At 43.4% G+C, this 243,793-nt stretch overlaps 2 protein-coding genes across 2 annotated transcripts; both read left to right on the top strand.

Moving 5' to 3' along the window:
- The first annotated feature begins 924 nt into the window (after positions 1-924).
- On the top strand, positions 925-139,326 carry LOC139278097 (mucin-2-like). Its single transcript, XM_070896755.1, has 105 exons — positions 925-1,063; positions 7,680-7,730; positions 13,852-13,926; positions 15,350-15,578; positions 16,586-16,703; positions 17,438-17,516; positions 18,268-18,359; positions 22,845-23,046; positions 24,714-24,834; positions 24,933-25,071; positions 25,201-25,293; positions 25,383-25,455; positions 25,543-25,680; positions 32,558-32,713; positions 33,474-33,568; positions 38,903-39,029; positions 41,116-41,362; positions 41,443-41,498; positions 41,610-41,695; positions 42,631-42,782; positions 43,420-43,558; positions 47,008-47,112; positions 47,255-47,446; positions 48,446-48,685; positions 48,785-48,941; positions 57,576-57,701; positions 58,700-58,841; positions 61,434-61,465; positions 61,818-61,853; positions 71,729-71,785; positions 72,288-72,350; positions 72,634-72,693; positions 73,001-73,060; positions 73,338-73,394; positions 73,880-73,942; positions 74,219-74,278; positions 74,946-75,005; positions 78,057-78,116; positions 78,427-78,486; positions 78,774-78,815; positions 79,333-79,395; positions 79,683-79,742; positions 80,264-80,326; positions 85,420-85,761; positions 86,856-86,915; positions 87,370-87,426; positions 87,928-87,990; positions 88,274-88,333; positions 88,644-88,703; positions 88,988-89,044; positions 89,546-89,608; positions 89,883-89,942; positions 90,451-90,513; positions 90,800-90,859; positions 91,522-91,581; positions 94,791-94,850; positions 95,161-95,220; positions 95,508-95,567; positions 96,089-96,151; positions 101,264-101,605; positions 102,700-102,759; positions 103,046-103,084; positions 103,586-103,648; positions 103,932-103,991; positions 104,302-104,361; positions 104,646-104,702; positions 105,203-105,265; positions 105,542-105,601; positions 106,272-106,331; positions 106,615-106,674; positions 106,966-107,025; positions 107,313-107,372; positions 107,881-107,943; positions 108,230-108,289; positions 108,956-109,015; positions 112,089-112,148; positions 112,459-112,518; positions 112,806-112,865; positions 113,387-113,449; positions 118,574-118,915; positions 120,010-120,069; positions 120,356-120,394; positions 120,896-120,958; positions 121,242-121,301; positions 121,612-121,671; positions 121,956-122,012; positions 122,513-122,575; positions 122,852-122,911; positions 123,582-123,641; positions 123,925-123,984; positions 124,276-124,335; positions 124,623-124,682; positions 125,191-125,253; positions 125,540-125,599; positions 126,266-126,325; positions 129,399-129,458; positions 129,769-129,828; positions 130,116-130,175; positions 130,697-130,759; positions 135,884-136,225; positions 137,316-137,375; positions 138,202-138,264; positions 138,548-138,607; positions 138,918-138,977; positions 139,262-139,326. The coding sequence occupies exons 1-105, from the start codon at positions 925-927 to the stop codon at positions 139,324-139,326; spliced, it is 9,303 nt and encodes a 3,100-aa protein (XP_070752856.1).
- Positions 139,327-142,497: 3,171 nt separating this feature from the next.
- On the top strand, positions 142,498-178,504 carry LOC139278096 (integumentary mucin B.1-like). The gene is made up of 18 exons (XM_070896754.1): positions 142,498-142,551; positions 143,052-143,114; positions 143,391-143,450; positions 144,123-144,182; positions 147,296-147,352; positions 147,663-147,722; positions 148,009-148,068; positions 148,588-148,650; positions 148,938-148,997; positions 149,508-149,570; positions 158,663-159,007; positions 160,116-160,175; positions 160,457-160,516; positions 168,901-168,932; positions 170,859-170,969; positions 173,459-173,510; positions 175,989-176,094; positions 178,197-178,504. Exons 2-18 carry the CDS (start codon positions 143,111-143,113, stop codon positions 178,378-178,380), a joined length of 1,437 nt encoding a protein of 478 aa, XP_070752855.1. The 5' UTR covers positions 142,498-142,551; positions 143,052-143,110; the 3' UTR covers positions 178,381-178,504.
- Positions 178,505-243,793: the final 65,289 nt, after the last annotated feature.

Genomic DNA, 243,793 nt, shown 5'->3' with positions numbered 1-243,793 from the left:
ATTCTGAGCAACTCACCTTGGACCCTACCTTTTTTGATCCCCCAACATACACACCAGTGGCAACCGGCACCACGGTTGACCACGAAGCAGAACCCATCATCCACAGCAGCCCAGCAAGGCCAGCTGCACAGCAGCCCAGCGAAGGCCCAACAAATGATTGAACAATACCAGCTTTTACACCGAGATGATCAACCAGGGCAAGAAGGGCCCCAGATCGACTCACATTGTAAATAGTCACACTATTGATTTTGGTGGCGGGGGTGGGGGGGCGGGGCGGAGTGTTGTTATATATGTAAACTTGTATTTACTCTGTACAGCCATCAGAGTGCTCATCCCCTGCAGTCCCAAGAGATCCCATAATCCCTTGGGAGCACAGGTATTTAAGGAGGCTTCACAGGTTGGAGAGGCACTCTGGAGACCTGCAATAAAAGACGAAGGCCACACTTCACATTGAGCTCACAGTGTTCAGTCTGATTCTTTCTCCATTCATAACAGATATTGCAACACACAATCTGGACCTTCAATGAGTGGCAGCCTTTTCTGTTCAAGACATTGAAAAGGCTGGCCGCAGGAGCTTGCAAAGCACCATGGGTGTCATCTATTTCACCTTGAACCTTAGGAAAGCCAGCAGCTCCATCAAACTGAATGGTCCTTATTGACATGTATTCAACTATCATTGTAACCCATGTATAAGCTGACATAAGTTGTACACCTTGAGAACATTGACCACAAGGGATGAACTTGTGGGAGACACTCCTAACCTGGACTTCCAGGTATAAAAGGGGAAGCTCCACTCACCTTCATCACTTGAGGTCTTGGTAATAAAGGTAACTGGTCACAGAGTGACCTTCTCTCAAGTATGGGCCTCGTGTGCATTTATACTGTATAGTAACGACGAGAAACTGGGATTTAAACCTCGCGAGCATGGCCACGAGCAGCACAGAAGAGAGGTACTGTGTTGGTGATGATTGGGATGACTTTATTGAGACTACAGAAAAGTTATGTCACGAAGGAATGGTTGGGACAGGATTCGGCCGACAAACGCAGAGCTCATCTCCTGACGGTTTGTGGATTCAGAACGTGCTCCCTGATGAAGGACATTCTAGCGCCAGAGAAGCCGGCGGACAAGACGTTCGAAGAGCTCAGTAAGTTGATCGGGGAATACCTTAAACCGGCGAGCAGCATGCACATGGTGAGACATTGGTTTTACACGCACCGGCGGCGAGAAGGGCAAAGCGTTCCAGACTTTGTGACAGATCTCCGGCGACTGGCGAGCCTATGTAAGCTCCCAGATGCATGCAGAGCGGAGATGCTGCGAGACTTTTTTATTGAGGGCATCGGGCACGCTGGGGTTTTCAGGAAACTGATTGAGACCAAAGACTTGACCTTGGAAGCGGCGGCTCTGATAGCCCAGATATTTATCTCAGGGGAGGAAGAGACCAGAATGATATACGACAAAAATCATGGCTCAAATGCGGCAGACGACGAGGAAGTCAACATTGTTAACGTGGCACACAGTTCTCTAGGCAGACAAGGGCAATCGGACATGCCCCAGCATGTAGTCAAACCCAAAGGGGGAATTCAACAGAGACAACGGCCAGCTGAGCGGCAATTCATGCCATCGCAATGGACAATGCGGCTAGTAATGGGGCCATCAACACCTGTTAATGGTGCGCTTAAGGACAGTTACAGAGACAGTCAGAGACGATCGACTGGTAATGGACCTTTTGTTTCCAACAACGGGGCCTCCAGCTCATGCTGGAGGTGTGGAGGCAAACGCCCAACCAGAGCTTGCAGGTATTAGCAATATATCTGCAGAAACTCCAACATCAGCGGTCACTTGGCGCGTATGTGCAGGAAGCCTGCAGCCAGGTTGATGTACGAGGAGGATGGGCCCGATGTAAGCCCTATGAGGCCAAATGAATACTGGGGGAAATCGCTGGAAGCTGAAGTTCAGCGAGTTCATGTGGAGCACATATACAGTTCATAAACCAGGACGCCACCGATAATGATGAAAGTGCTCCTCAATGGCATCCCAGTATTAATGGAGCTAGACACGGGGGCCAGCCAGTCCCTGATGAGTATCAAACAGTTCAAAAGGTTGTGGATGTCCAAGGCCAGGAGGCCAAAATTATTGCCGATTGACGCACAGCTACGGACATATACAAAGGAGATTATTCCGGTGCTCCACGGTAGTCGTGACCCACAAAGATTCGGAGAACAGGTTGCCACTCTGGATTGTCCGGGGGGACGGTCCCGCACTACTGGGGAGGAGTTGGCTTGCTGTCATGAACTCGAAATGGGGCGATGTCAATGCAATTTTTTCTGTGGAGCGAGTATCATGCTCACAGGTCCTGGACAAATTTGACTCATTATTTCAACCCAGCATCGGCACTTTCATGGGGGCCAAGGTAGTGATTCACATAAACACGGACGGCAGGGCCGTACACCACAAGGCCAGAGCGGTGCCGTACATGATGCGGGAAAAGATAGGATGCGAAGTAGACCGCCTGCTGAGGGAAGGCATCATCTCGCCAGTCGAATTCAGTGACTGGGTGAGCCCGATCGTGCCGGTGCTCAAGGCGGATGGGTCGGTCAGGATATGTGGCGATTACAAGGCCATCATCAATCGGGTGTCACTCCAAGACCAGTACCGGCTACCGAGAGCGGAGGACCTCTTTGCAACGCTATCTGGTGGCAAACTTTTTTCAAAATTGGACCTGACCTCGGCTTACATGACCCAGGAGCTGGCGAGTGAGTCGAAGAAGCTGACCACCATCACGACACACAAGGGGTTGTTTGAGTATAACAGATGTCTGTTCGGGATTCGTTCGGCCGCCGCGATCTTTCAGCGAAATATGGAAAGCCTTCTCAAGTCGATTCCAAGGGCAGTGGCTTTTCAAGACGACATCCTCATCATGGGTCGTGATACTGAAGAACACCTCCACAACCTGGAGGAGGTGCTACGCAGACTGGACCGGGTAGGGCTGTGACTGAAAAAGGCGAAGTGCGTATTCTTAGCTCCAGAGGTAGAATTCCTGGGAAGGAGGGTAGTAGCAGATGGGATCAGACCTACTGCGTCCAAAACGGAAGCAATCCAGCGAGCACCCAGACCCCGTAACACGACGGAGCTGCGTTCGTTCCTGGGGCTCCTGAACTATTTTGGTAACTTTCTTCCCAAATTGAGCATGCTGTTCGAGCCGCTACACGTGCTCCTATGCAAAGGTCGCGATTGGGTCTGGGGGTACAACCAGCAAAGGGCTTTTGATAGAGCACGCAATTTGTTATGCTCCAATCAACTTTTAACGTTTTATGACCCGTGTAAGAAACTTGTTTTAACGTGTGATGCGTTGTCCTATGGGGTCGGGTGTGTGTTGCAGCATGTGAATGCCAATGCTCAGTTACAGCCGGTAGCTTATGCCTCCAGAAGTCTGTCCCAGGCAGAAAGGGGCTACGGGATGGTAGAAAAGGAAGCACTAGCATCTGTATATGCAGTAAAATAAATGCATCAGTACCTGTTTGGCAGGAAATTTGAGCTGGAGACAGATCACAAACCCCTAACGTCCCTTTTGGCCGACAACAAGGCCATAAATGCGAATGCATCGGCCCGCATACAGAGGTGGGCACTCACGTTAGCCGCCGATGACTACACAATTTGGCACAGACCGGGCACTGAAAACTGCGTCGATACACTCAGCAGGCTCCCACTAGCCACCACTGAGGGGGCAACTGAGCATGATGCTGAGATGGTCATGGCTGTTGAAGCTTTCGAAAGCGAAGGCTGACCTGTGACAGCCCGTCAGATTAAAGTCTGGACAAATAAAGACCCGCTACTGTCTTTCGTTAAGAAATGTGTCCTGAATGGGGACTGGGCAGCCACATACGGGGCATGCCCTGAGGAATTTAAACCGTTTCATAGGCGCAAGGATGAACTCTCGATTCTGGCCGATTGCTTACTGTGGGGAAACCGAGTAGTCATGCCCCAGATGGGCAGAGAGGTGTTTATCAGAGAACGTCACAGTGAGCACCCGGGCATTGTCATGATGAAGGCAATTGTGAGGCCACATGGTTGGTGGCCAGGGATAGATGCAGACCTGGAACTTTGTATTCGCAGGTACAACACTTGTGCTTAGCTGGGCAACGCACCCAGGGAAGCCCCCCTTAGCCCCTGGTCCTGGTCTGCCAAGGCATGGTCACGCATCCATGTGGACTACGCAGGTCCTTTCATGGGAAAAATGTTTTTGGTTGTAGTAGATGCTTACTCCAAATGGATTGAGTTTGCCATTTTAAATTCAAGCACATCCTCTGCCACGGTAGAAAGTCTACGGGCAATGTTCGCCACCCATGGTCTACCGGATGTCTTGGTCAGCGACAATGGCCCGTGCTTCACAAGCACTGAATTCCAAGACTTCATGGCAGGCAATGGAATCAACCACGTCAGAACGGCACCTTTCAAGCCGGCCTCAAACGGCCAGGCGGAACGAGCAGTGCAGATAATCAGTGCAGATGCTCCGAATCCAAGGGGGTTCCCGACAAAGGCGCTTATCACGCCTCCTGTTGGCCAATAGATCCCGACCACACTCGCTCACAGGGGTTCCACCCGCAGAGCTGCTAATGAAAAGGACACTGAAAACCAGGTTATCCCTTATACACCCGACTATGAAAGAAATTGTTGAGAGCAGACGTCAGTCACAATGTGATTACCATGACAGGAATGCAAGGGCGCGATGTATTGACGTCAATGACCCTGTTTTTGTCCTTAATTACGCTGCAGGGCCCAAATGGCTTGCAGACACAGTGATTGCCATAGAGGGGAATAGGGTTTTGGTAGTTAAACTTACCAATGGACAAATCTGCCGCAAACACGTGGATCAAACTAAAAGGAGGTTCAGCAACCCCATAGAAGAAGCAGAGGAAGAACACGACATAGAGGTTACTCCACCACAGGTGACCGAACACCGGAACCAAGTGGAGGAGAGCCCAGCCACTGTAGGCAGTCCCTACAGGCCTGAGGCACCGCAAACAGCAGACACTCAGGCCAGCCCCCAACTCAGGCGCTCTACAAGGAGCATAAACCACCAGAGAGACTTAACCTGTGATCCCAATAAGACTTTGCGGGGAGGTGATGTCATGTATTCAATTATCATTATAACCCATGTATAAGCTGACCTAAGTTGTACACCTTGAGAACATTGACCACAAGGGGCAAACTTGTGGGAGACACTCCTAACCTGGACTTTCAGGTATAAAAGGGGAAGCTCCACCCACCTTCATCACTTGAAGTCTTGGTAATAAAGGTAACTGGTCACAGAGTGACCTTCTCTCAAGTATGGGCCTCGTGTGCACTTATACTGTAAAGTAAGGACATATCACTTATCCACAATTCCCATCGAACCCACCCCCCCGTGACAATTTACCTTAGTGCAGGTGACCATTCCCTCAGGTCCCCAGCGGCAGCCTCCAGCCACCCAACATTCCACTCCCGCCCCCAAGATTCTGCCTCATTTCCGCTGGATTCAAGCAGCGGTTGCGTTTCTGTCATTTAAATGAGGCCTGGGAGTAAAATGGCCTGGGCTTCATGCTGGGGCCATCCGAAGGGCTACTCTCGCAACCCGACTCTTGTACACTGCACTCTTGTCCCAGCCCACACATGATGCACTCGGCCCAGGTTAACACGGGGCTTTTATCTTTTGTTCGACCAGTGTGCTTGGAGCTCCCTTTTCTACCAGCAAAGTGCATACAATGTTATGTTTGTGAAAGCAATAAACAGTCCTGACATGTGTTCAGTTATCAAATGGAGCAAAAATTCAATTCCTTCCAATTAGGTTCTGCTCATTACATTTTCTAAAAGTATTTAGAAAATATATCGGAATTGGTGGCAATGTTGGGAGCATTTTGGCTTTCACTGAGCAATGCGTTTGTGATTGTCTCAGGTGGTGAGGCACAGAATTCCAAGGAAAGTCCTGAGTCTGAAGCAACGGATGCACCTGTTGCCGCAGAAATCTGCCAGACAAATATGTTCAATTGCATACAAAAAAAATGAAATTTATTTATAAATGGGATGTTTAATATAAGATCAAATGAATCAAAGTATAGAAGACATACTATACCAAATGACATTTGGTATGCAAGAAGTGTCTATATTTAAGTACCCAAAGGGTTACACAACCTGTCAAAGTCAAAATCCTCAAAAAGCTCAGCAAACAACTGCTTTCAACTTCCTTATTCTATTCAAATGAGACTGGGGAGAGGATCTATATAAATGGATTTAAGAAAGAAACTGGAGAGAATAATTCACTGGGATGACCTTAGTGTCTACTCTGGACCGAAACTAATACGATGAGAAAGCTTGTATTAGTTGTCCTCTGGGCTCTGTCCCTGTGCAAAGGTAAGTACATTTTTCGAATGATAAAGTATTTAAAATTACAGTAGTATTACATGGGTATATATAAAATGTTATTTTTTTCAAATATATTTTCTTTACTTTGTCAAGATCAGTGTGCAGAAATTCACATACACTGATGGTGTCAGCCGTGGCTGAATTGGTAGCACCCTTGTCTTTGAGGTTGTGGCTTTAAATCTGACTTGAGCACCAAAATCTAGACTGAAACTTCAATGCAGTACTGATGAATGTTGCACTGTTGGAGATGCTGTCTTTGGGATGAGACATTAAACCGAGGCTCTGTCTGCCCTCTCAGGTGGAGGTAAAAGATCCCATGGCATTATTTTGAAGAAGAGCAGGTGTCCTGGTCAATATTTATCCCTCAATCAGCATAACGAAAACAGACTATCTGGACACTATCACAGTGCTGTTTGTGGGAATTTGCTGTGCAAAACTGGCTGGTGCGTTTCCCACATTACAACAGTGAATACACTCCAAAAAGTATTTAATTGGCTGTAAAGCGCTTTGGAATGTCCAGTGTTTGCGAAAAGCGCTAAAGAAATGCAAATGTTTCTTTCTTTCTTACATTTTTCATGCAGTAAAATGTGGGCGAACATTTCCGAAAAAAGATCATGCGGAATGACAGCAGGGTTATTTTACAAACCATTTTACAAGGTCTATTTCTTGATGTTAGTCACGGGGCTTACAGCTAGAAATGTAATATTTTTACCAATGAATCTGAATGAAAAAACTGAGTGTGCAAATGTTTGTCACTCACTATTTTGAAATATTTTAATTTTCATTTCACTGAAATAGCAAAACCACAGCCAAGAATGCAGTTACACGGCAAAGCAATCTCTGGGAAAACTTCTTATGGTTCCACTAAGAGAACATGCACATGATCCCCTTGTACTGTTCAATACTGTTCTCGAACTAAACTGCAAAAAACTGGGCACATGTGTCTGTCATGACTCGGCCTTTGAATTTCCCTCTCTGCTGTAGGAGGTGTAGAGCTACATAGATCAAATCTGCACCCCTCTGACAGCACTTCGTACCACTCGGTGACATAACACCAAGGCGATATACCAAAGTTTTGCTCCATGCATTCAAAGATTTCTTCATCACTTATTTTCTGTCAAATTGCATTAACATTATGAAAATGACATAATAGCTGATACACCAGTGTGGAGAATAATTAAACCTCTGGAAGCATTTTAGAAAATTAATAATAAGGCGAAGTTTGCTCATTAAGCATTTCTGTTTTCTACATCAACTAATTTTGTTCAACTATTTCCAGGTGATGTCTCGGCCACACGTTTTACTAGAGAATATTCCAACATCAAAAATGGTAGGTTGAGAGTTAAACACAGTATAATAATTTCTAAACTCATGTTATTACTAATAAAGTAAAGCGCTCAGCCAATAGGAGTGAGGGTGCAGAAGTTATGTTTAATTTCAAGCAAGGTTTCCAGTTCTGAAAGTTCTTTCTACGATGCTAAATATGTCGTATTTATTTTCCAGGGGAAGTTTTGAGCCTTCTTTACCATGTTGCCTCAATTTGTTTGATTGGAGAATGTTTGTAAACTTGCATTTACTGATACTGAAGTATGTTATAATTATAATAGGTCAACTTTACTCTTACCAATGTGACATGACAATGTAGTTTATTTACATCACAAGCCTTTCAAATCTCATTGCAGATTTAGCCATTTTGTTTGATGTTTAATCCCTTTCTTTAGGATACTGGACACCTCCATAAAATGACAGCCTGATACCCGCACATACTGCTGCCCATTTAAAATGGCTGCCAGCATTTAGCAGTGCTTGCAGCTGGTGGGTGGTCATTTTGTGAAAGTGGTCTGTCCTGAGGAAAGATCTGCAGCCAGAGTTGAACAAATAATTTCAGAGTGCCACTGAGATTCCGCTTTTAAAGTCACAGAGTAAGGTGTGTTTAAGTTTATGTTTGCAAAGCATGATGAGCCTTGTTAGCAATATAATACTGTGGACTTATTCCCAGTGACGATTAAAATTAAACTGATGCTGAGGGTACAAATTCATTCAAACAGAAAAACATAGAAACATAGAAACATAGAAAATAGATGCAGGAGTAGGCCATTCGGCCCTTTGAGCTTGCACCACCATTCAATAAGATCATGGCTGATCATTCACCTCAGTACCCCTTTCCTGCTTTCTCTTCATACCCTGTGATTCCTTTAGCCGTAAGGGCCATATCTAACTCCCTCTTGAATATATCCAATGAACTGGCATCAACAACTCTCTGTGGTAGGGAATTCCACAGGTTAACAACTCTCTGAGTGAAGAAGTTTCTCCTCATCTCAGTCCTAAATGGCTTACTCCTTATCTTTAGACTGTGTCCCCTAATTCTGGACTTCCCCAACATTGGGAACATTCTTCCTGCATCTAACCTGTCCAGTCCCGTCAGAATTTTATGTGTTTCTATGTGATCCCCTCTCATCCTTCTAAACTCCAGTGAATAAAGGCCCAGTCGATCTAGTCTCTCCTCATATGTCAGTCCAGCCATCCCAGGAATCCGTCTGGTGAACCTTCGCTGCACTCCCTCAATAGCAAGAACGTCCTTCCTCAGATTAGGAGAGCAAAACTGAACACAATATTCCAGGTGAGGCCTCACCAAGGCCCTGTACAATTGCATTCAGACCTCCCTGCTCCTATATTCAAAACCCCTAGCTATGAAGGCCAACATACCATTTGCCTTCTTCACCGCCTGCTGTACCTGCATGCCAACTTTCAATGATTGATGTACCATGACACCCAGGTCTCATTGCACCTCCCCTTTTCCTAATCTGCTGCCATTCAGATAATATACTGCCTTCGTGTTTTTGCCCCCAAAGTGGATAACCTCACATCTATCCACATTATACTGCATCTGCCCACTCACCTAACCTGTCCAAGTCACCCTGCAGCCTCTTAGCATCCTCCTCACAGCTCACACCGCCACCCAGTTTAGTGTCATCTGCAAACTTGGAGATATTACACTCAATTCCTTCATCCAAATCATTAATGTATATTGTAAATAGCTGGGGTCCCAGCACTGAGCCCTGCGGCACCCCACTATTCACTGCCTGCCATTCTGAAAAGGACCCGTTTATCCCGACTCTCTGCTTTCTGTCTGCCAACGAATTCTCTATCCACGTCAGTACATTACCCCAAATAGCATGTGCTTTAATTTATCACACCAATCTCTTGTGTGGGACCTTGTCAAAAGCCTTTTGAAAGTCCAAATACACCACATCCACTGGTTCTCCCTTGTCCACTTTACTAGTTACAACCTCAAAAAATTCCAGAAGATTTGTCAAGCATGAATCCATGTTTACTTGGACCGATCCTGTCACTGCTTTCCAAATGCACTGTTATTTCATCTTTAATAATTGATTCCAACATTTTCCCCACTACTTATGTCAGGCTAACTGGTCTATAATTACCCGTTTTCTCTCCCTCCTTTTTAAAAAAGTGGTGTTACTTTAGCTATCCTCCAATCCATAGGAACTGATCCAGAGTCGATCGACTGTTGGAAAATGATCACCAATGCATCCACTATTTCGAGGGCCACTTCCTTAAGCACTCTGAGATGCAGACTATCAGGCCCCGGGGACTTATCAGCCTTCAATCCCATCAATTTCCCCAATACAATTTCCCGCTTAATAAGGATTTCCTTCAGTTCCTCCTTCTTACTAGACCTTCGGTTCCCTCGTACTTCCAGAAGTTTATTTGTGTCTTCCTTCATGAAGACAGAACCAAAGTATTTGTTCAACTGGTCTGCCACATCTTTGTTTCCCATTATAAATTCACCTGAATCTGACTGCAAGGGACCTACATTTGTCTTCACCATTCTTTTTCTCTTCACATATCTATAGAAGCTTTTGCAGTCAGTTTTTATGTTCCCGGCAAGCTTCCTCTCATATTCTATTTTCCCCCTCCTAATTAAACCCCTTATCTTCCTCTGCTGAATTCTAAATTTCTCCCAAATCCTCAGGTTTGCTGCTTTTTCTGGCCAATTTATATGCCTCTTCCTTGGATTGAACACTATCCTTAATTTCCCTTGTTAGCCACGGTTGAGCTATCTTCCCCATTTTATTTTTACTCCAGACAGGGATGTACAATTGTTGAAGTTCATCCATGTGATCTTTAAATGTTTGCCATTGCCTAATCACCGTCAACCCTGTAAGTCACCTCAGATTAAGATAAGGCTTCAGACGACAAGCTCGGTATACCAAGATTTAAACCAATTTGTGCATCATATTAACAAAACTTACAAAAATGAGGAGTTCATAGTATTTTTTTAACCATGAAAAGCTGTGTTACCAGAAAACAACAAGCAGACCAATGAAATGAATGACTTACATGTTTGTACCATTGAAGCATAAAAAACTAGGCCAAGGATAGAATTAGTAAGGTGACTTTTTTTGTATGTTGTTGAAATATCCTTGACGTAACCCAGAAGAGGACCCTCCATCCCTATGCTATTGTAAAGCGTTTTGTTTTCCACACATTTCCTCTGACCTTTCTGCTTGAGGTTGCAAACTTAATGGTCAATTTTGTGCTGTTATTTCAATTCCAGATTAACGCTGTCTGAACAATTTTTCCACCTAAACCTTTACAGTTAACTGGATTGACAGCACATAAAAACCAATTTTCCGTACTGTGCAATGTACTTAAAGTTGTGGTTTGACACGAGTAACATTTTAAATTAAAATATCAATCAGAGTTATATTAGCTGGGAATAATCTCGGGAAAGTGGGGCTCTGCCTCCGGTAACTTCTAACCACTCAGACCCCCAAACTCAATACATTCTTACTTTTTATCCTGGAGCTCTTTGGACATATAGTCCAACAAAAAATATTCTCTAAATGTCAGATTTCATTCCACATTGTAATGTGTTAGAGGTTATGCATTGAGAATTAGAAACAGTGAAAGTCTTTTTGTGAATTATGTTGTAGAAAGGTTAAAATGGATTAATAAAGTAACATGTGAGGCTCTTAGATTAGTACAGTGGTTAATTTGCCGCGATGGAGAGAAACGCTGAATATTCTCCAATATTATTCATTCTCTCCTTAGTAAACAAAGAAATGAAAACTCAGCGCAACATCGAGTGTGTCTAAAGAAAATCACATCTAACACTTGATCAACAGCAAATATGTATTACAGCAACAGACAAATTTAATAGAGTTCTTTGAGCAAATAACAGAATGCGTTGATTAAAAAGAAGCAGTGGATGTTGTGTATATGAATTTTCTCAAAGTGTACCACATAGGAAGCTTGGTGATAGAAATGAAGGCACCTATGGAGTTAATAGGAATGTGGCAGCATAGGTAAGAAGTTGGCTAAAGGATAGGAAACAGAGTCGTGGTTAGTGGATTTTTGGGGCAATCCCAGGAGTACCATTACTCTTCTTGTGTATCTATAACATAAATGATTTGGACTCGGATATAAGGGGCACAAAATCAAAAGTTGCAGAAGGGACAAAAGGGGAGTGCAATAAACTGTAAATGATTTCAGGAAGACAGACTAGTAGATTGGGGACACGTTGACAAAGCTTAATAAAGACATTTGAATCCTGAATCAGGCATACAATGCAAAAGGGAATTGGTAACACAAAACAATTAGAATATTAGAGTTGGGTACTTTATTTTAGGGATGTCAAAGCCAAATGAGCAGGTGCAGACACGATTCACTAAGTTGATGCAAGGGATGTGGAGTTTTAATTATGAAGAAAACATAGAGAAACTGTGGCCCTTATCACAATAAAAGAGAAGGTTAAGAGGAAATCTCATCGAGTGTTCAAATGATGAGGGGTTTCAATAAGGTAAATAATTAAACAATTTCCACTGGTCAGCGAATCAGTAACTAGTGGGTATCAATTAAAGATTATCCCCAGAAGAAAGAAGGGAACTTAGGAGGGATATTTTTATGCAGCGGGTTGTTAGGACATAGAATGCCCTGCCACAAACAATGGTGGAAGCAGAATCCATATTAGCTTTTAAAAGGGAAGTGGATAAATATTTGAAAAAGAACAAACATTAAAGAATGTGGGGCTACATTTTCGGCAGGTTTGTGACCGGGTGGCGAAAACCGGTCGCATAGCCTGGGTGGGATCCTTGGGTACCTGCTTGCGGCACTTCCAAGTACCGCAGGAGAGAAGTGCGCCAAAGTGCAACGATGCGGATTGCGTTTGCATCGGACTTTCGGCATTCTCCCGATCCATATGCCGTGCCCAGAATAGTCAAACCTATTGGTGCAGCCCTGCCAGCTGCGGTATGTATGAAATTCTGCAAAATAGGTAAGTTAAAGTTTTTATTTTTACATTTTTTTCAGCGATCTGTTTGGAATGTTTTTTGGAATTTTTTTTTTTTCCCCCCTCCAAATGCCTCTCACAGCGTTTCCGGCCCTGGACTAAAGTTGCCGAAACTCGTGGTTTGCGCCACAAATGCTTGTGCAATGCCTCCCTTACCGATGCGCCCTGGCGTTGATGTAAAGGCCAAAAGTTCGGGCTGATAATGGTAGCGTGCGAAAATAGTAAGTTTCACAAAGCGCTACCATTTTCGCCAAAAAACCACGAAAGCCGAAAATCCGGCTCGTGGAGTAAGGACATAGAAATTGATCAAAGTGAATAGTTCATTCAGAGGTATGGTTCAGGGACTTTGGGCTGAATGGCTTCTTTCTGTGCTGTAAAATACTATCATTCTGGGAAAAAATTCAACTTTGACAGGGTGGGCGGGAATTGGACAGTGTGTATAACGGGGGCGGAAGGCCTTCTTTTACCAATGTAAGAGATAAAATAAATGTTAAAATAACATTTTGTAAATGATTTAAACATTCATTTACATTTAAAATTAGTTTAGATTATTTTTGTCCCATTTAAAAATGTTTCATTTATTTTTCAAAAAGTGACATTTTTATTTAAGGTGTTTAATGAAATGGTATTTTCATTACTTTTCAACCTGTGATCATTTATTTTTATTTCAGTGTTGTGAAATGTTATTTATTAGGTGATTTTTATTATGCCTATGGGGATTCTGTACGTAATTATAAGCATAATAGGAATCCCCCTTTGTCATTGGTTGGCCTATGTGATCCCAGGAACGCTTACAAACCGCCTGCGCCCCTATGATCCGTGAGCCTTTACGCAGGTGTATGCCTGCAGGCCCAGGACCGCAAGAGTCCGAAGCTCCGGAGACACTAGGTAAGTATTTAGTTTTCTTGCGATTCGGAGGTGTACACAGATGGCAAGCCTCCGACCGCAATTTCTAGGCCAATATAATCAAACGGATTCTTCTTTAGTTATTTTAGTCTAAAATAAGAACTGTAACTAATAGAACAATATACTACATTTACTTTTTATAACCTAGCATAGTAGATAATTGATCTTGAAAGTAAAAGTAAACTAGTTCTGAAAGAATTAACTTAAGTTTAAATGTTTAATTCTCAACCAGGTATGGAGGAGCCTATTCATCGGTTTGTGCCCAGATCTCTGCAAGAAACAATAACAACATTAGATGGCAGCAATGGTAAGTCCCACATTATGACCTTTTTAAAGATATTGGCCCCAAACTTGGTGGAATCACCGCCCGCTGCAGCCAAGTTTTGTGGGTGGTCTTCCCTCAATGCCAATTTCGTGGAGGCCTCCTGCCGGCGGGTAGGGATGTCCGCTGGGATCCACCCGCTGACATCCGCTAGTACGCAACTCACGTTATGTGTCCTCCCACCCACCGAGCTGCCAGTTTGCTCCGGGCGGGAGTCGGCGGCAGCAGGGGGAAGGACCGCCGCATGGAGGCAGGTCTAACCTCAACCGTAAGTATGAAGACCTGCAAAAAAAGGTTCGTAAACTTCTTTTCTTTATTTTTTTTTACAGCGATTCAGGTGGATGGGGTCCTCTGAAGGTTTTCCAGTGTTTTATTTGTGTAAATTTTTATTTGTATGTATTCCCCCCGTCCCTAGCCCCGACTCAATCCTCGGCGGTACTTTGCCAAGGATTGCATTTGCCGCCAAGATTGGGAGCTCCTGCCCGCCGCCGCCCAGATTCATGGCATAAGTCATTTTTTTGCTGCCGGGCGGTCATTCCAGGACTTTTTAATGAAACTCCCGCCCAAAGTACTGTCAGGTCTCTCAGCGGTCCCTTGGGCGGCAATTGGGCGGAACTTAACTTCCACCAAGTTTGAGCCCATTAGCCCTAATTTTAACTCCCGGCGGGTTTTGGGTGGGCGAGATGAGTTGGAACCTCACCCACTGCTGCAGAAATGAGGCCCAGGCTATATTGATGCCCAGGCCTCAATTAATTCACGCTGGCCTTCATCCCACCTGTTCCAGGTGGAAAGTGATGGAAGATTGCCCGGCACAAAGCCTTCCCACCAACACAAGATCGGCTTCTGGGTATGTCGTGTGAGGATCTCACATTCGACAAAGAACTGGTGTGGCCGGGGGTGGGGGGGGGGGAGGTGCGGGATGGGAAGCGGGGGAGTTCATGGCAGGGGAGGCCGAAGCTTTCCTTGTGGGGCCCAGAGGAGCACTCCTGCTCTTCCAGGCCCCACAAAAGGAAGGAAAAAAAAATATAATTTTCCGTTTCTTCTGGGGCCTGAACTTCTTCTGACCTAGTTCAGCCTGGCGGCAAAGCTTCATTCAGATCCGAGTTCAAACGTCACTGGGACCCAAGATGCATATGTTTTGGTTTGGTGCCCTTGCCGCCTGCTCAGGGGGGAAGGTTCTAATCACGGACGACGGGATTCTGCCGAGTAGGTTACCAGGGCGATTGCAACTGCCCACACACCCTGTTTTGCCTGACGTGTACAGGCAAAATCAGCCCCCATTGTAGTTGAAATTATTAGCTTAATTATAAATGCAATTCAATGAAACTAAAAAAATGCCACACCTTCTACTAAAATGCTGTATTGATCTATTACGATACAAGAATATGGTATTTCAAATGTTTTTCAGGGTTTTGCAGCACTTGGGGAAATGGAGCCTTCAGGACATTTGATGACAAGTTTTACCATTTTACATCAACCTGCAATTACATTCTCAGTCGTCAGTGCACAGGTGGCACAGAAGATTTTAACATCCAAATCCGCCGTGGGTCAAATGGCAATCTGGAGCACATCTACATCCAGATCGAAGGCATCAAAATTCTTCTGGTGAACGGGACAATTTCAGTTCAAGATGCGATGTAATCCCCCGCTTTTTACCTTTTATTACAAACTGTTATCTGTACAGGGACTACCTATTCAACATTTGATTTCAGTACCTAACATTTCAGAACAACTAGCATTTGCATTCAATATTAAAATAACAATAGTTTTTTTCTATGTATAGTAGGACAAACATTAATCTTAATAACAACAAAGAACATTCATAAAATGACACCTTACTTCTATTGGCCAGACAACTAACACATCACATATGAGAAACTTAAAATAAACTAGTTATGGCAAAGGAGTTACTGAGATCAGTGGAAAGGAAAATCAGGTGCTTTCTATAATGGCCAGCCAATCCGCAATGCCACTTTTATGTCTGGGCAGAAAATTGAAAATCGACTCCAGTGTCTTTCCATTAAGTGAATACTCCCTTTCCTTATTTTTTTCCAAAAATGTATTACCTCACATTTATCCAAATCCTACATGGACCACATGCATTATTCCATGCGTTATGATCATTAAAGTAACCCAATATTATTGCCCAGCTTTTCTTGCATATATCTCTGAGCTGTCTGCAATTCTGCCCCTCTATCTCATCTCCACTGTTTGTTGGCCTGTAATGCACACCAAGAATTGTACCAATTCCCTCCCTATTTCTCCGCTCTATCCTTCTGGTTTGTGTCTTACCACAATCTGCTCGAGCATTCTATGATAGAACCCTATAGACACAGCTAATTTTTCATTTTGTTCCTCATTCATAATTTATCCTGCATTGGAATACTTTTTTTAGACTCTTTTTCATGTTCATATCTATCTTTTGCGCATTTGTAGAAGTACGTAACTACAGAAAATAAGGCAAACAGGAAATGAAAAAATTAGTGATCATAAACGTGAAAGCAAAATCTTTCCAAATAGTGGGAATTATTGGTCAATGACAATTATTATCTATAATTTGTCATTAACTAGATTGTATTAAATCAGATGGAGGCATTCATTATTGCATTATAAATACTGCTCTCGGTACATTTTTCATTCACAGAGTGACAGTGCCATTTGATGACAAGGTGATAAGTATTCAGACATATGGAATTTACACACGGATTTATAACAGGAAGCACACTATATCTTTGATCTGGAACCATCAAGATGCATTATCGGTAAAATCATTATGGAAGGTTTTCTTAAATGTATTTTTTGTGTATAGCTTGTATAAACATTGCAACCAAAGTAAATGAGTGAGAAACTTCACACTTTATTTACATGTATTTTATCTTCACTGGGAGGGTAAAACATGTGCTCTTGTTCAAATCGTTCGGATTCCAGACAGGAGCACTGCCAATTATTGAGAGCAAGTCCATGAAGGGTAGAGAGAGAAACTAGCAATCTGCTGCAGGATTTAAATGCCTGTAGCAGATTAAAGAGGCAATCATCCACCAGAGTGGCTTGGGAGCAGAAGATGAAGGATTCTTCAATTAGAATTGTTTAGTGAGGTCTGCGGGTTCTCTGAAGCAGAGCTGGAAGTGTTGCTGGATCAAGCCAGGCAACTGAGGGAGATCCTGTTTGAGAGGGAGCAGTGACGGCCCCTTTGCGGAGAGTTGCTCAGGAGCAGCAAACTGAGGTCAGGGTCATTAGTATGAACTGCAACTTCCTATGCCTGGCCACTCTGTCAGAAGAATATTAATGATCTTACTATGTTGGGCAAAGTAAATCAATCAAACTATGCCGTCAAAGAATGCATAATTTTATGCAAACTGATTGTAGTAAAAGGGGCAAATGCTTTGTAATAATTGCAGTTCGTATTGTTTCCCGTAAAACTTGGAACTGTCACTCCTGGTATAAATATAAATGGACATAGCTTTTTCTAAAACGCTGCGTTTAATTTTGTCTTCAGCTAACTCTTGATACTAAATATCAAGGGCATCTCTGTGGCCTTTGTGGGAAATTTGAAGAAGACAACATCATCACTTACGGTAAAAAAAAGTGTTAAAACAATAACTGGCTTTTTTCTTGCGAAACTGAGTCAGGTTTCTTGTAATGTAAGAACATAAGAAATAGGAGCAGGAGTAGGCTATTCGGCCCCTCAAGCCTGCTCTGCCATTCAGTAAGGTCATGGCTGATCTTCTACCTCAACTCCACTTTCCTGCTTTATCCCCATATCCCTTGGTTCCCTTAATATCCAAAAATCTTTCGATCTCTTGTCTCAACGACTGAGCCTCCACAGACTTCTGGGGTAGAGAATCCCAAAGATTCACAACCCGCTGAGTGAAGACATTTCTCCTCACCTCAGTCCTAAATGGCCGACCTTTTATTCTGAGACTGTGAACCCTGGTTCTAGACTCGCCAGCCAGGGGAAACATCCTCCCTACCCTGTCAAGCCCTGTAAGAATTTTGTATGTTTCAATGAGATCACCTCTCATTCTTTTGAACTCCAATGTGTATAGGCCCAACCTACTCAACCTATCTTCATAAGTCAACCCCCTCAGCTCTAGAATCAACCTAATGAACCTTCTCTGAACAGCCTCCAATGCAAGTACACAATGCTCCATGTGTGGTCTCACCAGGGCCCTATATAATTGCAGTAAGACATCTTTACTGTTACATTCAAATCCTCTTGTAATAGAGGCCATTTGCATTGTAGTTGTAATTTGACAACTTCAATGTCATTACACACATTGTTTATATCATTTACCAAGCTCATTTATCATATCTCTTTTTTTGCAGATTCAATTTTTTTTGATCGAAATAAGCTCGATGTTTTGGGCCACATATGTTATAGCAACCCCCCTACTGGCTCATCATGTGCAGAAAACACTGTAAGTTTATAACCAGAGACAAACAAAAGAAAAACAACAAAGTAACTTTGATCTTATTGCAGCAAGTTATCTTATTTTGTGTGCACTCTGTTTGTTGAGGTGAGAGGAAGTCAGTTTTGAAAAAGGAACATTTGCTCACCTGCAGTTAATGATGAAACATCAGACCCAGGGGCTTTTGCTAGTCTCCCACTGCAAGGAACCCCCAATAAAACAGGGGAGTCCTAGTTATGCCAACTTTCAGCCATTCTGCCAGGATTGATTTGTAAGAGGCAGAACTTCTGTCTACCCTGTACAAAGCAAATGATCAGCCAGAATTTCCTGTTACTGAGCCTTGGTCGGAACCTGGCGTTACAATGTCAGCCAGTACACCAAAAGGGATGAGAGATACGGACCTGCACAAGGCTGAACATGGGCTCCATCACTGGGGCCTAGATTTGTCAAGTGGCCTGCAACTGGAGCCATGGCAGGGTCATGGGGATGGGGGTGCTGGGGGGGGGGAGCGGGAAGCGGGGTTTAGGGTGGGGTTGAGGCAATGGAGATATTTAAACACAGTTAGGAGAATTTTTAATTTGGGGCAGTGGGGAGACGGTGGAGGGGGGTGCGGTGGCTGGGAACCATTGTAGATGAATGAGCACAGGGGTGATGGGCGAGATAATCTTGGGCCTAGATTTTCATGGGGAAGGCATGGGCCCTCTGATGCGGGCGGGGAACCTGGGAGAACGGGTTTCCTGCACGCTCCGCCAACTTTAATGGCAAGGCCTGATTTGCATCTGAAGCCTGTTTCTCACTCGCAGCCAGCGAGATAGAGAATCTGGCTAGCTGAAAGCAGGTAGATCTGCAGCAGGAGAGGTCGGGTTGCGGGGGTGGGGGAGAGGAAGGGGTGGAGAAGAGAAGATCAAGGATGTCGTACAATCGGGGGGAGGGGGGAGAAGAATAAATCGGGTACATCGTGGGACCGAGGGAAGGGAAGAACACATCGGGGCCATCCATCAGAGGATCGTGGCTGGCCTCAGGATGATTATTAGGGGGGGGGGTGGCCGGGTGGTCGGAAGGCGATCACTGGCCTCTTGGGGGGGGGGGATCTCCAATTGCGGTGCGTGGGCTAGGCAGGGACCCTGGATCCAGGAGGTAGGTATAAAGGCACTTATCTTCTGGATGCAACAAACTCTGCTTTGCTGTAACTGTCGGGTTTTACGAAGTATGTAAAACCCGACAAATGCAGTTAAAAACAAATTGGAGGGTAAAAAATAAACTTCCAGTCTCATTGTAATATTTAAATTGACGTCCCACCTCCTGCCAGCGAGTTGGCTGTCCGCCCCCACTCCCCGCACCGCCATCACGCCTCCATTAAAACTGGAAATGGGTGAGTTGGAGGCAGGTTCAGGTCAGGAATTCTGATTTTTAACAATTTAACTTCCCCCCCATGCACCAAACCTACCTGTTTTTTTAGGTTAAATTTCCCCCCTTGATGTCAGTGATGGGCAAGAGACAAGATATAGGCAGCAGAGTTTTTGATGAGCAGAATGGGAGACCAGCCAGGCGAACACTGGAGAAATCGAGTCTGGAGATGACAAAAGCATAGATAAGGGTTTCAGCAGAAATGGACTCAGGTGGTGTTCCCGGAGGTTGGCAGTATTTCGGAGATGGAAGTAGGCAGTAAAGGGATGGATAAGATTGGTGGTCTGAAGCTCAGCTTGTGAGCGAATTGGATGCCAAAGTTGTGAACAGTCTTCTTCAGTCTGACACAGTGGCCGGGAGGGGGATGAGTTGGCAGAGAAGATATGGAATTTGTGGGCAAAGGTGATGTTTTGGGCTTCCCAATTTTTAGCTGGAGGAAATTATGGCTTATCCAAGACTAGATTTTGGACAAGCAGTTTTAAAAAAAATAGGAGCAAGAGTAGGCCATTCGACCTTTCGAGCCTGCTCTGCAATTCAGTAAGATCATGGCTGATCTTCTACCTAAGCTCCACTTCCCTGCACTAACCCTATATCCCTTGATTCCCTTAGTATCCAAAAATCTATTGATCTCTGTCTTGAATATACTCAACAACTGAGCCTGCACAGCCCTCTGAGATGGAGAATTCCAAAGATTCACCACCCTCTGAGTGAAAAAATATCTCCACATCTCAGTCCTAAATGGCCGACCCCTTATTCTGAGACTGTGACCCCTGGTTCTAGACTCCCCAGCCAGGGGAAACATCCTTCGTGCATCTACTCTATCAAAGTTTCAGTTTGACAGCACAAATGCATTGGAGTGGTCGATTGAGCTGTTGGAGATGGGTGTCCTCAGCGTACATGTGGAATCTGACCCCATGGCTTTAGATATTTTTGCCAAGGATCAGCATGTAGATCAGGAACAGGAGGGTGCCAAGGATGGGTCCTTGACGCTGTAGCCGACAGCACGGGTTAAGAAGTGAAACCATTAATAGAGATGGTCCAGCTACAATCAGATAGGTAAGTGTAGAATCAAGTGAGGGCAGTCCCAATGAGCAAGTCAATGGAGGTGAGGCATCAGAGGAGGATGTTGTGATCAATCATATCAAAGGCTGCAAAGCAGTCGAGTAGGAGAAGAAGGAAATGGCACCAAGACCACAGTCCCAAGGAATGTTGTTCAGAATTATGGTTCGAGCCATTTTGGTGCTCTGAGAGAGGCGGAATCCTAATTGGAGGGATTCAAACAGGGAGTTATGGAAAAGGTGGGCATGGATCTGGGTGGCAACAACGCGTTAAAGGACCTTAGAATAGATTGGAGATGGGAGAGTACTTAGGGAGGACAAAGATTTTTTTTTAAGGAAGTGGGCGATGACAGTGGTTTTGTAAGGTTGGAGGATAGCTCCTCATGAGGGAACCATTTACACCATTGGCTAAAATGGAAACCAACAATGATCAAGATTTTAGTGAAAATCGGGTCAAGGGAGCAGAAAGTAGGCCTCATAGATGAGATGAGCTTAGAGAGGCCAGAGGGATGTGGGGGAAACCTAAAGAGAGTGACAGATTCAGAACTAGGGTGTTGATGGGACTGGGGAAGGATTTGGCTAAATGGTCAAGAGGGAAACAGCAGAGCCTGCTGAATGAATGGTCTCAATCTTAAATGACAAAGAAATCCATGAGCTTCTCGCACTTGTAGGAGGTGAAGATGGATTGGGCAGGGAAAGGTTTTTAAGAGACAGTTGGTAATGGAGAAACAGGGATTATCTTTTCTCCCTAAGATGATCACAGAATACTGGGTGCTTTTGGCAGAGTAGATTGAGGTACAGTAGAGCTTGATGTGGTAAACCCAGATAGCTAAGTCAGTTGAGCATCAGATATGTTCAAGTTTATGCCTCTTAGACTTAAGGGCTCAAAGAAATGGGCTGTATGAGGGGAAATGAATGGGATGTGAGAGGGTAAAAGTTTTACTGGGGACAAGGACATCAAAGGTGATGGTCCTGGCTAACGGTTTGGCTGAGCAATTCGAAGCTGCAAAGGTATCGTGACAAAGAGATCGCAAAAGGATGGAGAATTCGGAGTTCGAGCGCAGTTATGAACAGCTGGGAGAGTGTGCCTTGGTGAGGCCTCACCTGGAATATTGTGTTCAGTTTTGGTCTCCTAATCTGAGGAAGGACGTTCTTGCTATTGAGGGAATGCAGTGAAGGTTCACCAGACTGATTCCGGGATGGCAGGACTGACATATGAGGAGAGACTGGATCGACTGGGCCTGTATTCTCTGGAGTTTAGAAGGATGAGAGGGGATCACTTAGAAACATATAATATTCTGATGGGACTGGACAGGTTAGATGCAGGAAGAATGTTCCTGATGTTGGGGAAGTTCAGAACCAGGGGGCACAGCCTAAGGATAAGGGGTAAGCCATTTAGGACTGAGATGAGGAAAAACTTCTTCACTCAGAGAGTTGTTAACCTGTGGAATTCCCTACTACAGAGAATTGTTGATGCCAGTTCATTGGATATATTCAAGAGGGAGTTAGATATGGCCCTTACGGCAAAAAGGATCAAGGGGTATGAAGAGAACGCAGGAAAGGGGTAATGAGGTGAATGATCAGCCATGATCGTATTGAATGGTTGTGCAGGCTCGAAGGGCTGAATGGCCTACTCCTGCACCTATTTTCTATGTTTCTCCAGGGGTGAATGCAGAAGGAGGATAGGGGGTGCCAAAAGACACGAGGGGGTAATTGGAGGCATCCTTTTCGGGGAATGAGAACACAAGAGTGGAGAGGCCATAATTAGAACTTTCTGCCATAATAATGTAATCCCCTGGGAAGATTCGACAAAAATACTTGATTCTCAAGATAATAAAATAAGATTACAGCAAGTTTAGCCATTGCTATAATTCCTTTTATTCTGGATGGCCACACTTCACAGCTAACCCTTTCTTTAGCCCTATCACCACAGAAATATTCATTTTCCGTAGTCCATTCGCTTACTTGAGGGCACAGCAATGGGATTTTCTGCGCATAACTTTTCCTGTGTTTTTATTTTCATTTTCAGAAATGTGCAGAAATCTCAAAATTCTTCACGTCCTGTTTTGATGACCTTCAACTTGTAGAGAAGTACTGGCAAATGTGTAAGGCAGACGTTTGCGCCTGTAAAGAATTGAAGTGTGCATGCGCTACATTTGCTGAAATTGCACGGCAATGTGATAAAGAGACCGTTGAGTGGTGGAATAATTGGAGGACAGGAACTGAATGTGGTAAGTTATCTCTGGAAATCAGGACATTTAAATGCTCAATTAAGGATGCATGCCAAGAAATTGAAGCTTACTCCTCAAAATGTAATAATTTAATGAAAATTCTCACTCGAGTAAAGCAAACAAGATTATTTGTATCTGCATTTCATAACTGAATAGCATCATCAGTGATCAAAATGGGAAAACAAAATGCTTTCATGTTTCAGAAAAACCTGAGTGTGCTGCGAATCAAATTTACAAGGAGTGTGGCCCTGTGTGTATTCCAACCTGCTCCAATCCAAAGCCTCAGCAACAGTGCGATCAGTGTGTGAATACTTGTGAATGTCCAGAGGGTAATCATATATATCAATCTAAAACAATTTTATCTTTTACTTGTATCTAAATATTATTTTTATCTAAAACACTTCTGTGAGCTACTGTATATTTAAATCATTGTGTCCTTCTCATAAACACACTTAATTTAGATTTCATCCCACAATATCATTTCCAAATAAATCTTTTTGAATGTTTGCTAAAATATAAAATCAGTCAAGATGTTCAATGATGTTATGCAGGGTGTGGGCAGGTTGCAAATTCCTCGCTACGGGGTGGAGAGGAGGGGGTGTCTTTGCTGGTCTCTTGCCGTAAGTCCAGTGGAAGATTGGCAGGACCCCCACAATATGGCAGAGTACCAGTTCCGCTGTGCATGTGCTGTTTCTGGTAGTTGCCAACTTGCCTTGTGAGGGGCAGGACACCCCCGCCCCTCCCTACTCATGGAATACAAGGCAAATATTGTCAGGGGGCGGAGTCAGGGGTGGGACTCCCTATGCCTGGAGTTCCTGCTCCATTGGTTGATTTGGGACCTGTCGTGTATGTGAACATTGCACCCAGTGAGATGAGGCACAGCTACCTTCAGCTAGGTGGGTGTGGGTCCCATTGGTGGGCTCCAGGCTAGGGAAGTGCCCAGACCCCCAAAGTACGGTCATTTAAAAAAAAAATGCTATTGGTCAGCCCTCTTACACAGGGTATCAAAGTGGGATACAGCCAATGGTATCCAGCTGCTGGAGGTTTCATTCGCAAGGGACAGGTAACTGATGAACATTCTCGCGCAGTGCCATGGGTGACCTGTCCATGCTAATTAGGTATCTTTCCATTGACCCAGCAAACTCAAACAGCATGGCCAACGCTGGAGGGCACAATTAGGCACGAACCCACATTCCAATGGATGTTGACCCCCATGGACGCATAGGCCACATTTTCACATCTGTAACTCTGAACCCTTTGACAGTCATCTTTATCTTTAACTGATGTTAAATGGGAGTGTTGCAAAGGAATGAGACATGTTTCCAAAGGGAAGGAGGGTAAATCGGTGGGTGAATCAACTCTTCATGATGCTGCTGTCCTGCACGGATTAGCTGTTGATTTGTAGCAGGAAGCCGGCACCTTCCCACATGTATCGCTCATAGGCAACAAATAACTCCATCAGAAATCATTTTAGAAATAGTGATTTGAGAGGATTTTTTTCGTGACTGATCCAATAGAGAAAATGAAAACAGCATTCAGTGAAATAATGCCAGGAGAGGAATGTCACAAAGAATTATTTTATTGGATTCGTAACTGTAAATGCAAATTGTGTACTTTAATTTTGTTGTGAATAGAAGTACTTAAATATTTATTATAATGTATCTCAGGCACTGTTCTTGATAACGTAAGAGGAACAAATAGCTGCATCCAGAAAGCAGAATGCGCTTGTGAATATGGTGGAAAGATTTATGAATCTGGAGAAACCAGGACAACTTCCTGTCAGTCATGGTATGCTTTGCACTGTACATCTCATATGTAGTTTTTGCACTATAAATATTCTAATATTTTAGAAACAAATCTCAATTTTATTTGTATTTTCTTTTTAGCACTTGTGAGACTGGAGCATGGTCGTGTTCTCACCTGAGCTGCCCTGGGAGATGCAAAATTGAAGAAGCAACATATATCACGACGTTTGATAATAAATATTACACCATGATAGGGGATTGCTCATACTATGCTGTTTTTGTATGTTTCCTACATTTCACTCTTGTTTATAATCAATTTTTAAAGCATATGAATAACTAATGGAATAGGCCTAATCATATCTGCTTGAGACATTTCTGAGTTCTCCATTTTTCATTGTTTCTGCAACAGACAGAGGACTGGACCATCAAGGTAGAGCTCCGCCAGTGTCAAGCAGCATTTAAACAGACATGTTTGCAGCGTGTTACCTTAACTAAGAATCTGGTGAGAATTTGTAAAGCCATTCGTTTCTATACTTTCGTTCTGTCAATATGTTCTTTGAAATGATACAAATGCACATCTTTGTTTTCTAGACTAGCTACGTGTTCAGCAATGATGGCAATGTATACTTTGATGGAAATAAACTTGCAATGCCTCTGAGAACAGGTAAAGAATGTTTTGTTCTGTTCTTTGAGATAACTAAATAAATGGTTACAATTGTGTTGAACCAGTATTATATTTCCTTTAAAACAGGCGGAATAATAATATTTCGGCAGTCCTCAATGTACATTCAAGTCTCAACGACATTTGGATTGAAAATGCAAGTGCAGATATCCACTGTTATGCAACTTTACATCTCACTTTCTGAAGATTTAAAAGGAAGCACGAAAGGTATGGCTAGTGTGATAAATCCATTTAAATGCAAACTTTGTGTGGCTACAGGGTTACATGCAAACTACATCACTTCAAGTAGAAGTGCTTCAATAATGACCTTAACTTCATGTGCTGGGAATAGAATTTACCTATTTATATTGCAGGGCAGATTCCACATAACTGTGGCAGCAGATAACTGAGCATACTCAAAAGTAATTGATTTACATTTATTTTCTCTGGCTGTTAGTCCTTCCCCTATTGGTGGGGAGTATCTGTTTGGACCAGTAATGAGAACCCACCTTACTGCTCTGTATGCGCAGGCTGAGCAATGACTAACTGCAACGCTAGTTGTCAGTGGATTTGGGCTAAAAACTGAAAGCTTGGCTCATTTTTGGCCAATCCACAGGTGCCTTTAAAACAGGGGTAAGATTCAGGCGCAAAGGATGACATGTGCGCCTTTGAGGAAAGTTTTAAGGAGGGCAGGAATACAAACTTTAGGATATCAGCCAACTAAAGTGGGCAAAATGGCTGTTGTCTGCGCATGCTCCATAACATTGCTCACAAGCAGGAACTGCATTTTGAACCACATGACAAATACACATCTGCATTATCCATGGATAGCAAGGCAGCATTAGAATGTGAAATAAGGGACCATCTGATTAACATCCAATTCACTTCAGGGAATCACCACTTCCATTGCAGAAAAGTAAGGCAATTGTGTGCCTGGCACAAGGCATAGATTTGGGCCAATTACATCAATGTTTACTCTGATAAAACATAAACAAATCTTTGTGTAACAAGTTTGAAATATAATGCATTAGCTGCCTCAATAATGTTAGCAATTTTCCTAATGTTATCCCAACATTAAATATTTGAACAGTTGAAAATCACACTCATATGACCACAGTGTGCTGCCCTGCACCACGCCATGCACCACATTCTGAGAGTGCTCTCTAAATCTTCATTCGTCTACCTCATATTCTGGGGCAATGTTAACTTGAGAGAGCCACATATCTGGGCCAGCAGTGGTCCAGGTGCCAATGCACTGGGATCGCATTGTCAGCCCAAAGAGAAAGGCAGACAGAGAAACAGCAAAAGAGATAGTGAGAAAGAAATAAGGAGAAGAGCTGGACAGAATAAATTGTGAAAGAGAGATTGCGAAAGAAACCCAAACTGGGCGCTAGCGAGCGAATCAGACAGAGAACGAGGGAGAAAGAGACACAGAAGAGCGGGATAGACCAAAAGTGAGTTAAATATTTATATTTTTTTTACTGTATTCTAAATGGTTACAGCGTTGCCTTTTTTTTTTAAATTGATACTGAGAATTCCAAAACATAAAAACATAAGAAATAGGAGCAGGAGTAAGCCATTTGGCCCCTCGAGCCTGCTCCGCCATTCAATAAGATCATGGCTGATCTGATCTTGGGCTCAACTCCACTTCCCTGCTCGCTCCCCATAACCTTTGACTCCCTCATCATTCAAAAATCTGTCTATCTCCACTTTAAATATATTCAATGACCCAGCCTCCACAGCTCTCTGGGGTAGAGAATTCCAAAGATTCACAACTCTCTGAGAGAAGAAATTCCTCCTCATTTCCATTTTAAATGGGCAACCCCTTATTCTGAAACTATGCCCCCTAGTTCTAGATTCCCCCACGAGGGGAAACAGCCTCTCTGTATCTAGCCTGTCAAGTCCCCTCAGAATCTTATATGTTTCAATAAGATCACCTCTCATTCTTCTCAACTCCAATGAGTATAGGCTCAATATACTCAACCTTTCTTCATAAGACAACCCCTTCATCTCGGGAATCAACCTCGTGAACCTTCACAACTTTAGCTGATTTAATAATGTAGCTGTGGTATCTTTACTTATCTATCTGCAGTGGTAAGAAAAACATTATGCCCCTAAAATTCTATAGGTGCTCTCTGACCTCCAAAAACCTGCGGAGATCCGTCGTGACCAGGAAAGGGCGGCTGAATTTCAGGGTGACCATGCCAAGAACCAATGAAAACACACTCGTATCACTGTCCCTGGGGGAAATCCCTTACAAGCTTTTTCCAACTTCTTTCAGTGAAGCTGCCCGCCCTCTCCCTTTCCTTTGCAGCAGTATAAACTCTGGGGCCGAAATTCAGGGTCTCAAAGAGACCCATTAATGCCCGTTTGCGGTGGCATTACTAAAAATCGAATGGCTGCTGTTTTCGGGTCAACAGGCCGCCCCAATCAAAATTCAGGTTGGGTGATTTTCAACCTGGACCCCATCCTGCCCAAGTAGATGCACCATCCAATTAAAATAAAATAGTTACCTATCCATTTTCAGCTCGATACGCTGAACCGCCACTGCGCGGTCCCCCCGGCAGCTTTTTCTGCCAGTGCATCCTCTGAAGACTGTGTATGGTCCAGCAGCGCAGTGGCCCTTAAAGGGGAGGGCCCACTGCCGCGGCCGCTATGGAAGAATTTTTGCCGGCTGACTTGCCGATCGGCCAGAAAAATACTGCTCCCGCCAAAGGGCAGCCTGCCACCCCTTCGTGGGTACCAGGCCGCTGGCCCTCCCTGGTAGCCCAGTGGCCAAAGTTTAAAAAGTGATCGAATCTCTTCCCTGTAATTGAGCGGAGCGAGTGTGGTGATGCACACATGCAGTGATGTCACCACGTTGATTGACAGCGGCGGACGGCCCAAACGACCTATTTTCAGCCAGTCGGCCTGATTTTGAGTCTAAGGCCCACCCTATTATAGTCCATTTTCTGTAGGACTTTAAAATGAATTCAAAGTCCTGAAAATGGATCTACTCACCGCACCAAGAGTTCCCGCGGTGAGTACCAGTGAAAAAATCATTGGTGCGCCAGCTTTCTGGTGCACCTGAATTTTGGCCCGAGTCACCATGAGAAATGCTGCGGGGAATTTGCCATATATAAATAAATGGGACGGACTATTTGTACTGCACTTCTATTTGACAGACAGCCGTCTGTCAAGCCCCGCCCCATGCCCGTACTGCACTTTTTAAACCGACAAGCGACAATCCCCGCCCCCTGTGAAGCTCCACCCCACTCTTGGCCGAATCATTCGATGCACGTGGTGCCGAGCAGCAACATCTGAGGCTCCGATTCTCTACCCCGCCCCGTCCGGCATGAGGGTCTGAGTGCGGCCGGTGTGAAGGACCGGTGTGAGGGGGCCAAGTGCGGCCGGTGTGAAGGACCGGTGTGAGGGGCCGAGTGCGGCCGGTGTGAGGGGGCCAGGTGCGGCCAGTGTGAGGGGCTGAGTGCGGCGGTCCTGGGCCCAAAAGCTAGAGAGAGAGGCTGGGGGGAGAGTGAGAGAGACTGGGGGAAAAGTGAGAGGCTGGGGTGGGGAGAGAGCGGCTTTGGAGAGAGAGAGACACGGGTGTTGGGGGGGAAATCGGAGGGGAGAAAGGGAACTTGGGGAAGAGAATCACGTTCTTCCAACCCCCTACAATGGACATCATTGGAGTGGATGATATGCAGAAGTCACGACTGTCGTTATTCACTTCATATCCAATAAACCTGTTAATCCGTACACAATGCTTGCACCATCAATGGTGCGGCAGGGGAGATGCACTTGCACTGGGGTAAGGCACTTTGGCTGGGTGAGGGATGTACTTGGACTGGAGTACAGGAATTTGGCTGGCCCTTGCTGTCTTCTGGTGAGCTCTGTCCTCTGTCACTTCAGGAAGTCAAAGTGAATCAAGTTACAATTTGCAAAGTCAATGAAACCTTGGGATGGGCGGTTCCAGTGACACTTTCCTGTGAAACTTCAGGGTGTGGCTTATCCTCGAAGGGGACCAATCAGAAACAAAGGGTGGAGCATGCTGGCCATTTTGGCAGTACAAATAAACGCGTCCTAAATAAATACGTTGGCCCTCGTCTCAGCGGTTACATGAGGATTGCGCCCTCTGATGCTCCCCAGTGCTCAGCTGGAGTTTGTTGGGACAGCTGGGGGGAGCAGCTAATTGACATGGGACCAGCAAGTCCCACCATGGGTGCATTTCTGGTACCGTCGGAAAGTTCAGTGTCTGCCCACCATCGAGGTGCGGAGGGTTGTCAGGTTCCTCGCGCAATACTTTTCACTGCACTCTCTTGGCCTACCACGCAACCACACCACCACCACTTTAAAGCCCGCGTGCAATTTCTTACTGGGTGCTTCCCTTGTCTGGATCTTCCTCAGCCCAATCCCCCCTCCCCGCCAGTGGGGCCCACTTCCATCCATCGGTATGTCTCACCTCACTTGCAATGTTCGGTCATGTCTGAACTGCAAGACCAAAAACTCCCAATGTAGGGAATCCCCACTCTTGTTCCCCCCACCGATGTCATTCGCCTGCTACAGTGCAGGTTCCTCCTCCTACAAGCCCGGAAATCCTGGAAGTAGCAGGAGACTCTCGGAAATTCACAGGAACTTCAGGACACTTGTATTTGATGGGCATGTGTCATACTATAAATCCTTATCGGCTCCAGTTTTCCAGGAATCGATCAGAAAGCAATTGCTTCACCATAACAGTGCATATCTCTCAAAGTAGTTACTGTACCTGTATTTGCAAGTCCTTTAGTAACTGAGTGCACCCTTAACCTTCTCATACTTGAGCACCCACCTGCTCGTAACAGCGTAACCACGAGAAACAGTACGAGAGAGCTGCTGGAATATTTATACAAATTGGCCATTTAGTGTACCTGTTGCACTTGAAGTATTACACATGCTAAGTCTGTGTCACATTTGCATCTTTTTGGCTCAAATATCATATTTATAAAACAGCACTAAAACCATAGCTGAATAAGTAACATCTTAAAAGAGAAAAAAAGTAGAAAAAAGACGAGTTGCCCTCTAATTGATTTTAGAATGTGTTTAACAGCAATTATACCTCAGGATGTACATTGTTGACCTGAAAGGGACAGGCTGGAAAAATAAATTCCACCTTAACAGCAGAATTTATCGTTTAATGCTCCTTATAAATCATGGCACGTCTGTTAGTATATTTAATAACATTTTGTTCACTTTCAGTTCTTATATAATGGTTTGGGTACAAATTGTATCAATTTGAAATAAAAAAAATGCTGACCACAAATTGTTCTCAATAATTACAGTAATAATAAATATGCAAGCCATGTTAAAACTTGCATGTACATAATTACAAAGGAGATCACTGTGTATAAACTTATATAAATCAGTCAAACTTTACTTGAAATGATATGGGCATCATTAACTCTTTATTCGATCGTGAACTGAATAACTCATTTACTGCACTTAACAAAATGTACTGTTGGATCAAAGTCATCCCCAAACCAGCAAGGGTAACACCTGAGGTAACTTCTGTCTTGTGATGACCTGTGTAAAGTATTTGCTTCATGGGTTCTATGCTTAAGAATTCATAGCTATTAAGAGCTAACATTGCTATTAAGAACTCGTTGGTTTATTAGCAAAGGTTTAACAATCACACACACATTACCAGTTCAACTATTTTAGTTGTGCACTTTAAACAAATGCCCCCCAGGGGGCGGTCACACTCCAAAATAAATGTTTTTTCCAGTGCCCCCCTTTTTTTTAGGGCACTAAAAACAGAAATTATACAAGTGCCCTCTGGCTAAAAGGCAGGGGGGGGTGGGCGGGGGCGGGGGCATTAAAACCGGCAAAATAAACAAATTAAACTTTAGACAAAAAACATCAAATTAAAATTTGGTTGCCGGGGGTGATGATGCACTCCAGTCCCTCTGGCGTCCACCTCTCGTGGAAGACCATGAGCGTACCGGTGGACACTGCATGCTCCATCTCCAGTTACACCCTGACTCAAATGTAACCGCGGAAGAGAGACAAGCAGTCAGGCTGAACGAACCCCTCGACCACCCACAGCATGGATGTTGCGCCATGGTGTGTCCGGACGGCAGATGAGGATGGCAAAGTGGAGAGTGCAAGAGCAGCCCATGCAGGAATACCCACCAAGCAGAACTAAAAGGCACGGAAGGGATTTCCCAGAGGAGGCTCAAGTTGTGAGGTGCCGGCTCCCAAGGGAGGTTTCAAGGCTTGGCGCCAATGAGGAATTCTGTCCGGACAGGGGTCAGTTTCAACAGCTCTACAACTATTTTGTTGTAAACTAATAATCAAGTGCCCCCTGATTAAAGGGGGGGCTAACACTCCAAAGAACTTTTCAAGCGCCTCCTTGATTTATTTCGTGAGGGCACAAAAACACAAATTATACGTGCCCCCTGGCTAAAAGGGCGGGGGGAGGGGGGGGCAGGAGACACACATTAAAACCGACAAACATAGATAAATTAAACTTTACACGTGGTTCAAATTAAAATTTGGTTGCTGGGGATGATGATGCACTTCAGTCCCTCCGGCGCCCACCTCTCGTGGAAGGCTGCGAGCGTACCGGTGGACACCGTGTGCTCCATCTCCAGGGACACCCTGGCTCGGATGTAACCGCGGAAGAGAGTCAGGCAGTTGGGCCGAACGACCCCCTCGACCGCCCGCTGCCTGGACCGGGTGATGGCCCCCTTGGCCATGCCCAGGAGCAGTCCTACGAGGAGGCCTTCCGACCTGCCCGCTCCACTCTGCACAGGGTGCCCAAAGATCAGGAGTGTGGGACTGAAGTGCAACCAGAATTTGAGGAGCAGCCCTTTCAGATATTGGAAGAGGGGCAGCAGACGAGGATGGCAAAGTGGAAAGTGTGCAAGAACAGCCCGTACAGGAATCCCCTCCATGCAGAACTGAAAGGCACGGAGGGGATTTCCCAGAGGAGGCTCAAGTTGTGAGGTGTCGGCTCCTGAAGGAGGTTTCGGGGCTTGACGACGATTAGCAATTCCGTCCGGACGGAGATCAGTTTCAACAGCTCTACAAACCTGTGATCATAGTCGCAAGTGCATACATTACAACCTATATTGTTCTCTTCCCTCAGGTTTGTGTGGCGTCTTCAATGACGATGCAGAGGATGACTTCCTATCTGCACAGGGCATCGTGGAGAGTACACCCATTACTTTGGCTAATTCCTGGAAGATTGAGGACAGCTGCCCTGATACAACAATACCTTCTCCTTGTGTCAGTTCAGAAAATGGTAATCTTCTCTTCTAATACTAGTCTTTGCTAGTCAGCTAAGATGGAGAAAGGGAGACCCAGATACACTAGTTCCCAGCCCAGGCCACAAGTTTCCAACAGGTTGCAGGGCCAAAGGGAAGGAGTTCCCTTGCTGGGTATTTCTTCAGCCCCAGCCTTTGTAACATTGAGTGACCTGGACGCTGGGATGAACCTGACACAAAGGCCTGCTCAGTGGAGGATGACTAGCTTGCATGGGGGTTCATGCCTATAGGAACTTCTAGCTCCAATTGGGCACCATGGCAATAAAATTCCCTCCTCAGAGGCACATTGGAGAGAGATGTTCTGGCTTTGCTTTTCCTGACTCCTTCCTGTGGTAGGCTGCCAACAAACAGTTATAACGATGTCAGCACACACCATTTCTATTCCAATGAGGTGATCTCTCCCTGACTCTAGATACTGCGGAAGTCACAGTTGCCTGCTCCACAGGCGGTGGATCCATAGTTCTATTTATTTATTTATATCCAATTATTTATTCATTGCCTAAAAATGACTCTTGCCGATATTGGACTACAAATGCGTAACTTACTTCTTTGTCATGAGTTAATGTTTCATATACAATATTTGACAGAGGAACATGTCAGAGATTAATTCCACTAGTATTGCAAGCAACAAATTCTAGGCTGTGCATGGAAAAATTGGGAGAGCTTTTTAGAAATATCTTTAAATCAGGTATTTTGTTTTCTCACAATAAAGATAATATTTTTTAACTCTTATTTCAGAAAAATATGCAAAAGATTATTGCCACTACCTAAAAGATGCTACGGGTGCTTTTTCTGTGTGTCATTCTACAGTCGATTACATACTGTATTATGAAGTAAGTAATCAGTCTGAGTCAAAGTTTACAAATGGAAATATTTCATTTTCAACATAAAGTAAAAGTTATCGAATGATAATCATAATGTGCTTCCCCCATGGCTCGTTGAGTTTATCCATTGAGTAACTGAGCCATGTAGGACAGAAAGAGCCCAGGTTCAATGCACATTGTGTATGGAATTACCTGATCTCAGACAGGGTGTCACTGCAGGTGGAAGGTTAGCCAGGTCTCCTGCTCCTGGTTAATGTCTATTAATACTGTAAATGTGCATGTGGAAGGCCGAACCATGTTCAGTTGTGATTTGATAGTCTACCTCATTGTCAAGGCTCGTTCATGATTGGTAACTTCTAGAGAATGTTTGGCATCATCAAAAGAAGGGAGATGGGGAGAAATTTGGCAAGTAAGAAACAGTAATGGGATAGATTTTTGTCTCCACTGCCTTGGGTGGTAATCTGGCTGAGCAGATCATCTGCCCTTTGAATAGATCACGCCTGATTTTTATTTTATTGAAATCAATGAAAATGAAGACATCAGCTGAAGCCATCAACTTTGGTCTTCACCGTGAACTTTGCAACCTTGGCGCCGATTCCATCCCCCTCCCTGACCACTATCTGAAGCAGAACCATATTTCACAATCTGGGCATCCCATTCGATCCCAAGCTGAGCATCTCTCCCCATATCTTCTCTCCATATCACAAAGACTGGTTACTTCCCCCTCCGTAACATCATCTGTCTCTACTCATCTGTTGCTGAAACCTTCCTTAATACCTTTGTCATCTTTAGACTCGACTATTCCAATGCTCTCCTGGTCGGCCTCCCATCCTCCACCCTCCTTGAACCTCAGCCTATCTAAAACTCTACTGCGCGTAAACTGTCCTGCACACAGTCCCGCTCGCTCCTCATCTCCCTCCTTGCTGATCTACATTGGCTCCTGATCCTTCAGTGCTTTACGTAAAATTCTCAATTTCTTGCTTAACTCCTTTAAAGCCTCGCCCTTCCCTATCATTGAAGGTTGGCATGCAGGTACAGCAGGCGGTTCAGAAAGCAAATGGCATGTTGGCCTTCATAGCGAGGGGATTTGAGTACAGGGGCAGGGAGGTGTTACTACAGTTGTACAGGGCCTTGGTGAGGCCACACCTGGAGTATTGTGTACAGTTTTGGTCTCCTAACCTGAGGAAGGACATTCTTGCTATTGAGGGAGTGCAGCGAAGGTTCACCAGACTGATTCCCAGGATGGCGGCACTGACATATCAAGAAAGACTGGATCAACTGGGCTTGTATTCACTGGAGTTCAGAAGAATGAGAGGGGATCTCATAGAAACATTTAAAATTCTGACGGGTTTAGACAGGTTAGATGCAGGAAGAATGTTCCCAATGTTGGGGAAGTCCAGAACCAGGGGTCACAGTCTAAAGATAAGGGGTAAGCCATTTAGGACCGAGATGAGGAGAAACTTCTTCACCCAGAGAGTGGTGAATCTGTGGAATTCTCTACCACAGAAAGTTGTTGAGGCCAATTCACTAAATATATTCAAAAAGGAGTTAGATATAGTCCTTACTACTAGAGGGATCAAGGGGTATGGCGAGAAAGCAGGAATGGGGTACTGAAGTTGCATGTTCAGCCATGAACTCATTGAATGGCAGTGCAGGCATGAAGGGCCTGCACTGCCATCCTGCATCTATTTTCTATATTTCTATATTTCTATCATTGCTGTTTCTGTATCCTCTTGCAGCCCTACAATTCCCCTTCCCCGTTCTTCTGGCCCTGGGCTTGTGTTTCCCTTCACACCACCATTGGCGACTGTGCCTTAAGCTGCTTGGCACTGGAATGCCCTCCCTGTACCCCTTTGCCTCTCTACTTCGCTCTCCTCCTTTAAGGCACTCCTTAAAACCTATCTTTTCGACCAATCTTTCGGTCACCTCATCCTAAAATCTATTTCTTTGTTTTGTTGTCTATTTCTGTTTCATTACATCACTGTGAAATACTTTTGGCCATTTTTCTATGTGAACGGCACTATATAAATACAAGTTGTTGTTCACAGAATCATAGAAATTTAAGGCCCATCATGTCAGTCCTGGCCAAAAAAAAGCTATCTAGCCTAATCTCACTTTCCAGCTCTTGTTGGTGACAGCACTTCAAGTGCATATCCAAGTAATGTGTAATGAGAAGGGACTAATTAGCAATCTTGTTGTGCGAGGCCCCTTGGGGAAAAGTGACCATAATATGGTAGAATTCCTTATTAAGATGGAGAGTGACAAAGTTAATTTGGAAACTAGGGTCCCAAACTTAAGGAAAGGTAACTTCGAAGGTATGAGGCGTGAATTGGCTAGAATAGACTGGCAAATGATATTAAAGGGTTGACGGTGGATAAGCAATGGCAAACATTTAAAGATCACATGGATGAACTTCAGCAAATGTACATCCCTGTTTGGAGTTAAAATAAAACTGGGAAGGTGGCTCAACCATGGCTAACAAAGAAAATTAAGGATAGTGTTAAAGCCAAGGAAGAGGCATATAAATTGGCTAGAAAAAGCAACAAACCTGAGGACTGGGAGAAATTTAGAATTCAACAGAGGAGGACTAAGGGTTTAATTAAGAAGGGGAAAATAGAGTACGAGAGGAAGCTTGCAGGGAATGAAAAAACTGACTGTAAAAGCTTCTATAAATATGTGAAGAGAAAAAGATTAGTAAAGACAAATGTAAGTCCCTTGCAGTCGGATTCAGGTGAAATTATAATGGGGAACAAAGAAATGGCAGACCAATTGAACCAATACTTCGGTTCTGCCTTCACGAAGGAAGATACAAATAACCTTCCGCAGATACTAGGGTACAGTGGGTCTAGTGAGAAGGAGGAACTGAAGGATATCCTTATTAGGCGGGAAATTGCGTTGGAGAAATTGATGGGATTGAAGGCTGATAAATCCCCGGGGCCTGATAGTCTGCATCCCAGAGTGCTCAAGGAAGTGGCCCAAGAAATAGTGGATGCATTGGTGATCATTTTCCAACAGTCTATCGACTCTGGATCAGTTCCCATGGACTGGAGGGTAGCTAATGTAACACCACTTTTTAAAAAAAGAGGGAGAGAGAAAACGGGGAATTATAGACCGGTTAGCTTGACATCAGTAGTGGGGAAAATGTTGGAATCGATCACAAAGGACGAAATAGCAGCGCATTTGGAAAGTGGTGACAGGATTAGACCAAGTCAGCATGGATTTATGAAAGGGAAATCATGCTTGACAAATCTTCTGGAATTTTTTGAGGATGTAACTAGCAGTGTGCACAAGGCAGAACCAGTGGATGTGGTGTATTTTGACTTTCAAAAGGCTTTTGACAAGGTCCCACACAAGAGATTGTTGTGCAAAATCAAATCACATGGTATCGGGGGTAATATACTGACGTGGATAGGGAACTGGTTGGCAGACAGGAAGCAGAGAGTCAGGATAAACGGATCCTTTTCAGAATGGCAGGCAGTGACTAGTGGAGTGCCGCAGGGCTCAGTGCTGGGACCCCCGCTCTTTACAATATACATTAATGATTTGAATGAAGGAATAGAGTGTAATATCTCCAAGTTTGCAGATGACACTAAACTGGGTGGTGGTGTGAGCTGTGAGGAGGACGCTAAGAGGCTGCAGGGTGACTTGGACAGGTTAGGTGAGTGGGCAAATGCATGGCAGATGCAGTATAATGTGGATAAATGTGAGGTTATCCATTTTGGGGGCAAAAACACGAAGGTAGAATATTATCTGAATGGCGGCAGACTAGGAAAAGGGGAGGTGTAACGAGACCTAGGTGTCATGGTTCATCAGTCACTGAAAGTGGGCACGCAGGTACAGCAGGCGGTAAAGAAGGCAAATGGTATGTTGGCATTCATAGCTAGGGGATTTGAATATAGAAGCAGGGAGGTCTTACTGCAGTTGTACAGCACCTTAGTGAGGCTTCACCTGGAATATTGTGTTCAGTTTTGGTCACCTAGGCTGAGGAAGGACGTTCTTGGTATTGAGGGAGTGCAGCGAAGGTTCACCAGACTGATTCCAGGGATGGCTGGGCTGTCATATGAGGAGAGACTGGATCAACTGGGCCTTTATTCACTGGAGTTTAGAAGGATGAGAGGGGATCTCATAGAAACATATAAGATTCTGACGGGACTGGACAGGTTGGATGCGGGAAGAATATTCCCGATGTTGGGGAAGTCCAGAACCAGGGGACGTAGTCTTAGGATAAGGGGTAGGCCATTTAGGACTGAGATGAGGAGAAACTTCTTCACTCAGAGAGTTGTTAACCTGTGGAATTCCCTGCTGCAGAGAGTTGTTGATGCCAGTTCACTGGATATATTCAAGAGGGAGTTAGATATGGCTCTTACGGTTAAGGGGATCAAGGGGTATGGAGAGAAAGCAGGAAAGGGGTACTGAAGGAATGATCAGCCATGATCTTATTGAATGGCGGTGCAGGCCCGAAGGGCTGAATGGCCTACTCCTGCACCTATTTTTCTATGTTTCTAAGTACAGGTACTTTATAAATGCAATGAGAGTTTCTGCCTCAACCGCCCTTTCAGGCAGTGAGTTTCAAAATGCCACCACCCTCTGGATGAAAAAAGTTCTCCTGAAATCCCCTCTAATCCTTCTGCCAATTACTTTAAATCTATGCCCCTGTGAGCCCTGGCTCAGTAGTAGCACTCTTGCCTGAGTCAGATAGTTATGGGTTCAAGCACCACCCCATGACCTGAGCAGACAATTGAGGCTGATAATTCAGTGCAGTGTTGACAGGAAGCTGGGTTGTCAGATATGCCGTCTTTCAGGTGAGCCATTAAGCTGAGGCCCTGCCTACTGTTCAGATGGATTACCAAACCAGATTATTTGGCAATTTATCTCGCTGCTATTTGTGGGACCTGTGGAAATTAGCTGCTGCATTTCTCTTCAAAAATAATACATTTGGGACATCCTCGAATGTGCTATATGAATGCAAGCCTTGCTTTCTTTCAAATGGAATTAGTAACACTGGGGCTATTGGCTAGGTTGTACCATAAGATTTATTCAGGAAAAAAATTATGAAGAGTTGAATCATGGCAGGATAAGATTTTAAACATACTGAAACAAAATGTGAATAATCTTTGAACTTTGAAGGAGAAATTATTATAAAAAGCCAATTTATTAATTAATTAGGGCTTAATTTATTTTTATATTCTTATGCCTAGCTCTAATTTTGTAGATTGTATGAACATGTGTTAAACAATTATGTGCTGTGAACATAAATTAAAAATATTATAATTAAATATGACACTTCATTTTATCTTGTTAGAAATATTACAGATTGAACTATTAACTTCTTCATTTATTTAGATGTGTGTAGCTGCTACCTGTGGCTGTGAGAACATCGAGGACTGTCTGTGTGCAGGATTGGGAGCATATGTTCATGCGTGTGCGGCTAATGGTATCATCGTGAGAAATTGGAGAAGAGACATTTGCAGTACGTTGTAATGTTGCTTACCATTTAGAAAAATATCATCAGAATTAGCGGAGCTGATGTTCCTCAATCTCACTCTGCCGGTGACAAGCCCTCACGGTGCTGGTGGAGGATCTGGGATTAAGAAAGGGTCACCAAATTTAAATAAATCAGTCAGTGTACAGTCAGAATAGGTGCACCTTGGGCAGCCACTAAGAGGGGAGGGGGTGTGCAAGATGCAGCTCCTGCAGCCACTGAGGATAGAGGTTAGATCAAAATTTTAAAAGCTATAGAAATCAGCCCTCTTTGTAAGAGGAACAATTTTATTTCTGCTGCCTCGAGTCTTGCGGGTCGTTCCAGGCCAAGTCCCAGGGCTGGACATCCCTGTAGACCCCATTTGTACCCTTCCTCCTCATATTGAGCTGGACACTGGTTCATTTGCTACAACAACAACTTGTATTTATATAACATAGTAATGTGTCCCAAGGCGCTTCACAGGAGTATTATGGACAAAAAACTTGACACCAAGCCACATCAGGAGAAATTAGAGCAGATGACCAAAAGCTCGGTCAAAGTGGTAGGTTTTAAGGAGCGTCTTAAAGGAGGAAAGAGAGGTATAGAGGCCGAGAGGTTTAGGCAGGGAATTCCAGAGCTTAGGGCCTAGGCAACAGAAGGTACGACCACCAATGGTTAATTTCAATTATCCAAATCATTGGGAGCTCAGGAGATGGGAACTACTCGAATTCCAGTGAGTGACATCATCGTACCATCCCAACTTCCTTTTAAACATTCGGTCATTTATGGGACAGAAGGAACTACCATCTGGCTCCTCCCACACCGATCCCACTCTTCAGGGCATAGGTCTGGTACTTCCATTTCCAACGTGATTTCTTGCTCACTTCATTGCTCTTGCAGCCATTTTATGCTGAATCTTTGCCCCAAGCCCCAAGCAAATTCATGGCCAGCTCATTTTCCATCATGGCACTATTCGAAGAAAAGCAGGAGAGTTCTGGCCAATATTTATCCCTCAACCAACATTACTAAAGTTGATTAACTGATCATTTATCTCATTGCTGTTTGTGGGACCTTTCTGTGGGCAAGTTGACAGCCTACGTTACAACAGTGACTGCACTTGAAAAGTAATTCATTGGCCGTGAAGCACAATGGGACGGTTGGAGGTCGCAAAAGGTGCTATATAAATGCAAGTTACTTCTTTCTTTCTAGAGAAAGTATGCTGGGAGCTGTTAGATACCTGCAGGATCAGACATCATAGATCTGGTCACATCTCTTGAATCTGACCACTAAGACCCTGAACAAGAATGAGCATAAATTTAAAACAGAATCTTAGATGAACAAAGTCACACCAGCAGGTTTCTCTCACAGCACGTTCATAGGAAAATAAATCTCCCGGAGAAATCTATTCTTTACGGATGAACATGAGCTTTTGCAGCTACCTCATTTCCTATTTGATTGATCACATTTCATTGAAGAAATCTTAGTTAATACAGTAGAGCTCAAAGCAGATTTTAAAGGAAAAATGTTTTGAATTATTCAAATCCTTCACAGGTGTATCAGAATAACACTTTCAGAGGCTGTAAGGCAGTTGGCTCCTCTTCATCAACGAAAATGTACATATGATTATAACCTCATATTTATTTTAATCACGTGGCTGTCCTTTTTAGAAATAATACACAGGGGGTAATACTAAAATGTGTACACAATTCAAACTATTGGCACACTCACGAAAATAGTGAGAACATGGGTGACTCCAACCAAAATACCAAGTCAAGATTTAAAATTGTAGTTGGCTAAAGCTGGGGTGCTCCACATTTGCCAGATTATTTTCTTGTCACATATATGCAGGAGCTAAGGCACCCTGGGAAAAAAAACTATTCTTCCTCGCATCTAATTTAAAGATATGTAAGCTTACACCATAGAGATTAATTTTGGTATTGTGTGGTTTGTGTGCTTCTTTGGTGAGTTCTATTGTCCATCTGTTCTCTTGCCAGCCAGAGCTATCTTAACGAGATATATATTTATTGGGGTTCGACAGCATTGTATGTTTCATTACAATTTTCATCACTAATGAAGGTGTAATTTTTCTTTCTAGATAAACCATGCGCCAACAATCAGGTCTTTGAGAATGACATGAGAGCCTGTAAGCGTACCTGTAGATCGCTGTCAGAGTACGATTACACCTGTGGAGTTCAGGATGTTCCGGTTTATGGCTGTGGCTGTCCTGAGGGAAAGTACATGGACAACACTGGAGCTTGTATTGATAAATCAGACTGCCCGTGTTATATTGGTGAACTGGTTATCAAAAAAGGACAAAGCATTACTCTGGATGGTAAAACCTGGTAAGTATCTTTTATCATATTCTACAAGCATTGAGTAAATAATTAAATGTGTAAAAATATAACACTGTCTTTTCATTCAGCACTTGTGAAAATGGGAAACCTTACTGTTCAACAGTTCCTACAACCACCAGTCCAGGTGAGCTGTTGCTTCTATTTCTTCCAGTGCCATCAGTATGAATAGACATTAAACTCTGAATTAAAATAGATGTTCATTTCTAAACAAATTGTGGTGATTTTTCTTTCTTAGTATGTCTGAATCGAAAAGTATATTTTGACTGCAGAAATGCAGAGATTCTTTGTGCAAAGACCTGTAGAGGACAGAATATGCCATGTGTAAGTAATATTCATGCATTCAACATTGTGCTTTTCAATGTATAATTATTCTAAATTGTTAGTTCACACCATGTCCCATTCTCCCATCGCCCCTGTACTCATTGACCTACATTGGGTGCCTGTTGAGCAACTCCTCAATTTCAAAATTCTCATCCTTGTTTTCAAATCCCTCCATGGCCTCGCCCCTCCCTATCTCTGTAATCTCCTCCAGCCCCACAACCCCCCGAGATCTCTGCGCTCCTCTAATTCTGGCCTCTTGAGCAACCCTGATTATAATCGCTCAACCATTGGTGGCCGTGCCCTCTGTTGCCTAGGCCCTAACCTCTGGAATTCCCTGTCTAAACTCACCGCTTCTCTACCTCTCTTTCCTTCTTTAAATTTGGTGGCCGTGCCCTCTGTTGCCTAGGCCCTAACCTCTGGAATTCCCTGTCTAAACTCACCGCTTCTCTACCTCTCTTTCCTTCTTTAAAACGCTCCTTAAAACCTACCTCTTTGACCAAGCTTTTGGTCACCTGCCCAAATTGCTCCTTATGTGGCTCGGTGTCTAATTTTCTGTCTCATAATACTCCTGTGAAGCGCCTTGGGATGTTTTACTATGTTAAAGGCGCTATATAAATACAAGTTATTGCTGTGATGTTAAATACAACAAAAGAATCATTTTAACTATAACTATTATTTCTTTATGTTTTGTTGTTCCATGAATTCCAATGCAATGTCACCTCACTATCAGTCTCACTCACCCTCACAATGGAATGGAATGTGTGCAATACATAGATTATGCAGAATACTGTACCTGTACTAATCCCATAATATGTTATCTCAGAATAAGGAAATTGGTGTAAAACCAAGAGTTTTGAATTCATGTAAATCTGCACTGTTTGCATCTCAATGGATTTAACACCAAATTGAAAGAACATTTCTTTCTTTGGTAAAAGTCAAATACTCAGTGTGTACCTGGCTGTGTCTGTCCTGATGATCTTGTGGAAGATGACAGTGGAAGATGTATCGCTCCTGAACAGTGCCCTTGTTTATTTGGAGGAGAAAGTCATGCTCCTGGAAGTACAATCCAAAGGGACTGCAATAAATGGTGAGATTTAACAATTTGAGAAATTAACTAACATTACTGAACAAACTAAATAATATATATACTTCTGCATAACACTAGATAATGTTGTTACATAGAATTACATAGAATTTACAGCACAGAAACAGACCATTCGGCCCAACTGATCTTTGCCGGTGTTTATGTTCCACACAAGCCTTCTCTCACTCTACTTCACCGAATCGATTTGCATAACTTTCTATACCTTTCTCCTTCATGTACTTATCTAGCTTCCCCTTAAAGGCATCTATGCTATTCACCTCAACTACTCCATGTGGTAGAAAGTTGCACATTCTAACCACTCTCTGGTTAAAGAGGTTTCTCCTGAATTCGTTGTTGGATTTATTAGTGACTAACTTATATTTATGGCCCTGAGTTTTGGACTCCCCACAAATGAAAACATCTCTACGTTCACCCGACCAAACTCCTTCATAATTTTAAAGACCTCTATCAGGTCACACCACAGCCTTCTCTTCCAGAGAAAAGAGCTCCATCCTATTCAATCTTTCTTGATATTTATAACCTCTCAGTCATCCTTGTAAATCTTTTTTTCACCTTCCCCAGTACCTCTATATCTTTTTTTGTAATATGCACAGTACTCTAAGTGTTATTTATATTGCAGTACATGCCAGGGTGGATCCTGGAGCTGTACCAAGAATCCATGTCCAAAGACATGCCTCGTTTATGGAGATGGTCACTACGTAACCTTTGACGGAAAAAGATACCGCTATGATGGCAACTGTGAATATATTTTGGTTGAGGTAAGTTACAATGGGAATGAACAGTGTCCTAAAATATTGTCTTTGTATGGCAAAAAAACAGACAGGAAAAAAAGTACTTGTATTTCTGCTGAACTTTGATATGGAATTCTATATATTATATATGTGTGATATATATAAAAAAATGAACAGCACAGTCACAAATATTAATATTTGGAGTAAAAGATAGAGCCCAAATTTGTAAATAATACTGCGCTATACATGATGGATCTCCATTTAATATTTTTCATGTTTTTTGGAGACGATTTAATAGGCTAGGGTTTCTACGGGCAGTAACCCATGATTGTGTCTTTAACGTTGGCAGCAGGCAAGGTACCTCATCTACTGTCATACCACAATCTAATTAGCTACCTATTTTTTATTTGAAAATTCTTTTGAAGGTAACATTCAGAATGTAAAGGTTTAAAATTTTGATGACAGAACAGTGGATTTGCATTTCCCCCAGCTGCAATGAAACCAAATCATAGAGGACTACAGTACATCACTGCCATAGAATTCATATTCTAATTGTTCAATCATTGATGATTCACCTATGATGTATTCAGCTCATATCTGAATTGCAAATCGGGGTAATTCTGGTAATCTCAGCAGAAAACTGCACTTGCAAGAAGCATGATTTGGAGAGCCACGGGGACAATGTTTTCAGTACACCTTTGCCCTGAGTGCCATGTGCTCATGAAAGTGATGGCTGATACAGTGCCAGGAAGGAGCCTTGTAACACCTTCCTCAAGGGGCCATTTTCTGTGTGAGCTCAGACAGTCAAATAAATGAAAGACTTGTATTTATATAGCGCCTTTCACAACCTCAGGCCATCCAAAAATGCTTTACAGCAAATGAAGTATTGAAGTGTAGCTAGTGTTGTAATGTAGGAAACACGGCAGCCAATTCACATACAGCAAGGTCCCACCTACAGCAATGAGATAATGACCAGATAATGTTTTTTAGTTATGTTGATTGTGGAATAAATATTGGCCGGGACACCAGGGATAACTCCCCTGCTCTTCTTTGAAATAGTGCCCTGGAATGTTTTGCGAGTACCTTAGAGGGCAGACAGGGCCTCGGTTTAACATCTCATTTGAGAAATGATACTTCTAATCGTACAACACTCCCTCAACACTGCACTGGAGTGTCAGCGTAGATTTCTGTGCTCAAGTCTCTGGAGTGGGACTTGAGGCAACAACCTTCTGACTCATAGGTGAAAGTGGTGCCCACTGAGCCATGGTTGTCATCATCATCATCATAGGCAGTCCCTCGAAACGAGGATGACTGGCTTCCACACTAAAAAAGGATGAGTTCATAGGTGTTTCAAAGAAGGATCTAATATTCTAGGTCCTGAACTACATAGTGTAGGGTAGAAGATGCCTGTGCGTGGATTTTTTTAACGAGCGGTGGCTGTTGCACACCAGCCACCACACGGGCTTGACAGAGCTAGGGCTTGGTCCAGTGGCAAGGATTAACCAAGACGACTGGAGACCTCCACTGCTGCACAGGCCTAGTGCGCACACATATTAAAGTGTGGGCTGGCCCGTGCTGCCCCTGGGCCCTCGCCTCTTCTGGCCCTGAACTCGCGCCTCTCCTGGGCCCCAATCACGTCCCTCTATAATCTCTCACCACTCCTTCACCCTGAGCTCGCTGCTCCTGCTGTACCTGTCCGCACTCCAATCACCGACCTGGACCTTGATGACATCCCTCTTCGCTGCCGTTGACACTACTGAGTGCTGGCTAGTTTTTCTGTATGTTGCAGCTGAACCTTTCCCTTCACTCAACTGGAGTCTACCAATACAGACCTTGCAGCATAGGTCACTGACTAATTAGCCGTGACTGATTTCCGCTCCCCACCCTAAATTAGTCCAGGGACACAAACGTTATTTGTAGGATGCACTTCCTCAAAATTTTCTAACTTGGGATAGATCTAACAATCTAACTGGATCCCATTTGCTCTATATGGTTTACCACCGCACTAGGCAGGTGCACTTACACACTGGCCATCTGGGGAGTTCCTTATTTGTCCAAGGATATAAAACTAGCGCAAGGGTTACAATAAATGTTAAATTGAAATTTTCAAAATGATGAAAACACACAAAAACATTTAAAATTAGTTTATGTAAATTTTGGGCCAAATTAAAATGTTTTTTTTAATATTTTTCAAAAAATTTAATTTTTATTTTAAATGCTTAATCAACGGGACGTCTAGTTACTTTTGAACATGGGAATATTTATTTTTGTTAGAATTGTGTTAATGATTTATTTATTTGTGGATTTATCATAAACTTATGGGGATTCCATTCGTAAGTGGAACCCCCATAAGCTGATGAGGAATCCTCCTTTCTAATTGGTTGGCCCAGCCCACGTGATCCTGGGGATGCTTGCGAACCTCTCGAGTCCCTGGGATCCACGGGCCTTTATGCAGGCAGGCCCAGGACCTGAAGCTCCAGCATCACCAGGTACTTTTGTATTCGTTTTTCGGTCGGCGACATACTCCGGAGGTACGCATCCGACCGCAAATTTTGGCCAAATTATTTCGCAGACCCCCGGAAAGTCTCTATGAAATCGCAGGCAATCACGGACCCCAGTTTGAGAACCGCTGATCTAAACCATATCGAATTTGACCAATTTCAGGTTCTCTTGGAGTCATTTAATTGCATTTGTACATAAGTTCAAGTAAATTCATCATCATCATAGGCAGTCCCTCGAAATCGAGGAAGACTTGCTTCCACTCCAAAAGTGAGTTCTTGGGTAACTGAACAGTCCAATACGTCCATTTGGATAGACGCACCAACATCAGTGTCCTCGTCCAGGCCAACATCCCCAGCATTGAAGCACTGACCACACTTGATCAGCTCCGCTGGGCAGGCCATACTGTCCGCATGCCAGACATGAGACTCCCAAAGCAAGCGCTCTACTTGGAACTCCATCATGGCAAACAAGCCAAAGGTGGACAGAGGAAACATTACAAGGACACCCTCAAAGCCTCCCTGATAAAGTGCAACATCCCCACTGACACCTGGAAGTCCCTGGCCAAAGATCGCCCGAAGTTGAGGAAGTGCATCCAGGAGGGCGCCGAATGCACGCAGAAGACAAGTGCAGGCAGCAGAATGAATGTGCGGTAAACCTGTCCACCCTCCCTTACCCTCAACGACTGCCTGTCCCACCTGTGGCAAGGACTCTGGCTCTCGTATTGGACTGTTCAGCCACCTAAGGACTCAGAGTGGAAGCAAGTCTTCCTCGATTGCGAGGGACTGCCTATGATGGATTAGGCAATGTTATTTGCTCTTTATTTAGCTGGGATCTTCATTTATTATGAATATATAAACATTAAAAGTATGCAATATTCATTATGTTATGGTATAAACCTACAAAGTATTAAATTAGCTGAATTATTGAACAATGTTAGTGTACCACCATAACATTCCATTTGTGATTCACTTTAGGATCGATGCAATCAAGAAAATAGCACACTTCAGATAATAATAGAGAGTGTTCCATGTTGTGAAAATGGAGTGACGTGTTCAAGAAATATCAGAATTTTACTTGAGGTATGTGTTTCTAGTTCATTAAACTGTAAGCACTAAAATATTCTAGCTGACATTGTATTATAATATGTGCCTTTATTTCTCACACATAAATTGTGATCATTCATTATTTTATACACATTATAAATCATTGGGATTTCTTTAGGGTAAAGAATTCAATCTAATTGATGGACGAGTGGTTAGAGCTGAGAAGTCTTATGGTCAAACCCAGTGCACAGATGATTCCTATTCTCTTCACACTGTTGGGCTCTATTTAATCCTTACCTTTTCCAATGGGATCACTGTGATATGGGACAAACGTACAAGAGTTTCAATCACACTGGATCCAAGATGGAAGGTATGTATATGGTTCAAAATTTGATCTTTCTTCATTCGTAATTATTTATTAATGCAGAAAATATATTAATAAATACCAACCATTTCAGGCAAGAAGGACTTGTTTGCAGAACAAAATGTTTTTCATCCCATTTTATGTACAATTATACTGTACAACATTATAATGAAAAAGATTACAGAATGTTGAATTCAGCAAGTCTGAGAAAAAATAATAATTTAATTTGTGTTACTTTGGAATGTGATGTAGAATTGTAACATCCGTCATCAAAAGGGTTAGATTAAAGCTATCCTGCCAGTGAAGGTGAGTCAAAGCAGTTCATTGATTCCTGCAACTCACAAGCACTGTCAACACACAAAAGTTAGTTTTTTTACAGTTGAAGGATCAACAGTTAAAAAATGATATAATTGGTCATTCCGTGGATGTGAATTTCCTAGCAGAAGCTTCAGATCACCTAGAAATTCATTTTCAAAGACCAGATCTAGCTGCCAATCTTTCATTCCAAATATATGAATAATCTTTCAGTATTCTCAATCATAAAATATCATCCTTGTGGCTGGCTGGGTGAAATAACGTAAGGGCAGGTTTTCTGCTTTCGTGTTTCTGATACAGAGCATCGCACACCAGGAGCTGATGTCAGGATGTAGGACCTGGAGGATAGGGCAGTCGATGCCTTTGAAGCCACACCTCAGATCGCCTCCCCTCCCAGGCCTGTCCTGCCAGCCCACTCAGATTGGGAGCTAGCCAATATTCCTGCTCCCACCACCCCCTCCCCCCACCAAACCAGCGAGCTGCAGCAGGGGTGCCTGCTTGGTGCCCACAACTTATTGGCGAGATGAGGCCCAGGTCTCAAATTGGCTCGGGCTTCACGCTGGCACCAGCGGGTGTGGGACTAACTTCATGTCCATTTTGGGAACTACTTTAAAATTGACCAGTTGAATACTTAAAAAAATGTCAATATTATAGTGATTAAGATTTATAAAATATATACATTTATTTCAGAACAAAATCTGCGGTCTGTGTGGAAATTTCAATGGTGATGTTGCAGATGAACTAACAACAAAAGGAAACTCTTTAGTGACCAGCACTTTGGAGTTTGGAAACAGCTGGAAATCATCGCTGTCTTGTTCTGATACACTGAATCAAACATTCCCTTGTGACAGAAACCCATACTGTTTAGCATGGGCTCAGAGGAAATGTAGCATAATGAAGGATGCTGTGTTTCAAAAATGCCATAAAAAGGCAAGTTTATAATGAAATATATTATTTGTAATTGGAATGAAGCCTCTCTTGCAAGGTACTTTTGTAACTTCTGACACTGTGGTCTAACATTTTTATCAGGTTGACCCAACCCCATTCTACGATGCCTGTGTCGAGGAAGCTTGTTCCTGTGATTTGGAAGGGAAATATCTGGGTTTCTGTACTGCTGTAGCAGTGTATGCAGAAGCTTGTAATAAAGCTGATGTTTGTATTCGCTGGCGAACCCCCGATCTGTGCCGTAAGTATTTGCATTATTAATAACTGAGGAGCACTTGTCATGATTATTTTACATGTGTATATTTGTGGGTATTGGCTCAGATGTGTATTGCAGGATGTAGCAAGCGCAGTAAAAATGATACATACAGAGCAAAAGGATATATATAAAATATACTTTTGCTCTGCAGAAGAGACTGCTGGCTCAAATTGAGGCTTAAATAACTGGAGGTAGCCATGTGATATGGATAGAAAATTGATTAAAAGCTAGGCAGTTGGGATAAAAGGGACATTGCTAGATTGGTCAAGTGGTGTCCCCCAAGGGTTGGTAATGGGGTACCAGCTTTTCATTATATAGAAATTATATGGATTTGGGAATGGAAGGGAGCTGGAATATTGTGAGGTTTCCTTGGAGGTACAGTGAAATATGCAGAAGACAGCAAAAAATTACATAGCGACAAAGATAGATTAAATGAGTGGAAAGTTTAATGTAGCTAAGTGTATAGTAGTGTACTTTGTGCGGCTCAGGAAGCAGCATGGAGGCCCCGACCTGCGAGAAATCATCAGTGGCAGGTCGGGGCCATAAAAGGAATGGCGTGCGGCCCAGGGAGCTGGTGCAGGAGGGCAACGGCAGCGAAGAGTGACATCAACAAGATCCAGGTCGGTGATTGGAGTGTGGGCAGATGCAGCAGGAGTGGCAAGATCAGGGTGAAGGAGCTGTGAGAGAATGTGGAGGGATGTGATCGGGGCCCAGAGGAGGCGTGAGTTCGGGGCCAGGGGCCCAGGGGCAGCACGGGCCAGCCCGCACTGCGATATGTGTGCATAATAGGTCCATGCAACAGAGCAGGTCTCCAACTGTCTTGGGTAATCCTTGCCACTGGACGAAGACCTAGCTCTGTCAAGCCCATGTAGTGGCTGGTGTACAACGGCCACCACACGTTCAAAAAATCCACGCACAGGCATCTTCCACTCTTGAGGATGTAGTTCGGGTTCTTAATTCGAAACACCTCTAAACTCATCCTTTTTTTTGGCATGGAAGCAAGTCATCCTCGTTTCGAGGGACTGCCTATGATGATGATGAGTGTACTTTGGAGATAAGAATGGCAGGTGAGTGTATAATTTAAATAAGTGCTGGAGGGTTTGATGAACAAAATGATTTAGGAGTACAGGTAGATGGGCGATTAAAAATAGCTCAGACATGCATAAAGTAATCAAAAAACTTAGACTTCATCATAAGAGTTTTACAATGGAAGTGTCATGTATCCTGCATGGTTACTGCTTGTATTATTACAAGGTGTGCCACCAGGGGGCACATCAGAGGCAAAGCAAGCCCTCACCTGAGGGTGGACCCAGCACCAAAGAGCAGAACAGCACAGCACTCGAGGCTCAGACCGCTCAGCACGGCTGCGTGGAGGTGATCCAGCTGAGATGACCTAAACGCACCTTCCAGGCTCCAGTGGCAGGACTTCGGAGGAAGAAAATTGGATTCAAAAGGCGACTTCCCAGCTTCGGTGGCAGAATCCGGGGAGAAGAGGATCACCGCAGTTGACATTGTGCATGGAGGAAAGATGGCGCCCAAACCACAAGGTGATGCGCTGTAGAAAAAGATGGCGGCGGCCAGACCATAAGGTACAGCGCTGATGGAGCAACACGTGGCACCAAACGAAGAAGAGGATTGGGGTAAAGATAGCAAGGCTCTCTTAAAGGAGGCCTGCAACCCACCACACTTCAAGGGAAAGTTCCACACTCTCAATCAATGTAAGAGCAACTGTGAGTTCGATGTAAAATGTGCAATTGATGATCAGAGCTGTGTACATGCAATAAGCAAAGAAAAGTTGCGCGATCGCAATCGGAGCTACAAGTTATTTACAATGAGTAATGAAACGAGTGTGCGATGTAGGATTTCAACTGAATACAGTCAATGCAGCGGACAGACACCCATCGGGAGCACACAGGTCCAGCGAGCTACCCAATGTAGTCGCCTGCGTCCCTGGGACCCGAATTATGTATCATAGAGTGTGGCCACAAGCAGCCAATATATACAAGCCGCAGAGCAAGCGATTTCAGGAGGGCAACAGCACCGGTATCGATACCCTGCCCCTGATCGGCTCCACCTCTCACCACGAGCCTGAAAGAGAAAACCGCGCTAAGGCACAGCCCCCAGACCCTATCACCACAAGGCTACACCCGAGAATGAAGGGTCACCCGCAACAGTTCTCCCAAATGGGACCGGGACCAGCCAGGATCCCAAACTAAATAACGCCCAGGCAAGCGAGTCAGCAGTTCCATGTGCACTGCCAGATGACTGCTCCCCAGGGAGCAGCAGTGACCCGGGGCGCAAGGAAAGGACAGGGAGGTCACAGACATCTGTGAATCTGCCAGACGATAGAAGCAACGGCAAAAGTCCCGAGAGCAGGCAACTTGGCAACTGCCAGCACTGGGCACTGCACTGCCACCAGACTACCTGGACACCACCCAGCAGTTCTGGTACTAGATTGTCTTCACACACCAGTACTGATTCCAAGTATATATCAAGTATGTACCTCACCAGTCAAATGTACTTGCCTCACAACTGTACCACAAATGTAACAATGTAAATGCAAATTTTTTCTTTTGGACTTGAATGTCTATGAATGTAATGAGCCACCGGCATAATTTATATGTGGGTGGGGTGGGAGAGAATGGAGTGGTCATGGATGCACAAACAGAAACCACCAGCACCTCTACTGCCAACGAAACACCACCTACTCACCCAAGATGGAAACGACCCTCCAAAGGTCAACCAGATAGAGCTAAGCCCAGAGTACAGTCAATGCATGAAGGCGATTTGCACTAAGGACTTGGGGGAGAGTGATGTCATGTATCCTACATGGTTACTGTTTGTACTATTACAAGGTGTGCCACCAGGGGGCACCTCAATGGGAGACTTGTAGGTTACCTGTACAGGTGTGCCAAGCCTAGTATAAAAGGCAGGCCACCAGGTGTGATCCTCACTCTGGAGTTATCAATAAAGGACTAAGGTCACTCCAGTACAAGTACAACATATTGCCTCGTGGAGTCATTATCAGAGCATCTAAAGACATAACAGGAAAAATTAGTACTGAAGTACTGGCGAGATTTCACTTGGAATATTTAAGCCGGATTCTGTGCTCAGAGGGAGTGCATTGCAAGAAATCGCAAGCATGTAAGTTATGATTTTATATCCTTTCATTTTAATGGGCAGAAAATCTTAAGCTGTGTGTCTGCAATTTCCTTTGATGCATGCCCTTTGAGCACCACTCCCACTGGGAACACAAGCACAAGGAACCAGCCCTATTTTAGTCAGATATGGATGCCTACCTTAAGAAGATATACTGGCCTTGGAGAAAGTCAGGTGACGACTTATCAGGATATTACCTGGAATAAAGGGACTTAGACCTGGTAAACTTGGATTATGTTGTCCTGACACTTGGTTGGTTAAGGGATGATCTAACCAAGGTGTTTAAAATAATGAAAGGAATCGACAGAGTGGAGAAGAAATAACTCTTTCCATTAGTTGGGTAATCCAGAACAAAGGGATTTAGGGCTGGATTTTCGGCTTTGATGATTTTAGGGTGATAATGGCGATGGGGCAGGAAAGTTAGCGCCCAGGAATAGTTTGCGCCTTAGTAGGTAAGTTTGGGCAGCTGGGCCCTGCATCAGGGATCACAGCGCTAAGGGAGGCTTTGTACACCGGGAATGCTCCGAGAGACGCCTGCGGGGGTGGGGGGGGAGGCGGCGGGCAACCTAAATATAAGCCACTAAAACTTTCCCAAAACATTGCCCACACCACTGTTGTACAGCTTTCTTGCTCTTTTTGCTTCATTGCTTTAAACACCGAATTACACACACGCAGTTGTAGTAATGGCAGGATCAGGGGCTAGAACCCCCCACTTTTGTGGTTATCACCCAAAAATGGGCGTTATTTCCGGCGTGGATGGTAAAAAAGGGTTTTCAGATCGCCGGCTTCTCGCCCATTCTCAAAACGCCTAGTTTACATTTTTGAAAATGGCCGTTACCGCTAGCGATGTCAAATGGGCGAAAGCGTTAAATTTTTCTGACCTGCCGTAAAGTGTGGCCGTCCTTAGCAACGGTGTGGCAACGCTCGATTCCCGCGATTCTGGAGGGGAAGGGTCACCGTGACATGCGCAGAAGAGGAAACAGAGAGAGAGGGACTGAAGGCGTGTCTGGGTGTGGTGTGGCTGCTTTGGGGGGAAGGAGGAAGACTTTAGAGCTTCACAGCAAGTAGGAAAACAAAAATTAGCTTGTTGCCAACCACATATTTGACCGAATTTGCCCTATAATGGAGGGAGAGGAGGAGGCATCACAGCACGCTGTGGAGTCTGATGCTGGAGAGAGCAGTGAGGTGGGAGAGGAGCACATTGGAGGCCTCAAAAGAGCCAGGAGGTTCTCGGATGAGGCAAATACCTCCCTCCTGCAGGTCATCGAGTCATGCTGGGGTGATTTGACACAGGGAGGGCGTTGGAAGTCCAACCCAAAGGCCTACCAGAAGATATGGACCGAGATAGCAGAGGTGGTCTCGTCAGCGACCAACGAGATACGTGAGGGCAACCAATATTGCAAACGATGGAACGACTTTGTGAGATCCACAAGAGTAAGTATTACATTGATTTACGTGTACTTATGTATTTATAAAATTTGATTTGTAACTCATGAGTGACTATCAGCAGATGTGAGGTCTTGCACTTTTACCGGGAATGTTTTACTCAAAGCCTGCGGTGGTGTATGCCTTTAGGTAAAGAATGATAATAATCATAATAATCATGATTACATCTGTCGGTTATGTCTTGTATCAGTCTCTGTGACGGTACCTAGCAATGATATCACGCAATGATCTCATACCGTGTCATCCTGGTATCTTTTACAAAAGAAGTTATCGACAACGAGGTCCGTGCAGAGGCAAACGGGTGGGGTGGCCACCAGTCCCCAGCGACATCACTGAGATGGAGGAGCGAGTGCTCGCAGTCGTGGGGAAGGACCCCCGGACAGCCACGGACGCATCTGCAGACCCTGAAGTGATGCCACGAGTAAAACTTACACCATTGCGTGATCTAAAATTAATAGATGCCACACCAACTCATATCTGAACAATCATATGATAGATAATTTCTAAAAGTATCATATAAATAATGCTGGCCTCATGAAAATCATTGCAATGCACAATGTGTTGATGGTCATAAAATGTGATGTCTGCGATGATTTTGAGAGCGGTGGTGCTTTTGTCGGCATATGCTGTGTGTAGCGCTGGACTCACCTTGTCACCCTAGCACCCCCTTCTCCTCTAATAACCTCATTTGTGTTTTGCAGCTCAGCCAGCAGCGCGGTCCCAGGCAAGGCCACAGAGGCCAGAAGGTGGGGCGCGGGGCAGGAGTCAGCGGACGATCCTACTATATCTGGTGCTGAGGAGCTCCGATTGTCACCTGTCAATCTGTTGGGTCTGTTCTCGATGGATGAGAGCACGGACTTCGAAGAACCTGCATCACCACGCTCCAGAAGCCATTCCACTCCAAGGCCATCTATTGGTCCTCCGGTCATTCCCACCTCCACTCTTGGGGTGCCAGCCCCAAGCACTTCTCCACAGGCCACCCCATCTGTCCCCAGGACGGCGCCGACCCCGCGAGGCCTCGTGGACATGGCAGGTCTGTTCCACGAGTGCGACATAACAGCGGAGAGATGGTACAGTTGTCCAAGTGGACTGTGGACATTGGTGACCAGCTCATTGAGGCATTGGGGGGCATATCCTGGCACCTGGTCACCATGACCGAGTACATTCTGCGCATAGCGGAGTCCCTGGATGCGATAGCCAGCAACACTGCCGCCACAGGCCTCCCAGTGGTTCCCGAGCGCGTCACTCCACACCTAGGTTCCGCCCCACCACTGCGAACGACAGATGAGAGCAAGGACCAAGATCCTGCTTCTGCATCAGAGAATGTTGCCCCCTCGGTACCCTCCGCTCCCGTACCCATGCAACGACCGCACCTGCCTTCATCCCCCCCAATGAGGCACCGCCTGAGGAGCTCCTCGGCCAGGCGCCGTGGAGCGAGGAGGGGAAGGGGTAGAGGTGGGGAAAAAAGGGACAGGGGGGAAGGAAAGTGAGGTGCATGTGCACAGGTGATGGCTGTGTTATATCTCCATCTGGGTGTATGCAATTTGTTGCAATGTATGGGGGCTGGGGACCACGCTCCTGCTTTGCCTTTGTACTCTGTGTTGGTGGACATGTTAAACATGTGATTTATGTCAATCGTGAAAAAAGTTGGATGTGGGTGGGGATTGGGTATTATTGGCTGTGATACTTATGATTTCAGACCAATGTTGCTGTTAAACTTTTGGCATTGAACATAACCTTGTTGCGCATTGTCTCAGATAGCTGGATCGTTACACACTGGTGATTCCTTACCATGAAAGGGTTAACTACAACTCAACATCAATCAACGTAAACTTTAACTGGCACTAAGGTGATGGGCACCATTGATGTCTGAGCTTCACACACACAGCAGTGTGTCAGCATTGTCACTCACATCAGTGCTCTTGAGGCAAATCTTTCCGATATCAGCTCCTCACGTAAGAGTGGGATTTAATAAATGCCAGCCACACCGTTGGCGTCCGTCCCGGTTAGCTCCACTTTTTGTAGGAGGTTTTTTGAGGGGGCGATATTCTGGACGATATGTGTGCGAGCTGATGAAAGTGACGATGGGCGATCTCCATGGCCGCTTGTTTGGATAAATATGCTCTTTACGACAAAAAACAGACACCGGATGTTAATATTGAATCTCGGCATTAATTCCGTGAGGAAAGTAACGCTGGGTGATAATATGGGCGTTGAAATCGCCTATTCTGCTGATTCCGCCCCAAAAAAGTGGCCGGGCGGTAATATTTTTTGTTGGCGTTGAGCCCATTGTGAAAATAACACTCGCCGATAAGTCTCCTAAAAAAACCCGTCACTTTCCATTTTGTGCCAAAATGGGTGATATATGGGCGTTATGCATCATTTCAGCGGTAAAATGGGCGTTAAATGGACGTTAAGCATGCAAACAAAGCAGAGGTCTAGCCCCAGGTCTTTTATTTAAACATTCATACAAAGCAAACCCAGTATGAATGCTACTAAGACACAAAGACGTCACAAGCCAACTTTCTAATTGTTCCGATTTCCAATGGCTGCTTGTGAGGCGCACACCTTCCGAATGTCCAGTGTCTAGTGTCTAATGTGTGTGTCTAACAAAGACCAGTTCCATCTTATACCTAAAAAGCGTTTGAACTCGTTTCCTTGCATAGTACATACAGACAATTAACATGCAGACGATGTAGACTCAAATGCCATTGACCTGAAATCACAACGAACTGCTTTCTGAATTACTCATCATCATCATCATCATAGGCAGTCCCTCGGAATCGAGGAAGACTTGCTTCCACTCTAAAAATGAGTCCTTATGTGGCTGAACAGTCCAATATGAGAACCACAGTCCCTGTCACAGGTGGGACAGATAGTCGTAGGGTGGGACAGGTTTGCCGCCCGCTCTTTTCGCTGCCTGCGCTTGATTTCTGCGATGAGACTGAATTACTGAATTTCTGAATTACTATACACAAACCAGATTGTTTCCTCACATAGTAACAAATGGTTCATACAAATAGTTAACATACAGATAAATGACCAGCTACTCATTATCCTGAAGTCATGTCTCACTGCGATAAATCGACTCCCACCATGAAGTATTGTAAACACACAGGTGATCAGATAGACACATTTGAATGGCTAAATGTCTCCACATCATCGTAGCAGCCTGTTTCGATCCAAACATCCTCTGTTTTAATCCAAACTTCAATCTTCAACTTTTATTCCGATTTCTCCAGACTGCGCCGAAGCAAAGCGTTTCAGAAATGTAGGCTTTCGCTCCCACAACTACCAGAACACAAATCGCAAAAAAAAATTATAAGAAAAACAACCACACTTACCTTAGTAGTCCATTACTTACGTCTTCGCCGATGGATGGTTGGACCGCCCTGATTTCCCAGGCAGTCAGTGCGAGGCACACTTCAGGCGGATAGGTCAGGCAAGTGTTCAAACTCGCACTGGTGTCGCAACTAGGGGCATTGCACCCTAGAGGGGGCTGCTCTGTGCCGCCGCAAAACCGGACCCAAGGATCGCTGCAGGATGCTGGAGGCTGACCACCCGGCCAAAACATCTCACCGCCACCATTGCTGCTGCTCCGGGCAAAAGACGGAGCGGAGAAAACCTGAAAATCCAGCCCCGCCTTTTAAAATCGCAGCTAGACTGGTTAAGTGAATCCAGAAAATCTTATTTTCTCAAAGGTTTGTGAGAATATGGAATGCACTGTCCCAGAAAGTTGCAGATGAAAAGTAAATTAAGGCTTTTAAAAAGGAGATAGATAGTTAGTAAGAGTATTAAGGAGATAGATAAATAACAAGGAATTTGGATTAAGATGATAAAGGTATCTTTTCTAAATGTAACCAGTTCCTTGGGCCAAATGGCCTCCTTTTGTTGCTATAATAAACAATATTTTCACAAAACTAACATTCTATGTGGATTTTTCTGAGATTATGCCATTTGCTTTAGTTGACTAAAGGAAATAAATGTGACTACATATTAACTCCTGTTTTCCAGCTGTGTATTGCGACTATTATAACAATCCCGATGAATGTAGCTGGCACTATCACCCATGTGGAACATTAACAACAAAAACATGCTCGGACCATTACATTGGAAAGAAATTCTCTGCAATACTTGAAGGTTTAAACTGCAATATTATTCATTCATACTTAAGATAGTATTCCTGTTTGTGTGTTCAGATAATTTGGGGTAGAAATTCGTCAGCCTGTCGATAATTTGTTTTTTAACATAATTTTTGTTACAAAATAAGAACAAAAATGTCTCCATTTTTTAATGGGGTAAATTTGGCCAAAAAATACGCCTGTCGATAAAAATCTGCGTTGCTGGAGGATCCGTGTTGGAAACCGCCGTCCTTGCTAACTTTACCGGGAGGCCAATATCGCCAAAAATACAGGGGAGAACACAAAAATTCTTCTCCAAAAATAAAAAATCAGAAAACATTAACAATACCTTTAAGGAATCAATCACTGAAATTTTTTTTTTAAACTTCAACTTCCTTTTTTTGTAGGCTTTCCTACTTACCGATGTTTCTGAGGCTGCAACGCCTGCTTTTCTCAAGCGTTGTTTTTTCACCTGAATACCGGTTCGCCAAACGACCAAATTTAAGCGGTGTGTTTTTTTACATATGTCGATCCGCTTTTTGGCGACATTTTGAAACCGTCATTCTTAACCTTTGGAGAATTTTGTGAGGTTTCTTTTAACAATAAAAAAGCACTTTTAACACGAAAAAAATCGCATTAAGACGTGTGTTACACTGGCTAATTTCTAGCCCTTTATATTTAGTTAATAATTAGTATTTCTTTCACATGAAATCATTATGCTATTACTTTTGTTATATATATTTTACAGCTTGATAAAAAGGAAAAAGGATATTTCTGCTAACTTCTATGAAACAAAATAACTTTAATTTGCCAATATTTAATGGGAGTTGACAATTTTGAGGTGCTGATTTTCATTTTGAATAACTAATTATTTATGAAAGAATCATAAATGGAAACAAAGCTTAGAATCCCATGACTTACAAATGTAATTTGATTGTAAGCATAGATAGGTTCAACAGTGACGATGTAATTTAAAAATTCTCAGCATTACACACTGCTTATTGTTATCTAATATAGGCTGTTATGCAAAGTGCCCAGTGAGTGCGCCTTATTTGGATGAAAATATAATGAAGTGCGTTACGCTACCTGATTGTACATGTTATTATAATGGAGAAATATTGCAACCTGGTGAAGTAACAAGGAATGACTGTGAAGAATGGTAAAGTATCTATAGCTGCATTTTATTCTTTCACCAATCTCTGCTTCTGACGTAGAACGTTAAAGTTAGAATTGTAATTAAGAATGGGTAAATAGTGGGTTACTTTTGATTTTGCTGAATTATAACTCACATGCTGGAGCACATTATTTTAGTCAGTGGAACTTTCGATCACAAGATATGGGCGAGGCGAACCATTTGACCGATTCTAGTTCATCCATAAAAAAATGAAACTAGAGTGCCCCACTCCAGCCCCCCATCACAACAGCAACTTGAAATTATATGGAAGGTTTCCAATGAACTTTGGAAAATGTGGATGGAAATGGATGCTGAGCAAGAGTTGGGGAAGAGTCAGGGGAAGCAATCAAAGGCACGATTGAAGAAGAGTTTTGTTTTCTGCTTCGTGAATCATGTTGTGTGGGTGAGCATAGGGTGAAAATAGAATTGGCATGGCTGAAATGCATATTGTGGCCAAATAGCCAACATGTACTGTCAGGGCTCACAGTTGGATGATGGCCATTTGGATAAGGTACTAGTTTCTGTGGAACAAAACCCCAACAAGGGGACCAAGGGAGGGGACCTCATTGTAAACAGGACAAAAACAAAGAAAGATCAGGCTGTACAGTTAAGATGTAGCTTCTTCAAACTGTGATAGATATGTAACAGCCTACCTAGAGAGATGGAGGAATTTCCCAGAGCTTTTTAAAATGTAATTAGCCACATTGTTTTTCCTCTGGTCATAACCTACCCCAAGAGTTAGCGATTGGGGACAGTGAGCATTGATTGATTTGATGGTCTTTCCTGGATGCAAAGTTTTGGTGCTCCAATTTATGTGATGGATATTTCTCCCCTATGCGCAATGGGAACTGCTGAGTTCCCAACTGCAAAAGAGAGGGAAAAGAAGCAGAGACCAATGACACTGGGGGCAGAGCAATTGTGCTCATCTGCGCCTCCCGTAAGTGCCCCCAGGGGGGCGCTAAAGGGGTGCAAAGGACTTTTCATCTGGGCGCGGTGCCACTAATGACCTGCTAAATTCCACGGGAATTTAGCAGCGGCAGTAACCGGGAGCGCCCTGCTCTGCTGCCCCGGCGATGATGTCATTACCATGCGCAGCACCCAGATTTTGCACTGGGTGATGACAGCGACATCTTTAGGGGACATGAACACGGTGGCAGGAGGCTCACAGGGTGCTACTTAAAGGGGAGGTGTCGGTCATCTTGGAAATTAATGTCATCATTTTCCTGAACGCAAGGTCAGTGCCGTCATCTGGCAGCACGGCACCCTGCTTGAGGTCCGGGCTGGTTGCACAGCATCCCACTCCCCCTGTGGTCCAGGTAGGATCCCGCTGAGTTTGCAGTTTGGGCCTTCCCCTTTAATGAAGCGGAGAGCCCCTCCTACGCGTCAAGACTACGGGCCCAGTGCATAGTGCTGCGCCTTACTCCCTCTGCTTCCGCCCCATTAACGCCCCAGAGACGAAGTGGAGCGCATTCCTTTGCGCTTTACTTCCTCTTGGGGCCGGTAACCTCAATTTCGAGAGCAGGGCGGTTCTTCCGCGCCTGGTGCAAAAAGTCCCGCCTTGTGGATGTTACCGACCCCAAACGGGGCACAACAGAATTGCCCCCCCCACCCCCCGCTGCCCCCGGGTCTGTCTGCACCTCTTTTACATTCCGTCTTGATTTCCAGAGCATCCAAGGTTGTGTGAAGAGTCTTCACCTAAAATAGTGCAGGCACTATGATGGCATTGAACTGTGGGAAGAAAGGCCTAATGCCATTCGCGCCTCATTTCAATATAGGAACGTTGGTTGAATTTCCATATGGATGGGCACCAGAAGAGTAGCCCTTGTGCCTGGCCCCGTCACATTGGAGGGCCTGAGGGGACAAGCTCATGGAGGCCTAAAAACATGTGTTCTTCTTTCCACACAAGGTCCCATTGAATTCTCGGGATGGAGGCCTTGTGGCTGCTGTCTTGGACAGAAGGCTAAGGACCCCAAGACAGTGGTCAATACTGCTGCTGTCGGTCTCTTGAGGTTTAAAGCAGAGGCTGGCTTTCTGCCTCGCCAGGAGCACGTCAGCACCATCCTAATAATGTCAACCCAAAATTCCAAACAGTTCAGGTCAGTTGCAGTGTATTTTGTACCTCGCGCTCTGGAGGAAAAGGAAATATCAGGTTTCTCAGTAAAGCTTTTTGTATTTGCCTACATCACCATTATCAACATTACAGAGAAAAATATCAGCAACATCTATAAGTACCCCAACGGACTACAATTTCTGGTGCCAACAGCTTTACATAATTCAATTAAAAAAAGTAAATCTAATTAAAATAATTCATTCTGTTTTTGTTAATAAGAATTAGAGCAGAATCATTCTTTCTTTTAGCCTTTTTATTGGTTTCTTAAGACACATTTCTGAAATCATTGTATAAATGCAGTATATAATCACATATCTACTTTATGAAGCCACTGTACATTTTGATTCCATGCTGCTTGTGGGAGGAGTACATTGAAATTCTCAGGTTTCTTGGCGTGACTGTGCTTACTCTCGGAACAGTGTGGGTCAGGGGGTTGAACTGAAGTCTTTTTCTCTTTTGTTTGGCAGTGAATGCAACTCCGGAAATGTTACATGTAGAAGTAAGTAAATTATTGTTTTTAGTAAGCAGTTATTATGTCTTATATAGTAGATCAATACATTGTTAAATGGTGGGATCCCTAAGAATAGTTATTTACATCATATCAATACAATAGTGAGTGCAACATATCAACTTAGTTTTCAAGTCAAACTTTAAAGCTTGAAATCACAGATATTTATCTGAATGCTTCATGAACAAAAGCGTCGATGGCACCTTGAGAATTTGTGATGGTGACAGAACATGAGCAGCTCCAAGGTCAACTTGGAGGAGGCCACTAGCATTGGCGTATGATAAAAGTCTGTAAGTGCCATCTTCAGTACTTTGAATCTTTGAATGTTTTTCTTGTTTTTCAGGAATACCAGAAGATACAACCACCAGCTCGACAACTGGTAAGTGATGACTTCTTTTACAAATACAGGTATGCTCAAGACCGTTAGAAAGTCATCATTTCACTGCTCTATCTATGTAGTCAACTCCTGCAGGAAAATAGAACAATGAATTAACAACAGATATATATTTCCATTCAATTTGCAGATTTTTATGTTTGAGATAATTATTTCATAGAAACATAGAAAATAGGTGCAGGAGTAGGCCATTCGGCCCTTCTAGCCTGCACCGCCATTCAATGAGTTCATGGCTGAACATGCAACTTCAGTACCCCATTCCTGCTTTCTCGCCATACCCCTTGATCCCCCTCGTAGTAAGGACTTCATCTAACTCCTTTTTGAATATATTTAGTGAATTGGCCTCAACAACTTTCTGTGGTACAGAATTCCACAGGTTCACCACTCTCTGGGTGAAGAAGTTTCTCCTCATCTCGGTCCTAAATGGCTTACCCCTTATCCTTAGATTGTGACCCCTGGTTCTGGACTTCACCAACATTGGGAACATTCTTCCTGCATCTAACCTGTCTAACCCCGTCAGAATGTTAAACGTTTCTATGAGGTCCCCTCTCATTCTTCTGAACTCCAGTGAATACAAGCCCAGTTGATCCAGTCTTTCTTGATAGGTCAGTCCCGCCATCCCGGGAATCAGTCTGGTGAACCTTCGCTGCACTCCCTCAATAGCAAGAATGTCCTTCCTCAAGTTAGGAGACCAAAACTGTGCACAATACTCCAGGTGTGGCCTCACAAAGGCCCTGTACAACTGTAGCAACACCTCCCTGCCCCTGTACTCAAATCCCCTCGCTATGAAGGCCAATATGCCATTTGCTTTCTTAACCACCTGCTGTACCTGCATGCCAACCTTCAATGACTGATGTACCATGACACCCAGGTCTCGTTGCACCTCCCCTTTACCTAATCTGTCACCATTTAGATAATAGTCTGTCTCTCTGTTTTTACCACCAAAGTGGATAACCTCACATTTATCCACATTATACTTCATCTGCCATGCATTTGCCCACTCACCTAACCTATCCAAGTCACTCTGCAGCCTCATAGCATCCTCCTCGCAGCTCACACTGCCACCCAACTTAGTGTCATCCACAAATTTGGAGATACTACATTTAATCCCCTCGTCTAAATCATTAATGTACAGTCTAAACAGCTGGGGCCCCAGCACAGAATCTTGCGGTACCCCAATAGTCACTGCCTGCCATTCTGAAAAGTACCCATTTACTCCTACTCTTTGCTTCCGGTCTGACAACCAGTTATCAATCCATGTCAGCACACTACCCCCAATCCCATGTGCTTTAACTTTGCACATTAATCTCTTGTGTGGGACCTTGTCGAAAGCCTTCTGAAAGTCCAAATATACCACATCAACTGGTTCTCCCTTGTCCACTCTACTGGAAACATCCTCAAAAAATTCCAGAAGATTTGTCAAGCATGATTTCCCTTTCACAAATCCATGCTGACTTGGACCTATCATGTCACCTCTTTCCAAATGCGCTGCTATGACATCCTTAATAATTGATTCCATCATTTTACCCACTACTGAGGTCAGGCTGACCGGTCTATAATTCCCTGTTTTCTCTCACCCTCCTTTTTTAAAAAGTGGGGTTACATTGGCTACCCTCCACTCGATAGGAACTGATCCAGAGTCAATGGAATGTTGGAAAATGACTGTCAATGTATCCGCTATTTCCAAGGCCACCTCCTTAAGTACTCTGGGATGCAGTCCATCAGGCCCTGGGGATTTATCGGGCTTCAATCCCATCAATTTCCCCAACACAATTTCCCGACTAATAAGGATTTCCCTCAGTTCCTCCTCCTTACTAGACCCTCTGACCCCTTTTATATCCGGAAGGTTGTTTGTGTCCTCCTTAATGAATACCGAACCAAAGTACTTGTTCAATTGGTCTGCCATTTCTTTGTTCCCCGTTATGACTTCCCCTGATTCTGACTGCAGGGGACCTACGTTTGTCTTTACTAACCTTTTTCTCTTTACATATCTATGGAAACTTTTGCAATCCGTCTTAATGTTCCCTGCAAGCTTCTTCTCGGATTCCATTTTCCCTGCCCTAATCAAACTCTTTGTCCTCCTCTGCTGAGTTCTAAATTTCTCCCAGTCCCCGGGTTCGCTGCTATTTCTGGCCAATTTGTATGCCACTTCCTTGGCTTTAATACTATCCCTGATTTCCCTTGATAGCCACGGTTGAGCCACCTTCCCTTTTTTATTTTTACGCCAGACAGGAATGTACAATTGTTGTAGTTCATCCATGCGGTCTCTAAATGTCTGCCATTGCCCATCCACAGTCAACCCTTAAATATCATTCGCCAATCTATCCTCGCCAAGTCACGCCTCATACCTTTAAAGTTACCCCTCTTTAAGTTCTGGACCATGGTCTCTGAATTAACTGTTTCATTCTCCATCCTAATGCAGAATTCCACCATATTATGGTCACTCTTCCCCAAGTGGCCTCGCACAACGAGATTGCTAATTAATCCTCTCTCATTACACAACACCCAGTCATAAACCAACATCATTAGGTCTGTCACCTCCAACATGAAAATCTGCATTTTGAATGGAAATTTCTATCAGAGAGAGATTAAGGTACAGGCAGATGCAGTTATGGTAAAACACTTTAATAGACATAGATAATTATCGAGTATTGTTTCTGAGTACAGCTGGGTCTACTGCCTGCTACACAGTTAGTAAGAGACGTTTTATTGTACTGGCACTACTCCATTTTTGGGGTCTTTCCAATCTTCTAACCATAAATTATTGCAACTTCCCCATCTCCTGTCTACTCATGTAAGTCCTAGCCTTGTATCTACAGGGCCCACCACTCAATAGGGAAGAGTTTGTGGAGGTTGACGCTGTGCAGTTGCAAACTGGTTCTTTTGGTTGCATACTCCCATCTCTTAGTGAAAAAAAAGCAGCGATAGGGACCATGACAATATAGAATTTGTTAAACTTTTGCAGGAAAGTGCCACAGTAAGAAATTACACCCATGACTTAGTCTCAGGTAAACTAGGAGGGTCAGTGGAATCAGAGCAGGTGGTTCAGAAATCACATAATGAGTTGGACAAAATATAAAAATGAACAGAACAATGGCAGAATAAATTTAGAAACGACAGGCGTAAATGACTGCACATCAGAAGGAACAATGGGCAAGATGCATATTCCATGAACGATGCAGAAAAGCTCAGATGAAGTTAAAAGAGGTCCAATTCTGGTCACTGAGACACAAAGGAAACATTCAGATGTTGCAAGCAAAGAGCCATAAGACTGATCCCTAGACATAGAGGTCTGAGATATAAGGAAAACATGGAGATGCTCTGGAGGCTCTGGAGCCTAATAAGGAAGTATTGAGAGATGATTATAGAGATTCATATGATCAGCTCTATGTCTTGAAACAAGTTGGTCTGAAAGAATTTACACACCTCAGATGGATAATTACATCAAGCACACAAAGCAGTAGTTAGTAGTTGTAGTTAAAAGTTTTTATCATTATTTGCTCATCAGCCCGGGTGTAAAATTGGCAATGTGGATCGTTTGTCCATTATAGAAATCGCTCGATTTTCATTTCCATTGTAAATCTAGCCCTCGAAATACTGTAGAAGCTGCTGGAGTGTAGTGACTTCAAATATTTTGATATTTCTTTAAAAGGAACAATTGGTAAGTTATGGCTTCCTCCAATATATATAAAAACTGGACTTCTGACTCATACTTTTATCCTATCTTCAACCGACAGAGCAGTGAAAGATCAGAATTTCACTCTTTTAACTACTTAATCCATTCCTTATTGAGGGGACCATAGTTTTGAGGACATTGTGTATTTAGATGTATCTGAAATTAATACAGCGTTTTGGCTTCAAATATTTTTGGATCGCTATAATAAACAAAATACATAATTAATGAAATAACAGCAAGAAATCAACTAACCAATGCAATTACGCATAAACACATATTGTGACATCAGTAAAGGTGTTATGGTGAAGAGCTTGCCATTAACTAGCGTAGTCCTAATTTTAAGATTATACCCCTTTTGGTCTGGATTCTGCTAGAGGAAGGAACTATCTGAAGTTGACCCAGACTCTCATAGCTAAGTCCCCGCATCCCAGGTACAATCCTGGTAAACCATCTGAGAGGAGCCAGCTACAAAGTGACACAATTCAGCATCTGTCAGGGCAGTCTGGTTCCATTTGCTTTCTAGCACCGAGACAGGTATTGGTTCTGGGGGGATGCAAGGGCACAGAGGTGCCATCATAAGAGATGGTATCTGAAATGTATTTGTTCCATGGGTTCTTTGCTTTAGAATTCATAGCAAAACATTGCAATTAAGAACTAGTTGGTTTATTAACAAAGGTTAACAATCACACTACACATTACCAGTTCATCCACTCGGCTCACAACTGCATAGCTAATCGTGGATGACCTAGACTCAACTGATTGAGGTTTTATTGAGTCTTGTGAACATCACATGACTGGCTAGGCCACTCACAATGCAACAGCTTTACAAACCTGTGAGCATACTCACACGTGCATACATTACAGTATCCTTATCCATTTACATTGCATGACTGTCCCTGCTACTGGGCTGCAGCTCAGCAATCCTACTGACCTGTGGGACAGCAGACTCTTGGCGATCAGTGGGCTGAGTGAAGCCCCGATTCATTTGAGCCTGGGCCTACATGGCTCCAGTATTTATTAAACATGTTATTACACAGACTCCTGAGGCAGGGGAATGGGTGTGGGGGAGGGATTCAGTTAACACAGGCATTGAGGTGACCACATAAGTTATTAGTAGACTCGACCATATTATCCAACATGTTTTGCCAGTCCACTGCTTTCAGCAATGGCTACTGCACAGAAATAATTATTTTGTAGATACTGGGCCCCTGGACTCTGTATCTCCATTAGAGCGTGAGCTGCCCCTTTGGTTAGTGCTTCCCTTGACCTTTCTTGGCACTTCAAACTATTGCTGCTGACTTATGCTTGGTGAATCCCATCCCAGCGCAATCCACTCAAACTCACTGAGACATGTCGGTTGCCCTTATCCTTGGCATGGTAAGATGGTGCACTGTTATCATCTTGACTTTTTTTGGTGCTCGTATCCAGGTTTTCTGATGGACCGAATTAATTCAGAGAAGTGTGAGGTGATGCACTTTGGGAGGACTAATAAGGAAAGAGTATACACATTAAGCGGAAGGCCACTTAATAGTGTAGATGAACAAAGGGACCTTGGAGTGCTTGTCCACAGATCCCTGAAAGTAGCAGGCCAGGTGGATAAGGTGGTTAAGAAGGCATGCGGAATGCTTGCCTTTATTGGTCGAGGCATAGAATATAAGAGCAGGGAGGTTATGCTTAAATTGCATAATACTTTGGTTAGGCCACAGCTGGAGTACTGCGTGCAGTTCTGGTCGCCGTATTATAGGAAGGATGTGATTGCACTAGAGAGGATGCAGAGGAGATTTACTAGGATGCTGCCTGGATTGGAGAATCTTAGTTATGAGGACAGATTGGATAGGTTGCGTTTGTTCTCATTGGAACAGAGGAGATTGAGAGGAGACCTCATTGAGGTGTACAAAATATTGAGGGGCCTGGACATAGTGGATAGTAAGGGCCTATTTCCATTGGTGATGGGGTCTATTTCGAGGGGACATAGTTTTAAGGTGGGTGGTGGAAGGTTTAGAGGGGATTTGAGGGAGGGCTTCCTTATGCAGAGGGCTGTGGGGATCTGGAACTCGCTGCCTGGAAGAGTGGTGGATGCAGAAACACTGACCACTTTTAAGAGATGGTTGGATAGGCACTTAAAGTGCCATAACCTGCAGGGTTACGGAGCTAGAGCTGGTAATTGGGATTAGACTGGATGACCTTTTGTTGACCGACTCGGATATAATGGTAAGTACTGCAGGGAATTGAATACGGCCAGGGTGATCTCCTGGACTAGTTTCGATCGCCTGGATGGGTCAGAGAGGAATTTTTCCAGATTTTCTTCTCCCTAAATTGGCCTGGGTTTTTATCTGGGTTTTGTCTCTCCCAGGAGATCACATGGCTCCGGTTGGGGTGGAGTGTAGAATGTTTCAGTATAAAGGGTGTCGCAGTTGTGTGAAGCAGACTGGTTGGGCTGGGTGCTCTTTGCCTTTCCGTCATTGTTCATAGGTTTATATGTGACCTTCAAGGCTGCTGACCAAGGGCCGTGCGGCTCTGTCAGCCGGCGTGGACATGATGGGCCGAAATGGCCTCCTTCTGCATTGTAAATTTCTATGTTTCTATGTTAAAGCAGAGAGGGATTCAGGGCTAGGCTGTAGTATCAATGGCAAGCAGTTGCCAGATAACTGGTAGTGATATGCCATACCAGGCTATCAAGCTCAGAATGAGTGGGTGACTGAAACAGTTAAGCAGAAAGGGAAGATGCCCTCTGTTGCCCCCAAGGGCCAAAATTGTATAATGCCCCGTTTGGGAGTGGTAACCTTTGTGAGGCTGGACATTCTGTGCCCAGCACAGACGTCTTGCCCCGGAAGCGAAATTGGGTTCACCGTTTCCCCGAGAGGAAGTGGAGCGTGTTACGGAGAAATCTCCCTTTCTCCTGAACGGATCCACTGAAATAATGGATCGACGCTCTCGATTGATGACAGACCCAGAGATAGGTTCAAAATGATTTTATTCCGGCATATGCAGGGGAAGGTCTGTTCTTAGTTGCCCAAGATAGAATCTTCAAAATTCCAACAGTCTCACTGATCTTTGTACAGATTTTAGTGGGCCAGCCTATAACGAATCTTTTGAAGTGACAGTGATCAAGAACGCTACCCGTGACAATAACACAAATGTCGCTACAATTTGAAATGGCAATTTAATTGCCACAAATAACACAGACGTAAGACAGAGACAAATAACGGAATTTGTTACCGCATTTGGTTCAGTTAAAGAAAACATTCAATTCACAGAGCACAGAAACATTTGTTAACATGAAAGATGGGAATTTAGTTAGTTCTGTCACATCACAGAAACATTTGTTAACCCTTATCAGATTGCTTGCTGTGTGGCCGCTATCCTTTTGGCTTCTTTGAATGTGTGATCTCTGCCTCTCGGAATGTGTTTGTTTCTACAGGTTTGACTTTATTGGCCTTCTCAACCATTCTTTAAAAGTTAAACACACTATGTTCTATGTATTCCTTCAAAATCTAAAATTCATTTTCCTATCATTTATAAGCGAGTTTACATACAATCTGTCGATAATTCCTTACACTACTACAATCCCCCCTATGGCCCTTGGCTATACACAAGTAGTCCATACCGTTGAGATTTGTTAAAGAACACTCTCCGATTTTCCTTGATTAGTGGCCATCTAGCCTGGAGTGCCATCACGTGTCTCTCTAAACCTCAAAAAGTGCGCCCCTTGTCCATCCTCTGTTCATAAAGATTTTCCTGCCCCGAGGTTGACCTAGCCTTAATTGCTCTTACTAATCGTCGCGTCTTTCGTTTTCTTGCTGCAGCACATTGCAAACACAACAAATATAGCACAATCAGTAATTGAATCACGATAAGTACATGAGATATTGTCCTCATCCAAGGATGAATTTGAATGTTCAGTCCCCAGTTCCAGAGGTCATCCCACTATGTGGTGAGCTTAATGTCCTCGATATCCTTCTGAATGTCCTGTTTGTTCTGCCTGAGTGTAGTAGACTCTCTGACTCTTGGCAACTGTTTCTCATAGTTTGACGAGATGTTCTGGTAACGGGGGCCCCTCATATCCAAACATGTTCACGTGCTTGGCGAGCTCCTCCATTATGTCTCCTGACACCTGTTTTGATGTTGACTCTCGTTGATGTATATCCACTACTTCCTCCTTTCTGATTCTAACAGGTATTTCCAGAACAAAGCAAAATATAGCAGTGAGGATCTGGCATTCCTGCTGATTATACTTAAAGGATTTCTGATTCGTCATTATATAGTATTCTCCGTTGCTTACATACACCACGTGTGTCTTTCCCTATTGCGCATCCACGGTTCCATGGTACAATTTACATGTGTACTGGTAATATTAAATCCGCAAGCCGCCTCAGGATCATAACTAATTTTATGAGGGCATGTCGTGATGCCCTGATGACTAACACATCCTTCCAATTTTGTTCCCATCAAACTGTCTCCGTACGCTACAGCATATGGTAAGCTACATACAAACCTTCTCTAATAATCCCTATGTTTTGTACATCATACACTTCCTTTGGGCTAGCTCCTTCCATAATTACCGGAATGGCCAGTACTAATCCTATTAGTCCCCCTGTATCATTATTACATTCCACTTGTGTGGGATATACGTGTATCATTCCCCTGAGTTGGCATCCTTGTATTTCCTTCGAATGCATGGTCAAATTGACCAATTGGTCATTGCTGATCCACAACCTCCCCTCTGTGGATCTGTGCCAAATTTTCCCTTGTCTGTTCTACTACCCAGGTCCCGATCGTACTGCAGACATCATTCTTACTTTGTCTGAGGATTTGTTGTACCAATCTTCGGTAAAACTGCTGCGTTCTTTCAGAACACCATTCAGGGAGTTCCCAGATTAGTCAAATTCAACACAATGGGTCCCAAGTCATGGTGTACATTATCATATAATATCTCTTCATGTTTTATTAACATGAGTTTTAAACTTAGTCGTTGTCTTAGTCAGGGGATCTGCATTGTCGGGGTAATCAGATGTTTCTCGCTTTGGCATTCCCGGGTCACACTCTTCCTGGCTTGTTCCTTGCTGCTGTTTGGTATCATATGCCATTATAACTGGAGCAGATGTCTCTGAGCATGTTACACATTCTGTTTTCTTACTATTTCTCTGCCATTCTATCCCAATACTTCTATGTCGCTTGGTACAGTTTCTTATGGTCGTCTCTTGCCGTTTTGTTTGGCTATTATATGTGTTAATGGGCGTATTATCATAATATATATCTCATGGCTCATTCGCCCCTTGTGCCAGCATCAATGTGTGGGTTAACGCAGGATGAGGAGCCCGAAGCTGAATTCCTTTTATGCCGTCTCATTGGTGTGGTCTAGGTTTGCATTTCACCCGGACTTGACTGGTCTGTGCTGTCTGCGGGTGACTACTACCCATCGTGCTGAAGGTCACTTCGCTGCCATCTTTGTTCCACCTCACCACAATGGATTCCCCATTGGTGTGGAGGAAGAGGCCGTGAGACCGATCTTTCCTTGAATATCGGGTTATTTGGCCTTCACATGTCAACCGAAGTCCCGTATCAGCTGGCACGGATATGGTAGTATCAATGATACAACTCCCAACATCGAGGGTATAGTATACCTCCAAACTGGTACCCATGCTACCCCAGAGGATCCTGATCACCAATGTTATCATTAACTGCATTTTATACTTGCACCAGCTCTAACTCCTGCCAGTGACTGATGCCTCTCCACTGTCATCTTTCTAACCAGACCTTCCAAAACAGCACAATTATTACAGCTACCATTATGGTCCCCACTACTAACCATATAGTTCCGTCAATTAGTTCATTTTCCCAGTCCTGGTGTCTTATATAATACTCCTCAGTTTCATCATATGGAATGATAGCAGGATTGCCACTCATCTGTAAGAAAAGACAATCCGGTCGTCACCGGTTAATTATTTGTACAGTTTTAGCTGTGTCCAATGCTTCCATCTGTTGGTCGATTAGTTCAGCTTTGTAGACTCTTTTAGGGAGGAAATGGTTGAAAAGTTAAAGACATCTGAATCTGCAGTTAGTTTTTTTAAAAACGTTTGCGGAAAGAGCAATAAAACAGCCTTATGGAGGAACTCTAGAGGAATACTATCAGTATGTTTGTCGTAATGTAGTGGTTTTGATTATTTTTCTTGCTCTACTGAAGGAATCACAACAACAGTGAAAGCAACGACAACCAGGTCCACTACTGGCTCCACACCAGGTGAGTGATGGCTTCTTTCGCTATCCAGGAGCAAGACCAGTGACACAAGTTATCTTGTTTCAACAACTTCCTGACAGTGGAGCCTCTGCTTACTCACTAATGGTTACTTAACTAGTTTTAATATTTTACTGTCTTTTGAATGAAACGTAGAATTTACATTTCATGGTGACACGGATACTCTGCATACTTTCAAATTCCAATACAATTATTATCAAATCTTGTCAAAGGATGCTCGCTGACACGTTGTGGCCGTTAATATTCTTTCTGATTTTCTTTAGTTCGTTTGAAACACAACCAATTATGCATAATACTACTTTGTTGGTCTCCTGTTCATGTTTGCATTTCAGTATTTGAAGTACGGAACCCTAGTTAGTAGCTGTCGTCAATTACTTCCTCATTCATTATGTCCTTTTCCCAATAAAATAACCTTGCGGCGGAACTCTATCAACACTGTTGGATTTGCAGTCGGAATGCAGCCGTTTTAAATATTTTTTTTCTTTAGAAGTGACGACTACAACAAAAGGGGCAACAACCACAACTCTGTCTACTGGCAGTTCTACAACGGGTAAGTAATGGTTTCTTTCAATATACACCAGTAAGTCTGTTCACACCAGTGTGCTTTTCTCTAATTCAGCTTTCAGGCAATGTCAGTATATTAGTTCAGTCTTGTAGACCTTTTTTTTGTTTCTGAATGGTTGAAAACCTCGTCAGCTGAATATGCATTTGGATTTATCAATATCACTTGTGCATAAAGTGTAATTTAATAATCTTATGGAGGAACTCTACAGGAATACTGTAGGAATTTACATTGTAGTGATGTGGTTTTGATTCCTCTTCTTGGTTTTCAGAAGGAATCACTACAACAGTGAAAGCAACTACAACCGGGCCCACTACTGGCTCCACACCGGGTGAGTGATGGCTTCTTTCGATATTCAGTATCAAGACCGGTAACGTAAGTTATCTTATTGCAAAAATTTCCAGACAGTGGGGTCTCTGCTTACTGACTAACGTTTACGTAATTTGGTTGTAATATTTTACTTTCTTTTATCCTTTGACTGGAGGGGAAATAAAGCGACCTAGTTAGTCACTAGCAAATAGAAATTCCCATTACTTACACTTCAGTATCCATAAAATAGCGTATTGTTGAAACTCTCTCAATACTGCAAGATTTCAAGTTTGTGTGTAGTTGTGAATATTTTTATTTTTCTTCTGAAGTGACAACTACAACAAAAGGGACAACAACCACATCTAATATTGCTGGCAGTACTACAACGGGTAAGTGAAGTCTTCTTTCACTATACACCAGCAAGTCTGTTCACACCAGTGTGCTTTTCCCCAATTCAGCTTTCAGACAATGCCACTCCATTAGTTCAGTCTTGCAGACTCTTCTTTTAGGGAGGAAATGGTTGAAAATTTAAAGACATCTGAATCTGCAGTTAGTTTTTTCAACAACATTTGCAGCAAGAGCAATAAAACAGGAACTCTTGAGGAATACCATCAGTATGTTTGTCGTAATGTAATGGTTTTGATTATTTTTCTTGCTCTACTGAAGGAATCACAACAACAGTGAAAGCAACTACAACTGGGTCCACTACTGGCTCCACACCGGGTGAGTGATGGCTTCTTTCAATATCCAGGAGCAAGTTATCTTGTTTCAACAACTTCCTGACAGTGGAGCCTCTGCTTACTCACTAATGGTTACTTAACTAGTTTTAATATTTTACTGTCTTTTGAATGAAACATATAATTTACATTTCATGGTGACACGGATACTCTGCATACTTTCAAATTCCAATACAATTATTATCAAATCTTGTCAAAGGATGCTCGCTGACAGGTTGTGGCCGTTAATATTCTTACTGATTTTCTTTTGTTCTTTTGAAACAACCAATTATGCAAATACAACTTTGTCGGTCTCCTGTTTATGTTTGCATTTCAGTATTTGAAGTACGGAACCCTAGTTAGTAGCTGTCGTCAATTACTTCCTCATTCATTATGTCCTTTTCCCAATAAAATAACCTAGCGGTGGAACTCTATCAACACTGCTGGAGTTGCAGTCGGAATGCAGCCACTTTAAATATTTTTTTTCTTTAGAATTGACGACTACAACAAAAGGGGCAACAACAACAACTCAGTCTACTGGCAGTTCTACAACGGGTAAGTGATGGTTTCTTTCAATATACACCACTATGTCTGTTCACACTAGTGTGGTTTTCTCAAATTCAGCTTTCAGACAATGTCAGTACATTAGTTCAGTATTGTAGACCTTTTTTTGTTTCAAATAGGTTGAAAACCTAGCCAGCTGAATATGCATTTGGATTTTTCAATATCACACATGCATAAAGTGCAATTTTACAATCTTATGGAGGAACTCTACAGGAATACTGTAGGAATTTACATTGTAGTGGTTATGATTACTCATCTTGGTTTTAGAAGGAATCATTACAACAGTGACAGCAACTACAACCGGGTCCACCACTGGCTCCACTCCGGGTGAGTGATGGCTTCTTGCAGTATCCAGCAGCAAGACCAGTGACACAAGTAATCTTGTTTTAACATCTCTCAGACAGTGGAAGTCCATTACTTCACCCCTTGTGAATATTTAGCTCATTCCTTCCAAAGGGAAATGGTTGACAACTTAACTATTTGAATGAAGCCAGATCAGAGTCTGAGCATGAGAAATACTGTGTTGATATTTGTGCATATCTCTGCTTCTCTTTGTCTCTGCTTACTCACCTATGTTTACTGAACAACTTCTGAATATTTCTCTGACCTTTCAATGAAATGTACAATAAGCATTTCATGTTGATGGTGGTACTGTGCATGCTTTAAAATTCCAATAGAATTAATTATCAAATATTGTCAAATATTGACATGTTGTGGTTTTTAATATTCTTCCTTTTTTGTCTATTGTCCAGTAACTTGAAATAGTTCTTTTCAAACACAACCAATTATACAAATGTTGTCTTGGCACTTTCAAGTTTTTATTTATTTGACAAAGGAGAAAAAGGTTGATCTAGTTAGTAACTGTAGTAAAACATATTTCTCATTCTTTGCACTTCAGTATCAATAAAATAGCCAACTGATGAACCTCTAGCAATACTGCAAGATTTCAAACTTGAGTGCTGTGGTTTTGATTGTTTTTATTTTCCTTCCGAAGTGACGACCACAACAAAAGGGACAACAACCACACCTGTTATTGCTTACACCACTACAACGGGTAAGTGAAACCTTCTTCAATATACACCAGCAAATCTGTTCACACCAGTGTGCTTTTCTCAAATTCAGATTTCAGACAATGTCAGTCTATTCGTTCAGTCTTGTAGCCTCTTTTCTTACATAAGAAACATAAGAACATAAGAAATAGGAGAAGTAAGCCATTTGGCCTCTTGAGCCTGCTCTGCCATTCAATAAGATCATGGCTGATCTGATCATGGACTCAGCTCCACTTCCCTGCCCGCTCCCCATAACCCTTTACTCCCTTATCGCTCAAAAATCTGTCTATCTCCGTCTTAAATATATTCAATGACCCAGCCTCCACAGCTCTCTGGGGCGGAGAATTTCATAGATTTACAATGCTGTAAGAGAAGAAATTTATCCTTATCTCAGTTTTAAATGGGCGGTCCCTTATTTTAAGACTATGGCCCCGAAATTCAGTACCGCTGGAAAGCTGGTGCTCCTCCCGACCTTTTTGTGGCCATGAGCGCCAAAATTGTTTCCGCGCTGGGCCGCCCCATATATAGCTCCAAATGTGAACAAATGGATTCCAGCACTAATGAACCCTTCCAAAGTGGAATTTTCAGTAGTGTGGCTGTCTTAATTTGAGCGTTATCACCACTGAGAAATTCAGCATGTAGTTAAGGGATTCTAATAAGCCAGCTGTTAAAAAGGCCAGGGTTTGCTGCAAGTCCCTGAGGGGGAAAGAGATTGCAAGGAGTCTGGAAGGATAGCTGGTGTAAGAGGTGCAAGGAGAGCAAACAGGTTCACTGATATGGGGCTGGAGACACTGATGGACGGTGTGGAGGACAGAAAAAGAATACTGTTTCTTGATGTGGAGACACTTGGCAGACCGCCAGCACATAATGCATGGAGGGAGATTTCAGGGGCGGTATCAGGCACCTTCATATATGTGAGGATGCACCCTCACAGGAGGGTGCTGGCCAGTCTGCATCCGGCCCTTGCCGGGTGGCAATAGGTTGACGCCTCCTAGCTCTGGGGCGATGGGGATCCTTCTCCTCCTCCTCCTGCACCTCCTCCTCCTCAAGTGGGACTGCTGGCTCAACCTCCAGTGGCTGTCCCCTCATGATGGCCAGGTTGTGCAGGATGCAGCAGACTATGACGATTATGGAGACCCGTTAAGGAGAATACTGCAAGGTGCCACCAGAGCTGTCCTGGCACTGGAACCTTTGCTTAAGGATGCCTATGCACTGCTTGATGATACACCTGGTGGCATAACGTGCGTCATTGTATGCATGCTCTGGCGCTGTCCTGGGGTTCCGCAGTGGAGTGAGTAGCCAAGGGGATAGGGGATATCCCTTGTCTTCAATCAGCTTACCCCAATCCTGATTCAGGCCGGTGAACACAGCGGGCACGCTGGTCTGGCGCAGAATGAACGAATCATGGCTGCTTCCTCCCTTGCCCGCTGCCTGTCTACATGGTGCTGATGGCGATGCCTTCTCCTGTGTGCTGCCCTGCTTCTGACCAGGTGAACCAGGGGTCGCCCTCCCAACACTCCTCCCATCCTCAGGGTGAACCCTGCCAAGCAGGTCTCTGCAGCCCACAGGACTCCACTAAAGAGTCAGACCTGAAAGTTGTACAAAAGTACAGGAGTATGTGAAAACCTCTGAGCAGCACTCAGCAGGTTGAATGGAGCCAAAACAATTAATAGAACTGTTAAAAGATAAATTACAGTGGATACTGTAATCTTAAATAAAATCAATAATTAATAACTATTAAAAGATAAATACAGTAGATGCTGTAATCTTAAATAAAAATACTAAAATTAATAAAACAATTTCTCTACCAATCGCAGCAACACTCCAGCGGTGTCTCGTTTGAGCTCTGACTCGAATACCTTGCGGGGGCACCGCTGGGAAAAGGCTTACCTTTTTGAAGCTCAAAATTCCAGTCCTGGTAACTTTCCAGTGGCCCGCACGCTGCAGAGCTCTCCACTGGAAAGTCTCCTTTACAGCGGCTTCACCGCGCCGTTTATGGCGCAAGTGTACACCGCTCAAATTCCCCGCCACCACCACCCCCCCCCACCACCACCGAGCTGAATATGGCTCGGGGAGTGAAAATCACCCGACCGCGGTGGCCGATCAATTTTATCGGTCTCCGCACCCCCCAAACTCCGCGGTTGCCATGCCTTCGGGGACAGTGAATTTCGGCCCCTATGTCCCCTTCATTTTAATTTCCCCTATGTGTGGAAATATCCTCTCTATATCCACCTTGTCGAGCCCCCTCATTATCTTTTATGTTTCAATAAGATTACCTCTCATTCTCTGAACTTCAATGTAAATAGGCCCAACCTATCTTCATAAGTCAACCCCCTCATCTCCAGAATCAACCCAGTGAACCTTCTTTGAACAGCCTCCAATGCAAGTATATCCTGCCTTAAATACGGAGACCAAAACTGTACAGTACTCTAGGTGTGCCTTTACCAATATCCTGTCCAGTTGTAGCAGGACTTCCCTGCTTTTATACTCTATCCCCCTTGCAATAAAGGCCAACATTCCATTTGCCTTCCTGATTACTTGCTGTACCTGCATACTAACTTTTTGTGTTTCATACACAAGGACCCCCAGGTCCCTCCATACTGCAGCACTTTGCAATTTTTCTCCAGTTAAATTATAATATGCTTTTCCATTTTTTCTGCCAAAGTGGATAACCTCACATTTTCCCACATTATACTCCATCTGCAAAATTTTTGCCCTCCCACTTAGCCTGTCTATATCCTTTTGCAATTTTTTTGTGTCCTCCTCACAATTTGCTTTCCCACCAAGCTTTGTATCATCAGCAAACTTGGCTACATGACATTTGGTCCCTTCAGCCACTGTTTGCCAACTGGAAAATGACCAATTTATCCTGACTCTATGTTTTCTATTTCCATTTCACAATGGTTGAAAACCTAACCATCTGAATCTGCATTTAGATTTTTCAATACAACATGTGAAAAAAGTGTAATTAAAAAGTCTTATGGAGGTACTCTACAGAACTACTATTGGAATTAAATTGTATTGATGTGGTTTTGATTACTTTACTTGTTCTTCAGAAGGAATCTCAACAACATTGAAAGCAACTACAACCGGGTCCACCACTGGCTCCACACCGGGTGAGTGATGGCTTCTTTCAATATCCGGGAGCAAGACCAGTGACACAAGTTATCTTGTTGCAACCACTCCGAGGCACTGGAGTCTCTGATTACTCACAAACGATTACTTAACTTGTTTGTAATATTTTACTGTCTTTTGTCCTTTGACTGGTCGACAAATGAGGGGATCTAGTTAGCCACGAGTAAAAAAAAAATCCTATTCTTTGCACTTTAGTATCAATAAAATAGCACACTGGTGAAACACTCTCAATACTGCAGGATTTCAAGTTTGTGTGTAGTAATTGTGAATATTTTTATTTTTCTTCTGAAGTGACGACTACAACAAAAGGGACAACAACCACACCTAATATTGCTGGCAGTACTACAACGGGTAAGTGAAGTCTTCTTTCACTATACATCAGCAAGTCTGTTCACACCAGTGTGCTTTTCCCCAATTCAGCTTTCAGACAATGCCAGTCCATTAGTTCAGTCTTGTAGACCTTTCATTTAGAGGGGAAATGATTAAATATTTAAAGACCTCTGAATCTGCAGTTAGTTTTTTCAACAACAGTTGCAGGAAGAACAATAAAACAGCCTTATGGAGGAACTCGAGAGGAATACTATCAGTATGTTTGTCGTAATGTAGTGGTTTTGACTATTTTTCTTGCTCTACTGAAGGAATCACAACAACAGTGAAAGCAACTACTGGCTCCACACCAGGTAAGTGATGGCTTCTTTCAATATCCAGTAGCAAGACCAGTGACACAAGTTATCTTGTTTCAACAACTTCCTGACAGTGGAGCCTCTGCTTACTCACTAACGATTATTTAACTTGTTTATAATATTTTACTGTCTTTTGAATGAAACGTAAATTTACATTTCATGGTGACAGGGATACTCTGCATACTTTCAAATTCCAATACAATCATTATCAAATCTTGTCAAAGGATGCTTGCTGACACGTTGTGGCCGCTAACATTCTTTCTGATCTTTTGTACAGTAACTTGAAAGATTTGTTTAAAAACATAACCAATTATGCAAATGCTGCTTTCACGGCCTTGTGTTTATGTTTGCACTTCAGTATTTGAAGTAAGGAGACCTAGTTATTAAATATAGTCAATAATTTCCTCATTCATTATCTCCATTTCCCATTAAAATAATCTAGCAGTGGAACTCTATTAGCAAGGCTGGATTTGCAGTCGAGTGCAGCCGTTTTAAATATATATTTTTTCTTCAGAAGTGACGACTACAACAAAAGGGACAACAACCACAACTAATATTGCAGGCACCACGACAACGGGTAAGTGATGTTTTCTTTCAATATACACTAGCAAGTCTGTTCACACCAGTGTGCTTTTCTAAAATTCAGCTTTCAGACAATGTCATTTCATTTGTTCAGTCTTGTAGACAATTTCTTCAGGGGGGAAATGGTTGAAAATTTAAAAACAGCTGAATCTGCGTTAATTTTTTTTCAACATTAGTTTTCCAGAAAGTGTAATTAAATAGTCTCATGAGGGACTTCTACAAGGATACAATAGTGATTTACGTTTTATTGAAGTGGTTTTCATACTTTTTGTTGTTCTTCAGAAGGAATCTCAACAACAGTGAAAGCAACTACAGCCGGATCTGCGACTGGCTCCACACTGGGTGAGTGATGGCTTCTTTCAATATCCAGTAGCAAGACCAGTGGCACAAGTTATCTTGTTTGAACAATTCCCAGACCCTGGAGTTTCTGCTTACTCACAAATGATTACTTAACTTGTTTCCAGTATATTGCTGTGTTTTGAATGAAACGCACAATTTACATTTCATGTTGACAGGGATACTCTGCATACTTTCAAATTCCAATACAATCATTATCAAATCTTGTCAAAGGATGCTCGCTGACAGGTGTGGCCACTAACATTCTTTCTGATCTTCTTTTGTCCAGTAACTTGAAAGATTTCTTTTGAAACATAACCAATTATGCAAATGCTGCTTTCATGGCCTTGTGCTTATGTTTGCACTTCAGTATTTGAAGTAAGGAGACCTAGTTATGATCTGTAGTTAATAATTTCCTCATTTATCATCTCAGTTCCCCATAAAAATCATCTAGCAGTGAAACTCTATTAGCACTATTTCCTTTGCAGTCAGTGTGCAGCCATTTTAAATGTATATTTTGTCTTCAGAAGTGACGACTACAACAAGAGTGCCAACAACCACAACTCTGTCTACTGGCAGTTCTACAACGGGTAAGTGAAGTTTTCTTTCACTATACACCAACAAGTCTGTTCACACCAGTGTGCTTTTCTCTAATTCAGCTTTCAGACAATATCAGTCCATTAGTTCAGTCTTGTAGACCTTTTCTTCAGGTGGGAAATGGGTTGAAAATTTAAAGACATCTGAACATTGGAACGAAGAATAAAAGAGCTCCAGTGATAGGGGATTCTATAGTTAGGGGAATAGCAAGGCGTTTCTGCGGCCGTAAACGTGACTCCAGAATGGTATGGTGCCTCCCTGGTGCCAGGATCAAGGATGTCACAGAGCGGACGCAGGGCATTCTGGCGGAGAGGGCGGGGTAGTGGGGGGCGGGGAGAGCATAAACAGCTCGAGTAATGGTCGATATCGGGACCAATGACATTGGCAGAAATCAGGGAGCTAAGAAGAAAATTAAAAGGTAGGATTTCAAAGGAAGTAACCTCTGGGTTACTACCGGTGCCACGTGCTAATGAGTGCAATAGAAGGATAGAGAGGATGAACACATGGCTTAAGAGTTGGTGTAGGAGGGAGGGCTTTAAATTATTGAGGCATTGGGACCGCTTCTGGGGGAGATGGGAATTGTACAAACCGGACAGGCTGCACCTCAATAGCGCCGGGACCAATATCCTCGCCAGGACTTTTGCTAGCGCTGTTGGGGAGAGTTTAAATTAGCTTGGCACGGGGATGGGAACCTGAGAACAAATTCAATAGGGAAGGAAGTAAATCAGAAATTAGATAGCAAGAATTTAAAAGCGAATCTGTGAGACGGAGGAAACAAGCGTTAGTAAGTGGTAATCAAGGAGGTCTTCCTGTGCTAAATGATATATACTTTAATGCAAGGAGTATAGCGAATAAGGCGGATGAGCTAAGAGCACAGGTAGATACTTGGTAGTATGACATAGCCATTACAGAATCATGGCTGAAAGAGGGGCAGGTTTGGCAGATCAATATTCTTGGTTACAGGATTTTCAGTCAAGACAGAAAGGGGTTAAAAAGGGGCAAGGGGGAGGGGTCGCAGTATTGAGTAAAGAAACTATTACAGCGATGAGGAGGGATGATATGTTCGAGGGATCATCAAATGAGGCCATATGGGTCGAATTAAAAATAATAAAGGCGCGATCACACTGCTGGGCGTGTATTATAGATCCCCAAACACTGGGAGGGAGATCGAGGAGCAAATATGTAGGAAAATTACTGTGAAGTACGTAATCCATAGGACAATAATAGCAGGGGATTTTAACTTTCCTGATATTGATTGGGACAAATATAGTGTGACGGGTATAGAGGGTGCGGAATTCATAAAATGCATTCAGGAGAACTTCTTTCACGATACACCAACAAGTCTGTTCACACCAGTATGCTTTTCCTCAATTCAGCTTTCAGACAATGCCAGTCCATTAGTTCAGTCTTGTCGATCTTTCATTTAGAGGGAAATGGTTGAATATTTAAAGACCTCTGAATCTGTAGTTAGTTTTTTCAATGTTTGCCGCAAGAGCAATAAAATAGTCTTATGGAGGAACTCCAGAGGAATAATGTCGGTATTTTTGTTGTAATATTATTTACATCAGTAGTTGCATTACCACAGTAGTCCATTAGGTGGAGCAGTAGTCCACTAGGGGGAGCTCTGTTGCACTTCTACCTCCTTAATGAAGAAGTAATCATAACAAAATAATCAGTATACATAACTTGCATGGTATACACAACAAAAAGATATGGACTTATTTTTCCACATTTACAAATCAAACTTAATCACTGGTTTTCTATTTCGAAGTGGATACCTTCGCTCTTGAGCAGAACCGTCCAAACTTGTTGTAGAACTTAGTCTCGTTCTAAGCTGCACCTGAGGAGAGTTTTTCTCCAGGGCAGCCCTTGATCTACATTTTGACTCGCTGCAACTTCAGACTCAGAATTAAATTCTGGCTTTCTCTTGGACTTGTTTCTAGTACATCTGATGTAGCATTTGCTACTGGTACTCTACTTGTAACAAAACTATCTGACTCATCAGAAATAATCGAATCATTCCAACTTTCAACTTCTTCCACATCTGCAATTAAAATAGGACCATTATGATAAGTAATTAGAAAATTTGCCAATTTGTGATCCAACGACAACTGCTGTTTCCTTGGATTTGGATCCAACATTTGCATGATGAGTGCACGTTTTACAATTTGTACTGTGCGCTCTGCAACACCATTTGAAGCACGTTGGTATGGCAGAATTTTGGTATGTTTCACTCCGTTTCTGCTCATGAACTGAAAATTGTCTGAACAAAATTGCAGCCCATTATCGGACACAATTTCTTCTGGGAGGCCATATAAAGAAAAAAATCTTGGCAAATTGTCTCGTGTTTTACTTGTTATTTTCCACATCAAAAACACCTCTACCACTTCGAATGACTATTCATCACAATGAACAATTGTTGTCCTTCTAGCTCAGCAAAATCGACATACAACCTTTGCCACACCCTGGGAGATCATTTCCATGTCTGTAATAATACTGTTGGTGGTTTCTTGCTCACCAAATGACATGTTGTACACTGACTGACTATTCAATATCTTTATCTAAACCTGGCCATCATAAATAACTGTGCGCAAAACTCTTGGTCAAGCACGTTCCCAGGTGCTGGTCAAGAAGATCTCCACACAATTTGGGCCTGAACTTATTTGGGATAACTACTCTTGCACCCCACATGATACGATCTTTATCCACTGATAATTCATTCCTACGAACGAAGTATGGATGAATATCTTCCTCTGATACCTGGTTTGGTAGACATTTGCGATGTAATCATACATCTTTGATATAACTGGGTCACGTTTGGTAGCTCAACCAATCTCTTCAGCTGCGACTGGCAGCTCATCAATGTGTGAAAAATAGAACACTTCTTCCCTATTGGCTATAACTTGTGATGGGGATGGTAACCTTGACATAGCATCAGCATTACTTTGATCTACCTTAGAGATAATGTTCTCAGTTTCTAATCTTTTGAGTTCTTGCTCAACCTTCTCCTTGAGTGCATATGGTACAGGACGTGGCTTGCAGTAAACTGGTCTAGCGTCCTTCTGTTCTCTGACACTGGCCTGGAGGTTTTGGGTGGACTGCCTGTTCCGCGGAACACCTTCGGATACTGCTTGATGACGTCATCTTTCGATGCAAATTTTGAATGCACGCAAAAAATTTCGATCCAACCAATTTCTACCTACCAAAGCAGGCTTGTCTCCTGCCACTACTGTGAGAGGCAAGCTCTGAAACTGATCTTTGTATTTTACCGGAATGGTGATGTGTCCTACAACAGGAATTTTCACTCCTGAGTAGCCTCACAGCTCTATCTTCGATTTCTCTAGTGGAAAATCAGGTAACTTGTCAAAATATAGCAATTCCGGTCCTTCGCTCATGGATGCACCAGTGTCGATTTCCATGAATATCCCGGTTCCTGCAACGTCTACTTAGATGACAATACATCGCGAATTATTGTTAGATAACCTTGTGCACCTAATGACGTGTATCTCCAGAACCACCTCATCCTATTGCTCGTCTTCAATGCTATGTAGTGATATCTCGTGATATCTACTTCTAGCATTGAAAGTCGGTTTGCCCTTCAGTCGATATGCCTTTGCAAGATGTCCTGTTTTCTTGCAGAAGAAAAACTCTGCCTTCACTTATGGACAGTTTTGAGCAATGTGTTGTCCCAGGCACCGATAGCATGACTTCAGTGTACTGTTACCATGGCCAGTTGCTGAGGCCTTGTGGCCCAACTGCCTTTTACTTTCTGACGAAGGGTTATCGACCCGAAACATTAACTCTGTTTCTCACCACAGTTGCTGACTGACCCGCTGAGATTTCCAGCATTTTCTGTTTTTATTTCAGATTCCAGCATCTGCAATATTTTGCTGTTGCCTTTTACTTATAACCTGTCGGCGATTCATCTCAGTTGTCTGATGACTGGAAATGGTCCGAGCTACAATGTACTCATCTTTGTATTTCTACAAAGCTACAATAACCTCATTGATACCCTCATCAATAAATTGATCTAATTTTCCAAAACGACAACTTTCAGCAATTTCCAGGGGCTCAGGATTGTAGTGCTGTTCTAATCTCCATCACTGGCATGTCCTTTGGCTTGACCAGAACAGTACATTTTTCAGAGTTTCATACACCTCATGGCCTACTTCATCAAGAAAATTGCCAGTTTCCGTTCTAAAATCGGCCGGTTATGGTTTTCATCAGCAGGGACTTTGACGATACTATTCGCGGTTGAAACCGTTTCTTGCTGCTCCACATACGCTCTGAAAGTCTCTCGGTCATGATGGAACTCACCCAATGTCCTATTATTCGCATAGGCGCAGCCATCTGGATTCTGGCAATGTCAACAGTTCAGCCAACTAGGCTTGTAATTTACCTTGGATTTTTAGCTGTTCTGCAAAACAAAGAACCTCTCAAAGTCTCTCTGTTGGTTGGCAGGACATGTGACCTTGCTACATGATCCTTTTATTATATTTACATCAGTAGTTGCATTACCATAGTAGTCCACTAGGTGGAACAGTAGCCCACTGGGGGTGTGTTCGGGGGGGCCTCTATTACTGCCAGTCCATCAATTCAACCCTGCAGACCTGTTGCCCAATCCTTTGGAATGGAATTAATTGAAAAGTTCAGCAAATCTCAATCTGCAAGCAATGGCACTTTCACAAGAATGACAAAACCACTTTTGTGTGAATCTTGCCCCGAGGAGCAGTTATACTAATACAGTTTTATCTATAAAATTTCTCTCTGCTGCCACCTCTGTCTCATTTAGTCTCCACTTATTCTCACATTCAACTTTTTAATCATATTTTTTCAAGCAGCTACTCAAATGTACAATTTGCACGTCACGATGATGCTCATGGACTGCATACTTCTAATTTCTAATAGAATAATTTACAAATATTGTCAAAAAATTGTTCCCTTGACATTTTGTGGTTGCTAATATTGTGCCTATTCCTGTTTTGGTCCAGTTGTTTGAAAGACTTCTTTTCAAACTCATATTTATGTTTCATAGTTTTGGTTGGATCGTGAGGGTCTAATATGTTCTCCTCCTTTTCTGTTACAGAGGTTGTCTGCCATGGCGAATGGTCCCGCTGGTTTAATGAACATACACCTTCTAGTGACAGCCCAGGCGATTATGAATTACTAGACCCCCGAAACAATAAACACTGTTCTTCCCCTTTTGATCAAATTACTATCATTCACTGTCAATTCGTTGATGAACCTGAGAGGCCAATAAGCGACTCACCAGACAATGTGACGTGCGACAAAGACACGGGCCTCACCTGCATAGTCTCAGAAAATGATTTGCAGGAGTCCAAGTTTTGTTATGACTACCAAATTCGAGTTTGCTGCGAGAAACAAACAGCAATGACCACAACAACCAGCAGTACAAATATGGTTTCTGGTAAATGAGAAACTTGTGTCCAAATTAATAATGTATTCTGTATGTTAAATCAAAGCTGACTAATTACATCAAGCAGTCAAAGGTGTAAGGATAAATAGTTAATAGCTATAGTTAAACATGTCCTGATCATTTGTGCCTCAGTATCAATAAATGACCTTCACTCCGTCATAAAGTCAGAAGTGGGGATGTTCGCTGATGATTGCAGTGATCAGTGCCGTTTGCAACTCCTCAGATAATGAAGCAGTCCGTGCCCGCATGCAAAAAGACCTGGACAACATTCAGACTTGGGCTGATAAGTGGCAAGTAACATTTGCGTCACACAAGTACCAAGCAATGACCATCTCCAACAAGAGACAATCTAACCACTGTCTTTGACATTCAATGGCATTACCATCGCCGAATCCCCCAATACCAATATCCTGGATCAGCCACATAAATACCGTGGCTACAGGAGCAGGTCAGAGGCTGGGTATTCTGTGGTGAGTGACTCATTTCTTAACTCACCGACGCCTTTCCACCATCTAAAAGGCATAAATCGGGACAGTGATGGAATACTCTCCACTTGCCTGGATGAGTGCAGCTCCAATAACACTCAAGAAGCTCGTAACCATCCAGGACAAAACAGCCCTCTTAATTGGCAACCCATCCACTACCTTAAACATTCACTCCATCCACCACCAGTGCACCGTGCCTGCAGTGTGTACCATCTACAAGATGCACTGCAGCAACACACCAAGGCTTCTTCAGCAGCACCTCCCAACCCCGTGATCACCATCACCTCCAAGTTCCCTTTCAAGTCAAACACCACCCTGACTTGGAAATATATTGCCGTTCCTTCATCATCGTATGGTCAAAAGCCTGGTACTCCCTCCCTAATAGCACTGTGGGAGTACCTTGACCACACAGACTGCAGTGGTTTTAGGCTCACACCACCTTCTCAAAGGCAAGTAGGGATGTGCAATAAATGCTGGCCTTGCCAGTGATGCCAACATCCCATCAACGAATAACAAACAACAAAAGACTGGTGAAATTCTCAATACTGCTGGATTGATGTTGGAGTGCAGTGTTTGAATGTTTTTCTTTTTCTTCCGAAGTGACGACTACAACAAAAGGGACAACAACCACACCTAATATTGCTGGCACTACTACAACGGGTAAGTGAAGTCTTCTTTTGTTCTATGACAATTCATAGTCCTTACTACTAGGGGGATCAAGGGGTATGGTGAGAAAGCAGGAATGGATACTGAAGTTGCATGTTCAGCCATGAACTCATTGAATGGCGGTGCAGGCTAGAAGGGCCGAATGGCCTACTCCTGCACCTATTTTCTATGTTTCTATGTTTCACTATACACCAGCAAGTCTGTTCACACCAGTGTGGTTTTCCCCAATTCAGCTTTCAGACAATGCCAGTCCATTAGTTCAGTCTTGTAGACTCTTCTTTTAGGGAGGAAATGGTTGAAAATTTAAAGACATCTGAATCAGCAGTTAGTTTTTTCAACAACAGTTGCAGGAAGAGCAATAAAACAGCCTTATGGAGGAACTCTAGAGGAATACTATCAGTATGTTTGTCGTAATGTAGTGGTTTTGAATATTTTTCTTGCTCTGCAGAAGGTATCACAACAGTGAAAGCAACTACAACCGGGTCTACCACTGGCTCCACACCGGGTGAGTGATGGCTTCTTTCGATATCCAGGAGCATGACCAGTGACACAAGTTATCTTGTTTCAACAACTTCCTGACAGTGGAGCGTCTGCTTACTCACTAATGTTTACTTTACTAGTTTTAATATTTTACTGTCTTTTGAATGAAACGTTTCATTTACATTTCATGGTGACAGGGATACTCTGCATACGTTCAAATTCCAATACAATTATTATCAAATCTTGTCAAAGGATGCTCGCTGACACATTGTGGCTGTTAATATTCTTACTGATTTTCTTTTTTTCTTTTGAAACACAACCAATTATGCAGATACTACTTTGTCGGTCTCCTGTTTATGTTTGCATTTCAGTATTTGAAGTACGGAACCCTCGTTAGTAGCTGTCGTCAATTACTTCCTCATTCATTGTGTCCTTTTCCCAATAAAATAACCTAGCGGTGGAACTCTATCAACACAGTTGGATTTGCAGTCGGAATGTAGCCGTTTTAAATATTTTTTTTCTTTAGAAGTGACGACTACAACAAAAGGGGCAACAACAACAACTCTGTCTTCTGGCAGTTCTACAACAGGTAAGTGATGGTTTCTTTTACTATACACCAGTAAGTCTATTCACACCAGTGTGCTTTTCTCTAATTCAGCTTTAAGGCAATGTCAGTACATTAGTTCACTCTTGTAGACCTTTTTTTTGTTTCTAAATGGTTGAAAACCTCGCTCGCTGAATATGCATTTGGATTTTTCAATATCACATGTGCATAAAGTGTAATTTAACAATCTTATGAAGGAACTCTACAGGAATACTGTAGGAATTTACATTGCAGTGATGTGGTTTTGATTCCTCTTCTTGGTTTTCAGAAGGAATCACTACAACAGTGAAAGCAACTACAACCGGGTCCACCACTGGCTCCACACCGGGTGAGTGATGGCTTCTTTCAATATCCAGTAGCAAGACTGGTAACATCAGTTATCTTCTTGCAAATATTTCCAGACAATAGGGTCTCTGCTTACTCACTAACGTTTACGTAACTTGGTTGTAATATTTTACTTTCTTTTATCCTTTGACTGGAGAAGAAATAAAGAGACCGAGTTAGTCACTAGCAAATAGAAATTCCCATTACTTGCACTTCAGTATCCATAAAATAGCGTATTGTTGAAACTCTCTCAATGCTGCAAGATTTCAAGTTTGTGTGTAGTAATTGTGAATATTTTTCTTTTTCTTCTGAAGTGACAACTACAACAAAAGGGACAACAACCATACCTAATATTGCTGGCAGTACTACAACAGGTAAGTGAAGTCTTCTTTCACTATGCACCAGCAAGTCTGTTCACACCAGTGTGCTTTTCCCCAATTCAGCTTTCAGACAATGCCAGTCCATTAGTTCAGTCTTGCAGACTCTTCTTTTTGGGAGGAAATGGTTGAAAATGGAAAGACATCTGAATCTGCAGTTAGTTTTTCAAACAACAGTTGCAGGAAGAGCAATAAAACAGCCTTATGGAGGACCTCTAGATGAATACTATCAGTCTGTTTGTTGTAATGTGGTGGTTTTGAATATTTTTCTTGCTCTGCAGAAAGTATCACAACAGTGAAAGCAACTACAACCGGGTCCACCACTGGCTCCACACCGGGTGAGTGATGGCTTCTTTCGATATCCAGGAGCAAGAACAGTGACACAAGTTATCTTGTTTCAACAACTTCCTGACAGTGGAGCGTCTGCTTACTCACGAATGTTTACTTTACTAGTTTTAATATTTTACTGTCTTTTGAATGAAACGTTTCATTTACATTTCATGGTGACAGGGATACTCTGCATACGTTCAAATTCCAATACAATTATTATCAAATCTTGTCAAAGGATGCTCGCTGACACGTTGTGGCTGTTAATATTCTTACTGATTTTCTTTTTTTCTTTTGAAACACAACCAATTATGCAGATCCTACTTTGTCGGTCTCCTGTTTATGTTTGCTTTTCAGTATTTGAAGTACGGAACCATAGTTAGTAGCTGTCGTCAATTACTTCCTCATTCATTATGTCCTTTTCCCAATAAAATAACCTAGCGGTGGAACTCTATCAACACTGCTGGATTTGCAGTGAGAATGCAGCCGTTTAAATTTTTTTTTTTCTTCAGAAGTGACAACTACAACAAAAGGGGCAACAACCACATCTCTGTCTACTGGCAGTTCTACAACGGGTAAGCGATGGTTTCTTTCAATATACACCAGTATGTCTGTTCACACCAGTGTGGTTTTCTCAAATTCAGCTTTCAGGCAATGTCAGTCCATCAGTTCAGTCTTGTAGACCTTTTTTTGTTTCAAATAGGTTGAAAACCTAGCCAGCTGAATATGCATTTGGATTTCAATATAACACGTGCATAAAGTGTAATTTTACAATCTTATGAAGGAACTCTACAGGAATACCGTAGAAATTTACATTGTAGTGGTTATGATTACTCATCTTGGTTTTAGAAGGAATCACTACAACAGTGAAAGCAACTACAACCGGGTCCACCACTGGCTCCACTCCGGGTGAGTGATGGTTTCTTTCAATATCCAGTAGCAAGACCTGTGACAAAAGTTATCGTTTCAACAACTCCCTCTCAGGATTGCTCATTAACATTTACTCAACTAGTTTTAACATTTTACTGTCTTTTGAATGAAACGACAATTTCCAATTCATGCTGACGGGGAAACGCTGCATACTTTCAAATCCCAACACAATCATTATCAAATTTTGTCAAAGGATGCTCGCTGACACATTGTGGCCGCTAATATTATTTCCAATTTTCTTTTGTCCAGTAACTTGAAAGATTTGTTTTGAAACACAACCAATTATGCAAATGCTGATTTATCGATCTCGTGTTTTTGTTTGTACTTCAGTATTTGAAGCAAAGAGCTCTAGTTAGTAGCTGTAGTCAATAACTTCCTCATTTATGATCTCCTTTTCCCAATAAAATAACCTAGCAGCGGAACTTTAATTAAACCTGCTGGATTTGCAGTCGGAGTGCAGCAGTTTTAAATATTTTTTTTTCTTCAGAAGTGACGACTACAACAAAAGGGACAACAACCACAACTCTGTTTACTGGCAGTTCTACAACGGGTAAGTGATGTTTTCTTTCAGTCTACACCAGCAAGTCCGTTCACACCAGTGTACATTTCTCAAATTCAAATTTCAGGCAATGTCAGTCCATTAGTTCAGTCTTGTAGACAATTTCTTCAGGGGGGAAATGGTTGAAAATTTAAAAACATCTGAATCTACATTTATTTTTCTCAACATCACTTTTGCAGAAAGTGTAATTAAATAGTCTTATGAAGGAACTCTACAAGAATAGTATAGGAATTTACATTGTACTGAAGTGGTTTTGATTACTTTTAATGTTCTTTAGAAGGAATCTCTACAACAGTGACAGCAACTACAACTGGGCCCACTACTGGCTCCACACCGGGTGAGTGATGGCTTCTTGCAGTATCCAGCAGCAAGACCAGTGACACAAGTAATCTTGTTTTAACATCTCTCAGACAGTGGAAGTCCATTACTTCACCCCTTGTGGATATTTAGCTCATTCCTTCCAAAGGGAAATGGTTGACAACTTAACTATTTGAATGAAGCCAGATCAGAGTCTGAGCATGAGAAATACTGTGTGGATGTTTGTACATCTCTCTGCTTCTCTTTGTCTCTGTTTACCTATGTTTACTGAACAACTTCTGAATATTTCTCTGACCTTTCAATGAAATGTACAATAAGCATTTCATGTTGATGGTGGTACTGTGCATGCTTTAAAATTCCAAGAGAATCATTATCAAATATTGTCAAATATTGACATGTTGTGGTTTTTAATATTCTTCCTTTTTTGTCTATTGTCCAGTACCTTGAAATAGTTCTTTTCAAACACAACCAATTATACAAATGTTGTCTTGGCACTTTCAAGTTTTTATTTATTTGACAAAGGAGAAAAAGGTTGATCTAGTTCGTAACTGTAGTAAAACATTTTTCTCATTCTTTGCACTTCAGTATCAATAAAATAGCCAACTGATGAAACTCTAGCAATACTGCAAGATTTCAAACTTGAGTGCTGTGGTTTTGATTGTTTTTATTTTTCTTCCGAAGCAACGACCACAACAAAAGGGACAACAACCACACCTGTTATTGCTTACACCACTACAACGGGTAAGTGAAACCTTCTTCAATATACACCAGCAAGTCTGTTCACACCAGTGTGCTTTTCTCAAATTTAGATTTCAGACAATGTCAGTCTATTCGTTCAATCTCGTGGCCTCTTTTCTTACATAACATGGAAACATAGAAACATAGAAACATAGAAAATAGGTGCAGGAGTAGGCCATTCGGCCGTTCTAGCCTGCACCGCCATTCAATGAGTTCATGGCTGAACATTCAACTTCAGTACCCCATTCCTGCTTTCTCGCCATACCCCTTGATCCCCCTAGTAGTAAGGACCTCATCTAACTCCATTTTGAATATATTTAGTGAATTGGCCTCAACATGAGAACATAAGAAATAGGAGGAGTAAGCCATTTTGCCTCTCGAGCCTGCTCCGCCATTCAATAAGATCATAGCTGATCTGATCATGGACTCAGCTCCACTTCCCTGCCCGCTCCCCATAACCCTTTACTCCCTTATCGCTCAAAAATCTGTCTATCTCCGTCTTAAATATTTCCAATGACCCAGCCTCTACAGCTCTCTGAGGTGGAGAATTCCATAGATTTACAACGCTCTGAGAGAAGAAATTCCTCCTTATCTCAGTTTTAAATGGGCGGCCCCTTATTTTAAGACTATGGCCCCGAAATTCAGTACCATTGGAAAGCTGGTGATCCTCCCGACCTTTTTGTGGCCATGAGCGCCAAAATTGTTTCCTCGCTGGGCCGCCCCATATATAGCTCCAAATGTGAACAAATGTGTTCCAGCACTAATGAACCCTTCCAAAGTGGAATTTTCAGTAGTGCGGCTGTCTTAATTTGAGCGTTATCACCACTGAGAAATGGAGGTAAGGGATTCTAATTAGCCAGCTGCTAAAAAGGCCAGGGTTTGCTGCAAGGACCTGAGGGGGAAAGAGATTTCAAGGAGTCTGGAAGGATAGCTAGTGTAAGAGGTGCAAGGAGGGCAAACAGGTTTACTGATATGTGGCTGGAGACACTGATGGACGGTGTGGAGGACAGAAAAAGAATACTGTTTCTTGATGTGGGGAGACTTGGCAGACCGCCAGCACATAATGCATGGAGGGAGATTTCAGGGGCGGTGTCAGGCACCTTCATATATGTGAGGATGCACCCTCCCAGGAGGGTGCTGGCCAGTCTGCATCCGGCCCTTGCCGGGTGGCAATGGGTTGACGCCTCCTAGCTCTGGGGAGACGGGGATCCTTCTTCTCCTCCTCCTGCACCTCCTCCTCCTCAAGTGGTACTGCTGGCTCAACCTCCAGCGGCTGTCCCCTCATAATGGCCAGGTTGTGCAGGATGCAGCAGACTACGACAATTATGGAGACCCGTTAAGGAGAGTACTGCAAGGTGCCACCAGAGCTGTCCTGGCACTGGAGCCTTTGCTTAAGGATGCCCATGCACAGCTCGATGATACACCTGGTGGCATAATGTGCGTCATTGTATGCATGCTCTGGCGCTGTCCTGGGGTTCCGCAGTGGAGTGAGCAGCCAAGGGGATTGGGGATATCCCTTGTCTTCAATCAGCTTACCCCAATCCTGATTCAGGCCGGTGAACATGGCGGGCACGCTGGTCTGGCGCAGAATGAACGAATCATGGCTGCTTCCTCCCTTGCCCGCTGCCTGTCTGCACGGTGCTGATGGCGATGCCTTCTCCTGTGTGCCGCCCTGCTTCTGACCAGGTGTACCAGGGGTCGCCCTCCCAACACTCCTCCCATCCTCAGGGTGAACCCTGCCAAGCAGGTCTCTGCAGCCCACAGGACTCCACTAAAGAGTCAGACCTGAAAGTTGTACAAAAATACAGGAGTATGTGAAAACCTCTGAGCAGCACTCAGCAGGTTGAATGGAGCCAAAACAATTAATCGAACTATTAAAAGATAAATTACAGTGGATACTGTAATCTTAAATAAAATCAATAATTAATAACTATTAAAAGATAAATACAGTGGTTGCTGTAATCTTAAATAAAAATACTAAAATTAATAAAACGATTTCCCTACCGATCACAGCAACACTCCAGCGGTGTCCCGTTCGAGCTCCGACTCGAATACCTTGCGGGGGAACCGCTGAGAAAAGGCTTTCTTTTTTGAAGCTCAAAATTCCGGTCCTGGTGACATTCCAGCGGCCCGCACGCCGCAGAGCTCTCCACTGGAAAGTCTCCTTTACAGCGGCTTCACCGCGCCGTTTATGGCGCAAGTGTACACCGCTCAAATTCCTCCCACCCCCCCCCACCACCACCGAGCTGAGAAAATCAGTCGACCGCGGTGGCCGATCAATTTTATCGGTCTCCCCCCCACCAAACTCCGCAGTTGCCGTCCCTTCGGGGACAGTGAATTTCGGCCCCTATGTCCTCTAATTTTAATTTCCCCTATGTGTGGAAATATCCTCTCTGTATCCACCTTGTCGAGCCCCCTCATTATCTTTTATGTTTCAATAAGATCACCTCTCAAACTCCAATGTGTATACACCCAACCTATCTTCATAAGTCAACCCCCTCATCTCCAGAATCAACCCAGTGAACCTTCTTTGAACAGCATCCAATGCAAGTATATCCTGCCTTAAATACAGAGACCAAAACTGTACAATACTCTAGGTGTGCCTTTACCAATACCCTGTACAGTTGTAGCAGGACTTCCCTGCTTTTATACTCTATCCCCCTTGCAATAAAGGCCAACATTCCATTTGCCTTCCTGATTACTTGCTGTACCTGCATACTAACTTTTTGTGTTTCATACACAAGGACCCCCAGGTCCCTCCATACTGCAGCACTTTGCAATTTTTCTCCAGTTAAATTATAATATGCTTTTCCATTTTTTCTGCCAAAGTGGATAACCTCACATTTTCCCACATTATACTCCATCTGCCAAATTTTTGCCCACCCACTTAGCCTGTCTATCCCTTTGCAGATTTTTTGTGTCCTCCTCACAATTTGCTTTCCCACCAAGCTTTGTATCATCAGCAAATGTGGCTACATTACACTTGGTCCCTTCAGCCACTGTTTGCCAACTGGAAAATGACCAATTTATCCTGACTCTCTGTTTTCTATTTCCATTTCACAATGGTTGAAAACCTAACCATCTGAATCTGCATTTAGATTTTTCAATACAACATGTGAAAAAGTGTAATTAAATAGTCTTATGGAGGTACTCTACAGAACTACTATTGGAATTAAATTGTATTGATGTGGTTTTGATTACTTGTTCTTCAGAAGGAATCTCAACAACATTGAAAGCAACTACAACCGGGTCTACCACTGGCTCCACACCGGGTGAGTGATGGCTTCTTTCAATATCCAGGAGCAACACCAGTGACACAAGTTATCTTATTACAAAAATTTCCAGACACTGGGGTCTCTGCTTACTCACTAACGTTTACGTAACTTGGTTGTAATATTTTAATTTCTTTTATCCTTTAACTGGAGAAGAAATAAAGCGATCTAGTTAGTCACGAGCAAATAGAAATTCCCATTACTTGCACTTCAGTATCCATAAAATAGCGTATTGTTGAAACTCTCTCAATACTGCAAGATTTCAAGTTCGTGTGTAGTAATTGTGAATATTTTTATTTTTCTTCTGAAGTGACAACTACAACAAAAGGGACAACAACCACACCTAATATTGCTGGCAGTACTACATCGGGTAAGTGATGTCTTCTTTCAATATACACTAGCAAGTCTGTTCACACCAGTGTGCTTTTCTCAAATTCAGCTTTCAGGCAATGTCAGTTCATTAGTTCAGTCTTGTAGACAATTTCTTCAGGGGGGAAATGGTTGAAAATTTAAAAACATCTGAATCTACGTTAATTTTTTTTCAACATCAGTTTTCCAGAAAGTGTAATTAAATAGTCTCATGAGGGACTTCTACAAGGATACAAGAGGCATTTACGTTGTATTGAAGTGCTTTTGATAATTTTTGTTGTTCTTCAGAAGGAATCTCAACAACAGTGAAAGCAACTACAGCCGGATCTGCTACTGGCTCCACACTGGGTGAGTGATGGCTTCTTTCAATATCCAGTAGCAAGACCAGTGGCACAAGTTATCTTGTTTAACAATTCCCAGATACTGGAGTTTCTGCTTACTCACGAATGATTACTTGACTTGTTTCCGGTATATTGCTGTGTTTTGAATGAAACGCACAATTTACATTTCATGTTGACAGGGATACTCTGCATACTTTCAAATTCCAATACAATCATTGTCAAATCTTGTCAAAGGATGCTCGCTGACAGGTTGTGGCCGCTATTATTCTTTCTGATCTTCTGTTGTCCAGTAACTTGAAAGATTTCTTTTGAAACATAACCAATTATGCAAATGCTGCTTTCATGGCCTTGTGCTTATGTTTGCACTTCAGTATTTGAAGTAAGGAGACCTAGTTATGATCTGTAGTCAATAATTTCCTCATTTATCATCTCAGTTCCCCATAAAAATAATCTCGCAGTGAAACTCTATTAGCACTGTTGCCTTTGCAGTCGGAGTGCAGCCATTTTAAATGTATATTTTGTCTTCAGAAGTGACGACTACAACAAGAGTGCCAACAACCACAACTCTGTCTACTGGCAGTTCTACAACGGGTAAGTGAAGTTTTCTTTCACTATACACCAACAAGTCTGTTCACACCAATGTGCTTTTCTCTAATTTAGCTTTCAGACAATATCAGTCCATTAGTTCAGTCTTGTAGACCTTTTCTTCAGGTGGGAAATGGGTTGAAAATTTAAAAACATCTGAACATTGGAACAAAGAATAAAAGAGCTCCAGTGATAGGGGATTCTATAGTTAGGGGAATAGCAAGGCGTTTCTGCGGCCGTAAACGTGACTCCAGAATGGTATGGTGCCTCCCTGGTGCCAGGATCAAGGATGTCACAGAGCGGACGCAGGGCATTCTGGCAGAGAGTGCGGGGTAGTGCGGGGGTGGGGAGAGGGTAAGCAGCTCGAGTAATGGTCCAAATCGGGACCAATGACATCGGCAGAAATCAGGGAGCTAAGAAGAAAATTAAAAGGTAGGATTTCAAAGGAAGTAACCTCTGGGTTGCTATCGGTGTCACGTGGTAATGAGTGCAATAGAAGGATAGAGAGGATGAACACATGGCTTAAGAGTTGGTGTCCGAGGGAGGGCTTTAAATTCTTGAGGCATTGGGTCTGCTTCTGGGGGAGATGGGACCTGTCCAAACCGGACAGGCTGCACCTCAATACCGCCGGGACCAATATCCTTGTCGGGACTTTTGCTAGTGCTGTTGGGGAGAGTTTAAATTAGCTTGGCACGGGGATGGGAACCTGAGAACAAATTCAATAGGGAAGGAAGTAAATCAGAAATTAGATAGCAAAAATTTAGAAAGCGAATCTGTAAGGCAGAGGAAACAAGCGTTAGTAAGTAGCAATCAAGGAGATCTTCCTGTGCGAAATGATATATACTTTAATGCAAGAAGTATAGCGAATAAGGCGGATGAGCTAAGAGCACAGGTAGATACTTGGGAGTATGACATTATAGCCATGACAGAAATATGGCTGAAAGAGGGGCAGGTTTGGCAGATCATTATACTTGGTTACAGGATTTTCAGTCAAGACAGAAAGGGGTTAAAAAGGGGCAAGGGGGAGGGGTCGCAGTATTGAGTAAAGACACTATTATAGCGATGAGGAGGGATGATATGTGAGAGGGATCATCAAATGAGGCCATATGGGTCGAATTGAAAAATAATAAAGTGGCGATCACACTGCTGGGCGTGTATTATAGACCCCCAAACAGTGGGAGGGAGATAGACGAGCAAATATGTAGGAAAATCTAATACCATAGGGTATTAATAGTAGGGGATTTTAACTCTCCTAATATTGATTGGGACAAATATAGTGTGAAGGATATAGAGGGTGCGGAATTCTTAAAATGCAGTCAAGAGAACTTCTTTCATGATACACCAGCAAGTCTGTTCACACCAGTGTGCTATTCCTCAATTCAGCTTTCAGACAATGCCAGTCCGTTAGTTCAGTCTTGTAGATCTTTCATTTCGAGGGAAATGGTTGAATATTTAAAGACCTCTGAATCTGTCGTTAGTTTTTTCAATGTTTGCCGCAAGAGCAATAAAATAGTCTTATGGAGGAACTCCAGAGGAATAATGTCGGTATTTTTGTTGTAATATTATTTACATCAGTAGTTGCATTACCACAGTAGTCCATTAGGTGGAGCAGTAGTCCACTAGGGGGAGCTCTGTTGCACTTCTACCTCCTTAATCAAGAAGTAATCATAACAAAATAATCATTATACATAACTTGCATAGTATACACAACAAAAAGATATGGACTTATTTTTCCACATTTACAAATCAAACTTAATCACTGGTTTTCTATTTCGAAGAGGATACCTTCGCTCTTGAGCAGAACCGTACAAACTTGTTGTCGAACTTAGTCTCGTTCGAAGCTGCACCTGAGGAGAGTTTTTCTCCAGGGCAGCCCTTGATCTACATTTTGACTCGCTACAACTTCAGACTCCGAATTAAACTCTGACTTTCTCTTGGACTTGTTTCTAGTACATCTGATGTAGCATTTGCTGCTGGTACTCTACTTGCAACAAAACTATCTGACTCATCAGAAATAATCGAATCATTCCAACTTTCAACTCCTTCCACATCTGCAATTAAAATAGGACCATTATGATAAGTAATTAGAAAATTTGCCAATTTGTGATCCAACGACAACTGTCGTTTCCTTGGATTTGGATCCAACATTTGGTTGATGAGTGCACGTTTTACCATTTGTACTGTGCGTTCTGCTGCACCATTTGAAGCAGGTTGGTATGGCAGAATTTTGGTATGTTTCACTCCGTTTCTGCTCATAAACTGCAAATTCCCTGAACAAAATTGCAGCCCATTATCAGACACAATTTCTTCTGGCAGGCCATAGAAAGAAAAAAATCTTGGCAAATTGTCTCGTGTTTTACTTGTTATTTTCCACATCAAAAACACCTCTACCACTTCGAATGACTATTCATCATAATGAACAATTGTTGTCCTTCTAGCTCAGCAAAATCTACATACAACCTTTGCCACACCCTGGGAGACCATTTCCATGTCTGTAATAATACTGTTGGTGGTTTCTTGCTCACCAATTGACATGTTGTACACTGACTAATGATGTATTCTATATCTTTATCTAAACCTGGCCACCATAAATAACTGTGCGCAAAACTCTTGGTCAAGCACGTTCCCAGGTGCTGGTCAAGAAGATCTCCTAACAATTTGGGCCTGAACTTATTTGGGATAACTACTCTTGCACCCCACATGATACGATCTTTATCCACTGATAATTCATTCCTACGAACGAAGTATGGATGAATATCTTCCTCAAATACCTGGTTTGGTAGACATTTGCGATGTAATCATACACCATTGATAAAACCAGGGTCACGTTTGGTAGCTCGACCATTCTCTTCAGCTGCGACTGGCAGCTCATCAATGTGTGAAAAATAGAACACTTCTTCCCTATTGGCTGTAACTTGTGATGGGGATGGTAACCTTGACATAGCATCAGCATTACTTTGATCTACCTGAGAGATAATGTTCTCAATGACTAATCTTTTGATTTCTTGCTCAACTTTCTCCTTGAGTGCATATGGTACGGGACGTGGCTTGCAGTAAACTGGTCTAGCGTCCTTCTGTTCTCTGACACTGGCCTGGAGGTTTTCGGTGGACTGCCTGTTTCGCGGAACACCTTCGGATACTGCTTGATGACGTCATCTTTCGATGCAAATTTCGATTCCACGCGAAAAATCTCGATCCAACCAATTTCTACCTACCAAAGCAGGCTTGTCTCCTGCCACTACTGTGAGAGGCAAGCTCTGAAACTGATCTTTGTATTTCACCGGTATGCTGATATGTCCTGCAACAGGAATTTTCTCTCCTGAGTAGCCTCACAGCTCTATCTTCAATTTCTCTAGTGGAAGATCAGGTAACTTGTTAAAATATAGCAATTCCGGTCCTACGCTCATGGATGCACCAGTGTCTATTTCCATGGATATCCCGGTTCCTGCAACGTCTACTTAGATGACAATACATCGAGAATTATTGTTAGATACCCTTGTGCACCTAATGACGTGTATCTCCAGAACCACCTCGTCCTGTTGCTCGTCTTCAATGCTATGTAGTGTCTCGTGATATCTACTTCTAGCATTGAAAGTCAGTTTGCTCTTCAGTCGACATGCCTTTGCAAGATGTCCTGTTTTCTTGCAGAAGAAAAAGTCTGCCTTCACTTCTGGACAGTTTTGAGAAATGTGTTGTCCCAGGCACTGATAGCATGACTTCAGTGTACTGTTACCATGGCCAGTTGCTGAGGACTTGAGGCCCAACTGCCTTTTACTTTCTGATGAAGGGTTATCGACCTGAAACGTTAACTCTGTTTCTCTCCACAGATACTGACTGACCCGCTGAAATTTCCAACATTTTCTGTTTTTATTTCAGATTCCATCGTCTGCAATATTTTGCTTTTGCCTTTTACTTATAACCTGTAGGCGATTCATCTCAGTTGTCTGACGACTGGAAATGGTCCGAGCTACAATGTACTCATCTTTGTATTTCTACAAAGCTACAATGTACTCATCGATACCCTCATCAATAAATTGATCTCATTTTCCAAAACGATAACTTTCAGCAATTTCCATGGGCTCAGGATTGTAGTGCTGTTCTAATCTCCATCACTGGCATGTCCTTTGGCTTGACCAGAACAGTACATTTTTCAGAGTTTCATACACCTCATGGCCTACTTCATCAAGAAAATTGCCAGTTTCCGTTCTAAAATCGTCCGGTTATGGTTTTCATCAGCAGGGACTTTGACGATACTATTCGCGGTTAAAAATGTTTCTAGCTGCTCCACATACGCTCCGAAAGTCTCTCGGTCATGATGGAACTCACCCAATGCCCTATTATTCGCATAGGCGCAGCCATCTGGATTCTGGCAATGTCAACAGTTCAGCCAACTATGCATGTAATTTACCTTGGATTTTTAGCTGTTCTGCAAAACAAAGAACCTTTCAAAGTCTCTCTGTTGGTTGGCAGGAATTGTGACCTTGCTACATGATCCTTTTATTGTATTTACATCAGTAGTTGCATTACCATAGTAGTCCACTAGGTGGAACAGCAGCCCGGTGGCCGGGGATGGGGGGGGCCTCTATTACTGCCAGTCCATCGGTTCAACCCTGCAGACCTGTTGCCCAATCCTTTGAAATGGAATTAATTGAAAAGTTCAGTACATCTCAATCTGCAAGCAATGGCACTTTACAAGAATGACAAAACCACTTTTGAGTCAATCTCGCCCCGAGGAGCAGTTATGCTTATACAGTTTTATCTATAAAATTCCTCTCTGCTGCCACCTCTGTCTCATTTAGTCTCCACTTATTCTCACATTCAACTTTTTTGTGATAATTTTTCAAGCAGCTACTCAAATGTACAATTTGCACGTCACAATGATGCTCATGCGCTGCACACTTCTAATTTCTAATAGAATATTTTACAAATATTGTCAAAAATTGTTCCCATGACATTTTGTGGTTGCTAATATTGTGCCTATTCCTGTTTTGGTCCAGTTGTATGAAAGACTTCTTTTCGAACACCCTGCAACTGCTGCTTTGCTGCTCTCATATTTATGTTTCATAGTTTTGGTTGGATCGTGAGGGTCTAATATGTTCTCCTCCTTTTCTGTTACAGAGGTTGTCTGCCATGGCGAATGGTCCCGCTGGTTTAATGAACATACACCTTCTAGTGACAGCCCAGGCGATTATGAATTACTAGACCCCCGAAACAATAAACACTGTTCTTCCCCTTTTGATCAAATTACTATCATTCACTGTCAATTCGTTGATGAACCTGAGAGGCCAATAAGCGACTCACCAGACAATGTGACGTGCGACAAAGACACGGGCCTCACCTGCATAGTCTCAGAAAATGATTTGCAGGAGTCCAAGTTTTGTTATGACTACCAAATTCGAGTTTGCTGCGAGAAACAAACAGCAATGACCACAACAACCAGCAGTACAAATATGGTTTCTGGTAAATGAGAAACTTGTGTCCAAATTAATAATGTATTCCGTATGTTAAATCAAAGTTGACTAATTACATCAAGCAGTCAAAGGTGAAAGGATAATAGTTAATAGCTGTAGTTAAACATGTCCTGATCATTCGTGCCTCAGTATCAATAAATGACCTTCACTCTGTCATAAAGTCGGAAGTGGGGATGTTCGCTGATGATTGCAGTGATCAGTGCCATTTGCAACTCCTCAGATAATGAAGCAGTCCGTGCCCGCATGCAAAAAGACCTGGACAACATTCAGACTTGAGCTGATAAGTGGCAAGTAACATTTGCGTCACACAAGTACCAAGCAATGACCATCTCCAACAAGATACAATCTAACCACTGTCCTTTGACATTCAACGGCATTACCATCGCCGAATCCCCCAATACCAATATCCTGGGTCAGCCACATAAATACCGTGGCTACAGGAGCAGGTCAGAGGCTGGGTATTCTGTGGTGAGTGACTCATTTCTTAACTCACCGACGCCTTTCCACCATCTAAAAGGCATAAATCAGGACAGTGATGGAATACTCTCCACTTGCCTGGATGAGTGCAGCTCCAATAACACTCAAGAAGCTCGTAACCAGCCAGGACAAAACAGCCCACTTAATTGGCAACCCATCCACTACCTTAAACATTCACTCCCTCCACCACCAGTGCACCATGCCTGCAGTGTGTACCATCTACAAGATGCACTGCAGCAACTCACCAAGGCTTTTTCAGCAGCACCTCCCAACCCCGTGATCACCATCACCTCCAAGTTCCCTTTCAAGTCACACACCACCCTGACTTGGAAATATATTGCCATTCCTTCATCATCGTATGGTCAAAATCCTGGTACTCCCTCCCTAACAGCACTGTGGGAATACCTTGACCACACAGACTGCAGTGGCTTTAGGCTCACACCACCTTCTCAAAGGCAAGTAGGGATGTGCAATAAATGCTGGCCTTGCCAGTGATGCCAACATCCCATCAACGAATAACAAACAACAAAATACTGGTGAAATTCTCAATATTGCTGGATTGATGTTGGAGTGCAGTGTTTGAATGTTTTTCTTTTTCTTTCGAAGTGACGACTACAACAAAAGGGACAACAACCACACCTAATATTGCTGGCAGTACTACAACGGGTAAGTGAAGTCTTCTTTCACTAAACACCAGCAAGTCTGTTCACACCAGTGTGCTTTTCCCCAATTCAGCTTTCAGACAATGCCACTCCATTAGTTCAGTCTTGTAGACTCTTCTTTTAGGGAGGAAATGGTTGAAAATTAAAGACATCTGAATCTGCAGTTAGTTTTTTCAACAACAGTTGCAGGAAGAGCAATAAAACAGCCTTATGGAGGAACTCTAGAGGAATACTATCAGTATGTTTGTCGTAATGTAGTGGTTTTGATTATTTTTCTTGCTTTACTGAAGGAATCACAACAGTGAAAACAACTACTGGCTCCACACCGGGTGAGTGATGGCTTCTTTCGCTATCCAGGAGCAAGACCAGTGACACAAGTTATCTTGTTTCAACAACTTCCTGACAGTGGAGCCTCTGCTTACTCATTAATGGTTACTTAACTAGTTTTAATATTTTACTGTCTTTTGAATGAAACATATAATTTCCATTTCATGGTGACAGGGATACTCTGCATACTTTCAAATTCCAATACAATTATTATCAAATCTTGTCAAAGGATGCTCGCTGACACATTGTGGCCGTTAATATTCTTTCTGATTTTCTTTAGTTCTTTTGAAACACAACCAATTATGCAAATACTACTTTGTTGTTCTCGTGTTTATGTTTGCTTTTCAGTATTTGAAGTATGGAACCCTAGTTAGTAGCTGTCGTCAATTACTTCCTCATTCATTATGTCCTTTTCCCAATAAAATAACCTCGCGGTGGAACTCTATCAACACTGTTGGATTTACAGTCGGAATGCAGCCGTTTTAAATATTTTTTTTCTTTAGAAGTGACGACTACAACAAAAGGGGCAACAACAACAACTCTGTCTTCTGGCAGTTCTACAACAGGTAAGTGATGGTTTCTTTTACTATACACCAGTAAGTCTATTCACACCAGTGTGCTTTTCTCTAATTCAGCTTTAAGGCAATGTCAGTACATTAGTTCAGTCTTGTAGACCTTTTTTTTGTTTCTAAATGGTTGAAAACCTCGCTCGCTGAATATGCATTTGGATTTTTCAATATCACATGTGCATAAAGTGTAATTTAACAATCTTATGAAGGAACTCTACAAGAATACTGTAGGAATTTACATTGTCGTGATGTGGTTTTGATTACTCTTCTTGGTTTTCAGAAGGAATCACTACAACAGTGAAAGCAACTACAACCGGGTCCACTACTGGCTCCACACCGGGTGAGTGATGGCTTCTTTCAATATCCAGTAGCAAGACTGGTAACATCAGTTATCTTATTGCAAATATTTCCAGACAGTGGGGTCTCTGCTTACTCACTAACGTTTACGTAACTTGGTTGTAATATTTTACTTTCTTTTATCCTTTGACTGGAGAAGAAATAAAGAGACCTAGTTCGTCACTAGCAAATAGAAATTCCCATTACTTGCACTTCAGTATCCATAAAATAGTGTATTGTTGAAACTCTCTCAATACTGCAAGATTTCAAGTTTGTGTGTAGTAATTGTGAATATTTTTCTTTTTCTTCTGAAGTGACAACTACAACAAAAGGGACAACAACCACACCTAATATTGCTGGCAGTACTACAACGGGTAAGTGAAGTCTTCTTTCACTATGCACCAGCAAGTCTGTTCACACAAGTGTGCTTTTCCCCAATTCAGCTTTCAGACAATGCCAGTCCATTAGTTCAGTCTTGCAGACTCTTCTTTTAGGGAGGAAATGGTTGAAAATTTAAAGACATCTGAATCTGCAGTTAGTTTTTCAAACAACAGTTGCAGCAAGAGCAATTAAACAGCCTTATGGAGGACCTCTAGATGAATACTATCAGTCTGTTTGTCGTAATGTGGTGGTTTTGAATATTTTTCTTGCTCTGCAGAAAGTATCACAACAGTGAAAGCAACTACAACCGGGTCCACCACTGGCTCCACACCGGGTGAGTGATGGCTTCTTTCGATATCCAGGAGCAAGACCAGTGACACAAGTTATCTTGTTTCAACAACTTCCTGACAGTGGAGCGTCTGCTTACTCAATAATGTTTACTTTACTAGTTTTAATATTTTACTGTCTTTTGAATGAAACGTATCATTTACATTTCATGGTGACAGGGATACTCTGCATACTTTCAAATTCCAATACAATTCTTATCAAATCTTGTCAAAGGATGCTTGCTGACACGTTGTGGCTGTTAATATTCTTACTGATTTTCTTTTTTTCTTTTGAAACACAACCAATTATGCAGATACTACTTTGTCGGTCTCCTGTTTATGTTTGCATTTCAGTATTTGAAGTACGGACCCTAGTTAGTAGCTGTCGTCAATTACTTCCTCATTCATTATGTCCTTTTCCCAATAAAATAACCTAGCGGTGGAACTCTATCAACACTGCTGGATTTGCAGTGAGAATGCAGCCGTTTTAAATTTTTTTTTTCTTCAGAAGTGACAACTACAACAAAAGGGGCAACAACCACATCTCTGTCTACTGGCAGTTCTACAACGGGTAAGTGATGGTTTCTTTCACTCTACACCAGTATGTCTGTTCACACCAGTGTGGTTTTCTCAAATTCAGCTTTCAGGCAATGTCAGTCCATCAGTTCAGTCTTGTAGACCTTTTTTTGTTTCAAATAGGTTGAAAACCTAGCCAGCTGATTATGCATTTGGATTTTTCAATATCACACGTGTATAAAGTGTAATTTTACAATCTTATGAAGGAACTCTACAGGAATACCGTAGAAATTTACATTGTAGTGGTTATGATTACTCATCTTGGTTTTAGCAGGAATCACTACAACAGTGAAAGCAACTACAACCGGGTCCACCACTGGCTCCACTCTGGGTGAGTGATGGCTTCTTTCAATATCCAGTAGCAAGACCTGTGACACAAGTTATCTTGTTTTAACAACTCCCAGACAGTGGAAGTCCATTACTTCAGATTGTAGATATCCAGCTCATTCCTTACAGAGGGAAATGGTTGACAACTTAACTATTTGAATGAAGCCAGATAAAAGGCTGAGCATGAGAATTGCTGTGTCCTAGTTTGCCCACGTCTCTGCCTCTCTTCGTCTCTGCTTGTTCACCAATATTGACTCAAACTTTTCTGAATATTTCTCTGAAATTTGAATGAATCGTACAATTAGCATTTCATATTGCTGGTGGGACTGTGCATACTTTCAAATTCTAAGAGAATCATTATCAAATATTGTGAAAGGATGTTCCCCTTGACATGTTGTGGTTTTTAATATTCTTCCCTTTTTGTCTATTGTCCAGTAACTTGAAATAGTTCTTTTCAAACACAACCAATTATACAAATGTTGTTTTGGCACTTTCAAGTTTTTTGTTACTTGACAAAGGAGAAAAAGGTTGATCTAGTCAGTAGCTGTAGTACAATATTTTTCTCATTCTGTGCAATTTAGTATCAATAAAATAGCCAACTGCTGAAACTCCCTCAATGCTGCAGAATTTCAAGTTTGGATGCTGTGGTTTTGATTGTTTTTTTTATTCCGAAGTGACGACAACAACAAAAGGGACAACAGCCACATCTATTATTGCTGACACTACCACAACGGGTAAGTGATGGTTTCTTTCATTATACACCAGCAAGTCTGTTCACACCAGTGTGGGTTTCTCAAATTCAGCTTTCAGACAACATCAGTCCATCAATTCGGTCTTGTCGACCCTTGTTTTGTTTCAAAATGGTTGAAAACCTAGCCAGCTGAATATGCATTTTGATCTTTCAATATCACATGTGCATAAAGTGTAATTTAATCGTCTTATGGAGGAACTCTATAGGAATACTGTAGGAATTTACATTGTCGTGATGCGGTTATGATTACTTTTCTTGGTCTTCAGAAGGAACCACTACAACAGTGAAAGCAACTACAACCGGGTCCACCGCTGGCTCCACTCCGGGTGAGTGATGGCTTCTTTCAATATCCAGTAGCAAGTCCAGTGTTTGTTTTAACAACTCCCAGACACTGGAGTCTCTGATTATTCACGAACAATTACTTAACTTGTTTGTAATAATTTACTGCCTTTTATCCTTTGACTGGTGGGGAAATAAGTTCGTCACTAGTAAAAAAAAAATTCCCATTCTTTGCACTTCAGTGTCCATAAAATAGCCTACTGTTGAAACGCTCTCAATATTGCAGGATTTCAAGTTTGTGTGCAGTAATTGTGAATGTTTTTATTTTTATTCCGAAGTGGCGACTACAACAAAAGGAACAACAACCACACCTATTATTGCTGACACTACAACAACGGGTAAGTGAAGTCTTCTTTCACTATACACCAGCAAGTCTGTTCACACCAGTGTGCTTTTCCTCTAATTCAGATTTCAGACAATGTCGGTCCATTAGTTCAGTCTTGTAGATCTTTCATTTAGCGGGGGGAAATGGTTGAAAATTTAAAGACATCTGAATCTGCAGTTAGTTTTTACAAGAATATTTGCAGCAAGTGCAATAAAATAGTCCTATGGAGGAACTCTAGAGGAATACTGTCGGTATTATAATCGTAATGTCGTGGTTTTAATTATTTTTCTTGCTCTGCAGAAGGAATCACTACAACAGTGAAAGCAACTACAACCGGGTCCACTACTGGCTCCACACCGGGTGAGTGATGGTTTCTTTCAATATCCAGTAGCAAGACCTGTGACAAAAGTTATCGTTTCAACAACTCCCTCTCAGGATTGCTCATTAACATTTACTCAACTAGTTTTAACATTTTACTGTCTTTTGAATGAAACGACAATTTCCAATTCATGCTGACGGGGAAACGCTGCATACTTTCAAATCCCAACACAATCATTATCAAATTTTGTCAAAGGATGCTCGCTGACACATTGTGGCCGCTAATATTATTTCCAATTTTCTTTTGTCCAGTAACTTGAAAGATTTGTTTTGAAACACAACCAATTATGCAAATGCTGATTTATCGATCTCGTGTTTTTGTTTGTACTTCAGTATTTGAAGCAAAGAGCTCTAGTTAGTAGCTGTAGTCAATAACTTCCTCATTTATGATCTCCTTTTCCCAATAAAATAACCTAGCAGCGGAACTTTAATTAAACCTGCTGGATTTGCAGTCGGAGTGCAGCAGTTTTAAATATTTTTTTTTCTTCAGAAGTGACGACTACAACAAAAGGGACAACAACCACAACTCTGTTTACTGGCAGTTCTACAACGGGTAAGTGATGTTTTCTTTCAGTCTACACCAGCAAGTCCGTTCACACCAGTGTACATTTCTCAAATTCAAATTTCAGGCAATGTCAGTCCATTAGTTCAGTCTTGTAGACAATTTCTTCAGGGGGGAAATGGTTGAAAATTTAAAAACATCTGAATCTACATTTATTTTTCTCAACATCACTTTTGCAGAAAGTGTAATTAAATAGTCTTATGAAGGAACTCTACAAGAATAGTATAGGAATTTACATTGTACTGAAGTGGTTTTGATTACTTTTAATGTTCTTTAGAAGGAATCTCTACAACAGCGACAGCAACTACAACTGGGCCCACTACTGGCTCCACACCGGGTGAGTGATGGCTTCTTGCAGTATCCAGCAGCAAGACCAGTGACACAAGTAATCTTGTTTTAACATCTCTCAGACAGTGGAAGTCCATTACTTCACCCCTTGTGGATATTTAGCTCATTCCTTCCAAAGGGAAATGGTTGACAACTTAACTATTTGAATGAAGCCAGATCAGAGTCTGAGCATGAGAAATACTGTGTTGATGTTTGTGCATCTCTCTGCTTCTCTTTGTCTCTGCTTACTCACCTATGTTTACTGAACAACTTCTGAATATTTCTCTGACCTTTCAATGAAATGTACAATAAGCATTTCATGTTGATGGTGGTACTGTGCATGCTTTAAAATTCCAATAGAATCATTATCAAATATTGTCAAATATTGACATGTTGTGGTTTTTAATATTCTTCCTTTTTTGTCTATTGTCCAGCAACTTGAAATAGTTCTTTTCAAACACAACCAATTATACAAATGTTGTCTTGGCACTTTCAAGTTTTTATTTATTTGACAAAGGAGAAAAAGGTTGATCTAGTTCGTAACTGTAGTAAAACATTTTTCTCATTCTTTGCACTTCAGTATCAATAAAATAACCAACTGATGAAACTCTAGCAATACTGCAAGATTTCAAACTTGAGTGCTGTGGTTTTGATTGTTTTTATTTTTCTTCCGAAGCGACGACCACAACAAAAGGGACAACAACCACACCTGTTATTGCTTACACCACTACAACGGGTAAGTGAAACCTTCTTTCAATAAACACCAGCAAGTCTGTTCACACCAGTGTGCTTTTCTCAAATTTAGATTTCAGACAATGTCAGTCTATTCGTTCAGTCTCGTAGCCCCTTTTCTTACAAAAGAAACATAAGAACATAAGAAATAGGAGGAGTAAGCCATTTTGCCTCTCGAGCCTGCTCCGCCATTCAATAAGATCATAGCTGATCTGATCATGGACTCAGCTCCACTTCCCTGCCCGCTCCCCATAACCCTTTATTCCCTTATCGCTCAATAATCTGTCTATCTCCGTCTTAAATATTTCCAATGACCCAGCCTCTACAGCTCTCTGAGGTGGAGAATTCCATAGATTTACAACGCTCTGAGAGAAGAAATTCCTCCTTATCTCAGTTTTAAATGGGCGGCCCCTTATTTTAAGACTATGGCCCCGAAATTCAGTACCATTGGAAAGCTGGTGATCCTCCCGACCTTTTTGTGGCCATGAGCGCCAAAATTGTTTCCTCGCTGGGCCGCCCCATATATAGCTCCAAATGTGAACAAATGTGTTCCAGCACTAATGAACCCTTCCAAAGTGGAATTTTCAGTAGTGTGGCTGTCTTAATTTGAGCGTTATCACCACTGAGAAATTCAGCATGGAGGTAAGGGATTCTAATAAGCCAGCTGCTAAAAAGGCCAGGGTTTTCTGCAAGGCCCTGAGGAGGAAAGAGAGTTCAAGGAGTCTGGAAGGATAGCTGGTGTAAGAGGTGCAAGGAGAGCAAACAGGTTTACTGATATGGGGCTGGAGACACTGATGGACGGTGTGGAGGACAGAAAAAGAATACTGTTTCTTGATGTGGGGAGACTTAGCAGACCGCCAGCACATAATGCCTGGAGGGAGATTTCAGGGGCGGTGTCAGGCACCTTCATATATGTGAGGATGCACCCTCCCAGGAGGGTACTGGCCAGTCTGCATCCGGCCCTTGCCGGGTGGCAATGGGTTGACGCCTCCTAGCTCTGGGGAGACGGGGATCCTTCTCCTCCTCCTCCTGCACCTCCTCCTCCTCAAGTGGTACTGCTGGCTCAACCTCCAGCGGCTGTCCCCTCATGATGGCCAGGTTGTGCAGGATGCAGCAGACTACGACAATTATGGAGACCCGTTAAGGAGAGTACTGCAAGGTGCCACCAGAGCTGTCCTGGCACTGGAGCCTTTGTTTAAGGATGCCCATGCACAGCTCGATGATACACCTGGTGGCATAATGTGCGTCATTGTATGCATGCTCTGGCGCTGTCCTGGGGTTCCGCAGTGGAGTGAGCAGCCAAGGGGATTGGGGATATCCCTTGTCTTCAATCAGCTTACCCCAATCCTGATTCAGGCCGGTGAACATGGCGGGCACGCTGGTCTGGTGCAGATGAACGAATCATGGTCGCTGCTTCCCTTGCCCGCTGCCTGTCTGCACGGTGCTGATGGCGATGCCTTCTCCTGTGTGCCGCCCTGCTTTTGACCAGGTGCACCAGGGGTCGCCCTCCCAACACTCCTCCCATCCTCAGGGTGAACCCTGCCAAGCAGGTCTCTGCAGCCCACAGGACTCCACTAAAGAGTCAGATCTGAAAGTTGTACAAAAGTACAGGAGTATGTGAAAACCTCTGAGCAGCACTCAGCAGGTTGAATGGAGCCAAAACAATTAATCGAACTATTAAAAGATAAATTACAGTGGATACTGTAATCTTAAATAAAATCAATAATTAATAATTATTAAAAGATAAATACAGTAGATGCTGTAATCTTAAATAAAATCAATAATTAATAAAACTATTCAAAGATATATACAGTGGTTGCTGTAACCTTAAATAAAAATACTAAAATTAATAAAACGATTTCCCTACCGATCACAGCAACACTCCAGCGGTGTCCCGTTCGAGCTCCGACTCGAATACCTTGCGGGGGCACCGCTGAGAAAAGGCTTTCTTTTTTGAAGCTCAAAATTCCGGTCCTGGTGACTTTCCCGCGGCCCGCACGCCGCAGAGCTCTCCACTGGATAGTCTCCTTTACAACGGCTTCACCGCGCCGTTTATGGCGCAAGTGTACACCGCTCAAATTCACCCCCACCCCCCCCACCACCGCCGAGCTGAATATGGCTCGGGGAGTGAAAATCAGTCGACCGCTGTGTTCTCCCCCCCGCCAAACTCCGCAGTTGCCGTCCCTTCGGGGACAGTGAATTTCGGCCCCTATGTCCTCTAATTTTAATTTCCCCTATGTGTGGAAATATCCTCTCTGTATCCACCTTGTCGAGCCCCCTCATTATCTTTTATGTTTCAATAAGATCACCTCTCAAACTCCAATGTGTATACGCCCAACCTATCTTCATAAGTCAACCCCCTCATCTCCAGAATCAACCCAGTGAACCTTCTTTGAACACCCTCCAATGCAAGTATCTCCTGCCTTAAATACAGAGACCAAAACTATACAGTGCTCTCGGTATGCCTTTACCAATACCCTGTACAGTTGTAGCAGGACTTCCCTGCTTTTATACTCTATCCCCCTTGCAATAAAGGCCAGCATTCCATTTGCTTTCCTGATTACTTGCTGTACCTGCATACTAACTTTTTGTGTTTCATACACAAGGACCCCCAGGTCCCTCCATACTGCAGCACTTTGCAATTTTTCTCCAGTTAAATTATAATATGCTTTTCCATTTTTTCTGCCAAAGTGGATAACCTCACATTTTCCCACATTATACTCCATCTGCCAAATTTTTGCCCACCCACTTAGCCTGTCGATATCCCTTTGCAGATTTTTTGTGTCCTCCTCACACTTTGCTTTCCCACCAAGCTTTGTATCATCAGCAAATATGGCTACATTACACTTGGTCCCTTCAGCCACTGTTTGCCAACTGGAAAATGACCAATTTATCCTGACTCTCTGTTTTCTGTTTCCATTTCACAATGTTTGAAAACCTAACCATCTGAATCTGCATTTAGATTTTTCAATACAACATGTGAAAAAAGTGTAATTAAATAGTCTTATGGAGGTACTCTACAGAACTACTATAGGAATTAAATTGTATTGATGTGGTTTTGATTACTTGTTCTTCAGAAGGAATCTCAACAACATTGAAAGCAACTACAACCGGGTCCACCACTGGCTCCACACCGGGTGAGTGATGGCTTCTTTCAGTATCCAGGAGCAACACCAGTGGCACAAGTTATCTTATTACAAAAATTTCCAGACACTGGGGTCTCTGCTTACTCACTAACGTTTACGTAACTTGGTTGTAATATTTTAATTTCTTTTATCCTTTAACTGGAGAAGAAATAAAGCGATCTAGTTAGTCACGAGCAAATAGAAATTCCCATTACTTGCACTTCAGTATCCATAAAATAGCGTATTGTTGAAACTCTCTCAATACTGCAAGATTTCAAGTTTGTGTGTAGTAATTGTGAATATTTTTATTTTTCTTCTGAAGTGACAACTACAACAAAAGGGACAACAACCACACCTAATATTGCTGGCAGTACTACAACGGGTAAGTGATGTCTTCTTTCAATATACACTAGCAAGTCTGTTCACACAAGTGTGCTTTTCTCAAATTCAGCTTTCAGACAATGTCAGTTCATTAGTTCAGTCTTGTAGACAATTTCTTCAGGTGGGAAATGGTTGAAAATTTAAAAACATCTGAATCTACGTTAATTTTTTTTCAACATCAGTTTTCCAGAAAGTGTAATTAAATAGTCTCATGAGGGACTTTTACAAGGATACAAGAGGCATTTACGTTGTATTGAAGTGCTTTTGATAATTTTTGTTGTTCTTCAGAAGGAATCTCAACAACAGTGAAAGCAACTACAGCCGGATCTGCTACTGGCTCCACACTGGGTGAGTGATGGCTTCTTTCAATATCCAGTCGCAAGATCAGTGGCACAAGTTATCTTGTTTAACAATTCCCAGATACTGGAGTTTCTGCTTACTCACGAATGATTACTTGACTTGTTTCCAGTATATTGCTGTGTTTTGAATGAAACGCACAATTTACATTTCATGTTGACAAGGATACTCTGCATACTTTCAAATTCCAATACAATCATTGTCAAATCTTGTCAAAGGATGCTCGCTGACAGGTTGTGGCCGCTATTATTCTTTCTGATCTTCTTTTGTCCAGTAACTTGAAAGATTTCTTTTGAAACATAACCAATTATGCAAATGCTGCTTTCATGGCCTTGTGCTTATGTTTGCACTTCAGTATTTGAAGTAAGGAGACCTAGTTATGATCTGTAGTCAATAATTTCCTCATTTATCATCTCAGTTCCCCATAAAAATAATCTCGCAGTGAAATTCTATTAGCACTGTTGCCTTTGCAGTCGGAGTGCAGCCATTTTAAATGTATATTTTGTCTTCAGAAGTGACGACTACAACAAGAGTGCCAACAACCACAACTCTGTCTACTGGCAGTTCTACAACGGGTAAGTGAAGTTTTCTTTCACTATACACCAACAAGTCTGTTCACACCAGTGTGCTTTTCTCTAATTTAGCTTTCAGACAATATCAGTTCATTAGTTCAGTCTTGTAGACCTTTTCTTCAGGTGGGAAATGGGTTGAAAATTTAAAAACATCTGAACATTGGAACGAAGAATAAAAGAGCTCCAGTGATAGGGGATTCTATAGTTAGGGGAATAGCAAGGCGTTTCTGCGGCCGTAAATGTGACTCCAGAATGGTATGGTGCCTCCCTGGTGCCAGGATCAAGGATGTCACAGAGCAGACGCAGAGCATTCTGGCGGAGAGTGCGGGGTAGTAGTGGGGTGGGGAGAGGGTAAGCAGCTCGAGTAATGGTCTACATCGGGACCAATGACATAGGCAGAAATCAGGGAGCTAAGAAGAAAATTAAAAGGTAGGATTTCAAAGGAAGTAACCTCTGGGTTGCTACCGGTGCCACGTGGTTATGAGTGCAATCGAAGGATAGAGAGGATGAACACATGGCTTAAGAGTTGGTGTCCGAGGGAGGGCTTTAAATTCTTGAGGCATTGGGTCTGCTTCTGGGGGAGATGGGACCTGTACAATCCGAACAGGCTGCACCTCAATAGCGCCGGGACCAATATCCTCGCCGGGACTTTTGCTAGTGCTGTTGGGGAGAGTTTAAATTAGCTTGGCACGGGGATGGGAACCTGAGAACAAATTCAATAGGGAAGGAAGTAAATCAGAAATTAGATAGCAAAAATTTAGAAAGCGAATCTGTAAGACAGAGGAAACAAGCGTTAGTAAGTAGCAATCAAGGAGGTCTTCCTGTGCTAAATGATATATACTTTAATGCAAGAAGTATAGCGAATAAGGCGGATGAGCTAAGAGCACAGGTAGATACTTGGGAGTATGACATTATAGCCATGACAGAAATATGGCTGAAAGAGGGGCAGGTTTGGCAGATCAATATTCTTGGTTACAGGATTTTCAGTCAAGACAGAAAGGGGTTAAAAAGGGGCAAGGGGGAGGGGTCGCAGTATTGAGTAAAGACACTATTATAGCGATGAGGAGGGATGATATGTTCGAGGGATCATCAAATGAGGCCATATGGGTCGAATTGAAAAATAATAAAGTGGCGATCACACTGCTGGGCGTGTATTATAGACCCCCAAACAGTGGGAGGGAGATAGACGAGCAAATATGTAGGAAAATTGCTGTGAAGTACAAAAACCATAGGGTATTAATAGTAGGGGATTTTAACTCTCCTAATATTGATTGGGACAAATATAGTGTGAAGGATATAGAGGGTGCGGAATTCTTAAAATGCAGTCAAGAGAACTTCTTTCATGATACACCAGCAAGTCTGTTCACACCAGTGTGCTATTCCTCAATTCAGCTTTCAGACAATGCCAGTCCATTAGTTCAGTCTTGTAGATCTTTCATTTCGAGGGAAATGGTTGAATATTTAAAGACCTCTGAATCTGTCGTTAGTTTTTTCAATGTTTGCCGCAAGAGCAATAAAATTGTCTTATGGAGGAACTCCAGAGGAATAATGTCGGTATTTTTGTTGTAATATTATTTACATCAGTAGTTGCATTACCACAGTAGTCCATTAGGTGGAGCAGTAGTCCACTAGGGGTAGCTCTGTTGCACTTCTACCTCCTTAATCAAGAAGTAATCATAACAAAATAATCATTATACATAACTTGCATAGTATACACAACAAAAAGATATGGACTTATTTTTCCACATTTACAAATCAAACTTAATCACTGGTTTTCTATTTCGAAGAGGATACCTTCGCTCTTGAGCAGAACCGTACAAACTTGTTGTCGAACTTAGTCTCGTTCGAAGCTGCACCTGAGGAGAGTTTTTCTCCAGGGCAGCCCTTGATCTACATTTTGACTCGCTACAACTTCAGACTCCGAATTAAACTCTGACTTTCTCTTGGACTTGTTTCTAGTACATCTGATGTAGCATTTGCTGCTGGTACTCTACTTGCAACAAAACTATCTGACTCATCAGAAATAATCGAATCATTCCAACTTTCAACTCCTTCCACATCTGCAATTAAAATAGGACCATTATGATAAGTAATTAGAAAATTTGCCAATTTGTGATCCAACGACAACTGTCGTTTCCTTGGATTTGGATCCAACATTTGGTTGATGAGTGCACGTTTTACAATTTGTACTGTGCGTTCTGCTGCACCATTTGAAGCAGGTTGGTATGGCAGAATTTTGGTATGTTTCACTCCGTTTCTGCTCATAAACTGCAAATTCCCTGAACAAAATTGCAGCCCATTATCAGACACAATTTCTTCTGGCAGGCCATAGAAAGAAAAAAATCTTGGCAAATTGTCTCGTGTTTTACTTGTTATTTTCCACATCAAAAACACCTCTACCACTTCGAATGACTATTCATCATAATGAACAATTGTTGTCCTTCTAGCTCAGCAAAATCTACATACAACCTTTGCCACACCCTGGGAGACCATTTCCATGTCTGTAATAATACTGTTGGTGGTTTCTTGCTCACCAATTGACATGTTGTACACTGACTAATGATGTATTCTATATCTTTATCTAAACCTGGCCACCATAAATAACTGTGCGCAAAACTCTTGGTCAAGCACGTTCCCAGGTGCTGGTCAAGAAGATCTCCTAACAATTTGGGCCTGAACTTATTTGGGATAACTACTCTTGCACCCCACATGATACGATCTTTATCCACTGATAATTCATTCCTACGAACGAAGTATGGATGAATATCTTCCTCAAATACCTGGTTTGGTAGACATTTGCGATGTAATCATACACCATTGATAAAACCAGGGTCACGTTTGGTAGCTCGACCATTCTCTTCAGCTGCGACTGGCAGCTCATCAATGTGTGAAAAATAGAACACTTCTTCCCTATTGGCTGTAACTTGTGATGGGGATGGTAACCTTGACATAGCATCAGCATTACTTTGATCTACCTGAGAGATAATGTTCTCAATGACTAATCTTTTGATTTCTTGCTCAACTTTCTCCTTGAGTGCATATGGTACGGGACGTGGCTTGCAGTAAACTGGTCTAGCGTCCTTCTGTTCTCTGACACTGGCCTGGAGGTTTTCGGTGGACTGCCTGTTTCGCGGAACACCTTCGGATACTGCTTGATGACGTCATCTTTCGATGCAAATTTCGATTCCACGCGAAAAATCTCGATCCAACCAATTTCTACCTACCAAAGCAGGCTTGTCTCCTGCCACTACTGTGAGAGGCAAGCTCTGAAACTGATCTTTGTATTTCACCGGTATGCTGATATGTCCTGCAACAGGAATTTTCTCTCCTGAGTAGCCTCACAGCTCTATCTTCAATTTCTCTAGTGGAAGATCAGGTAACTTGTTAAAATATAGCAATTCCGGTCCTACGCTCATGGATGCACCAGTGTCTATTTCCATGGATATCCCGGTTCCTGCAACGTCTACTTAGATGACAATACATCGCGAATTATTGTTAGATACCCTTGTGCACCTAATGACGTGTATCTCCAGAACCACCTCGTCCTGTTGCTCGTCTTCAATGCTATGTAGTGTCTCGTGATATCTACTTCTAGCATTGAAAGTCAGTTTGCTCTTCAGTCGACATGCCTTTGCAAGATGTCCTGTTTTCTTGCAGAAGAAAAACTCTGCCTTCACTTCTGGACAGCTTTGAGAAATGTGTTGTCCCAGGCACTGATAGCATGACTTCAATGTACTGTTACCATGGCCAGTTGCTGAGGACTTGAGGCCCAACTGCCTTTTACTTTCTGACGAAGGGTTATCGACCTGAAACGTTAACTCTGTTTCTCTCCACAGATACTGACTGACCCGCTGAAATTTCCAACATTTTCTGTTTTTATTTCAGATTCCATCGTCTGCAATATTTTGCTTTTGCCTTTTACTTATAACCTGTAGGCGATTCATCTCAGTTGTCTGACGACTGGAAATGGTCCGAGCTACAATGTACTCATCTTTGTATTTCTACAAAGCTACAATGTACTCATCGATACCCTCATCAATAAATTGATCTCATTTTCCAAAACGATAACTTTCAGCAATTTCCATGGGCTCAGGATTGTAGTGCTGTTCTAATCTCCATCACTGGCATGTCCTTTGGCTTGACCAGAACAGTACATTTTTCAGAGTTTCATACACCTCATGGTCTACTTCATCAAGAAAATTGCCAGTTTCCGTTCTAAAATCGTCCGGTTATGGTTTTCATCAGCAGGGACTTTGACGATACTATTCGCGGTTAAAAATGTTTCTAGCTGCTCCACATACGCTCCGAAAGTCTCTCGGTCATGATGGAACTCACCCAATGCCCTATTATTCGCATAGGCGCAGCCATCTGGATTCTGGCAATGTCAACAGTTCAGCCAACTATGCATGTAATTTACCTTGGATTTTTAGCTGTTCTGCAAAACAAAGAACCTTTCAAAGTCTCTCTGTTGGTTGGCAGGAATTGTGACCTTGCTACATGATCCTTTTATTGTATTTACATCAGTAGTTGCATTACCATAGTAGTCCACTAGGTGGAACAGCAGCCCGGTGGCCGGGGATGGGGGGGGCCTCTATTACTGCCAGTCCATCGGTTCAACCCTGCAGACCTGTTGCCCAATCCTTTGAAATGGAATTAATTGAAAAGTTCAGTACATCTCAATCTGCAAGCAATGGCACTTTACAAGAATGACAAAACCACTTTTGAGTCAATCTCGCCCCGAGGAGCAGTTATGCTTATACAGTTTTATCTATAAAATTCCTCTCTGCTGCCACCTCTGTCTCATTTAGTCTCCACTTATTCTCACATTCAACTTTTTTGTGATAATTTTTCAAGCAGCTACTCAAATGTACAATTTGCACGTCACAATGATGCTCATGCGCTGCACACTTCTAATTTCTAATAGAATATTTTACAAATATTGTCAAAAATTGTTCCCATGACATTTTGTGGTTGCTAATATTGTGCCTATTCCTGTTTTGGTCCAGTTGTATGAAAGACTTCTTTTCGAACACTCTGCAACTGCTGCTTTGCTGCTCTCATATTTATGTTTCATAGTTTTGGTTGGATCGTGAGGGTCTAATATGTTCTCCTCCTTTTCTGTTACAGAGGTTGTCTGCCATGGCGAATGGTCCCGCTGGTTTAATGAACATACACCTTCTAGTGACAGCCCAGGCGATTATGAATTACTAGACCCCCGAAACAATAAACACTGTTCTTCCCCTTTTGATCAAATTACTATCATTCACTGTCAATTCGTTGATGAACCTGAGAGGCCAATAAGCGACTCACCAGACAATGTGACGTGCGACAAAGACACGGGCCTCACCTGCATAGTCTCAGAAAATGATTTGCAGGAGTCCAAGTTTTGTTATGACTACCAAATTCGAGTTTGCTGCGAGAAACAAACAGCAATGACCACAACAACCAGCAGTACAAATATGGTTTCTGGTAAATGAGAAACTTGTGTCCAAATTAATAATGTATTCCGTATGTTAAATCAAAGTTGACTAATTACATCAAGCAGTCAAAGGTGAAAGGATAATAGTTAATAGCTGTAGTTAAACATGTCCTGATCATTCGTGCCTCAGTATCAATAAATGACCTTCACTCTGTCATAAAGTCGGAAGTGGGGATGTTCGCTGATGATTGCAGTGATCAGTGCCATTTGCAACTCCTCAGATAATGAAGCAGTCCGTGCCCGCATGCAAAAAGACCTGGACAACATTCAGACTTGAGCTGATAAGTGGCAAGTAACATTTGCGTCACACAAGTACCAAGCAATGACCATCTCCAACAAGATACAATCTAACCACTGTCCTTTGACATTCAACGGCATTACCATCGCCGAATCCCCCAATACCAATATCCTGGATCAGCCACATAAATACCGTGGCTACAGGAGCAGGTCAGAGGCTGGGTATTCTGTGGTGAGTGACTCATTTCTTAACTCACCGAAGCCTTTCCACCATCTAAAAGGCATAAATCAGGACAGTGATGGAATACTCTCCACTTGCCTGGATGAGTGCAGCTCCAATAACACTCAAGAAGCTCGTAACCAGCCAGGACAAAACAGCCCACTTAATTGGCAACCCATCCACTACCTTAAACATTCACTCCCTCCACCACCAGTGCACCATGCCTGCAGTGTGTACCATCTACAAGATGCACTGCAGCAACTCACCAAGGCTTTTTCAGCAGCACCTCCCAACCCCGTGATCACCATCACCTCCAAGTTCCCTTTCAAGTCACACACCACCCTGACTTGGAAATATATTGCCATTCCTTCATCATCGTATGGTCAAAATCCTGGTACTCCCTCCCTAACAGCACTGTGGGAATACCTTGACCACACAGACTGCAGTGGCTTTAGGCTCACACCACCTTCTCAAAGGCAAGTAGGGATGTGCAATAAATGCTGGCCTTGCCAGTGATGCCAACATCCCATCAACGAATAACAAACAACAAAATACTGGTGAAATTCTCAATATTGCTGGATTGATGTTGGAGTGCAGTGTTTGAATGTTTTTCTTTTTCTTTCGAAGTGACGACTACAACAAAAGGGACAACAACCACACCTAATATTGCTGGCAGTACTACAACGGGTAAGTGAAGACTTCTTTCACTAAACACCAGCAAGTCTGTTCACACCAGTGTGCTTTTCCCCAATTCAGCTTTCAGACAATGCCACTCCATTAGTTCAGTCTTGTAGACTCTTCTTTTAGGGAGGAAATGGTTGAAAATTAAAGACATCTGAATCTGCAGTTAGTTTTTTCAACAACAGTTGCAGGAAGAGCAATAAAACAGCCTTATGGAGGAACTCTAGAGGAATACTATCAGTATGTTTGTCGTAATGTAGTGGTTTTGATTATTTTTCTTGCTTTACTGAAGGAATCACAACAGTGAAAACAACTACTGGCTCCACAACGGGTGAGTGATGGCTTCTTTCGCTATCCAGGAGCAAGACCAGTGACACAAGTTATCTTGTTTCAACAACTTCCTGACAGTGGAGCCTCTGCTTACTCATTAATGGTTACTTAACTAGTTTTAATATTTTACTGTCTTTTGAATGAAACATATAATTTCCATTTCATGGTGACAGGGATACTCTGCATACTTTCAAATTCCAATACAATTATTATCAAATCTTGTCAAAGGATGCTCGCTGACACATTGTGGCCGTTAATATTCTTTCTGATTTTCTTTAGTTCTTTTGAAACACAACCAATTATGCAAATACTACTTTGTTGTTCTCGTGTTTATGTTTGCTTTTCAGTATTTGAAGTATGGAACCCTAGTTAGTAGCTGTCGTCAATTACTTCCTCATTCATTATGTCCTTTTCCCAATAAAATAACCTCGCGGTGGAACTCTATCAACACTGTTGGATTTACAGTCGGAATGCAGCCGTTTTAAATATTTTTTTTCTTTAGAAGTAACGACTACAACAAAAGGGGCAACAACAACAACTCTGTCTTCTGGCAGTTCTACAACAGGTAAGTGATGGTTTCTTTTACTATACACCAGTAAGTCTATTCACACCAGTGTGCTTTTCTCTAATTCAGCTTTAAGGCAATGTCAGTACATTAGTTCAGTCTTGTAGACCTTTTTTTTGTTTCTAAATGGTTGAAAACCTCGCTCGCTGAATATGCATTTGGATTTTTCAATATCACATGTGCATAAAGTGTAATTTAACAATCTTATGAAGGAACTCTACAAGAATACTGTAGGAATTTACATTGTCGTGATGTGGTTTTGATTACTCTTCTTGGTTTTCAGAAGGAATCACTACAACAGTGAAAGCAACTACAACCGGGTCCACTACTGGCTCCACACCGGGTGAGTGATGGCTTCTTTCAATATCCAGTAGCAAGACTGGTAACATCAGTTATCTTATTGCAAATATTTCCAGACAGTGGGGTCTCTGCTTACTCACTAACGTTTACGTAACTTGGTTGTAATATTTTACTTTCTTTTATCCTTTGACTGGAGAAGAAATAAAGAGACCTAGTTCGTCACTAGCAAATAGAAATTCCCATTACTTGCACTTCAGTATCCATAAAATAGTGTATTGTTGAAACTCTCTCAATACTGCAAGATTTCAAGTTTGTGTGTAGTAATTGTGAATATTTTTCTTTTTCTTCTGAAGTGACAACTACAACAAAAGGGACAACAACCACACCTAATATTGCTGGCAGTACTACAACGGGTAAGTGAAGTCTTCTTTCACTATGCACCAGCAAGTCTGTTCACACAAGTGTGCTTTTCCCCAATTCAGCTTTCAGACAATGCCAGTCCATTAGTTCAGTCTTGCAGACTCTTCTTTTAGGGAGGAAATGGTTGAAAATTTAAAGACATCTGAATCTGCAGTTAGTTTTTCAAACAACAGTTGCAGCAAGAGCAATTAAACAGCCTTATGGAGGACCTCTAGATGAATACTATCAGTCTGTTTGTCGTAATGTGGTGGTTTTGAATATTTTTCTTGCTCTGCAGAAAGTATCACAACAGTGAAAGCAACTACAACCGGGTCCACCACTGGCTCCACACCGGGTGAGTGATGGCTTCTTTCGATATCCAGGAGCAAGACCAGTGACACAAGTTATCTTGTTTCAACAACTTCCTGACAGTGGAGCGTCTGCTTACTCAATAATGTTTACTTTACTAGTTTTAATATTTTACTGTCTTTTGAATGAAACGTATCATTTACATTTCATGGTGACAGGGATACTCTGCATACTTTCAAATTCCAATACAATTCTTATCAAATCTTGTCAAAGGATGCTTGCTGACACGTTGTGGCTGTTAATATTCTTACTGATTTTCTTTAGTTCTTTTGAAACACAACCAATTATGCAGATACTACTTTGTCGGTCTCCTGTTTATGTTTGCATTTCAGTATTTGAAGTACGGACCCTAGTTAGTAGCTGTCGTCAATTACTTCCTCATTCATTATGTCCTTTTCCCAATAAAATAACCTAGCGGTGGAACTCTATCAACACTGCTGGATTTGCAGTGAGAATGCAGCCGTTTTAAATTTTTTTTTTCTTCAGAAGTGACAACTACAACAAAAGGGGCAACAACCACATCTCTGTCTACTGGCAGTTCTACAACGGGTAAGTGATGGTTTCTTTCACTCTACACCAGTATGTCTGTTCACACCAGTGTGGTTTTCTCAAATTCAGCTTTCAGGCAATGTCAGTCCATCAGTTCAGTCTTGTAGACCTTTTTTTGTTTCAAATAGGTTGAAAACCTAGCCAGCTGATTATGCATTTGGATTTTTCAATATCACACGTGTATAAAGTGTAATTTTACAATCTTATGAAGGAACTCTACAGGAATACCGTAGAAATTTACATTGTAGTGGTTATGATTACTCATCTTGGTTTTAGCAGGAATCACTACAACAGTGAAAGCAACTACAACCGGGTCCACCACTGGCTCCACTCTGGGTGAGTGATGGCTTCTTTCAATATCCAGTAGCAAGACCTGTGACACAAGTTATCTTGTTTTAACAACTCCCAGACAGTGGAAGTCCATTACTTCAGATTGTAGATATCCAGCTCATTCCTTACAGAGGGAAATGGTTGACAACTTAACTATTTGAATGAAGCCAGATAAAAGGCTGAGCATGAGAATTGCTGTGTCCTAGTTTGCCCACGTCTCTGCCTCTCTTCGTCTCTGCTTGTTCACCAATATTGACTCAAACTTTTCTGAATATTTCTCTGAAATTTGAATGAATCGTACAATTAGCATTTCATATTGCTGGTGGGACTGTGCATACTTTCAAATTCTAAGAGAATCATTATCAAATATTGTGAAAGGATGTTCCCCTTGACATGTTGTGGTTTTTAATATTCTTCCCTTTTTGTCTATTGTCCAGTAACTTGAAATAGTTCTTTTCAAACACAACCAATTATACAAATGTTGTTTTGGCACTTTCAAGTTTTTTGTTACTTGACAAAGGAGAAAAAGGTTGATCTAGTCAGTAGCTGTAGTACAATATTTTTCTCATTCTGTGCAATTTAGTATCAATAAAATAGCCAACTGCTGAAACTCCCTCAATGCTGCAGAATTTCAAGTTTGGATGCTGTGGTTTTGATTGTTTTTTTTATTCCGAAGTGACGACAACAACAAAAGGGACAACAGCCACATCTATTATTGCTGACACTACCACAACGGGTAAGTGATGGTTTCTTTCATTATACACCAGCAAGTCTGTTCACACCAGTGTGGGTTTCTCAAATTCAGCTTTCAGACAACATCAGTCCATCAATTCGGTCTTGTCGACCCTTGTTTTGTTTCAAAATGGTTGAAAACCTAGCCAGCTGAATATGCATTTTGATCTTTCAATATCACATGTGCATAAAGTGTAATTTAATCGTCTTATGGAGGAACTCTATAGGAATACTGTAGGAATTTACATTGTCGTGATGCGGTTATGATTACTTTTCTTGGTCTTCAGAAGGAACCACTACAACAGTGAAAGCAACTACAACCGGGTCCACCGCTGGCTCCACTCCGGGTGAGTGATGGCTTCTTTCAATATCCAGTAGCAAGTCCAGTGTTTGTTTTAACAACTCCCAGACACTGGAGTCTCTGATTATTCACGAACAATTACTTAACTTGTTTGTAATAATTTACTGCCTTTTATCCTTTGACTGGTGGGGAAATAAGTTCGTCACTAGTAAAAAAAAAATTCCCATTCTTTGCACTTCAGTGTCCATAAAATAGCCTACTGTTGAAACGCTCTCAATATTGCAGGATTTCAAGTTTGTGTGCAGTAATTGTGAATGTTTTTATTTTTATTCCGAAGTGGCGACTACAACAAAAGGAACAACAACCACACCTATTATTGCTGACACTACAACAACGGGTAAGTGAAGTCTTCTTTCACTATACACCAGCAAGTCTGTTCACACCAGTGTGCTTTTCCTCTAATTCAGATTTCAGACAATGTCGGTCCATTAGTTCAGTCTTGTAGATCTTTCATTTAGCGGGGGGAAATGGTTGAAAATTTAAAGACATCTGAATCTGCAGTTAGTTTTTACAAGAATATTTGCAGCAAGTGCAATAAAATAGTCCTATGGAGGAACTCTAGAGGAATACTGTCGGTATTATAATCGTAATGTCGTGGTTTTAATTATTTTTCTTGCTCTGCAGAAGGAATCACTACAACAGTGAAAGCAACTACAACCGGGTCCACTACTGGCTCCACACCGGGTGAGTGATGGTTTCTTTCAATATCCAGTAGCAAGACCTGTGACAAAAGTTATCGTTTCAACAACTCCCTCTCAGGATTGCTCATTAACATTTACTCAACTAGTTTTAACATTTTACTGTCTTTTGAATGAAACGACAATTTCCAATTCATGCTGACGGGGAAACGCTGCATACTTTCAAATCCCAACACAATCATTATCAAATTTTGTCAAAGGATGCTCGCTGACACATTGTGGCCGCTAATATTATTTCCAATTTTCTTTTGTCCAGTAACTTGAAAGATTTGTTTTGAAACACAACCAATTATGCAAATGCTGATTTATCGATCTCGTGTTTTTGTTTGTACTTCAGTATTTGAAGCAAAGAGCTCTAGTTAGTAGCTGTAGTCAATAACTTCCTCATTTATGATCTCCTTTTCCCAATAAAATAACCTAGCAGCGGAACTTTAATTAAACCTGCTGGATTTGCAGTCGGAGTGCAGCAGTTTTAAATATTTTTTTTTCTTCAGAAGTGACGACTACAACAAAAGGGACAACAACCACAACTCTGTTTACTGGCAGTTCTACAACGGGTAAGTGATGTTTTCTTTCAGTCTACACCAGCAAGTCCGTTCACACCAGTGTACATTTCTCAAATTCAAATTTCAGGCAATGTCAGTCCATTAGTTCAGTCTTGTAGACAATTTCTTCAGGGGGGAAATGGTTGAAAATTTAAAAACATCTGAATCTACATTTATTTTTCTCAACATCACTTTTGCAGAAAGTGTAATTAAATAGTCTTATGAAGGAACTCTACAAGAATAGTATAGGAATTTACATTGTACTGAAGTGGTTTTGATTACTTTTAATGTTCTTTAGAAGGAATCTCTACAACAGCGACAGCAACTACAACTGGGCCCACTACTGGCTCCACACCGGGTGAGTGATGGCTTCTTGCAGTATCCAGCAGCAAGACCAGTGACACAAGTAATCTTGTTTTAACATCTCTCAGACAGTGGAAGTCCATTACTTCACCCCTTGTGGATATTTAGCTCATTCCTTCCAAAGGGAAATGGTTGACAACTTAACTATTTGAATGAAGCCAGATCAGAGTCTGAGCATGAGAAATACTGTGTTGATGTTTGTGCATCTCTCTGCTTCTCTTTGTCTCTGCTTACTCACCTATGTTTACTGAACAACTTCTGAATATTTCTCTGACCTTTCAATGAAATGTACAATAAGCATTTCATGTTGATGGTGGTACTGTGCATGCTTTAAAATTCCAATAGAATCATTATCAAATATTGTCAAATATTGACATGTTGTGGTTTTTAATATTCTTCCTTTTTTGTCTATTGTCCAGCAACTTGAAATAGTTCTTTTCAAACACAACCAATTATACAAATGTTGTCTTGGCACTTTCAAGTTTTTATTTATTTGACAAAGGAGAAAAAGGTTGATCTAGTTCGTAACTGTAGTAAAACATTTTTCTCATTCTTTGCACTTCAGTATCAATAAAATAACCAACTGATGAAACTCTAGCAATACTGCAAGATTTCAAACTTGAGTGCTGTGGTTTTGATTGTTTTTATTTTTCTTCCGAAGCGACGACCACAACAAAAGGGACAACAACCACACCTGTTATTGCTTACACCACTACAACGGGTAAGTGAAACCTTCTTTCAATAAACACCAGCAAGTCTGTTCACACCAGTGTGCTTTTCTCAAATTTAAATTTCAGACAATGTCAGTCTATTCGTTCAGTCTCGTAGCCCCTTTTCTTACAAAAGAAACATAAGAACATAAGAAATAGGAGGAGTAAGCCATTTTGCCTCTCGAGCCTGCTCCGCCATTCAATAAGATCATAGCTGATCTGATCATGGACTCAGCTCCACTTCCCTGCCCGCTCCCCATAACCCTTTATTCCCTTATCGCTCAATAATCTGTCTATCTCCGTCTTAAATATTTCCAATGACCCAGCCTCTACAGCTCTCTGAGGTGGAGAATTCCATAGATTTACAACGCTCTGAGAGAAGAAATTCCTCCTTATCTCAGTTTTAAATGGGCGGCCCCTTATTTTAAGACTATGGCCCCGAAATTCAGTACCATTGGAAAGCTGGTGATCCTCCCGACCTTTTTGTGGCCATGAGCGCCAAAATTGTTTCCTCGCTGGGCCGCCCCATATATAGCTCCAAATGTGAACAAATGTGTTCCAGCACTAATGAACCCTTCCAAAGTGGAATTTTCAGTAGTGTGGCTGTCTTAATTTGAGCGTTATCACCACTGAGAAATTCAGCATGGAGGTAAGGGATTCTAATAAGCCAGCTGCTAAAAAGGCCAGGGTTTTCTGCAAGGCCCTGAGGAGGAAAGAGAGTTCAAGGAGTCTGGAAGGATAGCTGGTGTAAGAGGTGCAAGGAGAGCAAACAGGTTTACTGATATGGGGCTGGAGACACTGATGGACGGTGTGGAGGACAGAAAAAGAATACTGTTTCTTGATGTGGGGAGACTTAGCAGACCGCCAGCACATAATGCCTGGAGGGAGATTTCAGGGGCGGTGTCAGGCACCTTCTTATATGTGAGGATGCACCCTCCCAGGAGGGTACTGGCCAGTCTGCATCCGGCCCTTGCCGGGTGGCAATGGGTTGACGCCTCCTAGCTCTGGGGAGACGGGGATCCTTCTCCTCCTCCTCCTGCACCTCCTCCTCCTCAAGTGGTACTGCTGGCTCAACCTCCAGCGGCTGTCCCCTCATGATGGCCAGGTTGTGCAGGATGCAGCAGACTACGACAATTATGGAGACCCGTTAAGGAGAGTACTGCAAGGTGCCACCAGAGCTGTCCTGGCACTGGAGCCTTTGTTTAAGGATGCCCATGCACAGCTCGATGATACACCTGGTGGCATAATGTGCGTCATTGTATGCATGCTCTGGCGCTGTCCTGGGGTTCCGCAGTGGAGTGAGCAGCCAAGGGGATTGGGGATATCCCTTGTCTTCAATCAGCTTACCCCAATCCTGATTCAGGCCGGTGAACATGGCGGGCACGCTGGTCTGGTGCAGATGAACGAATCATGGTCGCTGCTTCCCTTGCCCGCTGCCTGTCTGCACGGTGCTGATGGCGATGCCTTCTCCTGTGTGCCGCCCTGCTTTTGACCAGGTGCACCAGGGGTCGCCCTCCCAACACTCCTCCCATCCTCAGGGTGAACCCTGCCAAGCAGGTCTCTGCAGCCCACAGGACTCCACTAAAGAGTCAGATCTGAAAGTTGTACAAAAGTACAGGAGTATGTGAAAACCTCTGAGCAGCACTCAGCAGGTTGAATGGAGCCAAAACAATTAATCGAACTATTAAAAGATAAATTACAGTGGATACTGTAATCTTAAATAAAATCAATAATTAATAATTATTAAAAGATAAATACAGTAGATGCTGTAATCTTAAATAAAATCAATAATTAATAAAACTATTCAAAGATATATACAGTGGTTGCTGTAACCTTAAATAAAAATACTAAAATTAATAAAACGATTTCCCTACCGATCACAGCAACACTCCAGCGGTGTCCCGTTCGAGCTCCGACTCGAATACCTTGCGGGGGCACCGCTGAGAAAAGGCTTTCTTTTTTGAAGCTCAAAATTCCGGTCCTGGTGACTTTCCCGCGGCCCGCACGCCGCAGAGCTCTCCACTGGATAGTCTCCTTTACAACGGCTTCACCGCGCCGTTTATGGCGCAAGTGTACACCGCTCAAATTCACCCCCGCCCCCCCCACCACCGCCGAGCTGAATATGGCTCGGGGAGTGAAAATCAGTCGACCGCTGTGTTCTCCCCCCCGCCAAACTCCGCAGTTGCCGTCCCTTCGGGGACAGTGAATTTCGGCCCCTATGTCCTCTAATTTTAATTTCCCCTATGTGTGGAAATATCCTCTCTGTATCCACCTTGTCGAGCCCCCTCATTATCTTTTATGTTTCAATAAGATCACCTCTCAAACTCCAATGTGTATACGCCCAACCTATCTTCATAAGTCAACCCCCTCATCTCCAGAATCAACCCAGTGAACCTTCTTTGAACACCCTCCAATGCAAGTATATCCTGCCTTAAATACAGAGACCAAAACTATACAGTGCTCTCGGTATGCCTTTACCAATACCCTGTACAGTTGTAGCAGGACTTCCCTGCTTTTATACTCTATCCCCCTTGCAATAAAGGCCAGCATTCCATTTGCTTTCCTGATTACTTGCTGTACCTGCATACTAACTTTTTGTGTTTCATACACAAGGACCCCCAGGTCCCTCCATACTGCAGCACTTTGCAATTTTTCTCCAGTTAAATTATAATATGCTTTTCCATTTTTTCTGCCAAAGTGGATAACCTCACATTTTCCCACATTATACTCCATCTGCCAAATTTTTGCCCACCCACTTAGCCTGTCGATATCCCTTTGCAGATTTTTTGTGTCCTCCTCACACTTTGCTTTCCCACCAAGCTTTGTATCATCAGCAAATGTGGCTACATTACACTTGGTCCCTTCAGCCACTGTTTGCCAACTGGAAAATGACCAATTTATCCTGACTCTCTGTTTTCTGTTTCCATTTCACAATGTTTGAAAACCTAACCATCTGAATCTGCATTTAGATTTTTCAATACAACATGTGAAAAAAGTGTAATTAAATAGTCTTATGGAGGTACTCTACAGAACTACTATAGGAATTAAATTGTATTGATGTGGTTTTGATTACTTGTTCTTCAGAAGGAATCTCAACAACATTGAAAGCAACTACAACCGGGTCCACCACTGGCTCCACACCGGGTGAGTGATGGCTTCTTTCAGTATCCAGGAGCAACACCAGTGGCACAAGTTATCTTATTACAAAAATTTCCAGACACTGGGGTCTCTGCTTACTCACTAACGTTTACGTAACTTGGTTGTAATATTTTAATTTCTTTTATCCTTTAACTGGAGAAGAAATAAAGCGATCTAGTTAGTCACGAGCAAATAGAAATTCCCATTACTTGCACTTCAGTATCCATAAAATAGCGTATTGTTGAAACTCTCTCAATACTGCAAGATTTCAAGTTTGTGTGTAGTAATTGTGAATATTTTTATTTTTCTTCTGAAGTGACAACTACAACAAAAGGGACAACAACCACACCTAATATTGCTGGCAGTACTACAACGGGTAAGTGATGTCTTCTTTCAATATACACTAGCAAGTCTGTTCACACAAGTGTGCTTTTCTCAAATTCAGCTTTCAGACAATGTCAGTTCATTAGTTCAGTCTTGTAGACAATTTCTTCAGGTGGGAAATGGTTGAAAATTTAAAAACATCTGAATCTACGTTAATTTTTTTTCAACATCAGTTTTCCAGAAAGTGTAATTAAATAGTCTCATGAGGGACTTTTACAAGGATACAAGAGGCATTTACGTTGTATTGAAGTGCTTTTGATAATTTTTGTTGTTCTTCAGAAGGAATCTCAACAACAGTGAAAGCAACTACAGCCGGATCTGCTACTGGCTCCACACTGGGTGAGTGATGGCTTCTTTCAATATCCAGTCGCAAGATCAGTGGCACAAGTTATCTTGTTTAACAATTCCCAGATACTGGAGTTTCTGCTTACTCACGAATGATTACTTGACTTGTTTCCAGTATATTGCTGTGTTTTGAATGAAACGCACAATTTACATTTCATGTTGACAAGGATACTCTGCATACTTTCAAATTCCAATACAATCATTGTCAAATCTTGTCAAAGGATGCTCGCTGACAGGTTGTGGCCGCTATTATTCTTTCTGATCTTCTTTTGTCCAGTAACTTGAAAGATTTCTTTTGAAACATAACCAATTATGCAAATGCTGCTTTCATGGCCTTGTGCTTATGTTTGCACTTCAGTATTTGAAGTAAGGAGACCTAGTTATGATCTGTAGTCAATAATTTCCTCATTTATCATCTCAGTTCCCCATAAAAATAATCTCGCAGTGAAATTCTATTAGCACTGTTGCCTTTGCAGTCGGAGTGCAGCCATTTTAAATGTATATTTTGTCTTCAGAAGTGACGACTACAACAAGAGTGCCAACAACCACAACTCTGTCTACTGGCAGTTCTACAACGGGTAAGTGAAGTTTTCTTTCACTATACACCAACAAGTCTGTTCACACCAGTGTGCTTTTCTCTAATTTAGCTTTCAGACAATATCAGTTCATTAGTTCAGTCATGTAGACCTTTTCTTCAGGTGGGAAATGGGTTGAAAATTTAAAAACATCTGAACATTGGAACGAAGAATAAAAGAGCTCCAGTGATAGGGGATTCTATAGTTAGGGGAATAGCAAGGCGTTTCTGCGGCCGTAAATGTGACTCCAGAATGGTATGGTGCCTCCCTGGTGCCAGGATCAAGGATGTCACAGAGCAGACGCAGAGCATTCTGGCGGAGAGTGCGGGGTAGTAGTGGGGTGGGGAGAGGGTAAGCAGCTCGAGTAATGGTCTACATCGGGACCAATGACATAGGCAGAAATCAGGGAGCTAAGAAGAAAATTAAAAGGTAGGATTTCAAAGGAAGTAACCTCTGGGTTGCTACCGGTGCCACGTGGTTATGAGTGCAATCGAAGGATAGAGAGGATGAACACATGGCTTAAGAGTTGGTGTCCGAGGGAGGGCTTTAAATTCTTGAGGCATTGGGTCTGCTTCTGGGGGAGATGGGACCTGTACAATCCGAACAGGCTGCACCTCAATAGCGCCGGGACCAATATCCTCGCCGGGACTTTTGCTAGTGCTGTTGGGGAGAGTTTAAATTAGCTTGGCACGGGGATGGGAACCTGAGAACAAATTCAATAGGGAAGGAAGTAAATCAGAAATTAGATAGCAAAAATTTAGAAAGCGAATCTGTAAGACAGAGGAAACAAGCGTTAGTAAGTAGCAATCAAGGAGGTCTTCCTGTGCTAAATGATATATACTTTAATGCAAGAAGTATAGCGAATAAGGCGGATGAGCTAAGAGCACAGGTAGATACTTGGGAGTATGACATTATAGCCATGACAGAAATATGGCTGAAAGAGGGGCAGGTTTGGCAGATCAATATTCTTGGTTACAGGATTTTCAGTCAAGACAGAAAGGGGTTAAAAAGGGGCAAGGGGGAGGGGTCGCAGTATTGAGTAAAGACACTATTATAGCGATGAGGAGGGATGATATGTTCGAGGGATCATCAAATGAGGCCATATGGGTCGAATTGAAAAATAATAAAGTGGCGATCACACTGCTGGGCGTGTATTATAGACCCCCAAACAGTGGGAGGGAGATAGACGAGCAAATATGTAGGAAAATTGCTGTGAAGTACAAAAACCATAGGGTATTAATAGTAGGGGATTTTAACTCTCCTAATATTGATTGGGACAAATATAGTGTGAAGGATATAGAGGGTGCGGAATTCTTAAAATGCAGTCAAGAGAACTTCTTTCATGATACACCAGCAAGTCTGTTCACACCAGTGTGCTATTCCTCAATTCAGCTTTCAGACAATGCCAGTCCATTAGTTCAGTCTTGTAGATCTTTCATTTCGAGGGAAATGGTTGAATATTTAAAGACCTCTGAATCTGTCGTTAGTTTTTTCAATGTTTGCCGCAAGAGCAATAAAATTGTCTTATGGAGGAACTCCAGAGGAATAATGTCGGTATTTTTGTTGTAATATTATTTACATCAGTAGTTGCATTACCACAGTAGTCCATTAGGTGGAGCAGTAGTCCACTAGGGGGAGCTCTGTTGCACTTCTACCTCCTTAATCAAGAAGTAATCATAACAAAATAATCATTATACATAACTTGCATAGTATACACAACAAAAAGATATGGACTTATTTTTCCACATTTACAAATCAAACTTAATCACTGGTTTTCTATTTCGAAGAGGATACCTTCGCTCTTGAGCAGAACCGTACAAACTTGTTGTCGAACTTAGTCTCGTTCGAAGCTGCACCTGAGGAGAGTTTTTCTCCAGGGCAGCCCTTGATCTACATTTTGACTCGCTACAACTTCAGACTCCGAATTAAACTCTGACTTTCTCTTGGACTTGTTTCTAGTACATCTGATGTAGCATTTGCTGCTGGTACTCTACTTGCAACAAAACTATCTGACTCATCAGAAATAATCGAATCATTCCAACTTTCAACTCCTTCCACATCTGCAATTAAAATAGGACCATTATGATAAGTAATTAGAAAATTTGCCAATTTGTGATCCAACGACAACTGTCGTTTCCTTGGATTTGGATCCAACATTTGGTTGATGACTGCACGTTTTACAATTTGTACTGTGCGTTCTGCTGCACCATTTGAAGCAGGTTGGTATGGCAGAATTTTGGTATGTTTCACTCCGTTTCTGCTCATAAACTGCAAATTCCCTGAACAAAATTGCAGCCCATTATCAGACACAATTTCTTCTGGCAGGCCATAGAAAGAAAAAAATCTTGGCAAATTGTCTCGTGTTTTACTTGTTATTTTCCACATCAAAAACACCTCTACCACTTCGAATGACTATTCATCATAATGAACAATTGTTGTCCTTCTAGCTCAGCAAAATCTACATACAACCTTTGCCACACCCTGGGAGACCATTTCCATGTCTGTAATAATACTGTTGGTGGTTTCTTGCTCACCAATTGACATGTTGTACACTGACTAATGATGTATTCTATATCTTTATCTAAACCTGGCCACCATAAATAACTGTGCGCAAAACTCTTGGTCAAGCACGTTCCCAGGTGCTGGTCAAGAAGATCTCCTAACAATTTGGGCCTGAACTTATTTGGGATAACTACTCTTGCACCCCACATGATACGATCTTTATCCACTGATAATTCATTCCTACGAACGAAGTATGGATGAATATCTTCCTCAAATACCTGGTTTGGTAGACATTTGCGATGTAATCATACACCATTGATAAAACCAGGGTCACGTTTGGTAGCTCGACCATTCTCTTCAGCTGCGACTGGCAGCTCATCAATGTGTGAAAAATAGAACACTTCTTCCCTATTGGCTGTAACTTGTGATGGGGATGGTAACCTTGACATAGCATCAGCATTACTTTGATCTACCTGAGAGATAATGTTCTCAATGACTAATCTTTTGATTTCTTGCTCAACTTTCTCCTTGAGTGCATATGGTACGGGACGTGGCTTGCAGTAAACTGGTCTAGCGTCCTTCTGTTCTCTGACACTGGCCTGGAGGTTTTCGGTGGACTGCCTGTTTCGCGGAACACCTTCGGATACTGCTTGATGACGTCATCTTTCGATGCAAATTTCGATTCCACGCGAAAAATCTCGATCCAACCAATTTCTACCTACCAAAGCAGGCTTGTCTCCTGCCACTACTGTGAGAGGCAAGCTCTGAAACTGATCTTTGTATTTCACCGGTATGCTGATATGTCCTGCAACAGGAATTTTCTCTCCTGAGTAGCCTCACAGCTCTATCTTCAATTTCTCTAGTGGAAGATCAGGTAACTTGTTAAAATATAGCAATTCCGGTCCTACGCTCATGGATGCACCAGTGTCTATTTCCATGGATATCCCGGTTCCTGCAACGTCTACTTAGATGACAATACATCGCGAATTATTGTTAGATACCCTTGTGCACCTAATGACGTGTATCTCCAGAACCACCTCGTCCTGTTGCTCGTCTTCAATGCTATGTAGTGTCTCGTGATATCTACTTCTAGCATTGAAAGTCAGTTTGCTCTTCAGTCGACATGCCTTTGCAAGATGTCCTGTTTTCTTGCAGAAGAAAAACTCTGCCTTCACTTCTGGACAGTTTTGAGAAATGTGTTGTCCCAGGCACTGATAGCATGACTTCAATGTACTGTTACCATGGCCAGTTGCTGAGGACTTGAGGCCCAACTGCCTTTTACTTTCTGACGAAGGGTTATCGACCTGAAACGTTAACTCTGTTTCTCTCCACAGATACTGACTGACCCGCTGAAATTTCCAACATTTTCTGTTTTTATTTCAGATTCCATCGTCTGCAATATTTTGCTTTTGCCTTTTACTTATAACCTGTAGGCGATTCATCTCAGTTGTCTGACGACTGGAAATGGTCCGAGCTACAATGTACTCATCTTTGTATTTCTACAAAGCTACAATGTACTCATCGATACCCTCATCAATAAATTGATCTCATTTTCCAAAACGATAACTTTCAGCAATTTCCATGGGCTCAGGATTGTAGTGCTGTTCTAATCTCCATCACTGGCATGTCCTTTGGCTTGACCAGAACAGTACATTTTTCAGAGTTTCATACACCTCATGGCCTACTTCATCAAGAAAATTGCCAGTTTCCGTTCTAAAATCGTCCGGTTATGGTTTTCATCAGCAGGGACTTTGACGATACTATTCGCGGTTAAAAATGTTTCTAGCTGCTCCACATACGCTCCGAAAGTCTCTCGGTCATGATGGAACTCACCCAATGCCCTATTATTCGCATAGGCGCAGCCATCTGGATTCTGGCAATGTCAACAGTTCAGCCAACTATGCATGTAATTTACCTTGGATTTTTAGCTGTTCTGCAAAACAAAGAACCTTTCAAAGTCTCTCTGTTGGTTGGCAGGAATTGTGACCTTGCTACATGATCCTTTTATTGTATTTACATCAGTAGTTGCATTACCATAGTAGTCCACTAGGTGGAACAGCAGCCCGGTGGCCGGGGATGGGGGGGGCCTCTATTACTGCCAGTCCATCGGTTCAACCCTGCAGACCTGTTGCCCAATCCTTTGAAATGGAATTAATTGAAAAGTTCAGTACATCTCAATCTGCAAGCAATGGCACTTTACAAGAATGACAAAACCACTTTTGAGTCAATCTCGCCCCGAGGAGCAGTTATGCTTATACAGTTTTATCTATAAAATTCCTCTCTGCTGCCACCTCTGTCTCATTTAGTCTCCACTTATTCTCACATTCAACTTTTTTGTGATAATTTTTCAAGCAGCTACTCAAATGTACAATTTGCACGTCACAATGATGCTCATGCGCTGCACACTTCTAATTTCTAATAGAATAATTTACAAATATTGTCAAAAATTGTTCCCATGACATTTTGTGGTTGCTAATATTGTGCCTATTCCTGTTTTGGTCCAGTTGTATGAAAGACTTCTTTTCGAACACTCTGCAACTGCTGCCTTGCTGCTCTCATATTTATGTTTCATAGTTTTGGTTGGATCGTGAGGGTCTAATATGTTCTCCTCCTTTTCTGTTACAGAGGTTGTCTGCCATGGCGAATGGTCCCGCTGGTTTAATGAACATACACCTTCTAGTGACAGCCCAGGCGATTATGAATTACTAGACCCCCGAAACAATAAACACTGTTCTTCCCCTTTTGATCAAATTACTATCATTCACTGTCAATTCGTCGATGAACCTGAGAGGCCAATAAGCGACTCACCAGACAATGTGACGTGCGACAAAGACACGGGCCTCACCTGCATAGTCTCAGAAAATGATTTGCAGGAGTCCAAGTTTTGTTATGACTACCAAATTCGAGTTTGCTGCGAGAAACAAACAGCAATGACCACAACAACCAGCAGTACAAATATGGTTTCTGGTAAATGAGAAACTTGTGTCCAAATTAATAATGTATTCCGTATGTTAAAGCTGACTAATTACATCAAGCAGTCAAAGGTGTAAGGATAAATAGTTAATAGCTGTAGTTAAACATGTCCTGATCATTCGTGCCAAAGTATCAATAAATGACCTTCACTCTGTCATAAAGTCGGAAGTGGGGATGTTCGCTGATGATTGCAGTGATCAGTGCCATTTGCAACTCCTCAGATAATGAAGCAGTCCGTGTCCGCATGCAAAAAGACCTGGACAACATTCAGACTTGGGCTGATAAGTGGCAAGTAACATTTGCGTCACACAAGTACCAAGCAATGACCATCTCCAACAAGATACAATCTAACCACTGTCCTTTGACATTCAACGGCATTACCATCGCCGAATCCCCCAATACCAATATCCTGGATCAGCCACATAAATACCGTGGCTACAGGAGCAGGTCAGAGGCTGGGTATTCTGTGGTGAGTAACTCATTTCTTAACTCACCGACGCCTTTCCACCATCTAAAAGGCATAAATCGGGACAGTGATGGAATACTCTCCACTTGCCTGGATGAGTGCAGCTCCAATAACACTCAAGAAGCTCGTAACCATCCAGGACAAAACAGCCCACTTAATTGGCAACCCATCCACTACCTTAAACATTCACTCCCTCCACCACCAGTGCACCGTGCCTGCAGTGTGTACCATCTACAAGATGCACTGCAGCAACTCACCAAGGCTTCTTCAGCAGCACCTCCCAACCCCGTGATCACCATCACCTCCAAGTTCCCTTTCAAGTCACACACCACCCTGACTTGGAAATATATTGCCGTTCCTTCATCATCGTATGGTCAAAATCCTGGTACTCCCTCCCTAACAGCACTGTGGGAATACCTTGACCACACAGACTGCAGTGGTTTTAGGCTCACACCACCTTCTCAAAGGCAAGTAGGGATGTGCAATAAATGCTGGCCTTGCCAGTGATGCCAACATCCCATCAACGAATAACAAACAACAAAATACTGGTGAAATTCTCAATATTGCTGGATTGATGTTGGAGTGCAGTGTTTGAATGTTTTTCTTTTTCTTTCGAAGTGACGACTACAACAAAAGGGACAACAACCACACCTAATATTGCTGGCACTACTACAACGGGTAAGTGAAGTCTTCTTTCACTATACACCAGCAAGTCTGTTCACACCAGTGTGCTTTTCCCCAATTCAGCTTTCAGACAATGCCACTCCATTAGTTCAGTCTTGTAGACTCTTCTTTTAGGGAGGAAATGGTTGAAAATTTAAAGACATCTGAATCTGCAGTTAGTTTTTTCAACAACAGTTGCAGGAAGAGCAATAAAACAGCCTTATGGAGGAACTCTAGAGGAATACTATCAGTATGTTTGTCGTAATGTAGTGGTTTTGATATTTTCCTTGCTCTACTGAAGGAATCACAACAGTGAAAACAACTACTGGCTCCACACCGGGTGAGTGATGGCTTCTTTCGCTATCCAGGAGCAAGACCAGTGACACAAGTTATCTTGTTTCAACAACTTCCTGATAGTGGAGCCTCTGCTTACTCATTAATGGTTACTTAACTAGTTTTAATATTTTACTGTCTTTTGAATGAAACGTATAATTTCCATTTCATGGTGACAGGGATACTCTGCATACTTTCAAATTCCAATACAATTATTATCAAATCTTGTCAAAGGATGCTCGCTGACACATTGTGGCCGTTAATATTCTTTCTGATTTTCTTTAGTTCTTTTGAAACACAACCAATTATGCAAATACTACTTTGTTGTTCTCGTGTTTATGTTTGCTTTTCAGTATTTGAAGTATGGAACCCTAGTTAGTAGCTGTCGTCAATTACTTCCTCATTCATTATGTCCTTTTCCCAATAAAACAACCTCGCGGTGGAACTCTATCAACACTGTTGGATTTGCAGTCGGAATGCAGCCGTTTTAAATATTTTTTTTCTTTAGAAGTGACGACTACAACAAAAGGGGCAACAACAACAACTCTGTCTTCTGGCAGTTCTACAACAGGTAAGTGATGGTTTCTTTTACTATACACCAGTAAGTCTATTCACACCAGTGTGCTTTTCTCTAATTCAGCTTTAAGGCAATGTCAGTACATTAGTTCAGTCTTGTAGACCTTTTTTTTGTTTCTAAATGGTTGAAAACCTCGCTAGCTGAATATGCATTTGGATTTTTCAATATCACATGTGCATAAAGTGTAATTTAACAATCTTATGAAGGAACTCTACAAGAATACTGTAGGAATTTACATTGTCGTGATGTGGTTTTGATTACTCTTCTTGGTTTTCAGAAGGAATCACTACAACAGTGAAAGCAACTACAACCGGGTCCACTACTGGCTCCACACCGGGTGAGTGATGGCTTCTTTCAATATCCAGTAGCAAGACTGGTAACATCAGTTATCTTATTGCAAATATTTCCAGACAGTGGGGTCTCTGCTTACTCACTAACGTTTACGTAACTTGGTTGTAATATTTTACTTTCTTTTATCCTTTGACTGGAGAAGAAATAAAGAGACCTAGTTCGTCACTAGCAAATAGAAATTCCCATTACTTGCACTTCAGTATCCATAAAATAGCGTATTGTTGAAACTCTCTCAATACTGCAAGATTTCAAGTTTGTGTGTAGTAATTGTGAATATTTTTCTTTTTCTTCTGAAGTGACAACTACAACAAAAGGGACAACAACCACACCTAATATTGCTGGCAGTACTACAACGGGTAAGTGAAGTCTTCTTTCACTATGCACCAGCAAGTCTGTTCACACAAGTGTGCTTTTCCCCAATTCAGCTTTCAGACAATGCCAGTCCATTAGTTCAGTCTTGCAGACTCTTCTTTTAGGGAGGAAATGGTTGAAAATTTGAAGACATCTGAATCTGCAGTTAGTTTTTCAAACAACAGTTGCAGCAAGAGCAATTAAACAGCCTTATGGAGGACCTCTAGATGAATACTATCAGTCTGTTTGTCGTAATGTGGTAGTTTTGAATATTTTTCTTGCTCTGCAGAAAGTATCACAACAGTGAAAGCAACTACAACCGGGTCCACCACTGGCTCCACACCGGGTGAGTGATGGCTTCTTTCGATATCCAGGAGCAAGACCAGTGACACAAGTTATCTTGTTTCAACAACTTCCTGACAGTGGAGCGTCTGCTTACTCACTAATGTTTACTTTACTAGTTTTAATATTTTACTGTCTTTTGAATGAAACGTATCATTTACATTTCATGGTGACAGGGATACTCTGCATACTTTCAAATTCCAATACAATTATTATCAAATCTTGTCAAAGGATGCTTGCTGACACGTTGTGGCTGTTAATATTCTTACTGATTTTCTTTTTTTCTTTTGAAACACAACCAATTATGCAGATACTACTTTGTCGGTCTCCTGTTTATGTTTGCATTTCAGTATTTGAAGTACGGACCCTAGTTAGTAGCTGTCGTCAATTACTTCCTCATTCATTATGTCCTTTTCCCAATAAAATAACCTCGCGGTGGAACTCTATCAACACTGTTGGATTTGCAGTCGGAATGCAGCCGTTTTAAATATTTTTTTTCTTTAGAAGTGACGACTACAACAAAAGGGGCAACAACAACAACTCTGTCTTCTGGCAGTTCTACAACAGGTAAGTGATGGTTTCTTTTACTATACACCAGTAAGTCTATTCACACCAGTGTGCTTTTCTCTAATTCAGCTTTAAGGCAATGTCAGTACATTAGTTCAGTCTTGTAGACCTTTTTTTTGTTTCTAAATGGTTGAAAACCTCGCTCGCTGAATATGCATTTGGATTTTTCAATATCACATGTGCATAAAGTGTAATTTAACAATCTTATGAAGGAACTCTACAAGAATACTGTAGGAATTTACATTGTCGTGATGTGGTTTTGATTACTCTTCTTGGTTTTCAGAAGGAATCACTACAACAGTGAAAGCAACTACAACCGGGTCCACTACTGGCTCCACACCGGGTGAGTGATGGCTTCTTTCAATATCCAGTAGCAAGACTGGTAACATCAGTTATCTTATTGCAAATATTTCCAGACAGTGGGGTCTCTGCTTACTCACTAACGTTTACGTAACTTGGTTGTAATATTTTACTTTCTTTTATCCTTTGACTGGAGAAGAAATAAAGAGACCTAGTTCGTCACTAGCAAATAGAAATTCCCATTACTTGCACTTCAGTATCCATAAAATAGCGTATTGTTGAAACTCTCTCAATACTGCAAGATTTCAAGTTTGTGTGTAGTAATTGTGAATATTTTTCTTTTTCTTCTGAAGTGACAACTACAACAAAAGGGACAACAACCACACCTAATATTGCTGGCAGTACTACAACGGGTAAGTGAAGTCTTCTTTCACTATGCACCAGCAAGTCTGTTCACACAAGTGTGCTTTTCCCCAATTCAGCTTTCAGACAATGCCAGTCCATTAGTTCAGTCTTGCAGACTCTTCTTTTAGGGAGGAAATGGTTGAAAATTTAAAGACATCTGAATCTGCAGTTAGTTTTTCAAACAACAGTTGCAGCAAGAGCAATTAAACAGCCTTATGGAGGACCTCTAGATGAATACTATCAGTCTGTTTGTCGTAATGTGGTGGTTTTGAATATTTTTCTTGCTCTGCAGAAAGTATCACAACAGTGAAAGCAACTACAACCGGGTCCACCACTGGCTCCACACCGGGTGAGTGATGGCTTCTTTCGATATCCAGGAGCAAGACCAGTGACACAAGTTATCTTGTTTCAACAACTTCCTGACAGTGGAGCGTCTGCTTACTCACTAATGTTTACTTTACTAGTTTTAATATTTTACTGTCTTTTGAATGAAAGTATCATTTACATTTCATGGTGACAGGGATACTCTGCATACTTTCAAATTCCAATACAATTATTATCAAATCTTGTCAAAGGATGCTTGCTGACACGTTGTGGCTGTTAATATTCTTACTGATTTTCTTTTTTTCTTTTGAAACACAACCAATTATGCAGATACTACTTTGTCGGTCTCCTGTTTATGTTTGCATTTCAGTATTTGAAGTACGGACCCTAGTTAGTAGCTGTCGTCAATTACTTCCTCATTCATTATGTCCTTTTCCCAATAAAATAACCTCGCGGTGGAACTCTATCAACACTGTTGGATTTGCAGTCGGAATGCAGCCGTTTTAAATATTTTTTTTCTTTAGAAGTGACGACTACAACAAAAGGGGCAACAACAACAACTCTGTCTTCTGGCAGTTCTACAACAGGTAAGTGATGGTTTCTTTTACTATACACCAGTAAGTCTATTCACACCAGTGTGCTTTTCTCTAATTCAGCTTTAAGGCAATGTCAGTACATTAGTTCAGTCTTGTAGACCTTTTTTTTGTTTCTAAATGGTTGAAAACCTCGCTCGCTGAATATGCATTTGGATTTTTCAATATCACATGTGCATAAAGTGTAATTTAACAATCTTATGAAGGAACTCTACAAGAATACTGTAGGAATTTACATTGTCATGATGTGGTTTTGATTACTCTTCTTGGTTTTCAGAAGGAATCACTACAACAGTGAAAGCAACTACAACCGGGTCCACTACTGGCTCCACACCGGGTGAGTGATGGCTTCTTTCAATATCCAGTAGCAAGACTGGTAACATCAGTTATCTTATTGCAAATATTTCCAGACAGTGGGGTCTCTGCTTACTCACTAACGTTTACGTAACTTGGTTGTAATATTTTACTTTCTTTTATCCTTTGACTGGAGAAGAAATAAAGAGACCTAGTTCGTCACTAGCAAATAGAAATTCCCATTACTTGCACTTCAGTATCCATAAAATAGCGTATTGTTGAAACTCTCTCAATACTGCAAGATTTCAAGTTTGTGTGTAGAAATTGTGAATATTTTTCTTTTTCTTCTGAAGTGACAACTACAACAAAAGGGACAACAACCACACCTAATATTGCTGGCAGTACTACAACGGGTAAGTGAAGTCTTCTTTCACTATGCACCAGCAAGTCTGTTCACACCAGTGTGCTTTTCCCCAATTCAGCTTTCAGACAATGCCACTCCATTAGTTCAGTCTTGCAGACTCTTCTTTTAGGGAGGAAATGGTTGAAAATTTAAAGACATCTGAATCTGCAGTTAGTTTTTCAAACAACAGTTGCAGCAAGAGCAATTAAACAGCCTTATGGAGGACCTCTAGATGAATACTATCAGTCTGTTTGTCGTAATGTGGTGGTTTTGAATATTTTTCTTGCTCTGCAGAAAGTATCACAACAGTGAAAGCAACTACAACCGGGTCCACCACTGGCTCCACACCGGGTGAGTAATGGCTTCTTTCGATATCCAGGAGCAAGACCAGTGACACAAGTTATCTTGTTTCAACAACTTCCTGACAGTGGAGCGTCTGCTTACTCACTAATGTTTACTTTACTAGTTTTAATATTTTACTGTCTTTTGAATGAAACGTATCATTTACATTTCATGGTGACAGGGATACTCTGCATACTTTCAAATTCCAATACAATTATTATCAAATCTTGTCAAAGGATGCTTGCTGACACGTTGTGGCTGTTAATATTCTTACTGATTTTCTTTTTTTCTTTTGAAACACAACCAATTATGCAGATACTACTTTGTCGGTCTCCTGTTTATGTTTGCATTTCAGTATTTGAAGTAAGGAACCCTAGTTAGTAGCTGTCATCAATTACTTCCTCATTCATTATGTCCTTTTCCCAATAAAATAACCTAGCGGTGGAACTCTATCAACACTGCTGGATTTGCAGTGAGAATGCAGCCGTTTAAAATTTTTTTTTCTTCAGAAGTGACAACTACAACAAAAGGGGCAACAACCACAACTCTGTCTACTGGCAGTTCTACAATGGGTAAGTGATGGTTTCTTTCAATATACACCAATATATCTGTTCACACCAGTGTGGTTTTCTCAAATTCAGCTTTCAGGCAATGTCAGTCCATCAGTTCAGTCTTGTAGACCTTTTTTTGTTTCAAATAGGTTGAAAACCTAGCCAGCTGATTATGCATTTGGATTTTTCAATATCACACGTGCATAAAGTGTAATTTTACAATCTTATGAAGGAACTCTGCAGGAATACCATAGGAATTTACATTGTAGTGGTTATGATTACTCATCTTGGTTTTAGCAGGAATCACTACAACAGTGAAAGCAACTACAACCGGGTCCACCACTGGCTCCACTCCGGGTGAGTGATGGCTTCTTTCAATATCCAGTAGCAAGACCTGTGACACAAGTTATCTTGTTTTAACAACTCCCAGACAGTGGAAGTCCATTACTTCAGATTGTAGATATCCAGCTCATTCCTTACAGAGGGAAATGGTTGACAACTTAACTATTTGAATGAAGCCAGATAAAAGGCTGAGCATGAGAATTGCTGTGTCCTAGTTTGCCCACGTCTCTGCCTCTCTTCATCTCTGCTTGTTCACCAATCTTGACTCAACCTTTTCTGAATATTTCTCTGAAATTTGAATGAATCGTACAATTAGCATTTCATATTGCTGGTGGGACTGTGCATACTTTCAAATTCTAAGAGAATCATTATCAAATATTGTGAAAGGATGTTCCCCTTGACATGTTGTGTTTTTAATATTCTTCCCTTTTTGTCTATTGTCCAGTAACTTGAAACAGTTCTTTTCAAACACAACCAATTATACAAATGTTGTTTTGGCACTTTCAAGTTTTTTGTTACTTGACAAAGGAGAAAAAGGTTGATCTAGTCAGTAGCTGTATTACAATATTTTTCTCATTCTGTGCAATTTAGTATCAATAAAATAGCCAATTGATGAAACTCTAGCAATACTGCAAGATCTCAAACTTGAGTGCTGTGGTTTTGATTGTTTTTATTTTTCTTCCGAAGCGACGACCACAACAAAAGGGCCAACAACCACACCTGTTATTGCTTACACCACTACAACGGGTAAGTGAAACCTTCTTTCAATAAACACCAGCAAATCTGTTCACACCAGTGTGCTTTTCTCAAATTTAGATTTCAGACAATGTCAGTCTATTCGTTCAGTCTCGTAGCCCCTTTTCTTACATAAGAAACATAAGAACATAAGAAATAGGAGGAGTAAGCCATTTTGCCTCTCGAGCCTGCTCCGCCATTCAATAAGATCATAGCTGATCTGATCATGGACTCAGCTCCACTTCCCTGCCCGCTCCCCATAACCCTTTACTCCCTTATCGCTCAAAAATCTGTCTATCTCCGTCTTAAATATTTCCAATGACCCAGCCTCTACAGCTCTCTGAGGTGGAGAATTCCATAGATTTACAACGCTCTGAGAGAAGAAATTCCTCCTTATCTCAGTTTTAAATGGGCGGCCCCTTATTTTAAGACTATGGCCCCGAAATTCAGTACCATTGGAAAGCTGGTGATCCTCCCGACCTTTTTGTGGCCATGAGCGCCAAAATTGTTTCCTCGCTGGGCCGCCCCATATATAGCTCCAAATGTGAAAAAATGTGTTCCAGCACTAATGAACCCTTCCAAAGTGGAATTTTCAGTAGTGTGGCTGTCTTAATTTGAGCGTTATCACCACTGAGAAATTCAGCATGGCGGTAAGGGATTCTAATAAGCCAGCTGCTAAAAAGGCCAGGGTTTGCTGCAAGGCCCTGAGGGGGAAAGAGATTTCAAGGAGTCTGGAAGGATAGCTAGTGTAAGAGGTGCAAGGAGAGCAAACAGGTTTACTGATATGGGGCTGGAGACACTGATGGACGGTGTGGAGGACAGAAAAAGAATACTGTTTCTTGATGTGGGGAGACTTGGCAGACCGCCAGCACATAATGCATGGAGGGAGATTTCAGGGGCGGTGTCAGGCACCTTCATATATGTGAGGATGCACCCTCCCAGGAGGGTGCTGGCCAGTCTGCATCCAGCCCTTGCCGGGTGGCAATGGGTTGACGCCTCCTAGCTCTGGGGAGACGGGGATCCTTCTCCTCCTCCTCCTGCACCTCCTCCTCCTCAAGTGGTACTGCTGGCTCAACCTCCAGTGGCTGTCCCCTCATAATGGCCAGGTTGTGCAGGATGCAGCAGACTACGACAATTATGGAGACCCGTTAAGGAGAGTACTGCAAGGTGCCACCAGAGCTGTCCTGGCACTGGAGCCTTTGTTTAAGGATGCCCATGCACAGCTCGATGATACACCTGGTGGCATAATGTGCGTCATTATATGCATGCTCTGGCGCTGTCCTGGGATTCCGCAGTGGAGTGAGCAGCCAAGGGGATTGGGGATATCCCTTGTCTTCAATCAGCTTACCCCAATCCTGATTCAGGCCGGTGAACATGGCGGGCACGCTGGTCTGGCGCAGAATGAACGAATCATGGTCGCTGCTTCCCTTGCCCGCTGCCTGTCTGCACGGTGCTGATGGCGATGCCTTCTCCTGTGTGCCGCCCTGCTTTTGACCAGGTGCACCAGGGGTCGCCCTCCCAACACTCCTCCCATCCTCAGGGTGAACCCTGCCAAGCAGGTCTCTGCAGCCCACAGGACTCCACTAAAGAGTCAGATCTGAAAGTTGTACAAAAGTACAGGAGTATGTGAAAACCTCTGAGCAGCACTCAGCAGGTTGAATGGAGCCAAAACAATTAACAGAACTATTAAAAGATAAATTACAGTGGATACTGTAATCTTAAATAAAATCAATAATTAATAACTATTAAAAGATAAATACAGTAGATGCTGTAAGCTTAAATAAAATCAATAATTAATAAAACTATTCAAAGATAAATACAGTGGTTGCTGTAATCTTAAATAAAAATACTAAAATTAATGAAACGATTTCCCTACCGATCACAGCAACACACCAGCGGTGTCCCGTTCGAGCTCCGACTCGAATACCTTGCGGGGGCACCGCTGAGAAAAGGCTTTCTTTTTTGAAGCTCAAAATTCCGGTCCTGGTGACTTTCCAGCAGCCTGCACGCCGCAGAGCTCTCCACTGGAAAGTCTCCTTTACAGCGGCTTCACGAAGCCGTTTATGGCGCAAGTGTACACCGCTCAAATTCCCCGCCACCACCACCCCCCCCCACCACCACCGAGCTGAATATGGCTCGGGGAGTGAAAATCACCCGACCGCGGTGGCCGATCAATTTTATCGGTCTCCGCACCCCCCAAACTCCGCGGTTTCCATCCCTTCGGGGACAGTGAATTTCGGCCCCTATGTCCCCTTCATTTTAATTTCCCCTATGTGTGGAAATATCCTCTCTATATCCACCTTGTCGAGCCCCCTCATTATCTTTTATGTTTCAATAAGATCATCTCTCATTCTCTGAACTCCAATGTGTATAGGCCCAACCTATCTTCATAAGTCAACCCCCTCATCTCCAGAATCAACCCAGTGAATCTTCTTTGAACAGCCTCCAATGCAAGTATATCCTGCCTTAAATACGGAGACCAAAACTGTACAGTACTCTAGGTGTGCCTTTACCAATACCCTGTACAGTTGTAGCAGGACTTCCCTGCTTTTATACTCTATCCCCCTTGCAATAAAGGCCAACATTCCATTTGCCTTCCTGATTACTTGCTGTACCTGCATACTGACATTTCGTGTTTCATACACAAGGACCCCCAGGTCCCTCTATACTGCAGCACTTTGCAATTTTTCTCCAGTTAAATTATAATATGCTTTTCCATTTTTTCTGCCAAAGTGGATAACCTCACATTTTCCCACATTATACTCCATCTGCCAAATTTTTGCCCTCCCACTTAGCCTGTCTATCCCTTTGCAGATTTTTTGTGCCCTCCTCACAATTTGCTTTCCCACCAAGCCTTGTATCATCAGCAAACTTGGCTACATTACACTTGGTCCCTTCAACCACTGTTTGCCAACTGGAAAATGACCAATTTATCCTGACTCTCTGTTTTCTGTTTCCATTTCACAATGGTTGAAAACCTAACCATCTGAATCTGCATTTAGATTTTTCAATACAACATGTGAAAAAAGTGTAATTAAATAGTCTCATGGAGGTACTCTACAGAACTACTATAGGAATTAAATTGTATTGATGTGGTTTTGATTACTTTACTTGTTCTTCAAAAGGAATCTCTACAACATTGAAAGCAACTACAACCAGGTCCACCACTGGCTCCACACCGGGTGAGTGATGGCTTCTTTCAATATCCAGGAGCAAGACCAGTGACACAAGTTATCTTATTGCAAAAATTTCCAGACACTGGGGTCTCTGCTTACTCACTAACGTTTATGTAACTTGGTTGTAATATTTTAATTTCTTTTATTTTTTAACTGGAGAAGAAATAAAGTGATCTAGTTAGTCACTAGCAAATAGAAATTCCCATTACTTGCACTTCAGTATCCATAAAATAGCGTATTGTTGAAACTCTCTCAATACTGCAAGATTTCAAGTTTGTGTGTAGTAATTGTGAATATTTTTCTTTTTCTTCTGAAGTGACAACTACAACAAAAGGGACAACAACCACACCTAATATTGCTGGCAGTACTACATCGGGTAAGTGAAGTCTTCTTTCACCAGACACCAGCAAGTCTGTTCACACCAGTGTGCTTTTCCCCAATTCAGCTTTCAGACAATGCCACTCCATTAGTTCAGACTTGTCGACCTTTCATTTAGAGGGAAATTGATTAAATATTTAAAGACCTCTAAATCTGCAGTTATTTTTTTTTCAACAATGTTTGCAGCAAGAGCAATAAAATAGTCTTATGGAGAAACTCTAGAGAAATACTGTCAGTATTTTTGTCGTAATGTAGTGGTTTTGATTATATTTCTTGCTCTACAGAAGGAATCACTACAACAGTGAAAGCAACTACAACCGGGTCCACTACTGGCTCCACACCGGGTGAGTGATGGCTTCTTTCAATATCCAGTAGCAAGACCAGTGACACAAGTTGTCTTGTTTCAACAACTTCCTGACAGTGGAGCCTCTGCTTACTGACTAACGATTATTTAACTTGTTTGTAATATTTTACTGTCTTTTGAATGAAACATACAATTTACATTTCATGGTGACAGGGATACTCTGCATACTTTCAAATTCCAATACAATCATTATCAAATCTTGTCAAAGGATGCTTGCTGACACGTTGTGGCCGCTAACATTCTTTCTGATCTTTTGTACAGTAACTTGAAAGATTTGTTTTGAAACATAACCAATTATGCAAATGCTGCTTTCACGGCCTTGTGTTTATGTTTGCACTTCAGTATTTGAAGTAAGGAGACCTAGTTATTAACTGCAGTCAATAATTTCCTCATTCATTATCTCAATTTCCCATTAAAATAATCTAGCAGTGGAACTCTATTAACATGGCTGGATTTGCAGTCGGAGTGCAGCCGTTTTAAATATATATTTTTTCTTCAGAAGTGACGACTACAACAAAAGGGACAACAACCACAACTAATATTGCTGGCACCACTACAACGGGTCAGTGATGTTTTCTTTCAATATACACTAGCAAGTCTGTTTCCACCAGTGTGCTTTTCTCAAATTCAACTTTCAGACAATGTCAGTTCATTAGTTCAGTCTTGTAGACAATTTCTTCAGGGGGGAAATGGTTGAAAATTTAAAAACAGCTGAATCTACCTAAATTTTTTTTTAACATCAGTTTTCCAGAAAGTGTAATTAAATAGTCTCATGAGGCACTTCTACAAGGATACAATAGGCATTTACGTTGTATTGAAGTGGTTTTGATAATTTTTGTTGTTCTACAGAAGGAATCTCAACAACAGTGAAAGCAACTACAGCCGGGTCTGCTACTGGCTCCACACTGGGTGAGTGATGGCTTCTTTCAATATCCAGTAGCAAGACCAGTGGCACAAGTTATCTTGTTTGAACAATTCCCAGACACTGGAGTTTTTGCTTACTCACGAATGATTGCTTAACTTGTTTCCAGTATATTGCTGTGTTTTGAATGAAACGCACAATTTACATTTCATGTTGACAGGGATACTCTGCATGCTTTCAAATTCCAATAGAATCATTATCAAATCTTGTCAAAGGATGCTCGCTGACAGGTTGTGGCTGCTATTATTCTTTCTGATCTTCTTTTGTCCAGTAACTTGAAAGATTTCTTTTGAAACATAACCAATTATGCAAATGCTGCTTTCATGGCCTTGTGCTTATGTTTGCACTTCAGTATTTGAAGTAAGGAGACCTAGTTATGATCTGTAGTCAATAATTTCCTCATTTCCCCATAAAAATAATCTCGCAGTGAAACTCTATTAGCACTGTTGCCTTTGCAGTCAGTGTGCAGCCATTTTAAATGTATATTTTGTCTTCAGAAGTGACGACTACAACAAGAGTGCCAACAACCACAACTCTGTCTACTGGCAGTTCTACAACGGGTAAGTGAAGTTTTCTTTCACTATACACCAACAAGTCTGTTCACACCAGTGTGCTTTTTTCTAATTCAGCTTTCAGACAATATCAGTTCATTAGTTCAGTCTTGTAGACCTTTTCTTCAGGTGGCAAATGGGTTGAAAATTTAAAAACATCTGAACATTGGAACGAAGAATAAAAGAGCTCTAGTGATAGGGGATTCTATAGTTAGGGGAATAGCAAGGCGTTTCTGCGGCCGTAAACGTGACTCCAGAATGGTATGGTGCCTCCCTGGTGCCAGGATCAAGGATGTCACAGAGCGGATGCAGGGTATTCTGGCGGGGTAGTGCGGGGGTGGGGAGAGGGTAAGCAGCTCGAGTAATGGTCTACATCGGGACCAATGACATAGGCAGAAATCAGGGAGCTAAGAAGAAAATTAAAAGGTAGGATTTCAAAGGAAGTAACCTCTGGGTTACTACCGGTGCCACGTGCTAATGAGTGCAATAGAAGGATAGAGAGGATGAACACATGGCTTAAGAGTTGGTGTCCGAGAGAGGGCTTTAAATTCTTGAGGCATTGGGACCGCTTCTGGGGGAGATGGGACCTGTCCAAACCGGACAGACTGCACCTCAGTAGCGTCGGGACCAATATCCTCGCCGGGACTTTGTTAGTGCTGTTGGGGAGAGTTTAAATTCGCTTGGCACGGGGATGGGAACCTGAGAACAAATTCAATAGGGAAGGAAGTAAATCAGAAATTAGATAGCAAGAATTTAAAAGCGAATCTGTAAGACAGAGGAAACAAGCATTAGTAAGTGGTAATCAAAGAGGTCTTCCTGTGCTAAATGATATATACTTTAATGCAAGAAGTATAGCGAATAAGGCGGATGAGCTAAGAGCACAGGTAGATACTTGGGAGCATGACATTATAGCCATGACAGAAATATGGCTGAAAGAGGGGCGGGTTTGGCAGATCAATATTCTTGGTTACAGGATTTTCAGTCAAGACAGAAAGGGGTTAAAAAGGGGCAAGGGGGAGGGGTCGCAGTATTGAGTAAAGAAACTATTACAACGATGAGGAGGGATGATATGTTCGAGGGATCATCAAATGAGGCCATATGGGTCGAATTGAAAAATAATAAAGGGGCGATCACACTGCTGGGCATGTATTATAGACCCCCAAACAGTGGGAGGGAGATAGAGGAGCAAATATGTAGGAAAATTGCTGTGAAGTCCAAAAACCATAGGGTAATAATAGTAGGGGATTTTAACTCTCCTAATATTGACTGGGACAAATATAGTGTGAAGGGTATAGAGGGTGCGGAATTCTTAAAATGCATTCAAGAGAACTTCTTTCACTATACACCAGCAAGTTCACATCAGTGTGCTTTTCCTCAATTCAGCTTTCAGACAATGCCAGTCCATTAGTTCAGTCTTGTAGATCATTCATTTAGAGGGAAATGGTTGAATATTTAAAGACCTCTGAATCTGTCGTTAGTTTTTTCAATGTTTGCCGCAAGAGCAATAAAATAGTCTTATGGAGGAACTCCAGAGGAATAATGTCGGTATTTTTGTTGTAATATTATTTACATCAGTAGTTGCATTACACAGTCATCCATTAGGTGGAGCAGTAGTCCACTAGGGGGAGCTCTGTTGCACTTCCAACTCCTTAATGAAGAAGTATTCATAACAAAATAATCATTATACATAACTTGCATGGGATACACAACAAAAAGATATGGCCTTATTTTTCCACATTTACAAATCAAACTTAATCACTGGTTTTCTATTTCGAAGAGGATACCTTCGCTCTTGAGCAGAGCCATCCAAACTTGTTGTAGACATTAGTCTCGTTCTAAGCTGCACCTGAGGAGAGTTTTTCTCCAGGGCAGCCCTTGATCTACATTTTTACTCGCTACAACTGCAGACCTCAGAATTAAATTCTGACTTTCTCTTGGACTTGTTTCTAGTACATCTGATGTAGCATTTGCTCCTGTTACTCTGCTTGTAACAAAACTATCTGACTCATCAGAAATAATCGAATCATTCCAACTTTCAACTCCTTCCACATCTGTAGTTAAAATATGACCATTATGATAAGTAATTAGAAAATTTGCCAATTTGTGATCCAACGAAAACTGCCGTTTCCTTGGATTTGGATCCAACATTTGGTTGATGACTGCACGTTTTACAATTTGTACTGTGCGTTCTGCTGCACCATTTGAAGCAGGGTGGTACGGCAGAATTTTGGTATGTTTCACTTCCTTTCTACTCATGAACTGCAAATTCTCTGAATAAAATTGCAGTCCATTATCAGACACAATTTCTTCTGGGAGGCCATATAAAAAAAAAAATCTTGGCAAATTGTCTCGTGTTTTACTTGTTATTTTCCACATCAAAAACACCTCTACCACTTCGAATGACTATTCATCATAATGAACAATTGTTGTCCTTCTAGCTCAGCAAAATCTACATACAACCTTTGCCACACCCTGGGAGACCATTTCCATGTCTGTAATAATACTGTTGGTGGTTTCTTGCTCACCAATTGACATGTTGTACACTGACGAATGATGTATTCTATATCTTTATATAGGGGGGATTGTTTGCTCGTGCTGTTGGGGAGGAGTTACACTAATATGGTAGGGGATGGGAACCAATGCAGGGAGACAGAGGGAAACAAAATGGAGAAAGAAGCAAAAGACAGAAAGGAGATGAGCAAAAGTGGAGGGCAGAGAAACCCAAGGCAAAAAACAAAAAGGGCCACTGCACAGCAAAATTCTAAAGGGTCAAAGTGTCATAAAAAGGCAAGTATGAAAGCTCGGTGCCTCAATGCGAGGAGTATTCGGAACCCAGGAGAGGGCTCTGAGCTAGCTAGACCCCAAGAAAGAATGCAAAAGGGAGGAGGCAACAGAGCAGAGTAGCACTGGGGTAAGTGAAAATCACAAGGTGATAGGAAGGGACAATATGTATGAATATAAAGGGGCTGCAGGACGAGTCAAAACTAAAAATCATGGTTTAAAAACTAGGATTAAAACACTCGACCTAAACGCACGCAGCATTCAAAATAAAGTAAATGAGTTGACGGCACAAATCATTACAAATGGGTATGATTTGGTGGCCATTACAGAAACGTGGTTGCAGGGTGGCCAAGACTGGGAATTAAACATACAGGGGTATCTGACATTTCGGAAGGATAGACAAGAAGGGAAAGGAGGTGGGGTAGCTCTGTTAATAAAGGATAATATCAGGGCAGTTGTGAGAGATGATATTGGCTCTAATGAAGAAAATGTTGAATCATTGTGGGTGGAGATTAGAGATAGTAAGGGGAAAAAGTCACTGGTGGGCGTAGTTTATAGGCCCCCAAATAATAACTTCACAGTGGGGCGGACAATAATAAAGGGAATAATGGAGGCATGTGAAAAAGGAACAGCAGTAATCATGGGGGATTTTAACCTACATATCGATTGGTCAAATCAAATAGCATGGGGTAACCTTGAGGAGGAATTCAGAGAATGCATACGGGATTGTTTCTTAGAACAGTATGTTACAAAACCTACTAGGGAGCAAGCTATCTTAGATCTGGTCCTGTGTAATGAGACAGGAATAATAAACGATCTCCTAGTAAAAGATCCTCTCGGAATGAGTGATCACAATATGGTTGAATTTGTAATACAGATTGAGGGTGAGGAAGTCGTGTCTCAAACAAGTGTACTATGCTTAAACAAAGGGGACTACAGTGGGATGAGGGCAGAGTTGGCTAAAGTAGACTGGGAATACAGACTAAACGGTGGCACAATTGAGGATCAGTGGAGGACTTTTAAGGAACTCTTTCATAGTGCTCAACAAAAATATATTCCAGTGAAAAAGAAGGGCGGTAAGAGAAGGGATAACCAGCCTTGGATAACCAAGGAAATAAAGGAGAGTATCAAATTAAAAACCAATGCGTATAAGGTGGCCAAGGTTAGTGGGAAACTAGAAGATTGGGAAAATTTTAAACGACAGCAAAGAATGACTAAGAAAGCAATAAAGAAAGGAAAGATAGATTACGAAAGTAAACTTGCGCAAAACATAAAAACAGATAGTAAAAGCTTTTACCGATATATAAAATGGAAAAGAGTGACTAAAGTAAATGTTGGTCCCTTCGAAGATGAGAAGGTGTTAATACGGATTCTTTTCCCTCAATCTGGTTCAGCGAATTCACTGAGTCGAACACCGTAGCCACTTATAACAAAGCAGACTTTATTAATTGTTTCACCGGCCGGGACTTATCAGAATGAAGGAATGCTCTCCCTTTAGAGTGCACTCACTCCCCATGGACAAGTCCCGTTACAATGTAGGGGCGCAACGGTGTACATTTTCAGTACATGATACAATTTGTGTGACATTCAGTTCACCCTATCCTCTTATGATCCCTCCTTCCCTTTGTCCACGAATGAGCCGACATCTGGCCTTCCTGGCCCAATTCGGTATGGGCACGTAATTATGTGTAGCAGCAATTGTTCAACTGTTTTTACACAAAGAGCCTTTCTTACCCTTGTTATTATTTCAAGTTTACGGGTGTGACTAGCAAGACCTTGAGCCAGTCTGTTATTTGTGCCAATGTTGTAACATTTTCCCACATTCTCAACTTCACTGTCTCTATACATTTTCCCACATTCTCAAAGGGGGATTTAATAATGGGAAATGTGGAAATGGCTGAGACCTTAAACAATTATTTTGCTTCAGTCTTCACAGTGGAAGACACAAAAACCATGCCAAAGATTGCTGGTCACTGGAATGTGGGAAGGGAGAACGTTGAGATAATCACTATCACTAGGGGGGTAGTGCTGGACAAGCTAATTGGACTCAAGGTAGACAAGTCCCCTGGTCCTAATGAAATGCATCCCAGGGTATGAAAAGAGATGGCGGAAGTTATAGCAGATGCATTCGTTATAATCTACCAAAATTCTCTGGACTCTGGGGAGGTATCAGCAGATTGGAAAGCAGCTAATGTAATGCCTCTGTTTAAAAAAGGGGGCAGACAAAAGGCAGGTAACTATAGGCCGGTTAGTTTAACATCTGTAGCGGGGAAAATACTTGAAGCTATCATTAAGGAAAAAATAGCGGGACATCTAGATAGGAATAGTGCAATCAAGCAGACACAACATGGATTCATGAAGGAGAAATCATGTTTAACTAATTTACTGGAATTCTTTGAGGATATAACGAGTATGGTGGATAGAGGTGTACCGATGGATGTGGTGTATTTAGATTTCCAAAAGGTATTCGATAAGGTGCCACACAAAAGGTTACTGCAGAAGGTAAAGGTACGCGGAGTCAGAGGAAATGTATTAGCATGGATAGAGAATTGACTGGCTAACAGAAAGCAGAGAGTCGTGATAAATGGGTCCTTTTCGGGTTGGAAATCGGTGGTTAGTGGTGTGACACAGGGATCGGTGCTGGGACCACAACTGTTTATAATATACATAGATGACCTGGAAGAGGGGACAAAGTGTAGTGTAACAAAATTTGCAGATGCCACACAGATTAGTGGGATAGCGGGTTGTGTAGAGGACACAGAGAGGCTGCAAAGAGATTTAAATAGGTTAAGCGAATGGTCTAAGGTTTGGCAGATGGAATACAATGTCGGAAAATGTGAGGTCATCCACCTTGAGAAAAAAAACAGTAAAAGGAAATATTATTTTAATGGGGAGAAATTACAACATGCTGTGGTGCAGAGGGACCTGGGGGTCCTTGTGCATGAATCCCAAAAAGTTAGTTTGCAGGTGCAGCAGGTAATCAGGAAGGCGAATGGAATGTTGGCCTTCATTGCGAGAGCAATGGAGTACAAAAGCAGGGAGGTCCTGCTGCAACTGTACAGGGTATTGGTGAGGCCGCACCTGGAGTACTGCGTGCAGTTTTGGTCACCTTACTTAAGGAAGGATATACTAGCTTTGGAGGGGGTACAGAGACGATTCACTAGGCTGATTCCAGAAATGAGGGGATTAACTTATGATGATAGATTGAGTAGACTGGGTCTTTACTCGTTGGAGTTCAGAAGGATGAGGGGTGATCTTATAGAAACATTTAAAATAATGAAAGGGATAGACAAGATAGAGGCAGAGAAGTTATTTCCACTGGTCGGGGACACTAGAACTAGGGGGCACAGCCTCAAAATATGGGGGAACCAATTTAAAACCGAGTTGAGAAGGAATTTCTTCTCCCAGAGGGTTGTGAATCTGTGGAATGCTCTGCCCAAGGAAGCAGTTGAGGCTAGCTCATTGAATGTATTCAAATCACAGATAGATAGATTTTTAACCAATTAGGCAATTACGGGTTGTGGGGAGCGGGCGGGTAAGTGGAGCTGAGTCCACAGCCAGATCAGCCATGATCTTGTTGAATGGCGGAGCAGGCTCGAGGGGCTAGATGGCCTACTCGTGTTCCTAATTCTTATGTTCTTATGTTTATCTAAACCTGGCCACCATAAATAACTGTGTGCAAAACTCTTGGTCAAGCACGTTCCCAGGTGCTGGTCAAGAAGATCTCCTAACAATTTGGGCCTGAACTTATTTGGGATAACTACTCTTGCACCACACATGATACAATCTTTATCCACTGATAATTCATTCCTAAGAATGAAGTATTGATGAATATCTTCCTCTGATACCTGGTTTGGTAGACATTTGCGATGTAATCATACACCTTTGATATAACTGGGTCACGTTTGGTAGCTCGACCAATCTCTTCAGCTGCGACTGGCAGCTCATCAATGTGTGAAAAATAGAACACATCTTCCCTATTGGCTGTAACTTGTGATGGGGATGGTAACCTTGACATAGCATCAGCATTACTTAGATCTACCTTGGAGATAATGTTCTCAGTTTCTAATCTTTTGAGTTCTTGCTCAACTTTCTCCTTGACTGCATATGGTACGGGACGTGGCTTGCAGTAAACTGGTCTAGCGTCCTTCTGTTCTCTGACACTGGCCTGGAGGTTTTGGGTGGACTGCCTGTTTCGTGGAACACCTTCGGATACTGCTTGATGACGTCATCTTTCGATGCAAATTTCGATTCCACGCGAAAAATCTCGATCCAACCAATTTCTACCTACCAAAGCAGGCTTGTCTCTTGCCACTACTGTGAGAGGCAAGCTCTGAAACTGATCTTTGTATTTCACCGGAATGGTGATATGTCCTACAACAGGAATTTTCTCTCCTGAGTAGCCTCACAGCTCTATCTTCGATTTCTCTAGTGGAAAATCAGGTAACTTATCAAAATATAGCAATTCCGGTCCTTCGCTCACGGATGCACCAGTGTCAATTTCCATGGATATCCCGGTTCCTGCAACGTCTACTTAGATGACAATACATTGCGAATTATTGTTAGATACCCTTGTGCACCTAATGACGTGTATCTCCAGAACCACCTCGTCCTGTTACTCGTCTTCAATGCTATGTAGTGTCTCGTGATATCTACTTCTCGCATTGAAAGTCAGTTTGCTCTTCAGTCGACATGCCTTTGCAAGATGTCCTGTTTTCTTGCAGAAGAAAAACTCTGCCTTCACTTCTGGACAGTTTTGAGAAATGTGTTGTCCCACACACTGATAGCATAACTTCAATGTACTGTTACCATGGCCAGTTGCTGAGGCCTTGTGGCCCAACTGCCTTTTACTTTCTGACGAAGGATTATCGACCCGAAACATTAACTCTGTTTCTCTCCACAGTTGCTGACTGACCCGCTGAAATTTCCAGCATTTTCTGTTTTTATTTCAGATTCCAGCATCTGCAATATTTTGCTTTTGCCTTTTACTTATAACCTGTAGGCGATTCATTCAGTTGTCTGACGACTGGAAATGGTGCAAAATTCTCGGAAGTGCCATATACATCGACATAGCTGTCTGACAAGCTAAATCAAGTCAAGTTGTGGGTTGTCAACAACTTTCTTCTGATTGCTTCATTTTTCATCCCACAAATGCAATGCTTGGTCCTGAAATTTTCCAAACTGCCAGTGAATGGCATTGTAGCTTTTTTAAAGTTACAATGTACTCATTGATACCCTCATCAATAAATTGATCTCATTTCCAAAACGATAACTTTCAGCAATTTCCAGGGGATCAGGATTGCAGTGTTGTTCTAATCTCCATCACTGGCATGTCTTTTGGCTTGACCAGAACAGTACATTTTTCAGAATTTCATGCACCTCATGGCCTACTTCATCAAGAAAATAGCCAGTTTCCGTTCTAAAATCGGCCGGTTATGGTTTTCATCAGCAGGGACTTTTACGATACTATTCGCAGTTAAAAACATTTCTAGCTGCTCCACATATGTTCCGAAAGTCTCTCGGTCATGATGGAACTCACCCAATGCCCTATTATTTGCATGGGCGCAGCCATCTGGATCTGGCAATGTCAACAGTTCAGCCAACTATGCTTGTAATTTACCTTGGATTTTTAGCTGTTCTGCAAAACAAAGAACCTCTCGAAGTCTATCTCTTGGTTGGCAGGACATGTGACCTTGCTACCTGATCCTTTTATTGTATTTACATCAGTAGTTGCATTACCACAGAAGTCCACTCGGTGGAACAGTAGCCCACTAGGGGTGGGGGCTCTATTACTGCCAGTCCATCAGTTCAACCCTGCAGACCTGTTGCCCAATCCTTTGGAATGGAATTAATTGAAAAGTTCAGTACATCTCAATCTGCAAGCAATGGCACTTTCACAAGAATGACAAAACCACTTTTGTGTCAATCTCGCCCCGAAGAGCAGTTATGCTTATACAGTTTTATCTATAAAATTCCTCTCTGCTGCCACCTCTGTCTCATTTAGTCTCCACTTATTCTCACATTCAATTTTATGATATTTTTTCAAGCAGCTACTCAAATGTACAATTTGCACGTCACGATGATGCTCATGGGCTGTATACATCTAATTTCTAATAGAATAATTTACAAATATTGTCAAAAATTGTTCCCTTGACATTTTGTGGTTGCTAATATTGTGCCTATTCCTGTTTTAGTCCAGTTGTATGAAAGACTTCTTTTCGAACACTCTGCAACTGCTGCCTTGTTGCTCTCATATTTATGTTTCATAGTTTTGGTTGGATCATGAGGGTCTAATATGTTCTCCACCTTTTCTGTTACAGAGGTTGTTGTCTGCCATGGCGAATGGTCCCGCTGGTTTAATGAACATACACCTTCTAGTGACAGCCCAGGCGATTATGAATTACTAGACCCCCGAAACAATAAACACTGTTCTTCCCCTTTTGATCAAATTACTATCATTCACTGTCAATTCGTTGATGAACCTGAGAGGCCAATAAGCGACTCACCAGACAATGTGACGTGCGACAAAGACACGGGTCTCACCTGCATAGTCTCAGAAAATGATTTGCAGGAGTCCAAGTTTTGTTATGACTACCAAATTCGAGTTTGCTGCGAGAAACAAACAGCAATGACCACAACAACCAGCAGTACAAATATGGTTTCTGGTAAATGAGAAACTTGTGTCCAAATTAATAATGTATTCCGTATGTTAAATCAAAGCTGACTAATTACATCAAGCAGTCAAAGGTGTAAAGATAAATAGTTAATAGCTGTAGTTAAACATGTCCTGATCATTCGTGCCTCAGTATCAATAAATAAAGTCAGAAGTGGGGATGTTCGCTGATGATTGCAGTGATCAGTGCCATTCGCAACTCCTCAGATAATGAAGCAGTCTGTGTCCGCATGCAAAAAGACCTGGACAACATTCAGACTTGGGCTGATAAGTGGCAAGTAACATTTGCATCACATAAGTACCAAGCAATGACCATCTCCAACAAGAGACAATCTAACCATCGCCCTTTGACATTCAACGGCATTACCATCGCCGAATCCCCCAATACCAATATCCTGGGTTAGCCACATAAATACCGTGGCTACATGAGCAGGTCAGAGGCTGGGTATTCTGTGGTGAGTGATTCATTTCTTAACTCCGCGAAGCCTTTCCACCATCTAAAAGGCATAAATCAGGACAGTGATGGAATACTCTCCACTTGCCTGGATGAGTGCAGCTCCAATAACACTCAAGAAGCTCGTAACCATCCAGGACAAAACAGCCCACTTAATTGGCAGCCCATCCACTACCTTAAACATTCACTCCCTCCACCACCAGTGCAACGTGTCTGCAGTGTGTACAATCTACAAGATGCACTGCAACAACTCACCAAGGCTTCTTCAGCAGCGCCTCCCAAACCCGTGATCTAAATCGTAGAAGGACAAGGGCACAATGCGCATGGGAACACCATCACCTCCAAGTTCCCTTTCAACTCACATACCACCCTGACTTGAAAATATATTGCCATTCCTTCATCATCGTATGGTCAAAATCCTGGAACTCCCTCCCCAACAACACTGTGGGAGTACCCAGACTACAGTGGTTTTAGGCTCACATCACCTTCTCAAAAGCAAGTAGGGATGTGCAATAACTGCTGGCCTTGCCAGTGATGCCAACATCCCATCAACGAATAACAAACAACAAAATACTGGTGAAATTCTCAATATTGCTGGACTGATGTTGGAGTGCAGTGTTTGAATGTTTTTCTTTTTCTTCCGAAGTGACGACTACAACAAAAGGGACAACAACCACACCTAATATTGCTGGCACTACTACAACGGGTAAGTGAAGTCTTCTTTCAATATAGACCAGCAAGTCTGTTCACACCAGTGTGCTTTTCCCCAATTCAGCTTTCAAAAAATGTCAGCCATTAGTTCAGTCTTGTAGACCTTATCTTTTGTTGAAAACAGGTTGAAAACTTAAGACATCTGAATCGGCAATTAGTTTTTACATTATTTCTGCATTAACTGTAATTAAATAATCTTATGGATGAACTCTACAGGAATACTATAGGAATTTACGTTGTATTGAAGTTATTTTGATTACTTTTTTTGTTCTACAGAAGGAATCACTACAACAGTGAAAGCAACTACAACCGGGTCCACTACTGGTTCCACACCGGGTGAGTGAGGGCTTCTTTCGATATCCCGTAGCAAGATCAGTGACACAAGTTATCTTGTTTAACAACTCCCAGACAGTGGAAGTCCATTACTTCATTCCTTTTTGATATTTAGCTCATTCCTTCCAGAGGGAAATGGTTGACAAGTTAACTATTTGATTGAATCCAGATCAGAGGCTGAACATGAGAAATGTTGTGCCTATGGTTGAGCATGCCTCTGTCTCTCTTCATCCTTGCTTACTCACCAATGTTTACTCAATGTCTTTGGAATATTTTGCAGATGTTTGAATGAAATATACATTTCTGAAGGTGATAGTGTGCATAAGGTCAAATTCACATAGAATCATTGGCCCTGATTTTGCGTTAGGAATAACGGTGAGACGATCAGTCCTCTCATTATTAAGGAGTAAATGGGTAAGCAACTTCTAATGTCCGCACGTGTACAGTTAAACGTGGAAATCAGACAGTTGCTGTCCAATTTGATTTTTTACTCCACAAGCTTCACTACACTGGTACCTCACCAAGAGATTTGGCATTGAAACAAATGAAGGGTGTGAATTTGCTCTACTTACCCTCTAAATACCCACTGTATGTGCCAGAAAATGTTCAGGCTCGTCCATTCAAGTGTAAGTGAATTTTTAACCATGATATAAGCCTTAATTACAACCAGACAACTTTTCTGGCACTGAGAATTAACTTTTACAAGTGTGGAGCCTCTCTCTTTAAATTTTAATTGTTATTTTCAATTTTGCTTTCTGTCTCTTTTATATCTATCTCTTAATCCCGTCTTCCTTCCTTCACTATACATGATATTACATTGAATTAAATACTCTAATTTACACATATTGGATTAGACTCTGCATGCTTTAGTGCGGATTTTTCAATCTGTTTGGTTGAAGAGACCAACTGTGCCTTTCCCTGTTGACACAGGCCCCAGATGCTCTGTAGAGGGCACTGCGCTGTATCGGACTCCCGATGACGTAGGTTGAGGCGCAAAAGCCCAGGCAAAGGATGTGTGTGGCAGTAAATGTAATGAACGGTGAGCGTCGTTCATTTGCCACTGACTGAAAAAAGTGAACCCACCGCCATGCGCATTTGCCAAATGTTTGGTCCGTCAACACTGAGCAGACCCAACACCGCAGCGATGGGGGAAGCAATTCAAGTCATTAGTGATTTGTTTACAGCCACTTAACATTGGTTTATTCCCAGCTTTTTGAATTTGACAGGCCGCCCATCCCTTTCCTGCTGTGCTTAGACCTCGTCTGTGAAGCTGAGGTGGGAGGTCAGTGGCCATTGAGTCAGTTGATGAGTGGACAGCTTCAAATTTCAAGTCAAAGCTCTCAGCTGATTTCGAAATTTCCCTCAATAACTAGCTTCTCTAAACTGCATTTTGTCAACAGATTCAAAATGCTGCAAGACTTTACACACGTCTCCATCCAGTCTGACCTCATTACCTCTTCCACCATTGACAGATCACTTCTGTCATCTCTACTTCAACTGCCATCTATTCCATAAGCATGTGTGCACTTTATACTTGCTCACCTTGGTCCTCAGAATCCCACCACGATCAGCCCCAACACCAGCATCATCAGGCACACCAGCAGCACCAACAACACCAACCTTCTCCCCAATGAACTGATGCAGCATAGGACACAGCGCATCAGTACCTGAGCACATTTATGGCTGGGAGGCCAGTGATGGCTACACCATGGCCAGATTTATTTCACTTGATGCTGTACACCCTGATTGCAACAGGTTGGTATCACCAGGTTGGTACTACCCAACACCAACACCATGAAGCATCCCGACAATGCCCAAGCCATTCCTTTCACACATTACCATTGCAGGGGGCACCGTTCACTGCAACTCACGAAAGCACTGTCCAAGAGGCGGGAGTTCATGGCGTTGGTGAGGCTTATAAAGGTCCAGCGGCAGAGGAGAGGCGGCGGCAGTCCGAGAGGCAGGAGTTCGTGGCGTTGGTGAGGCCTATAAAGGCCCAGCGGCAGAGGAGAGGCGGCGGCAGTCTGAGAGGCGGGAGTTCGTGGCGTTGGTGAGGCCTATAAAGGCTCAGCTTGTCCAGCTGCAGCAGGGAGAGAAGGCAAAAAAGTAGAAAGAAATCAAAAAGTGACGTCACAGCCAAGGGGGTAAGTGATTGGCTGGTGATTGGTGAGTAGGTTTTCTTTTTCTTTTTTATATCAGTAACTGTTAACATTGTTGTTGCCAATTTAAGGGTATCTAAGGGTTAAGTCATGGCAGGAGAGCTCGGTCACGTGATATGCTCCTCCTGTGCCATGTGGGAACTCAGGGACACTTCCGGTGTCCCTGACGACTACGTGTGCGGGAAGTGTATCCGCCTCCAGCTCCTGACGGACCGTGTTGCGGAATTGGAGCTGAGGGTGGATTCACTCTGGAGCATCCATGATGCTGAGAATGACGTGAGTAGCACGTGTAGCGAGTTGGTCTTACCGCAGGTGAAGGGTCCACAGCCAGCTAGGAAATGGAAGACCAGCAGGAAGAGCAGTGCAAGGAAGGTAGTGCAACTGCTTTGAGTACTGTTGAGGGGGATGACTCATCAGGGGAGGGCAGCAACAGCCAAGTTCATGGCACCGTGGCGGGCTCTGTTGCACAGGAGGGCAGGAAAAAGAGTGGGAGAGCGATAGTGATAGGGGATTCAATTGTAAGGGGAATAGATAGGCGTTTCGGCGGCCGCAACCGAGACTCTAGGATGGTATGTTGCCTCCCTGGTGCAAGGGTCAAGGATGTCTCAGAGCGGGTGCAGGACATTCTAAAAAGGGAGGAGAACAGCCAGTTGTCGTGGTGCACATTGGTACCAACGACATAGGTAAAAAAAGGGATGAGGTCCTACGAGACGAATTTAAGGAGCTAGGAGCTAAATTAAAAAGTAGGACCTCAAAAGTAGTAATCTCGGGATTGCTACCAGTGCTACGTGCTAGTCAGAGTAGGAATCGCAGGATAGCTCAGATGAATACGTGGCTTGAGCAGTGGTGCAGCAAGGAGGGATTCAAATGTCTGGGGCATTGGAACAGGTTCTGGGGGAGGTGGGACCAGTACAGACTGGACGGTCTGCACCTGGGCAGGACAGGAACCAATGTTCAAGGGGGAGTGTTTGCTAGTGCTGTTGGGGAGGAGTTAAACTAATATGGCAGGGGGATGGGAACCAATGCAGGGAGACAGAGGGAAACAAAAAGGAGACAAAAGCAAAAGACAGAAAGGAGATGAGTAAAAGTAGAGGGGAGAGAAACCCAAGGCAAAAAACAAAAAGGGCCACTGAATATAAAGGGGCTGCAGGAGGGGTCAAAACTAAAAATCATGGTTTAAAAACTAGGATTAAAACACTCTACCTAAATGCACGCAGCATTCGAAATAAAGTAAATGAGTTGACGGCACAAATCATTACAAATGGGTATGATTTGGAGGCCATTACAGAAACGTGGTTGCAGGGTGGCCAAGACTGAGAATTAAGCATACAGGGGTATCTGACGATTCGGAAAGATAGACAGGAAGGGAAAGGAGGTGGGGTAGCTCTGTTAATAAAGGATGATATCAGAGCAGTTGTGAGAGACGATATTGGCTCTACTGAACAAAATGTTGAATCATTGTGGGTGGAGATTAGAGATAGTAAGGGGAAAAAGTCACTGGTGGGCGTAGTTTATAGGCCCCCAAATAATAACTTCATGGTGGGGCGGGCAATAATCAAGGGAATAATGGAGGCATGTGAAAAAGGAACGGCAGTAGTCATGGGGGATTTTAACCTACATATTGATTGGTCAAATCAAATCGCATGGGGTAGCCTTGAGGAGGAATTCATAGAATGCATACGGGATTGTTTCTTAGAACAGTATGTGACAGAACCTACAAGGGAGCAAGCTATCTTAGATCTGGTCCTGTGTAATGAGACAGGAAAAATAAACAATCTCCTAGTGAAAGATCCTCTCGGAATGAGTGATCACAGTATGGTTGAATTTGAAATACAGATTGAGGGTGAGGAAGTTGTGTCAGAAATGAGCGTACTATGCTTAAACAAAGGGGACTACAGTGGAATGAGGGCAGAGTTGGCTAAAGTAGACTGGAAACACAGACTAAACGGTGGCACAATTAAGGAACAGTGGAGGACTTTTAAGGAGCTTTTTCATCGTGCGCAACAAAAATATATTCCAGTGAAAAAGAAGGGCGGTAAGAGAAGGGATAACCAGCTGTGGATAACCAAGGAAATAAAGGAGAGTATCAAATCAAAGACCAATACGTATAAGGTGGCCAAGGTTAGTGGGAAACTAGAGGATTGAGAAAATTCTAAACAACAGCAAAGAATGACTAAGAAAGCAATAAAGAAAGGAAAGATAGATTACGAAGGTAAACTTGCGCAAAACATAAAAACAGATATTAAAAGCTTTTACAGATATATAAAATGGAAAAGAGTGACTAAAGTAAATGTTGGTCCCTTAGAAGATGAGAAGGGGGATTTAATAATGGGAAATGTGGAAATGGGTGAGACCTTTAACAATTATTTTGCTTCGGTCTTCACAGTGGAAAACACAAAAACCATGCCAAACATTGCTGGTCACAGGAATATGGGAAGAGAGGACCTTGAAACAATCACTATCACTAGCGGGGGGGGTAGTGCTGGACAGGCTAATGGGATCAATGTAGACAAGTCCCCTGGTCCTGATGAAATGCATCCCAGGGTATGAAAAGAGATGGCGGAAGTTATAGCAGATGCATTAGTTATAATCTACCAAAATTCTCTGGACTCTGGGGAGGTACCAGTGGATTGGAAAGCAGCTAATGTAACGCCTCTGTTTAAAAAAGGGGGCAGACAAAAGGCAGGTAGAAACATAGACATAGAAACATAGAAAATAGGTGCAGGAGTAGGCCATTCGGCCCTTCTAGCCTGCACCGCCATTCAATGAGTTCATGGCTGAACATGCAACTTCAGTACCCCATTCCTGTTTTCTCACCATACCCCTTGATTCCCCTAGTAGTAAGGACTTCATCTAACTCCTTTTTGAATATATTTAGTGAATTGGCCTCAACAACTTTCTGTGGTAGAGAATTCCACAGGTTCACCACTCTCTGGGTGAAGAAATTCCTCCTCATCTCGGTCCTAAATGGCTTCCCCCTTATCCTTAGACTGTGTCCCCTGGTTCTGGACTTCCCCAACATTGGGAACATTCTTCCTGCATCTAACCTGTCTAACCCCGTCAGAATTTTAAACGTTTCTATGAGGTCCCCTCTCATTCTTCTAGACTCCAGTGAATACAAGCCCAGTTGATCCAGTCTTTCTTGATAGGTCAGTCCCGCTATCCCGGGAATCAGTCTGGTGAACCTTCGCTGCACTCCCTCAATAGCAAGAATGTCCTTCCTCAGGTTAGGAGACCAAAACTATACACAATACTCCAGGTGTGGCCTCACCAAGGCCCTGTACAATTGTAGCAACACCTCCCTGCCCTTGTACTCAAATCCCCTCGCTATGAAGGCCAACATGCCATTTGCTTTCTTAACCGCCTGCTGTACCTGCATGCCAACCTTCAATGACTGATGTACCATGACACCCAGGTCTCTTTGCACCTGCCCTTTTCCTAATCTGTCACCATTCAGATAATAGTCTGTCTCTCTGTTTTTACCACCAAAGTGGATAACCTCACATTTATCCACATTATACTTCATCTGCCATGCATTTGCCCACTCACCTAACCTATCCAAGTCGCTCTGCAGCCTCATAGAATCCTCCTTGCAGCTCACACTGCCACCCAACTTAGTGTCATCCGCAAATTTGGAGATACTACATTTAATCCCCTCGTCTAAATCATTAATGTACAGTGTAAACAGCTGGGGCCCCAGCACAGAACCTTGCGGTACCCCACTAGTCACTGCCTGCCATTCTGAAAAGTCCCCATTTACTCCTACTCTTTGCTTCCTGTCTGACAACCAGTTCTCAATCCATGTCAGCACACTACCCCCAATCCCATGTGCTTTAACTTTGCACATTAATCTCTTGTGTGGGACCTTGTCGAAAGCCTTCTGAAAGTCCAAATATACCACATCAACTGGTTCTCCCTTGTCCACTCCACTGGAAACATCCTCAAAAAATTGCAGAAGATTTGTCAAGCATGATTTCCCTTTCACAAATCCATGCTGACTTGGACCTATCATATTACCTCTTTCCAAATGCACTGCTATGACATCCTTAATAATTGATTCCATCATTTTACCCACTACCGATGTCAGGCTGACCGGTCTGTAATTCCCTGTTTTCTCTCTCCCTCCTTAACTATAGGCCGGTTAGTTTAACATCTGTAGTGGGGAAAATGCTTGAAACTATCATTAAGGAAGAAATAGCAGGACATCTAGATAGGAATAGTGCAATCAAGCAGACGCAACATGGATTCATGAAGGGGAAATCATGTTTAACTAATTTACTGGAATTCTTTGAGGATATAACGAGCATGGTGGATAGAGGTGCACTGATGGATGTGGTGTATTTAGATTTCCAAAAGGCATTCGATAAGGTGCCACACAAAAGGTTACTGCAGAAGATAAAGGTACGCGGAGTCAGAGGAAATGTATTAGCATGGATAGAGAATTGGCTGGCTAACAGAAAGCAGAGAGTCGGGATAAATGGATCCTTTTCGGATTGGAAATCGGTGGTTTGTGGTGTGCCACAGAGATCGGTGCTGGGATCACAACTGTTTACAATATACATAGATGACCTGGAAGAGGGGACAGAGTGTAGTGTAACAAAATTTGCAGATGATACAAAGATTAGTGGGAAAGCAGGTTGTGTAGAGGACACAGAGAGGCTGCAAAGAGATTTGGATAGGTTAAGCGAATGGGCTAAGGTTTGGCAGATGGAATACAATGTCGGAAAGTGTGAGGTCATCCACCTTGGGGAAAAAACACAGTAAAAGGGAATATTATTTGAATGGGGAGAAATTACAACATTCTGAGGTGCAGAGGGACCTGGGGGACCTTGTGCATGAATCCCAAAAAGTTAGTTTGCAGGTGCAGCAGGTAATCAGGAAGGCGAATGGAATGTTGGCCTTCATTGCGAGAGGGATGGAGTACAAAAGCAGGGAGGTCCTGCTGCAACTGTGTAGGGTATTGGTAAGGCCGCACCTGGAGTACTGCATGCAGTTTTGGTCACCTTACTTAAGGAAGGATATACTGGCTTTGGAGGGGGTACAGAGATGATTCACTAGGCTGATTCCGGAGATGATGGGGTTACCTTATGATGATAGATTGAGTAGACTGGGTCTTTACTCGTTGGAGTTCAGAAGGATGAGGGGTGATCTTATAGAAACATTTAAAATAATGAAAGGGATAGACAAGATAGAGGCAGAGAGTTTGTTTCCACTGGTAGAGGAGACTAGAACTAGGGGGCACAGCCTCAAAATACGGGGGAGCCGATTTAAAACCGAGTTGAGAAGGAATTTCTTCTCCCAGAGGGTTGTGAATCTGTGGAATTCTCTGCCCAAGGAAGCAGTTGAGGCTGGCTCATTGAATGTATTCAAGTCACAGATAGATAGATTTTTAACCAATAAGGGAATTAAGGGTTACTGGAAGAGGGCGGGTAAGTGGAGCTGAGTCCACTGCCAGATCAGCCATGATCTTATTGAATGGCGGAGCAGGCTCGAGGGGCTAGATGGCTTACTCCTGTTCCTAATTCTTATGTTCTTATGTTCTTATGGAAGAACGCAAATTGTTGAAAATAAAGATTTCAACGTTTGACACCACATTAAAATAAACTTTACTTGAACATTGCATAAAGCACCTAAGTGTCGGACCTTGTGTGTTGTTAGTTGTGATGATTACACTAGGATCAGGGTGAATGTGAGGGGTGGCTATTGAGATGGGGATGTAACAATGCAGAAAGAGCGGGAAAGGTGGAGGTGCAAGGTAAGTTGGTGCCGTGGTAGGGTAGGGAAGGCAGAATGATGGAGATATGATGAGAGGCACAACAGGATGAAGTTGAGTATAGCTTTGTACTAACATTGTGATTGACTGAGATCATTGAAACATTTATGGCACTGCACCCAGGTCCTCCTGATCACATTCTGCTTGTGTCCTCATGTGCAATGTGCAACCAGGCTGTGTTGATCTCCTAGGGGGGTCTCTTCTGCCCATTGATGAGTTCTTTATAATGCAACTTAAAATCATTTAAAAATATTCTGTCGATTTTCAACTGGAATTATGCTATCTGAAGATGGGTCCCAATGTGTTCCTTCATGTGCCAATGAGTTTCTAGATTTCCATGAAAATATACAAATATTTGTAAAGTACAATTAAAATATTAATAAACACTTTGCACCATTGCCACCACTGGCAGATGCAGCACACATTTAATAATATGACACCTCTCTTTTCCACAGGATGCAAAGACTACTCAGGAAGATTAAGACATGTGAGTGCTTGAAACAGTTTTATTGCTTTACTGATACCTATATTCTTAAGTAAACTTATCTCTTGCGATAATAAATAGCTAGCATTTATTTCACAAGAGAATGGAGCATTCTTATTAAGATAGTTGCAACTCGTTAAACATTAAGCTCTTTGATCATTTTTCTGCATTTTATTGCTCTGGGGCCATAATATATTTTTAAATGGAAATGATATGGTAATATGGTAAAGCTACACAAGTATACAATAAGGCTTAGAATCGGAGAGCCCAGAAAGAGGCCATTCAACCCATCATGACTGTACTGTCTCTGAAAGAGCTATCCAATTAGTCCCACTCTCCTGTTTTTTCTCCTAACCCTGCAAATATTTCCTTTTTCAAATATATATCCAATTCCCTTTTGAAAGTTATTATTGAACCTGCTTCCACCACCCTTTCAGGTAGTGCATTCAGATCATAACTTGCTGCACAAAATAATTCTCCTCATTTCCCCCTGGTTCTATTGCCAATTATCTCAAATCAGATTCCCTGGTTACTGACCTTCCTGCCAGTAGAAACAGTTCCTCCCTATCTAGTCTATCAAAGCCCTTCATATTTTATTAGGCTGTAGTTAAACTGTCACTTTTGTATTGATGTAATGCAGTTTCAGCTATGTGGCCACAAAGGTTAGAATTTAACTCAGCAATTGAACTCCCAATCTGATTCCAGAATGCACTAAAATCAAGCAGTGTGAAATTCCACCTGACTCCCACCCTCCCAGGGACCATCTTGTGCTCCTTGGACTTTACTCTGTCTAGGGTCTAACTCATTATTTCCATTTTGAAGCGATATATATATATATTTCACAATTGAGTCCATATTACAAAAGTTTGTCTAGATCCAGCCTTTCCTTCCACTGCCTTTCCTATATCATCCATATTGCAATTTGCTTCACTTGCCTTTGGTTTCTCATTTTTGATATCAATCTCAAAACTGCCTTTACTTAACAGATAGTTATTCAAACAGGAACTCAGCACTGTGTATCTGCCAAAGATTTTCCCAGCATAACCTCCTTAGGATGTACTTGCTGTTGCTGCCTCAAGCAACGCTTCAGTGTCAATGTTTTTAACTGCTGTCGTCATTGTGTAAATCCCTTCAACCTAGATTAACCAGAGAGTCATACAGAACTAGAAACTCCATGGTTGAATTCCTGGCTTGTGCTGAGTTAGCTGATCTTAGCACAAGCAAGAGGAAAATAAATCAACCAGGATTCACACTACCGGTTATTAGCCAATTATTTCTTCTAGAAAGTGCACATGGTGGAAATCCATGGAGGACAAGTTCAGACTTGGCTACAGTGGTGCCTGCTGACACCACACTGGCTCATGCATAAAGAACGGTCACTTCCACAAATACTCTGGAACTCAGAAGAGAAAGGAGAATTATTTTTGGAGCTGCTGTCATTTTTCAGCACATATTAAATCAGAAATCCATATTTTTTAGAAAATGTTATTGGGTATAATAAATGCTGCAATTATTTTCTTCCTTTTTCTGTCAACTTTTCAGAATGCACTCATGTATGCTGGGGCATTATTTTACAGCCAGTGACCTTCCTCCAGTACATCCCCGGAGTGACCATTAGTCATGTGTGAGCCTTGACAGGGAGTGATTTCAAGATATCTGATCTCACCTGATGCTCACACATATCTGTCTAGCAGGGGTGGCTAGGAATCTTAGCTGATTTTGCCCTTCCCAATACAGGGCCATTGAGGCCAATTGGAATAGCTAGCGTAGCAGTTAGATCGAGGTCAGCTATCGTGACAGCTCTTCCTAGACTGCACTGCATGACTCGGCTACTTACTGCCATAACCAGCTGAACCATCTAGAGAGGATCTCCTAACTTCTTTGTTTTATAATCACTTTTACGTTACTATTTCTACTTTTCGTTTCCAGGAAGGAGAAACATGGTCTCATCACAATAATACATGTATTCACTATAGATGTGTGGACGGTATGATAGTAGAGACAAAAATATCATGTTCATCTCGTCCAAGCTGTGCCGAGGTTTGTACAGTACTGTACTTGGTTTCCCTTTGTTATGATGTATTATAACACTGAAGTATTCATTTGTTTTTCTATAATTCTTGAGTGTGTAATTAATTGACCAATGGATGCTATGCTTAGAACAGTAAAAAGAGAAAACAAAGCTGAATTAGTAAAATAAATATTCTATCCTTCATGAAGAGAACGTTTAAAAATCATTCTTAATATTGAGGATTGGGTGGCACAGTATGTAACACGTGGGCCCTGAAATTCCGGTCAGAGGCTTCCTTCAGACGAATGCCTCCAATCCAAAATTTCTCTATGAAAGTACTTGGTGGTCCCGGAGGCGCCTTGGATTCTGGTCGGAGGCCTTCTTTTCCTGCGCATCGCAGCACGTCCACGTCTTCTAGATAGGAGAAGCTGGAGTCACGTGGGCCTGGACAACCAATCACGGTACAGTATTCTCATTGATTGTAATGGGAACTCGTAAAATTGGAGTTCCCATTACTATCAGAGGAAAAAACACTAAAACACTCAAACACAACATAAGAAAAAAACACTTCACATATTTAAAATTAATTGAAATTGAAGTTTTAATTAAATGTTTTAGAAAAAATATATATTTTTTGGATTTTTTTTAAATGTGTTTTAACAGGGTGTAAAATAAACTTAACTTAGTGGACAGGGCTTTTACTATAAAAAAAAGTGTATTTAAATTTAATTTTTATGTTTTAAAACTCTTACGCTGGTAAAAGTAGGCTATGCGCCTGCTTTTACCAGGCATAAAGGTTTGAAGGACATTCGCTGGGCATGAGATGGGCAAATAGCCAAATCTCACCGGTGTGGATGTCCTTCTGTCGGGGATGCGGAGGATCTGTCAAAAGATATCTTGACAGATCGGAAAAGCTGTTTTTTGGCCCATGCGCATTGCGTGCCGAAAACCAGCTTTTGCGAGGCCTCGCTGGGTCCATATGTATTCCGTACGGACCCGGTGAGGCTGGGATTTTTTCAGCATAATGCTTTCAACATCTGGATGATGCAATGAATCACCATGCTGTCCTTTCACCTCAATGACCAGGCTTTTAATTCAGCCCAGACTGGTGGAATAAATGCCGCCTTCTTTTGTTTGCTATAAGGTTGGCCAATCTCAATACAGTTTCTCATGTATTTGGGTCCACTGTACAAAACTATCCATAATTGGAACAGATTGACACTAAATAAAACATAAGAACATAAGAATTAGGAACAGGAGTAGGCCATCTAGCCCCTCGAGCCTGCTCCGCCATTCAACAAGATCATGGCTGATCTGGCCGTGGACTCAGCTCCACTTACCCGCCTGCTCCCCGTAACCCTTAATTCCCTTATTGGTTAAAAACCTATCTATTGTGACTTGAATATATTCAATGAGCTAGCCTCAACTGCTTCCTTGGGCAGAGAATTCCAGATTCACAACCCTCTGGGAGAAGAAATTAACAATCTTGTCAGAGAGGTTAGTGTGAGAAACTTCAACTTGGAAAAATTCTCTCCAATACAATAAAGGATATTGTGTGGTTGGTGTTAAAGCAGGTCATTCTGACAGAATAGAGAGAGCTTTAATCTTCTTCTGGATGTGCCATATTTGACCTGGAAGAACCTGGTGCTAAGTCGAGCCCATTCTAAGTGAATGACAGCCTCCTCTCTCTGCCAGCTATAGCGGTTCATGTAAATTTATTTTAACCATCGGAATTCTGGCCATACGAGTCCACAATACAAAACTAACCACAATGTTCCACAAATCAGCACATTGTTGTACAGTAGTAACGTGCCAATCTGAAATTATGGCAATGGTACATTGATGGGATTGAAGAAACAGAGCTTTATTTTACAACGATCCTCTGCCATACTGAGCTGGGAGTATTTACGGCTGACACTAGCAGAAAAGTATTTCATTCCACAGCACTGCTCTGTGTGCAGAATTGACCAAAAATACATGTTAAAAGTTACTGAACATATGATACATAACAGGGTGCTCGAAAGAAAGATAAAATTGAAATAGAAATCTAAAATGTAATCAGAATTTTACGTAGATTGTCAAGCATGACAGATATACAGCAGAATCCAAATTGAAAGAGACACAGATTTAAGTGCTATGAAATATATAGATGTTATGACATGGAAATAGGCCAATTGGCCCAACCAATTCGTGTAAGCATTTACCCACCATACGGGCAACTAGTTCTAATCACAATTACCCACCCTGCTCCCATATCCCTGCTATATACTACTATCCATTAATATACCTGAAACAAATATTCCTGTAATTACCTTCAAAGCAAATGTTTGAAAAAAATATGGTTTTTCATTTCACGGGCATGTTGGAAAATGTAACTAGAATTTATTTAGAACCATTACCTGTATTTGGATTGTCTGCATAATTTACACACGTATCACATTCAATACTGATATAACAATTGATATTTAAATGTTATGTATGTATACAACAATGACAATTCAATATTTTCTGTGTTTAGTCTGAGAGAAAATGGGACGAATATCACTGCTGCTATACATGTCCCTTGCCAGGTAAGAACTTAGTACAATTTATTTGAATACATTCTTCTCTGCAGTACATATAATGGCCCCAAGTTTCGTGCCGTGGCGAAAACAGCGCACCTCCGAGCTGGGTGCCTGTTTTTCGCGCTGAAAACTGCACCTAAAAAAAAATCCGATATTCTCGAGCTCCTTGGAGCTCGATGTCTGCTTGGCGCGGCGCGCTCTTCGCAGCAGGGGGCGGGTACAATTTAAATTAGCCTTCGTGGTGCTGGCAACCCTGCGCGTGCGCGCAGTCTCACACAAACATTGGCACTCGACCATTTTTAAAAATACTGCAGAAAAAGTGAAGATTTGTTTCTTGGACCCCTGCAAAGGCTTGTAATTTAATTTTTTTTGATATTTCTGTGTGTGAGGGAGTGCTTTTAGCAGGCAATGCTGAATAAATCACCTGCTGAAATCAGTGAGTTCAGCTTTTCACTGCTAAACTTGCAGAACCGGTGCTGCATTGGTGCATGCAAATTAAGGACTGTGTTTGGAGAAATAAGAGTGCCAATTCAACTTTGCAATAATACGTGGTGTTGACAATGCAGCACCCATTCTGCAAATTTAAATATAAAACTGTCGATGTGGCTGCCTCTCCCTATCCAAATGGCCTCAGTTCCCCTCACAGCTCGAAGGCTGCTGCTGTATCTTCGGCTGCCGGCCAGCCACTGACGCCGCTGATATCCTATGGCCGAATAGCCTCACGTCCGTCCGCTGCTGATTCTTTGGCTGCCGGCCAGCCACTGACGCCGCCCCTAAAGCGTGGCCGAATGGCCTCAAGAACCTTAATGAGCTGCGTGTGTCCTGCGTTGATTCTTCGGCTGCTGGCCAGCCACTGACGCTGCTGATATCTCATGGCCGAATGGCCTCGGGTCCATCCGGTGCTGCTTCTTCGCGGCCAGCCACGAAGAGAATGAAGGCCTGCCTCAAGCACTGCAGCTCAGCTCGAAGCTTGCTGCCGCTGCCGTCGAGACACTGACGCCACACCGCTGCCTGTCTCCAACATGAAAGGCCTGCCTCAAGCACTGCAGCTCAGCTCGAAGGCTGCTTGCCGCTGCTACCGTCGAGACACTGATGCCACACCGCTGCCTGAAAGGCCTGCCTAAAGCACTTTCACACAGGTAGGAACATGGTTTATTTAATCTTTTCCTTGCTTATAAATTTTTATTCAGGTTGGATTTATTTGTATAATATTTGTATAAGTATAACTAAGGATTGATTGTAGAATTTAATGACTTCCCTTCCCCCCCCTCCCCCCCCCCACCTCGTTCCCTACGCCTAATTTGTAACCTGCGCCTGATTTTTTAAAGTGTAGACAAGGTTTATTCAAGCGTACAAAAATCTTCACTAACTCCATTCTAAGTTAGTTTGGAGTAAGTTTTCACTCACGAAACTTTGAAATCAGGTGTAAGTGGCCGGACACGCCCCCTTTTGAAAAAAACATTCTGTTCCAAAGTGAAACTGTTCTACCTGACTAGAACTGGAGGAAACTAAATGTGGAGAATTCCGATTTCTAAGATACTCCGTTCTACACCAGTTGCTCCTAAAAATCAGGAGCAAATCATGTGGAAACTTGGGGCCTACAACTTTAAGTTGCTCCAGTTCCAAATTTCCTCATCTTTATATGTTATGAATTTTCTACCTTATCACAGTGACTACACATCACAAATAGTTAATTTAGCTATGCACTGCTTTGGGGTGTCCAGAGATCATGAAAGATGCTATAAATCTGCTTGTTCTGTCTTTCTTTATTAACGCGTATTGAGGCAGGACAGGTTCCTGCCACGTTTCCACCCATTTGTAAATTGAGAGTTCTGTGCTTAGGTCCTCTTTTACTACTGGCACATGAAATGACAAAGCTGCCATGAAGTAACATTCTGTTACCTGATCTGAAAAGTCTTGAAGCACAAAAATGCTTTGGTCAGAATTCAGTGCAGTTCAACGTACTGAGAAAAACACTTCACCCTGCCAGTATTTAACTCCAATTTTGCAAAGGACTTGTGCATCTGACCCACATTCCAATATGCTAATGAGCTGATGCAATTAATTGCAGCACAGCCAGCAACGCAGGTCTCCGGGCAGAGGTCCTGCCCTGCTGACACTCTGACCTCGGCACAGACACAGCAGGAAAAAGTAACAATGCAGTTCTTGGTTTTTTACGCAGGATTCCTATTCTAACGAAATTAGCCCCAAAATTGTATTGCATATTGATACCAATCAACAGATTCATTATTATTCAACTATTTCCTTGCAGACAAATGCTTTAAACTTGTTTTAAGAGTGCAATAGAAAACCACATGAAGCTTTCATCTGCTAATATCTCATCAGTAATTTCAAGATTTTATTCTTTAAAAGAAAACCTGTTGCTTCGTTCATCGCATGCATCCATTTGTTTTATCTGATAGTTCTTTATAATGCAACTTAAAATGATTTAAAAATATTCTGTTGATTTCTCAATTTCCACAGTGCAAGACTGTAAGGTTAAACCCAAATTGCTCAATATAACCAAGGATGGCTGCTCAGCAAATGTTCAAGTGGAATCATGTGAAGGAAGGTGCAACTCATTTGCCATGTAAGTAACTAGATTCAATAGTTTTATTGTGTGTTAAACAATAATAAACAAACAAAAAAGTTTTAAAAAGCTGGGAACATCCCGCAGGTCAATCAGCACCTCTGCAGCTAATGGACAGTCAGTGGTTTGAGCTTATTCTCGTTTAAGAGATGAAAAGCATATTAATAGAATCCGAAAACGGGAAGGGAATAAACGAGGAAACACAGAGAATGGAACGATTATTGGATAATGTAACAGATCGTTGTACGCTGTACGCAGTTGACACCCAGCTCTACCTCACTACCACATCTCTCGACCCCTCGACGGTCTCAAAATTGTCAGACTGCTTGTCCGACATCCAGTTCTGGATGAGCAGAAATTTTCTCCAATTGAATATTGGGGAGACCGAAACCATTGTTTTCGATCCCTGCCACAAACGCAGTTCCCTAGCCATTGACTCCATCCCTCTCCCCAACTCCTACCTGAGGCTGAACCACACTGTTCGCAACCTTTGTGTCATATTTGATCCTGAAATGAGCTTTTGACCACACATCCGCAGCATAACTAAGACCGCCTATTTCCACCTCCGTAACATCGCCAGTCTCCGCCCTTGCCTCAGCTCATCCGAAGTCCTCATCCGTGCCTTTGTTACCTCTAGGCTGACTATTCCAACGCACACCTGGCTGGCCTCCCACATTCTACCCTACGTAAACCCGAGGTGATCCAAAACTCGGCTGCCTGTGTCCTAACTCGCACTAAGTCCCACTCACCCAAGTCCCACTTAAGCAACAACTCGCTTTCAGAATTCTCATCCTGATTTTCAAATCCCTCCATGGCCTCGTCCCTCCCTATCTCTCTGGCCTCACAACCCCCCCAAAATGTCTGCGTTCCTCTAATTCTGCCCTCGTGAGCATCCCTGATTATAAATCGCTCAACCATTGGTGGCTGTGCCTTTGGTTGCCTGGGCCCCGAGCTCCAGAACTCCCTGTCTAAACCTCTCTTTCCTCAAAACATACCTCTTTGACCAACCTGCGTTAATTTATACTTATGCGACTCGGTGTCAAATTTTTAGCGCACAATACTCCTGTGAAGCGCCTTGGGATGTTTCACTACGTTAAAGGCGCTATATAATTACAAGTTGGTGTCGTCGTCGGCTCGGTCAAGTGATGCAAAGAAGCAGGTCTTTAATGCCTGTAAAAAGGCTTGAGCTATTCTGTGGCTCTCCCTTTGATGTCCCCTACGTACGCACAATGCCAGAACCTACAACCCTTCTTTCACTGCACTCAGATACCTAGTTAACGGAACAGAATTTCTGCAACATAAGTTGATGCTGAAATATTAAATTAAATTCTAAACTCAAAGATTATTTTTACTTTGCATCCTCTATTTGAAGGGACATTTGTTTTTTCTCCCCCATTAGCCTGTTACATAAAAGGAACCATTCCCGTTTCTTTATGAACTATCACACATTGATCCACCTTAAAATCTGCCATATGTCAGTCCATCAATTATGGATTGGTCCAAGGGTCTCTGAAGAGATTCAGGATGAAGTTTACTGCCCAAAATCAGGAAATGGGTGAAGAAGCCCACTGATGTATTACTCTTGCCCAAGAGTGCCATTGGGAATTTCCCTTCCCCCCCACTCCCCTTTCCCGAGGAAACACAGCTGCTTGACCCTGAACTGGGGTGGGCGGGGGGCGGGGCGGATAGGGTTCAGGAAAATAACCGATTTCCATGCCTTCTGCGCCACCTACTGGCAGGAGAGGGGTGGGTGGTAGCTCTTGGGACAGTGGCAGAAAGCTCGCTAAAGGCCTTTTTGGTGGTTGCGAGCCGAGTAGTGGCCACCCATAGAATTTGATGACTAGGTGGGAGGTCAGCTTTATGCAGTCTGAACTCTTCTAATTCCTTTTATTTTGAGAGAATGCAATGTCTTAAGTTTAAATATATTGCCCTTCAGTTAGAATTACTTTCTTCTTACACCCGTGATGTATTTCACAATGGGTAACTGTCTTGACACTATGATGGCAATGCTATTTGCTGCATTCTAGCTTGATGGGATTAAAATGGATAATAAATATATTAAGTTAACTGAATTATTTCACTGTGATCTGGTTATTTTTCAGATTTGATCCAGAGATAAATGACATGAAACACGAATGTCAGTGCTGCCGAGAAAATGAATCGGAGACAAAAACAGCAAATTTGACTTGCACGAATGGAACAACTAAACAGTACATGTATATTTCTGTGAAGTCGTGCAAGTGCAAAATCTGTGCAATCAACCAGAATACTGCTTCATTCACATGAACGGAATTTGTGCAATAGAAGTTGATGCTGAAATATGAACTGAAATTCTAAAAACAAAGATGATTTTTACTTGATTGCGTTTAAGCCAATGTCACTTGGTGGTAATAAGAAATGTTGGCAAGTATCATCAACTCCCAACTACTTATTTTAAATTATGGGATTGTGGTCTCATTGCAATATGTCTTCTGTATGTTGCAAACCTTTTTTGTTCAGTGAGAAATTACAATCAATAAAGCATTTTCTGTATGAAATGAATCTCCGCTATGGTACGTTGTCATGTGTTTCACTTTTATGTATGTGAATTTAAAATAAAGAAAAATGTAATTTGTTTACAATTTAAATTCACCCATTCCATGCTCCCACCTATAGTGCCAGTTCGCCAGCCTGAAGCTACATTTGAGTGGAACAATTTGCTGGGTATGTGGGATCACTGAATTTACTCTAGATTCTTAGACACAATTTCCCTCTATAACCTTGGAGTGGGCGTTCCTTTCAGCGGCAGGGTAGATCACCCGAGAAGCTCATGTGTCAATATTACTGAGGAAATTCTGTTTTCAACAACACTGAAGTTGCAAAATGAATCTAGAGTCAGTCCTCCAGGACACTTCAAATCTATATGCAGTTCATTCACATGTTGTTACAGAGGTGGACTCTACATAAGAACATAAGAACATAAGAATTAGGAACAGGAGTAGGCCATTTAGCCCCTCGAGCCTGCTCCGCCATTCAACAAGATCATGGCTGATCTGGTCGTGGACTCAGCTCCACTTACCCGCCCTCTCCCCGTAACCCTTAATTCCCTTATTGCTTAAAAATCTATCCATCTTTGACTTGAAAACATTCAATGAGCCAGCCTCAACTGCTTCCTTGGGCAGAGAATTCCACAGATTCACAACCCTCTGGGAGAAGAAATTCTTTCACAACTCGGTTTTAAATTGGCTCCTCCGTATTTTGAGGCTATGCCCCCTAGTTCTAGTCTCCCCCACCAATGGAAACAACCTCTCTGCCTCTATCTTGTCTATCCCTTTAATGATTTTAAATGTTTCTATAAGATCACCCCTCATCCTTCTGAACTCCAAGGAGTAAAGACCCAGTCTACTCAATCTATCATCATGAGGTAACCCCCTCATTTCTTGAATCAGCCGAGTGAATCGTCTCTGTACCCCTTCCAAAGCTAGTATATCCTTCCTTAAGTAAGGTGACCAAAATTGCACGCAGTACTCCAGGTGCGGCCTTACCAATACCTTATACAGTTGCAGCAACACCTCCCTGCTTTTGCACTCCATCCCTTTCGCAATGAAGGCCAACATTCCATTTGCCTTCCTGATTACCTGCTGCACCTGCAAACTAACCTTTTGGGAGCCGTGTGGCCGAATGGATAAGGGGTCTGACTTCGATAATAACCGTGAAGTTATCAGAAGATTGCAGGTTCGAGTCGTGCCGTGGTCAACTGAGCTTCCTCCGTGAAATTTTTCCAAAAGAGTTTCATGCACAAGGACCCCCAGGTCCCTCTGCACCACAGCATGTTGTAATTTCTCCCCATTCAAATAATATTCCCTTTTACTGTTTTTTTTCCCCAAGGTGGATGACCTCACACTTTCCGACATTGTATTCCATCTGCCAAACCTTAGCCCATTCACTTAACCTATCCAAATCTCCTTGTAGCCTCTCTGAGTCCTCTACACAACCCGCTTTCCCACTAATCTTAGTGTCATCTGCAAATTTTGTTGCACTACACTCTGTCCCCTCCTCTAGGTCATCGATGTATATTGTAAACAGTTGTGGTCCCAGCACTGATCCCTGTGGCACACCACCAACCACTGATTTCCAACCGGAAAAGGACCCATTTATCCCGACTCTCTGCTTTCTGTTCGCCAGCCAATTCTCTATCCATGCTAATACATTTCCTCTGACTCCGCGTACCTTGATCTTCTGCAGTAACCTTTTGTGTGGCACCTTATCGAATGCCTTTTGGAAATCTAAATACACCACATCCATCGGTACACCTCTATCCACCATGCTCGTTATATCCTCAAAGAATTCCAGTAAGTTAGTTAAACATGATTTCCCTTTCATGAATCCATGCTGCGTCTGCTTGATTGCATTATTCCTATCCAGATGTCCCGCTATTTCTTCCTTAATGATAGTTTCAAGCATTTTCCCCACTACAGATGTTAAACTAACCGGCCTATAGTTACCTGCCTTTTGCCTGCCCCCTTTTTTAAACCGAGGCGTTACATTAGCTGCTCTCCAATCCGCTGGTACCTCCCCAGAGTCCAGAGAATTTTGGTAGATTATAACAAATGCATCTGCTATAACTTCCGCCATCTCTTAATACCCTGGGATGTATTTCATTAGGACCAGGGGACTTGTCTACCTTCAATCCCATTAGTCTGTCCAGCACTACCTCCCTAGTGATAGTGATCATCTCAAGGTCCTCCCTTCCCACATTCCTATGACCAGCAATTTTTGGCATGGTTTTTGTGTCTTCCACTGTGAAAACGGCAGCAAAATAATTGTTTAAGGTCTCAGCCATTTCCACATTTCCCATTATTAAATCCCCCTTTTCATCTTCTAAGGGACCAACATTTACTTTAGTCACTCTTTTCCGTTTTATATATCTGTAAAAGCTTTTACTATCTGTTTTTATGTTTTGCGCAAGTTTACCTTCGTAATCTATCTTCCCTTTCTTTATTGCTTTTTTAGTTATTCTTTGCTGTTGCTTAAAATCTTTCCAATCCTCTAGTTTCCCACTAACCTTAGCCACCTTATACGCATTGGTCTTTGATTTGATACTTTCCTTTATTTCCTTGATTATCCACGGCTGGTTATCTCTTCTCTTGCCGCCCTTCTTTTTCACTGGAATATATTTTTGTTGCGCATTATGAAAGAGCTCCTTAAAAGTCCTCCACTGTTCCTCAATTGTGCCACCGTTTAGTCCTTGTTTCCAGTCTACTTTAGCCAACTCTGCCCTCATCCCACTGTAGTCCCTTTGTTTAAGCATAGTACTCTCGTTTCTGACACAACTTCCTCCTCCTCAATCTGTATTACAAATTCAACCATATTGTGATCACTCATTCCGAGAGGATCTTTTACGAGGAGATTGTTTATTTTTCCTGTCTCGTTACACAGGACCAGGTCCAAAATGGCTTGCTCCCTTGTAGGCTCTGTTACATACTGTTCTAAGAAACAATCCCGTATGCATTCTATGAATTCCTCCTCCAGGCTACCCCCTACGATTTGATTTGACCAATCGATATGTAGGTTAAAATCCCCCATAACTACTGCCGTTCCTTTTTCACATGCCTCCATTATTCCCTTGATTATTGCCCGCCCCACCATGAAGTTATTATTTGGGGGCCTATAAACTACGCCGACCAGTGACTTTTTCCCCTTACTATCTCTAATCTCCACCCACAATGATTCAACATTTTGTTCATTGGAGCCAATATCATCCCTCACAACTGCCCTGATATCATCCCTTATTAACAGAGCTACCCCACCTCCCTTCCCTTCCTGCCTATCTTTCCGAATCGTCAGATACCACTGTACGTTTAATTCCCAGTCCTGGCCACCTTGCAACCATGTCTCTGTAATGGCCACCAAATCATACCCATTTGTAATGATTTGTGCCGTCAACTCATTTACTTTATTTCTAATGCTGCGTGCATTTAGGTAGAGTGTTTTCATCCTAGTTTTAAAACCATGATTTTTAGTTTTTACCCCTCCTGCAGCCCTTTTATATTCAGTGGTCCTTTTTGTTTCTTGCCTTTGGTTTCTCTGCCCTCCACTTTTACTCATCTCTTTTCTGTCTTTTGTTTTTGTCTCCTTTTTGTTTCCCTCTGTCTCCCTGTATTGGTTCCCATCCCCCTGCCATATTAGTTTAACACTCACCAACAGCACTAGCAAACACTCCCCCTAGGACATTGGTTCCGTTCCTGCCCAAGTGCAGACCGTCCGGTTTGTACTGGTCCCACCTCCCCCAGAACCTGTTCCAATGCCCCACAAATTTGAATCCCTCCCTGTTGCACCACTGCTCAAGCCACGTATTCATCTGTGCTATCCTGCAATTCCTACTCTGACTAGCACGTGGCACTGGTAGCAATCCCGAGATTACTACTTTTGAGGTCCTACTTTTTAATTTAACTCCTAGCTCCTTAAATTCGTCTCGTAGGACCTTATCCCTTTTTTTACCTATGTCGTTGGTACCAATGTGCACCACGACAACTGGCTGTTCTCCCTCCCTTTTCAGAATGTCCTGCACTCGCTCGGAGACATCCTTGACCCTTGCACCAGGGAGGCAACATACCATCCTGGACTCTCGATTGTGGCCGCAGAAACGCCTATCTATTCCCCTTATGATTGAATCCCCTATCACTATCGCTCTCCCACTCTTTTTTATGCCCTCCTGTACAACAGAGCCAGCCATGGTGCCATGAACTTGGCTGCTGTTGCTCTCCCCTAATGAGTCATCTCCCTCAACAGCACTCAAAACAGTGTATCTGTTTTGCAGGGGGATGACCACAGGGGACCCCTGCACTACCTTCTTTGTACTACTCTTCCTGCTGGTCTTCCATTCCTTAGCTGGCTGTGGATCCTTCTCATGCGGTAAGACCAACTCACTACACGTGCCACTTATGTCATTCTCAGCATCGTGGATGCTCCAGAGTGAATCCACCCTCAGCTCCAATTCCGCAACGCGGTCCATCAGGAGATAGAGGCGGATACACTTCTTACACACGTAGTCATAAGGGACACCGGAAGCGTCCCTGAGTTCCCACATGGCACAGGAGGAGCATATCACGTGACCGATCTCTCCTGCAATGCCTTAACCCTTAGATACCCTTAAATTGGTTATAACAATGTTACAGTTTACTTACTGATATAAAAATAAAAAGAGGAAAAGCTACTCACCAATCACCAGCCAATCACTTACCCCATTGGCTGTGACGTCACCTTTTGATTCCTTTCTACTTCTTTTTTGCTTTCTCTCCCGCTGTAGCTGCACAAGCACGCCTTTTATAGGCCGCTCCGACGCTGCTCCCACCTCTCGCCAACTGCCGCTGACTCTCGAGCTCCCGCTGGGCCTTTATAGGCCGCTCCGACGCTGCTCCCACCTCTCGCCAACTGCCGCTGACTCTCGAGCTCCCTATACATGTTTAGGTGTAGATTTTCTGGTTCAGGTGCTCAGACTGCAGGACTGATCCACTGGAAGCTTACCTCCCTGGATCTTCCATAGTCATCATCGGCAGTCCCTCAGAATCGAGGAAGACTTGCTTCCACTCTAAAAATGAGTCCTTAGGTGGCTGAACAGTCCCATACGAGAACCACAGTCCCTGTCACATGTGGGACAGATAGTCGCTAAGGGAAAGGGTGGGTGGGACAGGTCTAACGCACGCTCTTTCCACTGCCTGCGCTTGATTTCTGCATGCTCTCGGCGATGAGATGCGAGGTGCTCAGCGCCCTCCCGGATGCACTTCCTCCACTTAGGACGGTCTTTGGTCAGGGACTCCCAGGTGTCAGTGGGGATGTTGCACTTTAAATCAGGGAGGCTTTTGAGGGTGTCCTTGTAACGTTTCCTCTGCCCACCTTTGGCTCATTTGCCGTGAAGGAGTTCCAAGTAGAGTGCTTGCTTTGGGAGTCTCGTGTCTGGCCTGCCCAGCGGAGCTGATTCAAGTGTGGTCATTGCTTCAATGCTGAGGATGTTGGCCTGGTTGAGGACGCTAGCGTTGATGCGTCTGTCCTCCCAAGGAATTTGTAGGATCTTGTGGAGACATCGTTGGTGGTATTTCTCCAGCGACTTGGTGTCTACTGTACATGGTCCATTTCTCCGAGCCATACAGGAGGGCGGGTATTACTACAACCCTGTAGACCATGAGCTTGGTGGCAGATTTGAGGACCTGGTCTTTAAACACTCTTTTCCTCAGGCAGCCGACGGCTGCACTGGCGGCGGTGTGGAATCGTTTCGTCAATATCTGCTCTTGTTGAAAAGAGGTTCCCGAGGTATGGGAAATGGTCCACGTTGACCAGGACCGCGCCGTGGATCCTGATGATTTGGGGGCGGGGGGGGGCAGTGCTGAGCGGCATGGACAGACTGGTGGAGGACCTTTGTCTCACAGATGTTTAGCGTAAGGTCCATGCTTTTGTACACCTCAGTAACTACGTTGACTATGACTTGGAGTTCAGCCTCCGTGTGCGCAGACGCTGGCGTCGTCCACATACTGTAGCTCAACGACAGAGGTTGGGGTGGAGACGACGGAGGTTGAACAGGTTCCCACTGATTCTGTAGTTTAGTTCAACTGCAGCGGGGAGCTTGTTGACTGAGGTGGAGCATGGCAGCGAGGAAGATTGAGAAGAGGGTTGGGGCGATGATGCAGTCTTGTTTGACCCCGGTCCCGATGTGGATTGGGTCTGTAATGGATCCGTTGGCAAGGATCACGGCCTGCATGTCATCGTGGAGCAGGCAGAGGATGGTGATGAACGTTTGGGGGCATCCGAAGCGGAGGAGGACGCTCCATAGACCCTCGCGGTTGGCAGTGTCTGTCAAAGGCCTTTGTAAGGTCAAAGAAGGCCATGTTTAAGGGCTGGTGCTGTTCCCTGCATTTTTCCTGCAGCTGTCACACTGTAAAAATCATGTGCACAGACGCAAACGCTCCCTAGTTATATATAATGTACCCAGCCTGGAGTAAGCCTCCCTTTTTGGTTAATGGGAAGGGAGACAGCCAGTCCAGTACCGCTGCAGCTGTTACATGCTTTAAGTTGCCATTGAAAGGGTGGCTGGCCACTTAAGGGAAAATAATCTACTGGGAGGTAAAATAATACTGACAGTAAAAAGGCTGGCACAAACTCTCTGCACAGCTGGATGGGAGAAGGAGTCAGGCCAACTAATCGGGTCAGAATGGAGGGGATGGAAGTTTCTGCTAGGCCCTTTGCCTGCATTGCGGCACATCAGAGCTATTATCACTGCTACCGTGGGCCTACCACCACCTTCCAGAAGGGTGGTAACGGGTGGATGGAAGGGGACTGGGACAGGAGGCTGGGCCTTTCCCACCCTACTGGTATTTACAGCAGAAAACAAATCTCGTCACCCATTTGACAGATGGTAATATGGAGGTGCTGCTGCATGAGGTGGATGTAAGGAAAGTTGTCCTGTTTGGTCTAAGGCACCTTCTCTAGAGGAGAGCTGTGCAGCACGTGTGGCAGATGGCCATGGCCATCCTAGAAGCTGTGCAGGCTACCTGCAGGACCTAGGAACAGATGAGGAAGAAAATGCCAGACCTACAGAAGCTGTCGATTTCCTGCCGTCAGCCTTTGCCAATTGTTTTGGTGAACATCCACTGGAGACATGCCAGGCGTTCGACTGCATGGCAGGAACTGACACGCTGTTACAGGATTTAATGCCCTGCAGCAGCTTAAAGGACAAGGGTGAACAGCCAGTTGTCATGGTGCACATTGGTACCAACGATATAGGTAAAAAAAGGGATGAGGTCCTACGAGACGAATTTAAGGAGCTAGGAGCTAAATTAAAAAGTAGGACCTCAAAAGTAGTAATCTCAGGATTGCTACCAGTGCCACATGTGAGTCAGAGTAGGAATTGCAGGATAGCTCAGATGAATACAAGGCTTGAGGAGTGGTGCAACAGGGAGGGATTCAAATTCCTGGGGCATTGGAACCAGTTCTGGAGGAGGTGGGACCAGTACAAACCGGACAGTCTGCATCTAGAACCAATGTCCTAGGGGAAGTATTTGTTCGTGCTGTTGGGGAGGAGTTAAACTAATATGGCAGGGGGATGGGAACCAATGCAGGGAGACAGAGGGAAACAAAATGGAGACAGAAGCAAAAGACAGAAAGGAGATGAGTAAAAGTGAAGGGCAGAGAAACCCAAGGCAAAAAACAAAAAGGGCAACTGTACAGCAAAATTCTAAACGGGCAAAGTATGTTAAAAAGACAAGCCTGAAGGCTTTGTGCCTTAATACGAGGAGTATTCGGAATAAGGTAGATGAATTAACTGCGCAGACAACAGTTAACGGATATGATGTAATTGGCATCACGGAGACATGGCTCCAGGGTGACCAAGGCTAGGAACTTAACATCCAGGGGTATTCAACATTTAGGAAGGATAGACAGAAAGGAAAAGGAGGCGGGGTGGCGTTGCTGGTTAAAGAGGCAATTAATGCAATAGTAAGGAGGGACATTAGCCTGGATGATGTGGAATCGGTATGGGTGGAGCTGCGGAATTCCAAAGGGCAGAAAAATCTAGTGGGAGTTGTGTACAGACCACCAAATAATAGTAGTGAGGTTGGGGACAGCATCAAACAAGAAATAAGGGATGCGTGCAATAAAGGTACAGCAATTATCATGGGCGACTTTAATCTCTATTCATTGGGCTAACCAAACTGGTAGCAATGCGGTGGAGGGGGATTTCCTAAAGTGTATTAAGGATGGTTTCTAGACCAATATGTCGAAGAACCAACGAGAGAGCTGGCCATCCTAGACTGGGTGATGTGCAATGAGAAGGAACTAATTAGCAATCTTGTTGTGCGAGGGCCCTTGGGGAAGAGTGACCAAAATATGGTAGAATACTTTATTAAGATGGAGAGTGACACAGTTAATTCAGAAACTAGGGACCTGAACTTAAGGAAAGATAACTTTGACGGTATGAGGGGTGAATTGGCTAGAATCGACTGGCAAAGGATATTTAAAAAGGGTTGACGGTGGATAAGCAATGGCAAACATTTAAAGATCACATGGATGAACTTCAGCCATTGTACATCCCTGTCGAGAGTAAAACTAAAATGGGGAAGGTGGCTCAAACATGGCTAACAAGGGGAATTAAGGATAGTGTTAAAACCAAGGAAGAGGCATATAAATTGGCTAGAAAAAGAAACAAACCTGAGGACTGGGAGAAATTTAGAATTCAACAGAGGAGGACTAAGGGTTTAATTAAGAGGGGGAAAATAAGAGTTCGAGAGGAAGCTTGCAGGGAACATAAAAACTGACTGCAAAAGCTTCTATAACTATGTGAAGTGAAAAAGATTAGTGAAGACAAACGTAGGTCCCTTGCAGTCGGATTCAGGTGAATTTATAATGGGGAACAAAGAAATGGCAGACCAATTGAACAAATACTTCGGTTCTGTCTTCACGAAGGAAGACACAAATAACCTTCTGAATGTACTCCGGGACAGTGGGTCTCGTGAGAAGGAGGAACTGAAGGATATCCTTATTTGGCGGGAAATTGTGTTAGGGAAATTGATGAGATTGAAGGCCGATAAATCCCCGGGGCCTGATAGTCTGCATCCCAGAGTACTTAAGGAAGTGGCCCTAGAAATAGTGGATGCATTGGTGATCATTTTCCAACAGTTTATCGACTCTGGATCAGTTCCTATGGACTGGAGGGTAGCTAATGTAATACCACTTTTTAAAAAAGGAGGGAGAGAAAAAACAGGGAATTATAGACCGGTTAGCCTGACATCAGTAGTGGGGAAAATATTGGAATCAATCATTAAGGATGAAATAGCAGCGCATTTGGAAAGCAGTGACAGGATTGGTCCAAGTCAGCCTGGACTTATGAAAAGGAAATCATGTTTGACGAATCTTCTGGAATTTTTTGAGCATGTAACTAGCAGAGTGGACAAGGGAGAACCAGTGGATGTGGTGTATTTGGACTTTCAAAAGGCTTTTGACAAGGTCCCGCACATGAGATTGGTGTGCAAAATCAAAGCGCATAGTATTGGGGGTAATGTACTGGATAGAGAACTGGTTGGCAGTCAGGAAGCAGAGAGTTGGGATAAATGGGTCCTTTTCAGAATGGCAGGCAGTGATTAGTGGAGTGCCGCAGGGCTCAGTGCTGGGACCCCTGGTCTTTACAATATACATCAATGATTTAGATGAAGGAATTGAGTGTAATATCTCCAGGTTTGCGGACGACACTAAACTGGGTGGCGGTGTGAGCAGTGAGGAGGACGCTAAGAAGCTACAGGGTGACTTGGACAGGTTAGGTGAGTGGGCAAATGCATGGCAGATGCAGTATAATGTGGATAAATGTGAGGTTATCCATTTTGGGGGCAAAAACACGAAAACAGAATATTATCTGAATGGCAGCAGATTAGGAAAAGGGGAGGTGCAACAAAACCTGGGTGTCATTGAAAGTTGGCATGCAGGTACAGCAGGCGGTGAAGAAGGCAAATGGTATATTGGCCTTCATAGCTAGGGGATTTGAGTATAGGAGCAGCGAGGTCTTATTGCAGTTGTACAGGGCCTTAGTGAGGTCTCACCTGGAATATTGTGTTCAGTTTTGGTCTCCTAATCTGAGAAAGGACGTTCTTGCTATTGAGGGAGTGCAGCGAAGGTTCACCAGACTGATTTCAGGAATGGCTGGACTGTCATACGAGGGGAGACTGGATCAACTGGGCCTTTATACACTGGAGTTTAGAAGGATGAGAGGGGATCTCATTGAAACATATAAGATTCTGACGGGACTGGACAGGTTAGATGCGGGAAGAATGTTCCCGATGTTGGGGAAGTCCAGAACCAGGGGACAAAGTCTTAGGATAAGGGGTAGGCCACTTCAGATTGAGATGAGGAGAAACTTCTTCACTCAGAGTTGTTAACCTGTGGAATTCCCTGCTGCAGAAAGTTGTTGATGCCAGGTCATTGGATATATTCAAGAGGGAGTTCGATATGGCCCTTACGGCTAAGGGGATCAAGGGCTATGGAGAGAAAGCAGGAAAGGGGTGCTGAGGGAACGATCAGCCATGATCTTATTGACTGGTGGTGCAGGCTTGAAGGGCCGAATGGCCTACACCTGCATGTTTTTTCTATGTTTCTATGCTTATGTCACCTGTGTTCCCAGTATAAGGGAGATGAACTGTTCAAGGTGCTACCAGAAGGGGGACATTACTCTGCAAAGATCACCGAGAGAAACTATCCACCATGGCCGGGTAGCCCGGCTGTAAAGAGAACTTTGAAGACAGGGTCCGCAGGTCTTCAGCATAACCAAGGCAATCACTAATAGGACACTGCTACAATGACCACCACCACTAAACGGACCTTGGACATATGTCCAAACTGATTTTTTAGGTCCTCTAGTCACGGCGCCCCTGGGCTACAAATACTGTCTGGTCCTGATAGACAAATTCACAAAATGGATTGAAGCCTTCCCCTGCAGAGCCAACACCACTCTCACGGCAGCAAAACTGCTATTGTGTGAAATGGTCTGCAGATAGGGAATACCAATCCAGGTGGATAGTGACCAATGGTCACACTTTACCGGGAAAGTTTTCTCCGAACTCCAGAGATTCATGGAAATCCGCCACAAACTACACATAGCATACCACCCACAATCATCAAGAGTGGTATAAAGGGCAAACCGAACCCTTAAAACTATGTTGGAAAAGTTTTATGCAGACCACCCCCCACAATGGGTTAACAAGCTGCCCATGTGCCTGGTGGCCATGAGAGCAACCCCACATAGCACAACAGGTATTTTACCTTACCAGGCTATGACAGGGCGGTTAATGAGGACGCCGGCTCACCTCTTCACTCCATCTCGGCCAACCAGAGGTGGTTAGAATCAATGATAGGAAAACAAATGAGTTCGTAGCCCAGCAGACCAGGAAAAGCCAGCAACAGATTAAAAAAATTGACAAAAAGGTACGGCTCTTTTGAGTATCAGGTTGAGGACGTGGTTATGGTCCTAAACTACTCAAGAAGGGAACATACCTTTAAACCCAAATGAGTAGGACCTTGCCCAATCATAGACCTAGCCAGCCTTGCTGTATACTTGGTCCAGATCCCAGATAAGAAGGGGAGGAAGAGACACCAGTGGTATCACATTAATCAGCTGTAAACTGTGAAAGAATAAATATTGCACATTTTAACCTTTCAGAACCTGCTGAAAATGATAATGGAACATGTAGCACTCCATATTAGTCATTGAACCCTCCCGTTGAGGGTCATCATGGACATAAGACACTTGAACGCCTCTTTAATCTCCACAAACTGGGTGGAATACAATGTTCTAACCAAGAGCAAAGGTATATCATGTCAAATCTTGAAAGAAATATGCAAAGTAAAATTCATATGCAAGGAATGTGTGATACGCCCACTGACACTCACAACTTGGAAGCACCATCTTTCGGTTCCTGAAGGAAATGGAGTTTGGCAAAACTACACTGCAGTACAGGGGGATACCACCCAGAGGCCCCGGGACGGTCCACAACATTGGTTAAAACTGGGCTGATGGGAATACCCAGAGGTAAAAAGCAAAAAATGGGACATTAAGGACTATGATCTGAATTGGCCGACTTTTTGACCATGATATGAAGGTGCATATCAGTGGTGAGACAAGTGGCAAGAAAATAATACAAGAAATAACCCATAATGCTGCGCAGGATGGTGTGTTAGCAGCGGGGGGATAGTTGTAATAACACAAAAGAGAGAGGGAAGATCATAGTGGATAGAACCAGTAACAGGAAATAAAACTGTCCCGAAACAACAAAAGGCTCCGATAATGGCTTAGTAGTAACTCGCACGAGAGCCTGTATAATGAATGATGTTAGATATGAGATTGTCCCAGTAATCTCAGCAGTCCAAATGCCAAAGGACCTGTGCAACCACGCACATGAGTTATTTTGTAGTTATCTAGAGAAGTAAATAGTCAAGGATTTTGTGGAAAGGAATGCGGAGAAAGACAGAATGCGGCGAATCCTGGCCTCCGATTGATGGTCAACGGTACAAACCAATAGTAGGGGAAGGAAATGACAAATAAGTTGAGAAGGAAGCAAAGATTGAGAGAATCAGAAGCCACAGCAGTATAGGATAGAATAGACATAGAAACTACATAGGAACATGAAGCTATGAGGGGACAGCTGAAGGGAATTTTAATTGAAATAAATAAGGAGAGCCAAACCAAATTAAATAATTGCAAGAAGCACTAAAAACAACATTGAACATGGTACACTAGTCGAGCGATTCAGGATAAGGTTAATGAGATGATTAAAGAATTTGAAGGAAGTAGGAAGCAGTCTTCTAAGGTTATCACTTGTGCCATGTATGGGAGTTTCCTATTGGATCAGGCTCAAAAGGGTCTGACGAGCATAGAGAATAATAAGATACCTAACTTTGAGAATGACAAACATTAAGAGAAATGGTTTAACAAGACTGAACCTGGTGTGCTGCTAAAAAACATGGGTTAGCTTACTATGCCAAATTACAATGCCCAGACAGGAAAAATAACAATTATCTAGATTCAAAAAACATCCTACCAGTAATCTTATGGTTGCCCCGATTAAACAAAACAACTAAATGGGAAGAGTTCAAGGTAGAATCAACAGGATCTATGGAAGGGAAAGTACACAAACAATATGCAGAATATCCACATTACTTGATCAAACAATGAGTGATCCGGAAGGCCTCTAATTTGGATTGTTGTACTAAAAATAAAGGATCGTGGATGTGTAGATACAACAGCCGAGTCAGGGATACCAACATGCCGGTTCACCATAGATGAAGAATCACCTACTTGCACCATCCAGGTACAAACATGGGGCAATAACCACGCTCAGGTCAGTTACCTAAGCCAGCGACGTTATTGTGTGACCATCTCTGCTACCCAATATACCCACGGGCTAGAGATCTGGCAGGTCCAATAGCCAACCTTCTGCCTAAAACCTATAGAAATTACGAGGGTAGTAAATGACCATTTGATTCCTGTAAAAACTCACAATATAACCCAAATACAAGTGAATATTAGAATATTATTATGCAGCAGGAGGCACTAGAGGCAGTGGTAAAACTTGGACATCAGATTCCATCACTATCTCTCAGTTTAAAGTCTATTATTGAAAGAAGTAGTCCCTCCCAGAAACACTTGGTTAAAATGAAGCAAGACAATGCCCACATAGAGAAAGCAATAAGTTAGGGGACCACTAGTGGTGGGAAGTAGTATATAATGTCAGCCAAACTCCCTGGTTAAGAATGCTGGCCTTATTCCTAGTAATAGACCAAGGATCCGTACTGATGATCTTAGTAGTAATATTGGTATGCTATGTGTGGCACCTGATCAAAAGAAAAGGGAGGCAAGATAATAACCTAGAAGTCAAAAGTAGGATGTGAGAAGTCAATAAGGATATTTCCTTCTCAAAAGGAGGGAATTGTAGGAAATAGTTATTAAACTCAAAAAAATTGGGTTATTGGAAGAAATGGCTCTGTAAGAAAAAATTGAGTTTCAATTCTTAAGGAACAGAAATAATAAACTGAAGAAATGCAGCTGGGAACAGATGTCAGCAAGGTCAGATACCGAGCACCTAGACAAACGGCCGAGGCAAGAACACCTGAATGATAAGGTGGTCGTAAAATGCAAGACAGCACAGGATAAACAAATAACTCCTCTGGAGACCTGATAACTAGACAATGTGGAGCCAGAGTGTCATAAAATGTCCTTAAAGAAACATGACAAGACATTTCCCAGGAAGCTAAGAGGAAAAGGTCTCGTCAGCCAGGCAGCGATGAACCATGAGAAACGCATCACATTTCTCAATTAGATCACAGATGAGAGACAAATGATCGACACCAGGTAATCACCAGCCCACCGAAATAAAGTATAAAGATAGAGGGCCAAGAGTGAAATAGTCAGACAGCTAGAGACGAAGGCTTCCTCAGGGTGGATGAATGCTGTTAAATAACCAAACACCCAGACAAGTTTAGCCTCTGGGGTGGATTCATACTGGTGAAAAGCAAATTATAATTTAAAATGGAGAAAAATTGCAAAGTGCTACAGTAGAGGGACCTGGGGGTCCTGTGCATGAAAGACAAAAAGTGAGTATGTAGGTAAAACAAGTAATCAGGAAGGCAAATGGAATGTTGGCCTTTATTGCAAGGGGGATAGAGTATAAAAGCAGCAAAGTCCTGCTGCAACTGTACAGGGTATTGGTGAGGCCACACCTGGAGTACTGTGTACAGTTTTGGTCTCCGTATTTAAGGAAGGATATACTTGCATTGGAGGCTGTTGAGAGAAGGTTCATTAGGTTGATTTCGGAGATGAGGGGGTTGACTTATGAAGATACGTTGAGTAAAGTTGGGATTATATTGGAGTTCAGAACAATGAGAGGTGATCTTATTGAAACATGCAAGATAATGAGAGGGCTCGACAAGGTGGATGCAGAGAGAATGGGCTCAAGTTTCCGCCCTCTGCAAGAATGGCACACCTCCATATGGCGCACCGATTTTCTGGAATAAAAAGGGCACAGAAAATGTACCTTGTGATTCTCCGGTCTCCTCAGGATGTCTTTGTGCTCAGTGCGGTGCGGCACGGCACAAGGGGTCGGGGGCGAAGCCAGGTCCCTGCGCTGAAACAGTGCCGGGACCTCTGCACATGCGTGCTCAAGTGTGCGTGCATGTGCAGTAGCTCCAGGAAGCTGCGTGGCAGGGGCCCGAAGTACGCTGCCCCTAGCCCTGACCGAATGGGCTCCCAGGACGAAGATCGGATTCGGGCCTCCCTCCCGTTCAGCTCCCGCTCCCCCCCGGCCTCCCCTCCCGTTCAGCCGTTCCCCATCTCACCCCCTCCACATCCTCTGCGGGGCCCACACGCCCGGTCGTTGGTGGCCCGTTCAGCCTCCCTCTCCTCTCCTCCCCTCCTCCCAACCCCCCTCCCCAACCCTCCTCCCCACGCTCTCCTCCTCCCCACACTCCTCCTCCCCACACTCCTCCTCCCCCCCCCCCCACGGTCCTCATCCTCCTCCTCCCCATCCCCACCCCACTCCTCCGACTCCCCCACCCCAGTGCCCCTCCCCCCCTCCCCTCCTGCTCCTCCTCCCCCCCCCAACTCCCCTTCTCCTCCCCACTCTCCTCCTTACCCTCCTCCCCCACTCCTCCTCCCCCCCACCATTGGAAGTATATCACCATTCCTGCATCATCGCTGGGTCAAATTCCTGGAACTCACTAACACCACTGTGGAAGCACCTTCACCACACGGACTGCAGCAATTTAAGGCGGCGGCTCACAACCAGTTTCTCAAGGGCAATTAGGGATGGCCAATAAATGCTAGCAGTTCATGCAGCTGTTCCGGGTCACCTTCCACTCATCTCTGTCCACTGCCGTTTGCTCTGCAACACTTGTTTTAATGGATTTTAGAAAATTACAGCATGGAAGGAGGCCATGTCGGCCCATCGTGTCCACCCCGGCCAACAAAGAGCTATCCAGTTTAATCCCACTTTCCAGCTCTTGGTCTGTAGCCCTGTAGATTACGGCACTTCAAGTGCACATCCAAATACTTTTTAAAATGTGGTAACGGTTTCTATCTCTACCACCCTTTCAGGCAGTGAGTTCCAGACCCCCACCACCCTCCAGTCCAGGCAACATCCTTGTAAATCTCATCTGTACCCTCTTTCCTGTAATGTGATAACCAGAACTGCACACAGTATTCTCGTTGTGGCCTAACTAGTGTTTTATACTGTGTCAAGCATAACCTCCCTGCTCTTGTATTCTATGCCTCAGCTAATAAAAGCAAGTATTCCATATGTATTCTTAACCACCTTATCTCCCTGGCCTGCTACTTTTGTAAATGTGGATTCTTTTCTCTCAATCTGGTTCAGTAAAATTACTGAGTCGAATACCTCTTGTGCTTTGAACAAAGCAGTCTTTATTTTACCGGCCGGAAAGACGTATCAGACAGGGGATATACATTCTCGATCGAGCGTACACACTCCCTACGGATAAGTGAAGTTACATCGTAAAGCGACAACAGTTATACATTCTCGGCAAAAGATAACAAGATAGGGCTAGAGTGACATCCTAGTTCAACCTATCTCTTTTGGTCCCTCTTTCCCTTTGTCCACTCATAAGCCGACCTAAGTATGGTCTGATTTTAAACAAAGACCTTCTGTTAATGTTTCAGGTTAATAACATGATTTAATAAGACCTTGAGGTTTTTCTGCAAGCTGTGGGTTTTGTTTCAATATGTGTTAGTGTTGTAACATTTCGCAGTCTCGAGTCCGAGATGTCATGGCTATTCCTCCATGAATTCTTTGTTAGCTTATACTGTCCCTATACAATTCCCACGTTCTCAACTTCAATGTCTCTATACATTTTAAACATTCACATTCCCCCCTTTTATCATTCCATGATAACACTTAGGATCATTCTAGGAGTAAAATGTATAGGGAATGTGAACACACCTAATATCCAGAAAAGTTCCCATTTTGCGCATAAACATAAGACATGTAGCTTTCGTCTCTGTCTCCCCTCCCATGCGCCGAAACTGTCATATATCAACATTATACAGACTGTGGCATACAGACAGTTTCATCTTATGGCTCAGGATTCAGATAAATAGTCCAATTATTTTGCTGATTAAAAGAGTTCAGTTTTCCCGTCTCTCTTCTCAGATCACCGTCGGTGTAGCTGGCTGTCTATCACTACGGGTAAAAGTTCAAACTGGTCCACGTTCCAATTAGGATGCCAACGGCCTTGTTCAGCTATGGAGAAGAGGAAGTCTGGAACAGAAACAGGAGTTAGAATAACCAGTAAAATAGGTTCGTTAGAGGGTGGTGAGCTTGCAGTGGTGCAGGTGAACCCAGGCACTTTTCCCCTCAACCTTGGCTGCAGTGGGGGTAGTGAGTAACACCTGAAAAGGCCCCTCCCATTGTGGCTCTAATCCCTTCCGAATCCATACTTCCCTGGTGCCACGAGGGACAATTCGGGTAAAACTGGGAGGTCGAGGTGAGCATCTTGAACCTGGTTGTGAACTAGTCGCAGAGCCTGAGTCAGAGAAAGAACATAGGTGGTCATCAGTCGAGCTGAGATCTCATATCTAGGAACAATTTCCCTCATTAACACCTTAACAACAGTTTGAGCCTTATTGTCCAGGTTAGGGTAGGCTTCAATCCATCTGCTAAACACATCTACTATTACTAACACATATTTGTAACACTGAACTTTTTGCAACTCAATGTAGTCCAACTGAAATGTCTCAAAGGGACCTTCGGGTAGGGGCATTTTACCCCAATCACAGGGGACTCCCTTCCCTGGATTATGTTGCTGGCCAACCAGGCAACGACTGCTGATGTTCTGGGTGAGCGCCTGGAGTCTAGGGTGCCACCAAGTAGCCAAAAGTGTGTCACTCGTGGTCCTTGCTCCACAATGAGTAGCAAAATGTATACATTCAATAACCCATAGAGCCAACTTGTCAGACATGCAAGTCTATTCCGCGGGAGTGGTCCAGAGTTTAGAAACATTGTCATAAGTACATGCATAATATTTTCACAACAGTTTTTCTTTTTCAGGAGCGTCCTCCTGTGCTTTTATAACATCTTGGATGGTTGGCATTGGTTTTTCCGAGGCTAACTTATCCTTCGCAGGATTTTTAGTCTGACTCATAATTTTGGGCACTACCATCTGTTGGTCACGAGAGGCCTGTTTGGCCGCTTGGTCAGGACAACGATTCCCTATATCAACCAGAGAATTTCCGGTAGTGTGGGCGGTACATTTGACAATGGCAATGCGTTTGGGGAACAAATCAGATACTAGCTGTTTATGAGATATCTCATTCCCCTGTGAGGTTAGGAATCCCCTATTTTTCCATAATTGTCCGAAATCATGGGCCACCCCAAAGGCATATCTAGAGTCGGTATAGATATTGACTTTGAGATCTTTGGCCAAGATACAGGCTCGGGTGAGGGCGAATAGTTCAGCTTGTTGAGCAGAATAGGCGGTTTCAAAAGCGGCAGATTCCAAGACCTGATTCTCCTGGTTTACTATGGCGTATCCTGAGATTCGTGTATCTTCTGGATTAATAGAAGTACTTCCGTCAACATACATAAACAATCATGACTGGGTTCTTCCTCATCTTGGGGTGGCTCAGTAAGAATACAGTCTGGATCTTCCATTGGTACATCAACTAAATCTTCCCTGACTGATGTGGCCTCTTAAATTAAAGATAAGCAATCATGACTGGGTTCTTCCTCATCTTGGGGTGGCTCAGTAAGAAAACAGGCCAGATTAATTGCAGTACAGTGCCGAAAGGTTAGTTTAGGATTGCCTGTGATTTCAGTGGGTTCTGTCGGATAGAGGGCCAGTCCACATTGCCCTGCACTGGGATCTCAATCGGATCAATGGGAGTATAACCCACTTGGGAGGGGTCCTCTGCCCACACATGAGGATCCACATAGTCAGGTATGTCCGAGCCAGTATGATGCTGTAGAGTTGTTAAGACCTTCTCGGGGTCCCCATGAAATTGGACTGTTTCGACCATGTTTTACGATTTGCACATCCCGGCTGGTAGGGTCAGCCTCATCTATGGCCTTGCGTACCATAACTCCCAAATCTTTAGCATGGTGAGGGGCTAATACTTCACGAGCAATATGCGGTGCCATTGTTAGGGGCTGTTTCCACAGATTCTTATCCACTTCCACAAAATCTGTCTCTCTTTCCAGTCCAGTCACTCTAGCCCTTAATAGAATTCCCTTCACTTCCCCTTCGTGATCCTGATAAAAGTTCTGCAGGTCCTGATTCTTTCCACTGGGATCGTATGCTAGGGTCACGTGATAGGGTGCCTGCGGCAGGTCCAGAGACCACCACTGAGGGGTTCTAGTGGTATAATACTGCCGCTTAAGTGTTTCCTGTTTTACAATAATCCCATCATCTCCACATTCCAAATGCAACTGAAATTTGCAGAGGAGGTCTCTAGCCATCAAGTTACAGTCCAGATTGGTTGTGATAACAACTCGATGTTCCACCGATTCTTCCTGGTAACCCATTTTAACCGGTTCTGACACTGGGAATGTCGAGATTTGTCCCAGGAATCCTGAAAGTTCCTGTGTTTCAGTAGAGGCAGGGAGTTTAAGCTTTGATTGTACAGAAGACATGAAGGCTCCCGTATCTATCAAAAAGGGTTGCCACTCATTCAGAATGGGTTCGTCGTCCGGGGAGGATCCCTGCACAATCAAGCTGCGTAGTCAATCGGGGGACAATTGACCAAAGGGGTTGTTCTGGGAGAAGTTAGTGTAAGATCCTCCTCTCCCCCCTTGCCCCCCTCCTCTTCCTTTTTCATGCTGACGGTAGGGGCAATTTTTATTCCAATGTCCTTCCTGCCCACAATTAAAACAGTCAATTCCTCTTACCCAGTCCCGGCCTCTTCCCATATCATGCCGGGGACAATAGGGAGATTTATTAGCAGGGCTCGGGCCGTTTGGTTGTTTAGTATAACCGTATCCTTGCTTATCCATCCAATCCTGTATGCAACACTGCAGTTCTATTGATCCTTCCTCCCGAGATGGCTCTTCCTTTCTAGTCACGTATTCAGTCTTGACCCGGGTTGGGGGCGCACCTCCCCCCTCCCCTTTCTTTTCCTGCCAATAATATCTAACTGCCCTTTCCATTTGTCCGGATAGCGTGAGCAATCAAATAATTGTTCGAAGATCACATAGACATCTATAGTGGGGTGGTCTGCAGCTTGTTGTGCATCAGGGTTTGGCATTGGTCTGACAGGGAATTGGTGTTGGGACTTTGGGATCTTGGAAATCATTCCTAGGTCGGAGGATGTTTCGGAGCTGTCTGACTGCTTGACAGTTCTGCGTCTCGATCGGCGGGGGTGTTTGCTATGTCTTTCACAACTTGGACTGGTAGATTGACTAGAAGATTTACGGGACTGTCTGTGAGTGAGATATAGTTCTGCCCTTTCGAGTGTGAAATCTGGTCCTTTCGGCTATATTGCTTGTGAACTGGGGATCCAAATCGCTATCAGAGGATGAGGAGTCAGTTTGGGTTTGTTGCTTTGGTGGTATGGGGTTATTTTTAACTCCTCTCGCTGGAGTGTAAGGTGGAGGGTGTTGGGAAGAGGACTGGAGCAAGGGGCCAGGGGGTGCGGGAGGCGCCGTTGGACGCTGAGTCAGTGTCCACTCATCAATTTCATCATCAGCCTCGGTTAACACAAAGCCAGCCATTTTACTACGTAGTCGGTCAATACCTTTCTCAGAGGTCCCAGAGGATCTCTTAGTAAGTTTCTCGTGCGCACATTCTTTTTTTTTAAGACGACTACAGTTTTAACATGTGTTCCCTCTATCAATGAAAGTCCTAATTTAATAGCATTTATTTGCCAACTTGACAGAAGTGATGCATCTTTTAATTTTTTTTTTTGACAATCCCTGTGCTTTTTTTTTACTACCTCTACGCTTCTAGTGCCACCTAGAGGCCATTGATCATCTCCCAATAATTTGTTCAGGGCTCCTGATAATTTTCTAAAGTCTTCAGCTCTCTCAGGGAATTCTTCACATAACTTTTGTAACGGACTACCCGCTTCGGTTGTTTTATCCAATTGATTACCCATTATCGTGTCGTTACGCGTTCACGTAGTCGTGCGATTTAAACAAACTTAAAACGAACAGACTTTACTTAAAAACAGACTTTACTTAAAAACAGACTTTACTGAAAAACAGACTTTACTTAAAAACAGACTTTACTGAAAAACAGACTTTCTAATCTAACACGCAGCCGCGTCGTCCCGCGGCTCGCGTCTCCACGCGATTCCACCGAAACACGCTTGACAAACTCAACACACAGCCGCGTCGCCCGGCGGCTCGCGTCTCCACGCGATTCCATCGAAACACGCTTGACAAACTCAACACACAGCCGCGTCGCCCGCGGCTTGCGTATCCACGCGATTCCATCGAAACACGCTTGACAAACTCAACACACAGCCGTGTCGCCCCGCGGCTCGCGTCTCCACGCGATTCCATCAAAACACGCTTGACAAACTCAACACAAAACGACTTACAGAAATCAGCACTGACTTTCGAGGTTCGCGTTGCTGCGCGTTCGCGTTGGCCCACGTTTACTCGCTCGCGCCGCCGCACGTCTCGCGTCATCACGCGTTCCACGCTGCTGCGCATCTGCGTCAGCCCTCCTTCACTCGGCCGCACGCTCGCGCCGCTGCGCGTCTCGCGTCGTTGCGCGTCAGCGCCGCTGCGCGTTCGCGTCGGCCCTCCTCCTCTCGGCCGCACGCTCGCGCCGCTGCGCGTCTCGCATCGCTGCGCGTCTGCGTCACTACGCGTTAGCGTCGCTGCGCGTCTGCGTCACCACGCGTTAGTATCAGCCCTCCACTCGGCCGCACGCTCGCGCCGCTGCGCGTCTCGTATCGCTGCGCGTCTGCATCACTACGCGTTAGCGTCGCTGCGCGTCTGCATCAGCCCTCCACTCAGCCGCACGCTCGCACCGCTGCGCGTCTCGTGTCATTTGCGCGTCAGCGCCGCTGCGCATTCGTGAGGCCCTACCTTCCGAGTTGCTGCGGGATTTAAATTCAATCAGTGCCTAAATGGGCCAAGTGATATACAAGGTCGACGTCGTACCTGAATTGAACACCTATCCTCTATTTAATTCCCCATAAGCCTTATTTTATTCCCTGTGAGCCTAATTTTCTAAATTTGATTTCTTATGCGCCTTATTTAATTTCTTTTAGTCTCCAAATTTCCCTATCCTTTCGCGTCACTGCGCAGTTTAAATCCAATCAGTCAATGAAAGCCCTAATTTAATGGAGTTTTTCTGCCTACTGGACAGGAGTGATTTATTTATTTTTTTAGACTGCAGTGGAATTTTTCTCATAATTTAAAATCTCAGAACATTTTGTTTTCAGCATCTATTTAGTACGTTCCTTTTTATTTGTCTTTTCCATAACTAGAGAGAAGTCTGGCATGTAGGCTGTGGACTGCTTTTCGTTATCTTAATTGTTCCAGCCTCAAGGTCGTGTTATTTAATATAATATTTTTTTTTGAATCCTTTTGAATCCATCTCAGTTGTTTTGCTGTGCCTTCTCTGAATGTTTTCTTTCAACAAGTTTTTCTTTTTTTTTTAACCACCGGGACCATGTAATTTTTTCTTTTTTTTTCAACAAACCTATCCTTTGTGCATTTCCTGGCTCCGTAACTTATCATCCGAATATACGTAATTCAATAAGGTTCACACTCTTAAACTTCCCACATACAGGACAACACTACGAAGGATTAAAACAAACTTTCATTCTGTTTGAGATAAAACAAACCACAACTCCCCGGCTTCTTTTTTTAACAGTAAAAATCACAGAAGCATTTCTCATTTAAACAGACATTCACAAGAGTCTCTTTTCTTTCCTATTAATATTTGGATCCATGATTGATCATCGATCCCTATCTAGCTCTAACTATAACCTATCTTTCCAAGTCGCCGCTTGGTTTGCGTCATCGCGCAATTTCCCTATCTCTCTATCCCTATTCTAAGTTTGAAAGGTATTCACCAGATTGTCCTGGATCTCGTTCAGACACTACCTGAGAACCAGCGAGTGGCTAAACTTTCCTCAGACTTTTGAAACCGGGGGAAACTGGAGCAGTATTGAAATCATACTCACTCCAGTGGCCACTTTCCCCTCGTCTCGTCCAAGGCTAGTCTGGCTCGTAATTCGCAAGTTTTCGGCAGTCGTCCGTTGAGATCCCACTTCTGACACCAAATGTAAATGTGGATTCTTTTCTCTCAATCTGGTTCAGTAAAATTACTGAGTCGAATACCTCTTGTGCTTTGAACAAAGCAGTCTTTATTTTACTGGCCGGAAAGACGTATCAGACAGGGGATATACATTCTCGATCGAGCGTACACACTCCCTACGGATAAGTGAAGTTACATCGTAAAGCGACAACAGTTATACATTCTCGGCAAAAGATAACAAGATAGGGCTAGAGTGACATCCTAGTTCAACCTATCTCTTTTGGTCCCTCTTTCCCTTTGTCCACTCATAAGCCGACCTAAGTATGGTCTGATTTTAAACAAAGACCTTCTGTTAATGTTTCAGGTTAATAACACGATTTAATAAGACCTTGAGGTTTTTCTGCAAGCTGTGGGTTTTGTTTCAATATGTGTTAGTGTTGTAACATTTCGCAGTCTCGAGTCCGAGATGTCATGGCTATTCCTCCATGAATTCTTTGTTAGCTTATACTGTCCCTATACAATTCCCACGTTCTCAACTTCAATGTCTCTATACATTTTAAACATTCACACTTTCAGGGATCTGTGGACCTGCACGCCAAGGTCCCTTTGTTCCTCTGCACTTCTCAGCGTCCCATCATTTAACGTGTATCCACTTGCCTTGCACCAGTCATGACCAATGACCATTATAGTCAAATTGCACCAATTTCCGACATGCCAAATAGATGACATACATCGATTCTGTTAAAAGTAGAGCATAACATAAATATTCACATCTTCTAAATACTCATCCACAATAACATACATGTAGAATAAATCTATTAGTTTACTTTTACAGCCATTAAACCATCAACACAACATAGGAATGATATTTACTCAAGAACCTTGCATAAAGTTGACAGGTCTGCTTAAACTCAACGGATTAAAGCACTGGGGGAAAAGAGTCGGAAGGCTGACAGACTGCATATCCACCAGCCCATTTTACAATATATTGAAAACATGTTCAAAATTTTAGGGGGAGGGGAAAAACATTGACTGGCGGTCATCATCATCTCAGCAGCAACTCTGGAAAAATGGAAAAGCTGACAGCTGAGATTGCAATACAAGGTTACCAAGACTGAACAACCATGACTGGCAGGCCGGCCAACACTCAGCCAGGTGGAGCAGACAACCACTATGGCCCACTTTAATTAATGCCAGCAGGGCTATGAGCAGCATCTCCCTCCGACTGATGATACTCTCTGTGCCTCCCCAGTAAACGCCAGGGACTGACGGGGCGTCGAATACCACCGCGAGCGCATGCTGACCCGGAGCAGAAGCCGGATTTACCATAAAGCACCTCCTCTCAGCCACCTCGCTCCAGCTCTTTATACCCAACCACCCCCGGGGGCTCTGACTGGGAGCAGACACTGCGCACGCGTTGGCAGCCAGCCACCGTTCAACGGAAACAGCTCGCGCCGCCAACCGCCATCCCGCCCGCGCGCCGCCATTTATCAGAGCGCACGTTGTTCCATGAGAATCGTAGCGTTCCTCCGCGCGCCTTTTAATAACCCCTTATTAAATGTTAATTCCACAAATCTGGCAGCAGCGGGTTCAGGGACTTTGAAATTATTGGCAGTTTTGAAAGGCTTTCACGATCATAGCGGTTTGCGAGTCAACGTTTCTTAACTGTCACGCTGGCCCATCGATCTTGGCAATATTCCTTACACTTGATTAAAAGTGGGGGCATGAGCATTATTTTGGGTGCTCATCTGTCATAGTCTGTCAAACGTTATACCGTCCAAAACATACAGCAGGAGAATTGTGTTCGCATGAACCCGCCCGTTATAAGCAGTGGACTGCATGTAAGAGAAACAGGCTTGCATACACAATTTGCCTGGAGACTTACCCGCTCTCTTCTATTTGAACCTTCTAAACAGGAGCACGAACACTATCCTGAATCAAATGGGATCCTTTAAATATGCAGATTGGGGTTTGTTGACATCATCGGGCCTCCACTGCAATTTTAACTGGTGGTCCAAGCAGGTAAGTTTTTAAACAGTATATTACTTTAGTTCTACAAGGAAAGTTTAGGCCTCCCGGGCTCCCATCCATTTCTTTGGCTCTGACCAAGAGGCGCCTGCCACCTGACACTTTACTCGCGCCCACGGGCCAGCTGCTGTTTCCTGCTGGTTTCAGGCGGGCAGCTGACCGGGGACATTACCTCAGCCCCCCGCCCGCCAGACTCCCAGTCTGTAATATCTGTAAGCTTGAACTGTTTGTAGCTCCACTCTGTGGATGTGGACATATTGTGTACTGCAACTGCATAGTTAATAATAAACAGAACCTGGCAGATTTCCGGAGGCTTCCGAGAGAGCTGCCTGACATGTAGGAAGCTGTGTGTGCTTGTGCTCTGTGAATATATCACATTTGGCGGTGAGATGGGATTTTTTTCAGATGATTTAAAGCTTAAATTTTGTTGGTGAAGGATTCAGCCAGCCGACAGAGAGACTTTGGAAGTTTCTGTCTTTGGAAAAAGCTACAAAATCCGAGGTAAAATACAGCACCCGGTGTGAACAGCTAGAGATTAAAATGGCAGGTGTAATCGGACATTTGGGGGAATATAGACACGACCGGGAATGTTTTAAAGCATATGTGGATCGGCTAGAAATGTATTTCACTGCAAATAACATAATCGAAGTTCCAGACAATGCAGTCCAGAACCGGGCTGTGTTGGAATATAAGAAAGCGATCTTCTTATCAGTTGAGGGTCTGGCATTATACGAAACCCTTGTAAATCTGCTTGTGCCTGACGAGCCAAAGGATATAATGCTTAAAGAGATTTTAACAAAGCTGGAGGAGCACTATAACCCCAAACCGTTAGAAATTGCTGAAAGCTATCGTTTCAGGATTTGGAATCAGAAGGCTGAAGTAAATATCAGTGATTGCATCGTAGCATTAAAAAAGCTATCGATGCACTTTAATTTTGGAAACTTTCAAAACCGAGCATTACGGGATCGTTTTGTTTGTGGGGTGAAAAATGATGCGACCAGAAGGAAGTTATTGACGACGGATGACTTGACTTTTGAGATTGCTTGTCAGACAGTGAGGTCAATGGGCATGGCCGAACAATATTCCCGAGAATTAAATAATAATTACGGTCGTCAGTCAACCGAGGTAAATCACCTGCAGCTTCAAAGTAAAAGAAGGTGGGGGCCCAAAGTCTCAGAAACTGGAAATTCTAACAGAGCGTCGAAGTCGTGCTATAGGTGCCTGGGACAACACATTGCTCAAAGTTGTCCATACGTGAAGGCAGAGTGTTTCTTCTGCAGAAAGACTGGGCATCTTGAGAAGGCATGCCAACTGAAGGGTAAACCAGCTTTTAAAGCTATGAGTCCAGCATTCAAAGCTATGAGTAGAAATCCCAAGAGACTGCATAGCATGGAAGAACAACAACAAGATGAGGAGATGTTAGAGTTACACGTCATCAGGAGCACGAGGTTAACGGACAGCGATTTGAAAAGCATCAAAATCCACATAGATGTTGCGGGATTCAAGATACCAAGGAAATTAACACAGGTGCGTCCATGAGTGTAGTACCGGAGTTGCTGTACCTCGACAAATTGCGTGATTTCCAACTGGAGAAATCCAAGATAGAGCTGCGAGGCTACTCGGGAGAGAAAATTCCTGTGGTAGGTCGTATCACCATACTGGTGAAATATAAAGATCAATTTCAGAACTTGCCTCCAATAGTAGTGAAAGGAGACAAGTCTGCCTTACAAGGAAGAAATTGGTTGAGTTCACTGAAGCTGGATTGGAGTAAGATTTTCTGTGTGGAAGCGAGATTTTCATCAACGGATGAGGTTATCAAGAAGTATCCGAAGGTGTTCTGTGAAATGGGCAGTCCGATCCAAGGCTTCAAGGCGAGTGTCAGGGTACAGAAGGACGCTAGATCGGTTTACTACAAGCCACGTACTGTACTATATGCACTCAAGGAGAAAGTTGAGCAAGAACTCAAAAGACTAGAGACTGAGAACATTATTTGTAAGATAGATCGATGTAATTGGGCTACATCCATTGTTGTTGTACCTAAGTCCGATGGTAAGGTAAGATTGTGTGGTGATTATAAAGTAACCATAAACCAGGTTCTCGAGGGTAATGTCCCCAATACACTGCCGAATATAGAAGATTTGTTCACAACACTGACAGGTGGTCAGATCTTCTCAAAACTGGATCTTACGAATGCCTACTTACAGCTTGAACTAGATGAGTCCAAGTCATGTTTGACTATAAATACTCATCTCGGCCTATATCAATTTAATAGGCTACCGTTTGGAGTGTCTTCCGCCCCTGCCATATTCCAATGGGTGATGAACCAGATTTTGCAAGGTATTGAAGGAGTAGTATGTTATTTGGATAACATACTAATCTCAGCACCAAATAGGCAAATTCATAATAACATATTGAATGAAGTCCTCAAACGGCTAGAGAAGCATCGAGTATGAGTGTCTGCTCGTAAGTGTGAGTTATTTAAAAACTCAGTGGAGTACTTAGGGTACAGAGTAGACAAAGATGGTTTACATCCAACTTGGAAAAATTGGATGCGATCAGAAATGCACCCACTCCCAGGAATGTCACTGAACTTCATTCATTCTTGGATCTTTTGAACTATTATAGGAAGTTCCTACCAAATTTGGCTACAGTATTACATCCACTGAATGAACTTTTGAAAAAACAGGTCCATTGGAAGTGGTCAAAAGAATGCGATACAGCATTCAAGGAGTGTAAAAGCAAATTGGTAGAGAGCACCATGTTAGTTCACTATGACATATCTAAGGAGATTAAGCTAGCATGTGATGCCTCTCTGTATGGAGTTGGGGCAGTAATCTCTCATGTATTAAGTAGTGGGAAGGAGAGACCAATTGCTTTTGCTTCACGCACTCTCAGTGCTAGTGAGAGTAATTATGCACAAATTGAAAGGGAAGCTTTGACATTCATTTTTGGGGTCAAGAAGTTTCACAAATACTTGTATGGTCGTAAGTTTACCATCGTTACAGACCATAAGCGCCTAACAGCAATCCTCCATCCAAAGTCCCCAGTTCCAACATTAGCTGCAGCCCGAATGCAGAGATGGGCTTTGATTTTGTCAGCATATACATATGATATTGAATACAGATGATCAGCTGATCACATTAATGCTGATGCAATGTCTAGATTGCCTTCTCCATCACAAGTTACCCCCGATAGGGAAGAAGTGTTTTATTTTTCATACGTTGATGAACTGCCAGTCACAGCTAAAGAGATTGGTAGAGCAACCAAACGTGACCCAGTGATGTCAAAGGTGTATGAGTATATTGCAAATGGATGGCCAAACCAGATAACAGACAAAGATACACATCCATACTTCATTCATAGGAATGAATTATCAGTCGATAAAGATTGTATCATGTGGGGTGCAAGAATGGTTATACCAAATAAATTCAGGTCCAAATTATTCGGAGACCTCCATGACCAGCACCTGGGAATGTGTTTGACCAAGAGTTTTGCATGCAGTTATTTATGGTGGCCAGGTCTTGATAAAGATATAGAGTACATCATGAATCAGTGTACGACATGTCAATCGGTAAGCAAGCAACCACCACCAGTACCATTACAGCCATGGAAATGGCCTCCCAGGGTATGGCAAAGGCTACATATTGATGTTGCTGAGTTAGAAGGACAACAATTGTTCATTGTGATTGATAGCCATTTGAAGTGGGTTGAGGTGTTTTCAATGTGGAAAATAACAAGTAAAACATTGGACATTTTACGAAAATTATTTTCTTCATTTGGCCTCCCTGAAGAGATTGTTTCGGATAATGGACCACAATTTCGTTCAGAAGAATTTGCACAATTCACGAGCAAAAATGGTGTGAAACATACCAAGGTTCCACCATACCATCCTGCTTCGAATGGTGCAGCAGAGCGCACTGTACAAATTGTAAAACATGCCCTCATAAAACAAATGTTAGATCCAAATCCAAGGAAACGACAGTTGTCATTGGATCACAAATTGGCTAATTTTTTGATTACATATCGAAATACTCCTCATACAACTACTGGTAGAACACCAGCAGAGTTGTTTCTCAAACGACAGCCATGAACCAGATTCTCGTTGTTAAAACCAAATTTGGCACAATCCGTAGAAGAGACACAACTAAGAAAGAAAGAGAATCATGATAGAGGTAGAGTAAAAGAGAGAAATGTGAAATTAAACCAGAAGGTGAGAGTGAAGAACCATCACCATAAATGGTTAAAGTGGTTACCAGGAAGAGTGGTGAAGATATGTGGTCCTCGCACATATTTGATAAAGATGTTTGATAATAGACGTTAGGTTTGTTCATATTGATCATATTTTACCTACAGACATGGAAGGAGTTGAAGGTGGGAATGATTCAATTATTCCTGACTCATCAGATAGTTTTGATACACCAGTAGCAAATCCTAAATCCAATGTACTGGAAACAAATCCAGGAGAGAATCAGAATGAAAGTCTGAGTTCGAGTCAGGAAAACAAAGAGCCTGAAGTTAGAGTGAGTTCAAATGAAAATCAAGGAAATTCCATGGAGGAAAACGTTCCTCAGGATGAGCCTCGAATGAGTTTAGATTCGACACCATGTTTGGAAGGTTCTGTTTGAGAGCGAAGGTATCCTCTTCGAAACAGAAATCAAGTGGTAAAGTTAAATTTGTAAATATGGAAAAAAAAAGTTATATATCTTGTGTTATGTATAAACATGAAAGTTATGTATGATGTTTGTTATGATGGCTTCTTCATTAAGGAGGGAGAAGTGTAATTTCTGTAAGCTTGAATTGTTTGTAGCTCCACACTGTGAATGTGGACGTATTGTGCACTGCAACTGCATAGTTAATAATAAACAGAACCAGGCAGATTTCCGGAGGCTTCCGAGAGAGCTGCCTGCCATGTAGGAAGCTGTGTGTGCTTGTGCTCTGTGAATATATCACACAGTCTGAGATCAAATTAGGGCTTAGATATCAGAAAATTCCTTGGAGGAACAAAGATGACTGTAATTGAGTAATATTTTGCCCTTCTTGCTGTCCATGTCCTATAAAGTACAATAGATGGGTCTCTTGATATGAACCCTACTTGGCCAATCCAGTGTGAACTTGTAGTTATTTCAACAGATGTTGGGCCAGATTGCATGATAGGACGGAGATTTGGAGAAATAGAGAAAGCTTGGTTAAAAAAGCTACATTTATATAGCACATTCTATCCTTCATAAACCTCTTGATGTGTTCCATATACAATGAATTTTAATTGATTTTTTTGAGGAAATCACTCAATGTATAAATAGGGAATGCAGTGGATGTTACATACTTGGAAATTCAGAAGGTATTTAATGAGGTGCCACATAAAATGCGTGTTAGCAAAATGAAGGCACTTGGGGACATTAAGCTGTGAGTTCAGGTAAACGGATGTTTTTTGGATTGGTGGGATATGGGCACACTGGGACCTCTTTTGTTTTCCACTTATATCAATGAGTTGGGCACAAAAGGAATAATATTTGCTATGTCCATATAAACATTAAAATTTGGTGTGGTAACAAGTCACTGCTTTTATTTCCAGACCCTCTAGAACATAGAAAATAGGTGCAGGAGTAGGCCATTCGGCCCTTTGAGCCTGCACCACCATTCAATAAGCTCATGGCTGATCATTCCCTCAGTACCCATTTCCTGCTTTCTCTCCATACCCTTTGATACCTTCAGCCGTAAGGGCCATATCGAACTACCCCTTAAATATATCAAATGAACTGGCATCAACAACTCTCTGCAGTAGGGAAGTCCACAGGTTAACAACTCTCTGAGTGATGAAGTTTCTCCTCATCTCAGTCCTAAATGGCCTATCCCTTATCCTAAGACTGTGTCCCCTGGTTCTGGACTTCCCCAAAATTGGGAACATTCTTCCTGCATCTAACCTGTCCAGTCCCGTCAAAATCTTACATGTTTCTATGAGATCCCCTCTCATCCTTCTAAACTCCAGTGTACAAAGGCCCAGTTGATCCAGTCGCTCCTCATATGTCAGTCCAGCCATCCCGGGAATCAGTCTGGTGAACCTTCGCTGCACTCCCTCAATAGCAAGAATGTCCTTCCTCAGATTAGGAGACCAAAACTGAACACAATATTCCAGGTGAGGCCTCACCAAGGCCCTGTACAACTGCAGTAAGACCTCCCTGCTCCTGTACTCAAATCCCCTAGCTATGAAGGCCAACATACCATTTGCCTTCTTCATCGCCTGCTGTACCTGCATGCCAACTTTCAATGACTGATGAATCATGGCACCCAGGTCTCGTTGCACCTCCCCTTTTCCTAATCTGCCGCCATTCAGATAATATTCTGCCTTCGTGTTTTTGCCTCCAAAGTGGATAACCTGACATTTATCCACATTATATTGCATTTGCCATGCATTTGCCCACTCACCTAACCTATCCAAGTCACCCTGCAGCCCCTTAGCGTCCTCCTCACAGCTCACATCGCCACCCAGTTTAGTGTCATCTGCAAACTTGGAGATATTATACTCAATTCCTTCATCTAAATCATTAATGTAAATTGTAAAGAGCTGGGGTCTCAGCACTGAGCCCTGTGGCACCCCACTAGTCACTGCCATTCTGAAAAGGACCCGTTTATCCCGACTCTCTGCTTCCTGTCTGCCAACCAGTTCTTTATCCACATCAGTACATTACCCCCAATACCATGTGCTTTGATTTTGCACACCAATCTCTTGTATGGGACCTTGTCAAAAGCCTTTTGAAAGTCCAAATACACCACATCCACTGGTTCTCCCTTGTCCACTCTACTAGTTATATCCTCAAAAAATTCCAGAAGATTTGTCAAGCATGATTTCCCTTTCATAAATCCATGCTGACTTGGACCGATCCTGTCACTGCTTTCCAAATGCGCTGCTATTTCATCTTTAATAATTGATTCCAATATTTTCCCCACTACTGATGTCAGGCTAACCGGTCTATAATTACCCGTTTTCTCTCTCCCTCCTTTTTTAAAAAGTGGGGTTACATTAGCTACCCTCCAGTCCATAGGAACTGATCCAGAGTCGACAGACTGTTGTAAAATGATCACCAGTGCATCCACTATTTCTAGGGCCACTTCCTTAAGTACTCTGGGATGCAGACTATCAGGCCGCGGGCTTTATCGACCTTCAATCCACTCAATTTCCCGAACACAATTTCCCGCCTAATAAGGATATCCTTCAAAGCAATACAAAGGAGACCTTTGAGTGTCAGTGCTACAATGTGTTTCCTCCCATCAGCAAGCCGTCTAGTGTTCAGTTAATAATATGCAAGCGCCATTCATTATCAATAATGATATCAAATTAACGACATGGCAAATAGTGTGCAAGATTGTAAGAAATTGTGAAAAGACAAAGGGGTTAAATTTACATTAGCAACTTTTCTGACAATTTATTGCACAAGTGCTGCTAAATCTATGTAGGGACATAGGAACAGGAGTGGGCCATTTAGTCCAGCACTCCTGTTCCTCCATTTTATTATTTCATGGCTGATCTGTACCTTAACTCCATTTACTTGCCTCTGCTTCTTGATACCTTTACCTCACAAAAATCTATCGATTTCAGTCAAGAAAATTTCAATTGATCTATTATTTACAACCATTTGGAGGGAGAAAGTGTAAAAGTATTCATATGCGCAGCCATGACCACCAAGTTATTGTGTACATTGGGCAGCACTGGAGGTTGTCCCAGAGACCTGAAGAGGAATACCCTTGGCCATACCTTCAGAGAAAAGGCTTTCAAATTGATGTCCCCAAAGGAGCCTCATTCTGCCATGATCAGTTAGTGTGAAGGAAATTTCAGACACATCAACACAGAGGACAGCTGTGAGACAGCTGGTAACAGCCCTGTAAGAGCTGTTCTTGACAGATATCCTCACCATTGATTTCATTGCTTGTAATGTCTGCACTTGTGAGTATGTTCACAGGTGAGTGGCTTAGCTAGTCACATGATGTTCACAACACTCAAAAAAACCTCAATCCATGATGAGGTATGCAGTTGTGAGCCTAGTGGATGAACTTGTAATGTGTAGTGTGATTGTTAAACCTTTGCTAATAAACCAACTAGTTCTTAATACCAATGTGTTGCTATGAATTGTTAAGCAAAGAATCCATGAAGCAAGTACATTACACTGCGCTCCCTATGCACCAGGCAACCTAATCATGATAATATTAAAATGAGCAGATCTTGTTCAATTATGATGTTCCAAACCTTTACTTTATAAGATTTCACCCGCCCCATTTTGTGTATGCTTTTAGTCCCAATAATATCAGTTGGTTTCTGTTCAAAGAGACTGAAAGAGCTTAAAAGTTTGAGGCCCACCTCCTGCGAGGTTCTGCTCTGATCTAATGTGTGACACTTTGGGGGCAAAATTGCCCACCGCCCTAAACGTGGCGGTTAATTCGAATTAAATGATGATTCTCCGCCCGAATCTTCGAAGCAGAGAATAGAGGGATTTTAGCCTCTTAGACGTTTTAAATTGTTGGGGCGGTGTTTTGGGCAGTTACATGGCGGCAGTGCATCGGGGAGGGCCTCTGCAAGCTCTGCAGCCACTTTAGTGGCACCCACTGGGCCACCAGGGATGGCTTTAACCGGGCCAGATGGATAAACCTGTGGCCGCTATTGTCGTACTGACTTCAGACTCGGCCGGCAATTAATATAAAATGGTGGGCACGGCAGAGCCCTCCCCTTTAAGAGCAGACGCGCTGCCCAGCCACTGCCAGCTTTCTGCTGGGAAAAACTGTTGAGGCACCAAGCGGCAGCTGCTCCGCTCCTGTGGGGCAAATTCCCTCACGGAGCAGAAAGGCGTTGCCGCCGAGCGGTAAGGGGTTGTCGCGTGCCTGACGGGGTGGGAACCTGGCCTTGGGGACAATTTCGGATGGGTCAGCCTGCCCTCAGTCGGAAAGGCCTTACCGCCCCATTACTGCCTCTTGGAGTCGGTAATGAACCTTGAAGAGGGTGGCAATTTCAGCCCCTTTGTCTTTCAAGGTGAGAAATGTGGGTTAAATTGGTTAACCCCTGAAAACAGGCGTGGGGATCACATAACAACATAAGAAATAGGAGCAGGAATACGCCATTTGGCCCCTCGAGCATGCTCCACCATTCAATAAGATCATGGCTGATCTGATCTTGCCCTTAACTCCACTTCCCTGCAAGCTCCTCATAACCCTTGACTCCCTTATCGTTCAAAAATCTGTCTATCTCCATCTTAAATATATTCAATGATCCAGCTCCCACAGCTCTCTGGTGTAGAGAATTCCACAGATTCACAACCCTCTGAGAGAAGAAATTCCTCCACATCTCCATTTGAAATCGGTGACCCCTTGTTCTGAAACCATGCCCCTAGTTCTAGATACCCCCACGAGGGGAAACATCCTCTCTGCATCTACCCTGTCAAGTTCCCTCAGAATCGTATATGTTTCAATAAGATCACCTCTCATTTTTCTAAACTTCAATGAGTATAGGCCCAACCTGCTCAACATTTCTTCATACAACAACCCCTTCATCTCAGGAATCAACCAAGTGAACCTTCTCTGAACCGCATCCAATGCAAGTATATCCCTCCTTAAATATTGAGACCAAAACTGTATGCAGTACTCCAGGTGTGGCCTCACCAATACTCTGTACAGTTGTAGCAGGACTTGCCTGCTTTTATACTCCATCCCCCTTGCAATAAAGGCCAACATTCCATTTGCCTTCCGAATTACTTGCTGTACCTGCATGCTAACTTTTTGTGTTTCATGTACAAGGATCCCCTGATCCCTCTGTACCGCAGCATTTTGTCATCTCCGTTTAAATATTAATTTCCTTTTTTATTTTTTCTACCAAAGTGGATAACCTCATATTTTCCTACATTATACTCCATCTGCCAAATTTTATCCACTCACTCAGCCTATCTTTATCCCTTTGCAGATTCGTTGTCCCCTCCTCACAACTTGCTTTCCCACCTCTATTTGTATCATCAGAAACTTGGCTACATTACACTCGGTCCCCTTATCCAAGTCCATCACAAAACGTAATTAACCCGTGCCCATTCATTGTGATGCAGGCAACATAGTAAATTGGTGCTGCCTACTCTTTTAAATGATATCTGCGTGCAGCCAACACTAACCGCGCTGTTCATTGGCTGCATGCATCAGCAGGTGGCCCTATAACGCGAGTGGTGAGCGCGACATAAAAAGCAGCCTTCACCTTTTAAAGACGAGGTGTATTGTCGTTGCATGAAGTGGTGGGAGTCCATTAAGAAGTGAATCTATGCTGTGATACTTTGAGGAATGGATGAACCTGCGAGGGAGTGTGAACCAAGGTTTTCTGACAATGCACTTGGTGCAAGAAGTGTAGAGAAGAAGAGACGTTCTATATCCACAAGGGGCAGGAGGGCCTCTAGACAAATGGTCAAGAGGCAGTGGGCACAAGTAGCGATGGAGGTCAATGCCAGGAGAGTAGCTCCAAAAACATGGATGCAGTGCAGGAAGAAGTTTAACAATCTGACACGAGTTGTCAAGGTGTGTAATCTACAAATGCCTCATCCACTGCTCAATTCACTACACCTGTCAACCACTTACCAACAATCTCTATCAATCAGTACTCAACCAATCAATTCATATGCTTTACCTCACCCTCACACACTTAGAACTGTTGCAAGCCTCACACTCACATCTCGCACACACTGGCAGCTAATCAACCATGACAGCCACATTACCCAAACAAATTGAGGACACTCACTGACACACTTCTCTCTTTCTTGCAAGAGAAGGTGGCACATAACAGGAGGCATCAGGAAAGAATTGGAGGGGGAATCATTCTGCCTGCTTGTCTCTGGCAAGAGAGAATGAGATGAAAGTGTTTCTCTGTGTATAGAGAGCCGACTTCCTTATGCAGCAGTGCACTGCAAACTCTATGATATTGCTTATATCTCCAGCAACAGACTGGAAGGAGCCAGATGCATAGAAGTTAAGTTAAACGTTCACCTTGACAGCCATAGGCAATGTGGTCCTTGCCCTGCTTTGAGGCTGCAGTTGTGGTTGTAGCAGTTGGCAGGTTTTAGCCACAACTTTTGTGAAGCGAAGACAGCTCATGCATTGGTCCTCACTGAAGTTGAGGTAGGAGAATTGCTTCCTGAAGATCCTTCGACGATATGGCCTCCTGCTGAGAGCCCTTCTCTCCCTCTTCCTCCTCCCTCCAAGCAGCTTATCCTGCTCTACATGAGCCTCTCTTCATTCTCCCAGTCATGCTCAAATTCCCAGACTTTGAAAATGGTAGCGCTGGCATAAAATCAGAATTGTTCATTGATTTGCATCATCATTTTGCTGATCTACATGTTGCTGGCGGTTGTCAGGTGTGCACGCACAAACCTCTTTACCATGATGGCGCCCTGCATATTTCCCATCTGATGTGTGTGCGCACATCGCAGACCCCATTTTTGATCCTTATGTAGCAAAGCAGCACCTAAAAAACAGGCACTAAACAGCCCAATATAGCCCCAAATGAGATGTTGGCTGTATCAGGAGCACAAACTGTGATATTCAAGTACACAATGGCTTTGTGAATAAGTAACCATGCATCATGCAGATGGGTTTGGTTTAAAGACATTCTTGTGTGCATATCTGTAAGATGTATGTGAAGCTGTGCCTGGAATGTACAGTAGCTATAGTATGGCTGTTGGATATGTCCTTTACCCATTAAACAGATTCATAAAGCTAGATACAGTAAAATGTTTGATAATTCACTTCATTTATTATTGACAAAACATTAATCATGAACACCAGAATCAACCATATAGAATAGTACACATTAGCCTTACATCCAAAATGTACATGTGTGGATATTAATAAGGACCTATCAAGGTGGCTTCTCCGAGCCTATTGTATCAAGCTACATGGTCTTGAAGGAAGCTAAAATGGTTAACTTAGTCTTTAACTAAGTTAAAATATGGCACGGCCGAAATTGCCCCTTCCTTTAAGGCCTGTTACCGCCAGAAATCGTCGGGCATGCTGCGGAATGGAATGGTTGCTGATTTTTGTAGAATGGTTGCCATTTTGAAAATTACCCTCCTGCGGTAACCCTGCAGTGATCTGCTCCCCCGACTTCCACCCCGCTGCTGCCGATCTGTCCTAAGTGTGTCACCAGGGTGCGCACCACCAATGATCCCCCCTGAACATGAAATTGCGACGAGATAATGTTGCTGCCGCCGCTCAGTCCCATCTGCAGCTTTTTCTGTCGTTGCACTGTGCAGTGCGGCCACCATTAAAGGGGAGGGCACACTGCCATGGCCGCCATCTTACTTTTTTTTGTCAGCCGACTGCCAGATGGGGCCGATAATTATGCCCCCGGGTTCATCCGGGCCGCAAACAGCCAGCCTGGCACCACTTCTTGGGTGGCAGGTCGCTGGCCTGGCCGAAACCCTCCCTGGTGGCCCAGTGGACCTAACTAAAAGAATTGCAGATCTCGCAGTGGCTCTGCCCTGCAGGTGAAGGGGAGCAACTCGGTGACACTCCGCCCGCCTCCAACTTACGGCCTTCTAGTGTGCGAACATCCAGTCTCTGCCGCACTTCCGCCTCCATTATGACCGACTTCTGGGCCACTCGAAAAAAAAGCCAAAGAGCAGAATTTCGCGCAAGAAAGCACCACATCCACCATATTGGTGAAAACAGCTTAAACACGGTAAATGCGCCGTGTTTCTGGCTGGGGGCAATTTCGGCCCCAGGATCTTTTTACATCATTTCATTTTATGGTCCTCTTCCTGCTGGATGCAACACGCTGATGTTTTATGACCATCCAGTTGTTCAAACCAATTGCCAAACAGATACGAGAGGTGTCATGCCTTTTCACACAATACTGTTACTTTCTATTATTGCTTTTCACTGAGCCATAGCTTTATTGAAACCAACCATTGATGCTCTTGTCATAGCACCACATTACATTTTATATTGCCTGCCCTTGCACAACACCTGGCTGTGATGAAAAGCCTGTGTTTGCAAAGCTTATATTATCAGCACCATTGAGGGGAAAAGACAGGGGGCTATACATTGGTTAGGCCCTGAAAATGGGCGTGGGGTCACGATGCACGATTATCCTGCGCCCAAACAGACTGCACGACACTCACTAACACACTTCCCTCTCTCGCATGAGAAGGTGGCGTACAACTGGAGGCAGCAGGAGCTACCTGGCGGGGGAGAGGCGCGCCTGCATGTTCTAATCCCCATAGAGGAGATGATGCTGGACATTATGGGAAGGACCATTGCTGAGGCCATGGCCACCAGTGAGGCTGAAGCCATTGAATGTGAGGGCATGTGGATACCGAATCTTTCTCTCATCTCTCATCTCCCTCATCCCACAGTCTTTTCTGACTGAGAAGCTGCTGATCCAGATTCTGTTCCTCTCCCCTCACCACAAACCTACCCTTCTCGCTTTTGCCTTTCATATACCCAGAATTGCAACCTGGTCAGGCAGTTGTGGAAGAGCAAGAAGACAGTGAAGATGAAGACACACCATCTTTCGATTGCACTGTCGCAGCCACCAGCTCAGATACTGACAGAGCATGTAATTTAGAACATAGCATAGAGGTTGGATCTGCACATGATGAGACACCAGGCACGAGTGGCCTGCAGCCAGGACAGGGAGCAAGGATAGCACAGGTGCCAGCTTGCTGGAGGGCAAGATCACATACTAGTTCTGCAGCAGAGAACTCTGATGATGACTTTGATGGGGTAGAATGCCTACATTCAATGTCAAGGAGCATGGAGGAGTCCGGCACCAACTTGGCACAGGACTTTGCGCAGAGCTTGGAGCCCAACCTTTCAATACACCTGTGGAGCCAACCATGACTGCTGCCATCATGGCTCGGGATACCACCTTGCAGTGGTATGCCGCCACGCTGCTCATGGCTGCCGCTCGCTGCTCCTTTTATGGCCCTGACCTGCCGCTGATGGTCTCTCGCAGGTCGGGGCCGCCACGTTGCCCATGGCGCCCGGTCCTTTTAGGTGTACCACTGCGAGGTACTGCGCAAGCTGGTGCAGGAGTGGCGAGAGATTGTAGAGGGACATGATCGGGGCCCAGGAAAGGCGTGAGTTTGGGGCCAGAAGAGGCGAGAGCCCAGGGGCAGCACGGGCCAGCCCACACTGCGATATGTGTGCGCACTAGGTCCGTGCAGCAGAGTAAGTCTCCAGTTGTCTTGGCTAGCCCTTGCCACTGGACCAAAACCTAGCTCTGTCAAGCCCGTGTGATGGCTGAAGTGCAACGGCCACCCCACGTTAAAAAAATCCACGCACAGGCATCTTCCACCCTTCAGGATGTAGTTCAGGACCTGGAATATTAGGTCCTTCATTGAAACACCTGTGAACTCATCCTTTTTTGACGTGGAAGCAAGTCATCCTTGTTTTGAGGGACTGCCTATGATGGATACCACCATGCAAAGGGGCTTCAAGGGCATGACAGCACTTCTGCAATCTGTTTCCCAACAGATCTGGTTCCTAAATACCCTTTGAGGATATGGCCTGCCGCTGAGGCCCCTTCTCCACCTCCTCTTCCTCCCTCTTGACCTGTTCTGCTTGGCCTATGCTCATTCTCCCAGTCACACATCATGCCAAAAGGCAGCCCTACTCGGCCATCCATGTCTGGAAGCAACTAGGTTGTGCATAAGCCTTAAAGTCACCAAAAAAGTACTTCAGCACCAGCCAGACGTAGAATTACAGTAACAGCCAGAAGAAATAATCCAGCAACTAACCTGTAAATTGTTGATAATCCCTTTAAATAGCACTGGTGTGCGTCCTCCATGCTGTTGAACACATGTTCAGCTGTGGGAGGTTAAGAGAGAGTGTTGGCTGGAGTGTGGAACTCCAAAATGGCAGTGCTTGTGCCAAATCAGCATTGCACGCTGATTGACATCATGATCTGCCTGCTCTGCATACTTCCAGAGGATATTAGGTGTGCACACTAACCCCTTTACCAATATGGCGTCCGGCCAATTCGCGTTAGGAGTGTATGCATGAGTCGCGGACACCATTTTGGATCCATAAGGGGCCTTGTATCGAGCCCAATTTCACCCCGAGACTTTTCAAGAACATAATTTAAACTAATTCTGTCTACATTAATGTTTTGGCTTTGTTAGAAATAAAAGTAAGTGGAAACATATTGATATTTGTACAATGGTCATCTTTGTTGAGCAATCAAAAAAGCTTATAAGATCACATCAGTGCTTTTTATGAGGCAGCAGCCATGGTAATAGGAAACACTTTAGGTATACATAGTTTGCCTATTTACTTGTTATGAGGATTATACATGTAATTTGAGACATGCTTGGGAGGAAAAAAGTAACTTTAGATCTATGGGGCTAGAACCTCCACTTTTGTGTTAGCACCCAAAGATGGGCGTTATTTCCGGTGTGTGCATTAAAAAAGGGTTTTCAGATCACCGGCTTCTCGCCCATTATCAAAACACTGAGTTTACATTTTTGAAAATGGATGTTCCCGCGAGCGATATCAAATGGGTGGTAGCGTTAAATCTTTTTGACCTTCTGCCATAAAGTGTGGCCGTCCTTAGCAACGGCATGGCAATGCTCGATTCCCATGATTCAGGAGGTCAAGGGTCATCATGACATGCGCCGTAGAGGAGACAGTGAGAGGGAGCTCAGAGGCACTGAAAGCGTGTACGGCGGTGGTGTGCGCTTGTCTGGCTGTTGTGGGAGGCACGATGGAGATTCACCAGTAGCAAAAAAGTCTACTAAACACCAAGAACATAGTTGGCACCAAGTTTTTGTCCAACAAATAAGATATAACATGGAAGGGATGGAGGAGGCCCTGGAACTGGTAGCCAGAAACACTGCTGCCACAGGCCTCCCAGTGGTCCCCGAGTGTGGCACTCCACCCCTAGGTTCCGCACCAGCACTGCAAACGGCAGATGAGAGCAAGCACCAAGATCCTATTTCTGCATCAGAGAATGTTGCCCACTCGGCACCCCATGCCCGTATAACCTCTGCATCTGCCTTCATCCCCCGCAATGAGGCACCGCCTGAGGAGCTCCTCGGCCAGGCTCCGTGGAGCGAGGGGGGGAATGGGTAGAGGTGGGGAGAAGAAGGAGAGGGCAGAAGGAAAGTGAGGTGCAAGTGCGCAGGTGATGGCTGTGTTATCTCTCCATCTGGGTGTATGCAATTTGTTGCAATGTATGGGGGCTGTGGACCATGTTCCTGCTTTCTGTGTTGGTGGACATGTTCAACATGTGATTTATGTCAATGTAGGAAAAAGTGGGGTGTGGGCAGGGGTTGGGTGTTATTGGCTGTGATACTTATGATTTCAGACCAATGTTGGTCTTAAACTTTTGTTATTGAACATAACCTTGTTGCGCATTGTCTCAGATCGCTGAACTGTTACATACTGCTGGTTCCTTACCATGAAAGGGTTAAATACAACTTAACATCAATCAACATAAACTTTAACTGGCACCAAGGTGATGGGCACCATTGATGTCTGAACTGCACACACAGCAGTGTGTCAGCGTTGTCACTCACATCAGCACTCTTTCAGGCAAATCTTTCCGCTAGCTCCTCATTTAAGAGTGGGATTTAACAAATGCCAGCCACACCGCTGGCGTTCATTCCGGTTAGTTCCACTTTCTGTGGGCGGTTTTTTGATTGAGCGATATTGTGGGTGGCATGTGTGCGAGGTGGTGAAATTGACGATGGACGATCTCCATGGCCGCTTGTTTGGGTAAATATGCTCTTTACGACTAAACTCAGTGGGCGGGCATTCATATTGAATCTCGGCGTTAATTCCATGCGGAAAGTAACACTGGGTGATATTACGAGCGTTGATTTCACCCATTCTGCTGATTCCGCCAAAAAAAAGTGGGTGGGCGGTAATATTTTTTCCCGGCGTTAAGCCCATTGGGAAAATAATGCTCGGCGATAAGTCTCCGAAAAAAGCCCGTCAGTTTCCATTTTGTGACAAAATGGACGATATATGGGCGTTATACATCATTTCAGCGGTAAAATGGGTGTGAAGTGGGTGTTAAGCATGCAAAAAAAGTGGAGCTTCTAGTCCAAGGTTCCCAAAACTCTATTCTTGTGGTTTTTGTCATCATGTCTGGGCCATTTGTAGACTAATTGAAATAGATTGATTGCTATGATTATTCAAAACCTCCATTGTCATTGTATCATTTGACTACCAGGATGGTAGAAGGCAAACTAGATAGACCTTGGTCTTTATTCATCTAGCTGTTCCTATCTTAGGTGACATTATCTTGGCATATTTTTTCCAAGTTAGCAAACTTTTTTTAGCAGCTGCTTTTGAGTTGATTGGGTGTTCAAAATAGTATTGATGCTTTGCATCAGTTCCTGCCAGCATTCTGCACCAGCCTCTGCTGGAGTTAGTGTCCTGGGTTGATAAACAAGGCAACCCTCCTTTCACCCATACAACTGTATAGGGTATTGGTGAGGCCACACCTGGAGTACTGCGTACAGTTTTGGTCTCTGTATTTAAGGAAGGATATACTTGCACTGGAGGCTGTTCAGAGAAGGTTCACTAGGTTGATTCCGGAGATGAGGGGGTTGACTTATGAGGATAGGTTGAGTAGGTTGGGCCTATACACATTGGAGTTTAGAAGAATGATGTGATCTTATTGAAACATAAGATAATGAGGGGGCTCGACAAGGTGGATACAGAGAGGATATTTCCACTCATCGGGAAAACTAAAACTAGGGGACATAAGGAGCTGCCCATTTAAAACTGAGATGAGGAGAAATTTCTTCTCTCAGAGGGTTGTAAATGTTGTGTATGTATATACCCTGTATACTCAATGTACAGTTACATAAGATCAATGAATGTATCTTTACACTGTATACAATATGCCTGTACCACCAGATGGTGCAACAGCTAGAGGTCACCTGTACACTGCAGGTGACCAGGTATAAAAGGGAGCCCACCATACTGTAACCTCATTCAGGAGCTGCAATAAATGGACTAAGGTCACAACAGTTCAAGTGCAATACCTTACCTTGAGAAGTGCCTTCAAACACCATAATTGGCGATGAGAATACGAATTCCACGTGAAAAATGGCTAATCTTCACAACTTTTAACAATTCGCTGATGGAGAAGATTGGGATGCCTTTGTGGAAAGGCTGAAACACTACTTCATCGCGAACGACCTGCCTGGAAACACACCAATCTCGTTGGCTGATAAGCGCCGAGCCATCCTGCTCAGCAGTTGTGCGCCCACCGTTCATGGCCTGGTCAGGGACTTGCTAGCCCAGAGAAGACGACAATAAAAACGTTTGCGGAGCTCGTAACCATTATACAGGAACAGTTTAAGCCAAAAGCGAGCATCCTAACAGCCAAACAGCGGTTCTACACACACCGGCGGCCTGAAGGCCAAGAAATCACAAAATACGCTGCAGACCTGAGGCAATTGGCTGCATCATGTGATTTTGGCGACCACCTCACCGACGCACTGAGGGACATCCTTGTTATCGGAATCGGCTACGAAGGCCTCCTCCACAGGCTGCTCCCTGCGGACACCCTGCAGAAAGCAATTAGCGTGAGCCAAGCGTTCATGGCCTTGGCCTACAATTCCAGAAGGATAATGACTCAACCCCAGGACTCCAACACGGCAAGTACAGTGAAACGAATGGCACCTTTCAGAGACAAAACTGTGACCCCGAGCCCCGCAACCCTGAGTCCGCCGCAGGGCGCCAGCCGGCCAGCCCCATGCTGGCGCTGTGGAGGAAATCACAGAGCCCACCAATGCAGATACAGAGACTATACTTGCAAGGGTTGTAACACTAAAGGCCATCTACAGCAAATGTGTAAAAGAAACTTTACTCACCGAGACGCTGAAGAGTTGGTCGATCAACCGAGCTCCAGCGCTGATGAAGACGAAGAGAGAGTCCAGGAGCCAACTCAGCCCCAGGAAGAAGTGTACGGAGTGTTTACCTTGTCCACCGAGAGTTCTCCGTTGAAGATAGAAGTTGAAATCAACGGTGTTCCAGTCTCGATGGAGGTCGACACAGGGGCGAGCTAATCGCTGATAAACCAGACGGCCTTCGAGAAACTCTGGGACAACCCTATCGAACAACCTGAAATGCTACCAATCCAGGTGAAACTGCTCACTTACATAAACGACCCCATCCCAGTCGTTGGCAGCGTGGATGTCCAGGTGTCCTACGGCGGTGCGATGCATAAGCTACCTTTGTGGATTGTTGCTGGTGATAGTCCAATGCTGCTTGGAAGAAGTTGGATGAAGCAAATCCAAATCTGTTGGAGCTCGGAAAGCTTCCAGGCCCCAGTGATCGACATCCTAGGCGGCCCCAAATTTGGATCCATCGCAGCACCTACCGTCCAGCTCGACTGCGCAGCGACGACACAGACCGCACTAACCAATGGCGAGATGATCCAACCCAAACGGACAGAGCACACCTTCTGGGTCGTGACAGGACCCAGAAGGGAGAAGATTGATGCAGAAGGTATTTCCCCAGCTTCAGTGGCAGAACCTGGGGAGAGAAGGATCACCGCAGCCTACCTCGGGGAGAGTGAAAAAAAGATCCAACCCGAACGGACAGAACACACCTTCCGGGCTGTGGCAGGACTCAGAAGGGAGCAGATCGACGCAGAAGGTATTTCCCCAGCTTCAGTGGCAGACCCTGGGGAGAGAAGGATCACAGCAGCCTACCTTGAGGAGAAGGAAAAGGTGGCGCCCGCACCATGAGGCGAAGTGCCTGAAATCAAGGTGGCCGCGACCAGACCACGATGGGGCAGCGTTGAGGGAGCAACACTTGATGTCGAGCAGCGAACCGGATTGGGGTAAAGATTGCAAGGCCCTCTTAAAGGAGACCGGCAACCCAGAACAATTAAAGGGACAGTTCCACTTTTTGTACAGAGATGCCAGTGATACTAATTAGAGACATGTAATTAACAAATGCAAGTATTTAACTGTACCGTTAAACAGCAATGGAGGTAGGATACGCGGAAAAGGTGTAATTGATGAACACAAGGATCTAAATGTAACATTGTACAGCGATGCTGGTAATATACAGGGAAAATGTGTAATTGAGCGTAAAGGTGTAATTGACAAATGTGAATTCGTACCTGAGAGCGATCGGAGCCAATTATCATGAATGTAAACGATGGAATAATGTGTGATGCCAGGTTCAAGATGCTCGCTGACAAAACCAAGGGCAATCTCCCGATTGAAGCACCCAGGTCCAGCGGGCTACCCAAACATGTAGCCTGCGCCTCCGGGACCAAGGTGATGCCCCAGGGAATGTGGCCACACACAGTGGGAGCTTACCCACTGCAGGGCCAGTGATCAGCGGACGGCACAGGCACTACTACTGGTACCCTGCCCCAGATTGGCCCTACCCGTCTGGCCACCAGGGCCAGCACAGGGAGCAAGAGGCCAGCAACCTCCAGCCCTCCCGAGGGAACCTGGGATGACCAGGCTCCCACTACCGCTGAAGGGCAGCAGCGAGACCCTGCAGCCCTCAAAGGAGGGCAGGGAGGCTACACAATCCTTTGGCTCTGCCCACCACAAGGCAATGGCAAAGGCCCTGAGACCCAGCCAAGGGAGCGACCTGAACTCACTCAGCTGGCAGGGGGTGCAGCACCGCCATCAGACAACCTGGACACAGTCCAGTGACTCTGGAACTAGCGTCCTCGCCCACCTGCACCTACACTCCAGGGACAAGACTGTAATACCTTACCTGTAAAATGTACTTGTTCCACCACTGCTAAACCCAAACAGTCATGTAAGCAATTTTTTTTTTGTATGTAAATGCAACTGTCGAGACACACACATGGTCTATGTAAGGTGGGGGGCGGGGTGTGGATGGGAGGATGTAGCCATGGACACATGGATCATACCCAGAACCCACACAAACCCCCACTTCAACCTCCTACCGTCCACTGCTGACCATTTCCCAATGTTGTGGCAATAAGGACTTGGGGTCCACAGGGAGAGAGCCATCCCCAAGCACAGACAAAGTGCAAGGGCTTTGGGCACTCAAGTCGAAGGCCAGAGCACCCAGTGCAAAGGCCAGTGGCACAAGACTTAGGGGGGAGTGATGTGTATGTATATACCCTGTACACTCAATGTACAGTTACATAAGACCAATGAATGTATCTTTACACTGTATACAATATGCCTGTACCACCAGAGGGTGCAACAGGTGGAGACCTAGAGGTCACCCTGTACACTGCAGTTCAAGTGCAATACCTTACCTCGTGGAATCATTATTGAAGTGCCTGCAAACACCACAGTAAATCTATGGAATTCTCTGCCCCAGAGAGCTGTGGAGGCTGGGTCATTGAATATGTTTACGGCGGAGATAGACAGATTTTTGAGCGATAAGGGAGTAAAGGGTTATGGGGAGTGGGCAGGGAAGTGGAGCTGATGTCCATGATCAGATCAGCCATAATCTTATTGAATGGCGGAGCAGGCTCGAGGGGCCAAATGGCCTACTCCTGCTCCTATTTCTTATGTTCTTATGTTCACCCATCTCCAAAAGGAGCAATTCTACAGCTGCATTTGTGAAGGAAGGTGCTTTTGCTGCCATTCATCCACAGGTTAGCCAATTAAATACAATCTTTACTTGGCAAAAGCAAATGTCCCTTTAAAATGGATACTTCCCTTTAAGTAGCTGCAGCACAAGCAGAAATCTCACTAGACTGATGCATAAGGTTGGTCTACTCACTTAAAGGGGGTGAACTTGATTATGTGCGATAGTGTAAAACGGGTGAGCTGACAGCCAGTTTTTCATCTCTCACATGGACTTCAATGGAAATAAAAATTGAGAGAGATGTAAAACTGGCTGCCAATTACCTATTATACATTTTACACTCATGCACAAAGTCAAAAAACTACCCCAATGACTTTCATTGTGTATTATAAGCCACCAGAAGAAAATTTTTACTGTTTTAAATCCATGTCTAGACAATTGAACCATGAACAACAACGCACCAATAGGACTTTATACATCACATTTTCTATAAGGTGATAGGTTGCTGTCAAGACTACTAAGTAGCAAAACCTGGGTTTTTTTAATGGTTTATTTTGCTTTTATTGAAAATCTTGCAAATCTCTGTTCAGGATTTGTGCATCCCATACTTTCCCACCAACTGCAAATAAATCCATCCTCAAATAAAAAAACACTAATCCACCTAGTTAAACCTCTTGATTGTGAAAGGTAATGACATATGTCTTTAATTAAACTCACCCATTAAATAAACACCCTAAACAATTTGACAGAAGTTTGTTTCTTACTTCCTCCTACCCGATGCTTCACATACCTGATCAGAATGTCTCTAATTTGGGGCCCAAAATTCCAAATGGACTTTTTTGGCACAGTTGTCGGGGTACGTCTGATTTTTTTTAGTGGCCCAACTGCAGCAAATAAAAAGTTCCAGTTTTCGCCGGCATAACCTTTCATTTTGGAGCGGTGCAGATTGTCCTTAAGCTTAAGGTCTGCGCCACAAAACTGAGGTTGCCAGGGTAACGAGGGACACACTGAAGGGCTGAGACACAAATAAAGCATTTCTGCTTTGTAGAATAGATCACTAAGTGAGACATGGGACAACAGAGTGAAATCTCAATATATGAAACCAGCAACCAGGAGCCTATGAATGATATGTAGAGAAATGTTGCACAACATGCAAGTGTTCACTGACCGAAAGGCTCCCCCCGCCACCTTGCCAGTGCCGCTGCACTCCTGGGCCTAAAGGCCCTCCCTTCTCCCCCTTGCTGATGCCGCTGAAATCCCTGGCCGAAAGGCCCTCCCACCCCCAGGTGCCGTGTCTTCAACTCCGCTAAAACAATGGCGTCTTCTAAGCGCCAATTTTTTCTTCTCTGCACCAATTTTCTTACGTGTAGGTAAGGTTTTATAGAACGGTGTCATGCGCCATTTTTGAATAAAAATCCTACTTGCTCAAACTCTCTTAAATGGCCAGAAATAGCGCACTCAACAGGTTCCGCCCCCAGCGGCATCAAAAAATGGGGAACTAAAAAAATCAGATGCAAGTACTTTGGGCTGAATTTTCAGCACCATTCTGCACCGTTTTTTTGGTCTGCTTTTTTTTGGAGCACACTAAAATCTGCAAGTTTCATCAAAGTTTCTGCGGTATTCTAAAGTAGGTACGTCCGATTTTTTTTTAGTTTCCAATTTTTTTACGTCTCTGGGCGCGGAAGCTGCTGTGTGCGCCATTTCTGGCCATTTAGGCGGGTTTGGCCAAGTACGTTTTTTTTTCTAAAACTGCGCACTGCACCCTTCTGAAAAACCTCACCTACACTTAAGCAAATCGGCGTAGAGAAGAGAAAATCGGCGGAGAGAAGATGCCATTGTTTCAACGGAGCTGAAGAAACGGCACCAGTGGGGGGCTGGGGGGGCGGGAGGGAAGCGGGGTGCCTTTCGTCCCGGGATAGAAGCGAGCAGTGCAAGGGCCTTTCATCCCGGGATAGAAGCGGCCGGTGCGGGGACCTTTCGGCCCGGGATAGAAGCGGCTGGTGCGGGGGCCTTTCGGCCCGGGATATAAGCGACGAGTGCGGGGACCTTTCTCCAGGGTAAAAGCGGCCGGTGCGCAGGCCTTTCGGCCCGGGATAGAAGCGGCTGGTGCAGGGGCTTTAACCAGGGTCTGCATCACCCTCTCTTTTGTGAAAACAGACGCAAAGTATCCATTAAGAACCATATCCACATCTTCCGCCTCCACACACAGATTACCTCGTGGTCTCTAATAGGCCCTACACTTTCTTTAGTTATCCTCTTGATTTTAATATATTTATAAAACATCTTTGGGTTTTCCTTGATTTTACTTGTAAAGAATTTTTCATGCTCTCTTTGCTTTCCTGATATCCTTTTTAATTTCACACCTGGACCTTCTATACACCTCTGGAGATTCTGCAGTATTTAGCCCTCGGTATCTGTCATAAGCCCCTCTTTTTTCTTTATCCTACCCTCTATATCCCTCGACATCCAGGGGACTCTAAATTTGTTAGTCCCACCCTATTTCTTTCGAGACACATATTTGGCCTGAACCCTTCGGATCTCCTCCTTGAATGCCTCCCACTGCCCTGACACTGATTTACCTTCAAGTAGCTGTTTCTAGTCCATTATAGCCAAATCACCTCTCAGCTTAGCAAAGTTGGCTTTTCGCCAATTTAGAACTTTTATTCCTGGTTTATCCTTGTCCTCTTCCAAAACAACCTTAAATCTAACTAAATTATGGTCACGAGCACCTAAATGCTCTCCCACTGATAGCCCTTCCACCTGCCCAACTTCATTCCCTAATTCCCTCCCGCTTGCTACATACTGGCAAAATATCTTCTCTTGAATGTATTTTAAGAATTCCACACCCTCTATACCCTTCACACTAGTTAATATTAGGATAGTAGAAATCCCCTACTATTACTGCCCTTTAGTTTTTGCACTTCTCAGAAATTTGCCTACATATTTGCTCTTCTATCGCCCTCTCACTGTTTGGGGGTCTATATTACACCCCCAGCAGTGTGATTGCCTCTTTTTTGGTTTTCAGTTCGACCCATATGGCCTTGTTTGATGATCCCTCTAACATATCATCCCTCCTCACAGCTGTAATAGTTTCTTTAATCAATACTGCGACTCGCCTCTCTTTTTACCCCCCTCTCTATCTCGTCTGAAGATCCTGTAACCACGAATGTTGAGCTGCCATACCTGCCCTTCTTTTATCCATGTCTGTGTCATAGCTATAATATCATACTCCCAAGTGTCTACCTGTGCTCTCAGCTCACCTGCCTTATTCGCTATACTCCTTGTATTGAAGTATATACAATTTAGTACAGCCAGACCTCCTTGTTGACTACTTTCTAGCCTTTGTTTCCTCTGTCCTTCAAATTCACTTTCTACATTTTTGCTTTCCAATTCTAGCTCTACTCCCTTCCCCACTGAATCTATTCTCGGGTTCCCATTCCCCTGCCAAGCTAGTTTAAACCCTCCCCAACAGCACTAGCAAACCCCACCGCGAGGATATTGATCCCGGCTATGTTGAGGTGCAACCCATCCGGCTTGTACAGGTCCCACCTCTCCCAGAAGCGGTCCCAATGCCTCAGGAATCTAAAGCCCTCCTTCCTGCATCATCTCCAGTCACACAGTCATCTGCTCTATCCGCCTATTTATTTCTGTACTCACTAGCTCGTGGCACCGGGAGTAATCTGGAGATTATAACCTTTTGAGGTCCTGCTTTTTAATCTCTCTCCTAGGTCCCTAAACTCTACCTGCAGGACCTCATTCCTCTTTCAACCTATTTCATTGGTACTGATATGGACCACGACCTCTGGCTGTTCACACTCTCCCCCCAGAATGCCCTGCAGCCGTTCGGTGGCATGATTGACCCTAACACTAGGGAGGCAACATACAATCCTGGAGTCACGGCTGCGGCTGCAGAAATGCGTGTCTGCTCCTCTGACTATTGAATCCCCTACCACTATAGCTCTTCACTTCTTCTTCTTCCCCCCCAATGCAGCTGAGCCACCCGTGGTGCCGTGGACTTGGCTCTGGCTGCACTCCCCAGAGGCACCATCGTCCCCACCGGTACACAGAAGAGAATGGCGGTTGGAGGGAGAGATGGACTCAGGGGACTCCTGCACTACCTGCCTAGTCCTCCTCTTCTGTCTGCAGGTCACCCACTCCCTCCCTGCCTGCACACTCTTAAGCTGTAGGGTGATCACCTCTAGAAATGTGCTATCCACGTAGCTCTCAGTCTCACGGATGCATCGCAGTGACTCCAGCCGCCGATCAAGCTCCGAAATGCGGAGCTCGAGTTGGTGCAGCTAGAGACACCTCCTGCACACACAGTTGTATCAAACCGCTAGGAAAACCTTCACTTCACAGACTGCAATGGTTCAAAGAAGGCAGCTCACCACCACCTTCTCAAGGGCAATAAATGCTGGCCTTGCCGGCAATACCCACATCCCATGAAAAAATATTTTTTCCAGTCTCTATTTCAATTTCTTCTAGTTGGCTCTCCTAAATTTCTGGTTTGGTAAATATGTGATGAAAACCAGATTTGTAATTATTGTAAAAAAAAATCAGTTCTGACAAAAGGTCATCAACCTGAAAGATTGGCCCAGAAATTGCGTTCGGAGGCTTCTTGCGGGCGGACGCCTCCGACAGTGAAACTTTTATGAAAGTACCTGGAGGTTCGAAAACCTCTGGTCCTGAGCCTTGATGCGCAGGCTTGTTCAGTGGCCCATGTATCCCATCAGAGTAGCCACATCACTGGGATCACGTGCGTCGGACCAACCTATCAAAATGGAGTATCTCCATTCATAGTTATGGTGAGTTCCGTTTGTACGGAGCTGCCATAACTACGAATGAAGACACCTCCAAAAACACAGAAACACTTTAAATACATTTTTAAAAACACGTCACATATTTAAAATTAATTGAAATTGAATGTAATTAAAAATTTAGACAAAAATTAATTTTTTTGAATTTTTTAATATGTTTTAACAGGTAAAAATAAACTTACCTTAATGGACAGTATTTTTAATATACGTTTATTTTTCGACCTTTTAAAACTCTTAAGGCTGGATTTTCCAGTCCTGTCCACCTCTGTATTCACCCCGGAGGGGCGGCAATGGCAGCGGTGAGCACTTCTGGGCGGGCGGCCAGCTTCCAGTGCCCCGTCAGGGTTTTCGGGCCAGTCTCGGCGTGGCGCGGAACATTACCACCTGAAAGAGGCAAACTGTGTGCAATGCCCCTGGTTGCGACACTGGCTCAATTTCTGAGTCCCGCTGACCGACAAAAAGCTCTCCAGCCTAATTGCATTTTCCAACTCTTGGTCCGTAGTCTTGTAAGTTACGACACTTCAAGTGCACATCCAAGTCCTTTTTGAATGCGGTGAGGGTTTCTGTTGTAGTGGTGTGGGCTATGTATTGGGAATATTTTTGGTGGGTTTTTTTCAGTTTTTTTTCTCCCCAGGCCTCTCTCAGAGCACTCCCAGACCGGCTGTTCAGCTTGAAATTTTCGCATACTCAGCCAGCCTAGCACCCTAAGAGAGGTGTGTAACGCCTCAATTAGCACTCTGCCCTGCACTCAGGGCCAAGCTGCCCAATTTTGCTGACTGAGGCGCAAGCTGTTCCTGGGTGCAAACTTTACTGCCCCGCCGCCATTACCGCCGCGAAATGAGCAAAGCCGAAAAATCAGCCCTTATGCTGGTAAATACCAGGCGTAATAATATGAAGAAAATTCGCTGGGCTGGAGTTGGACAAATAGCCCAACTCTCTGCCCGCGGAGGCCCTTCTCCCAGGAATGCGGAGAATCTGTCGAGAGAAGTTGTAGGCATGCACTGCGCTTAAACCCGGAACTTGCGTGGCCCCTATGGGTTGAGGAGGTTGGGCCTATCCTCATTGGAATTCAGAAGAATGAGAGGTGATCTTATCGAAACGTATAAGATTATGAGAGAACTTGACAAGGTGGATGCAGAGAGGGTGTTTCCATCGATGGGGGAGACTAGAACTAGAGGGCATGATCTTAGAAAAAGGGGCTGCCCATTTAAAACTGAGATGAGGAGGAATTTATTCTCTCAAAGGATTATAAATCTGTGGAATTCGCTGCCTCAGAGAGCTGTGGAAGCTGGGACATTGAATACATTTAAGACAGAAATGGAGAGTTTCTTAAACGATAAGGGGTTATGGGGAGCGGGCAGGGAAGTGGAGCTGAGTCCATGATCAGATCAGTCATGATCTTATTGAATGGCGGAGCAGATTCAAGGGGCCATATGGCCTACTCCTGCTCCTATTTCTTATGTTCTTATAAGCAGAGACGGAGAAACATGCAGAGGAATTTTCTGGCAGCACCCGGAAAATGAAAGGGAATAAATGCAAATTCAAGTGCAACAATAAAACAAAACAGCTAACACGGACAGCACGATCCAAAAAGCAAAATTGAAGCACAAAAACATTGCAGCACACCCTCAAGATCACAGCTCTGATAGGCCAGAATGTGTTTTGTCAGCATTTCCCAGTTTTCAGGCATTCAGATATTGCACAGCACATTCTTACCAAGAAACCCAGGAAACTACTTTCAGGTCACTCGCACATTTTGGTAACTGTTAATAAAGCGTGAGTTCATTTTGTGTGAGACCACAGCTTTGTAGATATTTTGCCCAGTGAGAAAATGCCAACCAAAATGTCAGTCTTGTAATTCCAACAAGAATCTCCATGCTAGTTGCTTTCTACTTTCATGGTGGCTTTTGTGTATACATGAGAGATTTTTAGCATCATTAAATTTCCTAAGTGAATTTCAGATGATCAATTGTGATGATTTCTAGCAACACCAGCTTTATTATGTATAACAGGATATATACAAGTGATTAGTATGTAATTATTTCTCTGATGGTTCAAATATGACTTAAATGCCAACCATCTTAACACTCAAAAAAGTGATGAAACAGTAATGAGTGCATTTCATTCTTCAACTATCAGCTCAATTAGCTGCCACACAATTAAGTGGTACTACACATCACTTAAAGTTACTTGTCACAGCCAAAAAATAAGAGCGCACAAATAGTCCCACACCAGCATTTAATATTTTGCAAGAAAACTGAACATTCTTCAAAATATTTCCAAATAAACTATTAAATTTAAAGACTATCTTGTGGTGATTTTTACTTTTAGCATAATTAAGATGCCAGTTAATTTTAGAAGTAATACAAATTTAAATAGGCTACTTCAGACATTTTACTTGATAGGGAACCATTTAGAGTTTGTAACAAGCTATTTAAATCTTCCTCTTGGTTTTTACTTTTACTCTGTGGATTACGTGTGTTAAACCTTTGCTTATGTGGCAAACACTTCATCACACGGTTTCAATTCAACGTATTGACACACATTTCCAAAAATACTTCATTTTTTAAATAAGAACAAGGATGCTTACCAGGAAAGTAAATATTTCAGAGGACTCTATGCAATTATTTCTCATGACATTTGTGTGTCTTCAGTTGTGAGCCATGCATACATCCTTTCCACCTTTGTTTGAATATAAAGCCATTTTGTGTCCATTATTCAGCTTTCATTTATGATTGCAGGTGTCTTAAACGTCAAACAATTAGTGGACATAGTTGTTTGGTAAACTGTCCCAAACCAAATACAGTAAAGAGCAGAGCTGACAAGTGAGAAACTGGAAAAAAGAAAGCCATAGAAAAATGCAGAAGGTTTAATGACGGAGAGAGGGAAAAGCCTATTTTTTTTTAAATGGGAGCTCGATCCCAGCCAGGAGTGTGTCATGTGGGACCCTCCATCCACCTGGAATCACAAATGCCATAGTTTCCAGATCAGCTAATTTTTAATGATGCTGCCAGCTTCAAGCATTGGTAAGGCTTCTCATTGGGGAGCGGGTGCGGGGGGCTGCAATTGGGTTGCCGGTTTTGGTTGGGTATTTGCACACTGCTGCGGGATTGAAATACCTGCGCATGTTTTAAAGGGTCTGGCATCACCATGGGAACGTTTGTTGCAAATCTGGAAGTTTGTTGGTGGAATTATTTGGAGGATGTGATAAAGTGCAAAAGAGCACTGGTTTGGTGCAAAAGAACTTTGATTTTATTAAGGATAAGAAAATACAATGTCACACTTATAATTACACTAATAAAGAACAGTACATCACACATTCAAAGGGGTTGCAGTGAAAATGACACCTCCCACCTCCCAAATACCTAATACTGGCTAGGTTAGACTCCAGGGCAGACAGAGACTATGCTTACCAATCCTTTCTGGTCAGTTAGCGGTAGTTCATGATTTCGGGGTTCATTGGATTCTGTAGGTTCTGCTTGCCGTACCCCAAACGTCAGAGAGGACTTCTTACTGCGCAATCTTCAATTGGGTTGAGTCCGCTGATGCGGTAGGGCGCGTTTTGGATTTGTGGGGTAAGTACTCATTTTCTTTCGTTAGAAATAGGTTTCAAAGTCCTTTTAGGTAACGTTTTCACCTGTTGGTAGTCAAGCCTAGATTGTAGAGTGGAAACTTTCGATTCTTCGGTTTCTTCCTTGTGAAGTTTTGGTTCGAGGTTGGTCGATCGCGGTGGTTTTAGTGGTGCCACGTTGGCTGTGGTCGGATGCTGCCGCGATGGTGATGTTCTCCCTTCCTTTTTGATTTCAGGACGTCGAGGCTGGAAAAGTTAGTTTACAACTGTTGCGTTGGTTTCTCTCCCTTCTTGATGGCATAGGCGTAGTATGGCACTAGCACTAGCATAAGCAGTGTCTCTCGAGGCAGTAGCATAAGCGGTAGCGAAGCATACCCTTTGTTAAAACAGGGGCCCAGTTATACTGTTTGAGCTGTCCTAATCTTCGCGCCAAGTCAGTCCAGAATTCTTTGTTTAATTTTGGCAGGCCTGAGAATTCTTTGTCATATTTTGGAAGGCTCGTTAAAAGTTAATATGTCTCGGGTGGGCTGATCTTCTAAATCTGTTTCTTGATGGAAATATTAGCTTGGTAATCGCAATGTTCTTTTGTGCTTGGTTTTTGCATGCAGGCTAGAGTGGACCTTTTGTTTTTATGCTTAGGCTGAAAATGACTTTCCAGGTTCAGGTTGATGGCTGGCCATCTCTGAGTTAATTGTTGCAATGTTAATGTCTCTTGTGGAGGAAGGTTTTCGAGTATCCATTTTCCAGACAATTTACTTTAGTCTCAATGCCCCAGGCAGTTTCAAGAATTAAACTGGCTTCTTTAAGGGATAGTTCTTTAGCCCTGCCCACACAGGTTCAATCAGCTTTGTAAAATCCTAAATTCGATTAAAGTTCATAGTTTCTTCCATGTGCACTGTAGGATTTCAAACTTTCTGGTTGATAGTTTCAAATTAAATTTCCTTTCCAATGAGTCCAAACACTGTGGCGGGGGGCGGGGCGGGGCCCCACGAATTTTGCCCTTCTATATAATCACTCCCATGTCTAGAACTAGTGTAACGTAGGGGTGTGTCGAAAATACCTAAGGGAAACCACTTCTGAAAACTGCCTTCTGAAAATAATTAACAGTCTTCTGCTCTTAAAGCTGAATTCCCTTCTGCACCTACAAAATTGGGAAAAGTGCTTCAAGGAGCAGCGTGGCAGCCTAGCCCAGCAGTCTGCACGGTCCCCGGCCTGCGAGCACCATCAGAGCAGACCGGGGAGCGGAAGGAGTATCGTGGCAGTATACCACTCCAGGGAGCAACACATGCTGGAGCAGGAGAGCAACGGCAGTGAAAAGGGACGTCATCAAGGTCCAGGTCAGTGATTGGAGCGTGGGCAGGTATTGCAGGAGCGGAGAGGTCGGGACGAAGGAGTGGCGAGAGAGTGTAGAGGGACGTGATCTGGGCCCAGGAGAGGCGTGAGCTTGGGGCCCAGAAGAGGCGAGGGCCCAGGGGCAGCATGGGCCAGCCCACACTGCGATATGTGTGCGCACTAGGTCGTTGCAGCAGAGCAGGTCTCCAGTCGTCTTGGTTAATCCTTACTACTGGACCAAGACCTAGCTCTGTCAAGCCTGTGTGGTGCTGGTGTGCAATGGTCACCACACGTTAAAAAAATCCAAGCACAGGCATCTTCCACCCTTCAAGATTTAGATTGGAACTGGAATTTTAGGTCCATCATTGAAACACCTGTGAACTGAAAGGGGGGGAGGGGAGGGTGCATGTGGAGGAGCGGGAGAGACGGACAGCAGCAGGGGCGCCGCGGCCCTCACGCACATTCCCCCCTGACCTGCCGTGTGTGGGTGAGGTACCGTGTGAGCGGGCGCCGGAGGGAGCGGGAACGGGAACAAATCATCGTCGTCATGTAAACTGCGGCTTTGTGCAGCGGGAGATTGGCAGCCCCCGCCAGTGTGTGTGTGTGTGTAAGGGGAATCACATGGCCTCCTGCAACCGCTGCCACAGCTCGGAGTCCTGATTGCCTGGTACAATGGTTCGATCAAGGTCGAGATCCCCAAGATGGAAGCATAGGTCTACATCAAGCCATGCTTCAGAGAGACTAATGTCTCGGGATTTGGTTAGTGTTGGCAAGAAACGGGATGGGTTCTGTCATGTATTCAACCAGCATTGTAACCCATGTATAAACTGACCTAAGTTGTACACCGTGAGAACACTGACCACTAGGTGGGAGACACTCCTAACCTGGACCTTCAGGTATAAAAGGGGAAGCTCCACCCACCTTCATCACTTGAGTGCTAAGAAATAAAGGACAGGTCACAGACTGACCTTCTCTCAAGCATGTGCCTCGTGTGCATTTATACTGTGTAGTAAGGACGTATCAATGGTGACAAGAAACTGGGATTTAAACCACGCGAGCATGGCCACTAGCAGAACAGATGAGAGGTACTGTGTTAAGGAATGGTTGGGACAGAGATTCAACATTGTTAAAGCAGCACACAGTTCTCCAGGCAGACAAGGGCAGTCAGGCATGCCCCAACATATAGTCGAACCCAGAGGGGGAGTTCGACAGAGACAATGGCAAGCTGAACAGCGATTCACGCCATTGCAAGGGACAATGCGGCCAGTAATGGGGCCATCAACACCTGTTAATGGTGCACTCAAGGACAATAACAGGGGCAGTCAGGGACGATCGACTGGCAAGGGACCTTTTGTTTCAAACCGCAACTCATGCTGGAGGCATGGAGGCATATATTCAGCCGGAGTTTGCAGAGATGAGTAAAATACCTGCAGAAATTGCAGAAATGGACACTGGGGGAAATCGCTGGAAGCTGAAGTTCAGCGAGTACATGTGGAGCACGTGTACAGTTCATACACCAGGACGCCACCGATAATGATGAAAGTGCTCCTCAATGGCATCCCAGTATCAATGGAGTTAGACACGGGTGCCAGCCAGTCCCTGATGGGTATCAAACAGTTCGAAAAGTTGTGGGCATCCAAGGCCAGGAGGCCAAAATTATCGTCGATTGACGCACAGCTACGGACTTACACAAAGTAGATCATTCCGGTGCTAGGCAGCGCCACGGTAGTCGTGACCCACAAAGATTCGGAAAACAGGTTGCCACTCTGGATTGTCCCAGGGGACGGTCCCACACTACTGGGGAGGAGTTGGCTTGCTGTCATGAACTGGAAATGGGGCGATGTCAATGCAATTTCCTCTGTGGAGCGAGTATCATGCTCACAGGTCCTGGACAAATTTGACTCATTATTTCAACCCGGCATTGGCACTTTCATGGGAGCCAAGGTAGTGATTCACATAAACCCGGACGCCAGACCAGTACACCACAAGGCCAGAGCAGTGCTGTACGTGATGCGGGAAAAGATAGAAGGCGAATTGGACCGCCTGTTGAGGGAAGGCATCATCTCACCAGTCGAATTCAGTGACTGGGCGAGCCCGATTGTGCCGGTGCTCAAGGCGGATGGGTCGGTCAGGATATGTGGCGATTACAAGGCCACCATCAATCGGGTGTCACTCCAAGACCAGTACCCGCTACCGAGAGCGGAGGACCTCTTTGCGACGCTATCCGGTGGCAAACTTTTTTCAAAATTGGACCTGACCTCAGCTTACATGACACAGGAGCTGGCGAGTGAGTCGAAGAAGCTGACCACCATCACGACACACAAGGGGTTGTTTGAGTACAACAGATGTCTGTTCGGGATTCGCTCGGCCGCCGCGATCTTCCAACGAAATATGGAAAGCCTCCTCAAGTCGATTCCAGGGACAGTGGTTTTTCAGGACGACATCCTCATTACGGGTTACGATACTGAAGAACATCTCCACAACCTGGAGGAGGTGGAACGCAGACTGGACCGGGTAGGTCTGCGACTGAAAAAGGCGAAGTGCGTCTTCCTAGCTCCAGAGGTAGAATTCCTGGGGATGAGGGTAGCAGCAGATGGGATCAGCCCTACTGCATCCAAGACGGAAGCGATCCAGAGAGCACCCAGACCCCGTAACACGACGGAGCTGCGTTCGTTCCTGGGGCTCCTGAACTATTTTGGTAACTTTCTTCCCAAATTGAGCACGCTGCTAGAGCCGCTACACGTGCTCCTACGCAAAGGTCGCGAATGGATCTGGGGGGACAGCCAGGAAAGGGCTTTTAATAGAGCACGCAATTTGTTATGTTCCAACAATCTGTTAATGCTATATGACCCATGTAAGAAACTTGTGTTAACGTGCGATGCGTCGTCCTACGGTGTCGGGTGTGTGTTGCAGCATGTCAATGCCAAGGGACAGTTACAGCCGGTAGCATATGCCTCCAGGAGTCTGTCCCAGGCAGAAAGGGGCTACGGAATGGTAGAAAAGGAGGCGCTCGCATGTGTATATGCGGTAAAGAAAATGCACCAGTATCTGTTTGGCAGGAAATTTGAGCTGGAGACAGATCACAAACCCCTAACGTCCCTTTTGGCCGACAACAAGGCCATAAATGCAAATGCATCGGCCCGCATACAGAGGTGGGCACTCACGTTAGCTGCCTATGACTACACAATTCGGCACAGACCGGGCACCGAAAACTGCACCGATGCACTCAGCAGGCTCCCACTAGCCACCACTGAGGGGGCTACCGAGCATGGTGCTGAGATGGTCATGGCTGTTGAAGCTTTCGGAAGCGAAGGCTCACCCGTGACAGCCCGTCAGATTAAAGTCTGGACAAATAGAGACCCGCTATTGTCTCTAGTCAAGAAATGTGTCCTGAATGGGGACTGGGCAGCCACGTACAGGGTATGCCCTGAGAAATTTAAACCATTTCACAGGCGCAAGGATGAACTCTCGATTCAGGCCGATTGCCTACTGTGGGGAAACCGCGTAGTCATGCCCCAGATGGGCAGAGAGGTGTTCATCAGAGAACTCCACAATGGGCACCCGGGCATTGTCACGATGAAGGCAATTGCCAGGTCACACGTTAGGTGGCCAGGGATAGACGCAGATCTGGAACTTTGTGTTCGCAGGTGGAACACGTGTGCCCAGCTGTGCCATGCACCCAGGGAAGCCCCCCTTAGTCCCTGGCCATGGCCCGCCAAGCCTTGGTCACGCATCCATGTGGACTACGCAGGTCCTTTCATGGGGAACATGTTTTTGGTTGTAGTAGACGCCTACTCCAAATGGATCGAGTGTGACATTTAAAATTCAAGCACCATCCTCTGCCACGGTAGAAAGTCTACGGGCAATGTTCGCCGCCCACGGTTTACCGGACATCTTGGTCAGCGACAATGGCCCGTGCTTCACAAGCACTGAATTCCAGGACTTCATGGCAGGCAATGGAATTAACTATGTTAGAACGGCACCGTTCAAGCCGGCCTCAAACGGCCAGGCAGAACGAGCAGTGCAGATAATCAAACAGGGGATGCTCAGATTCCAAGGGGGTTCCCTACAAACCCGCTTATCATGCCTCCTGTTGGCCTATAGATCCCGACCACACTCGCTCACAGGGGTTCCACCCGCAGAGCTACTAATGAAAAGGACGCTCAAAACCCGATTATCCCTTATACACCCCACCATGAAAGAAATTGTCGAGAGCAGGCGCCAGTCACAATATCACTACCATGACAGGAATGCGAGGGCGCGATGTATTGATGTAAATGATCCTGTTTTTGTCCTCAACTACGCTGCAGGGCCCAAATGGCTCGCAGGCACTGTGGTTGCCAAAGAGGGAAATAGGATTCTGGTAGTTAAACTTACCAATGGACAAATCTGCCGCAAACATTTCGATCAATCAAAAAGGAGATTCAGCAACCCCATAGAAGAAGCAGAGGAAGAACACGATATAGAGTTCACTCCACCACAGGTGACCGAACACCGGAACCAAAGGGAGGAGAGCCCAGTCACTGTGGGCCATCCGGACAGGCCTGAGGCACTGCAAACAGCAGACACTCAGGCCAGCGCCCAACAACCGGAGCCCCAACTCAGGCGCTCTACAAGGGAGCGTAAACCACCAGAGAGACTCAACCTGTGATCCCAATAAGACTTTGGTGGGGGAGGTGATGTCATGTATTCAACCAGCATTGTAACCCATGTATAAACTGACCTAAATTGTACACCATGAGAACACTGACCACTAGGTGGGAGACACTCCTAACCTGGACCTTCAGGTATAAAAGGGGAAACTCCACCCACCTTGATCACTTGAGTGCTAAGGAATAAAGGACAGGTCACAGACTGACCTTCTCTCAAGCATGTGCCTCGTGTGCATTTATACTGTGTAGTAAGGACGTATCAGGTTCCATCATGTGTTTCAGCATATGGGTTCATTATTCAAGGCTGACCCGAACATCTCATCCGGAGAATTTGCCCAGGAGATAATCACTTTGGTGCACCAAAAAAGACCATTTGAAGTCTTCAAATCTGACATTGCATGGCCGCTTTTCAAAGTTAGCAAATGCACAAATTCCACAAAAAGATGGAAAACTGGGCCCTGAAATACACAGGCGGATTGACTTGTCATTGGCAGACTTGCACAACCGAGAAAGGAAACCTTTTTGCAGAAAGACAAGCAAGTCATCCTCGATTCGAGGGACTGACTATGATGATGAAATAGTTCAACAAGCCAGGGAAACAGCACCCGGGGTCTCGCATACAGCACTCCAGCTTTGTGCAGGGGGTCAACACCAGAAGACTGGCCCTCTACTCACAGGGGCTGGGCGACCCTCCAGAAAGAACGATGTGGGACCAGATCACCAAGGCTGTCAGTGCCAGCAGTGTCAACCCCACGACCTGGCTCCAGTGTCCAAAGAAGCTTCATGACCTCAGACCAGTGGTCAAGGTCAGTGAATGCATCTTCAAGAGTCGTCTCCTACCAACTGCACCACGAGCTTCACACACTGCTCAATGCACGACCTCCAACCCCACTCACATGCCAGCAATCTGCACCAATCACGAGGTACATCTCCCATTCTTAGCTTCAACTCGCCCCCTTAGAGGAGATGGTGCTGGCCATTCTTGGCAGGGGTATGGCCAAGACCTTGGCCAGTGGCGGGGCTGAAAGGATACAAGATGCTGGTATCACTCATATGTTATCTTCCTTCTCCCATGTACCCCTTGCATTCCCCTCACCACAACTCCACCTTGTGCCTTCCTCATTTCACACACCCAAGAAATGCAGGCTGCGCAGCCAGTGGTTGAAGAAGAAGAGGTTGAGGAGAATGAAGAAGAGACACCATCACTCGATTTCACACTCCGAACCACCAGCTCCTCAAGGTCAACCTCCAAGACCATTTGCAATAACCCCTCACTGAAAGTCAGCAGCCTCATATCAGCCATGCTGCATCCACTGGGGTAGCACTATGTGACATCAGCAGAATAGGCAAAGGCACACACAGGATAGTCACTAAGGGAATGCATAAGGGTGATGAGTTGATTTCTTGGTGTCATATTGGATGGATAGGCGTATAAAGTTGGATTGGAAGGTTTGTTTTGTGGTGGCTTTTATTTCAGCATTGTGGCCAAGAGGATGCTGTGATGGTCAGTAACAGAGGGAGGTTCAAGTGTGGTTGAAAGGGGAAATAGGTTGTGGTCACTGGTACCGCAGGCAGATGATTCCATCCCAGATATCCCGCCGAGAAAAGAGCTGTTTGGGTAGCAACCTTCCTTCTGTATCTTCCTCTTCTGCTTCTTCCTCTTCCCTCTACGAGCGGATGCTGGAAATCTAAAATAAGAGGATAAAGTTTTGGAAATACTGAGGCATGAACTCTGTTTCTCTCTGCATCGATGCTGCCCAAGCTGGTGAGTATTTCAAGCATTTTCTGTATTCTCAGAGGTCTTCCTTTACCATTCGAGGCCTTTTAAGCATCCAAAAGCACTCCTCTCCACTCCCTGCACTCTTAAAAGACTTTTAACATGTATTGCACCACGACACTACTTCAATAAAATAAAAGAAACCCAATCCAAAAGCTGAAATGCAAATTTACCTGAAAGATGTGTGTGTCCCTTAAAGAGGTGCTGACAGCGTCTCTGTCAGTCTGCTGAATGCTGGGTTTTCATAGCGTGCTTAGGATTTAGTGCTGAACTGAAGTCACACCCTTTTCATTTACATCTCCAGGGCCAGCGCAACTATCAGCATAGCTAAGGCCTTCACAAAAATGACGGTCGCCGAGTCCTGCACCAGACAAGGGTGCTCGAGTGGCAGCCACCATTTTTTTCCAGGTTAGCGGCACAAACAGGTGGCAGTAAGTAGCCAAATTTCTGGACCTAGGACTTTCACATGGGGTTAAGGTAGAAGCTGAAATATCATGAACAAACTTAAAAAAAGAAAACTTTTTATTAAAGTTATTAGAAAATTGTCTTTTTTATCGTAATCTAGAAATATGACAGTCCACAAATATAAAAATTAGTTTTTCATGGCCTTAACCTTTGTTTAGCAGTCAATACACTGTTAAAACCCTAGTTACACCTACTCCAACAAGGCTCAACATTTAATGGGGTATTTAACAGCGATATTAGTGCGGAAAAGCCCAAGTTTCTGTCAGTTTCACTGATTACACTGATTGCCGGCTATGGGTGCGGTCCATAGCGCAGCCAATATCGGAGCAGTGAATGATTGATTGCAACTTTAGGTATTCTGCGTTTAGATGCGCATGCGCTAAATCCTGAACTTGCAGTCAGTTTCTTAGGGATAATGACGGTGAACGCTGCCAGTTCGCTGGCAATACCCACCACAAAATATGGGCCAATGATTTATCAGGCCAGGCAAGGTAAAAGTACTCAGAAATACCTTATAAGAATGTACTCTACTAAGAATATTTGCCATTTACTATGACCTTCCTTTCACACTGTTAAAGTTCTTGAATGGCTTACCATCAGTGCCCAAGAGATAACATAAGCGATTGAGTAGACTAGGCCTATATTCGCTAGAGTTTCGAAGAATGAGAGATGATCACATTGAAACATATAAAATTCTTAAAGGGCTTCACAGGATAGGGATGGGGAATCTAGAATTAGAGGTCATAGGGCTAGACTTTCCATTATTTTTGCATCGATACCGCCCACTTAACGTCCATTTTAATGCTGAGATGAGGTATAACGCCCAGATGTCAATTTTGGCATGTACTTAACGGCAAGAATTAATAATACCACCCGCCCTCTTTTTTGCCGTAAAGTTCAGAATGGGCGAAACTAACACCCATAAATCGCCGAGCGCTACTTTCGGCACCTCGCCCACATATCGGCGAAAATATCGCTCACCGAAAAAAACACTGAGAAAAAGTTGCTCTCACCTGAACTAAACCCACCGGTATGGACGCCATTTTGTAAATCGGAGGTCAGTTCATATAAAAGGCTGCTTCAACTTCTAGGGAGTTTTTTGATGTGCTCTGGAGTTCTTTTAAGGTGATTTGAACTTCTGAACAAACATCTTATCATACTGTGGATGATTTGAAGTTATTTTAGGTGTTTTAGTCGGTGAATTTATTGTTTGTGAACAATAGGTATCATACTGATCGTTATTGTAATGGGGCCTGTAATTTCTCAGCCTGTCTTGATGACTACGCACATGCTGCAGACTAGAGATGGCAGAAGCTATATTCAAGAGCATTATGTGCCCAATCAAAGAGGTGGCAGACTGCTGAGGAGGACGAGAACTTAGACACCCCACGCACTTACAGGGAGAAGCAGTCTTACCTGAACTTGTTCAAAAACACATGCCTTAGAAGACTGCGCTTCTGGAACGAGGTTATCAGTGAGATATACCAGCTCATTAGGGGAGATCTGCAGCCTGCCAGCACCATCAGGACCACACTGTCTGTTGAGGTCAAGGTCACTGCGGCACTTGGCTTCTACGCATCGGGTTCCTTTCAGGCCTCAGCTGGCAACATTTGCGCTATATCTCAACATGCCACACATTGCTGCATTCGACAGGTGACTGAAGTCCTTTATGCATGCAGGATTGACTTTATCAGCTTACCTGTGATCAGGGAGGCACAGACTGAGAGGTCTCTAGGATTCTCCAGAATTGCAAACTTCCCCAAGGTGCAGGGAGCAATAGACTGTATGCACCTCACCATACGGGCACTTTTTC

The sequence above is a fragment of the Pristiophorus japonicus genome, chromosome 13 (genome assembly GCF_044704955.1).
Source record: "Pristiophorus japonicus isolate sPriJap1 chromosome 13, sPriJap1.hap1, whole genome shotgun sequence".
Classification (NCBI taxonomy): Eukaryota; Metazoa; Chordata; class Chondrichthyes; family Pristiophoridae; genus Pristiophorus; species Pristiophorus japonicus.
This window is presented reverse-complemented; position numbering and strand designations above follow the sequence as displayed.

What these genes read in the sequence shown, in the direction of transcription:
- LOC139278097 (XM_070896755.1), top strand. Translation starts at nt 925, where the DNA reads ATGGCCACGAGCAGCACAGAAGAGAGGTACTGTGTTGGTGATGATTGG. An exon ending in TTACCTTAACTAAGAATCTG is followed by an intron (nt 25,294 to 25,382) that starts GTGAGAATTTGT and finishes TTTGTTTTCTAG; the next exon opens with ACTAGCTACGTGTTCAGCAA. An exon ending in CAGTACAAATATGGTTTCTG is followed by an intron (nt 101,606 to 102,699) that starts GTAAATGAGAAA and finishes TTTCTTTCGAAG; the next exon opens with TGACGACTACAACAAAAGGG.
- LOC139278096 (XM_070896754.1), top strand. An exon ending in CACCACTGGCTCCACACCGG is followed by an intron (nt 147,353 to 147,662) that starts GTGAGTGATGGC and finishes TTTCTTCTGAAG; the next exon opens with TGACAACTACAACAAAAGGG. An exon ending in TGCTACTGGCTCCACACTGG is followed by an intron (nt 148,998 to 149,507) that starts GTGAGTGATGGC and finishes TTTTGTCTTCAG; the next exon opens with AAGTGACGACTACAACAAGA.